The 260,057-nt window shown below is 42.0% G+C and overlaps 1 protein-coding gene across 13 annotated transcripts; it reads right to left on the reverse strand.

Moving 5' to 3' along the window:
* Window positions 1-3,539: 3,539 nt before the first annotated feature.
* tacc2 (transforming acidic coiled-coil containing protein 2) lies at window positions 3,540-228,946 on the reverse strand. Of its 13 annotated transcripts, XM_033033787.1 has the most exons (34): window positions 228,867-228,942; window positions 191,021-191,217; window positions 183,995-184,078; window positions 160,336-167,679; window positions 160,108-160,212; window positions 140,968-141,114; window positions 132,805-132,939; window positions 132,244-132,393; window positions 130,997-131,143; window positions 128,199-128,339; window positions 120,230-120,337; window positions 109,394-109,516; window positions 105,233-105,352; window positions 103,154-103,249; window positions 97,845-97,982; window positions 95,939-96,064; window positions 64,588-64,712; window positions 48,798-50,100; window positions 37,916-37,976; window positions 37,276-37,501; window positions 36,121-36,182; window positions 35,725-35,840; window positions 33,705-33,855; window positions 30,906-31,043; window positions 30,648-30,737; window positions 24,311-24,367; window positions 22,197-22,349; window positions 21,830-21,906; window positions 20,078-20,121; window positions 18,316-18,324; window positions 11,082-11,242; window positions 8,372-8,478; window positions 7,519-7,639; window positions 3,540-4,429 (listed from the first exon to the last, which is right to left on the reverse strand). In XM_033033787.1, exons 1-34 carry the CDS (start codon window positions 228,897-228,899, stop codon window positions 4,364-4,366), a joined length of 12,261 nt encoding a protein of 4,086 aa, XP_032889678.1. In that variant the 5' UTR covers window positions 228,900-228,942; the 3' UTR covers window positions 3,540-4,363. The 13 variants fall into 13 exon arrangements, 12 of the variants coding, with proteins under 12 accessions (XP_032889678.1, XP_032889685.1, XP_032889683.1 ...); XM_033033794.1 differs by lacking the exon at window positions 128,199-128,339 and having other exon boundaries at window positions 228,867-228,943; XM_033033792.1 differs by lacking the exon at window positions 109,394-109,516 and having other exon boundaries at window positions 228,867-228,943.
* Window positions 228,947-260,057: the final 31,111 nt, after the last annotated feature.

Here is a 260,057-nt window from a genome sequence, read left to right on the forward strand (position 1 = left end):
CATTTCTGTTGCCTCTTTCAGTTTGGGCAAGGACAACAGAGAAAACAGAATAAAACTGGTGCAAAAGCCATAAGGAGCACACCACTCACAGTTAATACACCTGTCTATTCAAACAAAAGCATATAATTCCCACATGTGGCAGAATCTGCAGGTCACACAATGGCCTCATCAGCCACATTAGAACCAAAAGGAAGGTACACAAAAATGCTGGAGAAACTCAGCGGGTGCAGCAGCATCTATGGAGCGAAGGAAATAGGTGACGTTTCGGGCCGAAACCCTTCTTCACCAAAAGGAACCAAAAGGAATCCCGTCGAACAGCATGCGGAGAAAGGAATCGCAACAGCCCGTCTTCGCATCCTAACATCCTCACATAGCTGCAAAAGGCTCCCGAGCTGCGGGCGGGCTGCCGAGAGCCAAGAGCAATGCAGTGCCACCAAGATCGAAATGGGAACCCAGTCGTGAAGCCGCTGAAAATCATGGGGGACAACAGTCGGTTGTTGCTGAGATCAAAGGGGGACCCGGCGGGGGCTGCCAAGATCGAAGGGGGACCCGGCAAGACCGAAGGGGGGCCACCTGCTACCTCATACGGAGGCAGGCCTGGTTTGCGGCTGCAAGGAAATATACTGTTCGGTGAACTTTTTTATAACTTTGTCAGCGCCAGAAACATGGCGAGTCTTTGCATACTGACTGGATGGTCTGCTGTATGATTATACCGGATTGTATGCAAAAACAAAGAATTTCATTATACCAAGGTACGTGTGACAATAAAGTACCATTGATCATTGATTGATTGATTATTGATCAGAAAACTGATGCAGGTCAACCTCAACCCTGAAGGAATTTTACTAATAGATATTCAATATGAATTTTTGGTATCAGAATGGATGGCATGGACATTTTAATTAAATGTTATATTCAATGATTGAAATATACTTTCAAAAGCTATCAACGAATATTCTCCATTTCCAAGTTTCATTAAAATCGCATAATTTTCCAATATTTACGACTCATGCCAAGTAAAAAAATTCAAAAATAGACATTAAAATATTTTAAATCACAAAAATAAATTCCCACGTTTAAAGTTAGATCGACATATTTGCACCAACAGAATAGCTTTTAAATGCAGGGTTCTACAAAATGAGTCTCATTGGTAATATTCTGAATCGAATGCACACGCTGGAACTTTGTAAAGTTGTCGACTGTAACCATTAAAGTAGACGTGTATACTTTGCCGCATTGGCATTGCTGACCGAGGCGGGTCACCCCTCCCTGCAGGTTTGCTGATAGCATAGCCATGACTTGAGGCATTTGCTGCCACGGAACAAACTCCCGCCCAAAGTTTATAGAGGAGCTCCTCTAGAATCTTTGCTCCCGCCCCGCCCCGCCCCGCGCCGCCGCTTCACTTACGTCGAACGCCCGCTCGTGTTTCTGCGCATTTTCGGAAGCCGCGGGCTGTAGGCCACAGACATCCTGGGCTGCAGCGCGCCTTTCCTCGACTCTCCCGCGTCGTTGTCGTCCCCTTCCTTCTCCTTCCTCCATCCCGAGTCACCGCTCATTCTCTCTCCGCCCGCGTTCATATTAATTACAGATACCCAGTAAAACCTTACTCTGCTGCCCCTAGGCCTAGACCCCGTCGCCAGGCAACGCCGGGGCCGAATACTGGTTCCCATGGTGAGCCGAGACGCGGTCTCCTTGGAAACCCAAGTGCAGCGCCAGACCTTGCGGCCACGACTCGACCTCCTGCTGCAGGCAGGCAGGCACACTAACTGTGCATCAGATACACACACGTACAGTGTAACAGAACATTAAAACTAGACCCCATCGTGGACTGGCACAGAAGAGTTGAGGCTTGGGGCAGAGCGGCCGTGATCGTATTGAATGGCGGCGGTCGGCTCGACGAGCCAGCCAGGTGGCCGACTCCTGCTCCAATATGTATTGTCTTGTATGATTCCACCGAGACCCATACGGACCGTAGCAAAAAAGGTGTTACAGTCTAAAACTTACTAATGTCAAATGGGGTAATTCCAACAGTCAACTCTAAAATAGACACAAAATGCTGGAGTAACTCAGCGGGACAGGCAACATCTCTGGAGAGAAGGAATAGGCGACGCTTTGGGTCGAGACCCTTCTTCAGACTGATTTGAGGGACATTTACAGAAAAGAGCAAAGAAGACTGCTACTGTCAAAACACCTGTATGGTTTGGTCCAACCCTCTGATAAGGATATACAGCTGCCCCAAAACATAGGTTAGTTTCCCATGAATGGTCATCGACCTGACATGTTAATTATTTTTCTATGTTCACAGATGCTCCCTGACCTTATGAGTCTATCCAACATTTCTATTTTTATTTTAGCATACGCAATTTTTTTTGCTTTACAGTCATAGTGAGTACCATTAAGCTCCAGTGACTAAATGCAAGCATAGAAGTCAGCAACATTCTATAAACCCTCATGGAAACAAAATAAAGTACATACCACGTGAAATAAGATTGGATTTTGATAGCTTTACTCAGCAGGCCAGGCAGCATCAGTGGATAGAGAACCAAGAATCAATGTTTCAGGTTATTCATATGTAACTCAGGTGTTGGAAATGTGGGGATGACCGGTAAAGAAAAAGTCCAATTGTGCTTCTGAGCTTCATCTTGCACAATTATGCAATAACATATTTGCATATATTGTCTTTTACAAAACCCATCAATGGCAGACCTCCTATGGCAACTGCATATATGTTGAACCAATTTTCTAATATACAGTATTAAGCATTAATATTTAAGCCTCCATAGGCTACATGGACATTTGGACATGGATAGGAACAATTTATAGGGAAATGAGCCACACATGGGCAGGTGGGACTAATGTAGATGGGCTCCTTGGTCAGTCACTGGGCCAGAAAATTAGCCAGGATCTTGAAAAATGAAAGACCGGGCCTGAAAAGTCAAATAGCATGTTCCTACACGTATTATGTTTTTACTTTACGAATTACAACCAACTTCAAAATACTGACTTTCCTTCATGATGGTGCCCCATTGCTCAAAGGTGGAAATAATGAAAATAATGCTGGACACCAGAATGGGGATGAAATGGTGCTGAGAGAAAATCACAGATAAGAGAGTCTTAGGATGGATGCAAATAGGAAAAGAGGAAGAAAGTCCCATTGTGAAGACAATCAGGTTGGAAATCTGAATTATAAATTATCTAATTATAAATCGATGGCCTGGGATTATCTTTGAAAACAATCAGGTATAATGGCAATGTTAAACAGGAGATAATTTGGGGAAGGGTGGTCTGTTATGGAGATGATCAGGTGGGCTGCGAATTCAAGCTTTGGAGAGAAGAAGGAGAGTAGGCCGTTGAGTGGATAAAAAGAAAATATTTGAAAGTGATACAGATTAATTTAGCCTAATATGATCTAATCTTCTAACTTCTTTGAAATATTAACACCATATCAAAATGATGAGAAAATATAAACCAACAATGTGCCTCGAATTCCAACTTGCACTTGGTAGTACATGTCAAAAACACCAGCAGGTGGAAATCAATTCAGATGATCTAATGTCTTTATTGTTTTAGAAACTGGCTACGAACAAGAATCGTACAGCAAAACTGAAATGGGTGTGAGTGGTATAGAGAACAGAATGCAATGTCAGAATAAATACACATCCTTTTGATTTCTTTCAGATCAACATTTAAAAAAAGAAATTAACGTCAATCTAAATAGATATATTTTAGTATCAAAGCAGCAAACTTTGGAGTGTCTGAAAAATTGTAACCATCTCAAATATTGCAATAGGTTTCCTCCAAAGAGTTAAGTTTGCATAGACTGCTCTGAGATAAAATTAAAATCAGTCATTTTTAAAAAACAGCAATTGTGATTTTAAACTAAATTTTATTTACAATAGAGAACTTCATTGACACATGCGTTTTTACAAATTCATTATGCAGATCAAGTCTAGATTCTTAAGGCTTCACTGAAAATTGGCAAGACTCCTCTTGCAGTAATGTACAGTATATTCAAACTTTAAACACAATACATGGAAACCCATAAAAAAACAAAAAATATAAATCAATCTCAATATCTAACACATCTTATCTAGCCTTTGAAGGACCAATCTCCCTGATACAGGAACTTTTACATCAACTTGCCTTGTGCCATACTACAATACAGCAGACAGTAAAAGGAAAATTTGCAAGGGCCATTTGATTGCTACACACATTAAACAGTCCTCATATGAAAGAGAAATAGTGCACTAAAATGTGGTGAAAACCACAATGTCCACATAGGTCAGCATTCATTACTGCACCACAGGCTTTATTGCACTCAGTATTTCCCCACTAATCAACAACAACAAAAAAATAGGCGACATTAACTCTTCCCCATTTTGGCAATCAGTTCATCACAGATTTTTGTCAGTTCTTCCACTTCCTTATTCTGAAAAGAAACCAGAAATATATTGAATGTACATTTTTCCAGGTTTAAGAAAACGCACAGCTAGACAAAGGTATCTGCTCTACTAACAGCCATTCTCATAATATGTCTTTAGTGTGCACAGAAAAGATTGCAGTAATAAACAGTTCAAAAAATATGTACAAATGAGAATGCAATTTTGTAAAGCACATACTAATTGATGCATTTCATCAGTTATTTTATTTGTTCTCTGGATTAATGCTTGAGTTGTATAATTATAAAATGCTGTGAAAGGTTAATTAAAAGGCAAAAACTCCCAGGCTAAAAAGGAACCTCTTTGTCCAATATCTCATGATTTCAGACCGGCAGTATTTCTTAGTGTCAGTTGTTGAGAATTAAAGCCCAGAATTTCCCGATGAGCTGTGAGGCACCTCACACAAAGTTCACTTCTGATATTTGGTCCTACCTGCTTACCTGATTCCTCAGCAACTAGGTCTTCCATTCGTGTACTTCAGCAATCATAGATTGGGGCATTTTCCTTCTTTTGCCTCAGCCAGACCAATGCATGTAGATAAACACTTCCATTCTAAATGTTAACTCATGTGCTAAATCTCTAATTTAACTCTGCCATGGTAATTTCGATGGCACCACAATTGGGAGCATTTACTATTGATTATGCATACAAAAATAAAATCTTAATTAGTTGAGAATCTCATGTAAATGCAACAAACAGCGAGGGAGCGAGTGATTATTGCGTTCAAGAACCAGCCCTCACCTCTAATGACGTGCCCCCCCAACCCCTCACTCTCCCCTCGCCCCCTCTCTGCCCCCCTCACGCACCCTCACTCCCCGCCCACCCTCTCTGTCCCTCTGTGCCGCCCTGTGTGTCTCTGTGTCCCTTTCTTCCTCTATGTCCCCCTCTCTGCCTCTGTGTCCCCCTCTCTGCCTCTGTGTCCCTCTCTCTGCCTCTGTGTCCCTCTCTCTGCCTTTGTGACCCTCCCTCTGCCTCCCTATCCCTCTGAGTCCCTCTCTGTCCCTATGTGTCCCCCTCTGCGCGCCTCTGTGTCCCTCTCTGTGCTTCTGTGTCCCTATCTGTGCCCCTCTTTCTCTATCCCCCCTCCCTCTCTACCCACGCCTGCGAGTTGGGGGCTATACGTGAGTGGATAGGGCCGGGGATGGGGTAAAAGGAGTGAATGAATAATATTAATATAATATCAATGGGGGTGGTTAGTGTGTGTGGGGGGGTGGTTAGTGTGTGTGTGTGTGAGGGGTTGGTTAGTTTGGTTCACCAATCAGACATCTTTTTAAAATCTAAAGTGCTGAATCCAGCTGGATGACGTCACAATGCCTTTGCTCCTCGCAACCAGCTGCACAGTTTACAACATGCTGCCTGCTGGGCACTGTTTTCCAGGAGTGACGTCACCACCCTCCCCCCTCACCCCCCCCCCCCCCCCCCCCCCCCCTCGAGCAAGTGGGCTCTGTTCTGCAGATCCCAATGGCGCTTCCGGGAGCTTCAAAGCGCTTCCGCGGTCACGAGCACTCATAAGCTTCCCGGTTTGCTTTACAAGAACTTTCTCCTCACGGCGTGCTGCGTGATGTTCCACGCGCAGCGAGTGAAGTCACCCCTTCCCACTCCCCGCTGCTAACCGCTCCTATCCTGCTCCTCCCCCCTGCTGCTATCCGCTTCGGGTTTCCAGAGAGATGCAGAGAGTCGGGCCCTGTAGTAGAGCTCTCTTTCTCTCTCTCCCTGGGGTCTCTCCGCTTTTCGCAGCCCACTCGCCCGCCCGGCTCCCTTCCACCTCTCCCCCCCTCCCCTCTCCTCCCCCCCATCTCTCCCCCTCCTCTCTCGCCCACTCCCTCTCCCTACCCCACTCTCCCCCCTCCCCTCTCCTCACACCACCTCCCCCCCTCCCCTCCCCCTCTCTCCCCCTTTTTACCACCCTCCTCTCTCTCCTCTACGCTCTATCCCCCTCCCCCTCCCTCTCTCCCTCCCCCCCCCTCTACCTCACCTCTACACCCCTCTAACCCCCCTCCTCACTCTCCATCCCCACTACCTCCCCACCACCTCCCTCCCCCTCCCTTTCCCCTACTCCCCCTCCTCTCTCCCCCCTTCACTCTCTCCCCTCTCCCCCCCTCTGCCCTCCCTGCACGTCATCCCTCTCCCCTCCCCTTCAACTTCATCTCCTCCCCCTCCCTTCTCCCCCTACTCTCCCCTCTGTCCCCCTTCCTCTCTCTCCCCCACTCCCCCCCCTCTCTCTACCTCCTTCCTTCCCCTCTCTTCCCCCTCCTCTCTCTCCCTCCCCCCTCTGCCCCTCTTTCAGCCCCAACTCCCCTCCCCCTCCCTTTGCCCCCCTCTCTCTCCCCCGCCTTCCCCCCCCCTCTGCCCCCCTACACCCCTCCCCTCCACTTCCATCCCCTTCCCTTTGCCCCCACTCCCCTCTCTCCCGCCCCTCCCCCTCCACCCTCCCTCCACCTCACCCCTCCCACTCCTTTCTACCCCCATCCTCTCCCCCTCCTTCCCCCCCCCCCTCCTCTCTACTCTCTATCCCCCCACCCCTCTCTCCCCCTCCTCTCTCACCCCTCCTCTCTCTTCCCCCTCCCCTCCTCTGCCCCCCCTTAACCCCTCCCCCACCCCTTTCCCCCTCCCTCTCCTTCCCCCCTCCATCTTCCTCTCACCCCTCCCCCTCCCCCCCTGTGTATGTGTGGGGTGGATAGTGTGTGTGTGACGCTGCAGCCCCCCCCGCAACCACGCGTTGAGGAGATGGGACCCAACGGGTCCCCCTTGGTCTAGTGAGAGATATAAATTGTCTCCTGCCTCATGGACCAATTTTCATAGGAGAGAAGTAAAAAAAACAATTTTCCGCTATTAAACTGAAATAACTATGAATTTTCCTTGGACAGGAACATTTTGCCCATAGATTTCAGAGAAAAACAGAAAGAGCCATAAGCTAGTTTGTACAATTGCAGGCAGTATATATCTGAAAATATAATATTCAAGACAGAATGGGATTAGTTACACAATTACCATCAACAAAAGAAATTGCACTCAAAGTGTTCAAACTTGCCAATTTAAAAGTAGAAAAAACATTTGCTTCTAAAACACATTGAATTACCTTCTGTTCTAAAGTTCTCTCCAATGACTCCACTTTCATCTGTTCCTTCCGTAGGCTGGCTTGGAAGGCTGTCTGCTCTGATTTGGACTTGGCACGCACTTGGGCAATCTCAGTATTTGCTCTAAGATTCAAATAATTTTTCAGTGAATGCACAAGTAGATATCAAGTTAGCTTTCTCATAATGTTTTATTATGGGCATATTCTCTACTGCTTTGCATTACAACGTGACATAATCAGCTATACCAGATACAATTTTCAACCGTTACACCTACTCTACATAATAGCCCAAAAGATGTGGTCTGTGCTGAGCTTCCCATGCTTGCTGCTGCTCATAAGAAATGTTCCCACCCACCTCATGTGGATCCCCAGGCAACTTGCTGAGATAAGCTGGCCTGATCCCTAACAGCAATGGGCTGCATGGTAGCAGGAAGGCCTTTGAGATGGAAATAGCATTACAGAGGATATTATGGATGTGGGATGGGATTTGTTGACAGGAGTGGTGAATAGATGGATGAATAAATCACAATCACAAGGTTAACCAACGTGAACAATTATGAATGTTGGATGCAATAACTGTTAAACATTAAAGTATCAAAACGTGTAAACCTTATATCGAAAGTCAAAAATTTAAACAAAATAAAAACATTAAATAATTATAAATAATCTAAAAATGTGAACTAACTTTTATTTCCCAGAGCAATTCACCATTAGTGATATCAATGAAAAAAAACTTGCACTGGGTCTAATCATGTACTTCCATGCAAATTCCTTGTCATTAATTGTATTTATTGATGAAAGACAAATTACTACCCCTAAATGGTTAATAATTATCAATAGTAAACAGAATATTTACTTGTCAAGCTTTTCTTCAGCATGGATTTTGAGAGCATGGTACCGCTGTTCTTCCTTCTTTACACGGGCAAGGTATTCTTGGGCACATTTCTTCAATACTTCCTCATTCTGCCAAAAATAAGTAATTGCCCTGAAGATCAGAATAGATACACAAGAGAATATGTTTCCTCAAAGTAGCCTTTTAGGAAGACTTTGACACGTAATTGCTATCAGCGCACATTGTAGATTTAATTTTGCATACTGATCAAACTGAGGAAATCAGTACTTTAGTCCAAAATCACGGCAAATTTAAAATAAAATGTACAAAGTGGTTTTTATTACGAGCAAAGAAACATCAATGTTCACCACCAACTTCAAAGAAATGTGCACAAAATGATCCTGTGCCCTTTGTTTCCACCTCCCTGTTGGTGGTTAATTCCCAGGATGGCAGGACTGTCATATGCTGTGAGAATGGAGCAGCTGGGCTTGTACACTCTGGAGTTTAGAAGGATGAGAGGGTATCTCATTGAAACATATAAGATTGTTAAGGGCTTGGACACGCTAGAGACAGGAAACATGTTCCCGATGTTGGGGGAGTCCAGAACCAGGGGCCACAGTTTAAGAATAAGGAGTAAGCCATTTAGAACGTAGACGAGGAAACACTTTTTCTCAGGGAGTGGTGAGTCTGTGGAGTTCTCTGCCTCAGAGGGCGGTGGAGGCAGGTTCTCTGGATGCTTTCAAGAGAGAGCTAGATAGGGCTCTTAAAAATAGCGGAGTCAGGGGATATGGGGAGAAGGCAGGAACAGGGTACTGATTGGGGATGATCAGCCATGATCACATTGAATCTCGAAGGGCCGAATGGCCTACTCCTGCACCTATTGGTCATGTCTTGCTAAGTAGGGTAAAGACCTATTTATGCCCCAACAAACCAATGTGCAACATATTCAGAATACTTATACAGTAAGAGCATAACACATTTTCTTAAGATTGTTTATTTTTGAAGATAATGCTTATAGAATAGTATTCCCAACAGAAATTTAAGGGATATTACTGAAAACAAATGTTGAATTTCTACAGTTTGTTGACTACACAACTGCATACTTCAGAAGTTGCTGTCAGTTCCACGTTGTAGGAACCCCAAAGGATAATAGATTTCTGGTTGTGATTATTGCAAAACTGAGCTCATCTTTAACCTTCAGAGTCAAGATTTAAAGAAATATAAACTGAAACAAATTATTGTAGCCCAGATTTTGTGGTCAGCAGCAAGTGAAAGATGTGTAGGAAAGAACTGCAGATGCTGATTTAAATCGAAGATAGACACAAAATGCTACAGCAACTCAGCGGGACAGGCAGCAGCTCTGAAGAGAAGAGAAAGATACTTGACATTCATAAGGCTTACACGTATCCACTGAATTCCCACATGATTTTTTACACTGCAGTTTCCCATTATCATTCTGCTAGAACAGCCGCCCGCAGGAACCTGGGACCAGTGTAAATGGGGAAAGAAACAGTTTGTCTCTACTCCCAGTTAATTGAAGAATCCTTGCTTGATGTGTAAATTGTTCAAATCAACAGCAAATCGTACAAAAAAGATGTGATAAAGAGATATACGGTATAAAAAAGTTAGTGTTGGGGAGGTCGTTCATCACTAATCAAGAACTAACATACTTTTAAGACTTCACTCGCATCTAAATGGACAAACCCCAAACATATCTTAGAAGGTACATGGTGGGAAAAACACGAAGCACAAAACTCTTCATGCATTTGAGTGCTAAATTCCCTTGCAATATATTATTAAAGTGAAACTCGCAGAGAAACAAAGCAAATCAGACAGCACATTCTTGATTTCTGTTTTTTAACAGTGAATGCAGTAAACCCTTGTTATTACGGACTATGGGAGCGGGGGGGGGTGTCAGTTATTGCCGATTGTCCGCTATCACTGAGTAAAGTTATTATCATTGTATGTAGTTGAAACAAAGAACTGCAGATAATGGTTAATACACAAAAGGACAGAAAGTGCTGGAGTAACTCAGCGTGTCAGTCAGCATCGCTAGAGTACATGGATAGGTGACTTTGGGACACTTCAGACTGATTCAGGCTGCTGAGTTACTCCAGCACTCTGTGTCATTTCACCTTAAAACTAGGTGTCGATGCCACTGATCTGCACCAGCGAGCCCTTCTTCACCAGCTGCTGCGGCTGTTGTTGTGGTTCGCGTTGTAGCCCCTGGGGACAACGCTTTCTTCTGGGCACTGCCACCTCCCTGCTCCCCCCCCCCCCCCCCCCCCCCACCCGCTCCACCTCATCCTCCGCCCGCAGGCGCCAACATCTTCTAAGGTGGTGTATATTAACGACTCCGGGTGAGAAAGAGATGGAGGCGGCAGTGGAAGTGGGGGCTGTGGAGTGAATAGGGCAATGGGGTGACATGGAGGCAGCGGCAGCTTCTCTGTTGAAATTTTAATAATTCCACTTTTAAAAATTAGGAGCATTAATAGGTAATTAATATTCTTTGAAAGAATAAATTAAACTGCTTAAAGACAGTATCCTATGAATTATACAATCTACGAATTCTGCTGCACGTTTCTACTGTGTACACAGAGCCACCTATACTGTCTGAGAAAAAGTGCAGGAGCCTCAGTGTACCAGTCTAAATCTTTGATGTATAAAATATAATTTAATGCATGCTCTATTGTTTAGATTTAGATTTGGAAAATTAGTTTCTTAATGAACCCACCTTTCTGAACCCTTCCAACACCTCTTTCATTTTCTCGTATCTCCTGAAGAGCTCCGCGAGAGATTTCTCCACAGAGTTCAGATCAGACAAGGCCTGGTCCTTTTCCACTATTAGCTGTTGTACCATGTGATGGGAGAGAGACTTTTCTCTGTGACCATCTTCTGTGGAAAACAAGACCCATGTTTGTTTAAAATAAAGTTCCCAATTCTAAACGACATCTACAAAATTGGCAGTAAAATGTTATTTGCTTTTTGTTTGACAAGTGCATTTTATTATTCTAATCTATAATACCACAATGTAAGTCATTAGCCATTAGTCAAATCGTTTTAGCTTAGTTTAGTGCAGAGTTTAGTTTCCAAATAAATGTTCTATACATGTTATTTTTTCTATTATAATATTATGTTTCTCAAAAGCTACTTTTACCAGTGCACCTAATACATCTTGGGAAATGATAAACCTCAGCAGACTGAATAGGTTAAAACACACAGCACAAATTTGCATTAGAAACCTAAAGTCAACCAGATTACAAAAAGTGAATGGATGAGGAATTAGACAATCAATTCTTGCTTTCTTCACCATACAAAAGATGAATACATCAAGAGAGAACATTTTTGATCTAACAGATAAGGAGGTTTTCAATTAAGCATTGTCAGTCTCTGGATGATCAATTATTTACCCAAAGATGATGTCTGGGTAAATAATAAGATACATAAGATAAGATACGATTTACAGAGAAGGAAAATGTTTAAAATATTTTGTTATAACTTTCAAAACTTCTTTCTGTGATATAATAGGGAACAGAAATACATCTCTCCTTTGTTCTTAAATTCAACAAAATCATCACAGGATTTTGTAGCATTCACTTTGGTCAAAACAACAACTGCTTCTAAATCTTCACCTCGACATTTTGTATCAAACAAAAGACCCATAAAATATACTCCAACAGTGTATAACACATTCTCTTGGTACTGGCTAAGCACTTGCTTATCTGTATAAGATGGAAATATTAATTTGAATTGACTGAAATGAATCAATCTATCAAATTAATCAGTATTAAACAAATAAATAATTGAATTAAAAAAAAAAAAATCATTATATTTATATATTTATAAATTTACAGAATGAGGAAATTATTGACAATGCTGACAATTTGTTGTCCATCTTTAATTGCCCCTGAACAGTGCTGTAATAAGTGGGATTGGAGTCACATTTAGCTAGATTGGGTAAGAACAGATTTTGTAGAAAAACACCAATGAACCATATGTTTATTTTTACACAAATCCAGTAGTTTTCTGTTTATAGTTTCTAACATAATATTTTAATTCCAGCTTTCTTTGATTACTTGATCTTCGTTTCTTCAAACCTTTTAAGGGACAGACTACATACTCATGCACATAGATACCATCAGATACTAGTAATTCCGTGACCGGCACAAGGGCTGTAGACTACAATGGTCAAATGTCCCAGCATTTATTATGGATAACATTATGAAAAATCCATTCCTAACATAGTTTCATCTAGCTGCAATGTGTTAAAATTCCACTTCATATGTCAAAGGCTAAATAAAATTACAACACAAGCTTGAAGTCATCTGATGCTGCGAGCAGCCATCTGGTGATGGCATAACAACAGTTTATTAATGGATTTCTGAATCAAATTTAAATATAAATTACATTTCTATCATCTGTTCTGTAACTTTACAAGAATATTTAATGTTTATATGAACAATTAGTTCAGAACCTCCAGCCAGCCCTTTGTAAGACCAACATGAAGTAACACATTCAAAGTTGGTCTGAATGTTCTTGTTTATTCTTTAGCTGGTAGCCTGTCTACAAATGTTCTTCTCATGGGACATGGACATTGATTAGTAAGGTATTTAATGTCCATTAGGAATTTCCATTGAGTAAGGGTTGAACCACACTTCTGACTTGCTGTATTCTGTCATCATACAGAACAGTTAGGCAAGGCATGTCAGGATTTGTTCCGAGTTATGATGCAGGACTGGCAAATTATTTCCAAGTTAGAACAGCGTGTGACCTGGAGAGAAACTTGCAGGATCTCCAGTATTTTTCCCTGAAAATAATTTCCTGTCAAATTCTGAATCTGACGACAAGGCCCAAAGCAGAAAGTGAAGGAGAGATGCAGACAAATAAAACTAATCTCGATAAGAGACCACATATTTGTGCTTCAACACTTTGTAGCCAGGTTTTCCACTCTTGTTATCCTGTAACTTTTGTTGAAATCAGACATGCTTTACATTGAATTAGAACAGCAATATTCACATATTGGACACATGACTGTTGAAAGCATAAAACTTAAAAATTTGGATAAGACATCAAGATTAGTAGAAACATGGTCCAGTAACAGGATGGTAGCTTCCAAAGTGGTTGGAATTGCCAAAATAAAGGGAAAATGTGGACATGTTTAAGAAAATCAGGGTGGCACAGTGGTGGAGTTGCTGCCTCGCAGTGCCGGAGACCCAAGTTTGACCCAAGTATACAGAGTTTGTTAGTTCGTCCTGTGACTGGGTGGGTTTTCTTTGGGTGCTCCAGTTTCCTCCCACAGATCAAAGATGTGCAGGTTTCTAGGTTAATTAGCTTCTGTAAGTTGCCTTCGTGTGGAGGATGCGAAACTGGGATAGTGTATGGGAGATTGTTGGTCAGTCCAGCGGGATGAAGGGCATGTTTCCATGCTGTATTTCTAAACTAAACTACACTGAACTAAAGGGGTCAAGGAAAGAGCGTTCACGTCGTGGCCCTGTTTCCACCAATCTTTCCACCACCACGCACAAGAAGCACAAGAAGCGACAAGACAGACACCATTGTGTGCAGATGCCGAGAAGTGTGTTCAGCTCTGGCTGAACAACTTCTAATCTTGTATGTGGACTCGATAAGAAGAAGAACTGAACTAAACTAAGCAGCAATACAAATAGACCAGGAAAATGTCAGCACTGGAAAAAAAACTGGAAATGAGAGAAAGTGGGAAAATTGGGAAAAAAATAGTGCATTAATCTACACGAGTTGGTCAGTTATTCAAAGAAAGGATATATGGAATCAAAAATAGAAAAGAAACAGGCCTTTTTAAATAAGTGCTGTAAACAGAAAGGCAAATTATTCTCCCTGTTCTAAAAATAAAACAAGAAAATGATCGAATCATTATTTAGACAGATAGATAGATCTACTCGAATGAACAATAATCAACAAAATAAAGAATTTGCAGGGGGCACATAAGTGACTGTAAATGCTGTCTGGAGAAACAAATCAATTGTTGGAGAAATTCAGCGAGTCGAGCAGCATTAGTTGAGTGAAATAGACTGTCAACACTTCGAGTCAAGAGCATTCACCTGACCCTTCATCTGAGTCCACAAAATGTTGACTGTCCATTTTCCTCCACAGATGCTGTCTGATTCGTTGAGTTTGATTTATGGTCAAGAATTCACAGTCCTTGGCACATTTTCAAATATCACATTTTATTTCAGCCATCATTGTGTAATCTACAGAGGTTCGATTTTATTAGCCTGATTAATGTCAACATCGCTTCTGCATTGAAATAAACGTTGCATCCTGCTAAAATAAATGTTTATGATGTTAATTGTAGTTAAACTCAAACCATGTGGGTAGAAAGATGATGGTGGCCAACCCTTTAACAATCTTGAATTTGTGCTGAGTTTTGTTTTTTTGGGATTGTTTACTATAATAGTATTTATGCCTAAATTTAATCCAGTATTATGAATTTGAGACATATAAATCAACAAATCAGAATTAAAATGCAAGACCCAAAGGTGTTCACAGCATTTTTTTTAACAACACATGTTACAAACAAATGTACATGTCTTTAGTGATAATGATAATTCAGTGATAATTTAGTGATAATGATAGTTCAGTGATAATGGGAAAGGACCATGCCCCTACTTATTTCCACCTTCCATGTGGCTCTAGCAAGCTCAATTAAAATAGACTATCAAATTGGCCAATGATGAAAAAATGAGATGGAAGGAATAACAGGAAAATAATGCAAAATTACTCAGGCCTCTCCATATATTTGTATGTTTCTTCATTCATAGATATCAGATGATAGGCAAATAAAAGGGAATAAATATGAGAAAAGTGGTGGGGGCATTAAAATGTAACAGTTACTCATTTTGTGACTTCTTAGTCAAAGAATTCAGGAGTTTAAATTTGTGGTTCAGAAAATCTTCAGCCTTGTTCAAGGAAATTTGATGGAATTTTTACTTTAACTATCTTTAAATTTTCCATTTAAGGAATTGTCAGATTACAATAATCACAGAAAAAAAAAGTAATATGAATTGTCGAAGGCAGAATAGGATGGTGGTGTCAAACACTGGCTCCAATGTATTCAAGAGATTCAAGAGAAAATACTATTTCTCCACAACCAGATGCACAGATCTCAGTTACGCTTCAATAAGGAAGCAGCAAATTGGAGTAAGGTAACTGGCGTAAAAATAGGAGAAAATTAGCAGTGGTTTCATGAACTCACTTGTAGCCAGTTATAAAATAGAAACTCACTTGTTCACCATCCTGGTTTGGAGACTCCATTGAGGAAAAATAAAATAAGAAAATTAAAATGGACAAATTAAAAACCAAATCTGCTTTTCACAAGATTAGGTCACTACAATTGGAAAAAAACTAAAAATTACTCAGCCACGTTAGTGAGTTATTGATATAAATCAAAATCGTGCATCAGCAAATTTATAGCAGGGATTCCTGCTTTCCTCTCTGCTGCATTGGAAGTCCAGTTAAACCATTCTCTCACTTTTCATGATTTTACTTAGGGCACAAGCCAAGAACTTTAAATAATTGTAATTGAACAAAAAACATAAACAATATTTTCTTACTTGCATAATTTAATTAAAAATGCGAATAGTTACATAGAAACATAGAAAATAGGTGCAGGAGGTGGCCATTCGGCCCTTCGAGCCAGCACCGCCATTCATTGCGATCATGGCTGATCGTCCCCAATCAATAACCTGTGCCTGCCTTCTCCCCATATCCCTTGATTCCACTAGCCCCTAGAGCTCTATCTAACTCTCTCTTAAATCCATCCAGTGATTTGGCCTCCACTGTCCTCTGTGGCAGGGAATTCCACAAATTCACAACTCTCTGGGTGAAATTTTGTTTTCTTACCTCAGTCTTAAATGGCCTCCCCTTTATTAGAAACATAGAAAATAGGTGCAGGAGTAGGCCATTCGGCCCTTCGAGCCTGCACCGCCATTCAATATGATCATGGCTGATAATCTAACTCAGTATCCCATCCCTGCCTTCTCTCCATACCCCCTGATCCTTTTAGCCACAAGGGCCACATCTAACTCCCTCTTAAATATAGCCAATGAACTGGCCTCATTCTAATACTGTGGCCCCTGGTTCTGGACTCGCCCAACATTGGGAACATTTTTCCTGCATCTAGCTTGTCCAGTCCTTTTATAATTTTATATGTTTCTATAAGATTACCCCTCATCCTTCTAAACTCCAGTGAATACAAGCCTAGTATTTTCAATCTTTCCTTATACGAGTCCCGCCATCCCAGGGATCAATCTCGTGAACCTACGCTGCACTGCCTCAATCACAAGGATGTCCTTCCTCAAATTAGGAGACCAAAACTGTACGCAATACTCCAGATGTGGTCTTACCAGAGTCCTATACAACTGCAGAAGAACCTCTCTGCTCCTATACTGAAATCCTCTTGTTATGAAGGCCAACATTCCATTAGCTTTCTTCACTGCCTGCTGTACCTGCACGCCAACTTTCAGTGACCGGTGTACAAGAACACCCAGGTCTCGCTGTATCTCCCCCTTACCTAACCTAACCCCATTGAGATAATAATCTGCCCCCTTGTTTTTGCCACCAAAGTGGATAACCTCACATTTATCTATATTATACTGCGTCTGCCACGCATCTGCCCACTCACTCAACCTGTCCAGGTCACCCTGCAACCTCCTAACATCCTCTTCACAGTTCACACTGCCACCCAGCTTTGTGTTTCCGCAAACTTGCTAGTGTTGCTCCTAATTCCCTCTTCCAAATCATTAATATATATGATAAACAGTTGTGGCCCCAACACCGAGCCTTGCGGCACCTCCACTCGCCACTGCCTGACATTCTGAAAAGGACCCGTTCACTCCTACTCTTTGCTTCCTGTCTGCCAACCAATCTTCCAAGTTGCTGAAGCAGAATTTGATATAAATCAAACAAATGTCAATAGTTGTCATTGGAGCATTTAAGAAAATTAATCTGCATAAGAAATTAATATCTTGTAATATTTATTATGAGATAACTACAATTAGTGGCTGAAGTTAGATAAATAGGGAGACACAGGTGATCCTATCTACACGTCTTGTCAGGTAAATTGATAGGGGCTTTAGAATGGAATTCTTTGGGTTTTTGTGGAGAATAACAGAATATAAAAGCAAAGCAATTGTGCTGGAACTTTATGCAACACTGGTAAAGTTGGAACATGATAGACATTTCTGTTCATTACATTTCAGGAAGGCTTCGTAGATGGTTTACCAGAATACTACAATGGTTGTAGGATTTCACTGATGAAGAAAGTTTTGGAAAAGTTAAGCCAATCCTTCTTGAAATGAAAATGTTTTCAAGATGAAGTGGATTCTTCAAGAAGAAACATTGTTCCATCTTGTGAGTGGATCAAAAGATTGAGTTCATAAATTAAAAATGATTGATACATGACCCAATGCCAAAATGCATATTATCATTCACTTAGGTAATTGTCAGCACCTGGAAGATTGCCTGAAATATAGATAGAAGCTGATCCCACAAATTACTTTAAAAGAGTGCAGGAGAGGTACTTGAACATGAAGAACATACAGAGTTACTTTCAAAGAATGGAAATACACCTGACTGCTCTTTCAAAGAGCCAGCACAGACTTGATGCTCTATGTATCTGTGACAATGATACAAATAGATTTTTAACAGTAACAAAATGATTTGCAAAAGCATGTGAGCAGATGTTTTGATTTGATGAATTATGATGAATCTTCACAAGGACAAACTATATTTTCTGGCAGATTGGCCTGCTGGTATTTTTTGACAGGCATTCTTCACGGAGAGAACCATTCTCCACATGCTTAAAATATTTTATCAAAAGAAAACAATAGTTGGGCAATAAAAATGATATCCCCCACCAACCCCATTCCCACCTGCCACTACCCTGTTGGTGTATGGAATTGGTGATGAAAGTGTGTAAAAGCATTACTTACCAGGCTTGCCTTATTTGCATTGCAAGCAAATTACCAGAAGCAAAGTGAAAGCATAATGGAAAAAGGCAACTAGTTAGGTAAGCAGAAAAAAAACACTCAAAACTGTCAGAAAGGTTCAAATTATAAAAATAAAAAAAGTGGGAGGAGAGGAAGCAAAAAGTAAAGCAGAATTTGGAAAAAGCAAAAAAATAGTAAGTTATAGCATTACATAGCAGTGAAATAAGGCTTACACGCCAGAAAGGCAAATTACATAAATGGTTACTTTTTGAAGAATTGAGCAGATTTTCGAGTTTGAATTATATTACAATTCAAGAAAAAAGAGGTGATTAAATCATTTTGGATCACTAAATTATGGTGATCTACTAGCATTCACTTTGGTCAAAGTTTGAGTACTAATGTTCAATGACAACTACTGAAAGAGCTAATTATCAGTCCACAAAAAGCAAAGTAACTACAGCTTCATCTCCTTTAATTATCTCATGTTCTCACCAAAAATGTTAATTCCATTTGAAGGTAGGGGACTGCTTGTGTTCATTGTTTATATCTGCATTATATTACATTTTTATTTGGCTATATGGACAACTGAATCTTTAAGCATGATGAATTCTGAGTAGCACAAGTAGTAATATTACTCATTTAACTGTCTTTATTGTGGGTCCACAATTCCTGCATTCAGTTCTGCTGAATGGCACAACCTGAAAGCTGCCCTGTGAAGCTGGCTACATTTTCCTTTCCCAACCCCCCCTTGTCACCATCTTTACTGTCCCAACCATATGTCCCAAAACCAAATGAAAGAGTGAGAAGTAAAAGAGTCATGGTAGAAAATAAGTAGAATGAAAAAGTATTGTGAATACAAAATTAATGCAGAGAGCCCAATGACAGAATATAAAGAGACAGAGAGAAAAAGATAGAACAAAGAAATGTAAATGAAAGATGGAGCTAAGCAACCCCGATCTCCACTCCTCAACCACCCCCCACCTTGCCAAACAACTTTTTACAATCTAAAGAGTGCCACAAGACAAAATCACAGAAATAACATGACCAGATTGAACAGTAAAACATTGTCATCTTTGCACAAATTGAGAATATTATGGTCTTTCTAAGTAATTGGCTGGATGACCTCGGGATAAATTTGCACCGATGGTATTGTAATTCAGTGTAATGGTCACCAATAAATCACTGAATATCAATCGTTGGCAATGCTTAAAGTTCACAAAATTAAAGTCAAATTATAAAGGCATTTTATAAATTACAATTTGTAGGAAGGAACTATAATTTATAAATTATAATGACAATTTTAGACTACATTCCAATTCAGGGGATTAAGGAGTTAGCTGTAGCATGGGACTTTGAGATTATATTTCTCACAATTCCATGTTTAAACTGGTTGGAATTTCCATGCACAGTATTGGCTATATCAGAGGAATGATGGAAAATAATATATAGCAATTTGAACAGTTGCAATATGGTCTGTATAGGAGTAAGTTTCAACGCAGGCATTATTATAAAAAGAGAAGAGTTTGCATTAATTGTATGTTAGCTTTTCATGGAAGAGGCTATACAAGCTGAAAACCTTTTTTACTTCTTAATGCAAATGCATTGAGATGCAAAACTAGAATATTACAATTTAGTTTTCAGCTAAATACCAAAAATGGTTTGTCCCTTTTAACTTTATTAGCTCACCATCTTGGATAATGTAAAAAAAAAACAGGCAGATCAAACACAATGCAACTACAATAGATAAAATAATGTAAAGTTTTACCTATCATTTGAGCAATGGTCTTCTCGTACTCTGCAACAATCCGCCTGTCGACAGGAAAAGTTGCAGTATAAAAGAGAGGAAATGCTTGTAGATAAATTTAAAGTGATTAATTTAAAACATCAATTATGGTAGAGTAGCATTTTAATAGATTTATAATAAAGCATTTCAAGAATTGTCTTTGGCAAATCATTCTGAAAAGATGTTAAAGTGGTTGTTTTCGATTAATGATTTGAATAATGATTGACAAAATATTAGGCTGTTAGTTTAAAATGTGGATGTTTTTCACAGAACTTAACTTCTGAAGATATCAAGAAGAGTGTTAATTTATCGTAGGCACCAGAACAATAATATTCTTACTTGCTACATCTTTACCAGCACATTAGATACAACAACAACAACAACAACAATAAATATACAATACATTCTCAGTTATACTGAGCAGGCTCGACCACAATAGTGCAAAAACAAACATAGCACATAGAGCAACCTCTGTAGCGTAAAATTCATTGAAAGAGATGAGGTTAGGGTTGTTCACGGTGATTCAAGTCTGATAACTTTCCCCCAGAAGAGATCTATTACAGATAAAATTATTTTTATGAGATACTTGTACCAAAAATTCAATTGATGGATAGGTTATTCATTTGAGCTAAATTTTGAGGCTGCAAAATTTGTCTCCATAGTAATTATTTTTCAGACACTTTGTGTGTCTGGGAACTCCACACAGATAATAACTGAGGTCAGGATAGAACCCAGGTCTGTGGCACTGTAATCTAGTGGTCATGAATGCTACATTGGGCTGCACCTTCTTCGCATGAGCAGCAGAAGATTGGATTAACTGATGGGCAGCAAACAGCAAGGCTCAGGCAGTGTGCAATAATGGGAACAAAAGTGCTATCATCCTGCAGGAGTACAATGAAACTCGAACTGCACGGAGTTACTCTGCAGTTTCAATAATTTGTTGAAAGACAAATTGCTATGATAGCTTGCAATAAGGGAAGTGGTTGGGGTAAGGATCAGGGGCAATAACAGCCAAGGAAACCTGGAAGAGGGATTGCCAATGATGTGCTCAAAGAGCACAAAGTTCTTCTGTTTTTCAAAGCCCACATGGGTTCAAAATTATATTAAAATCCTTCTCTTTTAAACCTTCTCTTCATATTCCCAAGAAACCGCAAATACATGGTTGACTTGGTTTACATTATATTGCAGTCGGGTCCAGATGTAATTTAAGCCAGATTTGCATATTTAAACAGTTTGGGGATACCCATGTTTATGCAAAGTATAATCCTACGTTAAAAGTGTAAAGTGAAATGCAAGCCAGAGGAACTGAAATGGTGTCCTATTAGATGGTTGTGTTAATGAATCCATTAAATATTAAATGTGCTAAATCCTGGTGCCCTTGACGATGTTATGAAAAGATATAAACTCAGAAATGAATGTAACTGAAAGTTCGTACTGGCGTGGTTATGCTGCTCACACCGCTGACTTAACCAAATTTACAGAATGAGTGACCATTTCCTTAATGGTAGGTCATTTGGCATTTATTAAATTATTTTTCCCTCTGTATAAATAGCCAATAAGCTTCCTCTGGCATCACATTTTAAATTTGCCCCATCATTCCAATCCTTCAAAGATATTATGATTTGGTTTGTATGGATAATAATGTTTATTTGCAGAGAATACTCAATTCAATTTTGAGCAGGCTTCTCCAATTCACAGGATTCCCAGTAGACTCAGAGCTTTGTACAAACCTACCTCATCTCAACAACTTCTTGCTTACTTTCGTCGTATTTCCTCTTCCAGTCAGACGCTTCCCTTTCCTTTTCGACAATCTGAAACAATGGGAGGAAGCATAACATTAACCAATTGAACTAAAGCTTATAAAGGCTACATCAGTCGGCTATGCCAAAAATGCAGAGAAGTAAAACAAAAGTGGGTCAAACAAATGCAAAACTTAATAATTTGAGAAAAGATGCCCAAAAATCTATTCAAAAAGATTTAGACATTTTAATTTGTTGTTATTAGGACAGATCCTGTTATAAGCCAAACTTATCCACCGCATGAATAGACAGAGATACACACTCTGACACAGAAAGTCACTACTTAAGAGTGGATGGCCTACCTCCTCCCGAGCTGCTCTCAGAGCAGAATCCAAATCTCTCTGGTTGTAGTGATGTCCATCAGCTTGAGTGTCAACAGCCTCACCATCACCGGTTCTGGAGTAGAGCGCCCCTTTTGTGATGGGAGTGTCCATTAATGGTGTACAGTCTCTTTGCTACAACAAGCGTAAAATGGTAAAAGTATTAGTCTGTGTAGAAGTACATTAAATCGCATTTGACTTACAAGCTGTGGAAAAAATAGAACTCCCCTGCAAGGTCAAATTTTCAAAACACTCTGTTAAAGTTAAATGAATAGCTTGGTTTATATTAGCTTTAGGTCAAAGTACCTTTCCAGTGTTGTTGCCAACAATCTCTTAAATTACATTAGTTGAAGTAAAGTATGATGGGCAATGCATAATGAAATGTTAGCAATTATACTGTAGAAAAAAATGTAAATTTCAATTTAATCCAAAATAAATTCGGAATAAAACATTTGTAGAAATTAACTGTAAGAATAATGAAACCACGTTATCAAATTCAATGAAATTATCAGTTCTTCATTTGATCATCTGTTTGTTTCTGCTTAACAGATCTAAAAGTTGAATAGTCTTTCACAATTAGTAGATTTGGCATGCATCGACCTATCGAATGACTGTTATTATATCAACATTGGCGAAACAATATTTACCGATAAACATTCGCAAGATCTGAATTATTCTGGAACGCAGAAGTAACTCAAAAGCAAGATGCAACATTACTTTGTGTAGTTGAATTGGATTGTAGTCTTTTTTCTATCAAGTTACTCATTAATTCAGAATCAACAGGAAACTGTCTGTCTTTCAGTCTCACACATTTTTAATTAAACTTTTTTGGGGTAACACTTGAAACAACTGGATTTTGCTTTTGTCTTTTGTGCTTTCCTGAAGAACGAGACATGTGTGGAAACAAATCATTTAGACTTTTGGCCTATATTAAATACACTTTTGACTGTCTGGAAATATGCAATGAAGCAATCATTTGTCTGAATTGAAGTTATATTTTGTGAATCCAGTTAAGACAAAATATTGATTCTCACCTTTAATCGCCAAAAGGAAGGTTACTTTAAAGCAGAATTTTAATTTACTTCAACCATTTAATAACTACAAATACATATGATAACACATTTACAAACTAATTTTAAAATGAAGGAGTCACTTTTAAAATGCATGCTACCAGTACTGTGTAGGAAATCAATACACTGAGAGGAAATATAATTAGCAATGCTGAAAAAACCCACCATCTTAAAGGTAAGTTTGCTTTTGTTTCCTTCAAAAATCATTACCGTGTACATTGTACCACATGAGAAGTCAGAGTGAAGCCAATGATAAGGAGGAGAGAGAAACTAGACTCAAATTTGTCTTACTTTAACACCATTGAGAGAGGAATTAAACTCAGTCACAATCAAGTTTTCATCTTTGGAAAATCCCTTTACATTCCACTGCAATTGATTTTCAGAAATAGAATAATAGGAAATGAAAGGAAAATAATAGAATTACAAATAAATAATCTCGGCCAGTGTTTCTACCTCAAACTTCTAAGCATTCAGAATTTTAACAATCCATTTTGTGTTCAAAACATAAACTGGATTTATTGAAATATAACCCCAAACAAGTTATTTAATATAGAAGATCTGCATCTTGTTTTTACGTCGGACTTTACTTCAATCTCAATCACAGTCATTGGAAAGTTTAGTTCTCAAATGTATCCAAATGTGAACATTTTCAGCATGAACTGAGCCCATCAGTAATCTACAAACTATAAGAGTTATAACTCAAAATTGAGCCAATCAACCACTGCATTATAACTAAAAGCATTTTCAATATCTTCTAAATTCTGCACTAAGTAGTTATTTGGAGAAAACATTTAGCTAATTAATAACGTTTGATCCAATGTAATTCTTTAGAAAAAATTAGCTGCTGTGTTCAATAGAATTCTGGATGTCACAAACTAGCTGGTTGTTCTTAAAATTCAGACTTTATTTTTACATACACTTTGTGGAACAAAACAGATATTTCCAAATGCTGTAAGCATTGATATAATTGCAAAATATTATCAAACATATTACTGATACGGGGAAAGGTCCTGATCTAACTCTTACTTGTGAATGTGAACCACAATTGGCCCTTTGTCTTCGTGCTGCACTCCTCCCTCTGATCTGTGAGCATGCAGACAAGTGAAAGAAACTGAAGAAAGTAAAATGGTAACTAAACTTTTGATATACCTTGATTATAACTGTACCTCAGCTATTCCTTTATATATGTATTAAAATAATCAAGGCATTTCATTTAAAATTCATCCTCAAGTAAATACTAGCCAGTTAGAGAAACAAATTAGCAATTTCTATCATATCATCTACAGATTTGGCTTATTTTAATGCTATTTGCATCTAGTGTGTTTTTAAGTTAATCCGCTTAGCACATGAATAAAATAGTGTCACAATGAAACTGAGAATAAAACTATTACCGACTTTAAAACTTGGATTATTTTCCCTGAAGGCTGAGGGGATACGTGATAGATATAAAAGTGTGAGAGGCATAGAGAGGGTGGACAGTTTGGACCATTTTCTCTGGTGGAACTGGCAAAAGACCAGAGGGCATCACTTTAAGGTGAGAAGGGCAAAGTTTAAAGGAAATGTGTGAGGCAAAAGGTTTTACACAGAGAAAAGTGAGCGCTTGGAACATGCTGCCAGGAGGTAGCATCATGTTCAGGTATGGACATTGTGGGATCTGTTCACGTGCTGTAATGTGCTATGCTTTATATTATATTAAAGTGTTCCTGATTTGCCGCACAAAGAATACCCATATTTCACATAGTTTTCAGCACATGCCAGTTGCAAATGATCAATCGCTCTTGTTAATGTTTTCTGGACAAAGCCTCTTGTGAATACAATTGTGTTTTTTTACACTGGGCTCTGACTAGAAATCTTTCCTAATTTAATTTGATTTAGAAATTAAAGTTGTCACACTGCAAATGACTTTCATTTCATTTTAGTTATGTTTAGGACTCAATTTACAGTTTTGCATGGCATATCATTTACACCAAGAGGAGCAAATATTGATTACACCAAGAGGAGCTTGTTCTTAATTTTCCAGTAATTGAGCACCTTGGTCAAGTTTTCCCACCCAATTTCACTGATCAATTTCATTCACAATTTTTAATGAATCATCGCTAGCCATTCCCATTTTCAGTCACTTAAACAAAATTATTCGAAAGTATTGGGAAATACTCTTAGCAGTCATCATCATGAGTGCGATAACGTTACCATGGAAAATAAATATTTGTTCACTTGTTTCATGCATTTTGCCAGGGTTTCTTGTTCCTTTCAAATGTGGCGTAAACTTCTTTATAATTTGTTTTGCACATTTTTATTTTGTGCCCTGAAGATTTTAGGGAGCCAGAAATTATTGGAAATATTGCAAAACTATCATTCCAGCAACCTAGTCAGGATGGTGGTGGTATTCACAGACTAAAGGTTTGACAACTGGTTACATTTATCTCTAAACGATAGAGTAGCAAAGGGTAATAATGGAAAATACAATTCCTCAGCTCTCTCAAAGGTTCCTCCTTCAGAAGTTAGTGCAGACTTTTGAAATTCCAAACGTATTGAAAGTCATTTTCATCTCTTCTGCCTGCATTATAACTCGGGGAGTGGTTGGTGTACTCAAATGGAATGAAAATGAAAACTGTACAGGTTGAGCAAGTCTTACATTCTGCTTGGAAAGGACATTACACCGTGCAACCTATTATGAAGATCCACATTCTTCAGTTAGAGAATTTCACAAGTAGCTGAGGCTTTCTTTATTCTCAATGCTGTTTGGGTTCCACCAAATTTCAAAGAATTTACTTGGAGATAATTTAGCATTACTTCTCACATGAAAAACATTTTTCCAGCTCGTTCCATATGCACACCAGCACCTGTGAAAAACCTATGCCACAGGCTCCATTTTAATCCCCCTCCCCCTTCACTATAAACTTTTGTTTCCTCTTTACAGATTCCACTACTCTTAGTTATGCCCCTCATGATTTTATACACCTCCAAATGGTCAACTCAGCCTCAATTTCAGGGAAAACAGTTCCAGCCTATGCAGTCTTTTCTTAAAATACAAGCCCTCAAGTCCAGTGATTTCTTATGCACTCTCATGAGCTTAATTATATCTTTCTTAACATAACCTGAACTCTAATGCACACAATAATCAAAGTGCGGTCTCATCAATTTCTTATACAGCTGTAACATGATGTCCCAACTCTCAGTGCCCTGCCCAACAAAGACAAGATGCATCTCTTTGCACTTACTGTATCTGTGTTAAACTCGATCTGCCATTCCTTTGCCCACTTTCCAAGTTGACCCACCTTGTGATGAGGTTGCTTTTCTTCCACACTTGAAACACTGTTTCCCTTTGCATAGTCTCCTCAGGCATAACACAGAAAGGGAAGTCCTCTCCCTCAATTAAGGCTAATTCCATGAAATCTGAGATCATGCATCCAGATCTTCTGTGCATTCTGAGGCAAGCACTGAAGTTCTGAACTTACTTTTAGATCTGGAATTTTGTGCCTCTGCTGGACTCGAGTTGAGCAGCAGAAATTAATCTGTCTGTGATGCCCAGTATTTATGGCTCTTGGAACATGGGCAATGTCTGACACAGACCTTCTGTGAACCAATTCATAGGAGATTGTAAGGTTGCTGATTTTAAAAAAGGATTCCATTTCTGAATAAACTAGATTAGCTCTGCAATTGCCATTTACACAACAGACAACAAATATAACAAACCAGTCATTTCTGGACTCCTTAACGGAGCCTCATTTTTAATTTTATTTCCAGAATATTAAAAGAAAAGAAAAATATTAATGAGGAGCCCCCAGCAGGTTTGCAACCTTTCCCATCTGATATTGTTGAACAATTCTGGATACATTTTCCTACCAGCAGATAACATTTATTACACACAAACATCACTTATATATCAAAGTTCCTGGCAATCATCTGCCTATTGTTCACTCAGCTCGTAAGTTCCCAGAAATTGGGTACCAGCGCCATAGGTTACTGATTCAGATTCTGCAATCACAACAAAGGTGGAACTATTGGCTGTTACTCACATTATCACATGAAGCTGCTTCAGTATTTCTGCAACCCGTTATTTAATGTAAAAAGCACAGGGCTACTTTCATAGGATTGGACCTCCTCTGCAACTTTCTTTATTACAGCAATAAACAGGACTGCCATAAACTTCTGGTACTTATAAATATGCTATAAAATATCCAAATAATGTTATGCTTGCCAGAGCTTTAGGTAAATTTTTGACAGAGCAAAAAATTATAGTTAATGGTTTTCAAACTTAAAAAGTAATTTTTTGTAATTTTTATGTGTCTATTTCAAAATGCAAGGAATTTTAATTTAGTTTCATTTTATATTTCATAGACTAAGGGGGACCCGTTGGGTCCCATCTCTTCAAAGCGCGGTTGTGGGGTGTGAGGGGGCTGCAGCGTCACACACACACACTATCCACCACCTCACACACACAGGGGAGGGGGGGAGAGGGGTGGGAGAGGGGGAAAGGGAGGGGGAGGGGAGTGGGGGGGGGGGGGTGGAGGGGGGAGAGGGAGAGAGGGGAGGGGGAGAGAGAATGGGGAGAGGGGGGGAGGGAGAGGGGAAGGGAGGGGGAGGGGAGAGGGTGGAGAGAGAGGAGGGGGGAGAGAAGGGGGGATGGGGAGAAAGAGGAGGTGGGAGAGAGAGGAGGGGGGAGAGAGAGGAGGGGAAGAGAGAGGAGGGGGAGAGAGAGGAGGGGGAGAGAGGAGGGGGAGAGTGGAGGGGGAGAGAGGAGGGGGAGAGAGGAGGGGGGAGAGAGGAGGGGGGAGAAAGGAGGGGGGAGAAAGGAGGGGGGAGAAAGGAGGGGGGAGAAAGGAGGGGGAGAGAGGAGAGGTCGGAGTGGGGGGAAAGGGAGGAGGGCTGGAGGGGCGGTAGTGGGTAGCGGGGCAGAGGGGGAGGGAGGGTAGAGGGGAGGGGCGAGGGAGAGAGGGAGGTGGGAGAGAAAGTAGAGGGGAGTGGGAGTGGAGGGGGGGGGATGGAAAACAGTGCCCAGCAGGCTGAGCGTTGAAAACACTGCGCAGCTGGCCGCGAGGAGCAATGGTATTGCGACGTCATCAGCTCGCTTCAGCAGTTACATTTTTAAAATATGTCAGATTGGTGAACAATTTTAGTAAAAAACTCGGGAAATAATGAATCAAATTTTCAGATGAGGGGGTTTTTGAAATCATGAAGTAAATCTCTACTGGAATATGTAAAACTTTCACTGTTACTGCGTCGGGTTTTTGAGGAGATGTGAATCACATATGAAAACACACACACACACACACACACACACACACACACACACACACACACACACACACACACACACACACACACACACACACACACACACACACACACACACACACACACACACACACACACACACACACACACACACACACACACACACACACACACACACACACACACACACACACACACACACACACACACACACACACACACATCCCCAAGATCAGAGTTTTATACGTTACATGATGATTCTGGTCTTTACCTAGTAAAGTGCAATTTGTTTTAAAAGTTAGTTACTAATTATGCTTGTTGCTTCCTGATATGGAGTGAGATGGTTTTCATATATGTGATTGGTTTTCCAAGAAGTTTAATGGTATTACATTTGTTATTATCAAATATCCTGTTGAATTACAATCTGGCAACAGCAAGCATTGGAAAAGGATAGCTTCTCACTTGGTCCTTTGAAGGGTTTTCTTCAATGTCTATGCTACAGCTTTGGTGTGGACTGTAAATTCTAGGCTATTTCACTGGCTTTTTCATTCCATGAAATAAGCATTCTCTCCGGGGCCAAGGAAAGAGCGTTCACATCGCGGCCCTGTTTCAACCAATCTTTCCACCACCACGCACAAGAAGCACAAGAAGCGCAAGACAGACACCATTGTGCAGATGCCAAGAAGTGTGTTCAGCTCTGGCTGAGCAACTTCTAATCTTGTGTGTGGACTCGATAAGAAGAAGGAGCATTCTCTCCAGTAATTTACTTGTTTAATCACATTGTGTGAGAGTCTTACACAGGAAAAAGTGTAGTAAAAACTTAAGAGTTGCATTTCTGGGTATAGTCAAAAATGAATATAATATTAACTGTGAGAAAAATGAATATGGCCTTGATCAGCCAGAGTATTGATATAGTGGTTTGGATGTAGTCTTGCAGTTGTATAAGATGTTGGTGTAGACACATTTAGAGTATTGTGATTAGTTCTGGGCCCCGTGTTATAAGAAGGATGCTGTCTTGCTGGAAAGGGATGCTTGCAGATAATTTTAGTAAGAATCCATAACGTGCAATGAATTATATGTTATATTGCATTTCAAACCAAGCATGAGTCACATTTTTATGACAAACTGGGAACTTATCTGTCCTTATTAAATTTTGCTTATTGAAATCACAACACATAAACACTACGGTGGACATTGGAAAATATGAGCAAAATATCTGATAAAACCTTTATAACTATAAATGTTCCCATTTACTGAATTAAGTTTGGGAATCCATTAATGCATTGAAATTATAATGTTCATTACAATGGATTTGTTGAATTATCTATGTAACTTCATTGAAGCATAAAGAAAAACCATATGGAAACAGGTCCTTCAGCCCATCATATCCATGCTGACCTTCAAGCACCCATTTATACTAATCTTACATGAATCCCCTATTTTTATTCCCCTTATGTGCTCATCTACTGTCCCCAATTTCTACCACTCACGTACATGCCAAGATCAATTTACAGTGGCCAATTAACCTCCCAACCTCAACATCTTTGGGACATGGGCAGAGACCGGAAAACTTGGGAGGAAACCCACGTAGTCACAGGGAAAACGTGCAAACTCTGCACAGACAACACACAAGGTCAGGATCGAACCCAGGTCTCCAATGAGCCAACAGCCTTACCAGCTGTGTCACTGTGTCGCCCATTCCATTTTATTTCGAAACCAACCATTTCTACCTAGAATCTGATAAGGTGTTTATCCTACCACTGTTCAAATTAGTGGAAGCCACAAGGAGGTTTCGGTCAAATCCAGCCTGCTAAGTACAGTGCTGAATTTGCTACTTGAATTTATTTAATGAACAAAGTCACAGTCCATTTCCTGTGGTGGAGAACATGAGGAAAATATCACGCTAAAACCAAAAGAGGGAATAACAGAATAACACCATATGCGAACATGCAATCAAGAAGGTAACGCATATAATCAGTAGATAAATTACATCTATGGAAGGGGCTTAGTTGGAAAATAGATAAAATAACTAGGACATGCTTGAAACAGTATGACGCTTTGACTAAATTAGTTCACATACTAGCCAGTGCACTACAAATATAACACTCCAGGCATTATGCGATACCTCATAATCTAAGGAGCTGCCGGGAGAGTTGGAAATCTGTTTGGCTAGCTTCAGTGCTTCTATCCTCATGGCTGCATACACTAGCTCTTCCTGCCATTGAATTGAACGGGAACAATCCGTAGAAAAGCAGTATTGGAAAAAAAAGTAGCGTAAGACTTTGACCGTGATCAAGTGTTGGCGAATAAACAGAAATAGATATGAAAATGAATGCAAACACAAATAGAGATGATTAATCATGAAATGATTTTCTGTACAAACCTGTAACTTGCTCGCAAACGCCGAAGGGTTTTTCTCAGCTGTGTCAGGCTGCAGATAGTCAAGCTCATCTACTTCTGTGTGTCCTATAATCCTACTTAACAAGGCATCTGCAGAGGCAATTGGTTCCTCAGGAGTTGTCTGTGCAGAAGGGTGGCAAGGTGCAATGTTTCAGGAACAAGGCATTTTTTGCAACCTAATCCTAAAACATACTTTATCTTGGGTGACTGGTAATTAAAGTAATAAATTACACTTCCTTGAAGTTGGGATACAAATTAACTCCTTCAGAAGTTATTATCAAGACCAATCAGTCTTTTAAAGTAAATTTCCAAGTCTGATTTCTGCAATGATATTTCTTAATTCTAAAGTTAAAAGCAGAAATGAAACATTGATTAAAAAATGAACCTCAGTAGGTCATTCAAAATGCACACATTCTACTAACAATTGATTTTGAACATCTAGATGGTTTCCAAGTCCTGTTTGGCCTGGGATGAATTCCAAGGCAATTGCTTGAAAAGTATGTTTTTGGAAAACCTTGTCAGAAATAAATTTGTTTTAGTTCTGAATGGTGGTGAGTCTCCAAATATTACTCACCACCCTGTGTTGTTTCCAGGGAAACAATCAATACCACCATGTGTTTAACAATAGTGAATAAAAGCTACAGCATCTATTTCAAAGTATTGTTGCCTCTCTGTGTTTCCTGCAATAACTTTGTCTGAGACAAAATACTTTACACACGCTAAAAGTGGCTCCTGCATGCCATTCAATGTGATCATTTAAACAACATTGAACTATCATGGACATCGGAAGTGCAGGAATTCAGAAAGGTGAAAGAAAGTTGCTGAACTTGCATTAGTGGGTTTCTAATTCAGCAAAGGGCCATGCATAACTATTACGTCTACAGTTCCCAACAGTGTTGGCTCCTGGGACTAATTTAAAAACAGAAAATGTTGTACTCAATTATATGACTTGAAACATTAACGCTGTATCTTTTCCCACAGATGTGGACTGATGGGCTGGGGGTTTCCAATATTTTCTGGGTTGTTTAGTTTAGAGACATAGCATGCCAACAGGCCCTTTGGCCCACTGAGTCCACGCCGACCATTGATCACCCGCTCACACTAGCGCGATGTTATCTCATTTATGCATCCACTCCCTTGAGACTGGCGGCAATTTACAGAGGCCAATTAACCTACAAACCCGCATGTCTTTGGGATATGGGAAGAAACTGTAGCAACTGTAAAAAACCCATGCAGTCACATGAAGAACGTGCAAACTCCACACAGACAGCAATCGTGGTCAGGGTTTGAGCCCGGGTTTCTGGCACTGTGAGGCAGCAGCTCTACCAGCTGCACTACTGTGCCGGCCTTTGGTGGTCTGGTTGAATGCTTGAGGTACATGAACTATTCCTGTTCCTACTCGCCCTGGCTGGAGTAGACTATGCTCTTGAGTACCTAATTGTTTTTATTTTAGACTTCCTGCTTCTAGGTGTTTTGTTTTAGATTTTCTGTTGCCTGAGACTAATTTGCCTGACAATATTCCAAAAAGAGTGTTCCACAGGAACTGACATAGGTTAATGTGTGACTGATGTCAAACATCACATCACAAGTGTAATGCAGGAAAAATGTTCCCATGTTGGGGGAGTCCAGAACCAGTGGTCACAGTTTAAGAATAAGGGGTAGGCCATTTAGGACTGAGATGGGGAAAATCTTTTTCACCCAGAAAGTTGTGAATCTGTGGAATTCTCTGCCTCAGAAGGCAGTGGATGTCAATTCACTGGATGTTTTCAAGAAATAGATTTAGCTCTGAGGGCTAACAGAACCAAAGAATATGGGGGGAAAGCAGGAACGGGGTACTGATTTTGGGTGATCAGTCATGATCATATTGAATGACAGTGCTGGCACGAAGGGCCAAATGGCCTACTCCTGCACCTATTTTCAATGTTTCTAAGTGCAAGCGTGACTATGTTGAGATGTGTCTATTCCAAATATTAGGGATGGACCCAGAAATGGACATTATCATGTTCACTCAGTCATAAAAACACTTTCATAATTTAGCACTGAAAAAAACCTATGTCTAATTTCAAGATTGAAAAGTAAATAGGGAACTATCTGAGAATGAGTTTCAATTGTTTCATGCATGATGTAGACAGAAAAATATAATGAGGAAAAATAAGTGAAGTTAGAATAAAAGAGGCGAAAAAGGGAAGAGTAAGACATGTATATAATAATGTATATGTTTCCATGAAAATAAATGTTAATAGAATGATAATCCACAATTTAAGCCATCGATTGCCAAAGCTAAAACATTAGGTTGGCCATGCATTAAAAAGGTACAACTGATTTTAATTATCAGGTTTATCATTGTGTGACAAAATGAAGTCTAAAAATACCATTCAGTGGTTTTCTTAAGTACAGTCTTTTCCATTAAAATAATATTGCAAATAAGACCTGAAAGCAAGTGTGACCTCCAATTGTGTGACAAAAATACACCATATGAAGGCAAGAAGGTTGGTGATAAGAAAAAAAGCCGCTGATTCCTCAACATTGATCTGTACTCTCAAAATAAATAATTCGCTTCATTATTGCCGTACTTTCCTGTATTGCAAAATTAAAGCAAAACTTGTTTATGAGGTACAGACCTATCTGACTGTATCAGGATATTGGGAAACTGATGGAAACGTATTATTCATCCTGCAACTAATTTTCATAGGATGAGAGTAGTTCAGCAGAGATACCAAAAATCAGAAACAGTAGCATGAGCAATTCTTTTATAAATTGATGCATTGAGAAAACTACCCACCAGGTCGGACTTTGCAGAAGATGAGCTCAGGGAATCCACATCTTTCAGTTTATCAGATGAATGCAAATGTGCTTCTTGGCTGGATCGTATTCCTGAAAGCTTATTTGGAACAGGTGACAGTACACTATCCTCCACATCATCTAAACTTGATCTGGAAAACAATTCACAAAACACTCATGAAGTGTACAACAGGAAACATTTTTAATCAGATTATAATGAAAGGAGCATCTATAACAGACAGTAAATATGTACTCTCAGTAAGCGAAATGCATCACAGCACTCTAATTTGGCCAAATATGGAATTCAAATAATTTACATTTAAAGCATAATCTTGCTCTTTCCCAGGACCAAGTTAAATTCCAAATTACGCAGCTCATAATATTACACAGATGATGCCAACTGTACATAAATAATCACAGAATGAACTAGGAGATCTCCTGTTGCATGTGGGTTGAGTTCCATATCTAAGCTCAAATTTGTCTCAGCCTCTGCTGGATGATTTTCCTTCAATTAAAATTGAATGGACCAAAATTATTAGACAATTCCTGAAGAAATCCTATTCCTTCTTCCATAATTCTATTCCTCTCTCTATCTCAGGTTCAACAAGTTTTTATTTATTGCAAATTCAGCATCCTTTTAGACATTGGGCTGAGCTTCTAACTCTACATCACTATTATCATTAAGAACATAACTTCCACTTTTGTAATATTTAATAACTTGCCCTGCCTAAATTTTCTTCCATGCCTTTACTCCAGCCTTATTATTTTAATGCCTCCTGGACCCTGGAACCATGTGATTTATTCTCCACATACTTAATTAAATCCAGAACTCTGCTGACCTAGATCAAGATCAACAGATATGGAAGATCTTTCAATAATTCAATAAAATGCAAAATGAACGAAGTTGGGGCAATTCAATTTAAGTGTGCAGGAATTCTAATAGACAAATCCAATTATATTGAAGAATTAATATTAGTCCGTGATACATTAAGGAATCTTTGTTATTTGTACATAAATATTCTTGCAGCAATAGTGGGGACAAATTTTCAGGTGACTTGGCAGTAGGTGGAGAGATTCTTGACAAGCAAAAAGAATGAACAGCTACTGAAGTTTGGAAGGCATGTGGAGTTAATCAGCCACTATCTTATTAAATGGTGCAGAACCCACAAGGGGCCAAGTAACTGCTTCTGTTCCTAATTTATAAATTCTCCATATTGTACTTCTTGTGCTGTTTGCCTGAATCATTTATTTTGTATCTTCAGTTACGTTGAGTAAACAGCTGGGGGATGCTAGCAACAAGCAAAATATATGTTTGTGGGACTGAGCGCTCACATCAAAAAGACCATCACATAAGAAAGATTTTATTGTTTTAAAATTAAATGCACGATTCCGATTCAGGATCCCAGCAACAACTACAATGCAACCTCTAACAATGAGCCGAGTTGTCCATGCGCTATGGGGAGAAGGCAGGCACGGGTTATTGATTGGGGACGATCAGCCATGATCACAATGAATGGCGGTGCTGGCTCGAAGGGCCGAATGGCCTCCTCCTGCACCTATTTTCTATGTTTCTATGCTCACTATGTCAACCAGCAGCTCAAAATAATGTTGGGATTTTACAACTGAATCCAATTTACAATTGAATTTAATTTGAATATGAATGCTAGTGGCTCATTTGTAAACTTGTTAAGAAAACAAGTTGTTAGCCAGTGAGCTTTACAGATGTAAAAATATCTGACAGGGCCAAGGTTTCTAAGAATGAGAAAAAAGAATGAACACTGACAGATTTTATAATTACTCAAACCATTTAGCTTCAATGACTTTATGATAAAAGAAAAATGTTTACAAGGAATTAAATGTAATTGTTTCAAGAAACGTTATTTCAACTCTAATCAAAATATAATTGTGAGAAACATAATATAAGCAATTTAAAAGACACAGTTGTTTGAACATGAATACATCACAATGCTACATTTAATTTTCCACAAAACATTATTTAGAGGTAGATTTTGAATACATACCCTGAACAAGGAGTAGCTGAAACAGATAATCTGAGAGGAGGACAGTTTATCGGACTTCCTTTCCGAGAATCAATCTTTAAGTACATGGACTGTTTTATTGCATTTGTGTCATGATGCTAAAAGAAACAAAAAACAGACTGATACTGATTTCAGTATTGGGTATAATAAGTTATTCAACTGTGATTCAACTGGGTTACATTAGAAAATTCAGCCACTTGAAATAAGGACTAAGATGGTGGCACAGTGGATATTATCTTCTTACACACACTATAAATCTGTGCATCATGATGTGCAACATTTTGTTCAAATCATTATACCAAGTGACTTTTAAGTTACATAATAAATACATCCAGTACTACAATGTAGTGTTTGACTTTGGATGAAAGTGATACTTACAGGTGAAGATGAACCAAGCTTTTCCATGTACTCAATTTCTAATGATTGTTCATAATCCAACACTATAAAAAAAAAGTTTAGGCAATGGAACGGAGCAAACCACATAAGTTCTGAACAAGGGATTTTATGCAACAGTTTCAATGCAGAGTAATATGTACAAAATCATAATGGCTGCAGCACACATTTAGAGATACAGCATGGAAACAGGCCCTTCAGCCCAACGAGTCCCTGCTGGCCAACAATCACACCGACACTAGTTCTATCCTACACACTACGGACAACTTACAGAAGCCAATTAACCTACAAACCTGCATGTCTTTGGAATGGGTGGAAACCGGAGCACCCAGAGAAACCCACGTGGTCAAAGGATGAACGTTCAAACTCCGACCAGAAAACGCCCATAGTCAGGATCGAACCTAGGTCCCTGGCGTCGTAAGGCAGCAACTCCACCACTGCGCCACTGTGTTGTCCCATTTGTTCTCCATGTGCATTATCCATAAAAACTTGGATGCATTAGGGAAGCAATATTCTCCATTCGTTATTTTGCCTGTGTGGACCGATGCTTGATTCCCTCTCAGATTAATGGACATCGCCATTGAGGTTTTGATGCATTTCCCCAAATGATGACAGTTCGATTGAGGGCTAACAATATCATAATGGGTGGAATTTTCCAGGTAGAAAGCGGAGAGCTGTTTGTTTCATCCATCTCTCATTCCACAAGAAGTTCTTAGAATGGTACAACGTATGGAATCGGATCTTGTCCCATTTTCGAGGCCCAACTAGAGATCTGCCCAATTAATGTCCTTCTCTGGACGAAAGATTAGACTGCACTGTATGCACAACTGTATACAACACACTACTTAATCTTCATTATTTGTAGCCTTCAGAATTGAAATGTTGGTACACATTAAATCATCTCAGTTGCATTCTATCCAAATGGCTGCTAATATTGTTTTCAAAAACTTACTAGGAGATCTATTTTATGGGAGAGATTATACAATTATATCACAGGACAAAGGATAATGTATTCATTTGATTTTACAAAATACATCAAATGCAGAATACAAAACTACATAATTAAATTTAGGATCCAAATGAAATTAAAAATGTGTACTGAGATTACATAAAATAAATGTTAGTGCCTTTGAAACATACCCGCTGAAGAAAAGTTCTCATTTGCGAACTCAGAATTCTCATTCACGAATGCAGAAAGGTCCGAGGGCTGTGGATAATCAGGTTTCTCTTCGTCTAATTCAGACTGTATTCCAGAGTAGGTCCATTTCTGGTTTGTTCCTGAGGAGGCTAGTTTCTCTTCATCAGTGGCATGCTCCACCGTGCCACTTACTGGTGGTGTTTCTGGAGTAGTGAGTGGAGTTGAATCCTAAAACAAGAGTGTTACCAGTAAATACATTAATCTTGGTATCTAACTGAAGCAACATGGCCTGCCTAAAAGTTGACCAGCAGAAGCCAAGCATAGCCTTTGATGGACATTTAATGCATCTAAAGGGGAAATAAGGTACACACATGGATTTCCTAACTATTCTTGGGCTTTCAGGAAAATATTATTCCAGTCTAGATTTTCCTGTCTGTGATCGAGACCCACAATGAGGGCAAACATTACCTCATTCAAAATCCTAAATATATCAAATTAACATAGAATACTAATTCTATGAACCCTTTTGTTGTGTATAATTAGCTTTTTTTACATTCACCACCCTCCTTCGACTCCCCTTCCATTTCTATAATGGCAATGTAACATAAATTCTAGAATACATTCAAATCTGCATTTACTGACCTGTGACGATGTTTCGGAGAGTGAGGTTCGCTTTGGAGATCTCTTCACCCTAAAAGTATTTCTGCAGGTAGAAGCAATGCATTTAAAATCTTCCAATGTACCATATTATTTGACAGAGAACAGTTAGAGATACTCGAGGGACCGATTAGCTGAATTTTAGATATACTCTTAAATTGCGACGGTCATTTAAACTCTTAAAACCCACAATCTCGTAAATATATTTAACATTTCTTTCTCAAATATAACACTGCTTCACTTTAACCTGCACCCTATCATAAATGGCCATATAAAAACAAGTTATTCGCAAGGGGATTCCTGGAGGAGCTGGGTTATTTCCTAGCATAACGATGTCACTCTGACTTGAATAGCAAATATAGATCTGTCCCCAAGACTCTCCAAGAGATATATCCATCATTAGTTCGTAGCCTACGCTTTGCAAAGAGTGTCAAGAAGTTCAAATATAGAGTGAAATTCTCAGCACAGCTAGTCATAATATTATTTATTTCTGTTAACAAAAATGTAGAATTGTTACTGGCATGAACCTTAAGAAAATAGCGGGAACTGCTGGACAGAATCGCAGCATAATTGAAATCAGAAGAATGATCGGATCCAAATAGCATCTTGCCTGGTGCATTTAATACAACTCCACTTTAAACTTTTTTTTGCAGATGCCATGAGACAACTTCAAAAATAATTTCTGACCAAGGTGCAGCACAAGAGGATATTTAAATAAAGCTGTCTATGCTAATTTTTTAAAAAGAAAGACAATGAAAGCATTAGGTAATAAATAAAAACAGGCAAGTGCATCAGCAGCTCCTAAATGACAACAGCAGGACACAGGCACAGAGCAGAGGCAAGCACGCAGGACACAGATTTGGATGTACTTACAACAGAGAACAAAATAACTTCAGTCCTTCTACAGTTCTGTGACATAGAGACAGATACATAGAAAAGAGACGGGCAGCGAGAAAGAACTGGCAAGGAGAATATGAACAAACACAAGAGACATTTTTCTGGAAAGTAGGACAGATCCTTATAATCCAGACATGTACCCTTCCTGTACTTGTGAATGGATCAGTCAGAACAATTCAAAACATTAAGACTGTAACAAGAATCTTCTATGAAAAACATAGTTCATTTTTCGTACAAAAAAAAGGGTGGAAAACATAATTACTTCTCAATGCCAATAGCCAGATCATTTGCAATGTTGAAAATAATATACAACCCTACGTATTTGTTTTGGCCAGGGTGGGTAACAACAACTTTTGAGAAGAAAATCTTTAAATGTATATAGGCAGTGGTAGGTATGTGACTTTGTGTTATGGCAATGTGTTCTTTACATAGCAGTTGGGTGTAGGATTATGATGATTAAGAGTACGCATTGCACTCAATCTATTTTTTGTATTGCTCCTATATTAAAACTCTTCTTCAGAGGCATTCTGTTGAGACTAGTAAAATTAGGCCCAGTGTGGACTTTAAGTTTGTTCTAAACTGGCTTAGATGATGTTTGTGTTTGATTTTGGGTTCAATAACAGCAACAGGATGGAGCAAAACTGTGGAGACAATAAAAGCAACTATGTGTAGGAAGGAACTGCAGTTGCTGGTTTAAACCAAAGATAGACACAAAATTCTGGAGTAACTCAGCGGGACAGGCAGCATCTCGGGAGAGAAGGAATGGGTGACATTTCAGGTCGAGACCCTTCTTGAGACTGACATTAGGGGGAGATACACAGATAAGGAAGTGTAAGGTGTGAAAATAGGACAAAGGGAATGAGGATCAAGAAAGATCATTGTTAACTGGGAGAAGGTAACAACAAAACAAACCAAGATAAAATGTAGCTGGAGACAGTAGGACTGGTTAGAGAGATTTTGGAAAGAGAGAGGGATGGAGAGAGAGGGAAAGCAAGGGTTACTTAAATAAATGTTCATAACGCTGGGGTGTGAGCTGTAAGCTGATGTAAGCTGCCAAGCAAAATAAGGTGCTGTTCCTCCAATTTCCACAAAAGCAACTATGTGTTATTTCTGATTGCCGTACACTTCAACGCCCACACAATCTATCAAAAAACATCTCCAACTTTATTTTTATCTGACAGCAGGCAAGGACCCCACATTGCCAGAAGGGATTACCTTTAGATTTGGGAACCAAGACTTCTGAGAAATGGTTGCTATTTCATAACAATTCAAATAGTTCTCAGTGGTAAATTGTGACTACCTTGCAATTGAAAGATAGCGGAGTCAAGGGATATGGGGAAAAGGGTACTGATTGTGGATGATCAGCCATGATCACAGTGAATGGCGGTGCTGGCTCGAAGGGTCAAATGGCCTACTCCTGCACCTATTGTCTATCGTCTATTGTGAAATTGGTTTTGATGCTGTACGTGCACAGTTCTGGTCACCCAGCTCTTGGAAGGACATTATTAAGCTGGAAAGAGGCAGAACAGATTCACAAGTATTTGACTGGATCTGGAGGCCATGAGTTGCATGGAGTAGCTGGAGAAGTTGGGATTCTTCCTCTGGAGCTTGGGAGGCTGAGAGGTGAACTTATGGAGATATAGAAAATCCTGAGAGCTGCAAATAATGTGGATGGACAGTCGTTTTCCCAGGGTAGGCATCTGGACAGGTAATTGATAGAACAATGTTTAGATGGATATGGGGAAACACAGGCAAATATGACCAACTTGGACATACATCTTGGTCATCAGGACGAGTTGGGCTAAAGGGCATATTCCGTGCTCAACCTCTCCATTATTCTCCAATGTTTAAATTCAAATGGGAAGTCGTGAGACAATAAAGCAAACGTTTCAGCTTGTTGAATGTATCATTGGTGAACATGGAGAGCTTCAAACAACATCATGATTTCTGACAATCCATAAAATGTCAAGTCCAATATAAATTTAAATTTTTTCTTAAACCATGATGATTTGTAACAAAACAATTAAAACAGCAGATGACAGGTAAGCAAAAGTCCGTGACTGCGCTTATGGTGATGCCTGTTGATGTGCTAAACACACATAGCTCTCTCCCAGGGTTGGCCTACACACAACTCTTACAACCCTGCAAATGTTTGGAGTTAGGCAGTGGTGCAAACACCTTGCTTCATTGACTTGGAAATTTCAATCAGGTAAGTAGTAAGTAAGTAAGTAAGTTTTATTTATATGCCACAGGTGATGTGCCACAGGAAAATTGTTCTACAAGCATAGAAGCCCAGGAAACCATGCCTGGCCAAGACAAAGTGCTAGTATGAGGTTGAGGCCATGGTGTTCAGTGCCAGGAGGAACTGGTCCCATTTTAGTCAAATCACATACTGTATGCTTCATGGTCAGTCACCACAATTCAAATATTATCCGGCATTACACTCACATGTTTCCGTGAACAACATCATTTACATTCAGCAACTAAAAATACTTAGCGATCTCCATTAGTAATGCACATTCAAACCTTTAACAACATATTCGCACCCTTATCATTATTCCTTCATCCATATTTGTCTTTGTTGTAGGAGGAGTGTTCTATAATGAAATATAAAAGTAGGAAATAAAAGTAGGAATGGTTCGCTAACAGGGCAGCACAGTGGGCCTGTTTCCACGCTGTGTCTCTAAACTAAACTAAACTGTAAAGGGCCTATCCCACTTTGCAATTTTTACGGCGACTGTGGGCGTCAGTGACTGACACCCGCAGTCGCCGAAAAACCGTCAAGTTGTACGACAATCTACGACAGACTACAACACAGTTGACGTCGTAGCCTGTCGTAGTTTTCTTTTCCTATAAGCGGAAGGATATATTTACCTTGTACAGACAGCGCAGAGAAGGTTCACTATATTGATTGCAGGGATGAAGGCATCGGCTCTGCACTAAACATTTACTAGAATTGGTTTATATTATCTGGATTTCAGAGAAGTGATCCGATTGAAGCATATAATGTTATGATGGGACTTGACAATGACATTGTGAGGATATATTCTCTCATCAGGGAATGTAGAAGTAGCAGGCATAGCTTCAGCACAAAGGGATGCCCACGTGAGATGGACATAAGGAGGAATGCCTACCCTTGGAGGATTGTAAACCTTTGGAATTCTCTACCCCAGAAACACACTCATATCGAGTCATTATATATAGACTGAAATAGAAAGGTTTTTGGACAACCAGAAGCAAGTGTTATGGGGTCAGACAAGAAATTGGATTTGAAGCCAATGATTAGATCATTAATGGTGGAGCAGACTCAGAGAATGGGATAACATACAGTAACCTACCCTTTCTCCTCTTTTAGAACACATGCATAGTTCCACCAATTATCGAGGACAGATATTTAATTTCAGATTTTCTTCGAGTCATTGAGCTTCAGCCCATCAAGTCTGCACTGACCATCAACAAGCCTATTTTCACAAATACTAGTTCATCTTATTTTTTAAATTCTCCCCACATTCTGTGAGAAACATTACAGTAGCATTCAGTTATCACATAAAAATAACTTCTTACTTGTTGCTCGGGGGTTTTCGTTGACATTCCCTGAAAAGTATTGTGCAGTATAGCATTTCAAGAACTTGTTAGATATAACTTTTTATGATCATATCTAAACAATGTTTCTAAAAGGTTTGCATTGCAACTAGTGAAAGGCAGGTGAGAAATAAATCTTGTCATTTCTTCAGTGCCATGCTGCTAATGCAACTGATTCTATACAGAACTCTCAAAGTTCTGACGATAATCTTTCTCTTTTCTATATCCTGACTGTTTAAAACTAATCACAAGTTCCTACTCAAATTAATTCTTGCCGTACTTCAGAACTCAGCTGCCTGTTCAAAAGTAACTTCTAGTAAAGCAGACTTACAAAAATTGCAAGTCTTGACTTACAGTACCTGTGAAAAGGCAACTTTTTCTGTCTTGCACCACTTCCTGGTGTAATATCTTAAGCATAGATTGTTGAAGTGAAATATTTCATTTACTTTAAGCCTTATATTATATTCATAATAATTTAAATAACATGCATTATTAACGAGATGAGTGCGTATCACCAGCAAGCCAAGTAACAACGTCCGAGATGGGCACTGATCAATTCAATAATCAAGAATTGTTTCACGGATTTTTCTGATGGCAATTATCGGCTAAAGCTATTTCATAAGATAAGTAAACAAAATAAAATAATACAATTATTAGACTTTCTAAGTTGCAATAATAATCATATTCTGAGCATAACTGTGTAACTGTTCAGTGGTGGCAATGACTTCTCATCTGCTGCATGCCTTCTGCACAACAAACTGAAAAAGGGTGGTGCGGTAATCAGATACAGAGATCTTGATTGTGGTTGTAGTCATTAGAAAGAGTTTCTCATGTTAGAGATAAAATTGAAATTCCAGTGCACATATACACGTTCTTTGACCGGAAGGCAAGGGAGGGAAAGAGAGGGCAGCTGTGATTCAGATCACAACACAAGCAGATAGATGGTTAGACAGAAATTCTTGACCTTAACCACCTCCACCTCCACCGCCTGGTGCAAGTGAAACAATGACAGATAACTGGTTGGTACCACAAACTATTTGATTTCTATTATACCTTGTAATCTAATTATTTGACAAAAAAACAGAAAAGGGTTTTAGATAGACACAAAATGCTTGAGCGGGTCAGACAGCATCCTTGGAGAAAAATAATAGGCGATGTTTTGGGTTGAGACTTCCCCAGTGTTTTAAATAGTGAATAGTTCACGGAAAATCGTTTTATGCCTTTGCCACTGGATTTTTCTGGAGCAGATGTTGTTGGAAACTGTACTAATATTTCTTCTAAGAACTGTGCGGCAAGGTGGCGCATCAGTAGGGATGCTTCCTTACAGTGCCAGGGACCTGGGTTTGATCCAGACTATGGGTGCTGTTTGTATAGTGTTTGAACATTCTCCCTGTGACCTGCGTTTTCTCTGAGAAGTTTGGTTTCCTCTCACACTCCAAAGATGTACAGGTTGTAGGTTTGTAGGCTAATTGGCTTGGAATAATTGTAAATTGTCCCTAGTTTGTGCAGGATGGTGTTAATGTGCAGGATCGCTGGTCGCTGTGAACTCGGTGCGCCGAAGGGCCTGTTTCTGCACTGTACCTCTAAACTAAATTAAACTAAAACCCCCAAATCCTTTTCAGTGCCAAATAATTATTTCCCTCTCAATGATTTTCATCTCTAAATCATACTTTGGTTTCTAAAAATAGTTAGATGTTGTGATATTAGTGCTTGCCTTAATGACAATATAATCAACTTAAATATTCTACCAATATCACATTTATTTTATTTTCATTTGCATCAAATATCTCAAAGAAAAGAACAAAACAATTTGTCACCAAATAAGCCAATAAATCATTCATGGTCTAATCATATTTGTGGAAGGAATAATTTCAGATAATTGTATGACAATTATAATCACAAATGATCTGAAATATCAAAGGATATGAAATATTTATGCACAATTTGTCCAGGAACCTAATCATTTAACTGAAGATATCATAATTATGTACTTTCAAGGTACAATTGTTTCTGCTCTCATGACCACTGATGACTTATTTCTCATAAATAAGTTTCATTCAAAAGCTGCAGTGAGCAATAGCAGAATCAGGGGATTCATTAAGGTTCTCATTTTAAATCTCCTCATTTCCTACAGCAAGAAACATTATTCTAAAGATAAAACTCCTCAAGCAATAATCCTTGAGAAAGATTAAGTTAGGTGCTTTCACCGAAGAGCTGATCTTCATCATTGTAGTAATTTTAAATTCAGATCTAAGTTGTGACAATTCATGCTCTTTGGACTTTTGGTATGGAAAAAATATTGATTATAATATTCCTCACATTATGGACAAATTAGTGTTCCATTCCCACCATCATGGTTTTTCTGGTTCTCGATGGATTCACTGGAGCGAAATCTCAAAAATGAGAAAAGACCCACATCAAATAATCTACTAAATCAGAAACTATGAGAGGCATTGACAGGGTAGATGGTCAAAACCTTTTATCTCCAGGGTGGAAATGTCAAAGACTGGAAGGCATAGCTTTAAGTGGACATCGCAAAGTTTAAAGGAGATGTGAGGAGCAAGTTTTTTGTTTCACATAGAGTGTTGTGGTGGGTGCCTGGAATGCGCTGTCAGGGGTGGTGGTGGAGGCAGATATGATAGTCTTTTAAACAGGCACACGAAAATGAAGGGAATGTATTTACACACCTGCAGGCATATTATATGGATCACATGCAGGCAGAGGAGATTAGTTTTACTTGGCATCATGTTTGCTACAGACATTGTGGGTCAAAGTTCCTGTACTGTACTGTTCTATGTTCTAGATGTCCTATGTAAGTACTTGTCACATTTGTGGTTCACCAAGCAGAGAGATCATGAATGGATATGAGATTCATAAAGATTCTCAATGAGAAAGTGGATCACCAGTTAATAGGCAATAGACAATAGACAATAGGTGCAGGAGTAGGACATTCGGCCCTTCGAGCCAGCACCGCCATTCACTGTGATTTTGGCTGATCAACCACATTCAGTACCCCATTCTCACCATATCCCCTGACTCCGCTATCTTTAAGAGCTTTATCTAACTCTCTCTTGAAAGCATCCAGAGAATTGGCCACCACTGCCTTCTGAGGCAGAGAATTCCACAGATTAACAACTCTCTCGGTAAGAACGTTTTTCCTCATCTCCAATCTAAATGGCCAACCCCGTATTCTTAAACTGTGGCCCCTGGTTCTGGACTCCCCCAACATCGGGAACATATTTCCTGCCTCTAGTGTGTCCAATCCCTTAATAATCTTATATGTTTCAATAAGATACCCTCTCATCCTTCTAAATTCCAGATAATACAAGCCCAGCCGCTCCATTCTATCAACATATGACAGTTCCGCCATCCCGGGAATTAACCTTGTGAACCTACGCTGCACTCTCTCAATAGCAAGAATGTCCTTCCTCAAATTTGGTGACCAAAACTGCACACAATACTCCAGGTGTGGTCTCACTAGGGCCCTGTACAACTGCAGAAGGACCTCTTTGCTCCTATACTCAACTCCTCGTGTTATGAAGGCCAATATGCCATTCGCTTTCTTCACTGCCTGCTGTACCTGCATGCTTAGTTTCAAGTGAGTGATGAACAAGGACCCCCAGATCTCTTTCTACTTCTCCTTTTCCCAACTTGACACCATTCAGATAATAATCTGCCTTCCTTTTTCTGCCACCAAAGTGGATAACCTCACATTTATCCACATTAAACTTCATCTGCCATGCATCCGCCCACTCACCCAACCTGTTCAAGTCATCCTGCATCCTCATAGCATCCTCCTCACAATTCACACTGCCACCCAGCTTTGTGTCATCTGCAAATTTGCTGATGTTACTTTGAATCCATTCATCTAAATCAATGATATGTATTATAAATAGTTGCGATCCCAGCACCGAGCCTTGCGGTACCCCACTAGTCACTGCCTGCCATTCTGAATGGGACCCGTTTATCCCTATTCTTTGATTCCTGTCTGCCAACCAATTTTCTATCCACATCCACTGGCTCTCCCTTGTCCATTTTCCTAGTTTCATCCTCAAAAAATTCCAGAAGATTAGTCAAGCATGATTTCCCCTTCGTAAATCCATGCTGACTCGGATTGATCCTGTTACTGCTTTCCAAATGTGCCATTATTTCATCTTTTATAATTGACTCCAGCATCTTCCCCACCACCGGTGTCAGGCTAACTGGTCTATAATTCCCTGTTTTCTCTCTCCCGCCTTTCTTAAAAAGTGGGATAACATTACCTACCCTCCAATTCACAGGAACTGATCCTGAATCTATAGAACATTGGAAAATGATCACCAATGCGTCCATGATTTCTAGAGCCACTTTCTTAAGTACCCTGAGATGCAGACCATCAGGCCCTGGGGATTTATCAGCCTTCAGTCCAATTAGTCTACGCAACACCATTTCCTGCCTGGTGTGAGTTTCCTTCAGTTCCTCCGTCTCCCTAGATACTCTGGCCACCAGTATATCAGGAAGATTGTTTGTGTCTTCCTTTGTGAAGATGGATCCAAAGTACCTGTTCAACCGTCTGCCATTTCCTTGTTCCCCATAATAAATTCACCTGCTTCAGTTTTCAAGGGCCCAAATTTGGTTTTAACTAAATTTTTTCCTCTTCAAATACCTAAAGAAGCTTTTACTGTCCTCCTTTATATTCTTGGCTAGGTTACTTTTGTAACTCATCTTTTCTCCCCGTATTGCCTTTTTAGTTATCTTCTGTTCTTTTTTTTTAATTTCCCAATCCTCTGGCTTCCCGCTCATCTTTGCTATGTTATACTACTTCTCTTTTATTTTTATACTGTCCTTGACTTGCTTTGTCAGCCACGGTCGCTCCATACTCCCCTTGGAATCTTTCTTCCTCATTGGAATGAACTGATCCTGCACCTTCATACCTGCCATGGTTGTTCCACTGTCATCCCTGCTAAGGTATCTTTCCAGTCAAATTTGGCCAGCTCCTCCCTCATGGCTCCATAGTCCCCTTTGTTCAACTGTAATACTGACACTTCCGATTTTCCCTTCTCCCTCCCAAATTATAGATTAAAACATCATATTATGGTCACTACCTCCTAATGACTCCTTTACCTCAACTTCCCTTATCAAATCCGATTCATTACACAATACTAAATCCAGAATTGCCTTCTTCCTGGTAGGCTCCAGTACAAGCTGCTCTAAGAATCCATCACAGAGATACTCCACAAACTCCCTTTCTTGGGGTCCAACACCAATCTGATTTTTCCAGTCTACCTGCATGTTGAAAGCTCCCATAACAACCGTAGCATTCCCTTTGCGACATGCCAATTTTAACTCTTAAGGAGTCGTGAATTAATTCACAGACAGATTCATGAAATTATCCTATTTCCCGTTTGGCCAGTCCAGCCTAATAAGGCATTGTAGCAGAATTAGGCCATTTGGCGCATCACGTATACTCCGCCATTCACTCATGGCTGATCTATCTGCGCCTCTTAACCCTGTTCTCCACCTTAGGGAGTCCAATATTAAACGTCCAGGAACAACTCAAATAAGGGTTATGAATCTTGAAGTGGATGCTGCCATTTCCTTCTCTTTAGAGAATAAACGGCGCAGACAATGTTCGCAATATGCGATTAGGGAAATCGAAATCGGAGTCTGCAGACTCAAAAACAAATTGATTTAAGCGATAATGTCAAAATCCTCTCCCTAACCTAGGGCGGTTGGTTGTTTCCCAAATGTCCCTCTGAATGGTTCCAAAGCACATTTTATTGATGCGACTTCTGATCACGAGAATCCTTTGGAATCATGCACCCTTTTGCACAAAACAATCACCGTTCAACTCCTTAAAATGCGTGACTGCCAATTGTAACAGTAGTGCTCACTTCCTAACAGAGATCAGACAATTTAGCATAGACTATAGATGTATAACGACTGATACCTAACGTGACATGTTCGTACAATAGCTCAAAAAATACAATATACATATTTTCCCTTCTTTTTACTCCAGCACTCTGTGCCTTTTTTTGTCAGTGAGCATCTGCAGTTCCGTGTGTCTACATTTTCCCTTCTTCGTGGTTGGCCTTCCTGACCACCCACTACAAAATAAATCTGCTTCCACACTTCTGTCAATGGTCTCTTAAACAGTTTCCGAGAAGACCACAGATATCGAGGGCAGAAGAAAGAATTTTGATCCCCTCTTTTAATACCATTTTGATTCAGTGCCATAAACCTCATGTTTTTAAATTCAAACAAATGCCTCATCAGCACAAAATGGGAATTGCCATCGGTGATATGTTGTTACTTTCCAAAACATTGATTATCTGTTTAATTTGTTCACTATCAGCCTCTGCAAATCTGAAAAATACATTTCACTGAATGTAACCACTTAATCACTTACGTTTTTAAAGGTAGCCTCTTCTTCTTTGATGACTTATTGTTATTATCCCCTTCACTTGCACCAGTGTCATCGTTCACCTCAAATGAAGCAGGGGATTGAGAAGGAGATCCTGAGAGTTTTGTAGAAGATTTAAATGGATCCGTTGAGCTTTCACAGTTATCCACTTTGATACTTGATGAAGCATGGTGCTTGGGAGAATTTGGGACCTGCACATTGGTGTTGAAGGGGTTGAAATTTGGATCTTCCCATTTTGAAGGGTCGAATGAATATGCCATCTTTGGAATGGGGATTTCATCAGGAACAGCAGCTGAGTAGGATGATGGAGCACTCGCGACCTTTTCAACGGGTGGAGCCTTCTTGATTCCTAGCTTTGGCTTTCGTAGTGGCATCTTCCCACCGGATTTTTTGCCAAATTTCTTAGGAACAGGTTTTTTTTCGAGATCACTATCAAAGTTGTCTTTGTCCTCAGAATAATCAAATTCCAGCCTCACAGCATGGCCCACAACCGGAGGATTGGACACTGTGCCAGACTCAGTCGCGACTTTGTCCAAATCTTTTCTCGCAACAGAAACGGTCTCAGTTTCAGCCTGTGCTACTGGTACATTTTGTAGTTTATCTCCACTTGCAAGCGGATTGAGCTCAGTAAGGTTGGCTTGATCAAAACTGTTGGATGGCAGAAGAGGAATAAAAGACTCCTGTTGGTTTACAGCGCTTCGTAAACTGCTGCAGGAGGATTCAGGTGCATTCACTTCTTTATTTGTCTTGGAGACAGTGGGCTTTGTTTGGTCTTCAGTTGTAGTTGGAGCTTCTGTTGGCTTTTCCGCTGGTGTCTCTGCTGGCTTCTCTGATTTAATCTTCTTTTTCAGAGATTGTGGTCTTTTCTTTTTCTTAACGCTGGGAGCATTATCTGAGGCTATGCTAAAGGCCTCTGCCTGCACAGTTTTTGCCACATCCTCAATGCTACCAACATCTGTAATTCCAGCAGGTTTTCGTAAGATTGGCGGAGACGCTGGTGCTGGTGGGCTCCTGGAGCTGGTCAATGTGCTCAGAGGCTTCTCACTGGCTTGCCACTCAGGTTCAGAACCTTCTGCGTTTGCAGTCGAGCTGGGAGCTAAAGAGGGCTGAGCATGGAAAGTGTCCAAGACCTCAAGATGATCAAAATCAAATTTATAAGCTCCACTGCTAGCTATTGGTTTATCTTCATCAAATACAATCGAAGCCGATTCAGAGAGCTCTCCGACGGATTCCGTTGGCTGTGATGAGTTCTCAGCGGCAGCAACAATCTGATTATCAGGAACGAGTACTGAAACAGAAAATAAAGTGTTTAATACATATTATTAATGACATATAAACACCACTTTTTGTCACTTAAATCCAGATTTCTTCTTGCCCCAATTCTAATTAAAGGGTCAAGGAAAGAGCATTCACGTCGTGGCCCTGTTTCCACCAATCTTTTTCCACCACCACGCACAAGAAGCGCTAGACGCAATTGTATGCAGATACCGTGAAGTGTTTTCAGCTCGGCTGAACAATTTCTAATCTTGTGATGTGGACTCGATAAGAAGATTCAAATTAAAAGAATCCAAATACTTTAATAATAGTATTTAAACATGTTTAGACTTACAACATAATTGTGATTCTTTAAAAAGTATGTCAGGATATTTGAACATTGAAAATACAAGAGCATTTTATCGATGCAACAGAGAATAAATAAATAAATAATGTGTTTTGCCATATGCAGAAATAGAATCAAATGCATCCGTCAAATAGATCATATCCCATTTGGCTTGTCAGTGACCAACTCTCTTTTTTATCACTGTAGACTCACTCTGCTTACCTGACATGCACGCCTTATTACGACAACTCTTCCTCCAGCAAAACACTGTGGCGAAGACTAAACCGATCATTTTTACCATCTGATTCTGTAACCCCTCCCTTTACAATCATTTTTTGATCAAATAGGCCAGCCTGTCATAACTTTGGCATTTATTTCAATCCTGAATTTTGCTCCATACTTTTTGCATCAGTAAAGGCCCCTATTTGCACCTCTGTGTCCCTATCAATCTTCTTACCTTGGCCTTTCTGGCTTCGCAGCATTAAACACACTCCATGCTCCACCCTCTTGATTCCAGCTTACCCAAAATGTTTGCACTTGTTCCATTACTCTTGTAATAAGTCTATTTTAAACCTAACCCACCAGCTTAATAATAGAAAGAGTGGAGGAGGAAGTGATGTGAAGTGGTATGGCCTGCACATCTCCCGCGTGAGTTCACATTTGCAAATATCAAAGCATTGCTACAATTGGCACTTATCATTAAATTGAAGCAGTTACCCATTATATGCTCTATTTGATATTCTTCATCATTATATTAATTGTTTTCTTTCCCTGAGTGAAAACTGTGGCTTTGTTCATTTGCATATGGATTTCATTTTGCACCAGCCACACATTTCAGGAAGCTAATATTATACAAGTGCCATTTTGACTTATTTTAGTAAATAGAGTATTCTGATGTTAAAGGTTTAGGGACCTCATGACTACAATATCTCTTCTCAACCTGACCAGCTTTGTGCTGATAATACAGTGTGGATGAAGATGTAAGATATTAAACCACGTCTCTGATTATGTATGCACCTAGTTAATTCTCGGTACAGCCAGAATACAAGGATTGCCTTCTCGTACTTGCAAGTGTATATTGATCTGAAAAATGGATCCGGTGAGTCACCACTCTCACATCCACGCACGCACACTGGGAAGCATGACAAAAGCAACATTTATCATTCCTATCTGATTAAAAAATAAACATAAAATAGTGGAAAACATTGTGCTAACTCCCCCAACACACTCTTTTCAATCAATTTTATCTCAATTTTATTTCCATGTTTTTGTCTTTCTCCCTGCAATTAAGAGTAACTGCAATTCATTATCAGACATGGGTAATATTTACCCTGCTAAACTGCCTTTGAAGATGAATCAATAAGAGGGCTGGGTCTAAAAAATGAGTGATCTGCTCATTAGTTGCAGCTAACAGGAAAAATCAATATGTATTCCTTCCAATTACCAATAATAAATAAATCCAGACTCTTAAAACATGACCTAATTTAGATTTTTTAAACTATCCACAGTAAGGGGAAATTAAAAATGAGGGCAAAAATGATCTAGTTCAAGGTGGGGAAAGATAATTTAAGTCCACAAGAATACAATGATTTGAGGTGAGTATGAAATGAAATCTTTCTGCTTTCAAAATCTGCGTCCTGGTTTTACTGGAGCAGGGGGGGGATGGCTTATCCACTCTTGGGTTGGTCACTGAAAACGTTTAAAGGGAAGTCATACCTCCAATTTAATATCTCACCCCCCCCCTCCCCCATTTCCCCACCAGTCAAAATGCAAACATTTACATTGACCCAACAATTGGCTGGCTCTCCTCCAAATCTACCGCCTGACCTCAACAACTCCACTACAGCAATCAGCAGGAGAACTAGCAGAGAATTGAGAAGGAAAGACTGTGAATTGCAACCAGTCATCCAAGAAACAGTCCCTTCCAGGTTTCTCATCTGGAAATCCTCCCACGGTTTCCTCTGTGGACGGGATAAGTAAATGGATGAATAAACCTACAGCAGAAATGTGACTTCAATATTAGAAGCAATCTTACTTTCAGAGACCACGACAGAACTTCTGACCAACGAAAGCATTTGATAGATCACCTTAAACTTGATTTCCTCACATGGTGGATGCAGGGCCGAAAATCCGAAGCCAACCTTTTACAGGAATAAATGGGAAGGATACAGGAAACAACAGCTGTGCGCTCAGAGACACACCAGATGATTCATCGTTCAGTCACCCAGCACACACATTCCTCCCCAAAGCTAAACGGGACAGAAGGGATTGTTTATATTATCTAAGATGTTTTCTCGGTTCTCAAGCTGGAAGGAAACTGAATTATTTTGAAGGAATCTAACAGCTAATTTTGAAAGAATCTAATTTTTTGAAGGAATACTGCAGTCATGGGGGGAAAAAAACAATTTTGTCGGAATTCAAACAAATTTTCTTATGAATGGGAATAGTGCTAAATTACTTTAATGTACTTTAAGAAAAAGAGGATCATCTGGCAAGGGTGGTTAACAATGAGAGAAGCTTGTCATTTTTAACCACCTATTCCAAGCCTGCCAAATGCAGCAGCTGAGTGAACATTTACACAATTGAAATAAGTATTAAAATCTGGAAGATCTTTCTTTATATATAGTTTGGCAAATTACAGTTAATGTCTAAATTTGAGAAACAGGAGTGATTGCAATTGTTTGTGGCGTAGGATTCAGTTTAATTATTAGGTTTTACCCCAGGACTCATTTCATTATTAAAAAATGCTCTGAATGTGCACAAACCGACAAAGCCCTTGGGATTAAATGCAGGGAAACAATTCCTACTAAATTGTACAGAGGAAACTCTCCAGTGTCTGTAATACTAATCATAGTTGGGGAAAGGAAATGAAGTAAAGTTGTGTTAAAACAAGTCTGGTATAAGCATGCACTAATAAGAATAAGCATGAGCTGTATTTTGCCAAGCAGATGTCTAATAATGCTTTTTCTTCCTCATTTCATCAGTTCGACGTAATCCTTCACAGTACCATGCTTTGGGTAACAATATTGATGTGAAAAATAGTCAGTTTTCTACAGATGATTAGAAATTTCCTGTAAACATCATTTTGGAAAACATTTTGAAGATAAAGGTCTATTTACAGCTGTGAACCTGCCTTTTCACTGGTATTCCGTGAGAGCACCCTTTCACAGCATCCAGTGCTGAAATATCTTTTTGACATTGTTGAATTGAAGTGAGTGAGTAACCAAAAGATATTATTTTTCAATTGTGTAAAAGTCTCTATGAAAATCTCACAACCATATTGAATATAAACTGACGCAAAACGTATGCCACTGTAAATGTATATCAAGCTGTAGAATCTAATTCATATTTCCACCAGTGTAGTGTCTATTATCAATAGAAAACAGAAGAATGGGATTGAGAGAAAAAAATAGATCAGCCCTGATCATTTGATGACTCGATAGGCCAAATGGTCTCAATTTTCTCCTGTGTCTTATGGTCTTGCATTGGACAAAAGCATTAGGTCATTGAGAGAAGAAAATTGTCACTCTTTCTTTTCCATTGGTGCAATAGTATGCTTATATCATGATTTCTGAAGAAAAATGTTTCAATCTACATGACTTCAGATATTGTAAGACGGAACTCATGGGGAATAACCAAACTTATTAGGAAGGTGTTTGTATTCATTGCTGTTCAGCAAACCCAAGTTTGAAGCAATCTTTAGTACTTCAATGACCTAGGTATTATGCGTATGTGGAGGAAAGGTTTGGGTGGTGGGGGTGGGTGGGGAGAAGAGAAGATGGGGTGCGGGAACAAGGGCCAAACAAACTGACAGCCTTTGATCATTATTCACACAAGGCTGTCAAGATGTTGTCTTTCTCTCCAGATAATGAAGCAAGAACAGATGAGTACATTATATAAATATAAGAAACTGTTAATCATGTCTTTATTACCTGGGCCATTTTAAGGATCTCATTACTGATCTCCCATTTACTAACCTAATCTTTAGAGAGGAAAACAATCTCTAAATTGTTTAATTATCATTGCTTTAATACCCGTTTCAAATTCATTTATTTGATTAAGGACATGGTCATCGTTCCTATTCATTTCATGGTTGTTTCTAAAATGCCTTGTAGCAATTTATTTCTTAAATCAACTTCATTAAATGCAAGCCATTATTCAGTTCACCTGATGAAAACCAAAGGGAAAAAAATGACTATCCCATCTGCACATTCCTAAGCGAAGCCAGTGAAGCTGTTCAAAACTGTATTTAACATGTGTGTGCTTGTTCTACCATATGCTTTGTTATATAGATATTGGTAAAAACATGCCACACACAGTAACTATTTCAATCCCATTCTGTTCCAACAAATATAACTATTTTAACTCCCATGTCCATACTGATCTTTCTGCCCTGCAATGGAGGAGTGAGGCCATACACACACTGGAGAAACAGCACCTCATATTCCGCCTGGCTAACTTGCATCCTAACGGTATGAACATTGAATTCTCCAATTTTAGGTAACTATAGTCTACAAATAACCCCCCCCCCTTCACCCTCCTTATTTTTCTCTCCTCCTTACCCCTCCCTCCCTTGCGCCCAGGCACGTGCCGTGAGTAATTACTCTGGGTAGGCAGTCAGTCGGCTTTTTTTTTTTAAATTAAACCGCGCAGGCGCAGATTGTTCTCTCCGTAAAAATAATAACTAAAAATAAAAACAGTAACAATTCAATTTGCCCAGGGCTTCCAAGTCTCCTTTATTCTGAATTACTGAATGGGTGGGGGGGTGAAGGGTGATGGCAGGTGGAGAGATGGTGGGAAATATGGGAGCACAGGGAAAAATTGAATCAGTTGTCATCTTATTGAATGACAATACTTGTTCAAGGGACCAATTGGGGGGAGAGTTCCTTTCACAGCGTGTGGGGAGTCTGTGCCAGGGGTAAAGTTGTGGGGAGAGCAGGAGTGTTGAGAAGGAGGGGGTCGGGGATAATGCCAGTAACTCACTGACTCACCGCAGCCGCAGCTCTTCGGGTGCGAAGCCACCGCATTATAGCCGGGGATAGAAGCAGCTTGGGGAGCTGCGAGCAGCAGCCGGGACCCGACAGCAGAACTGGCCGCCACTTCACCTGCTCACCTCTGGCAGAGCTCTCCGTCTGAACACCTCTCGCCTGCCGCTCACTCATGTCAGCCGCTTATTGCAAATCCTTAAATTCCCACAACCGAGTAAACACAACCTCAACCTGACATGAGTGAGGCCAGCGAGCGGCAGGAGAGAGGTTTTTAGAAGGAGAGCTGCCCAGAGGTGAGCGGGGGCCGGCAAAAGGCGCTGAGGTGGCGGCCGCTCGCAGCCACCCGAGCTACTTCTCCCCCCCCGGCCTCCGTGCAAGGAGCGTCGCAAGTGGGTTACTGGTATGATCCAGATCCCCTCCTTCAAAACGCTCCTACCCTCCCCGTAACTTTACCCCGGGCCAGACTCCCCAAACACTGTGAAAGGAGCTCTCCCCCCCACCCCCACACCCCGGGAAATACGGTATTTAAAACCATCACCAAGAAATGTACTTACCACATTATCGGTACACGAACTACATTCTTCTCTCCCTGTTTCCTAAGATACACTTAAAATAATGCCAATCCATTTTTGAAAACCCCGCCAAGAAACCAGCGCTGCGGATGCACAGTAGGCTGCTGCGCCCGTGCAGTGCTGCAAAGCCAGAATTTCAGCTACCTCAGCCCCGCTTGAAATTGACGGCTTGAAGTAGCGCTGACGGCACGTGGGCTGCACAGACCTTCAAGGGTTACAAGTGCTGCGGATGAAAGGCACGGAGAATTATGCCTATCTAAGAGATCGATCTCTTAGATAGGCATAATTCTCCCATGCCTTTACTATTTATATTTAGTAATTACCATATATAATTTTAGTCAGGGTAGGCAGTGCCTACCTTGCCCACCCTGACGGCACGTGCCTGCTTGTGCCCTACCTGGACTCGCACCCATTTTTACCCTTTCCTTCCACCCATCTTCCTTCCCCTGGACTCACAATTCGCACCTTTTCTATCCTCATTACACCCCTTTTGTCTTTTCAACCCCCCCACCTGTATCCACCTATCACTCGCCAGGCTTTGTCCAGCTTTCTCCTCCTCCACCACAATCAATTTGAAGAAGAGTCTTGACCCAAAACATCACCTATCCATGTTCTGCAAAGATGCTGTCTGACCTCCTAAGTTATTCCAAAAATCTAGGCCTTGTTTTGTAAACAAACATCTGGAGTTGCTTGTGTCCATATCTTATTTTTTAAATTGTTAAATTGTCAAATGGTCCATTTAATCTATATAATCTCATAAAATGCTATTTAAGCAACTCTTATCTTAATGTATTTGGAAGTATGACACACACTGCATTGCCTCACAGTGTATTTTTTGTGATGGGTTCAAACATTTTCAACCATTGTTAAAGTGAAGTTAAAATAAGCAATAGAGCTTTAATTTTTAGAAAAAAACATAAACTACGTGGCAGCCCAGAATGACAACATTTAACAGGCAACATGCCTCAGTTTTCTTGACTATATTATTTAGAATTTTTTTCCAGTCTGATTTCCTTCATTCGCTCAATCACAAAAGAATGACGACACACTTGCACACCAACTGGAGTACCAGATGTTCTCCACTAATGGTTGCTTTCGTACATGATCAGCTTCAAAAGCTGCGTGCAGATTTATACGGCTATTCCAACCACATTTTCCAAGACAAATTTCCTATATATTCATGGTTAATACATCCAATTCACAGAGGGAATAGAGAAAATAAATCAACAGGAAAAACCTTTCAATCACAATATCCCTGATATAAGATTCAATTAGTAAAGCTCTTTATGCTAACTGATTCAGCTTTCAAAGGGACTATATGTCCATTTGACAACTCAGCAGCATTTAACTCAAAATATCCAGTTGATCATCTATTATTGTGTCGATGGCATTTTTTAAATCTGGTACGAGCGTTACAGATTCAATACTCGTGACCCTTGCTATTATCTGAAGAAGCTCTCAATTTGTAGTGTGATCATGTGGACCAAATTACTTATCAAAAGCCAAGTTTAATTCCAATGGGAAGAAAAGAAACAGGCGAGTTGCCAAACTGAATCTCCAGATTTCTTATCAATCCCTACAACAGCTGTTGACCTGGAAAATAATGGTAGCTGACCACAGCAACTTGATTAGCAACTCCAGCTCCTCATAACATATTGTCTGCTCAGCAAATTCTGTGCTTTTATTTCACCAAATGCCTGGCTGTATTATCTGCACAGAACTGGTGAAGAACTGTTTTGTTTTTGGATGGGGCTGTGGAAGGCCTCCAGGGCTGTGGCCATGAACCTGTGTCAAATTGTATCATGCAAATTATATTGCAAGAGATACATAGTCTATACATCATTTTGTACCTAGGGCTTTAAAAGTATCGTGCAATTGGAGAAACACTGGATATTTCAAAGTTAATTTCAACTTGAAGCATCGAGACATTTGATCCATTAATGGGTAATAACATGCTAATGCCTAATTGTATTCCTAGTGTGAATATTCTGCAGGCTTGTAGTCAGGATTTGCAATGTTCAAGTAATTGTTACAGTATGTTTCTCTTCTCTTTGCCTTTTCTGAGAAATTAAATGCACACAGCCAACCAGAGCAAATGCCTCATAGGTGCCTTAGCGTGCCAGTCTGGTACTGTGTGATCCATTTCCAATCTTGCTCAATGCATTGAAGAGTAGCAGCAATGCTTTTTGGGTAGAGAGTGCAGAGGCAGAGATATTGAATACTTTCCAGAAAATATATTTTTAAGAAATATTGTACATGGCAGATATTTTTAATGATAAAATGCTAAGGGATCAATGAATCACAAACACGGGTTAATATTTCAACAACAAACCTTCAGTTTAGTAGAGAGATACAGTGTGGAAATAGGCCCTTCAGCCCACTGAGTCCAATGATCACCTGTACACGAGTTCTGTTATCTCAGTTTCATATACTGCACACCAGCAGCAATTTTCCAAAAGCCAATTAATCAGCACGTCTTTGGAATGTTTCAGGAAACTGGAGCACCCACTAGAGAAAACCCACATGGTCACAGGGAGAACAGACAGCACCCATAGTCAGGATCACACCTATAGTCAGGATCAAACCCGGGTCTCAGGCACTGTAAGACAGCAACTCTACCACTGCACAGCTGTACCGCCCAGTTGGGTTGCATTCAAAACTGGTGTGTACCAACAAGGGCAATCACTGCAACATGTTAACCAATATTTCATTTCCAGTATTTAATGGATCTGATAATTTCAAGGCACACCACACAACATGACTTCATGATTTGGTTCAGCAGCTCATGGTGAACCTCCGCAACCACCTTTGGATGCAACGTCAGCCTGCATAAAAGATGCCAAAACACCAGGCAAAAACCTAAGCACAAAAATTATTTCTATGTCTTATCTCTTATCTACCATCACAGAAAGAAAGCCCAACAGAGGTTTCTTTCAATGTTATTTGTGAGGCCTTTGTTGTATTTAAATCTGCTGTGTTAATGCCCTACAAAATAATGTTGATTCAACATCAAAGTTAACTCCCAGGATGTCCCTATGTTATTGACAAAACTATCAAAACTATTTCAATTCATGCTTGCCTCATCTTTCTATTTTATTGTTTCTTTCAGAGTTAAAATGAGTTTGTTCAATTCCTCCCCGAAATCTGAATTAATTAAAACCTTTATTTTTAAAGGTGTCACAAGAACATAAAAAAACAGTTGCAGGAGTAGACCATCTGGCTCGTCAAATCTGCTCCTTCATTTAACATGGCTGATCAATGCTGGACTGAACTCCTCTTCTGTGTCATTTTCCCATACCCTCTCTATTCCTCAGTCTATCAAATATGTATCCACAAAATACTGGAGTAACTCAGCGGGACAGGCAGCATTTCTGGAGCCTGTCCCGCTGAGTTACTCCAGCATTTTGTGTCTATCTTCGATTTAAACCAACATGTGCAGTTATTTCTTACACAAATATTTATCCACCTCCACTTTAAATACTTCCAATGATCCACCTTTCAACACCTACTCTGCCAAAAAGAATTCCAGAGATTCAAAAAGCTTGTAAGAAGGGAGAAAATGATTTTTGAGAGAATGTAGTAATGGATGTAGTAGAAAAAACAAAAAGTAAGCATCTGTAACAAAAACAATCAATATACTTCAGTTTTAAACTTGTCCTGCAATTATGCCTAATGGTCTGAGACATCTACACTAATAAAAACATATGAACTTCCAATCTATTAAGCTCCCTTAGGATCTTAGTATGGTCACCCATCATTCCTCTAAACTCCGAGGAATACAGATTCAAATTATTAAATCTCCCAGTTGGACAATCTCATCAAAATTTACTATCACTTTTTAAGGTTAGGGGACCAAATATTCCATCTGAGGCCTCATCAGCACCATGTACAATTACTACAAAAATTGATTTTTAAGCTCATATCCCTTTGCAGGACCCATCAGGTCCTGGCAATTTATCTACCTTCAGCCCGTGAATTTGTCCAATACTTTGTTCTGCGAAATTGAGGATTTTTGTGAGTTCTACTATGTTATTTGAAATTAGCCCAACTGATAGTTTAGAGATATCAGCAAACACTTCCACGATGAAGAATGATGCAAAAGGTATTCAACAGACCTGCCATTTATTAATTTGATGATATGAATTTTCTAATGGCCTCACATTTACCTTTGCTGCCCTCTCTGGATTTATATAGCCATAGAAACTTTTACTATTTGATAGTAATAGTGCTGGCAAGTTTTCTCTCAAAAGTAATCTTTTCCCGTCATATACGCATTTTAGCCTTCTGCTGCCAGTTGCTAAAACCTTCCTCGTCATTCAGTATCCTCACCCATGGGCTATTAATATAGTGTTGGTGCGCTTACACTGAGATATCTTCACATAACATAACATAATCAGTACAAGCTCCCATTTGGCACGTCGTGATATTAATCTGAATAAAATAGTTCAGTCACAAAGCAATTGGAATAAGATGTGTTTTTGAGGAAATCAAACACTTTCATTGGAGTGTAAAGTAATTAATTTCTGACAGGCAGGCTACAAGCTCTTCTTGACAAGGCTGATTTTCATTATTCTAAATGGACCAAATAATGCAGCAATTTCCTCAAACCTTGTTTCGGAATCAGCACAAAGTTTTGCTTGTCCCTGTGCTGACACCTTGCTGAACAAATGGTTGCCCACATATCATGCATTGAAGGCCAGGTACTCAGGAGATCCAACAAGCAGCAGATGCTGGTATCTTAAACAGATGACTGGTTACTCGTCATTTTAATCCACCTTCCCATTTCCACACCAACTTTGCTGAGCTTGTTCTCCTCCACTGTCAGACTGAGAGAACAGCTCAACTTTCCGCTTGGGTAACCTATAACCCAATGCCATGAACAGTGAATTCTCCAATTTCAGGTAAACCTGGCCAATCTATCTTCTCATTTATTCTGTTTCTGCCATACCCCTTCTCCATCTGCATTTTCACAGACCTCATTATAACAGATTTCAGTTAAAGTGGACAAATTCTGCGTCCTCTTCAAATTCCTCAACATGTTCAAAACTTCTACCATTAGTCTATTGCTGGGAAATTCCTTGGAACACAAACCTAGTTGTTGTAATTGAACAATAAATCATTTTTCACTGCTTTGATCTTTCAGCTATCAAAATAATAAAGAAAATCCAGCATCAGTTTCAAATATGTCCATGAAATAACTCAAATTACGCATGTTAGATTTTTAGATTTAAATGCTTTGCCAACTGCATTTTCAGCATAAAATTATGAACAGGATGCATTGCGTAGAAATAAAAACTGGCTGGCTAGATTCTATTTTTAAAAACCCACACGTCATAATCTATATGCAAGTCCCTGCAGACTTCAAATTTGCTTAGTGGCAACAAAACAACCAGCATGAAGTGATGTTTCTCTCTGTCACAAAAAGCATTTATTCTCTCTGCAACAATATCCAATAAATAACATTGGTTCTGTATCATTAGGATATCAAGATTAATTTACAAGACAAATATTTAACAGTTAACTGCAGCCATTTTAGTGCCATTTTGAGTTCGAGCAAATCAGGTCAATGCAGAATTTGATTTTGTTTTCAGCATTTGAGTGAGGACTTGAAGAAATCTCAATGATTCAATGATACTTTATTGTCACATGTTGCTAAGTGCAGAGAAATTATTTGTATTTGCATACGATATACAAAGTACGCAAAGAGTCACCACGTGCCCGGCGTCGGCAAAGCTACATGGTACTGACTATAATCCCGATGATGCCTCTCTTTATTCTCGGTGCACCCCACCCCCCACCCCAGGTGCTGCATTATTCTGGCCCCGCCGGGTCCCTCCATGTTCTCGGCTGTCCTCCCACGCACTGGGTCCTTCTTTCTTTAATAGTGTCATTGCAAAGATCCAAGTGACGAGAGTGTGAAGGTTGGTCCCAACCCACAATGTTGTCTATCCATGTTCTCCATGTCATCCAGAGCTCCTGCCTGACCCACTGAGTTACTCCAGCACCTTGTGTTTTGACAAGAGTGCATTTAAGCTGGCTTTAAGCACTAAATACTAAATATGCTGTAACATTGTTTTCATAGATGTCACTGCCTCTACCTCTTTCAACAAAATATTTATACTGAACATTTAAAGAATCCAAAGCCATGCAACATTTCAGCTAGAGAGCTAAGCTGTCATTATTACAAACTATAAATGCATTAGCATAAAACAATAGAGCCAAAAAGGGCAGAAACAGGTCCTTTGGCCCACCATGTCCATGCGAACCATCAAGTACCCATCTCCCCTCATACTTTTAGCAGCACTTGGTTCAGGGCCTTCCATGCCATGGCAATTCAAGTGCACATTCAGATACTTTATAAATGTTGTGAATGTATCTGCCTCCCCACCTTTTCAGCCTTGCAGTGCCTTCCAGGTTGCAATGATCCTTTTCCATATTTCCTCAGTTCTCTTCTAAAGAGCCTGTCCCACCGCGGTGACATAATTTGCGAGTTTAGAAGAGTTTGCGCTTGCCACAAACTCGCAGCATTGTTGACACGTGGTCCTAGGAGGTCACTGGAACTCTCCTTCATGCTCGAGAGAAGTTCCCGCATACTCGCAGACTCGGTTTGGCCGAGGAATAATTTTCAGCATGCCGAAAAAATTTCCGCGAGTATAAATTGGTCGGCATGGTTCTTTTGAACTCGTAATGCAGTGGTAGTGGGTTCGCCATGTAGTTATAGGCAGTCGAGGTAGCCATAGGCAATCTCCTTTACTGACTGGACATTTTAATTGGCTCATTGGAGTTTTCAGAACCCAGGAAAACCAACCGGTAATGTTAAATGCCCGCTAAACTTTATTAAAAGTTGTCTGGCTTCTTAAAAGTGTCTCCACTCCTTCTCCCCCCCTTCTCTCCCCTTTTCCCCCCTTCTCTCCCCTCCCCTCCCCCCCACACCCCTCCCCACTCTCTAAAGGACTTATCGTACACTGTGCAGCCGTCTTTTACCTTCCTGTTCATCGCGGGTGTGAATTTCAGGCAGCACTCCCCTGCTTTCCCTGGGCCCCACCGAGGGTGGGTGTGTGTGTGGGGGGGGGGGGGGGGGGTGTGTGTGTGTGTGTGTGTGTGTGTGTGTGTGTGTGTGTGTGTGTGTGTGTGTGTGTGTGTGTGTGTGTGTGTGTGTGTGTGTGTGTGTGTGTGTGTGTGTGTGTGTGTGTGTTCGATCAAGCTCGAGGTTTTTCAGGCGAGTGCCCTCGAGCTTGAAGGTCGAAGCCAGTTGCTGAAAAGTCGTGTAAGTGGGACAGCCTCTTAACCCTATTTCTTCTCAACTTAAACATTACATCTTCTGGTTTTGAACACCTCCAGGTTAGTGGAAGGTTTCTCACCATCCACCCTAGCTAGCCCCTCATATTGTTGTATGAAACTTCCAGGCCCCACCTCAGCCTCCCCTGCTCCAAAGAAAACCAACCCAGCCTATCCAGTCACTCCTGATAGCTTAAACCTTCCATCCCAGGAAACGTATAGATGATCCAGTGCATTCGAGCCCTTCGTTCAGTGTGGCCACCAGAACTGCACATAATACTCCAGCTGAGGCCTATTCAAAGTCTTATAAAGGTGTATATGACTTCCATGTTCTTACAGGGCCCACCATAATGTTTGGGACAAAGACCCATCATTTATTTATTTGCCTCTGTACTCCACAATTTGAGATTTGTAATAGAAAAGAAAATCACATGTGGTTAAAATGCACATTGTCAGATTTTAATAAAGGCCATTTTTATACATTTTGTTTTCACCATGCATTTTGGACCTGCCTTCTGTTAGGGAGCTTGTTAAATGTTTTACTGAAGTCTATGTGCACGACATCAACCACCGAGCACATATAAAATATTTTGTTACTTCTTCAAAAACACAATCAAATTAGTCAATCAGGTTCTCCCACCAACAAAGCATGCTGTCCATCCCTACCGACCGGAAATGTTTCACTTGGGCAGCTTACAACACAACGGTATGAAGATTGATATCTCTAATTTCAAGTAACCCTTGCATTCCATCTCTCTGTACCCTTCCCCACACTGGTTGTCGTACTAGTTTCACTGTCATCCTGCTGAGTTTCACTGTCTACATTATCACCTATCCCACAGACAACAATGGAACATTGTGTGCTCCACCTTTCCTTGTCATTGTTGCTTTTGGCATATCTTCCATTCATTTGTTCTATGGACCATCTATCTCATTTGCCCTGACACTCAGTCTGAAGAAGGGTCTTGACCCCAAACGTCACCTATTCCTTTTCTCCAGAGATGCTGCCTGACGCGCTGAGTTATTCCGGCTTTTTGTGTTTATCAACAGCTTTATGTTCACAGCAGAGGTCCTCCATACATACCACTAATACTTTGTTTAAGATGCATGCAAAGGAAAGGCTGTTTTGTTTTAATCCGGTTTAATGAATGTGAACCTCATGTCAGAATGCATTGTTGTATAATTGATATAAGAAGCCTCAATTAACACCAGGAAATGTAAACTGCCACCCTGTTTAAAATACTTACTGTTTGCCAGTCTGGTGCAAAGCTTATGATGCTCTATTTTACTAATCAGACATTTAAAATCCCACGATATGCAGACTTGGTTTTCTTTACCTGAATCTTCTGTGTCCGGCTGCTCTTGGATTTCCTTTTCAGCAACAGTGGAGGTGATCTGGGGAGGAACTTTCACAGGCGTAGTCTCTTCAGGTGTCTCAAACGTTCCCTCCGAGTCTGAGCTCCTAAAACAAAATGAATACTTTCTGTGAAAATTCTAACCAGTTACGCCGAAATTCCCAAACCGTTGGTACTAATCTTAGTTCTCTCCGAAAAAATAAATCAATAAAAAAACATGCCTATCTCTGGTTATTTTCTGCACATACTGGAGTCTGCGGTCTCCTCCACCACACACGGCAGACCATGTCCAATGAGCCCATTGTGCTGGAGACAGAAGATGCCACGGACTAAAGGCCATTTCTTTACCAATACCGTCGTCAAGATTTCTTGCAGTTCAGTTCAAAGCAGCAGCCGCACTGATGAATTCCTGCTTGCATACGTGTACAAAGTTACTCCAGACTAGGCATCCTTTTTGCTCCCAACAACTGCCGTTCTTTCATAAGATCGTTGTACGGCAGAGTGTATCTGCTTTTCCACTCGATTCCAACATTTTCCAATCACATTGTGAACTGGCTACTGGCACGGCACAGGCTATTGCAGAAGAACTTCAGCGTTGTATCCGACGGCACCCACCCCTTGATTGCCTGGATCCTGTTCTATTATGTTCACTGAATTTAAATGAGATTGAAAACCCCAATCTTGCTTTCACAGCACCAGTGCCTGGAGCCTACCACTATCGCGAAGGTATTCTGTTATAAAATATGTCTCAGCACACAATGAGACACTCACTGCACCAGCACAGGCTTTTCATTCTATTGTACTAACCTCTGTGTTTTTATGTGCCCTAATTCTGCTTCAAGGAAGAGATTTTATAAACTAACACTTTGTTCCTCTTTTTCAGCAGATGTTTTTTTTTAATTGATCTAAAACAGTAAAGTACTGTGTCCGATAAAATAGAACTAAAATTTCAGCAGTTAACACTGCATCAATAACTGCAGCTGCTGTACAGTGATAACATGAGGTGACTGGAAAAGTTCTGTCATCGCTATATTCAAAATCGAGGAACACTGAGACTTGTGCAGGCAGTTCCTCTTCCTGGTCTGAGAAAACATTATGAGAAAGGAAGGGATCGCAGTAAAATAAATGAAAAAAACTGGAATGGGAGTTGGACATTCAGTCCCTCAAGCCTCTCTGCATGAAATTAAATTATAGACAATAGGTGCATGGGGTAGGCTTATTTGGCCCTTCGAGTCAGCCTACTTTAGTTTATCAGTTTAGTTTAGAGACACAGTGCAAAAAACAGGCCCTTTGACCCTGAGGCCATGCCGACCAGTGATCCCCGCTCACTAGCAACTATCCTATACACTAGGGGCAATTTACAATTTTTCCAAGCCAATTAGCCTACAAACCTGTATGTCCTTGGAGTGTGGGAGGAGACTGGAGCAGCTGGAGAAAACTCATGCAGGTCACAGGGAGAATGTACAAACTCTGTAAATACAGCACCAGTGGTCAGGATCAAACCCTGGTCTCTGGGGCTATAAGGCAACAACACTACTGTTGCACCACCATGCTGCCCTTCTCTATCACTTAAAACTTCTGCCTAAATATATATAGAAATGTATATATTTGTTTCTAAATTTAAAATACTATCAGATACAGTATGTGTAGTTGGAAATCATTCTTTCACCCCTGCCAAATCCACACCTCTGCCAGTGACCATGTGGGAACGGCCCAGCTATCTACAGCTTTGTTCCATGTGGCACACCATCCTGACTTGCAAAGGCATCGCCATCCCTTCACCACCACAGGATCAGAAACCCCTTCCCTTCAGCCTTGTGGTTGTACCTTTACCAATTGCAGTCGCTCAGGAAGGCAGCTCATCACCAACTCCTTGAGCACAGTTAGGAATGTGCTGCAGCAATCTACAAAGGTTTCCTCCATTCAAACCTACATGGGCATGACCACCGCATCAAGCCCTTTTCCCACCAAGTTACACACAATATAGATGCAGATCTAAACATGCAGCTTCAAACTGCAGATCAAAATGCCAAAAAATTATATTTAGAGGCATTGTAGAGATATTGATCGTTACCCAGATAGCAACAGATCAGGACAGCTCACCAGTAGCTTCTTAATTGCAAACAGGATGGACTTAGCTTGTGAGCAATACTGCACCTCAGAAATGAACAAAAGAAACTTTAATCATGCACAGATGGACGGGTAAAGACCATGTTGATCGATTGGATACAGGTTGAGTGAGGTACAGCTCACCATAGTGACAACTGCTGCCCTATCTTCAGATATGGGTTTATAATGTAGATAAAGTAAACATGCTGCCTCCAATGTTCACCAACACTTGAAGCCACCAGATGCCTCTGGGCAGTGAGTGGGTGAGCATCATTGCGCTGATACAAATCCAACACTACAACAGACCCACCAGACCAAAGTCACTGCCCAAATTATGTGCCCTAACACAACTCCTACACCTGGTGGCACCATCACGCATACTATGAAACGGCTCCAAATTTGCATTATTGATACGTAATAAACAATGTTCTTGTCCCTTTGTTTTTGAAATTCAAGAACAAATTATTCCAATTATTTTTAAGCAAATACAGAAATACACTTCAAAATTAGTTCAAAAGCTGGTGACTGGTGGTCAGAAATTTGATCATTCATTTTACTGAAACCACCAGGTTGACACTGCCTTGGGACACAAAGACTCTGGAAATTTTACCTGAGAGCCTCCATTTGGATTTTGTAAAGTAAGCAAGTTCACATTATCTATATTTCCCGAACAGCAGCTGAGAGAATGAGCCATCTTGCGGGTGGGTAAGGAGATGGTAAGTGGTGGCAAGAGTCTTTGTGCTTAACACTGGCAAACAGTGGAAGGGAACATTGGAAATAGTTGCTATTGACATGGGAGGAGGCTAGCCATTAGGAGATGGTGTCATGGGTGCAAAGGGAGAGGTTAGCGGTTGGATGGGGGGGAGAGAGTCCTGCAATGGGAAGGTACAGTGAAGGTAGATTGGGCTGGGGCAAGCCTATTGCTTCTTTGTAGATCTTCAAGGTGTACTCCTGCACCACCTGACATGCTAAGGAGGCCAACTTTAAGAGCATTTAGAACAGTATGAGACCCTTCGTCCCACAATGTCTGTATCCACCGTAATGCCAAATAAAACTATTCTCCACTGCATGCATGTGATGATCCATGTTCCTCCTTTCCCTACATATGCATGTGCCCATCTAAAATCTCTTAACTGCTTCTATTGTACCTGCATCCACCACCATCCCCAGCAATGTGTTCTGGCACCCACCAGTCTGAGCAAAATACTTGCCTGCACAAACACTTTAAAGTTTCCCCCTCTACCTTAAAGCTCTGCCTACTAGTCCTTGACATTTCAACCCTGTGGAAAAAGATTCTGGCTGTCTACCCTATCTATGTCTCTCACAATATAATATGCTTCTATCAGGTCTCCCTTCAAACTCCAATAATCCAAGTTTTTTTCCAACCTCTCCTTGGAGCTAATACCCACTGATCCAGGCAGAATTCCAGCAAACCTGCTTCCGGTGCCACTTACTTTGGCAACTTGTGTCTCCCACCTCTTTGCTATTGCTGAGTTCCCTAACCTCCAGGAGCATCCCTGCCTGCAGCACCAGTTGCGTTAAAAGAGCCCAAATTAAAGATGTTAATGAACGTGCAGATTCTCTTCAGTGAGAAACTACCCCTGGGTTCTGCGTCCATGCTGGGTTTAAAATCATGTTCCATGTAATTCATTTTTTGACCCCCTCCATCTCTCGTTGATCGGGTGGTGGGGAGGGGGGTGGCAGGGAGGAGTTGGTTACTGCGAAGGAATGGATTATTACATGCAAGAACAAACTCATTTAATCAGGAGGAAAAGAGGAGGACCGAAACCAGGAAAAGAACAAAGAAAACAAAAGGCAGCAGTAACTCCTGCATTGGGTGGCGTTCTCCACCAGTCAGCCGCTCAAGCCACTTCACAATATGCTGGATTTCCTTTCTTTTAAAAGACTTCCCTTTGGCAACTGGACAATAGAGCCACTCTTAATTTAAAAATACTCTTAATAGTGATTGGCGTTATTTTAAAAGGACCGATGACTAAATCTACTCCCGGACCTCTGACAATTTTTTTTTGTCAGACCCCCAGTGATTAGCCAGACTTTAGCTGAGCTCCACCAACAACCTAATGCTGTCCCGTTTCCTGGGCAGCAAATGGCCTGGGGAAGAAATCTTCCACACTCCTTCCCGCCACCTCCCACGGCTCTCTGCATCCTGTCACAACACAAAGAGGCAGGCATTGGGCTGGCTCGGATAACATGGCTATTTGTTTATTTTTGTTTCAGGACAGCTGAGATGTCATTTGAACTAAAAGGGCTGTGTTCTTTTTCCCTCCTTGGTTATATAATAATAATATAACGTTAAAGCGGTCATGATAGATTTCGGGGGGAAAAAGGACAAACAATATGCTTGCAGTTATATTGAATCAAACTGTATTTATTTACACATTGGCTTATAATTTGACAAACTGCCTGTTCTGTGATTTGTCGGTGCTGACCTTTTTACACCACGATAACATCGCCTATCAAAACCCCAGTTCCAATGTTATGTTCAACATTACTGTTTTAAAGACTACACAACGATTGTAATTTGGCAACATGATTTTGAGGTTTTAATTTACTATTTTTTAAACTACAACTTACAGGTTCGTAGATTCTAGGAATTCTTTTAGCATAAAGGCACACAGCAAGTCCCACCATTTTCCAAGCGTCACTGATTTTCATTATTGAGCTTCAAATCATACATTCTAAGGGTGTGAGGTAAGGCTTCTGCTACTTTCATTATCTGTGAAGACTGCGTGACTAGGCTCAAGTGAAGGGTACAAAGGAATAAGGCCAGCAGGCAATAAATGAAATGAAATGCAATTTAAAAAAATACAGAAATCCCTTCTGAAATGCCTGCAATCAACTATTTCGTGGCCATGAGACAAGCTTGTTTAAAAATTGCTTCAAATGCTGCAATTTCCAGTTATCTTTTTGCTGTAAAATATATGTATCAAATGGTACCGTTTGTTCTTAACTGGGTTTGATCAATGATGATATTGCTGCAGTGTATTCTAAGAAGCAGTCTAATGAATATTCAATATGTGTATGACACGAAGCCTTTCTTTATGTAGATTCAAGCCTTTCCTTGCACTGAAGTCACTGCTGCTCTTGATATCAATATTAGCACATTTAGTGAATCCACATGATATTGTTGCTGCTGTTGAAGGTGAATTCTACTTTAACTGAAAATAAATTTCCAACTGCTGGAGTTGCTGACTACACAATCCAAGAGGAATTTTGAATGTTCTCTCACTTCCCTCGTCCCTTATACATAATGGTACATAATGGTTAGGTCCTTTGCAATGTTGCCTCATTCATCATCTTAAAGCTTCTGCAATGGCAGGTACCCAGTGATGTGTACAACATTAGGATCACAATGAACAACAGACTTCTGAGGCTCGGCTGCTCAGGCTCAATTAAATCATAATCCTTCTGTACAAACAAAGACAGCAGGCTTCAATTATTTCAGCAGATCTCAGATCTCCAATAATGAAAAATTATTGTTTCAATCTGCTCAGATCCTTTTTCTTTAAACGGCCAGTTAATGAATCAGTCATCGTGAAAATAAAATATCTTGTATAAAACCTCTTGATAGATAATTATTTTCAATTTTATATAATGGATTTTCTTTCCAAACAAAGTCATTAAGCTTTAAGTCATTAAAACATCTGAAAGGGAGTAAAGGGGCCGTTCCACTGCAGCGACCTAATGTGCGAGTTTAGAAGAGTTTGCCCTTGACTCAAACTCTCAGCATGGTCGACACGTGGTCGTAGGAGGTCCTATGAGGTCACTGGAACTCTCCTTCATGCTCGAGGGAAGTTCCCGCATACTCGCGGCCTCAGTTTGGTCGAGGAAAATTTTTCAGCATGTTGAATAGTTTTCCGCGAGTAAAAATTGGTCGGCATGATTCTTTTTAACTCGTAGTGCAGTGGAGTGGGGTCGCTATGTAGTTACAGGCAGTCGATGGCAGCTGTAGGCAATCTCCTTCGCTGACTGGGCATTTTAATTGGCTCATTGGAGTTTTCAGGACCAAGGAAAACCGACCGGTAAGTAAAATGCCCATTAAACTTTATTAAAAGTTGCCTGGCTTCTTAAAAGTGTCCCCGCTCCTTCTCTCCCCCCCCCCCCCCCTTCTCTCTCCTCTCCCCCTCTCTCCCCTTCTCTTCCCCCACCCCCCGCACTCTCTAAAGGACTTACCGTACACTGTTCAGCCGTCTTTTACCTTCCTCTTCATCGCGGGTGTGAATTTCAGACAGCGCTCCCCTGCTTTCCCTGGCCCCCGCCTTTGCGATGTGTTTGTGTGTGCGTGTGCAGTCGGTCGATCCAGCTCGTGGTTTTATCGCTGACGGTCGATCCAGCACGAGATTTTGCAGGCGAGTGCCCTTGAGCTTAAAGGTCGAAGACACTCTTCTGAACTCGTGGATTAGGTCGCTGCAGTGGGCCAGCCCCTTTATGTGTAGGAAGGAACTTCAGATGCTGGTTTACACTGAAGATAGACACAAAATGCTGGAGTAACTCAGCGGGACAGGCAACATCTCTAGGGAGAAAAAATGGGCGACGTTTCAGGTCGAGACCCTTCTTCAGACTGCGAGTCAGGGGAGAGGGAAACTAGAGATATGGAAGCATACAAAGAGAATGTAAAGTGTGGAAATTATGGTTTTAAGCAGATGACTGTCAAGGAAATGTAGAATGGTTCATCGTTGGCCGTGGGGAAGTTGACAATGAAGCATACAATCAGTAAAATTAATCAGGATGTTATCAGTGATTGGTTATGCAGAGAGAAAAGAGCATCGGAAAAGGATTGTGGCTTTTAATCACTGTGAATGCAGTGCTACAGTATCATTAGGTACTCTGCAGCCGTGAGGTCATATTGGAGCAGTATCACAGTCGGCTCCTGGGTTTAATGTACTATAATACATAATAGCTACGAGGTATGATGACCATATAAATTATAAGGCATCTATGGATCGTTCATTTGATGCATGCTAAGATCCAGGCCATGGGGCAAGTTTTGTTTCTGTCTCTCACTTTCCCAGTGGACAGAATGATAGGGGCAATGCTGTTGTTCTCGTTTACATCACTGAGGGTGGTCGGGGTTAGTAATCTGCAGCGTATGTGTGCTCCCTGACTACCTCTAACTCACATTGCTAAAGAAACACAAACCGCAGAGCTGAATAGAAGCAAATGCCTGAATATTGCTATTTACTTGCATTGTGAATTCCTTTACCCGACCTCAGCAAGGCATCACAATGTGAACACTGGTAAATGGGAATGTCAGAATGATAATGACATTGATCCCGCAAAGTTTGCAATGCAGAAAATACAAAGACCACTTTCTTTAAAGAAAGGTGGAAAGATCTGCCTGTGAAACAATCAATAAATTGAACTGGAAACAAAAGTCCTTTGAGACCAAAAATAGGTCAGTCTGCATCTGGTTAGCATGGTACATTCTTCTGACATCTGGAGACAGATTATGTTAAATCCGTCCAGTCTTACGCAAGTTTTAATTTATGCAGCTCTTTCCTTCTCCCTAAATACCATGGACTTGAAATTTAGAGTCTCAGAAATATCATGATCTTTTTTATCAAATTTCTGGATCAAATACAATGGCACATACGATCCTTCTGTTCACAATTTTTCAGATGCAATCATAGTTGCAATTAACCATAGACTCAGGTCCCAGCTACATTCTACCCTGCTTAACCTATAAATTCTAAACTATGTGTAAGTTCAGTAAATGTAATAAATGGAGTGAAAGTTTCGGGAGCCTTCCTTTCAGAGTTCAGATTTATAACTTGTAATAATAACATTCTACAGTTTTATTTTTAACTTTTCTAAACTACTAACATAGCTCTATTTAATCCGCATGGAAAGCAGCATACAAAACAGGACATCTTTGTTCCCATGATGGTTGTGGGAGATGGCCATTCAATATTATAAGTCGAGGCCAATTCACTGGATGTATTCAAGAGAGAGTTAGACATAGCTCTTAGGAGGAGAGGGATTGCAGTTGCAAAGAAATCTAATGCCGTTGACAGCTGAAGGCACAGCCACCAACGTGAAGGGACTGGGGGATGGACAGTAAGCCAGAGGTGATGGAAAACATAACTGAAGGCGATTTCAGAAGGAGATTTCAAGCAAACCTGTGAGACAGATTGATTGGCACAGACAACATGGACGAAAGGATTAGTTTTTGTGATTTTTGACTCTATAACTGTCTTTACCAATATTCAACAAAAAAATGGCAAAGCTTTATTTGGGAACAGAGAATATCGGCAATGTTTCTGGCATGAACAATGAGGTCCACTCCCAGGTGAGGTCCATGTCTGCAACATTCAAGTCAAACAATCTAGAGCGGTGCAAGAAATCTATCTATGACCTTTGCAGAGCCTTTAGGGGTGCCAAGAGGGAATTCCGGACCAAGGTGGAGTCTCGAGACAATGACACGGATACGTAGATTGGGGCAAGGCTTGTAACAGACTACAATGCAAAGGCTGGCAGTATCACTGGTAACATTGGGTCTCTTCCTGATAAGCTCAATGATCTCCATGCCGACTATGAACAGGAGGTCAGTGGAGGAACATCGCTTGCTCCGCCTGTCAAGGGTTCACCTGCGCCAACAGTTACTGTGGCAGATGTAAAACCGGCCTACCTGATCGAAACCACAGAAAGCAACTGGCCTGGATGAAGTCCCTGGCCACGTCCTCAGGACCTGCGTGGATCAGTTGGCAGAGGTGCTCACAGACATCTTTAACCTCCCACTCCTCCATTCTGAGGTCCCTACCTTCTTAACCACCATCCATCCTAGTGCCAAAGAAAAGTAAGGTAGCGTTCCTTAATGACCACTTTCCAGTAGCTATGACATCTAACATCATGAAGTGCTTCATGGACTGTTGATGGTGCACATTAACTCCAACCTCCCAGCCTGCCTTGATCCACTTCAGTTTGTTTACTGTCGCAACAAGTCCACACCAGCTCCCTGACCCTGGACTCATCACTGGAACACCTAGGCAACAAGGAATCCTATGTTAGACTCATATTTATCAACTCGCTCTCCATTCTACACCATAGTCATCTCCAAACTCATCTCCAAACGCCTGATCAGCTCGATCAGCTCCCCCCTCTGCCATTGAATCCTCGACTTTCGGACCGACAGACCACAATCAGTGAGGAGAGGTGACAAGGCCTCGTCTACAATAACTCTCAATATCGTTGCCCAACAAGTATACATTCATAGTCCCCTACTCCCTATACACCGTACGGCCAAATTTAACACTAACTCCATCGATAGGTTTGCAGATGACACCACTGTTGTAGGCTGAATCACAAACAATGAGACGGAGTACAGGAAGGTGATAAAGATGTTAGTAACATGGTGTCAGGATAATAACCTCTGCCTCAATGTCAGCAAGATGAAGGAGGTAGTTATCAGCTTTAGAAAGCGGTGTGGAGCATATGCCCAATCAGCATCAATAGTGCCTAAGTGAGAATGGTTGAGAGCTTCAAGTTCCTTAGAGTTAATATTACCAATGATCCTGTCATGGACGAACACATTGATGGCGATGGTTGAGAGGTCACACCAACACCTCTACTTCCTGAGGAGGCTGAGGAAATTTGGCACGTCTCGAGTGACCCTTACAAACAGATGCGCCAAAGAAAGTATACTGTTGCATTGCATCACAACTTGGTTTGGGAACAGCTTTGCCCAAGACCGCAATAAATGCAGAGTTGTAGATATAGCCCAGTCCATCACACAGACAAGACTTTCCACCATTGACTCCATCTACACTTCACGCTCCTTCAGAAAAGCAGTTTACCAAATACTTTTCCCACACCGGTCAATCTTTCTCTCTGTGTCCCACCCCCCCCCCCCCCCCCCCCCACCCCGGCAAGGTACAGAACTACAAAGCGCACACTACCAGACAGTGGAACAGCTTCCTCCCCTCGGTTATTAAACTTCCGAATGGTCCTCCATAACCAATGGTATGTCCAATTCACCTCTACCCTCATTGTGGACATTGGGCATTGTCTATGGCACTGATGTACTACAATGTTAAGAACTAAATTCTGCACTCTGTATCTTCCCCTTTGGTCTATCGACTGTACTTGAGTTTGACTTTATGTTCATGTAAAGTATATGCGATCTGTTTGAATATCATGCAAAACAATTTTCTCTTTCACATCTCTCAAGAACCGCCTCCAACTAATCATAGAAACAAAGATAAAAATTTGCAAAAACTGTAGACGCACTGACTAAATAATTGTTATTAAAACAGAACAAGCTGGAAATACTCAACAATTCAAGCAGCACCCGTAGAAAGAACAGTCAAGATAAAGAGCCTTCTTTGACCTGAAAAAAGGTTCCCTGTGTTTCTGTTCCCATAGATGCATATTTCAAGCAATTTCTAATTTTATTTCAGCATAAACAGGCATTGCCTAGTTGGGGTTTAACTTATATACTCTCTTTCCAAATACCTGTGTCAGCTACTTGTATTTGCACTTAGTAGATACACAGTCTAATGGCCCTGTCCCACTTAGGCAATTTTTTGGGCTACTACAGGCAACTGCTGCAAAATTTTCAACACGTTGAAAATGTTTCGGCGACAGTGGCGACAATTTTTGCTGTCGCCAGGTTTCGTAGGTGAATTCCATTAAAACTAGTCCCTGGCAGTCACCTAAAGAGTCGCCTAAGTGGGACAGGCCCATTACAACCAGCTGAAACTATGTAGATGCTGGGAACTACATATGAACAGCTATTATCATCTGAAGAATTGAAAAACATCCCATTGTAAAAAAACACTTTGTGTTACAATGTCTACTGATTTTATCTGTACTTTGAATAGTGGAAAAATACTATGTATACCCAATAACCATAAAATACCAGATGTGATTCAAGGACATTGGTCAGGGTGGGATGAAATCCCTTTAAAAGTCTGGTAGATGCTTTGGTTGAAAGGGACACAAAGTGCTGGAGTACGTCAGGTAACACCTCTGGAGAACATGGAATAGGTGACATTTCTGGTCGGGACCCTTCTTCATACTGATTAAATGAAATTGATTTTTTTAAAGTGTGGAGTAATCTGCAAGGTTAAGTAATTTCAACAAACAAATATGAAAGGAGTTGTAATGTAGGTGAACTGCATAATTAAATGTGGGATGCCAGAATAATGAGTTTGTAGATTTTATTCACATTTTTTTGGTTATGGTTATATTTATTGAGCTTATTCATTTTAGTACAACTGAAGAAACAACAATTCACTCAAACCAATCATCATTTAGCAAATATCTCTTGACTATCCATTCAAATGAAAAAGTCACAATTTTTCATGCCCTTTATTCTACAGATTCAGGATCAGTTCCTGTGGATTGGAGGATAGCTAATGTTATCCCACTTTAAAAAAAAGGCGGGAGAGGGAAAACAGGGAATTATAGACCGGTTAGCCTGGGGAAGATGCTGGAGTCAATTATAAAAGATGAAATAGCCGCACATTTGGATAACGGTAGCGGGATCAGTTTGAGTCAGCATGGATTTACGAAGGGGAAATCATGCTTGTCTGATCTTCTGGAATTTATTGAGGATGTAACTAGAAAAATGGACAAGGGAGAACTAGTGGATGTAGTGTGCCAGGACTTTCAAAAAGTATTTGATATCCCACAGGAGATTAGTGGACAAAATTAGAGCACATGGTATTTGGGGGTAGGGTGCTGACATGGATAGGAAATTGGTTGGCAGAGAGGAAACAAAGAGTAGGGAATAACGGGTCCCCTTCAGAATGGCAGGCAGTGACTAGTTGGGTACCGCAATGCTCGATGCTGGGACTACAGCTATTTACAATATATATTATTGATTTGAATGAAGGGATTAAATGTAACATTAGCAAATTTGCAGATGACATAAAGCTGGGTGGCAATGTAAACTGTGAGGAGGATGCTATAAGGATGCAGGGTGACTTGGACAGGTTGGGTGAGTGGGCAGATGCATGGCAGATGCAGTTTAATGTTGATAAATGTGAGGTTATCCACTTTGGAAGCAAAAACAGGAAGGCAGATTATTATCTAAATGGTGTCAAGTTGGGAAAAGGGGAGGTACAATGGGATCTGGAGGTCCTTGTTCATCAATCATTGAAAGTAAGCATGCAGGTACAGCAGGCAGTGAAGAAAGCGAATGGCATGTTGGCCTTCATAACAAGAGGAGTTGAGTATAGGAGCAAAGAGGTCCTTCTGCAGTTGTACAGGGCCCAAGTGAGACCATACCAAGTATTGTGTGCAGTTTTGGTCCCCTAATTTGAGGAAGGACATTCTTGCTATTGAGGGAGTGTAGCGTAGGTTCACAAGGTTAATTCCTGGGATGGCGGGACTGTCATATGTTGATAGAATGGAGCGGCTGGGCTTGTATACTGCAGACTGCTTCAACACCATCCAAAGCATGCTGCGACTCATATGGAGTGCTTTCTTCAACATTTAGCACCTTAAGCTCAAATAGAATGATTGTTTCAGTCATTGACTCAGTAGTGACATTGCTAGCAGAATTATGGGAGACTTTGTTATGATGTTCTGACTGGATGGGTCAGGAATCTCAGAGCAGGAGGCAATGATATGTTTATCAATGAACAGCCTCCTATTTCTGTCTTCAAAGAACCACATCCCAGCTGGTCATCCCTGATGAACGATCAATTTACAGCCCAGGCTTTTCCTAGAACAACTGTGACATGTGAAATGCTGCAGGCACACCATTTGCTGTGCTCTTGTCCACGAACTGCTGTCTCCGTGGAGGTCAAGAGTGTTTAATTATCATGTGTGCCGTGAATGTTGCTCACTTTCTGCAGCTTTACAGGGCCATTAATGCAATAGAACAAAAAATAAATATACACTAACCAATGATACAATAAATTAATAATCAGCAATATAGGATGACCAGACCTCAGTAATGCAAATCTGAAGTATCGTAGTGCAACCAAGAAAGTCCACAGTAAATCTTTGCTGAGGTAGGGTTGTGATCAGGGTCATGCAGTGTGGTTCAAGAGTTTGATGGTTGCTGGAAAGAAGTTGTTTTTGACACTAGGGTCAATGAAGGAATACCAAGGCCTCTATTTCCTCAGAAGCTAAAGGATATCGGCATGTTTCCAATGGCACTTACCAATTTCTACAGATGCCCAGTAGAAAGCATCCTATCGGGATTCATCACGACACAAAGCAAGAATTTCATTGTCCTATCTGGGACACATGATAATAATAAACTCTCTTGACTTGACAACTTGGTTTGGCAAAAGCTCGACCCAAGATCACAAAAAATTACAAAGTATTGTGGATATAGCCCAGCCCATCACACAAATCAGCCTCCCCTCCCATCAACTACATCTATACTTCACATTGCCTCAGGAGTGCAGTCAGCATAATCAAGGCCCACTTACACCCTGGTCATTCCATCTGTTTTCTTCTCCTGTTGGACATAAGATACAAAAGCATAAAAGCACATACCATCATGTTCACAAACAGCTTCAATACCCCATTATCAGACAGATAGATGAATGGAGTTCTCCATAACTATGTGCGTAGTCCCGAAACCCCAATCTACCGCAATACGGCACTTGTACTTTTTTTAGCTGCACTTTCTCTGCAGCAGTTGCACTGTATCTCTGGAACACTATATTGAGCACTCTGGTGTTTTTACCTTTGCAGTACCTATTGTACCTAGTGTATGACTTGACTGCACTTAAATGTATGGGATGATTGTCTGGATAGCATGCAAACAAAGTTTTTCCATGGTATCTTGATACACGTGACAATAATAAACTAATATTAATACCAATAGAACAGTATCATCTTCCAGGAGAACAGAAGAGATGTATTGATTGCAAGGGCAACAAGTGTTTCTCTGATAGAGATCATCTTCGTATAAACAGCTAATAAAATCATAGTCACAAATGCAGAAAATATGATGCTCTCCACCCTCTAAAGCTCAACAACATATTTCAATAGTAATATGCCACGTAATTACATCTCACATTCTCTTTTGTAGGTCACCTGCATTGATATTAGCACATCTATGATCAATCTACTGCAACAGCTCAATATAACCATTCATGGCGGTGGGCAGCTCACCCTGACATGTCTCTTGAGGACATGAAATCCAAAGGACCACAAGCTCCACACTGCAATTTCCATCTGTCCGATGGAAAAACTCAGTCAATATGCCAACGAAGCAGAAATGGGCATTAACTCTGCCACTGCCCCCTTTTGGCTAAATGGTTCAGGTTAGAATTGGCCCGGATCACTCAGAGGCAAGAGTGAAGGCCAGGACGGTGATGAATGAAAGTAAATTATAGAAGGAATAATAAAAAGTGAACTTGAACTAAAAACAGAATCTTCCTTTTATAGTGGAGCAGATCTTCAGCTATGCTAAATATGTTGCCACATAAGTAGAATGGACATCCAAAATCCAACTAATAACATCATTGATTTCCAACTGAATGCTTATTGTTATTACATTTTGGGTCAAAGTAGCAAGAGGGAAAATAAATCTTGTTTGTTGCTCGTAGTGACTGTGGGTAAGGTTATCAACAGGCAGTTGTGCTCACCCATGCACATTGCATTCCTAGTACTTCACTGAACCAAATGACAGGAAGTGAGTACTACCAGCAGCCCAAACTCTCACACTTTTAGCTGTAGTAATTAGAGTCATATTTCTCAGTTCCACAGGCTGTTTTGAAGTGGTTTACAATATCCTATGCAGTTGAAGAAGCCTGAATAATATAATGTAATTGATATTCATTCTACTGGGTATTCAGCCACCAATATACCTGTTTAAAACTAGGAACATTTGACTAATGCTTTGTGAAGTATTTTGCATGCCATTGAGCAGGTCGGTCATCCAAAAATAACGATGGTTAATTTGCAAGGCCTAATTATGCAGGGTGGGAATTTATTGCTGTGTTATCTTACTTAATAAATACAGAACAATGTAAGAGAATAAGAGGGGAAAAAATGGACCATGATAGCTAAGTGCCAGCATTACAGGAGTATTCGTGGACTGGAATCAGCATATTGTGTCCTGGACAGCTGTGATAGATAGTGTACTCTGGCTTTAGTTACACCCAGCCTCAAGGGTGGTTCTCTGTGCTAGTCTCATCAGTTACTGCTGCAATAAAGAAAGCATTTGGCTTTAAAATGTCACAACACCACAGAATCACACTTTTTATAATCGCCATACTCACCAAGACTGGAAGTCAGTCATCACCTGCTCAACATAAAGCCCAGAAGACAATGGCGCTTCCATATTTATTTCAGATTTCAAGTCGCCCTTTGAACCAGCGGCTGCTTCTAGATGTGTTTCTGCTGCAAGTGCAGCAACACCAACGCCGTGTGGGTTTTTTTGTTAAGTTTGCACAACAGGCTTGAAATTGCTAAATGTGAATGTACCGGGAAAAGAAAAAAACCAGGAGATGTTTTTCAAGGCCTTAGCAAGGATCTGTAAGGCTGGGTGCACCTGTATAACCAGATTACTGCTACATTCCTACCGTGCAGTACAAAAGAAACCTATGCATTCTGTCAAAGACCACAATTGCTGAAGGAAGGCAGTCTCGTGATTTGATACAATCCTACTCAATAAGGACCTCTGAAGGAGAGAGCTTCCCAAACAAAAAGGAGAATTCCAATAGCATCAATGTGCAGCTGCACAAAAGGATAGAACAGATCTTGCCGAAGTGCTCTTATGGTAAATATGCAGTTTAAAACAAAAACATCACTTAATCACACTCAGATCTCTGAGCATCTCTTCTATACATAGTAAATATTATCCATTATTCACAGCAATATTATCTTTATTTTAACATCAGTTTGGATAATTATGCCATTTAATATTGTCCTTTAGGGATAGCACAGGCTTGGCCAATAGGTGGCTGCCGGTACCAACTATGCTGTGATGGCTGATACTGATTCTGTTGGCCTACTGCATGAGGTGGGGGAAATTATGGTTTAAAAACAAAACAAAAACAAAATGTTGCAAGACTCACATAGCCTCTGAAGGTTCGTGATTCAGGCTGCTCGCCTGCCTCTGCTGCACAGACTGGGAGCCTCCCATCCTTGGCTTGTCCCTGTTACAGAAGCTCCAAGCAGGGCCAGCCTCCTTGTTAGCTCCACCAGCAAGAAGCCCTGAGAGGTCTGACTATAGGGCTGCGATGCTGCACTGCAGATGGGAACAGCTGCTTGCATCAGTGACAGCAGTACTGTAGCGGCCGACTCTGATCTCTGAACTGCTGCCAGCTTCGGGATGCATCAATATTACTAGAGAGCTTCCCGCCTATCGTGGGCTACACAACAATGACATTCCCAGTCACCAACAAAAGAAACCACAACCAAATACTGCAACGAACGCACACACAAAAAACAATGAAAAGATGGCAAAACATAGGTTGAGATGACTCCTCCCTACATACTCATTGCCATCTCTCTAAAGACCTATAATAAGCAGGTCAGGTACATTATTCATCATCTACGCAGTTGTACATTAAACTGCTAAAATCAGGATCAGTTTAATGTTGCTTTCTTTTTAGCAGTGCTATTAATTATACATCAAATATTTATTCCCAGAAACAGAGAAAAGTGCACATTTTAATTCCACAACCATACATCCCTTTTCGGAATGGAATGTTCCACGAGGGAAGTAGACAGCACTTCACCAGGAGCCAATGCACAGACTGAGAGAACCAAAGCTTTTTCATCTGTTGTATTTAACTCATTGACTGCTGTTGCCAAGGAGACACAATGAGCAAGCGCTGCGTGTGGAATCCCAGATTACTGTTGTGTTTTAAATGGCCATGGTTTGAAACCATGTTCGGCAAATCTTCCTTTCCCATCAGAAATCAAAATCTATCATTCACCTATTCCATCACATTGACTTCATGCGTGTGTAATATATTGGAGATAGACACAAAATGCTGGAGTAACTCAGCGGGACAGGCAGCATCTCTGGAGAAAAGGAATAGCTGCCGTTTGGGGTCGACACACACTTCTTAATATATTGAAGTCAGTTTGGATGTCACTTTGGAGAAGCAATTGCAATAAATCCAAATGTCTCTGGAGTGTCAGAGGTTGAGGGAAAACTTGACAGAGGTATATTAAATTATGGGAGGCCTTATTAAATTATAGGATGGACTGTCAGTGCCCTTTTCCCCAAGCTGAAAATGTTCAATGCTGGACGACATAGCGTTCAGGTGAGGGGGGGGGGGGGGAGTTTACTGAAGAGCAGAGCAAATATTTTACACAGAGAGTTGTGGGGGCCTGCAACACATTGCCAGGGGTTGTAGTGGAGGCAGATACGATAGTTGCGTTTAAGTGACTTTTAGATGGGCACATGGAAGTGCAGGGAGTAGATGGATATGGATCATGTACAGGCAGATGAGATCAGTTTAACTTGGCATGATGTTCAGCACAAAGATAGTGGGCCGAAGGGCCTGTTCCTGTGCTGTACTGTTCCATAGATAGACACAAATTGCTGGATTAACTCAGCGGGACAGGCAGCATCTCTGGAGAGAAAGAGTGGGTGATGTTTCACGTCGAGATCCTTCTTCAGATTTCACCCACTCTTTCTCTCCAGAGATACTGCCTGTCCCGTGGAGTTACTCCTTTGTGTCTATCTTCGGTTCCTTCATACACTGTACTGTTCTATGTTCTATATTAAAATAAGAACAAACCCCGCTTTAATCACTATTATAAACAGTCAATACCAAATAATATCATCTGATGGCCTGTTGGTAATGAGAGAAAGGAAGATTTTCAGATTTGAGTCGGGCTAAAAATGCAATCAGAATACATGATGTTTTGTTTTAGAAGGAACTGCAGATGCTGGAAAATCGAAGGTAGACAAAAATGCTGGAGAAACTCAGCGGGTGAGTCAGCATCTATGGAGCTAAGGAAATAGGCGACGTTTCGGGTTGAGACCCTTCTTCAGACTAGCTTTTGTCTACCTTCTATCAGAATACATGAAGTAGTTAATTCTACATATTTGCGCATGAATGTAATGAATCAAAACTGTTCATGCTATTTGGGTGTCATCATGGTTTCATCTTCAGGGAATTTACTTTGCTCTTGATTTTGAACCATAAACTCTGCATCATCCTCAAACCAGAGTTATGTATTTAGAAGGAGACCTCGCATTATTGTGAAACACCATTGAGCAGACAGTGCCCTGAAGCAAAACCTCTGCTACCTAGACGACTGTGAAAGCATCCTTCAATTGAAGCAAAGTAGGATCAAACAATTTGTTGTGGTTGCTACCTGGACCACCCGGTATTAATACATTCCAGCCCTTGTCAGGGATGGTGTAAGCAACTTCTATAGCTACTTTCAGGTTAGGCAGTCACTGTTTCCAATCAAAATTATCTGAGAAACCACATAAAATACAAGTCCTATTTTAGCTTCCATCTTTAACTGATCATCTCAAAATCCATCTCAGAATTTCAATTACAGAGACATAATTATGCATTTGCTTTTCCTCAGCAGCTGCCTTCTGTGTAGCCCAGCTATGCCAGAGCTTGGCTAGTGGAAGGATATTGACTCACATTGCATTTCCTTTACATCTCACAATCACTTCTGATTTACAGCCTGTGCACAATAGGGCAGGGCACCATATCTGAGTAAGGATGTGCTGGCTCTGGAGAGGGTTCAGAGGTGGTTTACAAGATTGATCCCAGGAATGAGTAGGTTAACCTATGATGAGCGTTTGTTGGCAGTGGGCCTGTACTCGCTGGAGTTTGGAAGAAAGGGACCTCATTGAACCATACATAATAGTGAAAGACTTGGATAGAATGATGTGGAGAGGATGTTTCCACTAGTGGGAGAGTCTAGGACTAGAGGTCATAGCCTCAGAATTAAAGGACATTCTTTTAGGAAGAAGATAAGGAGACATTTCTTTAGTCAGTGGGTGGTGAATCTGTGGAATTATTTGCCATAGAAGGCTGTAGAGGCCATCAGTGGATATTTTTAAGGCAGAGATGTAGATTTTTGATTAGTACGTGTCAGAGGTTACGGGGAGAAGGCAGGGGAATGGGTTTCGGAAGGAAAGATAGATCAACCATGATTGAATGGCGGAGTAGACGATGGACCAAATGGCCTAATTCTACTCCTATCCCTTATGACCTTATGAGTGCAGATGAACCTCCCATTTACCCAACACCTGACCAATCCTCCCAACCCTCTATCGTAGCCTTAATGCTTTTCTCCTTTCAGATGGCCAAGAATTTCCACCCTATCAAGAATGACTGGCCAAGCAGCGAGGTAGAATGGAAGAAGGTTGTAATCTGATGCATGGTATTGACCAAAGATCCTATAGTGAGCAAGATAGTCCACTCCTGCTAAATCTAACGGGCTGACGTGTAGTACGCAACGGAACAGAACGTGGGCCATTTCTTCGGCCATTTCCGTAATCCTGACCCGACTTTGGTTATCCCTCTTGCAATGTAATCAACGTTGCGGGGGAACAGTTTGTGTTAATACGTTCTAATTCTGTTAATTTTCTTTTTTTAATGTTTTTTCGGACTCAAGGCCCAGACAAGGGACACTATTACATAAAAATACATTGCAAACCTCCCCGCAACTTTACCCTGGCGTCCCAGCCGTGCTGATCCGGGCCAGACTTCCCATACGCTGTGGATGGGCCATAGGCATCTTTTTGCTTTTTATTGTAAGGCAGAGAGGCAGAAAGAAAATGAGGAGAAGATTTTTACCAAAGATCTTTGATTTTTACGAGGATGTTTCCGTAAGCGGCTTCCGTCTCCGCACTAGTATCTGTGCTCCGTTATGGGATCTTTGGTGCGGAGACTGAAGCCGGTTACGGAAATGGGGCCGAAGATTACCCATGACTCTGCCCATGACCGTACTACGTCTTTTTCGTCGAGTGGACTATCTTGCTCGCTATAGGATCTTTGGTATTGACACTCACAATCACCATCACAGATTTACAAGTCGGTGCTTGGAGTCTTTTACTGGGAGAGTTACTGAACTTAGTGCATTGGCAGATGACGTACGGCTAATTTTCAGGAGGAGCATCAACTGTCACTTCACATGGCTTCTTTAATTCCCTTAACCATTTACTTGGACAGCTCTGACAAAGACTGCTGGATGCTTCCTTCGCTTCCTGCTGATGCAGTGATTGTGTTCGTGCAAGAATTGTAACAATGGCAGAGTGCAGTTGATCCATTTCATCTTCTTTGTATATTCTCCACCATTCCAGAAACGAGTCCTGAAACAATTTCATTTAACGCACATGACGGCAAGAAATGGTTGAGCGTTTTGGATACAGCAAAGTCTATGGGACTTGACAGTATCTTGGGTGCCAGGGGAATCACCATTGCTTAATTTAATAACAGTTCAGCAAGTTCTACTGAAATCTTTCACTCTCCCAAACTGTTGTGTTCAGGCCCAGCCTGATTAACTTCTCCTCATATCACAACTCACAGCCCCGCATCCCTCCTCCTCCCATTCCATCAGCCAGTCAATCTGGCGAATCTTGACACCACGCTCTGCATTGCAAATATATTCCCCCCCCCCCCCCCTTAGGAAGACAGACTAGACTAGACCCGCAAAAAACTTTCCAATTTAGTTTCCTATGGGTTTTAAAGAATTGTAGTTGAAAAATGTTACATTTTTTTACATATTATGTTTGCAATAAAGGCCTTCATTGCTTGCTGTACCTACACATTAACTTTCAGTAATTTGTGCAGAAGGACCTCCAGGTGCTTCTCAACCCTAAGCAACTAAAGTCTCTTCAATGTTTTATACCCAAGCCTCATACTGTTCCACATTTCATTCTGTTTCCCATGTCCTCACCCATTTACTTATCTGATGTCCCTTTTAAGTCCCTCTGCATCCTGCTCATAACCCTACACCGTCACTCAGTAAACTAGTGTACATTACACTTGGTCCCCTCAATCAAATCATTGATAAACCCAGCAAAGATCCCTTTGACATCCTAGTAGCAGATCCATGTCAGTAAAACCAAGACTAAGATCTTCTTAATAGATAGACTTCGTACTGAAGGAGTAATTTGCTACACATGACCGGTCCAACCAAGTTTCTTATCAATGTTGGCCCCAGGATGTTGACAAAGATTTAGCAAGGTTTACACCACTGAAGTATACTACAATGTTACTAACTACTTATGAACCCAAACCTGAACATTATCTAAGTTTTGTTGCATGCAGGTATGGCTGCTACATTCTCTGAGAAGATCTTCGCTTCTGATTATGTTGGAAGATAATTAATAAAGCAACTGAAGATAGTGGAATCAGAATAATGTCCTGTTTAACTCCTGTCCTGATCTCTGGAAGTGGGATGAATAACGAGCAACAACCATCTTTATTTGTGTGAGGTAAGACTCAAGATGTTGGAGCGTGTTCTCCCATGCTTCCCATTGCCCTCAGTTTAACCAGAGCTTCCTGGAATCACACTCAGTCAAATGCTGCCTGACTATTTAAGGAATCACTCTGGCCTTGCTTCCTGAAATAACGCCCTTTGCCTACATCTCAACCAAAACCACTTGATGTATGGATGTAAGTGGTTGTTATAAAACAAAAATTGAATACCAATGAACAGGTTTTATTGATGAGTTGGGTATTGCCAATAATACCATCAATGACCAAGGGTGAAGCAGTAGGGCATTACTTAGGTTGGGTTTTCCTGCTATTTGTGCACATGACATACCTGGCAATTTCTCATATGGTTTGATAGACGCTGAGATTGTTAAAAAATAACAGCATCGCAATATAACAGCGAGAGTGACTCCGTAAATAGTAAGGCAGTATTTGACTGAGCGTGACACCAGGAAGCCCTGGTTAAACTGAGGTCAATGGGAAGGTGGCACAGTGGCGCAGTGGTAGAGTTGCTGCTTTACAGTGCCGGGGACCTGGGTTCGATCCCGACTATGGGGCTGTCTGTAGGGAGTTTGGACGTTCTCCCTGTGGGTTTTCTCCGGGTGCTCTGGTTTCCTTCCACATTCCCAAAGATGTGCAGGTTTGCAGGATTGTGGCTTCTGTAAACTGTTCCTAGTGTGTAGGGTGCAAAACCAGGATAATATGGAACTGGTGTACGGGTGATCGTTGGTAGGTGCTGTAGACGAGCTGTGTCCACGAACTGTGCAATTGTATCACTAAACCAAACTAAATTAAACTAAACACAAAACTAAACCAGGCAAAAAGTCTTGCTTTGGAGCATATCTTCATCTCTGTACCCAAGATACTGTCTAGTCCCATAGACTTCACTTTATCCAAAGCTCTCAACCATTTCTTGCTGCCATGTGCGGTAAATGAAATTGTTTAGGGGCTGGTTTCTGTAATGGTGAAGAATATACAAAGAAAATGAAATGGATCAACTGCACTCTGCCATTGTTACACATTAAAGAAGGCATGTGAAGTGATAGTTGATGCTCCTTGTGAAAATTACTTCCTGGTTTCAGCTGCGAGTGTATCTTCGATAATGAGTGAAACTAATCAAGTTAAACTACAGCCAAATTTGTTTCTATCCCGACACTAAAATGATGGGGCAAAATATTGCCCTGTCTGGGATTTGATCTGATAATATGAAGTTTACAATCATTTTTCCTCATTAAGTACTGTTAGTCGTTTTTTTGTGTTGTTACCTAAATATGTACTTGGCAATAAAACGCTTTAATCTATACTAGGCAAAATCCAGTTTGAGATGAAACTATTGGTTTCCATGAGCACCGGATGCAGACTTTGTGTGTGATGGTTACGTAACTGCTTATCCTAGTGAGGTGATACTCCAGCGCAAAATAATTGGCAGGATTGTAAATGTTAAGTCAAGTAAATGTTAATTTGTGATCTCACCCATTCACTGATTAAACAGATCAGATCCAGCAGCTCGCAATAGTCGCTAGACTTTAAAATAATTCAATTTTAAAGAAAGCTGTGCCATAAAACCCAAGTATTTCAGTCAAGAGCGTTGTGTTGCAGCTATGGAGGTCTGTCAAAATGAGTTTAAAAAATATACTTTAAAACACATCTATGCAAATAAAATTTCTTGTTGCTGATTTCTGGGATCTCTGCATGTGTTCATTATCAGGTGTGACCACCTCTGGATATTTTGATGGATAAGACTTTGTGTTAATATTTGAATGTAATAACATACTTCAAATTTCTCAGAGAGCAAGTAATTATTTAATAGTAATAGTGACTTTGCTGATTTGGCACTGGTAAACAGGACTATCAAACATATGTAGAAGAAAAAAAATGAATAATAGAAAAAATGAATCAAATGGCTTAAAAGACAAAGCAAATTCCTAGTTAATTAAATCCATTCAGATCTGTGCAGCATCTTGGATATCATAGTGAATATGGATCCTATTAAATCTGTTTGAATTATTATAGATGCACAAAGCCATGCCAAAGATCTAACAATAAAAACATTGGAAAGCATGGTGCAATTGGTAGATAATTTGCAGGCTTTTTAAATATATTCCAAAACAGAATTTAGTGGAAGTGAGTCAAGGTTATTGTGCACACAGGCTGTTTGGCTGATGCTGTCACACAGCAGGGGTCAGGGTTTGCCCTGATTACACAAAGGATGTCTATCCTTACTGCAATGTTAACCCTTTAATAACTTCAACTGTGCACTTGGGTTACAATTATTTTTTAGTCTATTCACACAAAAAGACATTATGAACTGTGTTTTTTTTACAACACATCGTTCTTCTCATTAGTGAGCTGTTTTATACATTCATCGAGAAGCTTATTTACATCTGTTACACCCAAAGGGCTGGATTTTCAAAGCTGTAATAATACAATTTGAATAGAGCTTGGAGATCCTGTGTCAAAGATGTAATACTCTTTCCCCAGCTGTGTACAGACTGTTCATTTTGACATTGATTGCTCTAATTTCCAGAGTGCATTGGAGATGCAATTTTTGTCACTCCTGAATCGACACTTCTGCTGTTCCTCAGGGTGGATGATGGGGAGGAGCAGATGGGTGGCATTAAATCTGGTCTTGCAGTCTTGTGTATTGGTAAAAAGCAGACAATGTTTTTTCCCCCCCCTACTTATTCCCCTCTAATTTGCACTGAAGGGGTTGATCGGATTGATTAGCATATAAAATTGATATGGCAAAAGATAAAATTCTACACCACCTTCTCATTGTGGGTTTTTTTAATTGAAATTAATTTTACAATAGCATGTCAGATATTCCTGTTCTTGCTTACTTATCACTTCAATTGGAAGAAGTGTCTCAGCAAAATATGAGACCAAAAAAATGTTTCAGGAGCAAACGAGCAGGGATTATATACCAGAGGTACACAAAATTGCTGGGGAAACTCAGCGGGTACAGCAGCATCTATGGAGCGAAGGAAATAGGCGATGTTTCGGGCCGAAACCCTTCTTCAGACGTTATATACCTACTGCTTGACAGAACTTGCTCATTACAGCCATGCCTGCCTGATGCTGCCTTCATGCAAACACTTTCTGCACTGGGTCGCTTGGGAGCACGGACCTGTGTTCTCAAACCTTGCCTAAGGACATTGATGTTGGACAGTTTTGGCCTCCTTTAACAAGACAGAGCTCACTCACCTCAAACAAGGCATTAAATGATGGAGCTTCAGACAACATGGCTCTGTACCACACTTTGTGACATGTTTATCCACTGAGCAATCAGCTTGCTTCAGAGATTTCCAATTCCATGTTTATATTTTCTGAACTTTTTTTCAGTTATATCTCAGCCCATGTGCGAATAGATGCAGAGGACTCAAACAGATACTTAAATAAGAAGTAGAGTTTGGTATCAAAATCACTGTGTGGCTCATGTACACACCTTTATGTCCAAATGTTGATGCATTTTCTGGCAAGGATCAGAATTTGTGGTAACTACAGGGAAATGAGAATCTATGAACCACCTGTGAATAAATATACTCTGCAGTGCTGCTAAGGAGCGAGTTCCATCATTTGAACCCTGCAACGATGAAGAGCTAGTGATATATTTTCAAGTGAAGTGCTTACTAGCTGATTAAGTTAGACAAAGGCTCACTGATAAATACCATCTTTGCGCTCCTGCTTTTGCAATATCATCAAGAGCTTCATTCATAAAGCTGTTAATGTGACTGAGAATGTGCCAGCTGTTACATGGATAACATCTCGTGCCAAAGAAAGACAGACCAGGAAATCAAAAACATTAATAATTCCAAGAAGCAGAAATGTGGTTAAGGAAAGAAAAATTTATTTTTGCTACTTCAAGAATAGCCTATCCAACTTGAAAGATTAACTCTAATTGAACACAAGGTACAAATTGTGGACCTAGCCCAACATTTGACAGTTAAAGGCTGCTTATGACTCAACTACTACAGACATACATCGTTCATACAGTGTGCACAATGCCAATGGCTGACCAATTAGTTTCCATCAAGGTCTCTTTCAAAGGCATAATGATGTTGCTCACACCAAGGTGCATACATCATAGCTGTTGAATGGGGATTAAAGATGTTCCACAAATACCTACATGGTCAGAACTTTACAATAGTTTTCACTAATTTCCATTCGTGTTTCTACTAGTGGGAAAGTCTAGGACCAGAGGTTTATAGCCTCAGAATAAAGGGGCATATCTCTAAAAAGGAGATGAGGAGGAATTTATTTAGTCAGAGGGTGGGGAATCTGTGGAATTCATTGCCACAGACGGCTGTGTCGGCCAAGTCAATTAATATTTTTAAGATGGAGATAGACAGATTCTTGATTAGTAAGGGTGTCAAGGGTTATGGGGAGAAGGTAGGAGAATGGGGTTGAGAGGAAAAGATAGATCAACCATGATTGAACGGTGGAGTAGACTTAATGGCCTAGTTCTGCTTCTAGAAGTTATGAACATGAATATTCATGGGTCTCAAGCCTCAGGGGGGTATTTTTGGTGAATTCACATGGTTACTTCCCAAGACCTCAGCTGGAGATTGTCATTACTGTTGTTTGTGTATGACTATAATCGGCGGTCCAAGAGTGGGTGGGCAGTAGAATGTGGATGCAGTGAGTTGACTTCCAATTGAGGCACTTTCACATGAGTCGCTATTATCCAAGTGAGATTACGTCAGAGCTGGAACGCAGGGATAGTACTCCTGTAACAATCCAAATGTTTGCTATCATTAGTGATGTGGCCTCCATCCCCTATGTGGCGTGCAAACACCTCCAGCCTGGAGCAGACGAAGAATGAGGAGGTGACATGCCACTGCTGTATGACAGAAAAATATTTTATTCATTCAGTTTTTCATGGAGATACTTTAGGTTTATTGTCAGGATTGCAGCACATACACACTCCATTGTGTATGTGCTGCAAACAACTCTTATGGATGCATAGAAATGAGGAACTGCATATGATGGTTTACAAAAAAGGACACAAAGTGCAGGAGTTATGCCCCTGTCCCACTTAAGAAACCTGAATGGAAACCTCTGGAGACTTTGTGCCCCACCCAAGGTTTCCGTGCGGTTCCTAGTTGCAGGTAGTGGAAGGTCTTACCTGCAACCTCCGGCAACCACCTTCAACTAGCATCGCAACCGGCTTCGTCTAAAAAATTACCGAATTTTAAAACGGCAACCTATTTTTTGTCACGGCTGGTTTTGAATTGTTTTAAATAATCGCCGGAACATAGAAGAAGCGGAAACCACTTTCGACCATTAGGGAGACTGACAAAAACCTCCGGGAACTGCACGGAAACCTTGGGTGGGGCACAAAGTCTCCAGGGGTTTCCGTTCAGGTTTCCTAAGTGGGACAGGGACATAACTCAGCAAGCCAGGCGGCATCTCTGGAGAACATAGGTGATGCTTTGGGTCAGGACCCACCTTCTTCCCAAAACATCACCTACCCACGTTCTGAAGACATTCTGCCTGACCCGCTGAGTCACACCAACACGTTGTGTCCTATGGCTATATCTACAGCTCAAACAACAATTTCAAAGTTAGTAATACTGATTGCTGCATGAAGTCTTCTACAGTTGTCTGTCAACAATTCCAACTACACAAAATAACTTGTGATGACCAATTTGAAAAAGGTGATCCTTCACAAAACTTTATACAAGATATCTGGTTAGTGGGACACATGATGGATGACAGAACAGATCATATTTGTGCTTCAACTGATTGATGGTCATGTGTTAACCTAACACATTAACTAGACCACCAACCAATGGTCATCAGCCCAACCGAATGAGTATGCGTTGGAAACAAAAGTTTCATCACCTTCTAATGCACTCGATGTGGAAAGAGAACGTACCTTGAGATGAGGTGCTACCATCTGCTGGTGATGCTCAAGAACAATCTGAGCTATGTCATTCTCACTGAGTGAGTGAATTGGCAGGCATCATAAAACTTGATCTGCTGTGGCTTGATGATCCAGCCACAGCAGATTTTGGTCTATTGTACCTTATCTTTTAACAGTGTGAAGAAATAGAAAGCAAAACATCCCAAGTTGATTTAGATTCCTAAGATGGATCTTAAAGGTAATAAGATTCATTCAATGCTTCTGGTTCAAAATGTATTCAATTTAGTAATAAATTAGTTCACTTTTTTTATTCATGTCAATTTCTGAAAATCACTTCTTTCGATTTACTGCACAATTTAAACAATAACAAAGCATACCTTTTCCACACACAATTATTTTATGCTATCCACGTAAATGTGGATCTTGACAATCTCTTGCCTTAATTTTTCCAGTCAGCTAATTCTGCCCTTCTCAGAATGTTGAAATTGACCTAATTTAAGTCATAGTCCATATAGTCATAAGAATCATATAGTGTGGAAACAGGCCAACTCGTCCATGCTGACCCATCTAAGCTAGTCCATTTGCCCATGCTTGCCCCATATCCCTCTAAACATTCCCTATCCTAGTCATAAACAACATTTGTTTTTTGTTGCAACTTCTACAAATGGACATTATCATCCTTCTTTGCCATTCCACAGTCTCTATCGGAGTTGACCACAGCCCACATTTCCCTTCCGTTATTATCAAAGGGTTGGCAATCAATCCAGCTCCTCCCTTAGAGATCTAATGACAGTCAAATATCTTGAACAATAGTTTGTGGCTGTCTTACCAGCTATTAACAACTCACCAAACCTTCTGCTCAAAGTGAACTGCAGCCCAATAAACACTTACCAACTGCTCATCACATCCCTTGACATACTTGCCCCAATTCTCTTGAAACCCCTGCATCCCAATCCACAACCCTTCTCCACTATCCCATCATTTCTCTTCCTCGAAGCCCCGACATACTCCCTGCCAAGCTAGATTTCCATCACCAATTCTGCATGAGACAAAACAATCACTGGTCCATTGCACAAAGATCTTATAATGCACCGCTGTAGGCCCAATAACCATAACATCAAACTTGCTAACTTTGCAGAATTGTTGAGAAAAGGGTGGAGAGTGGCATAGATTGGATAGTTCCTCAAAGAACTGTCACAAGCGCAATGGGCCAAATGACCTCCTTCTGCGTTTATCCCGTTGATAGTTTTCTTTGGTTTGACTTGTAATAAATTATGGCACAGGTCGAGGAAAAGCTTAATTCATATTACAAGCATTCCATTCCTTTATTTCAGTCCCATTTATTAAGTAGCTGTTAATGTCTAAAAAACAGCAAAGAAATTGAAATTCAAGATTTCTTCAGCACCATGTATATCTGGTCAAATTCATGTGATAACAGAATGTAACCACTAGAGTGCGCTTCCAGCACAAGAAAGAACAAGAGGTTCCGACTGAAATCTGCGGCATCAGTTTTTTAAGACACAGTGAGCTCTCTTTGGTGATCGCGGTGGAACCGCAACACTCACACTTCCATAAACAAACCATATTCATAATAGAGAGAGCATGTGCACCTATCGTGAGCAACATGCTGAACGGTGGATCATGAGGTCAGAGTGTTACACTGGCGTGTTTGGTTTTAGAACATAGAGCAGTACAACAAAAGAATAGGTCCACAATGTTCTGTCGAATATGGTGCCAAGTGAAACTAATCCCTCTGCCCTCAGATATCCTTCCATTCCCTGCATATCCACGTGCCTATCTAAAACGCCTTTTAATTCCTCTTGTCATAGCTGCCTCCACCACCACCGCTGGTAGCATGTGTCAGGCACTCACCAAGCTGTGCAAAATCATGCCCTACACATCTCCTTTAAACTTTGCCCCTCTCACCTTAAAACTATACCCTCCAGTCTTTGACATTTCCACCTTGGTGTAAAAGGTCTGACTGTCTCCCCCATCTATGCCATTCTACTCTGCTGTTGACACATTCCTCCAGGCTCCCACAGCCGAACAAGCATTCAATGATATGATGGAGAATGCCCTGTCCTCCACACAGTTATGCCATGGAAATGGATCTTCAACTATTTACGGGTTAGTTGCTGAGTTATTTCTGGCTGCATTCTACAGTATATCATTCAGACATTTTTATGTTTGAGTCATCTCCAAAGTGAATACTAAAGTACTAAACAACTTAAAGGCCTGGGTGCTAACCTGACATGAATGACCTGGTAGGACTTCCTTGAGATAATGAACATGACCAGGACAATGAACTGAGGACATCTTGAAAAAGTCAAGGCGTTAAGGAGGGAACAGGAAATATCCACCAAAGTACCTTAAGAGAGCAGAGTTTTTGTCGAGGAGAATGGAAGGGCTGCAAGGCTGCTACACACTGGTATCCAGAACCCTGATGATAGCAGTCTATGTTTCCTTGCAGCCAGTTGAGAACGTAAGTAAAGAATCTAAACTCCCATTGCTCAAACGTCAGCTTGACAAGGTGTGGCATTAGGAGTAGGAATGTTAATGGGTGTGACATGAGGAGTTGGGATGTTCGCTCATGGTTGGTGGGGGGGGGGGGGGGGGGGGGGGGGGGGTGCTAACACCTTCAGCTATGACTCGACCACATTGTTTCAACCTTGTACCACACAATATCAAAACATTTCAATCACACTATGAGTGCAGACAAGTGTCTGAACTAGAGAAACCAACAGTAAAAAGTAAGTGAAAGGGACTGACTCTTCATCGTCATGTTCTTCAGGCTCATCCTCTACTGTATGATTTTTGCTCACATAAAAATAAAATGGGTACAGCATGGAAGGAGGCCACTCAGGCCAGGATTGAGGGTTATTAGCTGCAGGGAGCATTGGACAGACATTGATTGTTTTCTCTGCAATGCCAGAGGTTGCAGGGAGACCTGATAGAACTATATCAAATGATGAGAGGCATAAATAAGATGTACAGTCAGAACCTTTTTCCCAGGATGGAAAAAAATCAAATACCAGAGGACATAGCTTTACGGTGAGAGAGAGGGGCAAAGTTTACATTAGATATACAGGGCAAGTTGTTGGGTGGCGAGTGGCTGGAATGTGTTGCATTGGGGGTGATAACAATAGTTAGAAACGATAGTTAGAGGCAGACACAATAGTGGCATTTAAGAGACTTTTGGACAGGCATATGAATATGCAAGAAATAGAAATATATGGATTATAGGCAGGCAGATAAGAGTTGGTGTTTGCATCGTGTTCAGCAAAGACATTGTGGGCCAAAGGGCGTGTTCATGTGCTGTACTGTTCTATGTTCTATCGTCTTTGGTGAGAGGAACGGAGTTAACATTTCAGTTCAATAACCTTTAACTACAACTACAACAGAAGGTTCTGGTGAAAGGTCATGTAACTAAAATGTTGATTCTGTTTCGCCCTCTACAGATATCGCCTAACCCCCCTGAATATTTCCAGCATTTTCTGTTTTTATTTAATTTCCTCCATCCTGCAGATCCATCCAATTTGTTCCTTTTGTTTCTCGTTGTGCCCAACATTTTCACACAAGAGAGCTTTAAGTATGCAGGCTTCCTTTAATTGCGACACACTAGTTTTGAGTCATGCTAAACACGTGTTGACATACACAGCCAATGCACAGCATGGGATGTGGTGACTGTACCTTGTTAATATGAAAGTGCACGGGCAGTTTCAATTTTGCCTCCTGTGTGCACGTAATGGGTGTGTGTTAATTGTGTGTCATAATACCCAAGTGTATTTTTGGACATTGTCCAATTTCAATCCCCAAGTGTTTTCTCAGTTCTGAAGTTCAAAACATACATGTCAGTCAGTCAGTAACACTCAACACTAAAATACAGCAAACTAAAACCTATTATAATCTTCTATTAATTCCGCTTTGCTGTAAAGATAGAAAACAATGCAGTCTCAGGATAATAAGAACATAAATACAACTTTCCACCACATACCTCAGAGGCTCTTGAAGACCTGTTGCAGCAGTCTGTGGTTTGTTGAAGCCTTCAGGTGAAATAGGAGGTGATTCAGATGCAAAACGAGAATCTATTGGCTTTTGCAAATCACGAGACACGGACGCACTGCAAAATGTGAAACATAAGACGCCAGCTCAAAAGGTATTCTCTCTTTTGAATTTGTTACATTAAACTAACAGAGCGGATGTTATTGCAAATCATTTTAATATTTATCGTACAGCAAAAAAGTAATTAATGTACACACATCTATCCTAGGTTGTTAAGAAAGAATGCTTTCAAATTTCAGATATTTTTTCAGATATTTACAAAACTCATATCCATTTTCCTATCATCTCGGTTATTACAAAGTATTGTTGGGCAGCATCAGTTACCTCTAAGCTCGGTTGGTTTCATTATAATTTTACACAAATCTAAATAATTTTGAATGGTAAGAATCTAAAGCGAAGAAAGAAACTGAAACTGAAGTTTAATAATTTATAATCTTTATAATTATCACATGGATTTTTAGTTACAAAGTACTTTGTATTGAATACTGTTGTTCTACAATATCCAACATGTATGCTTCCACAAGTTACCCATATCACATTGAGATTTAACAAATGTGGGACCGAGAATGCATAGGATCACAACAAGATCAGTGGGGGGGGCACCCAAATATGATGGAGATATTAACCAAAAGTATTACACAAAGTTTGATGTTGAGTTCCAATGAAAATGTGCATTGGTCACTTTTGGCTTGGTAAAGTAAAAGGATAGAAAAATAGCAAAAATAAGAAAATGATGCAACAGTAATTACTCAGCTAAGGTAAAAGGACATGAACCTAAATAGCTCATCCTCAACAATTTGGTTAACCTTCACAAGCTTCAATACTGTAGCCTTCAGCTTCAGGTAATGACACCAGTTCATTCTGGAATTCTATAAAATATGGTCATGATGCAGCTCTCGGAGACTTTGGTTAAGCTGCATTCGGAGTGTTGCAAGCAGGTCTGGTCACCCCATCACTGGATGGATGTTGAGGCTTTGGAGAGGTTTGCCAGAATGCTGCCTGGATTATAGGGTTTCACCTGCAGGGAGAGGATGGAAAAACTTGGATTGTTTTCTCTGGAATGTTGGAGGGTGAGGAGAAACTTTTAGAGGTGGATGAAATTATGAGAGCCATCGATAGGGTAGACAGTCAGAACCTTTCTCCCAGGGCGGAAATGTCCAAGACATAGCCATAACGCGAGAGGGGGAAAGCTTAATGGAGATGTGCGTGCAGGGCACGTTTCTTTCCCCCCACACAGAGTGGTGGGGACCTGGAACGCATTGGACGTAGATAAGATGATGCTTTTAAGATGCTTTTAGATTTTCACATGGAAATGCAAAGAATTGAGGATTATGGATCATGTGGAGGCAGATGAGATCAGTTTAACTTGGCATCATGTTCAGCATAAACATTGTGGGCCGAAGGGCCCATTCTTATGCTGTACTGGTCCATGTTCTATGATTAAAGATAGCGGAGTCAGGGGATATGGAGAGAAGGCAGGAACGGGGTAGTGATTGGGGATGATCAGCCATGATCACATTGAATGGTGGTGCTGGCTCGAAGAGGCGAATGGCCTACTCCTGCACCTATTGTCTATTGTCTATTGATTGTTTCCCATCTTAATAATTAATATAAGCTTGAGGATAGATTTTGAACTTTATTTGGAGCGCAAAATGATTTTTAGGAAGAGCAGAAAGTATAATCAGGTCATTAAAGTACAATATAACCTTAAACAGGCAGTCTCCATGCTAGAAGCATATCCTTCTCATTTTTTTGTCCTGTCTGATCCTCAGTGATGCTTAGAACTTCAAAAACCATAATTAACCTAATTTTCTTTTAGAAAGTCTTGCACTACATACCTCACATGTTGTTCATGCAGGCTAGTTATGTCAATGGATGGCTCGACTTCATCATCTGATTGTAGAGGCGAAAGTAAAGGAGGTGTTGAAGCAACAGGAGCAACTACTGTCCCTTCACATTCAGTCGGCACAGAAACGCTGGAGAAAAATAATTATAATCAACATTACTTTGTATATGTTAAGTTAAACTGGCAGCATCTCTTTTTGTTAGGTTAAAGCTTTTGCCAATTTAACATCAATGTTAAAACTGCAATATTAGAACACATTTGTGATTTTAAATCACTCCTTACTTCCTGAAGTTTATAAACACTGCCTCTGTTTAGTTTAAAGCTTATGTAAAATCTGAACAAGCATATCATGCTCCTGGGATATTGACTCCTTCGTGGTCTATACTCTCTGTATTTAGTGATTAAACGAATGGTCCTTACAAGGGACTATCAGTAGCTGATGGTGCCCACAGATATCAGCTTTTATTTCTACTACATTTCTCTTTGCGGAGCAAGACAGCTGTTCCCCACTGGATGATAAATGCGCACATCACACACTGTGGTGCACAGTGGTGCCATGATAGAGTTGCTTGCTGCCTTACAGCACCAGCGACCTGGGATCAATTCTGACTACGAGCGCTGGCTGTACGGAGTTTGTACATTCTCCCTATGATCGCATGAGTTTTATCCAGGTGCTCTGATTTCCTCCCACATTTTAAAGACTTGCAGGTTTGTTGGTTAGTTAGCCTGTTAATTGTCCCCAGTGTGTAAGCTAGAACTGTTGTATGGGTGATCATTGGTCGGCAAGGACTTGGAGGGCCGAAGGGCCTGTTTCCATGCTGCATCTCTAAAACTAAAAATTAAATCCTCTGCATCAACCACTAAGAACACTCTCCCAATGCAATGCCATAAGTCCACCTTGATCTCCCCACCTTCTCAACCAGCAGCTGAATCAGACAATCTTCATCTTCTCCATCTCAGTCTTTAGCTGACACTCAATCTCCAGTGATGAAAGTAATTTAAGATTCCTATCAATATGTCTCTATCAGTAACATTGCCAATTTAACCTGTTTAAACTGATTGCTTGGGTCACTTTTGTACTGGTATGCACACTGACCTACACTAGCTTACTTTCACCTCTGCCATGACCTATCTCTAATAAAACATAGACACCAAGCCATTTTGTAGGTTGTTTCAGGCACAGTAGTGTCCAGGTCGTTGTTTGTTATCATGTGGAGTATGATCCCAGTATGGCACGGATACCTCTTGTTAATGAGCAATTGATCTTTATATTTAATTGCTTCTAAACTGCGTGGATCAATAGGAACATTGACGTTTTGCTTGAAATTTGCAATACTGAACTGACACAGTGGAATCTTCATTCAGTAAATCTGGCCAAACGAAAACATTGAAAACAACTAAATTCATATTCACTGTCTAAAGTGTAATTATGGCTAGAAATTAATGCCCAGTTGCAGCACCAATTATGCCCTACGGTTAATTGAATGAATATGGGAAGAGAACAACAAACCAATTCAACAATATAACCACGGAGAATACATGTCTAAACAATAGCAACTGGTGAGTCAGCACTGGACTCAATCACTTGGCAATTACATTAATTCAAATCCCTTTGCAGATCCTAGAAATTACTTCCATACTTGCAGTTAGTTTCTACATACACTATTAGAGTCAGAGAGGCACAGAGTGATACAGTGTGGAAACAGGCCTTTCGGGCCCAACTTGCCCACACTGGCCAACATGTCCCAGCTACACCAGTCCCACCTGCCCTTGCATCTACTTCTGGCGGCTGCCCTCTTTATTCCAGAACCTTCAGTGATCACTATAATATCCTGCATTTCAACATTTGAGACAGACCTTCATTTATAGCACAATTAAATATTTTTACAATAAGGCCCAAGTCCGCTCCACCAAATCCAGAAATCCTTTCAATCATCACACTATCCCTTTGCCTGCATATTTTCACCCACAAGGTTCACCTATTCCTCTGTTCCTTGCAGTTGCTTGTGGTCACACGCTCTTCACACAGTGGAGTGTCATGGCATAGAGATCTGTTCAGGTACAAGAGTTAAAACGCATCGAAAACCCAATCCAACCAGGGCCAGTCCAAACCTGGCCCAACTCAAGGAATTGTAATTTGCTTGAGACCCATCACAGCACTAATGCAATACGTATATAATTGGAACTTTTTGCATATCTTTCATTCATTGTTCTTTATCTCACTACATCATCGTCTATATCTCTCGTTTCCATTATCCCTAACCAGTCTGAAGGTCTCGACCCGAAACGTCACCCATTCCTTCTCTCCAGAGATCCTGCCGCAGAGTTACTCCAGCTTTTTGTGTCTATCTTCAGTTTAAATCAGTATCTGCAGTTCTTTCCTACACTTATAATCAGGTTCTATTGGGCTCCTGGCAACTTCTGAACGTTGGTACATTTATTTATAATAAGTCAGCCTGGCTTTATCTACAAGGAGCTGCAAATGTGGGTTTACCAAGGGAAGACACAAAATGTGGCAGTAACTCAGCAGGTCAGGCAGCATCCCTGGAGAATATCAATAGGTGACGTTTTGTGTCAGGATCTTTCTTCGTACTGAAACATCTGAAGAACGGTCCCGACCCAAATCATCAGCTACCGTGTCCTACAGGGATGTTTACCCGATCTGCAGTTACTCCAGCATTTTGTGTCTTTCCTTGGTCTACCCAGAGATTGGCTGACTTTTGATTTTTTTAGATCTGGATCAAGTTCAACTTGATTTGATTCGCCAGGCTCCAGAAGGTGGTTGCTTGATGAATTTTGTGGGCAATCAGATTTTCCTAGGTTAGGAAAGTTCTGTATTCTGTTTAGATATGTTACACAAGTCTAATGGCATTCCATCAGCACTTCAAAACATCATTGCAAAGAAAATTGCTACAAAAAGTCTCAATTGTTGCCCATGGCCACAATATTTTGTTGAAATGTATGTCACAGCCAAACCATTCACAGACTCCAAGGTAATAAAAGATTTGTTTAATAAAGGGTTCATTACCTCGAGTTTGCCCTCTTTTCCAGGAACCAGATTGAAAGTGCCAGATTTACCAGGCATTATGTATTTGGATTTGCCAGAGTTTTTGTATCCATGTTTGATTATATTCTACGAATTAATCTCTTCAATGTAAAACAGAACATAATAAAACTAAGAACTGATGAAAGGTTTGAAATATCAAGTCTCTTTATTTCTTCACTGTTGCTACTTGATTTTGTTTAGTTTAGTTTAGTTTAGAGATACAACGTGGAAACAGGCCTTTGGGCCATCGAGTGCACGCCAACCAATGACCACCCACACACTACGCACTAGGGGCAATTTTACACAGACCAATTAATCTAAAAACTTGTACATTTTAGGAATGTGGGTGGAAACTGGAGAAAACCCACATTGTCACAGGGGGAACATACAAACTCCACACAGACATCACCCGTAGTCAGGATCAAACCTGGGTTTCTGGTGCTGTAAGACAGCAACTCTACTGCTGTGCCACTGGACTGCCCTGATCTAATAATTTCCATCGCTTTGAGATTTCCAAAATTCATTGTACTTTGCACTATGTAGGTCAAAGTTATTTGGCTAATCACAGGACAATAATATTCTTGGGCTCTTATTTATCTATTGCAATAGTCTGATGATTACTCAATGTCCAAAGTAATATCAGCAGATTGCATCTTAGGGTGTGAAAATGCATTACCTATTTACAGTATATACATCAGAACTGAACATCTTAAGTAACAGGTGCTGCAGAAGGAGTCTACTTCAAAATGTTTAATTTAGGCTGGAGTACTTTGCTTTATATTAGATCACTGTCAATCTGCTGTCTACTATTGAAGAGGCCTCACTTTCAAAAGGATAAATTAGGCAGTTTCTGTGCTGCATCGCTCTATGGTACTATGTAATACAGGAATAAAAAGGAATACATTTCGGCAGATATGGGTATTTCAATGCTTTCGGACACTTGACATTCCAGTCACTGTGTTAACACGATGTGTTAGGTGTGTTAATGTCAACCTCACAATATTTAATAATGCAAGTTGATTTGGACAAAGATCTTGCTAAATAACAATTGTCTTGAATGCTCTGCACTAGCTGGGCTTTTGGGGCTCAAAGATTCTGTCTCCTCCTTTTTTATTTCAGACTTCCAGCCCCTGCAGTTTGTTGAATTTCATGTGGATTTATTTCTTACCCCAGTGTAACTTTATTATTTTTTAACCGTGGAACAAATTAATTTTCCATTGCTCTATTATACTGCATTCATAATTATGACTAAACCAAAATACAAATTGAGCAGGATGTAGGAATGCAATACACAGAGTTAACATTAAAGGACATTAAAGATATACTGTATAAACAATTCATGAGATTTACCACAACAGAAAGCACTCCACATAATTACGTGAATTCAGTATATTACCAAATTAACAACAAAAGAATCTTCACAATACTGTTGTGCAGGAGGAAGAGATCTAATCATTCATGAGGCACAGCGAAGCTATAACAAAAGTTTTATTTATTGATAACTCTGTACCAGCCGGTGAGGTGGAACTGGGTTGGACCATATGACTCACATTCTATTGTACAGCAAACAACGATAATTTACTCAGAAAATAATGGAGGAGCAAAAACAGCACAACCATCTTTCAATAATAGTAGGGAAATCTGTCCAGAAAGTTGCACAGTATAGAGGATACTTATATGCACTGTTAGAAATATTGTGTGTAAAATCAATCACACTCACTTATAACATTTCTGTGATTTACCTTAGACTTTAGAGATACGGCGTGGTAACAGGCCTTTCAGTTCACCGAGTCCGCTCTGACCAGTAACCCCGTACACTAGCACTGTCCCTCACAATAGGGACAAGTTGCACTTTACAGAAATAATTAACCTACAAACCTATATGTCTTTGGAGTCTGGGAGGAAAACAGGGAAAACCCATGCAGTCTCAGGGAGAATGTACAAACTCTGTAGAGACAGCACCTGCAGTCAGAATTGAACCCGGGTCTCCGGTGCTGTAAGGCAGCAACTCTATCACTGCGCCAATCCAAGCATGATTGATATGCGAGTTACCCAACTTTTTCCAATGTCTTGGTTAGAGCATTGTCATCAAATGTGCCCATTAACAAGGAATGAACACATTGATGACTGAATAAAACAAAGCAGAAACTAATATTCTTCTATTAATAATTGTAAAGTTATGAGACCTAACTGAGTAAAACCTTTGTTCTACAAGATGAATGTCACAGAACAAAACCTTTTGCTGATTGTAATACCTTTTCAAAACATGGTCAACTCCAAGACCATCGTCATTGCTGCAGACAGGAGGAGGAGCAAGAATTGGCTCTGCAATATCACCATTCAAAGTATTGCTGGAAAAACAGAGGGATAAGGTAAATAGGCAACATCCAGTCTAGGTTCACAGGCTTAAATACATGTTCAATATTTCACTCAGTGTTATGAACTTGTTTCAACCGCTGAAAGTACAAGACCAAACCAAAAATGTTTTAAATATTTAAATCGCTATAAGTTGTAAAAAAGATGAAAAGTCTAAGGAAACGTGCGAATTGTTCACTACATGTGTCCAGTTAGGATGAAATCTGCCAGCAGCAGATGATCATAAAAACTCACGCATTGGGAAGCCGAGTATATTTTAATAAATATTAGGCTTTAGAGAAACAGCACAGAAACAGGGCCTTTGCCCCACCATTCCACACTGACCAGCGATCATCCCATATCACTGGGGCACAAAGGTAGAGTTACTGCCTTACAACGCCAGTGACCCGGGTTCGATCCTGACTATGGGTTCTGTCTGTACAGAGTTTGTACGTTCTCCCCGTGACCGCGTGGGTTTTTCCCCCGGGTGCTCCAGTTTCCTCCCACACTCCAAAGACATTCAGGTTTGTAGGTTAATTGGCTTCAGTAAAAATGTCCCTAGTGTGTAGGATAATGCATGATTATGCATTGCTGGCTCTGTGTTTTGTTATACTCTAGACCAAAACAGAAGCAATTCTGTAGTCAGCGCGGATTCGGTGGTATGAAGGGCCTGTTTCCACATTTTACCTCTAAACTAAACTAAACTATCCTACACACAATGGACAATTTCCAAATTTACTGAAGCCAGTTAACCTACAAACTTGTACGTCTTTGGAGTGTCGGAGGAAACTGGAGCACCCGGTCACAGAGAGAACATACAAACTCCATACAGACAGTACCCAAAGTCAGGGATGAACCCGGGTCTCTGCTGCTGTAAGACACAACTCTAGTGCTGTGCCGCCCCCAGTACATCGTTTAACTAATGTATTTTACTGTATTTTCAGATGGAGAGATGGAATCTATGTTTTTAATGCATTGCTAATTATCACTTATTCGGCCAAGGGAATAGAATACACAGAGGACAGTGATCATACATAAATGTACAGCACGTCCTTAGACTGCCGCCAAGGTCAATTTATAACCTCCTGGAAATTACTGTGGTGATGCCCTTGCTTGTTTTGCCTGAGGTTGTCTGGGACTAGATAGACAGAGGAAGATGTTCTTGTTGATAAAACGTCACTAAAACAAGCAAACAAAACAAATGCATTCTGTTGCTCAAACTGTTTTTGATTCCTGCTAACATTACTCTTTGTCAGGTAGCTTTATATCCATACTCAATGGCAGCATTTATCCAGGAACTGCCAAAGCCAAAAAATAATAATTTCACAGAGTTGTGGCATGATTTGAAGCTCAGAGCAGTGAGATATGACTGCATGTCGGGCTTTAGCTTTACCCTTTCTTTGTGATTCTGATAATACATGCCAGTAGCTGGATTATCCTGTGCCACTTAAATGATACTCACTTACAAGAAACAATTGATTCTTGCATTTCAGGTTCTTACACTGAAAGGGCAGATAGCAGGGGTAAACAAAAGAGAGTCAGTTGAAGGTAAGGAATGGAAGGTTCGTAAGGATCTGAAGAAGAATTATTTTCACCTACAGGATGACCAGAATGAGTAATAAACTATCTGAGAAGGTGATGAAGACAGAAGGATCTCATTACATTTAAGACGTAGTAACATGAACACTTGAAGCACTGACATAGAAAGCCATAGGCCAAGTGTTAGAAAATAGGATGTCTTTAGTTTATTGTCACATGTACCGAGGTACAGTGAAAAGCCTTCGTCATGTGCTAACCGGTCAGCGGAAAGAATATACATGGTTACATTTGAACCATCCACAGTGTACAGATACATGATAAAGGTAATAATGTTTAGTGTGGTTGTCAACATGGATCTGTGTACCAAAGGGCCGATGTATTTCTATGATTCTATGAAAATCAACATTCCTCATCAACAATAAGACTGCTGCAGTACTTACTCAAACTCTTTTAGAAGGTTAAAATGTTCATCCACACCTTCAGATTGTGGAGATGAAGGAGGAGTTATAGGCAGGAAAAGACGACTTTCTTGCTCTTCAGTATCACTAGGCACAGCAACACTGAAATGTTAAGAGCAAGATAAACAATATATTTTAGAGCATGCATTCATTTCCTAAAATATGCTGGTTTCAAATCACAAAATACACAAATAACAGTGTTCATTAATAAATTCAATATAACAATTTTAAAAATCTAGATTCTTAACACACACCATATACCATTAAAATAGCTGAACTGGCAGCTCCTCTGAAATCTGTGAGCAGTGAGAGGTCTGAATGCTTGAAGATACAGGTAGCTTCATATTCTGGGCAACACGTGGATTAAACCAGGTGTGAATACTTGTGAATTATGCATCATGCAGTTTGATCATGAAATGTTAAATTCTAGAAAGAATCATATTATATATAGAGTACTTTGCAATAAAATGCACTGAGGGTGACCATTCAAAGTGTTCATAATGTGTCTTGACCTCTTTATTATCATTGGGTTTTTTTTCATCTTTGCTTTTTGACCAACAATCAGGCTAGATGGGGTTCAAGTCCAGTATTCCAACAGTGCTGTGAAGAAACTAGTTTGCAGAGGAGCTTTTAGGAAAATACATAATTCTTGTACACTCCAGCAACCCTGGATAATAGTAAAATCATAGCTACGGTCAGTAGAAAAATCAATCGAATGTAACCTAAAGCTAGCCAACATTCCCTATTGAGGGGTCCTTCCTGCAGTGGAATACATCCGCAGCTTTGTGAGGTTAATTGAGGTGGTGAGCTACATATTCACAGCAAAGCAACGTTGCATCCTGACTGATATCATATTCTGCCTAAAACTCAGGCATTAGCCGTGTTTCCTCTAATGCAGTCATCATAATAAAATCCACCATGAATAGCTCCACCACGTGTGCTCAGTGGCCATGCTGGAATTAACCTGGGACCCAGCACCCTCAGTCTAATGTCGTGTAGAACTGCAAAGTGTACTGCTTACATCGCAATTCTGTGGAAAGTGCAGATCCTGTGTTATATCACACCCTGTTCCAGATTATCCAACCTTGAAAAGTGGTAGCACCCTCACATTCACGATTTCTGGTCTCCGAGTCACCCAGTTCCTGGCCTCCCTCTCATCCACTCCCACATTCACAATCTCTGACCTCCCTCTCATCCACTCCAATAGTCTCTGGCCCTCCTCTCACCCAGTCCCAGTTTCTACTCTCCTTCCCCCTCACTACCTCTCTCTGGTCTCCCTCAGGTGAGAGTTTCTTCCCAGTCTCTACTCTCCCTCTTGTCGACCAGCAGAGACTCTGTACTCTCTCACCCATTCCCAGGGTCTCTAGTCTGCCTCTCACCCACTCCAAGGGTGTTTCGTCTCCCTCGTGCTCAGTCCCATGGTCTTTGATCTTTCGATCAGCCACTCCCCAAAACACTTCAAAACAGCTAAACACGCTCAATCAATTAAAAAAAAATCTATATTTATAACTTCAGGCTTCACAGCCATTTCCCTCCATTGAAAGCAGTAGCAATTATGTTCCTGCTCCAGGCCTACACTGGGTTAAATAGTTCAGCTGGTTCTGCATTGTAAATGTGGAGAACTGCCTCACCTTCAGTCTCCCTTGCTGGACTCCAAATGGGCTGCAATATCAGAGCAGTTAGCAAAACGCAGATCAGGATTAGGGTTTCCACAATGGGAGTGCAACAAATACTCTCAGTAACATCAATAAACACAAGCCGTTTTGACTGCGATTTCCCAGGAAGATCAGAGCTTCCGGAGTTCACAGACTGCGGCTCGTGGCTAATAGGAGAGGGATCCAGCTTGTGATGCAGTATCCACAGCAGTTGTATGAATCGGAGTAGCAGCAGTGGAAGGAAAAGCCAGTGGGACCCACACCAGCTGTGCAACACGCACATCTGCTCTCTCCCCCACCAACTTCAGGCTTCATTTGACTCTAAAAGCTTATGAATATTTGCAATAGGGAACAGTGAATATAGTGAACATTTGTCCCACAGCACATATAGCAACACAGACTGGGACATAACGGGCATCACCTACAAATGTGGGCAAAGCCACACATCACTCTTTTGCACATCAAATGTGTTCTTCTCAACCGACTGTATCTTCCACATATTAGTTTCCAGTACACTCCTAGCATACGTATGATGGAAAAGAATGCAGATATTGTCCTTTTTCAGATCTGGATGTTATATTCTCCCTGGCTGGCTCCCTTTTATCACTATCCCCTTGACATGCACCCAGATGCTTATGATCCAGAAACTGCACCGAATTGCGCAGTGGCCTCATGTCATCCCTTGCGGGCAGGGGAATTGTTATTTATGTCTGCAAATCCCTTCATCCACTGCAAGATCAAGCCTTTGCTCTGTGCATCAAGGCTCCCTTTGTGCGACATATCAGAATGCCATTTGTCCATAAGCTGGTTGAGGTCCACACTAATGTATTGACTTGTAAAGCTACTGTAGATGAACACAATATTCCGTTTTCTGACATCTTTTGACATTACAAAGCATCTGCAGTATATTATGAAGCAGGATAGCACACTGCATTGTTCTTCGGAATAAAGGATAAATTATAGCCAAACTGGAGTACATAGAGGGTGATTTTCCCTCTCTTCTGTGAGGACACAGTGCTCTTTATTTGGCTCAAGGGGTTTTGCTGCAGTTACAATATTTCAATCCAACTGCAGCAATTGCGTGAGTTACAGTGAAAATTCCCATTAAACTGGTCGCTTGCTGTTCCTGTAAAACTAATTTTAGATTTTCTCAGAATTCTTTTAATTTCTTGGAGAGATAGCAGCCATTGTAGAAGGCATCAAGACTGACAACGTTGACTGCATTATCAGTTTTTCAATGCTGAAAATGGCCAATGGGATAAACCCTGCCCAGTTCAAGCGTGACTCATCTCACTTGCATTTCTGCTCTTTACACCATAAGTGGCCTTTATCATAGAAACATAGAAAATAGGTGCAGGAGTAGGCCATTCGGCCCTTCGAGCCAGCACCACCATTCAATATGATCATGGCTGATCATCCAGAATCAGTACCCTGTTCCTGCTTTTTCCCCATATCCCTTCATTCCGTTAGCCCCAAGAGCTAAATCTCTTGAATCTCTTGAAAACATCCACACTGCCTTCTGTGGCAGAGAATTCCACAGATTCACAACTCTCTGGCTGAGAAAGATTTTCCTCATCTCGGTCCCAAATGGCCTAAATTATCATAACCACACATGTGTGTTACTCATTAACTTTATTACCATTCAAGTGTTTGCATGAGAAATAAACATTTCAATTTCTTTAGAATTAAAGTTGTATTTTCCCTTAAGCAAACCAAAGGAAAATTGGCAATCAGACACTATATTCGATTGCCAGAAATCAACATATATTGTATTAAATGTCAGCCAAAAAAAAGTCAAAATGTAAATAAGGGAAATACTGATTTCCGATTCTTCAAATCAAATGATCACAGCCACGAAAGAAAAGGAAAATAGTTCTCCCCAAATGTCCCGCCTCTGATTAAAGCGATAAACCAGTATAAATGGTCTAAATTAGATGGCAAAATTCCAATGACATAAAGTTTGGCTAATTTTGATTAATTACCTATTTTATAAATAAATTGTTTCTGGAAAATTCACACAACTCTCTTTTTCACACAGAGAGTTGTGAGTCTGTGGAATTCTCTGCCTCAGAGGACGGTTGAGGCCGGTTCTCTGGATACTTTCAAGAGAGAGCTAGATAGGGCTCTTGAAGATAGCGGAGTCAGGGGATATGGGAAGAAGGCAGGAATGGGGTACTGATTGGGGAAGATCAGCCATGATCACATTGAATGCTGGTGCTGGCTCAAAGGGCCGAATGGCCTATTGTCTGCTGTCTAAAATAAATATCAATTTGCCAGAAGGGTGTAAATTTGTTTTAAACACTGCTCTTTCTTATTAGTGGGTCAATGGAAAGTCATTGGTCATCTGATTGACGTGAAGTCACTGTTTATCTGACACTTTATCAACTTATCCAGCTGGAGGCTTGAAAAATGTAGAGCCAAGCCACTGCTAAAATTACACATCGAGGATCTATCTTAAAATATTAAAATGCATATGAATGTTCAGTACCTTAAAGCAGACTGCTCAGCATTATCGTGGAGAAAGATAATGTCGTCGGTTGGAGAGGTGACAGCAGGATCTGGTAGCACAGCAGTACAATCTGTATCGGTGATATCAGCAGGCACAGAGGAGCTGGTAATAAATGATAACAAAAACTGTGTCTTGTAAAGATGTTTAGTTTAGTTGACTTTAAAGCTACAGCATAGAAATAGGCCCCTTGGCCCACCGAGTCCCTGTCAACCATCGATCACCTGTTCACACTAGTTCAATGTTATGTCATTTTCTCACCCACTCACTGCACACTAGGGGCAATTTATGGAGGCCAATTAACCGACAAACCTGCATGTCTTTGGGATGCTGGAAGAAACCTGAACACCTTGAGGAACCCCACAAGGAGACAGGAAGAACGTGTAGACTCCACACAGACAGCAGCTGAGTTCATGATTGAACCTGGCCTTTGGCCCTGTGAACCACCAGCTCTACCAGCTGTGCCACGGTCCTTCCACCAAATCTTATCAAAACATTTTTTTAAATTGTATCTGTGAACAACTAACCATTGTCCATGCACTTTGATCAACAAGTATCCAGTAGATATACGAACCGCAAGTTGAAAGGACAAGTGGCAGGAATAACTCAAGGCTGGGTTCCGGGAACCTCAAGCCATCTTAAAGACAACACAGGGAAGCAAATCTATTCTGCAGCATTATTAATGCAAGATCAAAATATCTCATTTATTTTGAAATTCAGAAACCAGAAAGTAAATTTGGTTATAAGAATCAGCATTTTCAGTTTTAATTTCAGATTCTGGGCAAGTTTTGTTTTCGAAGGAACTCAAAATAGTAAGAATGTAAATTTTACAAATGAGGATGTCTAGCTGAGGGTCAAATAGTAGAGTTATTAAAGTGACTGACATCTGCTGTAAAGAATTTTATCAGCTGTTGTCTGTCTTCTGACTGGAGTAAATTAATAGTGGCTATCTGGTAACAATGATACTTAAGGCTGCCTATAGAGACAACATAGTTGTTAAGGCAGAGTTGATTTGATGAGGTAATTCCCCATTTAATCAAGCTTTGTACCTACATTGCTTTGTGTAGTAAAGAACTGCAGATGCTGGTTTAAATTGACGGTAGACACAAAATGCTGGAGTAACTCAGCAGGACAGGCAGCATTTCTGGAGAGAAGGGATGGGTGACGTTTCGGGTCGGGACCTTTCTTCAGACCTACATTGCTTCACTGGCTGAGATTTATATTATCCAAATAACATAACTTTCACTGCATTTGTGAGTGAGGCGGGAGAGGCCACAGTGCAGGTTGGGGAGTTGGCATCCCGGCCGTGGTGTCGACTGACAGGAGAGGAGACCAATCTGCGCATGCACGTTTTTAAAGATTTTTAAACCTTAATAACTTTTTTAATATACCATCGATCGGAACAAAACTTGTTGTATTTGCAGCACATGGGGAATGGTGAGTAAGGTGGCGAAAAATCATAGCGTTATCGCGTACATAGAAAAACCGGAAGAGCACAAGATATGAGTTTTAGTTATGTACTAAACGAAGTCGGACCTGTGTGTGGGCGGGAGGATGTGTATAGGCGGGGGTGTGTGTGGGCAGGGTGCCTTGCGGGGGGAGGGGTGTGTGTGGGGGGAGATTGTGTGGGAGAGAGGGTTATGTAGGGAGTGAGCTCGGTGAAAAGACGGGGGAAGAGCCATGGGGGAGAGGGGGACATCACGGGGGGAGGGGGGGAAGGAGCCAGCGAGGGGGACCAGAGGGGTAATGGCTGGAATTGGCGATGTGATGGGGACTCACAGCGGGTGCTGGTCGCTGGTCGTTCTCCTCCGCCGGGATCAGAGTCTCCGCTTTCCGTTTGGTGACATCGGCGACATCTCTGACTCCGGGCTGGGCTGGGTCTCCGACTCTGGGCTGGGCTGGGTCTCCGACTCTGGGCTGGGCTGGGCAGAGTCTCCAATGCTGGGCTGGGCTGGGTCTCCGACTCTGGGCTGGGCTGGGTCTCCGACTCTGGGCTGGGCTGGGTCTCCGACTCTGGGCTGGGCTGGGCAGAGTCTCCAATGCTGGGCTGCTTGGGGCTGGGCTGCTTGGGGTTGGGCTGGGCTGGGCTGCTTGGGGCTGGGCTGGGCTGGGCAGAGTCTCTGATGCTGGGCTGCTTGGGGCTGGGCTGCTTGGGGCTGGGCTGCTTGGGGCTGGGCTGCTTGGGGCTGGGCTGCTTGGGGCTGGGCTGCTTGGGGCTGGGCTGGGCTGGGCTGCTTCGGGTCGCTTCTGGTCCCTCCGAAAATTGTGTCCGATTGGAAACCTCCGCCGGCCATCCTCAGCTCCAGTAAAGACGCGATGGTGCAGGAAGGGGCGGACCGTCCCGGGGAGTGACAGGGGAAGAGACTAATCCATGCGGCGCTGACTGGCAGGAGAAGAGATCGATCTGCGCACGCGCGGTTTTTAAGATTATTTAAACTTCGCTAACTTTTACGACATTCAACCGATCGGAACGAAACTTGGTCCACTCACAGCACAGGAGACCGGTGAGTGAACTGGCGAAAAATCATAGCGCTATTGCAAACCGTTTTTGCGTAAATAGAAAGACCGCGCAAACCGGAAGATAACAAGATCAGAATTTTAGTTATAGTATAGTTAGAGGAGAGATAGATAGATATACAGTATACTGGATATGAGTTGCACATCTGTATTAACAGTTAATACCACTGCAAGTTCCAGTGAAAATATCTACTAGAGCACAATGGTTTCAGAGTCTCATATCCTGTGACTGAAATACATTTTAGTTACTCTGAGAATTTAAGATTAACGCCATAGAAAAAAAGCAAACTAAATAAAAAATCAATTAAAAACAAAGATGTTTAACAGAATTTTTGTTTACAAAGCTTTCTTCCAGTCTCTTTTTATTTAACGTGTTTTATGTCAGAGCAGTCTTCGTTCGCTGTACCTTTTAAAGCAGTCTGCCCCTTTACTTACTTGGTTCCTGGTGTCTTCATGCTCCCATTAATCAGTGGAAATTTGGAAACAACTTACATTTGTATTAGGTTTTCAGTGCCAACAGACTCATTCCTAAGACTGCTCAGCAAGGGAAAAACCCACACACTGATGCCTTGTAATGTCATATCTGTATGGGAAAAAAATGTGTGAACAGGAAGGCTTTGCTGATAAACAGCAACGCGGAAAGCCTCACCCAGGAGCGCAAACGTATCGCTGGGACACTAAAAGCCAACAGGCTAGCAGAGCTGATATCATTCTGTGGTCGTATCAGTAAGAATTAGATGGAGACTGAGGAAAGGCAAGGCTGTAGACTTTTAAACAAAACAAAGAGAAGCAGCAAAAAAAAACACATGGCTTGGGAAAATTGGCCTTGATTTACTTTTAAGCTTATATTGTCACTGGGGGAGAATCATGAGGGGAAATACGTTGTCATAAAGCCGGTCTGCTTGGCTGAGATGTGGTCAATTATACAAGGAAGGCCAGCTCCCAGCAATGTTCAGAATGCAGCAGGAAACCTTCAGACAGGAAGAGGCCAGGAGGCCATGATACTGAACCCTGCATTTACGTCTGAACGTGAAACTACGTCTGAACGTGAAACTGCGTTGAACATTGTGGTGTCTGAGAAAGCCTCCCCTCTTGATGTCATTCACATTTGTCAGCTAAAGTCATCCTTACTAATTTATTACTTATAATCTAGGAACCTGGATTATTAATCCAAAAAAAAGTGTTCAAATTCCATCACGACAGCTCTGGAGTTTTACCGAGGTTAATATTCCAGAATTTTGGTAAGAGAAATGATTCTTAGCAATGATGGAGACAAAAGTTACTAGACTTATAAAAATCCACCTGGTTCACTCATGTCCTTCAGGGGAGGATCCTACTATCCATGCCCAGTCTTGCCTTTATGGGACTACAGGCCCACCTTTAGTGTCTGATTCTTGTGTGCCCTCTAGGACCAGAGACCATAGCCTCAGAATAAAAATATGTGCCTTTAGAAAGGAGATGAGGAGGAATATCTTTAGTCAGAAGGTGGTGAATCTGTGGAATTCATTTAAGTTGTAGATTGATAAATTCTTGATTAGTACAGGTGTCAGAGATTATGGCAAGAAGGCAGGAAAACGGGGTTGAGAGGGAAAGATGGGCCGATAGCCTAATTCTGTTCCTGTAACTTATGAAATGGGTGAGCAAACAATTAGGAAAGGGCAGCAAATTCTGGCCTTGCAGTAATGGCCAGTACTCAAAATTTAAATATGTAAAACTTAGAGGGGGGGCAGGGGCGGGGGAACCGGGGGGGTGGGGGGACACTACCCAAAAGCAGGAAATCTAATGAAGAAAAATGTAGGCAAATGTTTCCACCATACCGGGCATTCCTGGGAGGGTGCTGTCTGTGCATTAAAGATATTTTGTCCATGAAGTGATGTATCTTTCACCATGAAGACTCAGAGGATGTTTGGACTTTTTTTGTGCTTCATGCAATTTTAAAGATATTTGTTAAATAAGACATAGGAGCAGAATTAGGCAATTCAGCCCATTGAGTCTGCTCCGCCATTCAATCGTGGCTCATCTACATTTCCCTTTCAACCCCATTCTCCTGCCTACTCCCCGTAACCTATGTCTTGGTCTCCATTGCCGTCTGTGGCAATGAATTCCACAGATTCACCACCCTCAGTCTAAAAAAATTCTTCCTCAATACAGTAAATGTATCAAAAGATTTAGACATCATCATCAAAAATGGATTGAGGTGAATGGTATATCAGAACATATCTTTTTGCATTCCTTTGTCTGCACACCATCATGGGAATGTATCCAGAACTCTACCAAGATTGTTTTTAACCTGACCACCACAACATACATAAAGTAGCTAGCTGCAATTCTGCTTCAGTTTTCACTTTTTCCCGGTAAAGAAACTATTTACTTTACCTCCGGTAAGAGGAGAGTGCCATTACCTGTTGGCCCTGATAGGATTTTAGGGTTTGTACTCCATTGGAGACATTGCTGGATCATACTTGCATCAAATGATATAATTCCCCATGCAAAACTACTTTTGAAATATTACTCCACATTTCCCCTACAGTGATCACTGTTAACTCATTCCCAAGACAATCAAGACTTAGATCCCCAACAATTAAGATTAGTCATTACTTTTGTCCATCATTTGTCTCCTCCACATCATGGTGCACAGTACTGATCTCAGCATTCATTATTTTCACCCATGCTTCCTGAGCATTTATTGGCCCCAAGTCTTTGATGGCCTAATGTTGGCCGTAACCATTCCATTCTCCTGATGGAGGTCCTGATCTTTCCCCTGCAACCACTTTCCTGAATACACCCCTAACCCACCAGGCACTGACGGAATTCCTATCAGTCCTCTTCCTCCACCATAGAATTACACGGCACGAAGCAGGCCCTTCAGCCCGTCGAATCCACACTATCCATTAGGGACCCTTTTTCACATCATCCTATTTTTAGTCTCCACGTGCTCCCTTTATGTACCCCTAATATTCTACCACCCACCTGCATAATTACCTTACCAACCCACATCATTTTGGTTAAAAAAACAAACAAACTGCCAAGCAGATCTGTGGAGGCAAAGATATGGGCCTGGGTTGAGATCCTGCATCAGAACTGCATTCAGGTGACATGACCTTCAGTACTTTTAGATTGAAAGGCCACAGGGTTTTCACCAAGTTTTGTAAGTGACCAGAGGACTTCCTGATGAATGTCATTCTCTTTAAAGGGCTTTCTCACGGTGCGACCTGACGCAAGACTTAACAAGAGTTTAACATCGTGGGAACCTCCTGCGATAACAGTACGGCATTCGTGGACCACCGAGGACCTCCGTGGCGCTAACGGCAGGTAGTCGTGTAACTTTGTAAGGTCGGGAGAAAATTCAAACATTTTTGAATTTCTCCAAGAGTGACTTGAGCACTTTTTGGTGAGCGTTGCAACATTGTATGAACGCAGATGCCAGTGCGATACCCGTGCGATATCCGTAATGACTCTTGCGGGTACCGTGGGAACTCCTGCGAACGGTAAACCCGGAAGCTTGACAGAGGGGACATAAGGTGAGTAAAAAAGGTGGTCTCAATATCGCCAATGGACCATGTGTCCATCGAGGACGTCCCACCTAATTGTCATTGTTTGAGAATCTTTTTCACAGTAAGACTTGCAGAGGCCTCTCAGAAAAGCGCAAAGAAAGGGGTCAAAGAAAGTCAGAAAGTTTTTAGCCATGCAGGTAAATGAGGAGGAGACTCAGCAAGAGAGACAGGTGGAGAGGCAAGAGGAGATGCCAGAGATACCACTGCCTGTGGGCTCCTTGGCGCAGGGAGAGGGTGATCAAGGTGGATTTGAGATTGCCTCCCCAGTAGCTGTTGCCTCCCCAATAGCCTCAGCAGACGATAACATAAAGGGAAGATGGCAGAAGGTAAGGCCAAGTAACTTCAACAGGGAACAAGAGGGGGAACTGGTGGAGTGGTACCAATGCAATGAGATTCTCTATGACAAATCCAGAGAGGATTATAGAAATAGGGAGAGAAAGCGCAACCTGCTGGAGACGAAGGCTGCGGAGTATCCCGGGTGCTCATGTGAGTATCTATAACAATATATTAGTTTATGTACAGGAGAACAATTTAATGTTATCCATGATTTAAAAACATACAATGCTACAGATGTAAAAGTGCTGTTTTTGCAGTTACCTTTAATTTATCTTATAAGTCTGTCTGTTCCCTGCAGCTGCAATGTAAAAGTAGTGGCAGACAGCTTTTACACCCTCTTTGTTTGAAGTAGGAATCATGTCTCTAAGAGCACATTTTCACTCATTTACATTTTTGAGTGTGCAGGACCCTGAAATGTTCAGCTATTTAAACGTGTTCTTCACCTCTTGGTAGAAAATGAAATAAGACAATCAGCACGGTAAATGTGATACAAAGTCTTTATTCCTATTTGACAATATAAGAAGACGAATTCTGTCACATATTGAGAGGAGATGCATCACACACAACATTTGTCTGTAAAAGGGCCTCGCACAAACACGAAATACAACAAATGAGGCACGCGAGATTATTTAAAACACATTATATCCATCAACCTCCGCTACAAGCGTGAACTCAGGCATTTAAAGGGACAATGCAATGTTCTAAACGGCAGGTTTTGCGGACGAACATCTTATAGGAAGCACTTTTCAGAGGACAACACTAGGAAGTCAGCTTATAACATGCAATAGTGTTCCTGTGGTCGGCTACCCATCAATATAGCTGTCCTGCCACGGCACACTCCTCAATTGTGAATTGTAGTAAGCGCAGAGATGGTCTCTTTGCTCCTTCACACTGGATGTGCCCGAGTTACCTTTCAAACGCTGCAGTGAGACCATTTTCAACTTGTTCGCACCACTTCTACAAGCACCTAGTGTTACTTCCCCTGTGTCACTGTCCACTATGTCACCGTCCTGGATGGATGTTGCTGATCCAGCAGCTGCACCTCTCATTCAGATCAGGTTGTGCAGAACACATGCTGCATATACTATACTCTCCACATTCTTGGGCTTCTGCTCCATTGTCTTGAGCAAGCATCTAAATCTGTTTGCCAAGATGCCAAAATAATTTTCTACTACCCTCCTGGCCCTTGACAGCCTGTAATTGAAGATCCTCTGTTCCCTAGTTAGATTCCTCTGTGGATATGGCTTCATAATCCAGGGCCGTAGTGCAAAGGCTTCATCAGCAACCATCGCATATGGGATGTCCGGGCTGTCTTCTCCTGACAGAGGTTCTGGATCAGGCATGCCTGCTGTTCCACCTTCCATTTTCTTTCCAAGCCAGGTTTCTTTCCAAATCCGGCCATCACCAACACTTCCAGGTGTGCCCACATCCACATACAGGAAGTTGTAGTTATGATCAACCACCGCCATGAATACAATTGAGTGGAATTTCTTGTAATTGAAATAATTTGAGCCACCTCCGGGTGGTTTACGAATTGCCACATGCTTGCCATCCAAAGTCCCACATGTGTGAGCAAAGTTCCACCTGTTTTCAAACCCCATGTGCAACTCTCTTCCACGCATCTGGTGTACTGGGGCATTCCATCACTTCAGCTGAATAAAATTGGATGATCGCCTCACAGGTTTCTCGGACAATACCACAGATGCTGTTGGTGGCGACAAGAAAGTTGTAAGATAGACTTTTATAAGAATCGCCTGAGGCCAAGTAGCGGAGGGTGATTGCTATGCGCAACCCTGGTTCCAGTGCCTTTCTCATTACAGTGTCAGTCTTCTTCAGCAGAGGTCCCAAATTATTCTTTAACTCATTAAAGAGCTCGGGTGAAATTCTGACAAAGTTTTTGAATGCACTTTTATCCTCTTCGCACAGCACATTAAGCAGTTGCTCATATTGTCCAAATTGAGGTCTCCGTTGAAACATGGGCTTAACCCAGTGAGACTTCCTCTTAATTCTCTTTTTAATTAATCTCACCCTTCTGCCTTCACGCAAGCGTTTTCGATGCACATGTTGCGCTAATGCATACAGCACGTCAATGAAAATAACAACCAGCCTGTACTCGAACCAACTTTGTATAGGCATGTCAGCAAATGAGCCAATTCTACGAACGGAGGATATTTATATAGTGTGTGAAAAAAAGTGACATCATTTGTGCCACGTGATTAACTACACTACAGTCCATGATGTTCATTCACGATTAACGGGAAAGATCGGGAGACGGACAAGTCACTCGCACAAATGACAGAATTGCCGAGTACCGTGGGAACTCTTTATCTACCCCCCGTTATATCGTGCGGAACTCGTGCTGGACCACGACCACTTCACTCTGGTGACATCTTGCGTCAGGTCGCACCGTGAGAACCGGCCATTAGGACAGCTTAAATAAACAGTGGCTTCTTGGACCATGAACATGTATTGCAATCTACAGCATTACATTTTAATATCGATTAGAAAACCTGTCAAATACCTTTACCAAGAATTTCAATTGTGGCAAGAAGAAAGAAATTGATTCTTTTGTGAATGAAATCCAACAACCGTTTTGTGCTGCTTCACTTCACTCCAGAAATCCAACCTGGTACTTTTGAATGCAGGCCACACTTGTATCCTTAATAACAATGCAAGGCTTGAAAGGGTGGATGTAAGGATGCTGTTTCCATTTAAAAAAAAAGACACACTGCTAGAATAATTCAGCAGGTCAGGCAGCATCTCTAGCAGACATAGGTGATGTTTTGGGTTAAATAGATGGTTGAGATGTGCAGATAGGCATAAATATCACCTATAATGTGTCCTGGTCCAAAAACATTGATGCTACGGCCAAGAAAACACACCAAGATCTCTACTTTCTCAGAAGACTAAATAAATTTGTCACGTCTCCAATGACTCTTACCAACTTCAACAGATCCACCATAGAAAGCATCCTATCCAGATGCATGGCAGCTTGGTTTGGCTATTGCTCTACTCAAGATTGCAAGAAATTGCAGAGTTGTGGGCACAGCCAAATTCCATGACGTAAACCAACTTTCCTCCCATTGACTCCACCTACACTTCACATTGCCTTGGGAAAGAATCCAATATAATCAAGGATTATTCACACCTCGGTTATTCTCTCTTCTCCCCTCTCCCACCAGGCAGAAGGCACAAAAGCTTTTTTCCACTAGAAACAAGAACAGCTTCTACCCCGCTGTTATCAAACTCATGAAAGTACCTCTCATGAATTAAGGAAGTAGTCCTGATCACCCAGTCTACTTCATTGTGCTTCTTGCACTTTTATTTTGTCTGTATTGTCTCTGTAGCTGCATTCTAAACTACAGTATATTTCAAATTGAAACAAAACGCTTGAGTAACTCAGCATGCCAGGCAGTATCTCTGGATGGAAGGAATGGGTGACGTTTCGGATCGTGACCCTTCTTCAGAATGAGAGTCAGGGGAGAGGGAGACACAGAGATAAGGAAGGGTAAGGTGTGAAAACGATACATCAAAGGGCAATCAGGTCAAGGAAAATGGAGTATAGATCATTGTTAACTCAGAGAAGGTGACAATGAAGCAGAGAAAATTTAATCAGGAGGATAGTCTGACTGGTCAGAAAACCGGGAAGGGGGAGGGATTGAGAGAGAGAGGAAAGCAAGAGGAAGTTACTGAAGTCAATATTCATACCGCTGGGGTGTAAGCTGCCCAAGCGAAATATGAGGTGCTGTTCCTCCAATTTGCGCTGGGCCTCACTGGAGGAAGCCCAGGCCAGAAAGGTCAGTGTGGGAATCAGACTCTGCTGAGTTATTCCATCACTTGTGCTCCACGCAATAATCCAGCTCCTGCAGCTCCTTGTGGCAAGATTCCTTTCTCTTTTTGCTCCACCTGTTGTAATCAGGCATGGTATGATGACCTGGATAGGAAGTTTCTTCCTGTTTCTCTGTACACGTGCACCAAGGCAAATTCATTGTATGTACACATATTTGGCTAATTTGATTCAATTTATTGTCAATTTATTGTTATTCAATTCAAACATGTATTAAATTCAACATTACACCAATACCAATAATAAACCAATATCAATACCAAAGAATCTGAAATCTGCAGATGCTGGTTTACACCGAAGTTAGACACAACAATTTGGAGTAACTCAGCGGGTTTGGCAGTAAAAGTAATAGGTGACGTTTTGGGTCGAGACCTGAGAAGTCTAAGGAAGACCCAAAGAAGTAGGGTCTGACGAAGGGTCTCAATCCAAAATGTTACCTATCCCATTCAAAAGTGTAGGTTTGAATTCTCTATGTGGATTGATGTGATTCTATCAAGACATTTATGTGCCCACACAGTGGGTAAACCACTAATTACAGTAAAAGTGTAGTTAAAACTTCAGTACCTGCCAATAATTTGCTCACGGGATGCTTGTTCTGCTTCAAGTTCAGCTTCTGCAGGAACTGCTAACAGACAACCTTGGGAACCTTGTTCTTCACCAGATGAAAATGCGCTAGTGGAGAAAGACAAAAACACTATAATCTTAACAGAACTAATAATGATGCAAACCGATTCATGGAAGCTTTCCAACACCACTCCCATTTTCCCTAATTTGAAACTGAAAAATTCAAATCAGAATCCATTTGATGACTCACTGGATAATTGCATCATGAGAATTAAAGAATATGTTTTCACAAGAGAGTTTGTAGCAGTCAGGCAAACAGCCCAAGTATGAACCAGGCTCATTCCTTTATGCTGTATTTGGTTTTGTTTTCCTTTCTTCACGAATGGTTTCAAAAGAATGACTGGTATTACATATTCACACGGCTAAATTATGAAATGAGGAAATGCATTTGATCAACCAGTAGGGCAGGAAAATATTGTCATTGACCTCAGCATCCTTTCTTTGATAAGGGAAAAAGTTGGATCCTCATTATTGGCTGTTGTATTCTGCTCTCCTATCTTCCCACCAAACACAAATCTGAGAAGGTTCCTGCCCGGGATTTTCATGGCAACATAATTGGAAATACTTTTTGGGGGAAGATCAAAATAATTTAGGAAAATATTAACAGAAGGAATCTAACTCTGTCTGGCCATGGAAAAGAGGGAAGTAATAGCCTGAAAGGAGTGTTATGCCCCTGTTCCACTTAGGAAACCTGAACGGAAACCTCTGTAGACTTTGCGCCCCACCCAAGGTTTCCGTGCGGTTCCCGGAGGTTTTTGTCAGTCTCCCTAATGGTCGAAAATGGTTCCCGCTTCTTCTATGTTCCGGCGATTATATCAAAAAATTCAAAACCGGCCGCGACTAAAAATAGGTTGTCGTTTTAAAAATCGGTAATTTTTTAGTCGAAGCCGGTTGCGATGCTAGTTGAAGGTGGTTGCCGAAGGTTGCAGGTAGTGGAAGGTCTTGTCTTCCACTACCTGCAACCTCCAGCAACCACCTTCAACTAGCATCGCAACCGGCTTCGACCTAAAAATTACCGATTTTTTAAACGGCAACCTATTTTTAGTCGCGGCCGGTTTTGAATTTTTTGAAATAATCGCCGAAGGGCCTGTATTTCACGTAGTATCTCTAAACCAAACTAAACTAAAAGTGATGGGTGGATATAGGTGAGGGAAAGTTATATGCAGAGTAGGTCTTCTGAGATAAACATTATAAAAGCATGTGACAGATTACTGAAATGTTAATCATGAGCCTCAAAAGCTGACCATTCAGATCTGTGTAAAATATGATGTTTTGACAAGAGTGCTAATTTAAATGATTTGCTGTTGTTGAACACCTTAAGGCATTGGAAACAAAATCACAGGCAGAGAGTCTGAGATCTACTTCGGCTCTGCAATTCCACATTCCAATATCATTACTGAAGCATGTATTAATGAGGGTTCTTTGTACATACGACATAAAGAATGGAAATATATTTTAGGAACAATCTGTGAATGTTTCCTGGCACTGGAGAAAGTGCAAAATAAATTGAACATTGATTAATGGAAAATATACAATTTAGGGTCGTAGCGCATTTAAAGGTTTCAGATTTTGTGACAGCATCACTGAAAGTTCAAACCCAGAATTTAATTGAAATGCTTTTTTTTTGCCTTTGCACAAAGCAGACGATATTTGCCAGTTTATATCTATGGAGCATAATAAAATACAGATGGAACATTGACTCATCTTCAAATCATTTACCACCACAAACATACATTTTTCAAAAAGAGTTGTTCTAAATTGTTTGGGCTTACTTACAGATGGCAAAACTATTTTCTCTCCATTTGGAGCTTTTGACCTGTTTACACATTTTAACATCTGACCCACAAGCCTGTTGTCAATTTTTACCAGCAGAATCTTAATTCATGTTTGTTATTATAGAATAGCTCGCATTTATATACTATTTTGATAATCAAAGGGATTACTATTCCTCAGAGTAAACATCTCTTTGTCTTAGTGATGGTCAGCAATCCAATTTTTTATTGAAACAATTAGAAGTTCAGAACACATGCCCATAAATAGACAAAATGTTTAAGAAAGAACTACAGATGCATTTTTGTCGTTCTCCCATAAATAAATGATCACTTTTGTGTGCATTTTTTCCATGGAAGTTTTTCCTAAGCAAGGAACTGAGCAATGTGTGCCTATGTTATTTAACGATGGATAGAGCAGATGATAAGAATAGTAAGATTAAACGAGAACTTACCAGTTTGAAGTTTGATCTGTATTTTATGAGGGATTACGTGAAGAAGCCCGCCAGGACGCATGCGTGTCATTCTTCAAAGCAGCGGTGTGAAATCACAGATAACTGTAATGACTAAACATAGTAAGATTAGAGAAGAGATACCAGTTAAGTGTATGATCAAGGGTGGGAGCGGAGGGCACGTAATCCCTCATCGTAACTCCTCATAAAATACAGATCAAACTTCAAACTGGTAAGTTCTCGTTTAATCTTACTATTTTACTTCGGAGTCACGTGAGTGACTACGTGAAGATTTTAAAGCTCTGTGATTTCATGCCGTGGAAACGAGTCCATGCATCACGTCTGCCTTGATGACTGTAGGAGGAATTGTGTTAACATAATTTGGACATGAATTCGACATTGAAATCATAAAATTTGTTAACACAGAATTATAACCCCTTTTTATGGGTTTAAATTAATTTACAGAACTTAAAATTGTTTCTGCAAACGTTCCAGGTTTCATTACTGGTTTGTTGTAAAATAATTGGAATGTTTTTTCCCCAGACCATCCTGCTGCCTTGAGGATTTGGTCCATTGGTACATCCAACTGTATCGCTGTCGATGTAGCTGCAGCCCTGGTGGAATGAGATTTAAAAATATTAGTATCCACCCCAGCCTGTTACCACCTGTTTCAGCCATCTTGAGATGGTCTGGACCGTCACTCTTTTGTGTGGTTGCTTGTGGCTGACCAAAAGTGCCTTCTCATTGCCTCTTAGGATTTTCGTTGTCTCCATGTATAACGACAGATGTCTTACTATACAGAGACGGTCATCTGTTGGGTATGAGCTAAATTGTATATTGAGGCCTGCTGATCCCTGTCTGTTCTGCTTTACTAACTCATAGATATGAAACGTAATATTTTCTGTTGAGGAAGTCATGTTGTCCAGTCTTAGTTTATGCAGTGACTGTACCCTCTGTGCCGTGACCAATGCCATTAGCATGGCTGTTTTTAATGTCAGTCTGTGTAGGGACAGAGCTGTTGCTGGAGACCAATTCCTGAGCATCTTCAGGACAATACTTACATCCCATATTTGGGAGTACCTGGTTCTTGGGGGATTAGTATTAAAAATTCCCCTCATAAGTTTTGTTACCAGTGGGTGAGTCCCAACAGAGTAACGCTCTGTCCCCTGCCATAGGTAAGTCGATAGGGCACTTCTGGCGCAGTTGATGGCACTGTAACTGAGCTCCTCATCATAGTGGAGGCCTGCCAGATATTCCAGAACAGACGGGATGTTCATGTCTCTGTAGGTGATGTTGTTTTTATGGCAGTACATCTCTCACTTCCTGATATAGACCAGATACTGTTTTTTGGTTGACTGTCTTTGGGCCGCCGAGATCATGTTCACTGTTCGGTCCGTCAGTCCCAGTTGTAGTAGAGGTGTTTTTAAACTCTACAAATTAATAAGTTCAAATGTTTATGGCATGGGTGGCTATCCCTTGTTACGGGATGTAGCAATAAATCTGGTCTATGTGGGATGGTGATACGTGGTTCTAATACCATGTTTAATACCACTGGGAACCATGGTTGAGTAGGCCAATCGGGTACTGCCAAAATACCAGACGCAGAGTCTTGTTGTATTTTCCTTAATACCCGACTGATGAGGCAGAAAGGAGGGAATGCGTAAATAAACAATTTCCCCCCCAATGCAGCGAAAATGCATCTGTCGCCGCTGCCCCAGGGTCTGGTTCCCATGAAACATCATTTGATAACTGGTGGTTAAGTCTGGATGCGAATAGATCGATATCTGGTGTTCCATATCTTGCTGTAATATCAGCAAATGCTTTTTTATTCAACATCCATTCGGTGTTTTCATTAAATTTGCGTGACCTGGTGTCTGCCACTAAATTTAGTCTTCCTGGTAGGTAAGTGCCTGATATCCAAATATCTCTCTGGATACACCATTGCCAAATTGTATTAGCCAGATTGTCACATGATGTCGATTTGTTTCCACCCATGTGGTTAATGTATGCTACCACGGTGGTATTGTCTATCTGTAGTCTAACATGCTGGTGATATGACCCAGTACAATATGACTTTAGGCCATGGAATGCACCCAACATTTCCAGGTAGTTTATGCCCAGTGTGAGTAATAATGATGCCTCCTGAGCAGTCCATCTACCTCCACAGCTGGTGATGGTATTGGTGGCTCCCCACCCAAGTGCACTGGCATCAGTTTGTAGTACCATAAAAGGGTTACTGACAATGATTGGATTGGAACAAAGCCAGATCTATCCACCATGTTAGTTCCATTTTAGCTTTGATTGGTAGTTTCATAGGTCTGTCAAAGTGACCTGCATTAATTTTGAGTGCTTGTATTTTTGCTCTCTGTAAGTTTTGGTAATGTAGAGGTCCAAATTGTGTGGCTGGAAAGGCAGCCACCATTTTGCCAATTACTTTTGCTACCAATCTGATGGATGGTTTGCTGATGTCAATGAGGTTATTGCAAGCCTCTATTAAATCTCTAGCCTTTCCCTTAGGCAGAGTCACCGACATGTGAACTGAGTCAATGGTGAACCCCAAATAGTCCATAGTAGTGGAAGGCGTTAGTTTAGATTTAACTGGATGGATAATAAATCCCAGTTTTTCAAATAACTGTTTTGTGGCTGTTACAGTTTGTTTGGCCAATTCCAAAGTTTTGCCCACAATGAGTATGTCATCTAAATATGCCATGACCATGTGTTTACGTTTCCGTAGAAACGCTAGGGCTGGTTTCAAAATTTTTGTGAACAGCCTGGGGGCAGATGATAATCCATTTGGCAGTGCTTTATACTGCCAGAGTTGTCCCATCCAGTTGAATTTTAAGTAACATCTGTGGTCACCTCGTATAGGCACTGAATAGTAAGCATCTTTTAAATCGATGCTGGCCATGAAGTAACCTTTGGAAATTAATTGTTTAGCAGTAACAAAGGTTTCCATTTTGAAGTGAATATATTGTACAAATGTATTCAATTTTGTCAGATCTATGATGATGCGACAACCACAATCTTTTTTGTTTTTGGTAAATATATTGGACACGAATTCTAATGGTTCGTGTTGAGTTTTCTCAATTACACCTTTTACGTAAAGCCGCTCCAGTTCAGCTTGCGCTTTTGATTTTTCTTTATCAGAAAGCACGAACATTCGGTTCGGTATATGTTGAACTGGAGGGCTGTACTTGTGTATAAACTCTATTGTATATCCCTGGATACTGCTTAAGATGTAAGTATCGGTTGTTAACATGCTCCATGCATTCAGAAAAGAGTGTAATCTCCCCCCAACCTCCATGCTCCCTGTATTTTGTAGGGAACCAGACCCACCTACCTCCATAGTTACCAGTGGCAGGTTTACTTCTTTTTTGTAGGTTCTTCGCTGCTGTTGTTGCGCTGGTGTCTGGATTTTCGGTTTGGTTGGCGTTGGAGTTCCCCGCATCTTCCAAGAAGGCCGGCCTGGGCCATGGCCTAAAAAGACTCATGTTTTGAGTACCGGGCCTTCGAGCTTTCACCAGTTCTGCTGGTGGGTGCGTAGGGGTGCTGTCTTTGGCTGTAGTGGGTTTTTGTTGGAGTCCCTTTTATTAGTCCCAGGGTTTTTGCTTCCTCATCGAGCTCCTTGACTTGCTTCGATAGGTTGCCTCCAAACAATAGTATTGGTGGTTTTGTGGTCCCAGGTTTGCACAGTCCCTGCACCCCTTGCACACTTGTCTTTCCTTCTGCGGACCCCTCTTCCAGGTTAGCCCAGAACTGACCCGCAGTGCTCCCCTCTGATGAGGTAGAAGCATTGTGCAGCCCTTCAAGAGGTACTGCTGTGGGTTTATCATAGGGCCCACAGTGACCTGACTCCATCTCCCGGAGTCTGTCACGTTGGAGCAAATGCTCCACACACCGCTCCATCCGGCTCCAGCGCTCTCGGTCGCTGGCCGCCAGCGGTTGTTCAAAGTCGGACTCCTCTGAGTCCACGACCTTGTTTGTTTTGTGTCTAGCTTTACCGCCCGGCCGCGTGGATCTGGCCGGTGCGGAGGCGACATCGGGCACAGCTGATCCCACTATCGGTGATCCGAGTGCCGCTGGCTGCTGCTGGCTGCCCGCTGCTCCGCGGTCCTCCCTCACCAGCTTTGTCGCAGCCCGTTGGTTTCTCCACCTGTAATCAGCATGGGAAACACAAAATGACCGCAGCTCTTACCTGCAGGTCCTGGTTTAAATTGTCGCTACCAGGGAACGTCGTTCCACCCGGCCTCCTCCGTTTTCGACTTGTCAAAAGTCGACGGCCCCATTCTGAATAGTCTCCCGCCCGGCCGTGGTGTTCTGGCCGGCGCGGGACAAAAAGTCGGCACAGCTGATCCCTAACGGGGCTTGTGCCTTCAGCTGCTGCTGGCCCCGCAACTTCGCGGTCCTCCCCAGCCAGCTTTACTCGCAGCACTTGTGGACACTATTTTGTCCAGCTTCCCCCCCCTGTGTAAAAACAGCGCGGGGACAAAAACTACCGCAGAGTAAATCACTTACCTGCAGGTCGCGGTTTCAAACTTACCGCTGCGGGGGAACGTTCCACCCCGCCTGTCGTTTCGCAAGCGTGAAAGCGATATGACACGCATGCGCCTGGCGGGCTTCTTCACGTAGTCACTCACGTGACTCCGAAGTAAAATCAGCAGATGCAGCTTCTTAAAATCTACAATACCTTTGCTGTAGTTTCATGTCTTTCGCTATATTATCAAACTCTTAAGTGTTGTGCAAACAATGTGAAACATGGGAAACTCAGCATATCTCATATTAAAATTTTCATGGAAATTTAGTGCCAAGTTCAAAAGCATGAAATCCATGCACCATCTTTCCACCAGAACAGTGTAATATAAGTGGACAGATTGTTAACAATTAGCGCTGTTCCAGATTGGTTGACACAATTATGTGTCCACTCAAACAAAATTCTGTTAAATCATAATGACCGTTTTCCCTTGTGATTTTCATTCACGTTCTACATGCTCATTTTAAAATCTATAAATACAGATAATCCGGAATTTGAAACCTTTTGCAATAAATTTAAAGAAAATGAGAGTAACTTTGGAAATCAGTCCAACGCTGACTAAGAGAGGCACACGGGATTGCAGATGCTGATCTAAAAAACCCCACAAAATGCTGGAATAACTCGACGGGTTATGCAGCACCTCTGGAGGACATGAACAGTTGAAGAGTCCCAACTTCTTAAGGGGTTGGACAGGCTAGATGCAGGAAGATTGTTCCCGATGTTGGGGAAGTCCAGAACAAGGGGTCACAGTTTAAGGATAAGGGGGAAATCTTTTAGGACCGAGATGAGGAAAACATTTTTCACGCAGAGAGTGGTGAATCTCTGGAATTCTCTGCCACAGAAGGTAGTTGAGGCCAGTTCATTGGCTATATTTAAGAGGGAGTTAGATGTGGCCCTTGTGGCTAAAGGGATCAGGGGGTATGGAGAGAAGGCAGATACAGGATACTGATGATCAGCCATGATCATATTGAATGGTGGTGCAGGCTCGAAGGGTCGAATGGCCTACTCCTGCACCTATTTTCTATGTTTCTATGTTTCTATGTCACCTATCCATGTCCTCCAGAGATGCTGCCCAACCTGTTGAGCTACTTACACACTTGGGTGTTTTTACTCTAATGGTGACTAACATGTTTCTCAGTTTTACAGGATGTTGATACCTTAATGAGAACTCTTCAGTGCGATCCTGCAGAATCTCAGCATGATCCAGAGGCTTGGTGTACTCAGGGCACAGTGGAAAGGGAACTCCAACAGGCAGAAGAACTGGAACTGACTCTTCTTTTTCAGAAGTGAAAGGTTCACTGGTAAACACAGTCATGGATGTGTCAGGATAAAGATTCAGCTGTCAGCTATAACTCAGCTATTAAAACAGATTTACTGCACGATCAAAACTAAAGCACAGAAAATTATGACGTTAGCCATCGATTTCTTATCAACTTTACATTGTGGGCGACTCAGTGGCGCAGCGGTAGAGTAGGTGCGTTACAGCACCAGAGACCAGAGTTCGATCCTGAATACAGGTGCTGTCTGTACGGAGTTTGTATGCTTTCCCTGTGACCTCATGAGATTTCACCGGGTGCTCCGGATTCTGCCTACACTCCAAAGATGTACAAGTGTGTTGGATAGTGTTAGTGTACGGGGTGATCCCTGGTCGGCGCGAACTCGGTGGGCCGAAGATCCTTTTTCCACACCGTATCTCTCTAAAGTCATTCTGATATTTATTGAAAATAAAGCAAAAAGTAATGGAAATATACTATGCGTTGAAGATGACTGGAGATCCATGTTTTATCCATTACTGTCTTTTCCCTTCCAATACTGATCAGCCCACTGACACATTTACAGTGTTGTCTTGTTTCAGGTCACATACACTGTCTCTTTACATTTCCTGTGAGCATCTGCAATATTTGTTAACATTTGAAGCAATTATAATACGCATTGTATTCTGTTGCACTTGTGCAGGCCTTTTGAACTCAGGATAATTAAGAGTGCATTTAATATGATGCAAATCCCAAGCTGCAAATTGCTTGTTTTTGAGCACGATAAGAACAAAACCTCACGATAACAATTTATTCAGTATCAGACTTGAGTCATTTTAAAATTCTTACTTCTGTGACAGATTGGGGACCTGTTCAAATTATTTTCCTGAAACAGAGGCTTTTCCAATCCTATGTTTAACCCACACATTAACACACACAGTCTCAGCAAATCTCACTGGTTCCCCCTCATCTAGCTCATCAATTTTAAAATCATTGACCTTGTTTAATATTCTCTGTGGCTTTGTATTTCATTTCCATCCAAAAATGCTGCCAGGCTTGCTGAGTGCCTCCAACAGGTTGTTTTTTTTGCTTCAGATTCCAGCATTTGCAGACTCTTATATCTCCAAACTATTTTTCAACTCATGACATTCAGAATGTTTTTTAAAGGCTTTAGATGGACATTTCTATTTAAGTCAAGGGGCAAGATTTATCCAACTTTCAATATATTTTTCTCATTTTCTGGGCAAGTCTAGGCTTGGCTGTCTCACGTGGCTGGTTTAACAACACAAAAGGCACATACAAAGCGAAGGCCTTGCCATGGGTTATCGTTCAGGCAATCGCCCCTGGGAGGATCTCAAAAGGCAGGTTTGTACTTTTTTTATCAAGTTCGTACAGAAACCAACTTGGCTCACCTCCAACTAAAAATCAGACCCAATGGTTGAAATGTTCAAAAAATGCACAGATGCATTTGACCTTTACAAAGATAGGAACATCACAGAACAGAAAGATAATATGTTCTTGTAAATTAATACTGAAGGTTTACCTCCCTTCTAGAGTTGCTTCCCTAGAATGTTCTCAACACCAACTGAGTCAAATTAAATGGTCACAGTGCAGTGCCCCAATGGTCATTCTGGCCATGAGAAATGTAACTGGCAAAGGGGAGTCATTGAATCAGTTTGACACAGGGAGTGTCCTTCCTTTGAATGTTGTGCTGACATAGAGTATAGAGATACGGCATGAAAACAGGCCCTTTGGCCTACCGAGTCCATGCAGACCATTGATCAGCCGTCCACACTAGTTCTATGTTATCCCACTTTCTCATCCACTCGTTACACACTTGGGGCAATTAAGACTTTATTTTTCGACTTTCGACTTTAGAGATACACGCACTAACAGCCGTTCGGCCCACCGAATTCGTGCCGAGCAGCGATTACCTCGAACAATAACACTATCCTACACACTAGGGACAATTTACAATTTTTCTTACAGATGTCATTTAACCTGCAAATCTGCAAACCTTTGGGATATGGGAGGAAACTGGAGCGCCCTGAGGAAACCCACGATTGAACCCGTGTCTCTGGCGCTGTGAGGCAGCAGCTCTACCAGATGCGCTACTGTGCCGCTCAAGTGCATGAGGGAATGAAGGCAAGTGCAGGAACTCAACCAGATTAGTACGCATCTTAGAGGAAAGAGGTGGAGGGTCAAGAATGACTGAGTTGAGCGAAGGCTACAAGCATGGGAGTGATCAGTACTGTACTCAGAAGTCAATAACTTAAAGGCCTCTTTGATTAGGGGGTCTCTGCACAGTAGTGTGACTTGCATGCAGAAGTCTCCTGGAGGCCACTCTAACAGAAGTGATATCCAGCCTCATGACATACGCTTAAGTATGGAGTCCTATGTGCTTATCTGCAGCACACATACAAAGGACACCAAGATTAAAAATGTGATTCACACACTATGCTGTGTCCTGACCTTTAGAGTACTTGAGTTACATAGCACATGAAAATATGATACTGTGTAATCCAATTATTTGGTATGAATCAGTTTTCCATTTAAGGATCAGAGCTAAATGATTTCTAATTCAGGAATCCAGTTACATTTAACACTGATGTTTTCTTGCAATTCCTTTGATAAATGTTCTTCAGCATTTAAAGTGTCTTGACAGACTTTTCAACTGAATTTCTAAAAAAATAAAAATTCACCTCAGTGAAATCTGTTCAGGGTGCTCGTGGAGAATGTCAGCGTCATCCAAAGGTTCGGAGAGCTCGGAGTCCGGTGGTGGAGCAGGAGCAACAGGTGCAAGAAGAAAAGCTGGAAACGGCTCCTCCTCCTCTGTGGCCAAGAATATGCTGGAAAACACAGACTTGGAAATGAATTGGATAAACATTCATGTGGCTAAACTGCGAAGTTACATCTACATATAAAACCAACTTTAGAGTATAATTTGAAAGCATACTGTGGGGTTACACCACAGCTTGGTTTGAAAACAACTCTGCCCAAGACCACAAGGAATTGCAGAGAGTCGTGGATGTAGCCCAGTTCATTACATAGATCAGACTCCTCGCCATTGACTCCATCTGCGCTTCACAGTCTCGGAAACACAACATGATGAAAGACTTGCCCCACCCCGGTCATTCTTTCTTCTCCCAGAAGTTGGGCAGAAGGTACAGAAGCTTGGCACAGGCTCAAGAACAGATTCTTATAAGGCCTCTGAATAGTCCTTTCATAAGCTAGAGTACAGTTTAATTAACCTCCACTCCATTGCGAACATTGGACTTTGTCTCTAGAACTGGTGCACTACAATGCTAAGTGGTATATTTTGCATTCTGTATCTTTCCCTTTACTCTACCTATTGTACTAGCGTTTGGCTTGATTGTATTAATATACAGTATTATCTGATTTGAACGGATAGACTGCAAAACAAAGCATTTCACTGGACCTTGAAAGAATATTAAACCTAGATCTAAATTTAAACTTAAAGTAAACCCTTAGATTGTGAATCCCTGCCAATACGCAATCCTTCTCTCACAAATTAGTAATTCGAATAGGAACCATCAAAAGCAGAAAACATCACTGATTTAAGTCCTTTTTAACCCAGGGAGATCAGCTAAAATGGGCTAACTCATTGATCAAAGCAATTATTGTGTCAACCAAAATTCTATAAATTAATGTTGAGCCTGTTACATCATACTGCTTTATCAGTACATTCTACATATGCTGATTTGAACGTGAAAACTAAAGGAATGTACTTGAACATGGATCAAAGTAAGTCTGGTTCAGTGAAAGTGTTGCATTAGAAAATCAGCCCGTCACCAATGAAGTTTCTGAGCTTCATGTTGAATATTCAGAATGTTTTGCTGCTTTGTATTCTTTGTGAAATTTTAATTATCTCTGCATGTAACAGATTTCCGGGCTTCAACCTTAAATCGAAATTCCCCACATTAGATACCTTAATGAAGGTTGTTCAAGATGACTCTGAAAACCATCAGCGTCATCCAAAGCTTCAGGGGTGTAATCGAAGAGTTGTGGAAGATCGGGAGCAACAGGGACAAGAAGAAAAGCTGGAAATGATTCTTCCTTCTCCGAGGTCAAGGAGATACTAGTAAATACAGAATCAGAGATGTGTCAGGATATGTATTTGTGTGGCTCAGCCACAAGCACCTATTAACTTTATCTTTGAAAGTACACTGCCCCTGGACTTGTCGCCTTATGTTCAAGAGTATTACTCAGAAATTGGAAATTTGCCTTATTGCCCCCTTTGGAAACTATGACCAGTTGTATTGCCCCTTGGTCATGAATTAGCTTCCTTACTGCTGTTTCTAATTAACAAAAATGAACAAAATGACAGCAGTCATTCTGGAGCCTCTTCTTTGCAATCCATTTACGCTAATTGAACAGTTCAGAATTAAATAAATGATTTGAACATAGGGCATACTGCAATTGAATCAGAGGAATTTAGAAAATTGTCCCGAAAATCCGCCTTAATTTTGTATATTTTGGACATTGATACCTTATTTGTTCCTGATCAAGGAGTTCTGGGAGATCCAAAGGACTGGTGTACTCGGGGTCCTGAGGAGGATGAGCATCAACATGGGCAAGTAGGAATGCTGGAAATGATTCCTCCTCTTCTGAAGCCAAGGAAACACTATTAAGCACAGAATCAAAGCTGTGTCAAAATAAACATACATGTGGTTCAGCTATGAAAATTAATTTAAACATGTCATCAAACCTATTACTCAGAGGAAACAGTATTGTAAATGATCACTTCTGTCTCATAGTGCCAGTGACCCAGGATCGATTCTGACCTGTGTGGAGTTTACATGTTCTCCCTATGACTGCATGAGTTTCCTGCATCCCAAAAGATGTGCAAGGTTGTCCGTGCTCAATCTCTAAACTGCAAATTTCCAGACCAATTTTGCCTTGTACAAAGAGCTGGAAATGCACGTCAGTTTGACAGTAAGAGAAAAAGACAAGCCAATAATTCTACAAGTTAGATCTCATCCAAATTATGTTTTTTTTTTCCCCTGTCTAATTGTAATTTAAATAAAGCCAATTTTTAACTATTATTGGAGATCATCGAACATAGAACAGACCAGGAACAGACCCTTTGGCCCACAATGTCTGTGCCGAACATGCTGTCAAAATAAACAAATCCCCTCTACCTGATTCACATGCCTCCATTCCATGCATATCCACATGACCCTCTTAAATGCCACTGTTGTATCTGCTTCCATCATTATCCCTGGCAGTGTATTTCAGGCACCTACAACTGTGTGCGTAAACAAAATTGGCCCGCACATCTTTAAACATTCCTCCCATGATTATAAAGCTTTGCCCTCCAGAATTGGACATTTCCACCCTGCAAAAATATTCTGACCGTGTACCTATCTATGCCTCTCATAATTTTATAAACTTCTATCGGGTCTCCATTCAGCCTAGGAAACTCCAGAGAAACCAATCCATGTTTGTCCAAACTCTCCTTGGAGCCTATATTCGCCAATCCTGGTAAACTAACTCTGCATCATCTCCAAAGCCTCCACATCCTTGCTGTAATGGGGCAATCAGAACCACACACAATGCGCCAAATGTGGCCTAACCTAAGTTTTACTGGGGTCAAGGAAAGAGCGTTCATGTCGCGGTCCCATTTCCACGAATCTTTCCACCACCACGCACAAGAAGCACAAGACAGACACCATTGCACGCAGATGCCGAGAAGTGTGTTCAGCTCTGGCTAAACAACTTCTAATCTTGTGTGTGGACTTGACAAGAAGAAGTTTTATTAAGCTGCAACATGACTTCCTGACTCAATATCTCAACCGATGAAAGCAAGCATAGCATACAGTATGCCGTCATTACTACTCTATCTACATGTGTGCTACTTTCGGGGAGCTATGGATGTGAACCCCAAAATCACTTTGTATCTTGGTAAGTGTTCTGCCATCAACTGTATTTTGTATGCCATGCCCTTACATTTGACCTGCCAAAGTGGAACATGCATCCTTCCACCACTGCCCTCTATCTCCTATGGGTAAGCCATAGAAACATAGAAAATAGGTGCCGGAGTAGGCCATTCGGCCCTTCGAGCCTGCACCGCCATTCAATATGATCATGGCTGATCATCCAACTCAGTATCCTGTACCTGCCTTCTCTCCATACCCCCTGATCCCTTTAGCCACAAGGGCCACATCTAACTCCCTCTTAAATATAGCCAATGAACTGGCCCTCAACTACAGGCAGAGAATTCCACAGCACAGCCAGTACCTGAATCCAAACGACCAAGCCACCACGTATTTTGTTCATCTTTATCAGATTAACATTGCTTCCTTTCTTAATCTTCCTACTTATTCAGAAATCAGAAATCATTTCGGACCATACTAGATTTTAACATTTCAGTTGTACACTTCCCAATATTTGGCAAACCTTTCATCCTGAGAAAGGTTTAATATCGAGAAATATATTTAAGGTGAGAGGAAAGGCTTTTAAAAGGGTTCTGGTGGGTAAGGTTTTTGTAAAAAGAGAGAGGTTGATATGTGGAACATGCCGCCAGAGGAGGTGGATGAATCAGGCACAATTACTATGTTGAAGAGTCATTTAGACAAACAAGGCAGAGAGGATACGGTCAATCTGGATACAGATAGTTTAAAAAATCAACATGGACGTGATGAGCCCTTCTCATTTCTGAGCTGTTCAACTTAGTGACGACTTTAAGACAAATATATCTCAAGCTAAACTGCTGGGGATTCAGGCATTTTTTAAACCACGTGAAATGTTAGGTTCCAGGCAAACTTAAACATGAGCTATATATATTACTGAGATTTCACCCTCCATAAATATCAGGTTGAGTTTAGTGGTAGAGATCTTGTCATTTTTTCAGATGTAGTGTCAGTTTACATCCCTCAAATGATGGATGGGTGTGTTTTATTTTATGTTAAATGCACACTCATCGTCTAACCTTGCAAAGTACAATTGCTTTCCCATCACCCAGCACATTAATTTATGTTTAAATGGAGATACAAGAGACTGCAGATGCTGGAATTTTCAGCAAAAAAAAAGTTTCACGTCACGACCCTTCTTCAGATCTGACCAAAAATGTTGTCTGCCTGTCTATTCCCTCCACAGATCCACTGAGTTCCTCCAGCATTGTTGTTTGCACATATATTTAAGTCCAACATTTTCATTTCAAGATCTCGCACTGATTTCTACAAATGCCAATTCTACAAAAGCTCATCAGACTCTTGAGTCCAGCTCCCTGCCCGTAATTTACTGGATTGGTGTCAGGGATTCCAGGGAGATGCTAACTGCATTTCGTTGTCTCTGTACTGTACACTGACAATGACAATTAAAGTTGAATCTGAATCTGAATCTGAATCTGAATCAGAGGTCAGCCCTCGTGGTCGAGAGACCCAAGTTCAAATCCCATTGTGGCCACTGGGGAATTTAATTCCAAATAGTAAATCTGCAATAAAAGAGAACTAGATTGTGGCAGCAATCCAGCAGATTGATCAATGTTCTTCTGTGCTGGAATTCCGCTTAAAATAAGAATGAAACTTTGAAGTTTTCTAGAAACAATTGTTTTCACTGATGTATGAAATAAAGGAAACAAAACGCCATTTATTTTTTTAAATGTAATTCTAAAACTATTATTTTCAATTTACAATGAATTAGACAATGATTTCTGTTGTAAATATTAATTGAATCGTATTATGTTTCACATGAAAAATATCTTAATCATCCATTATGTCACAACAGATTGTAAGCTGCATTGCAATTTACTAAATGTGTAGGAAGAAACTGCTGGTTTACATCGAATGTTGACACAAAATGCTGGTTTACTGGGTTGCTAACTCTCAAACATTGAGCGTGAGAGTCACGCATTTCACAAAATTTACACGCTCTCCACAAATTTCTCACGCTCAAAGATCTGCAGGTGCTGGAAGTTCAAATAAAGCAAAAATTGTTTTAGAGGTGAGTAAAAACCATGAGGGGGATATATAAGGTGAATGCATAGTCTTTTTCCCGGGATATGTGATTCAAGAACTAGAGGGCATTGGTTTAAAGCAGGGCTGTCGGCCCGTGGGATGATTTTGGGGGAAAAATGGTAGTTTAGTTTCTCCTGTGCAGATGGTGTGACAGATGAGACACGCCAGTGGTCCCAGCGATGGAAGTCCGACTCTTGCCTTGTTTCTCTGTTTTTTTCTCTATGTATATACATAACAGCATGAATTATAATCTGATTTCCATACATGAATATAGTCATTCATGTGCTGCACCTGTTGATCAGAGTCTGGCTCTACTGTGGAATGTAATTAGGAATATAATTTAGCCTAACCTTATTCATACCTAATCCAATTTCAAGCATAAATGTTGCATTCAAGTTAAAAGACTTGCTTCAGTATGCACCAGATTGCACAATTTCAAGCTGAAAAATGCGAAAGCTCCCTCCAGTGGGAGGGAGGGACACCCCCTTTGCACACCCTCCCCCCTCGGTCGCTACACTCCCTCGTAATTTCTCACTCACAACTCTCACCCAATGTTGGAAGCCCTGGGATTAGCAGCGGGTCAAACAGCATATGTGGATGTGGCGGCGCCTAACGGCAGCGGCTCGACTACAGTTGTCCGTCTTTTTTTAATTTTTGTTTTGTTAAATGTAGGTATGTTGCAAAGCGTACCTGAAGCGTCTTTGAAAATCTGCCGCTGCGTGTGTGCGCGATTTTGGCGCCGTTTAGAGGGGGCGGGTTTAAAACGCGATTTTCTCTAGGCTGTTCAAATCGAAGATGTTCAGCCTAGTTAATTATTAACGAAAAATCGCTGGAAGACCTCGTCGCAAAAGCTATTATTAGATTTAAAGGCCTCGTATAATAGTTATAGTAGTTTAAAAATCAATCTCTAAACCCGCGACCGCCAGCAACCGCAGAGTCTCATAAAGCAAATAGCAGAAGTTAGGTTGTATATTTTTACATTAAAAAGGGCTTCTAAAGATCCCTTTATACAAAATTTAATATTGCGAGTAACTCAATTTGGGCCCATTATATCGCGCAGTATTTTTCTGGGCATTTGGGGCACAAATCTACCGCAATGTGAACGTTCTAAACCAGCGCGTTCCACAGGGACCCACTGGAAAGCTGATTTAAATGGGCATTTATTTACAGCAATTGAACACTGAATTCCTTCCATTTGGTCTATAAATTAATGTAAATGAGATTTAAAAATCATGTTTTATTGTGAATTATTTGTGAATATTATTTGGACATTTAGGCTATTTAAAAATGTTAATAATTTATTAAGAAATGGATAGATGTTTAGATCTAGTAATTGAAGTCTGAAATTAGCTACAATTAGGTAACTAACTAATTATATGCTTTAATTTCAGGTCATCCAAGTAAGATTATTTTATATTTGTTTCAGAATGCTTCAATCTATGATAACTGAAAATTTCATTCAGTTCTCTTAATTTTTAAGAAAGTTATGGGCTTTTGACTGTTCACGATCACAACTTTTTTGTTATGTCCATAGAAAATCAATAGGGAACAAGATGCTCATTTCCGAGTATGAAAATGGCCATAACTTTTTAAATACTTGAGATATGAAAGTGAATTAGGTGTCAAATTAAACTTATTTTTATGCTTTATCTGATGGGATAAATTACAGACTTGATTTTTAAAATCTCAAAATTTTGTAACATTGCTATTAAATGTATGTCTTGAGCTTAGTTTTTATTATTTTTTAGCTGTATATATGTGGAAGGTGGAGGGGGGGGGATGTGGGGGAAACCGTTAGTCTCTTCCCTGTACGGGGACCCGACTTTTTCCCTGTCGGGTCTCCGGTGTCGTTGGGCCTAACATCGTGGAGCCGGCGGCGGCCTCAGGCCGGGACCAACCTGAGAGATCCAGTTGCGGAGCCTGAGGATTTGACATCGCGGAGCTGGCCAACTTCGGAGCGGGGAGAGCTGTGGTGGCGCTCGGCTGCGACCTGACTTTGGAGCTTCAGAAGCTCCGGCTGCAGGCCCGGTGGACAGGAACATCGGGAGCTCCAGGTCCCTGGTGGGAGACGGCTTTTCGGAACTCCCGCAACGCGGAAGCTTCTCCCGCTGGAATTGCGGGGTTTAAAGGACACGGAGCCGGGCCTAACATCGCCCGGTGCGGGTTAGCGGCCACGGGACTTACCATCGGCCGCCGGTGGCTCTAACATCGGAGCCCCAGTTCGCCCAGACGCTGCAGTTGGACTGCTGGACCGCGGGTTGGTCTGCTTGAACTGTGATGGATGTTTATGTAAACTGTGTTAAGTGTGGGTCTTGGGCTTTTTTGTAATGTAAAAAACTGTAGTAAATGTAATTTCGTTCAAACCTAGATTTGAATGACAATAAATAGCATTCCATTCCATTCCATATCTGGAGAAAAGGAATAGGTGATGTTTCGGGTTATAGTGTGGAAACAGGCCCTTCGGTCCAACTTGCCCACATGGGCCACCAAAGTCCCGGCTACACTAGTCCCACTTGCCTGCGCTTGGTCCATATCCTTCCAAACCTGTCCTATCCATGTACCTGTCTAACTGTTTCTTAAACAATGGGATAGTCCCAGCCTCAACTACCTCTTCTGGCAGCTTGTTCCATACGCCCACCACCCTTTGTGTGAAAAAGTTACCCCTGGGATTCCTATTGTCTTTTCCACTTCACCTTAAACCTATGTCCTCTGGTCCTCGATTCCCCGACTCTGGGCAAGAGACTCTGCGCATCTACCTGATCTATTCCTCTCATGATTTTGTACAGACTTCAAGACCCTTCTTCAGACTGAGAGTCTGGGGAGAGGGAAACTTGAGGTATGCAAAGGTACAGAACAATTCAGAGCAGGCACCGATGACCAAGTAAAGGTGGAGCCCACAATGGTCCATTGTTGGCTGTGGCAGTGGTGATAATGGAATTCTCTATGTTGATTCCTTAACCCTGTTCAATGCACTTTCACAGAACCTCGACATCTTCCAGTGGCTTGGTGTATTCAATTGAATCTGGCTATTCATTGTCAGAAATACTGGTAAACACAGGCACAGGAATGTGTCAGAAGAAATATTTGTGTAGACTAGCTTTGAAAGCTGTTTCAATCAAGCGGCAAAGCTACAGCATAACACCAGAGTCTGAGTCTAAAATCACACAATCACAATGCCGATGCAACACTTGGAAATATGAGTCTTCATTGATTGACCTCTTCTGTAACAAGAGACAGTACGACCGACATCCCCCCTCGTCTACACTGCCTTTGATGGGCTCATATCCCTCTGAACCTATCCTTTCCATATACCTGTCTAAGTGTTTCATAAATGTTGCGATAGTATACCTGCCACAACTACCTCCTCCAGCACCTCATCCCATACACCTACTACCATTTGTGTAAAAAATATACCCCTCAGGTTCCTAATAAATCTTTTCCCCTTCACCTTAAACCTATGTGTCCACAGGTTCTCGATTCCCCTCCTCTGGGCAAGAGGCTCTGTGCGTATACCTGATTTATTCTTCTCATGATTTTGTACACTTTTATAAGATCATGCCTCAACCTCCTGTACTCCAGGAATACAGACCTAACCTGCTCAACTTCTCTCTAAAGCTCAGGTCCTTGAGTCCTGGCAACATCCTCGTAAATCTTCTCTGCACCCTTTCCAGCTTGTCAACATCTTTCCTATAACATGGTGCCCAGAACTGAATGCAATACTCTAAAAGAAGGTAAAGCGGATTAAACAACATCTGGAAGACATCAGTCTAAAAAAGAGTCTCAACCCGAAATGTCACATATTCCTTCTATCCAGATATGCGCTCTGTCCCGCTGAGTTACTCCAAAATTTTGTGTCTATCTTCTGGAAAACAAACACAGGACACCAAGTCAAAAATCTGCCGAAGCTGGGAATCTGCAATAAAAGCAGAACAACTGCAAACACTCCTCTAGTCAGGCAGCATCTGTGGATATCAACAGGATTTATAGGATTTCATTGAAGATCATTCACCTGTAAGGTTTCATTCTCTGCAACTGCTGAGTATTTCCAGTTGCTCACAATCTCTGTGGGAGTGTTAGCAGTCGATCAACCCATGTCTTCCCTGTTTCTGCTCTTGTGCCCTCTCTTGCCCCTCCTCCAGGCTCTGTCCGTGGCCCATTTTGCTATTGCAGGAGAGGTGGACCTCATTGCTGCCCCCAAGTCTAAAACCTCCTCATGGACTGAACTCAGCCCTTCCTTCAACGTTTCAAGGAAGACTGGATCAGGATTGTCTGCCATTCGGTGTAACATTTCTCCACTCTGACCCTCAACACTGACGCATTATTCCACTCTCAAATGCCAACTCTGGATACACACACACTTCCAGCAACAACACTCATAAACTGCATTCTCTCCTCATCATCTGTTCCCAAGCCAAGGACAATGTGAGTAGTTATTGTAGCCATACACTTGGCCTGTATATTTAATCAAACACATGTTCTGTGTAATAACATATGTTTTTAGTGCATTTCTTTTCATATTTTACTTTTGTTGATCTGAGAAATGCACAATTAATGATTTGGCTTTGCACGTGAAATGAATTGCAATTGAGTGGTAGGCAATTATGAACTATGCTGTTGAAAATCAACAAATACAAACCAACATGTTTCTCAGCTTCAGGTTTAATTCTCTAAGTATTATGCATTGTTTGCCTTACCTTAATGATATTTTCTCAGGGCGCTTCTGGAGAACTTGAGAATGGTCCAGTGGCTTGGTGTAGTCAGGGTGCTGTGGAGGATGGGGAGCAACAGGTTCGATTTGTGGAGCTGAAACCAATCTGTTCTTTTTAGAAGGCAAAGATAGACTGGAAAACAAAAAAATCAAAATTGTATCAGGATAAATGTTCATGCAGCGTAGTGGTGAAAATTAACTCACTGCATTGTTAAATCTGCAACATAGGGAAGATAATTTTCAAACACGTTTCACGTTCACTTCACACAAATCTAGAAATGTGGAGCAGAAAAATCAATATCTTTAAGACAAACATGTCAATATCTCTAATGTATGGAAATCTTTTCCCCTTCAAATTCTGATTGAACCTGTTGTCCATTTTATAACAGTCTCTTGTCTCAAATTAACAATGCTTGTGTATTTTTGAATCTCATAGTTTCTTATAACATAGAACTGTACAGCACAGGATCTAGCCCCTTGGCCCTGAATGTGTGTGCCAAACATCATGCTAAACTGATCTCATCTGCCACAACATGACCCATTTCCCTTCTTAATCTGCATGTCCATGTGCCTATCCAAAAGCTTAAACAGCGCTATAGTATCTGCCTCCATCCCTGGCAGCACGTTCCAGGCACCAACTAACCTCTGTGTAAAAAAAACTTGCCCTGCACATCTCCTTTACACTCTTCTGCAATCAACTTTAGAAATAATAAATACTGAAGTTATTATTACATGTTCTGTAGTCCATTCAGCCTTTCAGCCTGAGGAATAGTTAATACCATTTCTACAGCTATATAATTGGGAATTCAGGCTGCTCTTAACATGTTTTTGCTCTTGTTGATGAACTCAGATATAATCTAACCAGCAATTCTCAACCTTCCTGAATGAAAGCTTTACTTATTCACACTCTGTAAAATATGCATTCCTCCTCATAAATGCCTGATGATGTCAAGGCTTACCCCATTAAGGGAATTGCTGTATTTATTTATGGCAGACTCTCTAATTAATCAACAATATTATTAAAGTCTCAATGATTACTCCACCCCCAATTTTCAGCCCCCAACCCCTACATCTCTGCTCCCATAATTTATGCCATGTCTCACGGCATCCCAGGTTGCAAGCCACCAATCTCAATAATCCTCCGATATCAGATTTGTCTCAGTACGGCAACCTTGCCCCTGAAGCATGGTATCAGTTTCAGCTATTCTCCAGTACACCCAGTGTCCTGAACAATACTAATCCCATGCGGTAGAAATGTTTCTCAGTCACAAGTGCTAAACATGCAAGATATTAAGAAAATGCATTGTATGCTGCTTCCAAAATTTGTTTCTAAGACTGAGGAGTTAGTGGTGGACTTTAGGAGGGGAGGAACACCCCTGTTCCCCTGTCTCCATCAATGGTGTGGATGTGCAGTTTACCAAGGATTGCCTCGGAGTGCACCTGGACAGTAAAATGGACTGATCCAGGAACACTGACGCCCTGTACAAGAAGGGACAGTGCCGCCTGTACTTTTTGATAAGGCTCCACTCCTTCAACGCCTGCAGTAAGACACTGCAGCTGTTCTATCAATCGGTGGTAGCCAATGCCATCTTCTTCGCTCTTGTGTGCTGGGGCAGCAGCGCAAAGGCCGCGGACGCCAAGAGGATTCACAAACTCACCAGGAAAGCTGTCTCCTGGAAAGCTGGGGGCAGAGGTGGATTCATGGGAGGTGGTCTTGGAGGGGAGGATGCTCCTCAAACTACAGAGCTTCTTGGACAATGCAGCTCACCCCCTCCAAGATACACTGGTCAACCTAAAGGGTCAACCTGCGGGGACCTAATTTGCGAGTGTAGAAGAGTTTAGGAGAGTGAAAAAGTGTCATGGTCGTGTTGTATCGCCGAAGTAGAACATCTCCTTCGACCTTCCTCGACTATGTAGAGAACCTCCTACGAATATGTTGAAGTCCTCCTTCGACTATGTAGAAGACCTCCTTCAATCTCCTTCGACTACGTTGAAGACTAGGTTTGACTAGCTTCGGGAATATTGGACACCGAATAGTGGAGAGTGAAGACAACCTCCTTCGATCTCCTTTGACCTCCTTCGATTATGTTGAAGACTATCTATGACTATCTTCGATTACCTTTAACTACCCTTGATTACCTTCGATTGCCTACGATTACCGACGAATAACATGCCGACTTACTTTGACTAAACCTACGAGTAACAAAAATATCGATTTTTTCCATGGTGACCTTTTTTTACTCGCGGACATTTTTCAGCATGCTAAAAAAAACTCCTCGACCTAACTGAGGCCTCGAGTACGCGGGGACTACTCTCGAGCATGAGGAAGAGTTACAAAGACCTCCTAGGACCTCGTGTCGACCCTGCTGCGAGTATGAGTCGAGGGCAAACTCTTCTAAACTCGCAAATGAAGTCCCCTTAAGGAGTACCTTCAGCCACAGACTGGTTCCAACAAGATGCAGTACAGAATGCCACAGGAGATGCGTTTTCCCTGTGGCTATCAAACTGAATAACTCCTACCGTTTCTGCCATGGGTTAGACTGACTCTCCATCACGTTTCATGTATCTTGTGTTTTATGACAGTTGGCAGATCAATTTCCCTCCTGGGATAAATAAAGTTCTATCGTATTGCATTGAAATCAATGGAACTGGATTTCTGAAGCAGCATGCAGAGCACATACAATGCACAGTGTTGTACATTTAACCAACCACTTTTCGTCAAACACTTCCACTCGGTCTACCATGGCCTGCTTGATTTTCCCGTTGCTAACCACCATTTTAACTCCCCTTCCCTAACCAAACTTTTTATCCTGGGCCTCCTCCATTGCCAGAGTGAGGCCACACACAAACTGGAGGATACCACCTCGTATTCCACTTCAGTAGCCAACCATCTAATGATTATGAACAATTCATTCTCCAATTTTAAGCAACTAATTTCAACATCCCCCCCCCTTTATTTTCTCCTCTCTTTCCTGTGTCCCACTTGGATGTGTATCTATTTCTTTCACTATCCCGCCTCATTTCCCTTCCCTCATTCTCTTCCACCTATATACCTCCCTCTGGCTTCACATCTTATGCCTCTTCTCTCCTTATCCCACAACCTTTGGTCGCCTTGCCCTTTTGGGTCTTTGTCCACCCATCTGCCAATCAAAACCCCACTCACCTGTACCCACCTATCACTTGCCTGGTTTGGTCCCGCCCCCACCTCTCTTCCTGCTATCTCCCCTCAACCGCAATCAGTCTGAAGGGGATCTCGACCCAAAACATTGCCCAAATATGTTCACCAGAGGTGGTGCCTGATCCTTTTGGACTGAGTTACTCCAGCACTTTGTGTCTTCTGTTGTACATTTATTCACTTGCTTGTGGGATATTGATTTGCCTCCATTGACTGCGACATTTCATTACAACCGGAAGTACAAATTAATATTATTTCATGCGTGATAAAATGGAATTGTAAATTGCAAAAGATTCATTCCGGTGTGAAAGAGGCCATATATAAAAAAATAATCTTCCCCCTTTATCTCTAGCAGTGACATCTGGCTAAACAATAATTCTATGAGTTATAGAGTTATTGACAGTGATATCATCTTGTTTGAAGTTTTAACAATACATTTTGTTTGTTTGGTCATTGTTTGAGCATGTTACGAGCAAATGCTAACGTCCTGAAATAATAACAAACCCAACAAAATAAGTTTGCTGGAGACTCAAAATATCGCAGATCCAGCAATCTTGAGCAAAATATAAACTGCTGGAGATCTCAGCAGATCAGCCAGGATTAGTGGGGAGAAATGAACAGGTGGTATTTCAACTCATTGTCTATCCATTTCCCTCCACAGATGTTGCCTGACCTGCTGTGCTTTTTTTAGTTTTAGTTTTAGTTTAGATACAGCGTGGAAACAGGCCCTTCAGCCCACCGAGTCCATGCTGACCAGCAATCACCTGTACACTAGTTCTATCCTACACACTAGGGACAATTTACAGAAGCCAATTAACCTACGAACCTGTATGCCTTTGGAATGTGGGAGGAAACCGGAACACCCGGAGACAACACACGCGGTCACAGGGTAAACATACAAACTCTATACAGACAGTACTCATAGTCAGGATTAAACTTGGATCTCTGGCACTGTAAGGCAGCAACTCTACTGCTGCGCCACTTCAGCAGTTTTTTTTGTGCCAAATAATTTGACAAGTAATTCTTTTGTGGAATAAGGTACAAATTGGCTTGACCACAGCACTTCAAATACTTTCATTGAGTTGAGGCACTTTGAAACATCCTTCTGCTGCACTCTCAGTAACTTATTTGTACTCTGCAAATAAAAATCTATAAACTGTTCCCACAATTAAAACGGAGAACTGTTTCCCTGTGTCCTCTCTTTCTGGACCACATTTTTGCAAAGTTTCATCAACAGTCCCAATGGAGTAGTGCTTATAATGGGTAGGAAAGAACTGCAGATGCTGGTTTAAATGGAAGGTAGACACAAAATGCTGGAGTAACTCAGCGGGTCAGGGAGCATCTCTGGAGAGAAGAAATGGGTGACATGCACTGGCATGGTGGCCGAGAGAAGGACAACGCTGCGTGAGTGAAAAGTACAAAAGCTTGTGATTATCGGTAAACAATCATTCATATCTTTAGCTGAAGCAACATTAAAGGACTTGAAGATGGTCATAGCAAATAATCCATTTAGTCTACATAGCAAACTGAAATGGGAAAAGCCCACTGAAAAGTATATTTGAAAGAAGTAGGCAAGCCTTGTCTTCACACAAGCTGCCAGCCAGCGACATGAGTTGTGCACAGTGGTGCAGTAGGTAGTGCTACTATCTCACGGTTCCAGGAACCTGGATTTGATTATCACCTCCAGCGCTGGCTGTGTGGAGTTTTCATGATCTCCTTATGAGTATATGGATTTTCCCCGGGTGCTATGGTTTACTCCCACATCCCACAGTCATGCCAGTTGATGGATTATTTGGCTGTTGTAAATATTCCCTATATGCGATGTGGGAGTATCAGAAATTAAGAATAAGGAGTAAACCATGTCGAACGGAGACGAGGAAACACTTTTTCTCACAGAGAGTGGTGAGTCTGTGGAATTCTCCTGCCTCAGAGAGCTAGGTAGGGCTTAAAAATAGCAGAGTCAGGGGATATGGGGAGAAGGCAGGAACGGGGTACTGTTTGGGGATGATCAGCCATGGCCTACTCCTGCACCTATTGTCTATTGTCTAAATTGATGGGATTACATTGGGTGGCAGCATACAATGGGCTGAATAACCCCCTTAGTCATGAGAAAAATATGAGAAATTAAATCAAATATGAGCCTTTATCTGTCTTTCATCTTGGATGTCATTCTATTGCTCACATTAAAAATCAACACATTTTTTAAATATCTCAAATCCCTCTCAAAGGTCAGCACATCTATAATATTATCTGAATCTCACCTTGCCTCAATGGACCTGATCCCGAATCCTTCATCCACCGCTTTGTTAGTATTGACTTTACAATACCATTCCACACCTGGACAACCTCTCTCACTCTGCCCAACATTAAATCAAGCATTACTGTTCACAACCTAACTCCCCACTGTTCTTTTCACTGGTACACTGGTGTCCATTTTAGTAAAGCATTGATTTGAAGATTCTCTGTTCACCCCATTCCCCATGTGCAATCTCATCTAATCCCATAAACTTCTTGAACTACCATTGATGACCATATTTTCACTGCCAAGATTCATTTGCTTGTGAATTCCTTACTCATACCTTCCTATCTAACTAGTTCCTTCTTTGAAATGCTTCCTACAAAGTTTTTCTTGGACCAAACCTAGCTTCTTTGTGGATAAAAACAAGGAACTGCAGATGCTGGTTTACACAAAAGGACACAAAGTGCTGGAGTAACTTAGCGGTTCAAGCAGTGGATCAGGAAGAAGGGTCCCGACCCGAAACATCACCTATCCAGGAAGAAAGGTCTTGACCCAAATTGTCACCAATCCACATTCACCAGAGGTGCTGCTTAACTCTACTGCTACTTTACTTTGTGTCCTTTTAGCTTATTTTCATCTGTACTCATAATGTGGCTCAGTATCAGAATATGTATAATAAAGCTACATTTTATTCCTGTCTTCATGTTTTAATGCTACATTTTATTCCTCACAGGATGTGAAAAATACTATATAAATGCAAATTCTTGCAGATCATCATTCTCAAAGGAGGTTGCCAGCTTGGAAATAAAGGCATTATCTTCAAAACTTGGGTAATTGGTGATTGGAAATTGTTGCAGAAGAATTTGAAATTCATTGCATCCACTTCGTCGGACATGCAGCAAAAAAAAAAACTCGACAATTAACTCGAAAGCTGCTTTGTTCTCTGTCTGAAACTAAAGGGAGTGAAAGACCACATGTCATAAACCTTTCAAATTCTTATGTCATTGGGCGACTGAAAATCAATTAATTGTCCAAAGGGGACACTCTATTGCATTTCACCAGCAAGCTTCTATACCGATCCTCTGGAGCTTCTTCATTGCAATATACTGTAAAGCACTTCTGGCTCAAAAGGGAATATCATGACCACAGCCCGAATATCACCAAAATTGCTGGTGAAAATCAAATAAACTCTTGTTATTTTACTCTCAATCAGATCAATACTGAACCTGAAACAAAAACTAAATGTTTGGCTCAGAATCCTTCTGTGAAAAGAGTTATCACAGTGCAGTCAAAACAAGAAACAGCAGGTTGCCAGTCGATCCGTAAGTTCCTGACTTTAAGAACAATCCAGCCATGTACTGCAGTTTTCTAAAACCCAGAACCAGAAACCCTAATAGGCAATGGCACTGTTTTATAGAACATTACTTTGGCATCAATATTAATTTTAAATCTATGGATCTATAATTAATTAGAAAAATCACAACCAAGTTGGGGTTTTTTTTAAACAGTTCATGTGATCAAATTTCATTTGTTGGCTTTAACACACAGGAGAAATCTTTAAGTCAATGACCTGTGTGAAATCCTTCTTTCATATCACCTTCACCATTTCTAAATCCTCTATCGTGGTGAGACCTGCATCAGCACTGTAAGAACCAGCACTGTAAGAACCTTACATGCATCAGTGATGAAAGGCCAAGGTGAAGTAATGACTTTCTTGTGTCTAGAATCATCATTTGTTTCCACTTCTTTAAGCCTCTCAGAAGATGGACTGCATTGCTACACATTTCTACAAATGCACCATAAAAATAATCCGTCAGCTGTATGACAGCTTGAGATGGCAACTGCTACCCTCAAGACTGCAAGAAATTACAGAGTTGTGGATTCAGCCCAATCCATCACACAAATACATCCCCAACCACCTCCTCCCCTCCCCGCCCCCCGACCTCCATTGATTCTATGTCCACCTAACACTTCCTCTGGAAAGCAGCCAACATATTCAAGGACCACTCACACCCCAGTCATCTTTTTTCTCCCCTCCCAGGCAGAAGATACAAAAGTTTGAAAGCTATCGCGATCTGAAATGTCACCTGTCCATTCCCTCCCCAATGCTGCCATAACCACTGATGTTCCACCAGCACTTTGTGCTTTGCCTAAGGTTCTTGCATCTCCCCACCAACCACGTTATGTCCTCGTTTTTTTTTAATTTGCACTTTCCTTGTAGCTGTAACACTATATTCTGTATTCTGTGTATTTTCACTTTTGTACTACCTGATGTACATTTGTCTGGTATGATGTCCATGGATAGCAGGCAAAACAATATTTTTCACCCTATCTCAGTACACGTGACAATAATAAACATCAATATCAGTGCGCTTGCATCACCAACACCGTACCGTCCACAAATCAATGTAGTGTACTTATTGGACCAGGGAATCCAGATGTTTCAACAGCAGGATAAAAAATCCAATAAAATCAACGATGGAACGTTGGTGACGTCTGCCTGTAATTACAATCCACATGGGTCAATTTATTGGATGCAGCCATTTATAAAATTAATTCTTGCTACCAAAAGGCTGACAGATTGATGGTGGCCTGGTTGTTTACACTCAGCAAGTGTCCACTACCAGGAAAACTGCCTTAACCATCATTGCTGTCAGTAAAATCACCTCCACAAACACAGATGCCTCTCTACAAGCACAGGTCTGCAAGAAGTGAAAGGCTTGTTTAATTGTGTTGCTTGATCCCATTCAGTTCAAAGCAGCTTTCTGTCCATTTATAAGACAATTCAATGATATAGAATCTTTGATCATTTCTTTCATTACATGGAAATGTCTGCAAATTGAATGTCATGTTTCTGTTCACCGCAGCTGTCAGGGGTTCTGCAAGGGTCGGCGCTGGGGCCACTTCTCTTCACGTTGTATATTAATGATTTGGATAAGGGGATTGAAGGCTTTCTGGCCAAGTTTGCAGATGATACTAAGATAGGTGGAGGGACAGGCAGTGCAGAGGAAGCAAGGACTGCAGAAGGATTTGGACAGGTAAGGAGAATGGGCAGAGAATAGGCAGATTAAATTCAGTATAGCAAAGTGTGGAGTCGTGCAGTTTGGTAATAAAGTATAAAGGCGTAGATTATTTTCTAAATGGAAAGAGGATCCAGAAATCGGAGGTGCAAAGGGAGCTGGGACTGCTGGTGCAGAACTCCCAAAAAGTTAATTTGCAAGTCGAATAAGTAGTAAGGAAGGCAAATTCAATGCTAGCATTTATATCAAGGGGACTGGAATATAAAAACAGATATGTAATGCTGAGGCTCTTATAAGGTGTTGGTCAAGCAGCATTTGGAGTACTGCGAGCAAATTTGGGCCCCTTATCTGAGGAAGGATGTGCTGGCTCTGGAGAGGGTTCAGAGGAGGTTTACAAGAGTGATTCCATGAAAGAGTGGGTTAGCATATGGTGAGTGTTTAATAGCACTGGGCCTCCACTCGTTGGAGTTTAGAAGGTTGAAGGGGGAATCTCATTGAAACTTACAGAATAATGAAAGGTATAGATAGAGTGATTGTGGAAAGGATGTTTCCACTGGTGGGAGAGTCTAGGACAAGAGGTCATAATCTCAGAATTAAAGGGCGCTCTTTTAAAAATGAGGTAAGGGGGAACTTCTTTAGTCAGAGGGTAGTTAATCTGTGGAACTCATTGCCACAGAGGGTTGTGGAGGCCAAGTCAGTGGATATTTTTAAAGCAGAGACAGACAAATTCTTGATTGGAATGGGTGTCAAGGGTTTTGGAGAAAAGGCAGGAAAATGGGATTAGGTGGCAGAGATCAGCCAAGATTGAATGGCGGAGTGGACTCGATGGGCCGAATGGCCTAATTCTACTGCTATAACTTGTGAACTTGGGAAAACAAAGACTGCAGATGCTGGCATCTAGAGCAATAAAAATCTGCTGGAGGAACTCAATCTGTCAGTTAGCATCTGTGGAGGGAAATAGACAAATAACTTTCCAGAAGACCCTTCATCTGGACTGGCAAAATGAACAGTTGAAATATCAACAGTCCATTTCCCTCCACAAATACTGCCTGATCTGCTGAATTCATCCAGAAGATTGTTTGCCACCACAAAAGCTTAGAAAGGTCAGACAGCATCTATGGAGGTACACAAAAATGCTGGAGAAACTCAGTGGGTGCAGCAGCATCTATGGAGCGAAGGAAATAGGTGACGTTTCGGGCCGAAACCCTTCTTCAGACTGATGGGAGGAGAAGGAAGGAAAAAGGGAGGAGGAGGAGCCCGAGGGCGGGGGGGATGGGAGGAGACAGCTCGAGGGTTAAGGAAGGGGAGGAGACAGCAAGGGCTAGCAAAATTGGGAGAAATCAATGTTCATGCCATCCGGACGCAAGCAACCCAGGCGGAATATGAGGTGCTGTTCCTCCAATTTCCGGTGTTGCTCACTCTGGCAATGGAGGAGACCCAGGACAGAGAGGTCGGATTGGGAATGGGAGGGGGAGTTGAAGTGCTGAGCCACCGGGAGTTCAGGTAGGTTATTGCGGAACGATCGCCCAACCTCCGCTTAGTCTCACCGATGTAAATCAGCTGACATCTAGAGCAGCGGATGCAGTAGATGAGGTTGGAGGAGATACAGGTGAACCTTTGTCGCACCTGGAACGACTGCTTGGGTCCTTGAATGGAGTCGAGGGGGGAGGTGAAGGGACAGGTGTTGCATTTCTTGCGATTGCAACGGAAAGTGCCCGGGGAGGGGGTGGTACGGGAGGGAAGGGAAGAATTGACAAGGGAGTTGCGGAGGGAGTGGTCCTTTGCGGAAGGCAGACATGGGGGGAGATGGGAAGATGTGGCGAGTGGTGGGGTCACGTTGGAGGTGGCGGAAATGGCGGAGGATTATTTGTTGTATTTGCCGGCTGGTGGGGTGAAAGGTGAGGACTAGGGGGACTCTGCCCTTGTTGCGAGTGCGGGGATGGGGAGAGAGAGCAGTGTTGCGGGGTATGGACGAGACCCTGGTGCGAGCCTCATCTATGGTGACATTTTGGGTCGAGACCACACCCGGAGTATTGTGTGCAGTTTTGGTCCCCTAATTTGAGGAAGGACATTCTTGCTATTGAGGGAGTGCAGGTTAATTCCCGGGATGGCGGGACTGTCATATACTGAGAGAATGGAGCGGCTGGGCTCGTATACTCTGGAGTTTAGAAGGATGAGAGGTAATCTTTTTGAAACATATAAGATTATTAAGGGTTTGGACACGCTAGAGGCAGGAAACATGTTCCCGATGTTGGGGGAGTCCAGAACCAGGGGCCACAGTTTCAGAATAAGGCACAAGCCATTTAGAACGGAGATGAGGAAACACTTTTTCGCACAGAGAGTTGTGAGTCTGTGGAATTCTCTGCCGCAGAGGGCAGTGGAGGCCGGTTCTCTGAATACTTTCAAGAGAGAGCTAGATAGGGCTCTTAAAGATAGCAGAGTCAGGGGATATGGGGAGAAGGCAGGAACGGGGTACTGATTGGGGATGATCAGCTATGATCATATTGAATGGCGGTGCTGGCTCGAAGGGCTGAATGGCCTACTCCTGCACCTATTGTCTATTGTCTATAGAGACCCTTCTTCAGACTGTCGGGTCTGAAGAAGGGTCTCGACCCAAAACATCACATATTCTTTTTATCTGGAGATGCTGCCTGAACCGCTGAGTTACTCCAGCATTTTGTGTCTATCTTTGGTGCAAACCAGCATCTGCAGTTCCTTCCAACACAACAGCTGAGATATTGGATAGCAATCTTGTTTTGGTGTGCTCATTTGTCATTACATTTTGTGCTAATATTGAAACAGGTCTCCCGCAAATGTACAAAAGGATGCTTAAAACGCATTAGTGTGTCTTACAAGAACTAAAATAGGACCAGGTGTAATCCCCACATGGCAACGCGAAACTCAGACCACTTGTAGCACCTCACCATGTACCAGTGGCAGAGCAACCAGACACAAGCAACTGAGGCAGCACGTTGGCACAGCGGTAGACTTGCTGCCTTACAGCGCTTGCAGCGATGGTGACCTGGGTTCGATCCCAACTACAGGTGCTGTCTGTACGGAGTTTGTACGTTCACCCCGTGACTACGTGGCTTTTCTCCGAGTTCTTCAGTTTCCTCCCATGCTCCAAAGACATCCAGGTATGTAGGTGAATTGGTTTGGTAAATGTAAAAATTGTCCATAGTGCGTGTAGGGTAGTGTGGGTATCGCTGGTCAGCATGGATTCGGTGGGCCGAAGGGCCTGTTTCCGAGCTGTATCTCTAAACAAAATTGATCGGTAAACTAAACTAAAGCTCAACACATTCAGTACCTCTCAAGGGCTGTCCTGGAAGAGAAAGAGACTGCAGGGGGCAGAAACAGGGCTGCCAGAAATATATATATTACTGATGAACCAGTGTAAGGAATGAGGGCAGGAGGGGTGCTAGGTTGTGGGTGACACTGCAAGGAAGTGTTGGTGCAGGAGACCACGAGGGCAAGCGTTGGAAGAGTACGGTGGAGGTGACAGAGACCAGTGAATGCAAATCACACAATCATTACATGACATCAGAAGAAATGTCATGATCTTATCAGTGACTAACCACCCCATCAACAACCACTAGGGTCAAGCTTGCAAAGTAAGGTGATGAATAGGTTACTATTATGTTGTTCATCTCCAATACTTAGGCAAAAATAGCATGGATTAGCAGGCAGGCTCGCTAAATCTGGCTATAGGGTGCAGAGACTCCACTTCGCAACCATGGAAGTCTGTGAAAACTGAGACAGCAAATGTAGGTGAGAAGGAGACTGGATGAGATGCTTATGTAGATATGTGGAGCAGTTCAAAGTGTTAAATTGTCTGCCTCTGCTCTTACTTTTGTGCTTTTTACTACAATTTTTTGTCAGTGTCTAATGAAAATACTGTCCGAGGGCAGGGTCTCGACCTGAAACGTCACCCATTCTTGCTCTCCAGGGATGCTGCCTGTCCCTCTGAGTTACTCCAGCATTTTGTGTCTGTCTTCTGATATAATTACGTGCTTCTGATGATGGGAAGCTTTCAGTGCACTAACGTGGCTAAGAACGCAAGCGCCTGGTCCAATTTTACAGCGGGTGCCGTTTCACCAGATATCATTACCAGGGAGCATTATTTGGCTAATTTTCATTAAAAAAACACCATTCATTAATGTGAGCTATTATTTCAAAACTACTAGCATCTTAGGACCATTCCAAGATGATATGAAGTTTATATCAAAGCACATAATTCCTTAACAAAGCTAAATCATTTACTTCCGATTACTTCACATTTTCAGCATCAAATTCCATTTTTGCTGTGTTAAATGCAAAGGCTGCTACAATGTATGTGATTTATGTCCTACAGCAAAAATGCAGCAGAATCAGAAGACTGTACGATTACTCTCTTTTGAAAGCCTACAGATGACACTGCAAGAGAAATATATTGGTCCTACGCTCACTTGTTGGTTCTTTCTGCAGAGCGGAAGAGGGAGCCTCACCTCCAAAACCATTTAGTCATCTAACAACTGCTGCCTCTCCTGTTCAGCCAAGGACAATGGACTTCCAAAACTTCCATAGGTTTTAATTAAAACTTGCAGTTATTTCCTATTCATTCTATAAACAAGAAATGTAAACAAAGTGAATCCGCACGGGCTTCATTGTTCGTTTCCAAATATCCCGCTGTGTCACCAACAATCCGATTGCCTCCCTTCAGGAATGTTTCACAGACATTCTTTTTCTCCTTGTCCATTATCAGATTAGTCTTTAACTTGCAGGCTGGTAATAAGGACTTCGGACAAGTCCTTTGCCTGTGGTTTTACCACCAATAAAGTACAACTCCCAGCGAAGTAAAAGAAGGCAGATTGCGCTGCTTCTCTGAAGAGTTATCCAGTCGTGGAATTTATCAGTGTAGATTTATTGACCCAGCCAACTTAATGCAGCCAATTCTTTAGTCTCCATGAAATGTATGCGAGACCTAATTCTCTCTGCAGTTACTATTTCATGCTTAAATGCACAGCCAAACTGCTCCCCATAACATGATCAGCCACACTGCACCACTGGGATAAACTTACTGAGGAGTGCTGAAGTATAACAAATCCTTTGAAATAGCCTCATGCTGTCATTATGCTTTGCTCTTTTAACTATTTGTTACAAGCATGCCAAAACCCCAATGTGCTTACCTTGGGGCAAGTCAGCCAGATATGCTGTAATTGAAATTGTCTTCTGACAATGGAAGCAGTGAATCTCACAATATGTTTCCCACCAACAGTAAGTAATCCAGTAGCTAATACTCTTAACAATCTGTAAGTGTATGACCATTATAAATAGTGTAAAAGCACACTCACAGTCAATTAACAGTCAGTGAAGTCGACGTTTGGAGCAGCAATTCTTGAATGAAGTGCATTGAAGAGTAACTCACACAAAAGGCCACTAGCTATGAACTGCAGCCTTTCGACAGAAGCTCCTCCTCTGCTGCATTGTCATGAAAGGTCAGCATCTGACTGACAACCAACAAGTGCAATTCAGACATTTGAAACTACTGGGGGTCAGCTACACGAGTCTATACAGTACTCATACAGTGAATCCACCCATTTTAACTTACGATTCAGAGCTGGAGACGCAGACAAAAAGCCTGCATTACTGGATGATGTAAGGTTCTACAATTACCCACACGGTATTCACTGGTCTGAATGTTTATATCTGTCACTTTTGGGAGGTTTCAACTGAATCGTTTTACCATTGTCTAAAATTCAAGTTTACCTATTTGATTGGATTCTGTACTGTGATGCATGAAAGTTTGTAAATGTTTTCATTCTTTTTCATCGTAATACACACTGAAACAAAATCCCTCCGATTAAAGTGAACAATGCCAGGAGGGTAATGATCTACCAATAGGTACACAAAATTGCTGGGGAAACTCAGCGGGTGCAGCAGCATCTATGGAGCGAAGGAAATAGGCGACGTTTCGGGCCGAAACCCTTCTTCAGATGGTCTACCAATGTCTACCAATGTCGTATCAGCAATCGTAGTTGCATTAGTAATAGTGGGGCAGCTCCTGCCTGCATGGTACTGAGGTGTGACCTCAGCCGCATTCTATAAGTGGTGGGCACAGTGAGGAGGTCAAATCGAACAGCAAATTCGTACTGAACTCTTCTTAAGTTTGCAACTGAGCTGTTCATTCCAGCAAGGGCATGATTTTTAAAACTATTTTTTCTTTTAAAGCTATCACTAAATAAAATTGAACAGCAGATCACTTGTAATGATAAAAAAAGATAAGTTGACTTAAGAGTGAAAAAGGTTAGGTTATCCCAGTTTTACGGTATAGGGAACACAGTGCAGCTGAGGGATTACTAAAGGAACATTGGAGGATGAAAGCACAGATCAGTCCGCAGTGTTTGCACATACCAACCCTGCCTGATACCTCTGGAAAATGTAGTCGAGGAAGCACATTTTGCTAGTTTCTATAAGCAGTTATTCTGGTGGCCTTTAGTTTAGTTTAGTTTTGAGATACAGCATATAAACAGGCCCTTCGCCCCACCGAATCCAGGCCAACCATCGATCACTTGTTCACACTCTCTATACATAAGGGGCAATTTTACAGAGACCAATTAACCCTGCAAACCCGCACGTTTTGGGGATGTGGGAGGAAACGGTGCATCCAGTGGAAACTCACATGGTCACAGGGAGAAAGTGCAAACTCCAAACAGACAGCGCAGAGGTCAAGATCAAATCTAGGTCTCAGGCACTGTAAGGCCGCTGCTCTACCAGCTGCACCACTGTGCCGCATTGAGAAATCTTCAATCAATCCCTCAGTTTTCATGGTAAATATGACCATGCACCATATCTATGCACTTCGCGATTATATATACCTCTATCAGTTCACCTCTCAGCCTCCAGTGCCTTGAGGAAAACAGCCCCAGTCTATCCAGCATCTCTTATAACGTTACCTATCTCCTTCGCTCCATAGATGCTGCTGCACCCGCTGAGTTTCTCTTATAACTCACCCTGGATCCCAAGTGATCTAACCTTCCACACTAGCCTACAGTGTAGGACTTTATTGAAGGCCTTGCTAAAGTCCATGGAGAGAATATCTGTTGCCCTCTGACCAAGCCTATGGAATTGGTTTGAACGTAGACCAGTGATATGCATGATTGATAAAAGGTTTACTGGATTCCAACTTTTCACATACATCGATACACACGTGAAATTAGACTGAAAAAGACTGCGGTCTCAGAGTGTAAGCAAAATGCAATAGCAAATTCTGCAGGATGGGTGAAAAGAAACTGAGTTAAACTCGGGTGTTCAGTGAATATTGCCATCTCTAAGGGGGTGGCATTCCTCGTCAATCCTCTTTGTTACCTCTTTAAAAATCTCAAACAAATTTGTGAGGCAGGGTTGCCCGCACACAAAGTGTTCAGCTGTTTCATGGGTGGGGCTTGTTCTGGTAAGGATCAGGAATGCTCCTGTCAAGAATACGACACCAGAACAACTGCAGAAGCTAAATCCATACTTACAGCAAAGGCCCAAGCCAAGGGCAGGAAACTCACCACAAGAAAGAAAACACGATAACTAAATGCATTCAGGCACTGGAAAAATACAGAGTAATCACTGACCTGATGGGAATAACTCAGCAGGGACAAGGATTTAAATGTTGGCCTTCCTGCTTACTGCATAGTTAGGGTGGTGATGTGATCGTTTTAGAGTTAACCCCACTCATCAGAAATATGTTTGTTCAGATGTTCATTTGAAAATATCTGCATCCACTCAGCAATTCAAGTACCCTGCACTTGCACAAGTAAAGTATGAATTAAATTGAGTAGAAACAGAACTCTGGTCCTGATCAGCCAAAATGTTCAAAGTGAATCAATGGAAAGAATGGAAACCTCGACCATCCTCAAATTTCCAGTGGTTTGTTTCATTTAATGTATTTTGCCGATACACCTTGAACCAATTTCTTGGACAGCATTGCCAGTATCCATCATGAATGTTTACTTTTCACGAATATTATCCCCCATTTAAAATAAGTTACCTTAGTTGTTCAAATGATAGGGAGATGTGTGGGGTTAATGCCATGACTGATCATGTTGACCCACAAAATATTTAATTAGCAAGCCAAGACAAGATTGAAAGACAAGATTGATAAGCTGGACATGCACAAGCTATCACCTCCAGAAGGTGCAGAAAAGAAAGTCAGTTCTGGGCGCATTAATGAGGTCAAGTTTGGAGATGAAAAGAGGTTGTGGAGGGACATCAGAACAACTTAGTTAAAGGGGGTTGGCAATATTCATTAAGTACCCGAGTTTAACCTCTATTTGATTTCCTCTTCACCCATCTTACAGAATTATCAATTACATTTTGCTTACACTCTCGAAGACCACAGAGTCAAAATTAGCAATATGATGATAAAAATCAATAAGCAGGCAGAGGTAGAATGGAGTCAGTTAAATCTCTCAGCCCAGTTCTTGAAAATCTCCGTCTGGCATTTTGCTTTGAAATTAACGAGGGTTCTGTAATCATGGTTCCCCTGCTTAATGTATGATAGTTTGCAAATCTCTCCGCAGCTACAATCAAGAATGCGGATTCCGTCTCAAATCCTGAGGATGAGTAGGTTAAATAGTAGGAGTTGGTGGCATGAAGAAACAATGTACTTTGTTTTTATAGTTTGGGGAAATTGGTCTATCGCCCAATGATAAGAGGCTGGTGTTCCTTACTGTGCCAAATTATGTTTATCATCAAGTTGCATTATTTCACACTTGACTGGGAAACCTTCCCCCCCGGCAGAGCTAGATCTGCAACAAGTATCAGTACATTGTGGAAGATGAGGTTAGAAAGCTCCTCGAAATTCTTGAGTATGACACAAGGGCAAATAAGTAAAGAGCTTTAATCTTAAGCAAAAAATGCAAATCCACCAGAAGAGGTACAGCAAAAGAAATAACAAATCATATCTTCATCGTATAATTTTGTAGTAAGACAAATTCTAAATCCAGATTACCGACTGTTTTACTGTCAGCCATTTGATCTGTTACAGCAATCGGTGAACAGCTGTAAAGACTGCAGCAGGCCTCATAAAAAGTATCATAAAACATTCTCTGAAAGTTGTATTCACCATGGAGCATTTAATGTTAAAAATTTTGTTACGCCCTGTTAAGGTCTGAAAATTCATAATGGTATTCATTGTCAGCATTTGGATCGGCAGGTTAGATATTGAACAAACAGATACCGCAACCTGGGTTCGATCCCGACCACGGGTGCTGTCTGTACGGAGTTTATACATTCTCCCCGTGACCACCTGGGTTTTCTCTGAGATCTTCGGTGGCCTCCCACATTCCAAAAACTTACAGGTTTGTAGGTTAATTGGCTTGGTATAAGTGTAAATTGTCCCTCCGTGTGTAGGTTAGTGTTAGTGTGCAGGGATCGCTGGTCGGTGCAGACTCGGTGTGCCGAAGGGCTTGTTTCCGCGCTGTATCTCTAAACTAAACTAGACTTCTCAAAGCTTCCGCAACAGCATCTCCCAGAGACGGCATCTCCACTGTGTGGAAGTTCAAGGAAAGCATAGAAACCTGCAGTTCACTTCCCACACCAGTACAGTAATACACCAAATGTGTTGTTGTGAACAAATACTGGAACATCCTCCCAATAACACTGCGAGACAGCTTCACAAGGTGGCAGTAGTTCAAGAAGGTGACGCATCACGACCTTCTCAAAGACACTAAATACGACCATTGTCAATGACAACTACGTCCTGTGGAATGAATGAAAAATTGTGTAACCTTAATTCTGCACAGCCACAAATGTAGAAATTGGTTAGGACTATTTTTATAGTTCACAAATAGAACCACAGATTAGCAAGTAAAGTTTTATGCTTCAGTTCCTTTAACCAAGATGTAAACATCAATAGAAACTATCTGCCCATGAGAAAATATATATAAAGTGGGACAAAAAAATAACTTTGGACATGGGTCCTCCAAAAGTAAATTTCTGAAGAAAAATGTTGACATTAAAAATCGTCTGCTTTTTATATGTTTTTAAAGTAACTACAAATAAGATTAAAAATTAAGACTGATGACAATAAAGCAAATATACAGGAAATCCCTGCAGCTACTACAAGACTATCCCAATATCTGCTGAATGTCTTTGGGTGACTGATGGCGACACACTTTTCAACATTTGTGTGTAGCAAAAGTAACAATGGTTTTAGATTTAAAAATTAACATAATTACACTTGTTGGAGTGATAATTAAGTGGGTTAATAAGAGAAATAGATGAAAGAGATGTACAAATTGTTCTGCATATTGAAGCACATTATTAATAGGACAGGCTGAGATTTTAAAGCAGAAAATGTACATGGACCTTGTCAAGAGAGCAAGGCAATGAGATTAGAAACATTTTGGTCCGATCAATTAGAGATATTTAAGGAAGCAATAGATAAACTAATAATTTGTTAAAAGAACAGAAAACCAAGGTCCATGGCACGGAGGCAGGAATGAGCCTTGGAACAGATCAGTCATGATCATATTGAATGCCAGGGCAAGCTTAAAGCACCCTGGCTCTCTCTCACTCCTACTTTAAGTTCCTATGTTTTTATTCCAGAAAGTACAGAAGAAGTGGGCCAAAGCAGCTGTTCATTAAGATATATTATTGCATGTGCAAAGATTCAATAATCTAGATTGCATTCTAGTTTGCATAACCATAATTGAACATTTCTACCTTGTGGTCATGATCCCTTGATCCAGTGCGCCTGCAGTGGCAGTGTATATTATACTCGCACCATCCTTTCCAAGGACAGAAGGTGAAGAAGAGGTGGATTCAGAACTACATTCAATAGAGGGCAGGAAAAAGATCAGTTATAAAATAAATAGTGCTTAGTATTATCAAAGTTATTTGTTAACAAGGAAGTTCCACATATGGAAAAGATGGAAGCAAGAACCTGTGTACCTTTCAGTCTTTAATCTTTCTTTCTGTCCTTCATCAGTTATTCTGACTTGAGTGTTTTCACAAGGAGCCAACAGAACCCCATCTTCCTTGACATCTGCTAATGTTTTGGGGGGCCTACCTTCTTCTCCAGCTGTTTGTTCCATTTCAAGGAAGAATTCCTTTTCTAATTCAGAATTTGACTGTTTAATAAGGGACATTTGATCTACTCCAGGCAAATACTCCTCTGGGAAAACCCCCGCAATATTTTCCTGTGCTATGGCATTATTTCGTAAGCAACTTTCTGGGGTCTCTTTGGTGTGTAACAAGAGTAGGTGTTCAGCCACACTGCTGGTCTCTTTGCTCTCAATAGTCATGGGTTCCGCAGCTTGTGTTTCCAGAGGTGTAGTAAGGCTTATACGTCCTGTGCCATGAACTGGAATGGTCTCTTTCTCCTCTGCCACTGGGAATTTATCATCTCCTGCAGCAAAATCCATCTTCAAACTTACTTTCTCTTCACTAGTGCTTTGTAAATAGATTCCATCACGTGCCTGTTGTTGCTCTCTATCTGCGGCCTTGGCCAACAAATGGTTCATTTCCACAGTTTCGGAAAAAGACAGAGTGCAATGTGGGAATATCTTGGGATCTATCCCAGAGGTTATGCCTTGTTCCAAACTTCCAACATTAATTGCGTGAACATTTTCTTTCCCACTTAGATTCGGGGACTGGTGTTTCTCAATGTCATATCTTGATCTTAAAATATCCTCTTCAGCTGTTGTGCCAGAATGCATGGAATTAGAAGTATGCTTATTGGTTTCAGGTATTACATCTTCAAGACAATGTATGCTCTCAGCACATAAGTTTGCTTTAGTTTGAATAACGGGTAATCGATTATCTTCACTAAGGCTACTGTTTGCAGTCCCAGTATCAACAGCAGAATTTTCCTTCCCCATCTTATCAACAAATGCATTTTCTTTGCCTATATTTGTTTCATCTGCATACAATGGCTGTTCAATGCCAGGGCTGAAATCCAATAATGTTTTTTCATCATTCTCAATGCCAAGTTCCTGAGAGGTCAGTTCCACAGTTTCTTGGGCTGAAATACACTCTGTGGGAATCAGTAGATCAGTGGATTCCTTGATCTCTGCAGGAAATGTTTGCTGTTGTTCGTTTTCAAAATCCACTGATATTCCCTTCAGTATCGCTTCTTCAGGTTTCTGAACTGTTAATATCAGCGTAGTGTTTTCTGAGACTGTTCTTTCTCCGTCTATCTCAAGCTTGCTCAGATCGTCATCAAGCACATTTTCTTTTAGCTCGATGCCAGTGATTTCATTCTCGTCACCTTCAGGAGCGGAAGCCGACATATAATCATCCTCATTGGATGGTTCGTGAATCTGCAAGTTGGGTGGCAAATTTATTGTTTCTGAGATTGGAGCAATTTCTGTACAGGTCTTGGATTTGAGTGCATTCATTTCCGAGGTGTTGTCTCCCATTTCATTGTTCCAGTTTTGCTGCTCAGTATTCCAACTGACATTTGGTAACTTCTCCCGAACGCCCATTTTATCCTTTATGGGAGGGCTGGAACGTGACACTTTGGTGGTGTCTGGATATGAATTATTTTCCACGGAATCATCATCCTTTCTGCCTTCTGCAAGCGTTCCTCTGTTACCTTCCTTCTGTTGATCACAACTGGAAACTATCAGTTCAGATTTGTCAGAATCTTGAGCTACCGTTGCCAACTTCATACTTTCAGGGTTTATAATATTTTCCACAGCACTCTGTGAGCTGTGCACAGATTTTCCATGAACTCTGTCCACGTTACCAACACAGCTGCATACCATCTGCAGCTGGCTACTTATAATCGATATCTCGTTCACAGGAGTCTGAGTGCCAGGGATCAGATTGATGGTTTCTGGAATGAAATTATTTGTCCTGTCAACCTGGGCGTTGTCCAAGGTTTCAGATTGATGTTCACCAACCAAGCCTTTCACAGTCTCTGGCAAAATAGCTGCTTTAGGTTCCTGTGCACAAGGTGCTGATTGCTTATCCATTGCGACTTCAGCGTCTTTTAGACTTGCTTCTGACACCTCCACGTTTACTTCCTCAAGATTTTCTTCTGAATTATTTTTGACCATGGGTTCTTCATTTAGATCCTTACAGTCGTTTATTGTCTCTTGTTCTTTCCCTTCGTGTTTCTGAGAGTCGTCTGTCAACTGTTGCGTTCCTGTGTGAACAACACCCTCAATAGTTGTCCGACAGGTCCAAGGATTGTCTTCACTGTTTTTCATGACGTCAACACCAATTTCCCATTGTTCATTAACAACTGCCAGTGGAATGTCTTCCAGTGTGTCTGGGTAGTGTTCAGTGACACTCGAAGGAACGATATTTTCTTTAACTATATGAGGTTGACAAAGGTCTTCCTCACTTGCTTTTACATTTGCCTCTTCGATACATATTTGTTGCTGTTCATTAATGAAGCCAGGTAATATTTTTATCACTTCTGGTGTATCATGATTCTCAACAGTGGGAATCAATTCTTTAGTTTCCAGGAGGGCATCCAATGTGATCAGTTGGAAATTGTGTTCATCTTCTAAACAAACTTTCTCTGTCATTTCTTCACTGCATTTCTTGAACCCCAGCATCTCTTCCTCTGGCTGCTCCATGTGGTGATTTTCTGAGCCAGCTGGGACTTCCATGGTCAGGGCAGATATATTTTCAGTAACACCCATAAGACAGCACACTTCATCCTCACAGATGCTTGCTTCTGTTGGACCAGAGTGGGCCTGTGGTTGTTCGTCAATGAGCCCCAGTGATGTAGCAGGATCTTCAGATTGCAGGGGAATGGAAGGTTTCTGTACCAATGTGATGAATTCTGTGAGAGAGGCTGTCATGTCCACTTGAACACTGCTCATACGTTCAACAAAATTATTCACCTTTGCTGCATTTTCACATGTTTGCTGACGTTCAACATCAAAATCAGAGTTAATCACTTCATCCTTCAATACTTCTGTGCTGGAATAATGATCCTTCAGTTCGGTGGTTGTCGAGTCTGGAACATCGTCTTCATCCATTTGAAAACCACCTACATTTTCTTCATTCTGGTCATCGTCTATTCCTCTTGTGGATACTTCTTGTTTTCCACTAACATGTAAATTCAGAATGTTCTCCTTTATTTTAATCGCACTGGGATCCTGAAGGGATGTCATTGATGCTGCTGCTTTTGGCTTCAAGCGACTTTCATCGTTTTCATCGAGGCTTTGAAAGCAAGATGCACCATCTCCTGTCACTTCCTGTTTACTTTTGTCATCCGCGGACTGATGTTCATTGCTGAATCCAGTCACTGTCTCTTCCAGATTTGTGGAATCAGCATCCTTGCTGCTGGCTGGTGTGTTCAACACTTCTGGGGCTGAAACGTTTGCAGCTTCAGTTGAAAGATTTTGTTCACTGGCTTCAAAGAACCTTTCTTCCATCACACTTTCTGCCGGCTGTGTGTTCAGCCATGGCAATGTAATGCTTTGTTCCTCTACATTAGGATGCTCAAAGTCAATTGGTAATTTTATGGCCAGTGGAGGAATAACGTTTTCCACTGATATTTGGGGTTGCTCTGAATTATTTTTGGAAAGTCCATCATTGAGTTCAGTGCCAGAGATTTCTTGCTGCTCTGGAGAATAGCAAGTGCCCTCTGACACCTCTGCTTTGGTTGTAATAACCTCAAGATTCAGTGCTAATCCTCCACTTATTGACAAGGCTATATCGTCAGGACCTTCCTGCGGGCCCTCAGAATCCCCTTGCTGTTTTTCATTGCAGGATTGTGGTTTTTCACCAGTGAACGCCAATAATGCTTCATTCAGCCCGATGCCATCAGGATGCTGAGAGGCAGACTGCAATTCCATTCCTTCTGCCATGGTACCATCAGTCTGAAAGTTGCACGCTTCCACTATAGAAGTATTTTTTTCTATTTCCCCTTCCGTGATCTCCTCCTTATCACAATAATTTAAAGTCAGCTTTTCATTTTCGGTTGCTATTGAACCAGTGTTCTGTGTTGTGGTAGGTACTTCTTCAATACACTGGAACAAACTGGTTTGTGGACCAGCTGGATAACTGTACTGACCGCCTTCCATCACTTCCTTTTGCTGTTCTCGGAGACTAAATACTGTCTCTCCTAATTCATTAGGACTAGGAATCTCCGAGCATGGTGACAGACCCACACCTCTGGTAATAACCTTCTCAGTATCCTTCTGAAGATTCTGCAAGTTTGATTCACAACTCTTTTCAACCATTACCTCATACTGTGGTTCCCACTGTTTGTTGCTGCATCCCATTAATAACTCTTTTTGCTCCTTTGCATTGGGATGAGGTGACAATTCAAAGGCTCGTGGAATTAAAATATCCTCCGCAGGTTCCTGAAGACTCTCCGAATCCATTTTAAAGAGGGTTTCTTTCATCGCACTTTCACAAATGTATTGTTGTTCAGGAGCACAAGTCGCGATCGGCCCTTCCCTCACTGGAACATCCTGAGGATTCACTGCCGTCTCTGTTCTTGCTGACGGCATTATATCTGCCGGGTCCTCCTGGATTCTGCGCACATTTGCCTTATCGTCTTTTTGCTGCTCCTCGTCGATGAAAATTGGTCGTGGCTCTCCACTACATTGTGGTGAGGAGTCCTCCACCCCTGGGCCAGCAGCCGGTTGAGAGACTGGCACTGTGTTCACTCCTTCCAGAACCACACCTTGCCCATCAGTCCCAGACCTCCACTCTCCTCCCACGGGCTTTGCCTTGTGTTCTTCCTCTGCTCCTCGCTGTGAATTACCATGGCTGCTTAAACAGGACTGCTCCTCTTTTGTGTCTGTTGAGTCAGTAATTTGAAGAGGAAGTGGTAAGTACCCCATTTCTGGCAACAAGGTACTTTCCATTGTAGCTGGAGGGCTGCATTCATTTTCTTCAGCCACCTCTTCTGGTTTTTCATTCCTACATGTCTGCTCGGTGCTGACAGACTCCAACAACTCTTCCACTTCAGCTGCAGCCGGCAAGTATGAGCCAGTTGGCAACTGCAAGGCTGCTGGGATTATAATATTCTTTATCATCTGAATGTTGCTCTGATCTTCTCGACAGAATGTTTCTACAGTGCACGCTGGTGTTTGTTCTGTGAAAGGACTGAAATCTGATAGTTTCTCTTCTGTTGCCTCCGTTGAATCACGGCCTTGAAAGCTGAGCTGTAAATCCCTGCCTTCTGGAAAGTTGGAACTTTCCAACCTTGCCTGCAGATTACATTGTTGCTCTTCAGAATGCGGCTCTACCTTCTTGCTGCCAGATGTTTGCTGATTATCAGTGGCAGATAACTGTGCCTCTTTCTCTGTAACGGTGCCAGGAATTTGTGAGCTGGCTGTTACCTCCCCATCAACAATCCCTTTGGAAAAGTTTTCTATTGGCACACATTTGCCTGTCTGCTTCTGCTCAATATCAGGATCCAATGCCTCGTTTATACCCATCGTGTCAGGAGTCGGGGTGCTTGGGGTCAACTCAAGCATGGCCAGGCACATCTCGTTTTCTATATCCACGTCCTTTTGCACGCACATCTCCTCACAAAATTCATTTTTTGTCTCACTTGAGCTTGCTTGCTCTTCATGAGAAGAGTTTAGATTCAGTACATCTCCTTTTACCTCGAGTTGAACAAAGTCCTGTGAGGTAAAAGGCAGTCCCATTCTAAGTGACGGAAGGCCATTTTCCTGACCGGGTTCAAGACTACTCTCAGATCTGCCGCCTCGCTCTGCTGCACTGCAGGCTTGCTGGTTGTTTTGGAAACCTTCTGATACTTCTTTCAATTTATCTAGGTCCAAGTTCTGACAGTGTGCCAGCTCATTCATTTCTGGAATATAATATTTTTCCATGTCAATCTGCACATTGGGTAACATTTCTTCAGGAGCCATTGCTGGCTTCTCACTTGCTTGTGTTTGTTGGCTGCTGTCAAAGCTGAAATCCAATGGTTCACTTAGGGGGTTCTCCGAAGGAGCATTCCGAATGCTCGGTTCTGATCTGGTTTCCTTCAGGTTCCACACCTTGTCTTCATGTTCATTTTCCTTTGAGTCACTGGAATCTGTTTGCGGTGTGCTAATGAAAACAAATCCTTTCTCCTCCAATGCTGCGAGGTTTTGTGGGATGATTTGAAATGCAAGACTGGCCAAATCTCCTTCAGGAGAAATTATTTTTGCCTGCTGCTCCCATATCTGACCTCGCTCGCTGTCGCAACAGAGCGTTAAGGGCTCGTTATGGATCGCAGGCAGTACTGTGGATTCTGCAATGCTCTCCATCCTTGTTGCAAAGTCAAAGGCATTTTCAGGCAAAATATTTTCCTGTTCTTTAGTATCTGTCTTCGGCTGTTTGTCATTGACTGGCAACAATATAAAATTCAGATCAGAAGCATCAAAATCTGATGCGCAGATGGAAAGTAATTCCATTTTTGCAGAACCTCCCTGGCCTCCAGTGCCATCCAGAAGACTGCAATCATTTTCTTTACTCTCATAAGATTGATGTTGTTCCATATCACGACTCAAACTCAGTTCATTCCTGTTCAATGCTACTCCGTCTGATGAATTTGGGGCATAGTCTGAGGCTGGTGCGGAGCCTTCACTTTGTTTAATGCTGACCTCCGGCAGAATATACGTCTCCTCTAGTGCAGAGACCAGTTCTGCAGTCAGCTGCACACTTTCAGCTTCGGCTTGAGAATGATTGCCATCACCGCAACCTGCAATTGACACATTCTCAGCGTGTTTTTCTAAGCTTGCTGGTGTCACATACTTTGGGTCTTGGATTTCCATCATTAACAGATTGCTGTGGCCATCTGTGCCTTTTGTACAATGTTGCCCTGTGATGGATTCTTTGCATCCTGGGGTTGGCAACACTAGGCCAGACTTAATCTCTTGGGCAGGTAACTGATCTCCCCCAACTGTGCCCTGTGGGAAAGGATATGTGCTCTGCTCATCTGCTTCATCCAGCTGCTCACCATAATGCAATAGATCTGACAATGTATCCTCAGCTTCAATTACAACAGTCTTTCCTTCTTCTGATAAATAACTGTTTTTCAGGCTTTGACCAGTACCTGTTGCCCAAACACTTTTTGTCTCGTTGACTGCATCATTTGCTTTCAATTCATCTTTTTCAAACACAGTGTCTTCCAGTAAAGAGCACAAGCTGTCCTTATTTTCAGCTACTATTGGGAACTTTGGATCTGCTGTGATTTGTAGGTTTGCTTTTTCGCCACATTGTGATGGTGAGTCCTTTTGTCCAACTACAATTTCTTCAGATGTTGAACTGTAATCATTTTCAGCATCCGTTTCAGGACACTCAGCATCCTTATCTCCTATTTCGGGGCTGTTAATGGTGGAAAAGTTTGACAATTACACACTGAAATACCAATATAAAGTTTGACGTGCAAATAGGTGGTAGTTCATTCCATCTACATGCAGTGGATTTAACGTGCTGAAGCCAGGCACTGCATGCGTTGAGTGATTAGTTCAATATTAAGTTAACAACTCCCTCGCTATCATAAACAGCCTAACTGTACAGTTCTGTTTGCTCTGTCTTGGCTGTCAGAATCAGACAATTAATATCAATGGTCTTGCAGAAAAGCTGAAAAATACCACATCAAGGAATCTGGTAATTCAACATTAACATGATCCCGAAGTAATTTTTTGGCAACATGCGATATGTAACTTCTTTCTCTTCTCTTCCAGCTGCTGCTCCCTCATTCTCTTTTCTTCCAGTAAAAACAACAATGTGAAGAAGGAAAAGACTACATTGAATATTTTGCACTGTAAGCAAAAATGGCTGAACTGAAAGAAGGAAAATCTTACCTTCCCTCTTGCTATAAATGACAGCTGGTGTGCCCAGTGTTTCCAGCTATTTGTGTTTTTGTTTGAGATTTCTGGGAAAGATCGTACTTTACTTTTTGATATTCTGTATTATTTTTAACAGATCTAGTATCTAAGGAAGGATTGGTAAGAAGAAGCCTCTTCCAACCACAAAAGTCTCATTGGAACTTTATCAATCCCTGGCGGTTCATCATATGCATAATTCTTTCTATCACACCAACCCTGATAATTGGCAGAAACAGGGCAGAAATCTGGAAATCCTGGAAATAGAGATGTCCTGCTATTTTAATGGCATCCTTTGTTTTGTTTCTTGGTTAAAAGTCTCGCTGGTTGCCAGGAGGGACACCCAGTAGAATAAGATCATGGCCCCCAGGGCAAATAGAAGGAAGCTGGTCCAGTGAAAGGTTCTTTGACTAAAGAGGGGGAAGGGGGGGGGGGGGGGGGGGGGTAGAGATTCAAAGTTGTAATCAAACAATACAAAGGGTCTTTGCAGGGAGTAGTTATTTTTTGGGCTGTCACAGCCTGTGGAGATGGTGAACTGATGGCAAGTAAATCAACCAGTGCTTTCAAAGTGGAATTGCACTGGCATTTGAGGAAAATGTGCAGGAACATAGGATTGATGGGATTGTTCTACTAGATATAGATTAGTTGGCCCAAATGGCCTTCCTCTGTGCTGGAAGATTCTAGGATGCAATCTTGGCCATGGGGAAAGAATGTGCAGAAAGCGGAGAAGTGTTTGTAAAAGATTGTAGGAAGAACAATAAAGGTAACTTTCATAAAAGAGATCAGGACAGAGGGAGGAGTGGAAAAATCATGCACAGAGGTAGGAATGAGCAGATTGCTTCAGTAGGAAGAGGCAGGGGTTGCCACAAATATACCTTGAAGGAGGCAGGAGATGACACTGCTCCTAGTGCAGACTCATACACAATGTTTTAAAAGGCATAAAACCAAGACAAAGGTGTTGGAAGCACTTAGCCGATCAAGTAACATCCATGGGGAGAGAAATGAGAGTTAACATTTCAGGTCGTGAACCCAGAGGAGAATCATGATCCATCATATAAATCTTGAACCTAAATAAACGCAAGCAACATCAATCACACATTTACAAGGGTCCTGGGTTTATTTATTTGCAGCAAAATATTGCTCCAACTCTCAATCCAAAATAAAGCAAATTTGATTTTTTTTTAAATCTCAGATTTTAATTTAATGAAATAATTTGTGCGTGAAATTCACTTCTAAAAAGAAAACATTTTACCAGACCAGTGAAGCTTGATTTGGTAACATTTTGATCCTTTTTGCACGTAACTGCAGTGCTTCCAAATCCCTGTAAAAGCCAGACTCCAACATTTAATTTTATTTAGGATTCCATCAGCAGTCTGATATCCCATTACATATAATAATAAAGTATCAGAAGAGACGCAGGCAAACTACATAATCACACACGTGCTCACACAACCAGGGATTTGATGACAGGTTTTAGTTTTAGAACTCGTATCCATCCCTCACAATCCTTTTCAGCATGGAAAGTTAGTAACAAGCTTATCATGTCTGTTATTCGATGGAATATCTAACTGTCCTCTGCCATATTTTGCATTGGGTTATGCTTTCACGATTTTTTTGTCTAATTTATAGTCCTGTAGGTCTGTGTCCAAGATGGCTGCCGTGAAGAGAGAGCGAACGCTGGTGCGCTTTGACTGCCGCTGCTCTCTCTTCACACTGTGTTTTTGATTTTCTGTTTTTGGATTGAATTCTGTTTTTAATTTGTGTCTCTGTGATGTCTTTATTACTTGTTATATTCCGATTATATGTTATTCCGATTACTATGTAAGGTGTCCTTGAGATGTCTGAAAGGCGCCCATTAAATAAAATTTATTATTATTATTATTAAACTCATACTGTATAATATTAACCATATAATCATGTCAGATACTTTGAAGGTGAAGTTCCCTCAAATTATCCTGCCTTACAATCTGCCCAATTTTATTTTATTTTCTTCAAAATACAAGATAATCAAGTGGCGCCAGTTAAAATATGTCAATTCCCTGTAGCCAATTTCCCACCAATGGGCACAGTTTGTTCCTTAAAATTAAAATCTGGAACACCGTTGTGAAAAATCGATTTGTATCATTTTGGATTTGGAGATTAAACAATGTGCCATGATGTGAATGTAAATACACATTCCCTGGTTAACCACAAAGCTTAATTAGGGTCTCAACCCAAAACATCACCCATTCCTTCTCTCCAGATATGCTGCCTGTCCCGCTGAGTTACTCCAGCATTTTGTGTGTCAAACATCATTTGATACCACTTCAATTCATTCAAAACCATGGCCTATATAATGAAGACGACAGAGTGCTAATTTTCCACTGTACACGTCCCTGTAAATGTTCTTAGGATAGAGGTAGATCAGTATATTCAATACTGAAATCAATATATTTTTAAACACTTAGATGATCAAGAAGGAGCTAAAGGATCAGGCAGGAAAGAGAACTTCAGATTGAGCATCAGGCCATCTCATTGAATAGCAGAAGACACAAAGTGTTGGAGTAACTCAATGGGTCACGCAGCACCTCTGGAGGACATTGATGGGTGATGTTTTCAGTCGGGACCATTTCTCAGACTCACATCACGATCCATCAATGTTCTCCAGAGATGCTGCTCCATCTCCCGAGGATACCTTCTCCAGACACAAGAAGAGTCTGAAGAAAGGTTTCGACCTGAAACATTATCTATCCCTGTTCTCCAGAGATGCTGCCAGTCCCGCCATGTTACTCCAGCACTTTGTGTCTTTTATTGCGAACCAGTATCTGCAGTTCCTGTTTCTTCATTGAATAGCAGGAACATGCACAAGGGGCCACATGACCTATTTATTCTTTTTGTATTCATATTTTCCATTAGAAATGGTTTGCATTTCAGTTTCTGAGTTACCAGAATTCGAGAGGAGGCAGTTCAGAATGGAGTCGATACACTAGCTCCATTTGAAATGATGTGGTACATTGGATGACAGATCAGCATCATTTCCAACACACTTGGAACCACCATGATCTGTTGAGGTAGGGATTGGGAGCAGATATATTGTGGTACTTTGTGCATTGTTGTCGGTGGGCCACGGTCCATTAAGACAACAAAATGGACCATGGTCCTTTCCTTTGCCAATTATAGTAACATTTCTACAGTCAAGGTCAATATAATAATAAGATTTTCAAAGACTTCCCAATGCGTGGTCCTGACAAATTTGGGTGGCTGGAATTCATAGCTTTTTAGTGCCAGTACATCAGCAACAGCTTTATTTCCCTACCCATCCCCCTCCCCACCAACTTACAACAATGTTAGGAATCTGGATTCATGCTGCCATTTTGTGCCAATGCCGTGGTCTTAATTCCCAGTCTATGAGGTTAGCTGTCTGATGAGCTGAAGGGATTCTGTAACCAAGTGATCTAATGTAATTCCTAATTAAATATTTACGTGCAGCTTTTGCTCTCAGCTCAATTCCCATTGGAAGCCCTTATTCTTGTTATTTCCAGTTCAGTATTTATATTCCAAAAATTGTGTTTTATGGCATCCTACTAGCCAAACACATACATCAAATATAACTGAATGTTCTTTCTCCTGAAATAGTTGTGAATTCCCTTATAAAAAAGGGCTGTAGCCAATCCAACTATGATTTCAGCACACAACCTAAGATAACGATGCAGAATAGCACTGAAATGTTGGTGCCACCATATTTCAGTTGAAAGGCTAAGTTATTCAGGTGAACATTAATGAGTGTGTAAAGTGTTCTGGCCAACAACTGTGGGCGGCACAGTGGAGCAGGTGGTAGACCTTATGGGCGTTATGGGGTGGAGGCAGGAGAATGGGGTTAGGAGGGAGAGATAATTCAGCTATGATTGAATGGCAGAGTAGGCTTGATGGGCCGAATGGTCGAATTCTGCTCCTTTAACTTATGACCAGCTGCCTCACTGTTTTTGCTGCCAGAAACCTGGGTTCATTCCTGGCCTTGGGTGCTGTCTGTGTGGAATTTGCAGTCGTCCTGTAACTGCAAGGGTTTCCTCTGGGGCTTCTGTTCCCTCCTACTTCGCAAAGACATGCAAGCGTACAGGTTAATTGTCTGTACACTGTCTCTAATGAGCAGGAAATGGATGTGGAAATGGGTAGAGTATAGAACGAGAGTGAATTTGCGATTGACGTTTGGCATGGACTCAAAGGGCTGAATGGCCTATTTCCATGATATATCCTCAAGACTAAACTCGAAACAATGTTCTGCTGACCATCATCTTTAAGAGCAGGTCAAACAATAATTTCCTCACTGGTGTTTGTAGGTCCTGACTGTGTGGAAATTGGTTGCCAGCATCTGCAGCTTTGACATAGTAAAACATACTGGCACTTTCCAGATACATAATCAAACTCGTACAGAATATAGCCACGTTGGTGGATATTACAACTTTCCCAAAAAGATACATTTTAGGGACAGTCATAAAAGAAATGCAGAAGTCAAGGCAACAACCAGAATTACATTTCAAAAATCTAATGCAAATCCTACAAAATAAGACACAGGTATTTGATTGGAGAAAGGCTAACTTTGAGGAGATGCGAAAGGATTTAAAAGGAGTAAATTGGGACATTTTGTTTTATGGGAAAGATGTGGAAGAGAAATTGAGTACATTTAAAGGTGAAATTTTAAGAGTACAGAATCTTTATGTCCCTGTTCGGTTGAAAGGAAATAGTAAAAATCGGAAAGAGCCATGGTTTTCAAGGGAAATTGGACACTTGGTTCGGAAAAAGAGGAAGATCTACAATAATTATAGGCAGCATGGAGTAAATGAGGTGCTTGAGGAGTATAAAGAATGTAAAAAGAATCTTAAGAAATAAATTAGAAAAGCTAAAAGAAGATATGAGGTTGCTTTGGCAAGTAAGGTGAAAGTAAACCCAAAGGGTTTCTACAGCTATATTAATAGCAAAAGGATAACGAGGGATAAAATTGGTCCATTAGAGAGTCAGAGTGGACAGCTATATGCAGAGCCAAAAGAGATGGGGGAGATATTGAACAATTTCTTTTCTTCGGTATTCACCAAGGAGAAGGATATTGAATTATGTGAGGTAAGGGAAACAAGTAGGGTAGCTATGGAAACTATGAGATTCAAAGAAGAGGAAGTACTGACACTTTTGAGAAATATAAAAGTGGATAAGTCTCCAGGTCCGGACAGGATATTCCCTAGGACATTGAGGGAAGTTAGTGTAGAAATAGCAGGGGCTATGACAGAAATATTTCAAATGTCATTAGAAACGGGAATAGTGCCGGAGGATTGGCGTACTGCGCATGTTGTTCCATTGTTTAAAAAGGGGTCTAAGAGTAAACCTAGCAATTATAGACCTGTTAGTTTGACGTCAGTGGTGGGCAAATTAATGGAAAGGATACTTAGAGATAATATATATAAGCATCTGGATAAACAGGGTCTGATTAGGAACAGTCAACATGGATTTGTGCCTGGAAGGTCATGTTTGACTAATCTTCTTGAATTTTTTGAAGAGGTTACTCGGGAAATTGATGAGGGTAAAGCAGTGGATGTTGTATATATGGACTTCAGTAAGGCCCTTTGACAAGGTTCCTCATGGAAGGTTGGTTAAGAAGGTTCAATGGTTGGGTATTAATGGTGGAGTAGCAAGATGGATTCAACAGTGGCTGAATGGGAGATGCCATGAGTGCCAGGGTGGATGGTTGTTTGTCAGGTTGGAGGCCAGTGACTAGTGGGGTGCCACAGGGATCTGTGTTGCGTCCACTGTTGTTTGTCATGTACATCAATGATCTGGATGATGGTGTGGTAAATTGGATTAGTAAGTATGCAGATGATACTAAGATAGGTGGGGTTGTGGATAATGAAGTAGATTTTCAAAGTCTACAGAGAGATTTATGCCAGTTGGAAGAGTGGACTGAAAGATGGCAGATGGAGTTTAATGCTGATAAGTGTGAGGTGCTACATCTTGGCAGGACAAATCAAAATAGGACGCACATGGTAAATGGTAGGGAATTGAAGAATGCAGGTGAACAGAGGGATCTGGGAATAACTGTGCACAGTTCCCTGAAAGTGGAATCTCATGTAGATAGGATGGTAAAGAAAGCTTTTGGTGTGCTGGCCTTTATAAATCAGAGCATTGAGTATAGAAGTTGGGATGTAATGTTAAAATTGTACAAGGCATTGGTGAGGCCAATTCTGGAGTATGGGGTACAATTTTGGTCGCCTAATTATAGGAAGGATGTCAACAAAATAGAAAGAGTACAGAGGAGATTTACTAGAATGTTGCCTGGGTTTCAGCAACTAAGTTACAGAGAAAGGTTGAACAAGTTAGGGCTTTATTCTTTGGAGCGCAGAAGGTTAAGGGGGGGACTTGATAGAGGTCTTCAAAATGATGAGAGGGATAGACAGAGTTGACGTGGATAAGCTTTTCCCACTGAGAGTAGGGAAGATTCAAACAAGGGGATATGACTTGAGAATTAAGGGACAGAAGTTTAGGGGTAACATGAGGGGGAACTTCTTTACTCAGAGAGTGGTGGCTGTGTGGAATGAGCTTCCAGTGAAGGTGGTGGAGGCAGGTTCGTTTTTATCATTTAAAAATAAATTGGATAGTTATATGGACGGGAAAGGAATGGAGGGTTATGGTCTGAGCGCAGGTATATGGGACTAGGGGAGAATACGTGTTCGGCACGGACTAGAAGGGTCAAGATGGCCTGTTTCCGTGCTGTAATTGTTATATGGTTATATGGTTATATGGTATTGAAGAGCCAATAGTCATGAAAGAGATAACGTTGCTTTGAAGAGTAGTTTGGCCTTTAAATTCCCCATTGGTTAAAGAGAACAATTTTAAGGCTATTTGCACTCAATAGGTCAGTCATGTGGTCCAGTATATTTGTACCATAAAGCTAAAAAACTAATAATTGTCGCCTCAGGGGTGCATTAAGCCAGAGGCTACTTGTGTTACTGCACTAAAGAACTGAGGTGCTCCTGTGATTGTGCTCACTAATCAATATTCAATGATGAGCAGACGCTAATGGTGTGATCTACTGAGGGCCGGTGATTAATGCTGTTTACCATGCAGCAGATGTGAAAATGCCTGCTGTGAAAATCTCAATTGCTTAGCTACAAAATTAAATTTCAAACACTTAAGCATCATATTAATGTTCCATATGATTTATTAGAATGGCAGTTAGGATATATATCTACTTGATCTAATCATTTTGCACAGAAAATAATGACCAAATTAGCCACCTAAATCAAACTGCTTTCCATGCATCTGAGTTATATGTAGAACGCCAGCTATTTAATATTACTGATTGTGATTGGAAGGCATTCAGATTGTTATTAGAATAGATAAAAAGTTAAAGGAAGGAACCTGCTTTAATATATGACTCATGTGCTCCAGACATCCCAAACTACCTCACAGTTGATAAATGGCAAGAATGCAAAATATTGAAACAAACAAGACAAATAATAAAACTATATGATTAGAATTTACACATTTTAAGGTGAAGGGGAAAAGATTTAATAGGAATCTGACAGGTGACTTTATATATATTTTTGCATGGAACAAGCTGCCAGAGGAGGTAGTTGAGGCAGGGTCTATCGCAATGTTTCAGAAACAATTAGACAGGTACACGGTTTAGAGGGATATGGGCCAACCGAAGGCAGGTGGGATTAGTGTAGATGGGACATGTTGGTCGGTGAGGGCAAGTTGGGCTGACGGGCCTGTTTACTCTATAACATTTCATTCACAGATATGATTTGACAATAAAAGCTGATTTATAGATTGTGTGTAGGTGAATCAGGAGCCAAACAGCATCAACACAATGTCAATCTTCATCAACACCAAACTGCACTCCCATGCACAGTCCATGATCCAACTCCTGGATGAATATTAACACTGGAGTTGGCTAAACTTTGCCACATTTCAATGTGGAAAGGACAAGCAGCAATTATTCAACCTACACGAGCATCTTAGAGAAAATATTGAGCAATTGAAACAACAATATTGAACAACTTAAGGATGCAGTTACATCATTGTGGGCCAGAGGCCTGTTTCTGTGCTGTACTTCGCCATTTCTATCATCATATTTGGATCACTTCAAAGGCACTCCACATCTCTTGAGTCCAGTGTAGTATGATGTGAGACACCCTCAGGGAGTCACTTCTTACTCATGTGTATGAGAGTACCAGAGGTGGCAGTACAATTAGGGCCTTGGAATGAGATGAACAACAATAACTTGCATTTATATTTTACGTGAAACTGAAGCAAAGGAGAATTTTGAATGGGAGAGAACTTATTGCATCTTCTTGACAACCTCACAGAATGGAAGGAGGTAGAGAAGCAAAGGGCTTTAGGGAGGGAAATTTCAAATTAGAACCTCGATGGCCATGCCTTAAAGGGACAAACATAAAGACCAGTTAGGGGGACAGAAAGTTCAGGAGGTGTACATATAAAAAGGATAAGGACAAGATGTTTAAATCTGCAGATGAGAATTTTAAGACTATAGGTGTCCACAGACCAATGTAAGAAAGAAGGGACAAGACTCAAGAGTGAGAAGTGCAAAGGTGAATACGAGTAGAATTAAATCATTTTCAGAACACAGCGAGCATGTTGCCGGCACTGATGATATCAGTGTAATTGAATCTGGGGGCGATAAAGGCACAGATGGTGGAATTAGTCATTGTCACTTTAATAATCCATTACCACCTTTTATAATATTTTCAGTTTCAATCTCACAATCGAGTTTTTCTTTACGTTAGGTTTATTATCAAGAGTCAAGAGTGTTTTATTGTCATAGGTCCCGAAATGGAACAACAAAATTCTTATTTGCAGCAGCACAGCAGCTATTTAAACTATGCACGCAGGTAGTACTCTGTAAACGTCATAATAGACAACAAAAAAGTATATTAAAAAAATGATAATAGTATATAAAAAAATGATAATAGTGCAAAATAGTACAGAACTGATCACACTGATCTGTTCTGTATTTATTTATGCCTACTATATTCTGCTGTGCTGAAGCAAAGCAAGAATTTCATTGTCCTATCTGGGACACATGACAACTCTCTTGAATCTTGAAGAGAAAAACAATGTCCCCCAAGTCTATGTAGTTCAGAGCTTAATTGGAGGTTGTAGTGTTTAATAGCCTGATTGATGGTTGTTGAGAAAAAGCTGCTTCTGAACCTGGACGTTACAGTTTCCAGGCTCCTATGCCTTCTTCCCAAGCGGCAGGAGTGAAATTAAAGCATGGCCAGGGTGATGTGGGTCTTTGATGATGCTGGCTGCCTTTTCGAGGCAGTAACGACTGTAGACCCCTGTCAAGTGGCGTCAGTTAAAATATGTCATATGGTGGGCAGATCAGTGCACATGATGGACTGGACCGTGTTTACCACTTTTTGCAATCCTCTTCATTCTCGGGCATCCGAGTTGCCAAACCAGGCTGTGACGCAACCTACACTGTATATCTGTAGAAGTTCAGGAGAGTATTAATCGACATTTGTGTTGCGTCACAGCCTCGTGTTGGGTCGAGGTTCGTGTTGAGGTAAGAGCTGGTATGCGCCATAACCAACCTCTAAAAGCACTTCATCACCACAGACATTAGTGCCAGCGGTCGGTAGTCAATGAGGCATGTCACCTTACTTTTCTTGGGTATTATTGATGCCCTTTTAAAGCAGGTGGGAACCTCAGTAATGAAAGGCTGAAGATGTCCGCAAGTGCTGCAGCCAATTGGTCCGCACAGGTTTTAAGAACACGACCAGGTACACCATCAGGTCCAGATGTGTCACGTGTACCAAGGTAGCATGAAAAGCTTTGTTTTGCATGCTGTTGAACCAGATCAAATAATACTATACATTATTATTATTTGCATATACATAAACACTATATATATATGCAATAGACGGAGCATTGGGGAAGGCAGAGAGTGCAGAATATAGTTCTCAGCATTGAATCGCATCAATATCTTAGACAAATTCCAATGTCCATTATGGGGTAGAGGTGAATCAGACAGTATCCAAAGCTTAAGGAAGGACCATTCAGAAGTCTGATAATAGAGGGGAAGAAGCTGTTCCCGAGTCTGATAGTGAGCTTTTTCAAGCTTCTGCACCTTCTGCCAGATGAAATTAGTTGTAGTGCATATCATCATCAACATCATCATCGTTGAGAACATCAACGGGCCTGGTGCCTTGCAAAGCTATATACGACATTCTACTGAAGTGTGGATGGCTGTTGGCTTGCTTGGAGCTCATCCGCCCTTTGACAGGTCTTGTTTTCGGTCCTGTTGGGGGTCCACAGCCCCCTCCTCACCTGGCAAACCAGGTGGGGGGAGACAGTTTAGTCACTGATTATTCGACCATGGAGCAGGTAGCCTGAGTTGACATGGTATATGTGGCAGGTGGAACTCCCCCCGACCTGACCATGGGAGTAGTAGAGAATGCACTGGTGCTGGGAACTATGGTGACGGGGGAGTTGTCACCTCTCCTCACTGATTCTGATTCTGCTCTGTGGGTTAGAAAGTCGAGGATCCAGTGGTAGAGGGGGATGCTGATTTCTCAGGCCAGGATTTTGGAGATGAGTTAGGATGGGTGAAGGCAGAGCTACAGTCGATAAATAGGAGTCTAAGGTGATGAGTTTTCCTTGGAGACATGCTGAATTTCCTCAGTCTCCTTAGGAAGTAGAGGCATTAGTGTATGGAACGAGTTTCCAGAGGAGGTAGTTGAGGCCGAAGATGATTTTAGGGCCAGTGAGATGGCGTCTGCTGTGCACCTGTGGCGATGGTAAACAAACTGCCCACTCTTGGCATTGGAAAAGGCCTTCAGCCAGATCATGATTGATATTGTCGTGCATTATCCTAATTTGATTTCTCTGCAGCCTTTGATACATTTCACCATGTGTTCCCCCCCACCCCCATTGTTGGCCGACCCTATTGTCCAGCTATTGGCCATGGGCTTACTTGGACAAATGTATGGTATAGTAACAACTGTAATTTGTAATCCATTTCAGAAATTACATTGCATTGACTTTAATGGAGCATTATCAGTGAGGGTATATCAGAAAACACAACTGCCACTGTATTATGTTTACCATCAGCACAAAATGAGGCATTTTCAATCCAAGCAGCAATGACTGTGACTGAACCGTTCAGTTTTAGTTTCACGGTGCAAACTCTGAAACAAGGACTTGAAGCCTCGAATATGATAGAATGAGAGAAATCATTTTTTTCTTAACTGTGACCCAGGGAATTATGTGTCTTTTGATTAATACCATGCGAGCATGGCATAAAACAAGCAAGTAAGGCCATCCAAAGAGATTGCAGGCAATAAATCCAACGGCTGGGATTATAAAATATAGATTTCTGGCACATTTGGAAGATATACGTAACTTAATTAGGATGTGTGTAGGAAAGAACTGCAGATGCTGGTTTAAATCGAAGGTAGACACAAAATGCTGGAGTAACTCAGTGGGATAGGCAAGCATGCTACTCCAGCATTTTGTGTCTACCTTTAACTTAATTAGGAGATGGAAGTAATATAGTTGAGATTACCGGAGCGATATTGCCTGATGGAAACCTGCCACAGCTCGGTATGAATGCTGGAATATTTTTATTCCTGAGCCTCATCTATGCAGATTTCCCACCGAAACCCAACAGTAAATCCAGGTTTGATGATATTCCTTGCTTGCGGGCCAACTAAATTGCAAGAGGAATTAATGTTACAAGAGACTGGGGAAGTTTAGTGATTTTACATGTGTTTCTTGTGTATCAAAATAAGCAAACATATTTATTGAACAAAAAACTATATCCTCTCCTGCACTATGCATCCCACTCTCTCAAACATGAGATTATTCTGGATCTCCTCTGTGGCATTTACCTTAATGCCAAAAAGATTTCCTTCTGGTCACATCCCTGTGTGATTTGCCACTTAGATTAGCATAAAGACGGCTTCCATCAGGCATCTGTTCAAGTTGCTCCAAAGAGCAGGTGTAGATAGAAACCCAAAGAGGGATGTGGGACTGCTCTGGTTGAGTCTCAATAGCTGTTGCCTCTTCCATTCCAGTAACATAAGCAATGAACTGAAATTTATTCCATGTTATGAAAAATAAGTCACACTCAAAAATAATAAATTAGGGTGACATCTCACTGCAAGATTACAGGGTTGCTGCAATCAAAGATAAATTGTCAAATCATGGTCCTGTCTGGCCTCCCAGGTGAATGCGAAAGAACCTATCACATAATGCTAAGGAAGAGCAGGGATGTTATCACTAGTGTCCTGTTCATGATGTCGCCTTATGTTAACATGACTTAATAAACCTCAAGCTGATTTGCAGGAACAAATATACCAAATGGGCAGGGTCTACATGTTGCACTCTACTTCCAAAAAAAACTTCCAGTGGAGTGTTGGCCTTCAGTTCTTGCTTCGATGGGACAGTACATATTTAACATGCAAAGTCCTTTGTACTAGATGTGAGGTGGTGGAGAGTGTGAGTAATAGCTTAAATGGTTCATGGTCCTTAACCTTTGCAAGTCAAGTCAAATATGTATTGTCATACACACCAGTACCATGAGGTATGGGTACAATTAAAAATAGCTTGGTTTCTTTGCATTTCTGTCTTAATATGTTCAGAGCAATTGGAATGAATACTTAATGGAAGCTTATTTATCATAAATATGCCAATCAAATTTGAGGACATCAATCGCCCATAACTATGACTAAATCAAAAAGTTATTTTGTGTACCAGGTCAACTTTGCTGATCTCCAACTTTCTCCCAACTAAATACTGGGAAGAAAGAAGCCAATACTTCATGTCCCTATTGCATCACCTGCTTTTCAACCATCAATTCTATTACTGTCCCACTGCAGGGTTCAGACCTGAAACATTGACAAATCTTCCCCTCAAATGATGCTGCTCAACCTTTGTTCCTCCAGCAGATTGTTTGTTGCTATCACTCCCCTTGAAAACTTCCTGAAACTCCCGACTGGTCACAATCTTCAGGTCATATTGTCATGTTCTAGAGCCGCTAACTTCCACTTTTTGCCCAACTTCACCACTGACTCTACTCATCGACTGCTGGAACCCTCGACCATGCCGTTGGCAACTCTACATGAATTTTCTTCACTCTACCAAAACCGAGAACTTTTAAAACTCTTCTGGTTTTGTCTTAACTGCATCATATTTTGTTCTAAAAACCCTGTCTGTGCCTGCTGACCTATGCTTCCATTCCGCCCCCCACCAACCCCCATTTTCAAAACCTCCCTCGATGCTCATCCATTTAGATGTCTATAAGCCCCTGTCCTCCTACTCCCTCCAACCCTGTCTCCTGACCCAACACAAAACACTACAAAGAAATGTGCTTCAATTTTCTTCTAAATTAAGTAGCTGAAATATCTTAACATTGTCCTGCATATTACTATATAACAATGCATTATAATCTAATGTATGTTATTGGATAATGTGCATCACTAAATACTACATGTCTGTAAGCTGTGTTGCTCAATAACAATATTGTCACATCACATTTACGCAGGTACAAGAGACATTTTCAAGTTTAAATAAAACTTGAGCAATCCCTACGAGAAGTTAAATAATATTTATCTAAACTATAGAAGATATCGCAAAGGACAAATTAGCTGATATGTGTCACGCATACTTTAATTAAATTCCAGCGTATGTAGACACAAAATGCTGGAGTAACTCAGCGGGACAGGCAGCATCTCTGGATTAAATTCCAGTATTTGGTGACATCATTTGACCTCAAGTATGCCAAATGCAAATTAGTCCAAACAGGCCTCAAACACCTGCCTCAACATGTTACAGCCCATAGAGAAATGCTTCTGTTTGAGTTGAAGTGCAGCTGCAAAGAGAGTGCTCGTGTTCCTATCTGTTTGGATGCAAAGAGTAAGCAAAATGCCTCCTGATTTACTATGAATGTAATTTATAAGGATTTTTAAATGCCTGAACACGTCCCCACAGGAAATTGAGCTGAAACAAAAAATGTAACTGGAATGTTTTAAGTTTGCCTGCTTATGTTAAATGTCCCTCATACTTGTCAGACATGAATTGCGGGATTTGATTTTGGATCAAAAGTTGTAATGGCACAATCCCAACCACAATATTCAAGCACCCTTGTGCACGACGACCAAAGCTGCTTCACTCGCCATCTTTAAAGGGACTGCTGGAGGCAACTGTGGGAATAACTCGGTTGAACTTACTTCAATGTTCAATATTATGAAAATAGAGTCCAAGTAGAAAAGTGATTCCAGCCTCCTGCTGAAGTCAGACCAGAAACTGGCCTCTGTTTCTCCATGTAGTGACAAGCAAGCAATGAAAAATATCTAAACTTCTTTTCACAATAAAACAAAACTAATTGAATTTCGGGTTATATTTTTTTTAATTATTTCATCTCATCCTTTTTGCTGCTTTTATATTGTAAAGCTAGTACTGGTGATGGCACCCTACAATGTATGATCAGTTTGGATTTGGATTTGGATTTGATCAAAGGATTGATCATACATAATGTTCATTTAATGTGAAAACTTATTCAGTTTACAAAATATGAATATAGAGCCTGGTCATTAGAATACATGCAGTTTAGGATTGGGGTACCTTAGAAATGGGTATGAAAAGCATAACCAATCAATCAAATTCAGAAATGTTAGTAATCAATTAACTGGCAGCATGTTTCAAATAACGGAATTAATTAATGGTGTAATTTTGATGCCTGATTGTAATTAAGATTAGTTTAGAGATACAGCGCTGAACAAACCCTTTGCCCTACCAAATCAATGCCGACCAGCAATCACCTCGTACACTAACACTATCCACACACTAGGGACAATTTACAATTTTTACCGAAGCAATTAGAGCACCCGGGGGAAAAGCCAAGCAGTCACGGAGAGAACGTACAAACTCCATGCAGACAGCATCCGTAGTCAGGACCGAACCCGGGTCTCTGGCGTTGTAAGGCAGTAACTTAACTGCTGCTCCAACATGCCCCCTCCTTAACTACTGATTTAAACACAAGGGGGACTCCACGATGTTACCTTCTGGCTTCAAACCAGGGATCTTCCGCGTGTTAGATGAACGTAATAACCACTACACTACAGAAAACTTGCAAGGGCTAATCTTTCACACACTCTCTGTAGTTTAAATGTCAATATAAAATCCAGCTCTAAACTTATTATATATGGAGTATTGAGCTTGTTGAAAACAAAGTGAGTGGAAATCATGTAAATGTCAAACATTATAATGTTCTTGACATTGTATGAAGATGGGAACAAAGGAAGCCATAAAATGGTTCTCCAGTTCCCAAAATGAAACAAGACACATCTTGCAGCATTGGTATTCATGGCAGTGCACTATGCTGTGGGAGCAGTTCCTTCAACATGTTAAACCTGTCCTCCATCCACTTACACAGTAGCATGGTTATCATTAATGCTTTGCTCACTCATGCAAATCCCTGCACTACTGGAGATTTCCAAACTGATCAGGCATTCATGTAGGTTAAGCCAACACATCGCAACTTTATAGCAACCATATTTCTCCAATTCCAGAGGTAAATGTTAGTCTTTCAAAGGGAAAATATTTTCAGATCTTGCATTTTACATTCATAACAAAATTCACTCCACAAAGTTCATGCACTGAAATGTTCGAAACAAATTCACGTGGATTTATCACAGACTATGAGCACCAATGGAATATTTAATTAAGCAGTGTGAAAACCACAGGCACTAGGTAGTTTTAAAGGCAGTTCATGCATTTCTAGTCTTGTTAATTACAGACCGAGCTACTAACTTACATACCGAGAAACAACAGGTCCATCTGTAGCCTGAACAGACTCATACTGCTTTACCTGACGGAGCACTGGGATGCTTTCACTGTCAAGGCTATCGATAAAAAAAACAACAAAAAGAACAATCGTTTGAATGATTAAAAATCACAGAATGTTTATGCAAGTGTCCTTTTCCTGGCGTCTGCATTCTCTGTAAACAATTGTATAAACATAGTTTCATCTTTATGTACACAAATAAACACTTCTAACTGGCGAAACTCAGAGCAAAATCTGACAAAATCTGCCCATGTGTTGTTAACGTTCGGACTTTGACCGTTTATTTTCTCGTATTTGCAGCCTGGCATATATCGGAATGGCAAATATACACTGGGGAACTGGAGACAGTGAAAATCACTGAAGACAAGGACAGACTTTGGGAGATGGAAGCACAACAAACTGCAGATGCTGTTGAGCAAATGTTGAGCTTATGTTGAGCAAAGGATTTTGAGAGATTTTTGTTTCATGGTGTACAGAGGAATCTCGTTTGGAACGCAGGTTGAACCAATGCTGTACAGCCAAGTATTGGTTAAAATGATATTTGACGGATATATAACATTTATAACACAGGGTGTATTACCCTCATTGATGGTACATATGGTATGGATACACATGCGACATATGACCCAAGAGCATTCATTGCAGTACTTTCAACTGACAGATTACATTTTAATCATTATCAAGGGAAGGCTTCATACCTTAGGGCACAGTTGAAGTAGAAGCTGATTTTTTTAATGATTTACACAGAGCCCCTGAAGTTATTTGATAATTATGCAGCTGTGTGTTGAACGCTTACATTTGTGTTTGTGAATATATTTGAAGATATTCCACAGAGAACATAAAAATGAGGATGAAAGTAATTTTATTTTATAGAACAAAAATGATTGAAGAAGCAGGGTATGAGGCAGATTATGAAGGTCATTCTTAAAAGAAAATATGTTCGCACTCGGCTGCTCTTCTGAAGTGAAAGATTGTTGTGGGTGTCTTGCTTGCTGCGAGTTGAAAGAGACCAGAATGTGTGTGAAGATAGACACAAAATGCATGAGTAACTCAGCGGGACAGGCAGCATCTCTGGAGAAAAGGAATGGGTGACGTTTTGAGTCGAGACCCTTCTTCAGAGTGTGTGTGAGGCTGAGACACATCTAGAATGTACTTTCCATGGGCTGGTAAGGACGAGGCAGAGGTATTGTGATGCAGGCAGCAGTAATGCCCAGGTGGAAGCCCACACAGAGCAGGCATGTACTGATCATTTATTGCATTATTGTTTATTGCATATTTATTTGTGGCGGTGTTGCATTAACGTGCCTGTAAAAGCTGCAACAAGTAAGAATTTCATTGATCTGTTCCCAGTGCATATGGCAATTAAACAGTTGATATGTCATTGTGTGGTTCAATAGACTGTGCAGGAAAAAGGGTTCACATTCTGTCATCGAAAAATGATGTTGTTTTCCCAAACCAACATCAAGACAATGTAGAGTAATTAATTGAATCAGTGAAGTGCATGAACCACAGTTTTCAACTTCTGGGCAAGTCTGGCCATTTGAAACCAGTTTCTTTTGTTAAAAAGTAATGCCTTCAACATTTTTAAGCAAGTTTTTCATAAATCTCAAACCATTGTTAAATGTCTGTGGTTTTGAAGCTATTATAGTTGCACTTTTATGAAATTAGGCAGACTTACTGGGAAGCGTTTAAAACACCAACAACACATGGGCCGCGGAACCGGGGGGGGGACTTTTTTTGCTAGACATGTTTCACAGCTCCTTTCCATGTCTACGTGGAGGCTCAGGACATCAGGCGCTGGAGCTAACAACGGTAAGTCCCAGACTTCCAATTTTCTGAGTGGAAATTTATGAGAACATTGTGTCATTTTGTGCCTTCGGAGGCATTTGCAATTTAATTCCCGCACCGAACTGTTGCTCGATGCTGGTTCGAGAAACGGGGTTGCTCAACAGATATTTAAAGAGGGTCTAAAGGCGCATTTTACACATTGCCACGGGCACGCCTTAAATTTGGCCGTAAGTGACGCAACAAAAGGGTCAAAGTTGCTTTCAGATGCCTTGGACGTTACGTATGAAATTTGCAAACTGATCAAGTTTTCACCAAAGCGTCAAGCTTTGCTAGAGGAACATACCTTATCTTAAAAATACGTCAAACAAAAAACATTGAAATCACACTTCTACAATGCACTAAAACATGATTACAACACATCAAATTTCGAAAAGTCCCTACCCCTCCCACACCCCCAAGGCCGATGATCAGTGATCGCTCAACCCCCCAACTTTCAAAAATGCTACGCGGCCCCTGCAACATGCTGACTTCTTCACGGGAAATAACGTGTTCACTGGAAATAAATTATTATAACATTTGAACCCATATCATTGTTTTGTGCCTAGCAAATTTTCAGCAAGCAGGCTCATTATACATGCAGGATAATTTAAATACTTATTATGACATTCAGTGGAACAAAACATTTCATAGGTTAAATGTGTGCTTACTGTTGGTGAACTAATTTTAGCAACATGCATTCAAATAAGTTTGGTAGATTGAAAGATATAGCACGGAAACAAGCCCTTCAGCCCAACTCATCCATGATGTCCATCTAAACTCATCCCAAAGATATTGTTAAATGCCTCAAATACATTTGACAATGGATACAAAGCTTCACTAAAATTGGAAAACCTCACTTCTACAGAAAGTAAACTTTAATTACGAACTTTGCAGTATAGGCAATATTTAAAATATTTAGTAAGTCCGAAGTTTTGGAATCCTCAAACAAAAATTCCCAATATTGCTGCACAGTGGCAGAGCAGGTGGTGTTGCTGCCTCACAGTTCTAGGAACCTGGATTTCATCCTGACCTCTGGTGTTGTCTGAATGGGGATTGCAGGTCCTCCCTGTGACTGTGTGGGTTTCCTCTGGGTGCTCTGTTTTACTCATACGTCCCAAAATTGTGCTGGTCGGTAGGTTCTTTGGCTGACTCGTGCAGGTGAAAGCCAGGAAAATCAGGAAATGATGGGGTTACTCTGAGAGCCAGAATAGATTCATTGGGCTGAATGGCCTCATTCCATGTCATGTAGAGAATATGAAAAAATAATTCAAAACTTAGCCTACAGCCCAAGTAAAGGATCTGGATTTGAAATATTGACTACCCATTTCCCTCCACAGATGCTGCCTAGCGTGCTAAGTTCCTCCAGAGGTTTGATGTTTACTTCATCAATTTCTCAGTGCTCTATGCAGTATCATTGAGCAATTATACTGTGACATACAATGCCAGAGCTCGAAATTACAACCATTGGACACAACAGGGCACCTCTCCAGTTTGCTAACTACAGTCTTTCAGCTCTCCTGAAAGCAAGGCCCCAAATTATCGGTGAATGTGTTACAATTTGTGTCTGTGATGTGTCTGCTACGGTTGAATAGCTTGTAAGCATATATGCAAGGTGCAAGGTTTGTGAATGAAAATTGGACTCGTAGTAAGTGTACAGGTATGGCGGACATTCCTTGTGACACCGTTTCCGTCCCTGTATTCGTTCTCTGTGGACATTGATCTCTCCCCTGTTGCTTTTGGTCCTTTGTAGCTTCTGGAGCCTCCTGGGGTTTCTTTCCCCTGGTCAACTCCCTCCACCAGCATCATACGGTCAACATTGGTCATTAATGCTTTGTAAGCTGCACAGTGACTTCCACCAGTGGATGGATTGTGGTCACCTCAGAAATGATATGTTCTTAGAAATCTAACCAGTTTACATGCATTTGCCATTACACGGCCTCGTATTTGACATTTTCACCTTGGGATAAAAAGTTCTGACTGTCTACTCAATCCATGCCGCTCATAATTTTATAACATTCCATTACATCTCCCATCAGTCTCTAATCCCATCTGTGCTCCAATGAAAACATCCAAGTTTTTCCAACCTCTCAGTATTACAAATACCATTTACGCAGGCCGTATCCTGGTGAACCTCTTCTGCACTCTCTCCAAAGCCTCCACATCCTTTCTATACTGGTGCAGCCAGAGATACACGCAATAGACCAAACGAGGCTTAACAAAAGTTTCATAAAGCTGCCACATGACTTCCTGACTTCAGTTTAGTTTATCAGTTCAGTTCATCTCAATGCCGCGACAGTGAAGGCAAGCATACCACATGCCTTCTTTACCACTATCTATTTGTGTTGCCGCTTTCAGAGGCCTGTGGGACCACAAATCCCTCTGTACATCAATGCCGTTAACATCCTGCCATTAACTGTTTACTTTCCCTTTACATTTGATGTACAAAAGTGCAACACCTCACACTTTCCCTCCTCCAATATTTGTACCTGATCTGTACCCTGCTGGATATTTTGACAGCCTCCTTCGCCTTCCACAACTCGATCGATTTTCATATTGAGTCACCCATCACTTATCCCTTCAAAACCCCACTGCTTCTCCCGGCAATCAGCCATCTCTCTGATTAATAGACACAAAATGCTGGGGTAACTCGGCGGGTGAGGCAGCATCTCTGGAGAGATGGAATTGGTGACGTTTCGGGTCGAGACCCTTCTTCAGACATGAACCCGAAGAAGGTTCAGGTTTGAGATCTGAAGAAAGGTCTCGACCCAAAACGTCACCCATTCCTTCTATCCAGAGATGCTGTCTGTCCAGCAGAGTTACTCCAGCATTTTGTGTCCACCTTCAGTGTTAACCAGCATCTGCAGTTCCTTCCTACACATCTCTCTGACTGAACCTGCGGTGTGACTGCCTCCCTAAACCTCCTGTCTATAACCCTCCCTGCTTCCCGCACACTGACTCCTCCGTGTGTCCAACAGCCGCTCCGACACATCCATGGATTTCCAGTGTCTATTTTCATGAATGAGGTATATATATTTTTTAATTAAAATAACCTCCTCCTTAAGAGGTGCGAGCATGTGTTTCATAAGCACAGATCATTTTCAACCGGTCTGTGGAACTCCTGACATTGCTCACACCGAGTCTCCAAATGGTTGCACAAGAAAATCACATCAAGAGAAACTGCCCTGAGCCCCCGTGCAGACACTTTGCAGCACAGATTTCCTCCTTGCAACAATGAATGTCTAGAAAACCTTACACATCGAATTGGTCACTGGTGACAATGTCACCAGTGACCAATTCGATGTGTAAGGTTTTCCCTATTTCCTTCCAGCGTATGAAAATGGAATATTGAATAGTGTGCTGCATGGCAACAGACCATTCAGCCAGCAATGTCTCTGCTGAACATCATGCCAAGATAAACTAATCTCATCTACCTGCACATGATCCGTATCTCTCCATTCCCTGCATATCCATGTGCCTATCTAAGAGTCTCTTAAATGCCACTGTTGTATCTGCCTCCACCCACTGTGTAGAAAAACTTACCCTGCACATCTCCTTCAAAACTTTGCCCTTCTCACCATTAAAGCTATGGTCTTTAATGTTTCCACCCTTGGTAAAAAGCTTCTGACTGCCTACCTTATATATATGCCAAGTTTCATGCCATCATTAAATGAAATTCACTTGTCCATCATGACGTGTGTTCTCCAAAAATGAACTAATTGTTTTTAAATGCAACATAAACAAAATGCATGGGCTCTGCAAACTGCAACTAAAAGCTTGTGCTGGAGATTTTCCATCTCTTGGGCAAACCTTCAAAAAGATAACATGTAAGAACTCTGAAAACTTGCTAAAAAATGATAAGGATCCTTTGCTGGTATCATAAACTGATTAGAAGGCCCAATTCTTTACAATACTATAAGTTTCCAGATCCTGGTCAGTATTAACGTTCTCAACTTTACTTCTGCAGCCTCTCTCCTTCATTACACTCTCAAGGTCACTGCACTCCACCCATTTCTGGCAAGTCCTCCCTCAGTTTTAATTGCTCCATCAGCAATTGCTTATGAGGGAGGACATTGGAATCGCGAGATCACCCACTCTTCAGTAAGGTTATACAAGTGAACCTAAAAAATCCATCGGTCCTCCTATTTACATTATTAAGGCTCATACAACTTGATTCAGATTGCCGCCAACCTCAGGATATAGGTTTATCAGAACACACAAAGAACAAAAAGAACAGGGGCAGGCGTGAACCACTTGGCTTCCCACGCCTGCCCCGTCATTCCATATGATTGTGTGTGATCTACATTGGCCTCAATCTTCTATAATAATACAGTTCCCTATAATTTTCCAAGCTTTCTAAAAATTATCTACATGATCTCCGGTCATCTTACCTCCACAACCGTCTGGGGTAGAGAATTACAGCGAATCACTGCTCTCTGCAAAAATGACCAGTTTTCAATGACCAGTCCTTATCTTGTAAATGTGTCCCCTTGTACAGGACTCTCCCACGTAAAAATATCTCAATATCTACTCTACCATGCTGCCTCCAGGTCTTATAAATCTCAATAACATCGTTACTCATTCTGCTAAACTCCAAAGAACCCGGACTCAATGTGTCTTTATAGGACAAATCCCTTACCCCATTAAGGCTCAGCAGTCTTATTTATATTAAGGCTCATACAACTTGTTTCAGATTGCTGCCAACCAGCGATGGTTTCAGCCTGAAAGCCTGATAAATTTATTTTGGACTGCCTCCAATGATATTATATCTTCTGCATCAGGACATCTTTGACCCCACGACATTGGTGTCCAAAACTGAATCTTGCTTCACACCTGTATAATCATCCATTTTTTAACTCTTACTCAAATTCTCAAGAGTAAAAACAAAACAACGCTGAGACCAGCTGCTATTTCAGCCAAATGCCACTGGTGTACCCACCACAAGTGCTGATAATCAGTTAAGGCATATGTTAAAAACGGAAAATAAATTTGTGATGTTCATTCAACAAGTAACAAAGCACAATCATTTGATAATAATGGATAATTAAAAGCAAAATGAGCAGACCATGCTTCTTTTCCCAATTGAATTAACAGTTCACAGTTCCAGTGTGCTCTGCAAACATTAACAATTCATGCACTGTCCCAGCACAATGAATCCCAAATGTCCATTCCCTACCTTGCACTCTCTGCAGCTGAGGCAGCAATATTCTCTCCCAGTAGGCATGGAGCAGGCTGTGTGTTGTCGGTGTAGGTCTGATCACTGGCAGCTCCTGTCCTCCTCAAACCTGCCAGCTCCTCACTCACATTCTGCTCGTTCTTAACATATTTACTGGAGCGAGATCCACCCAGAGGCCCTTTCTTCTTTTTATTTGCCTGACGTGGAAGAGGAAGAAATTCAATCAACACTCCGATCTTGAGAGAGAAATTACATATTTTTTCAGAGACCTCTCTGTGTTAAAAAATATAACCATTACCATTTTTGAAGCTACCGGTCGCATGGACTTTTAGAATTTATTACATGGTCACTTTACGGAAATGCATTTGTATTTCATCTCAGAAAAGAGCCCACATTTCCTTTCAACAGGCACGTCAGAAGTAATCACTTCAGTTAGTACCATAAATGGGTATAACATTGTCAGTGATCTGTGATACATCTTCTTCGTTTATTACCACTGACAAACTATGTAACCAGTACATCACTAGTGTAAATACAGTGCAGCCCACCAGAGGAACTTTGGCATTGATATGTTTCTTAGCTTGAGAATTCATTGGTGTGAATTATTTCTGCTGATGCACTACATCATTTCCAACATATTTTCTAATATATTTCTCATTATATTGGAAAATATTGATAACTCAGATCTGGCACGGAGGCACAGCGGTAAAGTTGCTGCCTTACAGCGCCAGAGACCCGGGTTCGATCCTGACCAAGGCTGCTTGTCTGTACGGAGTTTGTACGTTCCCCCTGTGACCTGCTTGGGTTTTCTCCAGTTTCCTCCCATACTCCAAAGATGCACAGGTTTGTAGGCTGATTGGCTTGGTATAATTGTAAATTGTCCCTAGTGTGTGTAGGATAGTGTTAGCGTACGGGGGTCGCTGGTCGGCGCGGACTCGGTGGGCCTAAAGGCCTGTTTCCACGTTGTATCTCTAAACTAAACAAGGATTGAAAGGAAAGAAACAATAACTTGCGAATCTATAGTACCTTTTGATAGAAAATGTTCCAAGACTTTTGAAGCAGAATGAGGAATAAAAAGGAGACATTGTGAGAAACAAACAAAAGGAAAGTGAAAGATATTAAGAGTTAAAATAGAAGAGGCCAATTTACAGGAATCAGAATTAGAGAGGAAATTCCAAAAGCATTGCAAAATGGGAGGAATGTACAAGCAATCCCAAGAGAGGAATGGCTTGTCATGGAAGTGGGGATTTCAGGTCCACTTGGCATAAGTGGGAACATAGTTATCATTCCTGCAACAGGCTTTCCCCCCCTTCCCTCCTACAGGCTCCTTTTGAGATCAAAGCCATCACTTAAAGCAAGTGAATTAAAATGACAAAGCCTTAAAAAACTAAAGACTAATAAGTAAATTTGGCACTGACCTAGTCAGAAACTTGCTCCTTGTTAGGTTTGAAGCTTACCCTTTGCATAGCCATGACCATCCCCATAACACACACCATTTGTCCGTTGTAGCGCCAGTGTTTATATATATCCCTTACTTCAAATCTGAGCAATACAGAGAAATATATAAACACTCAGACTAATTCCTGGGTCGAAGGGATTGTCCTGTCCAGAGAAACTAAACAGGTTGGGCCTATATCGAAGTTCGAAGGATGAATGGTGACCTTATTGAGAAATATCAGATCACAGAGGTGGCAGAGCAGGGTAGATGTTGAAACATTTTCCCCAATGGGACAGTCTTGAACAAGGGAATATAGTTCTGAGATAAGGGATAGTCGTTTAAAATAAATATTTCATAGAAATTTATTTTCAAGGCAGGTTGTGAAAATTAAGCTGCAGTTAGATGCATTCTTGAAACTCGAAGGAATTGAGGACCCTTGGGACTGGTACGCGGCAGGGAATAGAGGCGGGTAAATCAGTCATGATCACAGTGAAAGGTAAGGAAATGGCATGCTCTTATTTTCTTGTGTTCTTATGTACTTGCGCCAGGCAGCCTATTATCTTATGTTGAATGTAAAGTGCATAAAGGTGCCCAGCATGAATTTGGTTAAAAAAACTAAAGCTATGCCCAACGTGGGGCCCGGAAACTCTATAGAAAAAGCAGCAGCGCTGTTGATTTGTGGACTTGGTGCAATTAAATATGATGTAGCTTCTGATAGTTTCCATCGCATCATAGCACAGCAGCAGTACATGCCAGCTACGCAAAATCTGATTGCAGCAAGCGCAGGTTACTGTCATTGTGCTGTGCATTAAAGCATGTAAAGACACTTGCAGAGTACCACAGTTCCAATCCTCTCTCAGAAGGGCAGTGTACGCAGAGACCCTACCGGGAACGTCACCTGCTCATTTCCCTCCACATATGCTGCCTGACCCCCACATGTTCCTCCAGTAGTTTATTTTTTGCCCACACAGCTGCTCTGCCAAATGCCTCTGCTGCCACCTGTCAGTCAAACGTTCTGAACTTTCGTTTAGTTTAGAGATAAAGCACAGAAACAGGCCCTTCGACCCACCGAGTCCGCGCAGACTAGCGATCCCCACACACTAACACTATCCTACACACACTGGGGACAATTTACAATTTTACCAAGCCAATTAAACCTACAAACCTGGACGTCTTTGGAGTTCTGCTGCCTGTGCCAAGATGGTGAAGTCCAAAGCCAATGTACATGCGTCTGTGCTGCTTGAAATTGTCTCCCAAAACAATCCACAGTTTTTCCCACTGAATGTCACTTCAGAAAAGAGAAATTCGGAGACCATTTGCCAGTTTTCATGGGTGGGTCGGTGGCGGAGAGAGTTAGCAGCTTCAAATTCCTGTGTGTTAACATCTTGGATGACCTGTCCTGGGCCCAGCACATGGACGTGAACACGAAGAAGGCCCAACGGCACCTCCACTTAATTAAAGTTTAATACGTTCACCTATTTAAAGTCACCAAATACTCTAACAAACTGATACACTGTCAAAATTATCCCGACTGGTTGTGTCTTGGCCTAGTATAGAGATTCCAGTGCACGGAATGTAAGGGGCTGCAAAGTTGGAGGACACAGCAAAGTTTCTCATGGGCACAGACCTCCCCACCATCCAAAGCATCTACATGAGGCACTGCCAGAAGGGAGTGGCATCTGGGATACCCACTATCTGGGACAGGCCCTCTTTTCTCTGCAACCATTGGGCAGGAGGTAGAGATACCTGAAGTCCCACACCACCAGGTTCAGGGACAACCGTCAGATTTTTAACCAATCTACAAAACCTTAATCCAAACTGAGCAATGGAAGACCATGGATTACCTTTTGCACGACAATAGACTTATTTCTATTGTGTTTCTGCAGTAATGTCTTGTTGTTTCAGTCTTTTTCTTTTCTCTGTCTTGTTTAATTTAGAATTTAGTTTCGAGTTTCGTGATGCAGCGCGGAAACAGGCCCTTCGGCCCACATAGTCCACGCCGACCAGCAATCCCCATACACTAACACTATCCTACACACGAGGGACAATTTACAATTTTTGCAATTATTATGGAAGCCAATTAACCAACAAACCTGTACACCTTTGGATTGAGGTTTGTTTTAGGTTGGGACCCAAAAGTCACCTTTCAGTCAGAAGAAGGGCACCAACACCTACCCATATTTTCTAGTGATGCTCCCTGACCTGCTGAATTACTCCAGCACTTGATGTCTTTTTTTTTTTTGCTGTTCTTTGTTATTCTCCAAGACATGTGAATAGTTACATGGATAGAATAGATTTAGAGGGATGTGGACCGAATGCAGGCAAATGGGACTAGCTTAGATGGAGCACCTTGGGCATGGATGAGTTGATCCAAAAGGGCCTGTTTCCGTGCTGTATGACTATGGCTCGACTTATCCTTTTACCAGCTATGCAAGAGGGAGTGGAGTGTCAATAAAGTGAAACGCAAAAACACACCAAAGTATTTGGAAAGCAAAAGATGATTAGTTGACTGCTGTCTGTGGTATGGCATTATTTAGTTTAGAAATTTGGTCTACAATATTTGCTTTTTGAATGTGTCCATTTTTGCATTGTGGTCAAATGCCCATGAGTTGATCAGCGAAGCTAAATGAGGGTAATGTTGGTGAGTGGCAAATAGTTATGGCTTTGTACTGAGATGCATTCTTCACATATGTGTGTGTGCGTGTCTGTGTGTATATATATATATATATATATGTATGATCTATATATGTGTGTATTTGTGAATATGTGTATATATACATACATACTGAACTTTCTTTTTCTCTCTCGTTTATGAAATTGCTTACAGTGTACTATGTTTACATATTCTGTTGTGCTGCTGCAAGCAAGAATTTCATTGTTCTATCTGGGACATACTGTGTGACTATAAAACATTCTAGACTCTTGACATACAGCCCCCGCAGAAGATGGGCTGCATATGTTCGCATTTCTTGCTCTTCCTCCTCTGCCTCATGCTGCTGTTCCGCAAATGCTCATCATGCATCCGGTGAAAAATACTCTTCCTATACTGCCCATCACGGATGCTAGCACCAGATTTATCAAGCTCTTCAGGGGTGGCAGCACTTTCAGCGCACAGTTGACTGCTCTCACCCCCTCTCCACTACACCCCTACTACTCACTAATGAATAGGAACTGTGCTTTTGGATTCAACAGCAATATCATGGCTGATTGTCTGTGTCATCCAAACGCCATGGTGGATAAAAATACAACTAAACAGTGGACTGCCACAAGTAAGGCCCCTGTGAATGCTGCTAATGCTTTGTGCACTGAACTGTATAACAATTTATGGTTTGGGGTGGCACAGTGGCGCAGCAGTAGAGACGTGGTTTAGATGCTGATTACACATGATGTCTGTGCAGTATTTGTACATTCTCCCTGTGACTGCGTAGGTTTTCTCTAGGTGCTCCGGTTTCCTCCCATGTTCCAAAGACGTGCGGGTTTGTAGGTTAATTGGCTGATGTAAATTGCTCCTAGTTTGGAGGATGCGAAAATGGGTTCACATAGAACTAGTGTATGGGTGATCGATGGTCGGTGTGGACTCGGTGGGCCAAAGGGCCAGCTTCCCTGCTGCATCGCTAAACTAAATTAAACTAAAGGTACAAGCTGGATGCTGTTGCAGTGGGATCCATTTCAGTTCCAGGTGCATGACAGGGTTGGGACATTTCAATTACAAAGCAATTTACAGAACGGTTCTAATCTGAAACATTGCCTTTACATGTCCTCCAGAGATGCTGCCTGACCCACTGAGTAACTCTAGAACTTTGGGGGTTTTTTGTATTGTAGCCAGCATCTACAGTTCCTTGTTGCTGCACAAAGTCAAGGGCAATGTAAACAATGGGAAGACCCACAGTCTCAGCAACTCATGTATTCTCTCTGCTCTGTACCTGCATGGTGAGAATGAACTTGGAATAGAAAACATAATACAATATCTGGACGAGCAGAGGCTGAATGTGTTTGAGTTCACTGTAAGAATCACATTGACATTCACCAGCATTATGATCTTTCCCCCGCTGCCTGTTTCTGGTTGTGATTTGCAACATTCAGTAAAATTCTGCACTGAAGTGCACATGTCCAACACATTATTCCATGCTGAGTTTTTGACTCAATTGCAAGACACACACACTGTATCTGCTGCCGAACATCCTTCTCCCCGCCTCCTCCCCCCTCTCATCTTCTAGCAGCTGCATATCCTCTGCACATTCCTCGAGCCGTGCTGTGTTCAAAGAGGAACGCCTGCCAATGCACACGTCAGGAGCAACTTGTTTTGAGTTGAAGTGTTAAAAGGCACCACATTGTGCAACCCAGAGCACAAAGGACCTGGGGACCTGGGTCAAACGATAGCAGAACTCTTTCATTATCCACAAGAAATCAGTCTGCTGGCGGTGGGCAATGGCACTGGTGGGTCGGCCACCTCCTGTTGCCGTGCAAGGTCGAGTGTGGATAGTACTTCAAGCTTTGAACTCCAAAATGACATGATATGAAATCACTGTTGCATTGTTGATAAACCTGATCCGTCCGCTTTGCAGCCCAAGTGAATATTCACTGCAGACATAATGATCCCACTGCTAATATCCATCCCACCAATTGCTCCACCAATCTGAGAATGTGTTGTATATGCCAATGTGAAGTTCCTGATTGGATTTTTTAGAGCAATTAACAAGGAAGGTTGATGATACATTTGTTGTAGTCTACATAGCAAGTGTTTTGACATTATCCCACATGGCAAGCTCATCAGAAATGAAGTCCATGGGATCCAAGGTTAATGGCATATTAGATCAAGATTTGTATCAGAGACTCCTCAGTATACAGCAAACCCTTGTTCTAAGGGGCCCAATTATAACGGATTTTGGTTATAGCGGACAGACCTATCGACAGTTGCTGACATTACCCGCGGCTTGCAAGGTGCACCAGCAAGCACTTCTTCACCAGCTGCCTGCACTGTCTGGCTGATGCTGCTGTTGTTGCAGCTCATGTTGTAGCCACTGGCTGGCGGAGTTTTCTTCAGACTGCCGCCACAGACAGGACGCGCTCGGTCCCCTCTCACCAGCTGCAGCTTCTTCCTGTTGGCCGATGCTCTGTTCGCTCGGCTTCTCCCCCCCCCCCCCAGAGTTGCCCACATACTCCACCTTGGAAGATGACAGCAACTGTGGCGGAGAAGAAGGACTTCAGAGGAGAGAGCAGTGGAGTGGACAAAGCAACAGGAGGAGGAGGATGAGGTGACAGTGGATGGGGAAGCAGACAGCTGGTGAGAGGGGAGGATGCCCCATTGTGACCGAGCCTGTCGTAGTCTGAATAAAGTCCTGCCAACCAGGGACTATAACATAAGTCACGACAACAGCCACTTCAACCAGACTGCAGCTGGTGAAGACGGGCTCACTGGTGCAGACCAGCGGCATCAACACCTTTTTTTCCAGGTGAAACGTCACAAAGTGCTGGAGTAACTCAGCAGACTGAATCAATCTGCAAAACTGAAGACAAAAAGGGAAGACACTGGAGAGGGTGCAGAAAGGACAAATAGGAATTGGAAAACTGGAGCCCTGAGGAAAGACTGGATAAACTACGATTGCATTCTTCGGGTAGATGAGGTTGAGGGGTGAGAAAATTGAGGTTTATAAAATTCTCAAAACCTCTACAGTTGTACAGCAGAGAGCATATTGAGTGGATGCATCGCGGCCTGGTTCAGCAACTCGACTGCGCAGGAACAAAGAAGATTGCAAAAAGTAGTGAACACTGCCCAGTCCATCATGGGTACTGACCTCCCCCACCATCGAAGGGATCTACAAGAGTCACTGCCTCAAAAAGGCAGCCAGCATCATCAGTGACCCACACCACCCTCTCATTTCACCCCTGCCATCTGGAAGAAGGTATAGGAGCCAGAAAACTGGAACTTCCAGGTTCAGGGGCAGTTTCTTCCCAACGATCATCTGGCTATTAAACACATAAACCTCCAAATAGGCTCAGAATTATATAGACTTGGGGACGTTATTTTTGACTTTACTATTATTTATTTGCCTGTTTTTTTAAAAATATATGTATACTGAACTTATTTTTGTTGTTCATGATGGGTTTTACAGAGTAATAGGTTTACATATCTGTTGTGTTGCTGCAAGTAAGAATTTCATTGTTCCGTTTTGGGGTATATGACAATAAAACACTCGAAAAAATTATGAGAGGACAGACACAAAATGTTGGAGTAACTCAGTGGAGCAGGCAGCATCTCTGGAGACATTCCTTCTCTTCAGAGATGCTGCCTGCCCCGTTGAGTTACTCCAGCATTTTGTCTCTGTCTTTGGTTGAAACCAGCAACTTCAGTTCCTTCCCACACAAATATATGAGGGGCATCGATAAAGTAGATTAGTAAGGACTTACTTCCTTCAGCATAGGTGGCTGAAACCCGAGAGCCTCCATTTCAACAGAAACACAAAAGATTGCAGATGCTGGAATCTGCAGCCAAGATTTAAGGTAATTTATACACAGTAATCATTGGGGGGAGGGGAGGGAAGGGAGAGGGGTGGGGGTTGGGGGAGGGGGAGATGATGGAAAATGTTTTAATTCAGAGGGTGGTCGGGAGCTCACTGCCTGAAAGGATGGTAAAAACCATCGCCACATGTAAAATGTATGTCTATACTTGAAGAGCTGTGAATGAAAGGTACACTGTCCTGGTGCTGGAAAATTGAATTAGGTCGGAGTCTATTTTTCAGCCTGCACACAGCAAGAGAGCGCTTGGGCCATCGACAAAGTCACAACCTGTCGCTGACTATTTCTGAGGGCAATTGTAGATCCTGAAAATAAGCACCTGCGATTCCAATTTTACTCTTCGGGTTCCTGGAAATGGATTGACTTGTGTGAAGATAATTGTTTACGCTGCAATCTCATCTGAGGAAAGTTCTGTGTCGGTAATAGAAAACCAAAATTGATCTTTTTGGTGCTGTGATGCCGCTTTATGGCAAATGGGAGTCCATTGAACTTGCTGAACTGCAAAGAGAAGGTGATATTGTGCACATGAAACGTCTCAAGGCAGGGGGACACCAGGGAAATGATTGATCCTTCCTGCAAGCTCAATGCCTCGTTGTTGGGAGGGAGGTGGCTTGGCCAGGAGAGGACTTCTGCTCCCTCCAGGCCCACTGGCACTGCAAGGCATGCATGAAGCTTACCTTGTTGGATGTCTTTTGGCCCCGGCTCCAGCGTCCAGCAGGTTTGGCCTGGAAGGGCAGCACCCTGACTCCACCTGATCACAGTGCCCTCTCCAACTCCAGCCCCAGCCCCAGCTAAAAATAGCAGCTCAATGACATCATCAAAGCCTGATCTGCATATTTAAAGAGGACCATGCTAGTGTGGACGAGGTCCCTTTTGGTCTGTAATGTAAAATTGGTCAGGCAGGCAACTGATGCAGTGAAGGAGTGACAGATGATTTTCCTCCTCTTATTTCTGAAACATTAAAACCGAAAGTCAGAGGACTTAATCTTGTTTACCTCAGAGGAAGTGCAGCATTTGCCTCAACAAAGTGGAGGCAAGATGGTGCAGCAAGTTTGGCACGAGGGCGCAGCAGTAGAGTTGCTGCCTTACAGCGTCAGAGACCCATGGGTGCTGTCTGTACGGAGTTTGCGCGTTCTCCCCGTGACCGCGTGGGTTCTCCCCGGGTGCTCCAGTTTCTACCCACATTCCAAAGACGTACAGGTTTGTAGGTTAATTGGCTTCTGAAAATTGTATATTATCCCCAGTGTGTAGGATGGTGCTAGTGTATGGGGTGATTGCTGGTCGGCGTAGGCTTGGTTGGCCGAAGGTTTCCACGCCATATGTGTAAACTAAAAGTGCAAATGAATTTGAGCTATCCTGTGTCCCTCTCCAATACCACGTGCCCCCTCTCTCAGACTTCTGCAGTTTAAGAAAAGTGCCACAGTGTAATCTGAACGGTATAAATGATATGCTCCATTATTTCCTAACAGTCTTCTTCTTGTGTATGGCGTGCACAGCCTAAAGATGTAGGACAACTTGTTCTATTTGATCTTATTTGATTGTGCATTCAGGTTGATTGGATTAGTCGAAACAGGGCGGACCGTGTGAAGGTTGCAATCTCCCACCCCTCCTAACGGTCACGTATCTGTGTAACGTATTTGAATCTCGAACAACCAAACACTACATATAAATCTAATAACACTGGGATTTGCTTGAAACCTTGAATCAGGTGGCACTTTACACAGAAACAATGATCAAAATCCAGCACAGGAACAGGCCCTTCGGCCCACCATGTCTGTACTAACCATGGTGCCATATTAAACTAATCCACTCTGCCTGCACATAGCCCTTTAGGTCTCTATTCACTGCCTGTTCATGTGTCTGTCTAAATGCCTCTTTTATGTGCGCATAATTTGGATTGCCCTGCTATAGAAAGGAATTGTAAAGGATGTTAAAAAGATTCACGAGGACTTTACTGGTACTGGAGGGTTTCAATTATAAGTTCCTGGAAGTGCTGGACTAATTCCCCTGGAGTGTAGGAAGTTGACTTTATAGAGGTAAAACAAACTCATGAAAGCTGTAGATGAAGTGGATGGTCACAGTCTCTCTCGCAGGGCAGGAGAGGCGAAAACTCAAGAGCATAGGTTTAAAATGAGAGGGGAAAGATTTAAAAGGAACCCGAGGGGCAACCTTTTCCACACAGAGCAAGGTGGGTATATGGAATGAGCTGCCAGAGGAAGCTGTAGAGGAGGGTACAATTACAATGTTTAAAAGACATTTGGACAGGTTTATGGTTGGAAAATGTTTAGAGGGATATGGGCCAAACACAGACAATGGGGCTAGGTCAGATACACATCGTGGTCAGCATGGCTGAGATGGGCCAAAGGGCATGCGTCTGAGCTGTACAAGCTCAATGACATCTCCTTGGCAACACATTGCAAGCACATCCCACTTGCTGTGTAAATAATCTTCCTCGCAGATTTCCTTTAAATTTTTCCCGGCCCTCAACCCCGTTAATATTTGGAATTGCCACCCTGGGAAAAAGATTCTGACCATCTACCCTATCGATGCCTCTCGTAATTTTACAGATTTATTTTTAAGGATTATTTGGGATATCTTCAGGACTTGGGGACTAGCAGGAGCAGCTAGTTAATTCAAACAAGAACCTGTCTTAAAAAAAAAGTTCACAATTAACTTTCACTAATACTTCAAGGTCATCAAAACTGGCCATTGGGTGTGGGTTGTTCTGATTCCATACTCTTTCTATATTCTGGCTGTTTGTATTACCAGGGAGCCATCCCTAACGCTGTAAACAAGAGAAGTATATTTTGTGCGTCCGGTATTTTGTGCTCAGAATCCCTCAGACTAGCCACTCACATCTGAACATTCAAAGGGGTTCTGTCAGTTGGGACGTAAATACATAATTCTTCAAAAGTTACCCATCTACACTCAAAATATGAATGTAGGTATATTTGTTACCATTGAAACTATGGTCTTGTTGAGTGTCAGGAGAAGAGAAATAGATTCTCCAGAAGACCTGCTTGTGTGGAATAAATTCCTTTTACTTCTACCAGCTTTAGTCTCCTGTGGCTCAGTCACAGTCAGCTGTCTGTCATCAGATCACCAGTCAGGTCTCCTTATAGCTAACAATCTCTATTTCCATCAACATCCTGCAGCACCTCTTCAGCACCTTCTCCAAAGCTTCCACATCTTTCTTATTGTGTGGCGACCAGAACTACACATAATACTCCAAATGTGGCCAGACTGAAGTTTTATACATGGCAACATGACTTGCCGACTATTATACTCAGTGCCCCATCAATGGAAGCATGGCCCATGACTTCTTTATCGCCATATTGTTTCGCCACTTTCAGGGAGCTAGGAACTTGCACACCAAGATCCCTCTGTCCATCAATGTATTGTATACACTCCTTTTAAGTTTAGTTTAGAGATACAGCGCGGAAACAGGTCCTTCTGCCCAATGAGTCTGCACAGACCAGCAATCTCTGCACATTAACACTATCCTACACACACTGGGGACAATTTACATTTGTACCAAACCAATGAATCTACAAACCTGTACGTCTGGAGTGTGGGAGGAGACCAAAGATCTCGGAGAAAACTAGGTGAGAACGTATAAACTGCTCAGAGACAGCACCCGTAGTCGGGATCAAACCCGGTTCCCCGATGCTGAGGCAGCAACACCACCGCTGCGCCACTGTTCTTCTTACCTTTGATCTTATAAAATGCAACACCTCAGGCATGTCTGGATTAAGCTCCATCTGCCATTTTCCAGCCAAATTTCTAACTCATCTATAACCTGCTGCGTCCCTTGACAACCCCCCAGACCATCTAAAACTCCACCAATTGTCAGGTCATTTGTGTCGCTCACTGTGGGAGTGAGGTTGCATTTTACCCACAATGACACATTAATATAACATATTATTGATAAGACAGACCTTCCATATTGTATGAAAAGAACCCCAAAGAGAAGGAACTGTTGAGCAAAGTCAAGTTGAGCAAAAAAGTAACGGAAGCACACGAGGGGAAAAAATAACAAATATGTATGAGAATTATTTAGAGTGTGCATCTTTAAATGGCACCAACAGATGCCAGTCTTGCCTGGATCTTAATTCATGGGATTGCTAACTTTGACCTTCCTCGCTTTCCGTCTTCAGCATATTCCTGAAAGTCTGCTTCTTGACAAGGCTGCACCTCCTCTAATCTTAATCCTTTGCATTTGGTAATGTTTCTCTGAAGCACCTTTAGACATTTAATGACATCAATACTTCTGCATAATGTAAGAGGACACTGTTGTGGTTGCATGCATCAAACAGCTGAGTGAACAATGTTCACAGTGAGGGAAAAGTAACTAATCTTAATCCGTGCATTTGATAATATTTCTCTGAAGCGACTTTGAACATTTAATTACACCAAGGGTTCTACATGATGCATGATGACACTGCAGTGGCTGCCTGGATCAAATGGTTGAATGAACAATGAGATGTGATGAGGAAAAAGAACAGTTCTAAGATCACTTTCATCCTGACTTATGAATGCTCCCCACTTCCAGGTAAAGAACGACAGAAGAAAATGTGCGAATTTTTCGAAGAAAACTTTTGACAGCTTTTGTGTTGGTACGTATAACATAATGGGCAGCAGAGGCACAGCTGTTGCTTCATAGTTGCAGAAACACAGGTTCGATCGTGACCTCGGGTGTTTCTGTGTGGAGTTTGCACATTCTCCCTGTGACCGCATGGGCCTCCACAGCATTCTCCAGTTTCCTCCAGTTTCCTCCCACATCCCAAAGCCGCGTAGGTCTGTTAGTTAATTGGTCTCTGTAAATTGCCCCTGGTGTGTAGGGAGTGGATGCAACAGTGGGAAGAGATAGAACTATGTGAACGGGTGAGCGATGGTCGGCATGGATTCAGTGGGCCAAAGGGCCTGTTTTCATGCCGTATCTCTCAATTAATCGATAAGTAGATAAAAAGCTTTACTGTGAAATTACTGGAAAAGCTGAAGGAGAGAGGAGGAGGCGAGGGCAGCAGCGTGATTGCAGTCAATAGTTGCCATGGGGTGGTCAAAGGCGCTCATGCATCTGATGGGAAACTCAGAGCTGCCATAGGCTTGATGGGCTCAATGACCTCTTTCTACACCTTAAGAAAAGATGAAATATATGGGAATGTGAGATAAGCTCTCCCGCTTAGCTCTCTGTGGAATAGGTGCTTGGGTGTTTGGTCTGCAAGTTTGGTCTTGTTATTCGGTTTAGTTTAGAGATACAGCATGGAAACAGGCCCCTCGGTCCACGCCAACCACTGATCACCCGTTCACACGAGTTCTTTGGCATCCCACTTTCACATCCACTCTCTACACACTGGGGCAATTTGCAGAGCATGTTTTTGGGATGTGGGAGGAAACCAGAGCCCCCCTGGAGGAAACCCACATGGTCACCGGGAGAACATGCAAACTCCACACACACACACACAGAGACTGCAACCAAGTTTGGGATCAAACCCAGACCTTTGGCGCTGTGAAGCAATGGCTCTACCAGCTGCGTCACTGCGACGTCTAGTTAAGGATCCATGCTTGCTGAGGCTGTTGCCGATTTATCGGATCTCCTCTGTTCTTTCCACCTCTGAGGCTTTTTGTAGACCTCAACTTTCAGACCTCAGTCTGTGGTGGTGCTTCTAGTTCATGAATTACCTGCATTTGCAATTAATTAGTTCTTGAGTTTCTTGGTTGGTCTTATCAAACTATTCTTTGGTGATAAAGAAACAAAGTGTTTCTTCAGAGGTGCTTATTATGGTGGACTTCAGGCACTGTTAATGCTCTCTGATTGGGTCTATTAACTGCAGCCTTGGTGGTGGTCTTTTTGCAAGGTCTTTTTGAGTCCTTCAGCGGTGATTTTACAGCAAGCAAGAATGTCATGGTCCTATCTGGGACACATGACAATAAACTCTCTTGACTTGACTTAATTTGATTTTTCTGAGCTACTGTTTCTATTGCCATCACTGGTTAGTGACCAGACTGACAGACCAAATAAGGCTTTGGTTCGTCCAGCAGTTCTCAGCACCTGTCATGGTGTGGGTAATCTGGACATCCTTGCTATCCCTCACTTGGATTATGATGATGTTTTCTAACAGGTGCTAATAGTTGGATCATGGATGTGCCTTGAGGCATGAACTTGTTTCTCTTACAAGACAGTATGTTGGACATGACAAGACCATATCCTCAGGAAAGGGACTCCATTGAAGTTAGCTTTCCCTACTTATTCCCTGACAATCACACCTTTCAAGAAGTTCATATCCATTCCAGAACAGCATTGAAGTCACCAAGCAGAATCGATTTGTTGCCCATTTGCACTTGGGGTGCGGACTGATCAGCGTTATGCAAGAATTCCTCTCTGTCTTCAACTGCTTCTGCCGGGATTTAAGTGTATGTATTGATGATGGCAGCATGCTGGTTTTCTGTTTGAGTGAACCAAGAGTTATGAGACATTCCTATTCCCCAGGAGTCGATGCAAGGCTCTACTAGCTCTGTGAAGACAGTGTTGCTCTCTTGGTTTGCCCTTTCACTTGCCATATGTTGAATGCACACAGTCTTTTGAATACCCATGATTGTATACGCGGACACAGTTCCAACTCCATCGTAAAATTCACTGACGACACCACGGATGATGAGTCAGACTATAGGAGGGAGATTGATTTCCTGATCGAATGGCCCCAGCAACACAACCTTGCTCTCAACGTCAGTAAAACCATGGAGCTGATTGATGACTTTAGAAGCGAAAGGCCGAGGGTGCACAAACCTATCTTCATCAATGGGTTAGTGGTGGAGAGAGTTATCAATTTTAGTTTCTGGGTGTGCATATCTCTGAAGATCTATCTTAGACCCGGCAAATTTTAAAGAATGCCCATCAATGCCTCTACTTCCTTAGAAGATTGTGGAGATTTGGTATGACGATGAATACTCTCTTGAACTTCTACAAGTGTACAGTAGAGAGTATATTGACTGGTAGCATCACGGCTTGGTTCGAAAACCAAAACTCTCAGTTATTTTCATAAGGTCATACGCAATAGGAGCAGAATTAGGCCATTTGGCCCATCAAGTCTACTTCGCCGTTCAATCAAGGCTGATCTATCTCTCCCTCCTAACCCCATTCTCCTGCCTTCTCCCCATAACCCCTGACACCCGTACTAATCAAAAATATCTTTATCTCTGCCTTAAAAATATTCATGGACGGCCTCCACAGCCTTCTGTGGCAAAGAATTCCACAGATTCATCACCCTCTGACTAAAGAAATTCCTTATCATCTCCTTCTGAAAGGGGTGTCCTTTAATTCTGAGGCCGTGACTTCGAACCCTAGACTTTCCCACTAGTGGAAACATCCTCTCCACATGCACTCTATCTAATCTATTTTGAGCTGTCAGATGCAGGAAATGGGGTGGAGCGTGCATTTAAAACCTCCTTTGCAGATGAAAAAACAGTATCACACCTCTTGGCTCAGTTAGAAGCTCAAGAAATAAATAAATGTTTTGAATGGTGGAAAGATGGAAACCACTGAAATATTCCAAGCACGGGAGACCCAGTGCCTTCTGTGCTGTAAAGGTAGTTGTCTTCCATTTGCATTCGTGGTTCATACAGATGGGGATGTGGTTTCAATCAATTTAAACAATGCCTGGGAAGACTGGCCTTAGCATTACCAAATTGAATTACTCCCAATCAGTGTTTGCCATGTTGAAATTATTAGATAAACAACAAAAAATACCTAATTTCCATCATCACCTTGTTAACTGATGACTTTTAAATACACTGGGGCTGTAACTACAAGCCTAAAATGGCACAAAGACTTAACAGTAATTAATGGGTGGAATAAAAAGGTGCAAACTTTACACAAATCTCATTAACCTGAACTGAAAATTACTTTATTTTAGCCATGGAACGCCATAACAAAATTCTGAACACAATGCTTTTGTATTCTTAATCCGTTGGCTTCAGTTAACAGCACATGTTTGCTGCCCCCGGTAACAAGCATAATCACAACACAATAGCATTTTAGTGAATTCCAGCACCGCTTAAATAATGACATGACCTTCAGAAGAATTATGTGCCCTTGAGCAAAGCTGATCGCTGTTTTTGAACTGATCCACACTTTGCAGAGGTCTACACACATAAGACGTACAAAAGTAATTTGGAAAGAATACACTTCTTTCTCCAAGCTTGGTAACATTCAGCTTAAACACAGGCACCACTCCTCATAAACCTTCAGATTCCTGTGGGTGGCTGTTGTTACATGTCACACTGTTCAAGTCACTCCTTGATTAGACACAAACGCTCACATTCCTGCGTGTGGTGGTTGATTCAACATGTCACACTGTTCAATCACTCCTCGATTAGATCCAAACGCTCACATTCCTGTGTGTGCTGGCTGTTACAACATGTCACAGTGAGCCATGCAGCTTTCAGTCTGTCTTTTAGCAAAAAATAGCAATTTCTGATTTAACTAAACACCACAGAACTCCCTCCACACCACCACGCTCAGTTTGTGTTGACTGGTTTGAGATCTCTTACCTTTTCCTCTTATTCCCTTCCACAGTACTCCTAAAACAAACTCCAGGGCTTGCTACCAACAGTCCATATGCTTTAAGAAAACTTCCTGAATTACAAGATTAGCAAAAATCTCTAACAGGTGAATGCTGGGAAGCAGGCCAAAGGTCATCTTTTCAGCGTCAGGGATCAAATTACAGAGTGAGCAACACTGACAGCCTAACCAAATACAGCAGCGTTAATGAATAAGCAAAAACAGCCCTGCCTTTGAGAGCAGTTAGCATTGGCTGTGCCTTTTGTTTTACTCATTTCTCCACCTAATAGCTTGTTTGCATCAGTCATTCCTTGAAAAGGGTAGACCAACAGTTTCAGCATTACTAGGATATGCAGAACAGTTTTTAGAGTCTAGTTTTTAAGTCAAAATAACAACATTTTTGTTTAGGAGTCCAGTGTCCTGCTTTTTAATAATTCCCTAAAATAGATGAGTTCTTTTCGTCATTTTTCATCTTGTTAACCAGCAGCAAAGAAAAACCTGCTAAAACAAACAACTAACATTGGTTCGCGTAAGAAAAATCAGGTCAAAGTCCAAAATTCCCATTACCCATTCAATGCTGTCATTATGTACACACTTCAAAATGGCCATCAAGGTGACACCAAATTCAGTAAGTCATAGACCAATATAGATAACTTGTGGGAACACTGTGAGATGCTTCATTATCTCTGATTTATGTCACGAAAGAAGGACATCGAGGACATGAATTTGGTGATTCCATAAAAAAGAAAAAAATATTTATCTCATGTTAAAAAAGCATTCATTATTTCATTAAAATCCAATGGTTCTTTTGAAAAGGCGTCAATCTGAAAAGGTTTTCTTTCTCCAGAGACAGAGCCCACCCAGTTTTGTGATTCAACAATTTCCTGTATTATTTTTCATCTATACTTTAGGGTCTAAATCAGAAATCCGAGCCAGCTAGGCGCAGAATAAATGCCGGTTCCCCCCACCATTTGAGGATGTTCATCTTTAATGTTATTAGGTAAAGGGGTACCTTATGAAAGAACAATATTGTATTTTCACGCACAGAAATTCCGTTTTCTGAAATGATTTATGAACTTTTGAATTACAGTATTTTTGTTTAGCCATTGTTTACCAATGAAATATAATCATGGTGCTCTCAGAAAGAGGTCTTCTTCCACAAGTTGAGTAGCTTAATTTACAAAAGTGTTACAGTACTTGAAAATGTTTGAAGGTAAATTTTGTCCATCGAAATGGCTAGACAAAAGGCATTCTGTACATTTGAACACACAGAGGGTGGCACGCTGTTCATAGTAGTGAAACATCTTGTAGATTGAAGGCACATACCCTGAAGAATCAATGATATTACTACAAAACTTTGTAAATCAGACATTTGTAATTCATGGAATTACTGTTTATTTTTCTTATGAACATTCATTTTTGGGAACTGGGTGTTGGCAAGGCCAATAGTTATTGCTATCACTGTTTAGGTCAGACACGGGTGAGGTATCTTTCTGATATCACCTCCAGATATCCTCGGCTGGCTCCACCCTGATCAATAACATTTACAGCATGTGCTGAAAGTAATAAGGTCAAGAATATTGCTGAGGTGGGGGACTTCAACATATTTTATGAAGTGTGGCTTGGTAGCATCACCACTGACCGAGAGAGCTGAGATCAAAAGAATATGTCCATCAGCCAGGCTCTGCCACAGAACAAGAGGTAAATTTAACCTCAGTTATACCAATCTACCCAAGTCCCAATTGACCACCTCCAGAGACCATCATCATAATGGAAGATGGTTTTGAGTCAATAATATTAGTTGTCCAGGATATCACAAGAAATGACCGAGAACGGTGGGTATAGCAAAGACATTGGGACCAGGCTACATCCCAACTGTGGTGCTGAACACCAAAGCCACACCTCTCGCCAAGATGTTCCAGTACAGTTACAATGCTGGCTTCGATCTTACAACATAGAACTTTTCCTGGTATGTCCTGTTCACAAAATGGCAGCAAATTGTTGAATATTAATGATCACATATTAACCCAACAGCAAAATAACATTGACCACACTCTCACCAAAACCTGTTTACGAATGATTGGTTTGAAGCATGCCAAACAAGCTTCACTGAACGAGACTCAGACATTTACCTGCAATACCTTCTCTTTCTACACTTATCTTTCCGAGTATCTACATGGAGATTTTTTTATCAAATGCATGCAGTCAAATATAGCACAATCTAAACCCAGTCAAGTGTAACTGAGTGATAGAATCTGGATGGAAGAGGGGAAATTGATGGGAATATCAGGAGAATGGGTTACAGTGAAAATTAGTGGGGAATTGAGATTGATTGCTCTGTGAGCTGGCACAGCTACTTCTATGTCAGAAAGCAACATGGAAATAAAATGACATTTTCCACATAATTATTTTTAGATCAATTTAAGCTAATTCAGATTCATATTTCTGGTTCACTATTCATCAGTAAAGCACAAATAGGCAAGTTAGAACCTATTCTTTTCAACAGTGAAATACCTTTTAATTCTACTGTGAGAACTGCAAATTTAAAAATCGTTTGAGTTTCAGTCCAGGCATTGCAGACTTAACTGAACAATTCTGTACTACACTGTCCTCTAGTGGCAAATATATAATATGTTTTTATGCCTTTAACTGCACTACAGTCCATGATCATACATTATTATCACCTTATGCCTTTTAGGTTAAGTTTATCCAATGAACACCTAAGTTTCTAGATTTTTATTTTAATACTGGGTGGCATTAGTGTTGGCTCTTCTCATTTCATTCCTACTTTTTGAACGTTTATGTCCTGTTGACAAATACAAAATGTACTTTATGCTAACATCAAGGGAAGGTAGTTTCTCTCTTGTGGAGGTGTTAATAGCCTGCCACTTTCAGGGTACAAAGTTAATTGTCAGCCCGTGCCTGAACTTGCCTAGGCGCATGCAGGCGAGTTGCTTAAATTAGTGAGGAGCTGTGAATAGAACTGTGCAATCATCTGCAGGCATCCCCACTTGTAGTAGCAATGTTACAAAATGTTGAGATTTTAAAAATCAAGTCTGCAATTTATCCCATCAGATAAAGCACAAAAATAAGTTTAATTTGACACCTAATTCACTTTCATATCTTCAGTATTAAAATAATTATGGCCATTTTCATACTCGGAAATTAGCATCTTGTTCCCTATTGATTTTCCATTGACTTAACACAAAAGCTGTGATCGAGGACAGTGAAATGGCCATAACTTTCTTAAAAATTAAGAGAACTGAAAGAAATTTTCAATTATTATAGATTGAAGCATTCTGAAACAAATATGAAACAATCTTACTTGGATGACTTGAAATTAAAGCATATAATTAGTTAGTTACCCAATTGTAGCTAATTCCAAACTTCAATTACTAGATCTAAGCATCTATCCATTTCTTAAGAAAAGATTAACATTTTTAAATAGCCTAAGTGTCCAAATAACATTCACAAAGAATTCACAATAAAACATGATTTTTAAATCTCATTTACATTAATCTATAGGCCAAATGGAAGGAATTTAGTGTTCAATTGCTGTAAATTAATGGCCATTTAAATCAGCTTTCGAGTGGGATCCTGTGGAACTCTGTGGCACGCGCTGGTTTAGAACATTCCCATTGCGGTAGATTTGTACCCCATATGCCCAGAAAAATACTGCAGGATTTAATGGGCCCCCAAATTAGCTACTCGCAACATTAAACTTTGTATAAAGGGATCTTAAGAAGCCCTTTTTAATGTAAAAATAAACAACCTACCTTCCGTTGTCCCCTGTATGAGATGTCCCGTTGTCTGCGGTCGCAGGTTTAGAGGATAATTTTTAACTTACTATAACAACTAAATTAACCAATATAGTTTAAAAATAGCTCCAGCGAACCAACGTCCCAGCGATTTTTCATCAGCAACTAAGTAGGCTGAACAACCTCGATTTGAATAGCCTAGGGAAAATCGCATTTTAAACCCGCCCCCCTCTCAACGGTGCCAAAATCACGCACACGGGCTGGGACAGATCTGCAGCGACGCTGAAGGTAGGTTTTGCAACATACCAACTTGTAGCCTTTTACAATGGAAGAAAGATCTTTGATGATGCAGATCAAGATATATTTGCATGGGGCATCACTTCGATGAACTCCTGCATTGAGGGTATAGTATTGGGATGATAAACTTCTGACAGCTATAGGTTTGACTCCAGCCATTGATTTTAGAATTTTACCAAAGCGTCTTGGTGTAATGCTCATGGTCAAATGCTGACTTGATGTCAAGGGCAGTTGAATTTGCCTGTCCTCTAGAATCAGCTCTTTCATCCATGTTTGGACCCAGACTGTGATGAGGTGCTGGCAAAGTCCAAATTGGGTATTGATGAGTTATCATCGGTAACTAAATGCCACTTGATAGCACTGTCAATGACAGCTTCTATCCCTTTGTTGATGATTGAGAGCAGACTGGTTGGGTGACAATTGCATTTAACCTGCCTTTTCTGAACTGGACGTACCTTCTACATAGTAGATACTAGGTGTTGTTACTATAGTTTGGTTTAGAGATACAGTGCAGAAACAGGCCCTTCGGCCCACCGAGACGGCACTGCACATTAACACATGCTAGGGGCAATTAACAGAGTGAGCAACACTGACAGCCTACACGCACTAGAGACAATTTACACTTATACCAAGTATACAAATCCAAGCCAATTAACCTACAAACCTGTACGTATTTAGAGTGTGGGGGGAAACCGAAGATCTCAAAGAACACCCACACAGTCATGGGGAGAACATACAAACTCCGTACTGACAGCACCCATAGTCAGGATCAAACCAGTCTCTGGCGCTGCAAGCGCTGTAAGGCAGCAATTCTACTGTTGCACCATCAAACTCTACTGAAACATCTTGGCAGAAGCTTCAATACTCGGCTATTTATTTAACTCGTTCAAACATTTATCTTTAATTTTCTCAAGTTCCAATAAAAGCAGTTATTTTGGAGCATCCAGCATCTAACAATATTTAGTTCTTGTAGAAACAATGAACTGCAGATGCTGGCTCACAAGAAAAGACAAAGTGCTTCTGAAGAAGGGTCCTGACTCGAAACATCACCTTTCCATGTTCTCCAGGAATTCTGGCTGCGTTACTTCAGTGCTTTGTGTCTTTCTTTGTCAATATTTAGTTCTAGCAACATCGGATTGAGCTTATTATAAATTTACAATATCAATTGGGCCTATCGCTGTTAAGGGACAAAAGTTTAGGGGTAACATGAGGGGGAACTTCTTTACTCAGAGAGTGGTAGCTGTGTGGAATGAGCTTCCAGTGGAAATGGTGGAGGCAGGTTCGATTTTATCATTTAAAAATAAATTGGATAGGTATATGGATGGGAAAGGAATGGAGGGTTATGGTCTGAGTGCAGGTAGATGGGACTAGGTGAGAGTAAGTGTTCGGCACGGACTAGAAGGGCCGAGATGGCCTGTTTCCGTGCTGTAATTGTTATATGGTTATCCCTGGAGGTATCATCAGTGTCTTCCTAACACTCTTCCAATTGGTTAACTAACATGTGAATGAGAGGGGATACAGAGAAGGTTTACCAGACTGATTCCTGGAATGGCAGGATATGAAGAAAGACTGGATAGACTCGGCTTGTTCGCGCTAGAATTTAGAAGATTCAGGGGGGATCTTATAGAAACTTACAAAATTCTTAAGGGGTTGAACAGGCTAGATGCAGGAAGATTATTCCCGATGTTGGGGAAGTTCAGAACAAGGGGTCACAGTTTAAGGATAAGGTGGAAGTCTTTTAGGACCGAGATGAGAAAAACATTTTTTACACAGAGAGTGGTGAATCTGTAGGATTCTCTGCCACAGAAGGTAGTTGAGGCCAGCTCATTGGCTATATTTAAGAGGGAGTTAGATGTGGCCCTTGTGGTTAAAGGGATCAGGGGTTATGGAGAGAAGGCAGGTACAGGATACTGAGTTGGATGATCAGCCATGATCATATTGAATGGCGGTGCAGGCTCGAAGGGCCGAATGGCCTACTCCTGCACCTATTTTCTATGTTTCTATGTGAAAGCTATGAGTGAAGCAAATCAGCAACATGACAATAAGTGGAGACAAATTTAAACTACCTTGCCAATTTAAAAAAAAAATTGCTGCATCCATTGCACCAGCACAAATTAGGAAATTAGGAACCACAATTTAGTGATATCAATTTACATTCAGTTGATGCTTGCAGTTATGCATTACCACTGCAACATGTTAGCAGGTCACAACAATGTCTCATTCTAGTCCAAGTAGGATTATTGTTCTTTAAATTACATTAGCTTGCATTATGTTAGGTTGCATGCACTGATTGTATGGGTATGTATGATATTCACAGCAAAAGATTCTGTGCTGGAGAAATAGCAAGCCATGTAAAGTTCTGGTCCAGCTCATGATGCAGCGAGCAGGATACCCAGCAAAATGCCATTCACAATACCTCTGTAGATTCCTGGCTTGCAGGTGAGGATATGATTGTATCTGCTTCAGTAGCCTTTGGCTAAAAGGATGAATCAAAATATAAATGAATGCCCATATTTTGCCCAGTCAAAAATTCTGCCGCCTGGAATCATCAAAGATGCTGTTTAATAACTGTAAAACTCCAAGCGGTGAAAATAACTTCAATAGATCATACCGAAAATTTAAGACAATTGTTCGGCAAACGATTAGCTCTTGTTTGTTTTTAATTACAATCGATAAATCACAATGCTTGTATTCTTCAACCGTGACATTGTTGTAACAAATAATGACGAATACCCCTACAGATTTTCACACACTCTGAAACAAAGGTGCAGGGGACACTGTTTTGCCAGTACACAAGAGAGTTATGAAGATATAGAAACAAGGAACTGCAGATGCTAGTCTACACAAAATGTGCTGGAGTAACTCAGCAGGTCAAGCAGCATCTCTGGAGAACATGGATAGGTGACATTTTGGGTCAGGACCCTTCTTCAGACTTATGCAGATGTTTGTGGCACCGTGCAAAGCACATGTTTTAGGCATAACCTGAAATGTAAAACTGGATCTCAATCTTAGATTTTCTGTTGGTGCTGAGTACAGATGAAGAGGCTGACTAACACTTTATTTTGGAAATTATGGTCAGGTTCACTCAAACCATAATGACAGCTGGCTGGGCCTATTATTAATCCTTGCAGTGCAAACTAATTTGAGGAAATTAATGAGCAGAAATACTAAAAAGATATCATACAATATCACTTACTTCCTTTTCGAAGGTGGTTGAAGGTAAGTAGCTCTGGGGTGAAAAAAAGGTCAGTAGAAAAAAAAGGTGATTTAAACAGCAGAACGTCACCTCTTTCAATCCAAGGCATGTTCATTCACAACAGGAGAGTTTTTTTGGAGAGGCTTGTGTTTTAGAGATGGCACCAAAAAGGCAGCAGCGCAGGGGGAGGGCACAACCCTAAAAAAAATCTGCCATGCAGGTGTTGCCCGCCCAAGAAGATGAATGGCAGGAGGTGATGCCACAGGAGGTGATAGTGCAGGAGGAGGTAGCCCTGCATGAGAGACCCCTGGAGGAGGAGACCAGGGTAGTTAGGGCTGGCCTTAGGAGGTGCGGGGCCCAATTGGGAAATTCGGTTTGAATAAATATATAAATAAATAAATATGATTGAGTCACGTGTCGTGAGTAACATGACAATTCGGGGAGAGTTCCTTCCACAGCGTGTGGGGAATCTAGCCAGGGGTAAAGTTGCGAGGAGGGAAGGAGCGATGAGAAGGAGGGGTTAGGGTTCATGCCGGTAAAGCGGCCTTTTCACGGGGCGACTTGACGCAAGAGTTAACCAGAGTTTAACATCGTGGGAACCTCGTGCGATAACAGTACGGCATTCGTGGACCACCGTGGACCACCGTGGCGCTAACGGCAGGTAATCGTGTAACTTGGTGACTCGGGAGAAAATTCAAGCAAGTTTGAATTTCTCCAAGAGTGACTTGTACACTTGTGGTTGAGCATTGCAACATTATATGAACGTAGTGGCCAGTGCGATATCCGTGCGATATCCGTAATAACTCTTGCGGTTACCGTGGGAACTCCTGCGAACGGTGAACCCGGAAGCTGGACAGAGGGGACAGAAGGTGAGTAAAAATTGTCTTCTGTGGGATTGAATTTTAAAAATAAAGATTTGCATCCGCATATGGACATCAACTTATTCATGAGTTATGTTAATGAGATTCAAGAAAATAACTATAATCTTTAAAAGGGACTTTAAAAGGGACTTTACTGAAAGGTCCCGCATTTTTATGGTCCGTGAGGAATTTTTCACATGTACTTCTTTGAGAGATACAGGTCGGAGTCCTCGCCGACTAGCGATCGATGCCTTTCCGAAGCAGGGTCCGGAACGCTACCAATCAATGTTCTCCAGAGACCCGTGTAAGGAGTGAACTGCACATGCTGGTTTAAACCGAAGACAGACACAAAAAGCTGGAGTAACTCAGCGAGTCAAGCAGCATCTCTGGAGAAAAATAGCTGATGTTTCGGGACGAGACACATCTTCAGACTCAATTCCGATTAGGCTGTCTGAAGAAGGGTTCCGATTCGAATTGCCACCTATTCTTTTTCTCCAGAGATGCTGCCTGACCCGCTGACTTACTCCAGCTTTTTATGTTTTTCTTCCCAGATCTGACTTGCCTGCTGAGTTACACCAACATTTTGTGTCCTTTTGTGCGTATTAACCAGCATCTGCAGTTCCTTTAGACATTACCTAACTTCAGATTTTAGAGATATAGCGCGGAAACAGGCCCTTCGACCCACCGAGTCCGCGCCGACCACCTATTCTTATCCGGCTTCAGAACGGTTCTTCCTTCCATTCGTTTGGGCACTGACCCGACCTACCAACCTACCTCAATGCGGACATTGGACTTTTTCCCCCTGGAACTGTCCTGAAAACATATATTCGGAACTCTGGTATTTTCCTCTTCGCTCTACCTGGTGTTCTTGTGCATGTGTCGGAGGGAACAGCAGATGCCGGTTTAAAGAGAATGCTGGAGTAACTCGACGGTTCAAAATGCTGGAGTAACTCAACGGGACATGCAGCATCTCTAAAGAAAAGGAACGGGTGACGTTTCGGGTCGAGGCCCTTCTTCAGACTGTACGTGGCTTGGTTATATTCATGTATAGCATTATCTGATATGATTGTATAGCACGCAAACAAAAGTTTATTCCCTGCATAGAATCATACAGCGTAGAAACAGGCCCTTCGACCCAACTTGCCCACACTGACCAATATGTCCCATCTACACTAGTCCCACTTGCCCGCGTTTGGCCCATAACCATCTAAACCTATCCTATCCATGCTTCAGTCTAATGCGTCTTAAGACAGTACCTGCCTCAACTACCTTAACGGATAGATCATTCCATACACCCACCACCCTTTGCGTAAAATAGTTACCCCTTAGGCTCTCATTAAATCATTCCCCCCGAACCTAAACCTGTATCTGCTGGTTCTCGATATGAGACAATAATAACAAACCAAAGCGAGTTAGGACATCAACGGGGAGATCCTGGATAAACCCAAGGTAGCCACAAAATGGAGGAACTCAGCGCAACAGGCAGCATCTCTGGGGAGAAGGAATGGGTGACATTTCGGGTCGAGACCCTTCTGATATGCTGCTTGTCCCGCTGAGCTACATGTTGTGTCTATCTTCGTTTTAATCCAGCATCTGCAGTTCCTTCCTGGCCGAACCCGATTGAAAGATGAGAGGCTGGGCGATAGAGCACTGGGTGTGACAAGGATCAGGCTTCAGTAAGCAAAGTAAAGAGAGGTGGCAACGTTATGGAAATGAAGCGGGTAATCCGAGTGATGGCGAGACGGTATCCTCTAATGTGTCGAAAGAACTGTAGATGTTGGTTTGCGCCGATGATAGACACAGTAATACTGGAGACAGACATAAAATACTGGATGGGCAGCATCTGGATAAAAGGAATGGGTGACGTTTCGGGACGAGACTCTGAAGAAGGGTCTCGAACCGAAACGTCACACATTCCTTCTCTCCAGAGATGCTGCCCGTCCCGCTGTGTTACTCCAGCATTTCGTGTCTATCTTCCGTATGCTCTGTGATGGTCATCTCGGAGTCAAGTGGCAACTCTGGTCTGTAGACACGAGGAACTGCAGACGCAGGAATCACGAGCAAAACACAGAGCATTGGACGAGCCTGACCCTTTGAGTTCCTCCATCACTTTGTGTTGAAGTCAGGTCTGGACATTGCTTGGCTCAGTCTCAGGCGCCGGCTAACTAGGAAGGTCGAGTCAAAGTCCAGCACTAACACTCATGCGGCTTTTTCACGGGGCGACTTGACGCAAGATGTAACCAGAGTGAAGTGGTCGTGGTCCAGCACGATATCACACGATATAACGGGGGGGTAGATAAAGAGTTCCCACGGTACTCGGCATTTCTGTTATTTGTGCGAGTGACTTGTCCGTCTCCCGAGCTTTCCCGTTAAATCTTGAATGAACATTGTGAAGTGTTGTTAAATCATCACGTGGCACAAATGATGTCACTTTTTTTTCACACACTATAAATATCCTCCCTTGGTTGAATTGGCTCATTTGGAGACATGTTTTACTGTGTATGTGGGAGACACAGATGGACTGAGCACAGTACCTCGGTCTTACTGTGTGTGGGAGAGGGGGAGAAAGAGACGTACACTCACAGAGGCAGAGTCTCTCAGCCTGTGTAAGAGGGAGGGAGGGAGAGAGAGAGAGAGGCACACACAAGGTGGATGTGAAATCTCACCTGCCTGTTTCAGTGACAGACACCCGCCGCCAGTAAATGAAGACACCCCCATCTGTCTCCCCCTCCTCTCCCTCGACTCCCCCACCTTTCCCTCCCAACTCCAGTCCCGTCCCGACCCCCTGGGAAACAGAATAGAGCAACAATCAACTGCTGCCTGTGCGCTGATATGACAATAAAGGCTACTTTACTTTACTTTACTTTACTGAGTTAAAGAGTTCCCGTAGACTGTAAAACTGGGACCCTGGTTCTGGACTCCCCCAACATCGGGAACATTCTTCCTGCATCTAGCCTGTCCAATCCCGTAGATACTGATTAGACCGGTATCTATTTATTTACTTTATTAATGATTTCAATTAAATATTGGGAACATCATGCCGCAAACGTTATTTCTTGAGTGTTAGTGCTGGGCTTTGACTCGACCTTCCTAGTTAGCCGGCACCTGAGACTGAGCCAAGCAATGTCCAGACCTGACTTCAACACAAAGTGATGGAGGAACTCAAAGGGTCAGGCTCGTCCAACGCTCTGTGTTTTGCTCGTGATTCCTGCGTCTGCAGTTCCTCGTGTCTACAGACCAGAGTTGCCACTTGACTCCGAGATGACCATCACAGAGCATACGGAAGATAGACACAAAATGCTGGAGTAACACAGCGGGACGGGCAGCATCTCTGGAGAGAAGGAATGTGTGACGTTTCGGTTCGAGACCCTTCTTCAGAGTCTCGTCCCGAAACGTCACCCATTCCTTTTATCCAGATGCTGCCCGTCCAGTATTTTATGTCTGTCTCCAGTATTACTGTGTCTATCATCGGCGCAAACCAACATCTACAGTTCTTCCCGACACATTAGAGGATACCGTCTCGCCATCACTCGGATTACCCGCTTCATTTCCATAACGTTGCCACCTCTCTTTACTTTGCTTACTGTAGCCTGATCCTTGTCACACCCAGTGCTCTATCGCCCAGCCTCTCATCTTTCAATCGGGTTCGGCCAGGAAGGAACTGCAGATGCTGGATTAAAACGAAGATAGACACAACATGTAGCTCAGCGGGACAAGCAGCATATCAGAAGGGTCTCGACTCGAAATGTCACCCATTCCTTCTCCCCAGAGATGCTGCCTGCCGTCGAGTTACTCCAGCATTCTCTTTAAACCGGCATCTGCTGTTCCTTCCGACACATGCACAAGAAATAGGCAACTTTTCGGGCCGAAACGTTGCCTATTTCCTTCGTTCCATAGATGCTGCTGCACCCGCTGAGTTTCTCCAGCATTTGTGTGTGTGGGTGTGAGTTGGGGGGGGGGGATTCGAATCGGAACCCTTCTTCAGACATCCTAACCGGAATTGAGTCTGAAGATGTGTCTCGTCCCGAAACATCACCTATTTTTCTCCAGAGATGCTGCTTGACTCGCTGAGTTACTCCAGCTTTTTGTGTCTGTCTTCGATTTAAACCAGCATGTGCAGTTCACTCCTTACACGGGTCTCTGGAGAACATAGATTGGTAGCGTTCCGGACCCTGCTTCGGAAAGACATCGATCGCTAGTCGGCGACGACTCCGAGCTGTATCTCTCAAAGAAGTACCTGTGAAAAATTTCTCACGGACCCTAAAAATGCGGGACCTTTCAGTAAAGTCCCTTTTAAAGATTATAGTTATTTTCTTGAATCTCATTAACATAACTCATGAATAAGTTGATGTCCATATGCGGATGCAAATCTTTATTTTTTAAATTCAATCCCACAGAAGACAATTTTTACTCACCTTCTGTCCCCTCTGTCCAGCTTCCGGGTTCACCGTTCGCAGGAGTTCCCACGGTAACCGCAAGAGTTATTACGGATATCGCACTGGCCACTACGTTCATATAATGTTGCAATGCTCAACCACAAGTGTACAAGTCACTCTTGGAGAAATTCAAACTTGCTTGAATTTTCTCCCGAGTCACCAAGTTACACGATTACCTGCCGTTAGCGCCACGGTGGTCCACGGTGGTCCACGAATGCCGTACTGTTATCGCACGAGGTTCCCACGATGTTAAACTCTGGTTAACTCTTGCGTCAAGTCGCCCCGTGAAAAAGCCCCATTAGACTGAACTGAACTCTCGTCGGTGAGAGTATTTGTGATTGTCTGAAGAAGGGTCTCGACCAGAACCGCAACCCTCTCCTCAGAGCCCCTACCCGTCCCGCTGAACCACCACAGACAGGGAGTTGAAGGTAGACACAGGGGGGTCCACCTTCAACTTCAGAACCAAACAAAAAACACAGAGTGCTGGAGGAACTCAGCGGGCAAGGCAGCACCCGCGGAGGGAACATATCACTTATCAGGAGCCGCCACGGGGCCAGGACTCTTCTCCCCCCCCCCTCCAACAGAAAGGAACCGCAGATGCAGCCATCACCGCAAAACATCTAAGAATTAACTGTAGATACTGGAAAATCGAAGGTAGACAAAAATGCTGGAGTAACTCAGCGGGAGCGGGTGTGAGGCAGCATCTATGGAGCGAAGGAAATAGCCAACGTTTCGGGCCGGGTCTAAAGAAGGGTTTCGACCCGAAACGTTGCATATTTCCTTCACTCCATAGAGGGGGGGATGCAGGGAGTCAGATAGACTGCGCAATGACAGTGGGGGATCCCAGTGTGAGAGTGAGTCACCACCTGTGTACAGCGTTCCCACATCCCTCTTCTCCACCAAGCAAGGCACACCCCTCTCTCCCCTCCGCCCTCTCCCCCCTTCCTTCCCTCTTCTCCACCAAGCAAGGCACACCCCTCTCTCCCCTCCGCCCTCTCCCCCCTTCCTTCCCTCATCCTCCCCCCTCTCTAAAGAAGGAGGCAAGGGGAGGGGGAGGGAGGTAGTGAGAGGTAGGGAGAGGGAGATCTAAAGGGTGTTCAAGAAGGAACTGCAGATGCTGGAAGATCGAAGGTACACAAAATTGCTGGAGAAACTCAGCGGGTGCAGCAGCATCTATGGAGCGAAGGAAATAGGCGACGTTTCGGGCCGAAACCCTTCTTCAGACTGATGGGGGGTGGGGGGGAGAAGGAAGGAAAAGGGGAGGAGGAGGAGCCCGAGGGCGGGCGGATGGGAGGAGACAGCTAGAGGGTTGAGGAAGGGGAGGAGACAGCAAGGACTAGCAAAATTGGGAGAATTCAATGTTAATGCCATCCGGACGCAAGGTCCCCAGACGGAATATGAGGTGATGTTCCTCCAATTTCCGCTGTTGCTCACTCTGGCAATGGAGGAGACCCAGGACAGAGAGGTTGGATTGGGTATGGGAGGGGGAGTTGAAGTGCTGAGCCACCGGGAGGTCAGGTTGGTTATTGCGGACTGAGCGGAGGTGTTCAGCGAAACGATCGCCCAACCTGCGCTTAGTCTCCCCGATGTAAATCAGCTGACATCTAGAGCAGCGGATGCAGTAGATGAGGTTGGAGGAGATACAGGTAAACCTTTGTCGCACCTGGAACGACTGCTTGAGTCCTTGAATGGAGTCGAGTGGGGAGGTGAAGGGACAGGTGTTGCATTTCTTGAGGTTGCAACGGAAAGTGCCAGGGGAGGGGGTGGTGCGGGAGGGAAGGGAAGAATTGACGAGGGAGTTGCGGAGGGAGCGGTCTTTGCGGAAGGCAGACATGGGGGGAGATGGGAAGATGTGGCGAGTGGTGGGGTCACGTTGGAGGTGGCGGAAATGGCGGAGGATTATGTGTTGTATTTGCCGGCTGGTGGGGTGAAAGGTGAGGACCAGAGGGACTCTGCCCTTGTTGCGGGTGCGGGGATGGGGAGAGAGAGCAGTGTTACGGGGTATGGATGAGACCCTGGTGTGAGCTTCATCTATGGTGGCGGAGGGGAATCCCCGTTCCCTGAAGAACGAGGACATTTCCGATGCCCTGGTATGGAATGTCTCATCCTGGGAACAGATGCGGCGTAGGCGGAGGAATTGGGAGTAGGGGATGGAGTCTTTACAGGGGGCAGGGTGGGAAGACGTGTAGTCCAGATAGCCATGTGAGTCAGTGGGTTTGTAATGTATGTCGGTCAGGAGTCTGTCCCCTGCGATGGAGATGGTGAGGTCAAGGAATGGTAGGGAAGTGTCGGAAATGGTCCAGGTGTATTGGAGTGTCGGATGGAAGTTGGTGGTGAAGTGGATGAAGTCAGTCAGTTGTGTGTAGGTGCAGGAGGTGGCCCCAAAGCAGTCGTCAATGTAACGGAGGTAGAGGTCGGGGATGGGGCCCTGGTACGTCTCGAACAAGGATTGTTCAACGTACCCGACAAAGAGGCAGTCGTAGCTGGGGCCCATGCGTGTGCCCATAGCTACACCTTGTGTTTGGAGGAAATGGGAGGAGTCAAATGTAAAGTTGTTGAGGGTGAGGACTAAGCGGAGGAGAGTGTGAGCACACGCATGGGCCCCAGCTACGCCTGCCTCTTTGTCGGTTACGTTGAACAATCCTTGTTCGAGACGTACCTGGGCCCCATCCCCGACCTCTACCTCCGTTACATTGACGACTGCTTTGGGGCCACCTCCTGCACCTACACACAACTGACTGACTTCATCCACTTCACCACCAACTTCCATCCGGCACTCCAATACACCTGGACGATTTCCGACACTTCCCTACCATTCCTTGACCTCACCATCTCCATCGCAGGGGACAGACTCCTGACCGACATACATTACAAACCCACTGACTCTCATGGCTATCTGGACTACACGTCTTCCCACCCTGCCCCCTGTAAAGACTCCATCCCCTACTCCCAATTCCTCCGCCTACGCCGCATCTGTTCCCAGGATGAGACATTCCATACCAGGGCATCGGAAATGTCCTCGTTCTTCAGGGAACGGGGATTCCCCTCCGCTACCATACATGAAGCTCACACCAGGGTCTCATCCATACCCCGTAACACTGCTCTCTCTCCCCATCCCCGCACCCGCAACAAGGGCAGAGTCCCTCTGGTCCTCACCTTTCACCCCACCAGCCGGCAAATACAACACATAATCCTCCGCCATTTCCGCCACCTCCAACGTGACCCCACCACTCGCCACATCTTCCCATCTCCCCCCATGTCTGCCTTCCGCAAAGACCGCTCCCTCCGCAACTCCCTCGTTAATTCTTCCCTTCCCTCCCGCACCACCCCCTCCCCGGGCACTTTCCGTTGCAACCGCAAGAAATGCAACACGTGTCCCTTCACCTCCCCCCTCGACTCCATTCAAGGACCCAAGCAGTCGTTCCAGGTGCGACAAATGTTCACCTGTATCTCCTCCAACCTCATCTACTGCATCCGCTACTCTAGATGTCAGCTGATTTACATCGGGGAGACTAAGCGCAGGTTGGGCGATCGTTTCGCCGAACACCTCCGCTCAGTCCGCAATAACCAACCTGACCTCCCGGTGGCTCAGCACTTCAACTCCCCCTCCCATTCCCAATCCGACCTCTCTGTCCTGGGTCTCCTCCATTGCCAGAGTGAGCAACAGCGGAAATTGGAGGAACAGCACCTCATATTCCGTCTGGGGACCTTGCGTCCGGATGGCATGAACATTGAATTCTCCCAATTTTGCTAGTCCTTGCTGTCTCCTCCCCTTCCTCAACCCTCTAGCTGTCTCCTCCCATCCGCCCGCCCTCGGGCTCCTCCTCCTCCCCTTTTCCTTCCATCTCCCCCCCACCCCCCATCAGTCTGAAGAAGGGTTTTGGCCCGAAACGTCGCCTATTTCCTTCGCTCCATAGATGCTGCTGCACCCGCTGAGTTTCTCCAGCAATTTTGTGTACCTGAGATCTAAAGGGTAACTGGTTTTAGTCTCCAATCACCTCACAAAGGGCAGCCAACAGTGGTGGTGAGGCAGAAGGGAGAACTCACTCTCTCTCTCCCACCCCCTTCTCTGCACACCCTCTCTCTCTCCAACTCTCCCTCCTTCCTCTCTCTCTCTCTCCTCTCCAATATCCCCCTCCCTCTCCCCCCCTCTCTCTCTCTCCCCCCTTCCTCTCTTCTCTCTCCAATTCTCTCTCTCCCTCTTCCTCTCCCTCTTCCCCCAGCCACGTTTATATCGACAGTTCACTGCACGAGTGTGTGTGTGAGAGCCGAGCTGTGTTTCTCATTCTGACTCTGCTCCGTGAGCTGCTCGTATTGACAGTAATCGTATCCACGTCTTAACTGAAAACGAGTGGTTTGCAAACTGAAAATCCCCCCCGTCTCTCCACGCCCCCCCCCACACACACACACACACACAAACACACACGCAGATAGAGAGAGACACACACACAGCCACAGAGACACACACACACAGAAACACAGAGACATACACTGACACAGAGTCACATACACAGACAGACAGACACCAATGTTAACACAGACTCAAACCACCAACCAGGTCTGCTGTTGTACGGCACCGAACGAGTTAACACAACTCCCCCACTCACACACGGCCCGCCTGCCCGCTCCCGGCGTTTAGCGTTCAATACTCACGGCTGAATTTGCTGCGGTGCTGGGGCTTGCTGCCCTGTAGACTCCCACCGGGGTCTGCTCCGGCGGCAGCGAGTGACACAATATAACGCATTTACTGAGGAATGCATTGTTTAACTACTTGCTAACTACTGCCTGTTTACAAGTGTTACAGCAGCAGTAACACATCGTTTCTTATTCATGTTTGTTTTGTAAAAAAATCCGTATGGCAAATGTTTTTTTTTAATCTTTATTTAACATAGTGAATTTATATTTCCATATGAAATACGGAAAATTAACGCGGGGCCCCCATTGGGCACGGGGCCCAATTTGGAAAAATCGGTCCAATCAGCCTAGGGCCGGCCCTGAGGGTAGTAGTATATGTCCCCACCACCACCCCACCCATCACTGCCTCATGTGAAGGCAGCAAAGCAGCCCTTTCTCCTGTGTCTGACACAGCATCAGAGGTAGATGCCCCATTGGTGGTGAGGGAGGGCTGGAGGAAGGTGATGCCCTACACCAGGCAGCAGGAGGAGGACCTTGAGGAATGGTTCCAGCAGAATGCCATCCTGCACGAAAAGGAAAATGAAGGGTACAGGGACAGGGACAAGAATGGCATGCTTGCCATCCACTGCCCCATATGTGTGCTTAAAGTTCCATCTTTTGCCAATGCCCAGCGCCACTCTCTTCCAGTCATCTGGTGTACTGGGACAGTCCATCACATTATCTCCATTCACCCATTGAGACCTCTTCTTGTGCTTCCTCTTCACCCTTGCTCTTCCCTTCTGTCTTTCTTAAAAAGCTGCTGAAGCAAAAGGGCTACTGCAAACAGCAGTAGGTGTATTTTTACTAACATCCTCCAAACTAGTTCCTTCCTTGCTTGCATGGTTCAGAATGATTTTTTTAAAAACCTGAAAGGCATTTTTTAGTGAGAAAAAAATGCAGACATGACATCATTTTATCAGGTGATCATTTGAGCTGTAGACACTCGTCACTGGTCGTTGTTGGTTTTCAGTGTGGTTCTCTGATGTCGAAGGGGGTCGTGCTCATTCACGGACCAATTTGCCAGAGACCATCCATGAGTAAAACGTACATGGTCGAAGCCAGTCTTCAACATGGTCGAGGGAGGTCTTCAACATAGTCGTAGGAGGTCGTACACATAGTCGTGGAAGGTCGTAGGAAGTCGTAGGTCACTGCGACCTTGATTTTAAAAAAAAGTTGCTTAAGGTCGACGGAGGTTGCGGTGGAGGTCTCCTAAGTGGGACAGGCCCTTTACTATCTCTTTGCATGTCACCAATGTAATGTTTGTAGACCCCTTCATTACATGCCCTCGCCTTCCATAGCCAAGGTAACTTATTTCACGTATAAAGATATTAAATTTAGGCTCGCTGGTCTTGTCATAAAACTGCAATGAAAAAGCACCAGGGGAGGCAACTATCACATCTGCCTCACTGAGGGGGGCGTGTCGTGAGCCCAGTGGAGGGAGTGCGAGCGTCAATTACGTAGGCTCAGCCCACGTAATTGACGCTGCCTCGCTCTCCCTCCACGTTAGCTAGCTTCAGCAGTGGCGGCACAGCAATGGGTTCCAGCTCTGACTTTCCAGCCATGGGCGGCGCTGACCTTAACATCGCGGAGCCTGGGATCTCTCGCCGAGGTCGCCAGCATTGAATCTCCGCCCAGCTCAGCCTGTGGACTTCGGAAGCCGTGGTCTCCAGTAGGTAGCAGCAGATTTGGAGGCTCTGGGCCGCTGAGAGTGCTCTTCCGTTAAAGGGCCTGAAACATCGGGCCATTAGCGGCGACTGCGTAGGCCTCAATAGGCCCCGACCACGTGTGAACAGAGGAAGAGGACTGAACTTTGGTGTCTTCCCTCAGTGGGAAACGTTGATTCCTCTGTGGGGGGATGTTTCACATGTGTGTAAATCTGGCTCTGATACTAGCCAGTGCCTCCCCAGCCATTGACCTCACCGCATGTCACTGTCCCTCATATGTATCCACCTATCACTTGCCAAACTTTGCCCCATCCCTCTTTTGCAGCTTTCTCTCCCCAATCCCATCAGTCTGAAGGGTTCCCCTGCCTGAAATGTCATCTGTTCCTTCTCTCCACAGATGCTGCCTAACCTGCTGAGTACCTCCAGCAGTTTTTTTTATTGTAAATGGCTTGTTTATCATGTAACAACTTCAATGAACAATTACTGGCAGTAATCCATGTTGATGAGCAGCCAGAGGTTATCTTTTCAAATGGATTTTGATGGTGAAGAAATTTACATGCAAGTGAAATATCCCCTCTTTGAGCTGGAGTCAGCCGAAGTTTCCAACCACAGGCATGTTGGAAAATTATCCCTTTGGTTATTATTATGACATAAAACATTGAAACGTTCATGAAAATACTAAATCTTTCCACTCTCTCACTATGACAAATAATAATTGTGACTAGTCTAAAATTCTGGGTGTTTAGTTTGAGAATGAAAATAAGTGAATTTACAGGCAACATTCATTATGATCAGAACAAAAAAGCTGCAGCTCATGTCAAGGCTATGTACTGGATACAAAATATAAAGACCCAGAACAATCCAATTGTCTTGAATTCTATTCACAGTGTAACTTGGCATCACAATAAAAGCAGAAATTATTCTCACATGGGCAGATGATCACATGTTACAAATAGTTTCATTGACTCAGCTTCTTTCAATGTAAAATACTTCCAGAAATGTGTTTCAACGGTTCAGCATTAAAACTAACATATCGCACAGTATACATAAAATGCTATTTTAATTTCTTCAGAAAGTCCTTGTGGAAATATAGATTACAAATTATGAATAATTAAAATCTCATATCTAAATGAACATAGTCATACATACAACAAGGAAATAAGCCCTTTGGTCTAACGTGTCCATGGTGACTAGGCTTTATAGCTGAGCTATTCAAATGTTTGCATTTGGCTCATATCACTCCAAATCCTTCCTGTCGATATGCCTGTCTAAATATCTTTTAAACATCACCATTGTACCCATCACTACAGCTACCCCTGGAAGCTTGTTCCATATATGCACCCTTGGCATGAAGAAATTGATCCTCAGGTCTCTTGAATCTTTCCCTTCTCACCATGAACCTTTGCCTTCTAGTTCTGGACGTCTCTACCTTGGAAAAAAAGACGGCGACTGTTCATCCTATCTACAGTATGCCTCTCATAATTTTGCATACCTCTATAATGTCACTCCTCAGCCTCCTATGCCCTAGGGGGGAAAAAAAGTCCCCACCTATCCTTATACTTCAAGCCCTCAAGTCCTGGTAATATCCTGGTGAAAATTATCGACACCTTTTCCAGCTTTAAATAACAAGCTTCCTCTCGCAGGGCAACGTGAATTGCACACAATACTAAAAATATCATCTCATTAACATATTTTCCAGCTGTAGTATTTTGTCCCAACTCCTTTACTCAATACCCTTACTGATTAAAGGCTAGCATTCCAAACGGTAAATGTGTATCCTTAATCTCTATGATTTGCAACATTCACTGGGGCCCTACCATTGACTATGGTCCTGCCCTGGTTTGAGTTGCCAAAATGCACCACCTCACACTTAGTTTTAGTTTTCAGTTTTAGAGACACAGCATGGAAACAGGTCCTTCGGCCCACCGAGTCCGCACCAACCAGCGATCTCCACACATTAACACTACCCTATGCACACTAGGGAAATTTACACTTATACCAAGCCAATTAGCCTACAAACTGTACATCTTTGAATTGCAGGAAACCGAAGATCTCGGTGAAAACACACGCAGGTCACGGAGAGAATGTCCGTACAAACTCCGTACAGACAGCACCAGTAGTTGGGATCGAACCCCGGCACTGCAAGTGCTGTAAAGCAGCAACTCTACCGCTGCACCACTGTGCCAGAGTTAAATTCCATCTGCCATTCCTCGGACCACTTCCCGAGCTGATCCAAGTCTTTTTTATAAACTTTGGACATCATCTGCAAATTTACTAACTACCTTGTCATCCAACTCGTTAATATAGATGAACAACAACAAAGGACAAAATATATTTTCTGCTTATAGAATAGAAACACATTTGAACACCCACAATCTTTTGATATTACTTACTGATCACTGAACACTATTGCCATGCATTCAGAATAAATGTAATCAGAGACCCACCTGGTCACCCATAGAACTGCTTTCATTTCCCATTTTGTTTCAACTTCAGTGCCACATAGCAAACAGGAAAGAGTGAAGAAAGGAAGCTGAAAAAATAAAACATGAATTAACAATTCGTATGACACTGTGATGTAAATGAATGGGTGTGGTATTAGTTAAAAGTGCTGATCAATAGACGGGGATGTCTAAAGAAAGGATTAAATTAGCAAATGGTTTATACTAACTGAAGATTTTCTACGTTTTTGGCTTGTCTTCTGAAGAGATGAAAAAGACAGTTTGGAAGAGATTATTTATGAAACAAAAAGGGATTCTATGGATGGAACACATTTATAAGAAGAAAAACACAACATCAAACAATGATGTGTTTAAATTCTAAAACAGAATAATCTCGCCGTTTTAATTACATCATAATTGAATGGTGGCGTGGCCTCGGATTCAATTGTAGTGGAATACTAAGGAATTAGGTGCCCTATCTACAACTACAACTATTTTATACCTAACCCTGCAAAGGATGTTCTAATCTTTTAGCAGCCTGTTGAGCTTGTTTTGGGAGTTATTTCTCTGCGTTTGGGTGAAACATGATACATGATTAATGACACCAGTTATAACAAGTGAAAATGTTGGGTGTATCTTCACGATGACAACTGTGATGAACGTAATTTTTTTGAACATGCTGATTAAACAAATTCATTTAAAGTGGCAACACCAAAGGAAAACCGTCATCTTACTAAAACAGAATTAGACATGCTGGAGAAGGTTATGAGTAACTGTTTATGAACTGATGTTTCCCTTGAACTGTTTTAATCTTTTAAGCATATATGGGTCTTTCATCATTCCCTTGGACTCCTTCAGAAAAATGAAGCAAACAGTTGTATGTCGAGAACTGATGATTTTTAATGCATTTTACCAATGCCGTTTTAAATATTGTCTCATGTTAGCATCTACACATTGAAAGTATTAAATTAGGTCCAATCAATGCTGCTTTAAATATTATCTCATGTTAGTATCTACACATTGAAAGTATTCACATAATTAGGTCCAATCACTCAAGGAATAAGATCTCCACAAGCTCTTCTTGCTCCAAGTGCAAGATGACTATTTTAGCTATTATATATTTACAATTATTTGTCTAGTTTTCAAAAATAAATTGTGTTTCATTCTCTTTCATGTCCTCAGATTTAATTCTTAAATTTATGAAAATTTGTTTCAATTTTTTCTTGTTCTGCATATTATATTTTAAGGTTCTTTGCCATTGAGTGTGTAAGAAATTGTGTTGCATCAGCCTCACAAACTATACTTAAATTTACCCGCTGCATTTGAAAGGCATTGGGGGGGGAGGGGAGGGGGGGGGGGGTGTTCTGCGAAATGTAACACAACAGAAAAATCTTGCTTCTGTGTTGTAATCTTCCAAACCTTAAACCATCTTTAAACATTTTGCATACAATACTGTATTTTGAAAAACACCTGTTGTATTGCAAAGACTTAGATGATTTTTTTTAAAGTGACTAAAAAAATGGACTGCGATAATTCATGCAATTTATAAAATGTGCTTTTATGAAGTTTTTTGGAAGCAATCTCAGAGACTAAGGTGGAAATAAAATATAGAATAGTTTCTTTATTGTCATTGTAACATGAACCATGTACAACGAAATTGTAAAATGTCAGCCAGTCAGTGCACCATTCAAACATTTCTAAAAGCTAACGATACATACAAGGTAAATATTTTAAAAAGATTAACAACTAAAATAAATATCATAAAAATAGCACGCATAAACACCCAGCCCTACATCCTTCTGTCGATTTCACAGTCTCTTGTATGTATCGCCCCTGCGTTCCTTGGCGGCTACATTTAGTGCCTTTATAGCAGTGGGGTAAAAACTGTTTTTAAGTCTGTTTGTCCTTGTCCTTGTAGATCTGTACCGTCTGCCTGACGGTAACAGTTCAAACAGGGAGTGTCCGGGGTGGGAAATGTCCTTTATAATACTCTGGGATTTTTTGATGCAGCGGGAACTGTGTAAGTCCTCCAAGGTAAGGAGAGGGCAGCCGACAATCCTCTGGGCGTTGTCAATGGCCCTCTGGAGCGCTTTCCTCTGAGCCGCTGTGCAGCTGGTGTACCATACGCATACACAGTATGTTAGGATGCTCTCAATGGAGCACCGATAAAAGGACAGCAGCAGTCTCTGAGTGATGTTATTCTTCCTGAGCACCCTCAGGAAGTGCAGTCTCTGCTGGACCTTTTTCAGCAGCGCAGAGGTGTTCACGCTCCACGTCAGGTCCTCCTCAATATGGATTCCCAGGAAGCGGAAATCCGCCACCCTCTCCACACAGTCCCCTCCGATAATTAATGGTACCATGTCCGTTTTATTCTTCCTGAAGTCTATTATTATCTCCTTGGTCTTTAAGGTGTTGAGGAGCAGGTTATTTTCTCCACACCACACTGTCAGCTGCTCCACCTCATCCCGGTAGGCGTACTCGTCCCCCCCGGAGATGAGTCCCACCACCGTAGTGTCATCCGCAAATTTGACAATGGTGTTGCTGTGGTGGGCGGGGGTGCAGTCATGTGTGTAGATGGTGTAGAGCAGGGGGGCTCAGCACGCAGCCCTGTGGAGAGCCGGTACTGAGGCTGAGGGCCGTGGATGTGTGATGGCCCACTCTGACTCTCTGGCTGCGACCCGACAGGAAGCTGTTTATCCACATGCAGGTGGAGTGTGGAAGTCCCAAGTCCCCCAGTTTGTCCACCAGTTTGTGGGGAAGGATGGTATTAAAGGCAGAGCTGTAGTCCACAAAGAGCATCCGCACGTAGCTCCCCCGCTGCTCCAGGTGGGACAGTGCAGCATGGAGAGCTGTGGCTACAGCGTCCTCTGTAGATCTATTCGCTCTGTACGCAAACTGGTGGGGGTCAAAGCTTCGGGGCAGGAGTGATGTGATGTGACCCCGGACCAGTTTTTCAAAACACTTCATCACCACTGGTGTGAGTGCGACTGGCCGGTAGTCGTTGAGGCTGGAAATGTGGGTTTTTTTGGGCAAGGGGACTATGGTTGCGGACTTCAGACAGGGTGGAACAGTGGACTGGTCCAGAGACTGGTTGAAAATCCTCGTACAGACTCCAGCCAGCTGGACAGCGCAGTCCTTCAGCACGCGTCCAGAGACGCCGTCGGGTCCAGTAGCCTTCCTTGGATTGATGGCCCGCAGCGTGCGCCTCACCTCATGCTCCTCTATCTTGAGGGTTAGGCTGCTGTGGACCATGTGGTGTGATGTGGCTGTCTCGGGTGGCTCCACTTCAAAGCGAGCAAAGAAGAGGTTCAGCTCCTCTGCCAACGAGGCGTCACCTTCAGCAGCTCCAAGGTTGGTCTTGTAGTTGGTGAGATACTGGATCCCCTGCCACACCTGCCTGCTGTTGTTGCTGTCCAGGTGGTCCTCTATCTTCCTCCTGTAGTCTGATTTGGCCTCTCTGATGCCTCTCTTCAGGTTAGCTCGGGCCGTGCTGTATAAAGCCCTATCGCCAGACCTAAAAGCAGTGTTCCTCTCTTTTAACAGCTGCTGGACCTCCCGGGTCACCCAGGGCTTCTGGTTGGGGTAGACCCGGATGCATTTGTCCACTGTGACCGTGTCCATGCAGTTTTTAATGTAACACAGTACACTGTCTGTGAACACCTCCAGGTCCCGGTGTTCAAACACATCCCAGTTGGTCCTGTCGAAGCAGTCCTGCAGCTGCTGAGATGCACCATCAGGCCAGGTTGTGATGGTCTTTGTAATGGTAGGAGCGGTTTTCCTGAGGGGGGCATATGCAGGAATTAAAAACAGGGACATATGGTCCGACTGACCCAGGTGTGGTAGTGGTCTAGCCCTGTAGCCCAGCTTGATGTTGGAGTAGACCTTGTCCAGTGTGTTAGCTCCTAGCTCCTGTAGCTCATTGGTAAATCAATGCCAATTCTTGACCTACTTGAAAAATTATAACGAATAGCATCTGACAATTGTTTAATCTATTTACAAATAACACCATAAGAACATAATGTCACATAATCCCTGGTCATCCATTGCATAGATGGTGGTCACCATGACGGTCAGTGTAGGTAGAAGCATTAACTAGCAAAGAGATGTTGATAGATTAGACAAAACCATCTTCAGCATTGCAGAGAACATCATGCTAAACAGTGGGGGCAAGCACACAGCTATTTCATATCAATGGTGACCAGGAATGAGTCTGACATCCATTATTCTGGCATCATGGAGTTGTCAGAAAATTGTGATTAAATTTTCAGGGCAGCCATACTTTGCCACGATCTTCCAGAGGCCCTCACGACAAACAATTTTGAACAAATTAGTGAGACAATTGTAGGCAGTGAACCAAGCTGCAATTTTGTTCTTGACACTTCTTGGGTTGTCAATTCCAGGAATTAGACTCAACAATGATGAATACACACCAATATATTTCCAAGTCATGATCCGGGCAACAAGGAAACAAACATACAGATGTGGTGTTCAAATGTCACTTTTGCAGTTGTCCTTCTTGGTGGTGGAAGTTGTGGGTTTGGAAGTAGCCTTGCTAAGCAACTGCATTTTTAGACAGTGCATGCAGCGTATAAGTGTTGAAAGGAACAAAGGTTAATGGTGATGAATGGGTTGTTAATCAAGTATCCATGTACATATATTCAAGAGAGAGCTAGATAGAGCTCCCAGGGCTAAAGGAATCAAGGGATATGGGGAGAAAGCAGGAACGGGGTACTGACCTTGGATGATCAGCCACGTACATATTGAAGGGCCGAATGGCCCACTCCTGCACCTATTTTCTATGTTTCCATGTCCAAATGTTTTTTAAACATTGTGATAGTACCCGTGGGTGATCCCCACCATCAGTGGGAATTGGGATGTCCCACTAGCCGTTTAATTTTGCATCACCATTCAGGGGTTTTATCCCTTCTGTCAATTGTGTGATTATTGAGCTCAGTCGATTGGATGCTGCTTTGAACTCATTTTTGCAGCTTCACCTCATTTTTAAGTACATCGTGTGCTGCTCCCCACGTGCCATTCTGCATTCCTCACTTAAACCACGGTTCACCACCTGGTTTGATCATTCCAGGCAAGGAGAGGGTTATTCCAACCCATAAAAGATTAGCCATTGTGACTTCTTAAACTGAAAAGCCTTCAACCTAGATTTAAGCTTCCTTCAACATACTATTATGTATTGCATACAATACATGCACTGCTGTTGTCTATTTATTTTTGTCTGGTTGCTCTTTTAATATATACTAAACTCTTTTTGTTGTTTAGTATGGGTTTTACAGGGTAATATGTTTACAAATCGCTGTGCTGTTGCAAGTAAGAATTTAATTGTTCAATTTCGGGCCATTTGACAATAAAACACTCTTAACTTGACTTGACATATGATTTTTCTCTGATAAATGTAATGTAATATTTACTGTTTAAAACATTAAACCTCCTTTTTGGGGACAATGCTCAGAATAAATTGATTGTTTGCAACTAAATTCCATCAGTCTATTTATTTCATGCAACTCCTTTCAGCTATGACTGACCCATGCCAACACTGCAGTACTATTCAAGAAGGCGAGATCATAATTGCTTCATTTATTTAAGCTGCATTGTTGTCTCCCGTAAACCTCGAGTTACCAAGCAACAAGATGGGCTTTCACAACTTCTTTGATGTGCAATATTACTGTCTGCCCTGGGCTTTGAAGCGATCATGTTATAAACACTTATGAAATGGACCCACAATGCAGAGCTAAAAGTGAAATGAAGTTTACTATACAAGGGCATCTATTCAACAATCTGAATAAATTGGCATGAAATTCTGTCTGTGCCTTTGATGAGATCTTGTTTTGCATTACTATTGTAACATTTGAACCAGTTGTGCCATTGCACCAACATTAAAAAAAAACTAAAATGCTTCTGTGTGGAATTCCATGCCATTCCATAAATGGTTTCAAAATTGCCTAGTCATTTGATGTGTCTCCAATGCAGCTGGTAATGAAATACATAATCGCACATATTACTGATATGGATGTCCATAATTTAAGGCCAGAAAGGCAATGCTTAATAATGATTGCACTACAGTCAATTCCATTAGCAACTCCTCAGCAAATAAGCCATTTTATTTATTTAGCGAATGCAAAGTCCTTTAGCCAAGCAGTTGCCTCTTGATCTGCTGTATGAAGGGTGACAAGTCCTCCTTTGAGTCTTTGTTGAGGGCATGCTTCAATGATGTGTTGCATTGTTTGCTGCTCTCCACAAGCACACCATGGGGTTGGACTGCTGCCCCATTTGTGAAGGCTGGCCAAGCAGGGGCCATGTCCAGTCCTGAATCTATTCAGCGTCGTCCACTGCTTCCTTGGGAGATTGGTGCCAGGGACCGGTAGGGTGGGGTCTGACACCAGATGTTTATTTGGGACGTCCTTGGACTCCCATTCCCTTTTCCAAGCTGATTGGATGGTGAAATCAGCTGGTGGTGGGTTCTTCCAAATTGGTCGTCTAGATGGAAGTCGAGCAGTGGGTGGGTTGAAGATGTCCATGTGAATTGGCAGTTGAGGGGAGTTTTTGGTCTTTTGGAGCATCCTTTGAGTGAGGACTACTCGCCGGATGTGTGGAGGGGCTCTGTTGGATAGGACAGGGAGCCAGGGGAGTGGTGTTGAGCGGATTGTTCCTGTGATGATCCTCATTGTTGAGTTCAATTGGGTATCCACATGGTGTGTGTGGGATGACCTGGACCAAACAGGGGCACAATATTCGGCTGAAGAAAAAGCAAGGGCTAGTGCTGAAATGCGCAGTGTGGGGGCTGCTGCCCCCCACTTTGAGCCAGCAAGCTTACTGAGGAGATTGTTTCTGGACTTCACCTTAGCTGCTGTTCTTTTAAGATGTTCCTTGAAGGATAGGGTCCTGTCAAGGGTCACTCCGAGGTAGGTTGGAGTGGGGGCATACTTCAGTTTGGTCCTGCTCAGATAGATGTTTGGTTCTCTTGTGGCTTCTGCATTATGGAGGTGGAACACACTAGAGACCGTTTTTGCTGGGCTTGGTTTTAGGCGCCAGGTTTTGCAGTACTCGTCCAGTTTAGCAAGGTCTTCATTGAGCACCTGTTCCAATGTACCAAAATCTGGTGCTTGGAAGGCCAAACAGATGTCATCTGCATAGATGAATTTGCGGGATTTGGTGGTGGGTAGGTCATTTGTGTAAAGGTTGAACAAGGTTGGGGCTAAAACTGACCCTTGCGGGAGCCCATTCTTCTGTATTCTCCATGCACTCTTGTTCTGTCCAAGGTGAACTCTGAACCTGCGGTTGGAGAGCAGAGATTTGATGGTTTCTGATGCCCAGGCAGGGAGTGCTTTGGTGAGTTTTAGGTGGAGGCCTTTGTGCCACACAGTGTCATAGGCTGCGGTGAGATCAAGGAACACTGCCCCGGTCTTCAGTTTGTTCTCGAAGCCGTTTTCAATGCAGGTGGTTAGGGCCAGAACTTGTTCTCCTGTGCTGCGGTCCTTGCGGAAACCTGCCTGATCCACACTGAGAATCTCTTCTACTCCTGGAGATATACGTTGTAGTATAAGGCGTTCTAAGATTTTGAGTGGGACGCAGAGTAGAGAGATTGGGCGGTAGCTTGCTGGTAGTTTTTCGTCTTTGCCAGGTTTTGGTATAGCAATGACTTTTGCTGTCCGCCATATCTTTGGGATGGAGTTAGTCTGTATGGCCCTAGTGTAGAGTTGGGTCAGCCAGGTTAGAGCTCGGGGGCCCAGGTGTTTCATGAACTCTGGAGAGATGTTATCATAACCTGCTGCCTTTCCACATTTCAGGCCCTGCAGGACCTTCTCCAGTTCAGCCACCTCGAAGGGCTCAGGGTTTCTTTCCTTTCCAGGTGTTCGTCGAAGCGTCCTTAGCTCTGTTGCGACAGCTCTTCTGGTGGACTTGTCTTGGGGTGCTTTTGCAATATTCAGTAGGTGGGATGCAACCTGGTTGGGTGTGACAGAAGGTCGGCTTTGGGTAGGGGGTTTCTGTGCAGCTCCTAGGCGGCGGATGAGGCTCCAGCATTTTCTGCTAGAGTGGGTGAAGTTTAGCTCTGTTACTGTCTCCTCCCATTTCCTTTGCCGAGCTGAAGATAGTGATTCAATGAGATGTTCTGCTATCTCAGGGTCCCCTGATGTTTTGTAGGTTTGTAGGAGGGCAGCGCTTTCTCCATCCAGGCATGGGACGTAGAGGGGACGGTAGCCTCTTGGAATTGTTTTGTGGGCAGCTTTATAGATGGCGCTGCAGAAACGGTTGTATGCTTCATCTACAGTGATGGTGTGGAGTGGGATGGTAACAACACTCTGGTCTAGAGTTTCACTGTATTTCTTCCAGTTGGCTTTGCGGAAATTCCAGCGCATCTTTCTTGGACTGTTTATGACTGGGAGGTGTAGGCCGATGTGTATGAGTGAGGGGCGGTGTTGACTGTGTGGGAAATCTTCCAGGATGAGGGTCTGTGCAGGGTAATGGGTTCCATTCAAAGAGCTGACCCAACACAGGTCAGGAGAGTAGTCCTTGTTCCACCTGGCAGAGTGGAATGTTCCTCTTTGTTTTGGGTCGTGTATGAGAGCAAGGTCATTTCTGGATGCCCAGTCTGAAAGTGCCTCCCCATCATGATCCGCTGCTGGGTAACCCCAGTCAGGGTGGTGGCTGTTAAAGTCTCCCACATAGATGGCAGGGTGGGGAAGGGTGGGTAGGACTTGCAGATCCCAGTTGGCACTTGGTGGCTTGTACACATTGACAATGTGGAAACCACCAATAGTTATGGTATCCGAGAAACTTGTTATGGTCAGGTGACTTGCTTCAGCTATCTCGGAGCGCACATAGGTGGCACGTCCATGTTTGGCATGCGGAGCGTAGCAAAGAAGATCAAAGCCATGGATGGTGTAACGGCCCGCTTCCTCTGTGCCAACATGAGTCTCTTGGAGACAGATGACGTCAATGGAGTGTTGGTGGGCGAGGACTTCGATGAGGCGTCGCTTGGCTGCAGAGAGGCCTTCAACATTCAGTTGTAGTATTCGGAGAGCAGGTCCAACTGCTAGGTGCTCTTGAGGCTGGTCGTTGTTGCTGCTTTCGGCTTTGGGATAATGACTAGGATTCTTTGACTTGGCTCTCAGGCGTCGTCTTGTAGAATTTAGTTGAATAAGCCATTCATGTCTGCATACCGCAAGCTCTAGATAACACGCAGGCAAAAGCGGCAAGTAATTTACTTGCCATGAAAGTGTCAAATAGAGATTGTTAAACCCACTGTTCATTCAATGGCATTAGGATTCCACACACTCACCATTTTGTAGCCACATGACTTCATCGACCTCATCACCCATCGAGTCTGTACCGACCAGCAATCACCCTTTACACTATCCTACATGCACTGGGGACAATTTTAAAACTGAATGAAGCCAATTAGCCTACAAACTTGAACGTCTTTGGACTGTGGGAGAAACTGGAGCACCTGGAGAAAATCCATCCGGTCACGGGGAGAATGTACAAACTCCATAGTCACCCGTAGTCAGGATCGAACCTGGGTCTCTACCGCTGTGCCACTGTGCCGCCCTTTTCCCAGAAATGCAACCGGGTCAGTCACACGAGTACCACTGCTACGAAACTGGTCAGACGTTGGGTCTCCTGCGGTGAATAATCATCTCTTGAGACTCTGAAACAGTTCCATCTACAAAAAGGTACAGGTCAGGAGCGTGGAATAGTCATCATTCATTTGGATCTGTGCAACTCTCAAGAAGCTTGATACCATGCGGGGACAAAACAGTCTGCTTGATTGGTGCTATATCCAGCATCCTAAACATTTATTTTCTGCCCCACCTGTGCAGTAGCTGCAGTGTGTCATCTTGGCTATCTTGGCAACCTCGACATCATGTCCTGAACCTGCAACCTCTACCACTATAAATGTTAAGTTGAAGAGAATGTGGGAACAATGAAACATAAGATTTACATAGAATTAGTTTAAATGGAATGGCTGATGGCTGGTGTGGACTTCTGTGTTCACCTCTCTATAACTCTAGGAGACTTTTTATAACGAGGCAAGTACATCATCCCTACAATGGTCAGTGAGGAATTTTGCAGCATAACTCGGAGATTTTGTGCTGGGGTTATCTTGGGCTGAGCAGCTTTCTGCGGTGGCACAGATGAGATGGATGACATCGAAAGCTTGAGCCACCCCTGCAACCCAATCATCAAGCGGAGAACTGACATAGTGCATGACTTGTGACCGTGAAAACAGCAGATGGTGGAAAAAGGCAATTTTACATGGAGTAGTGTTTTATCCCATTTAAGGGAAGTTTGCAAATCCAATCTGACACTGCTAGGTCTGTTCTGTTTCAATTATTTTTCTTCAAAGCAACCTAAATTCGCAGTGACAAAAAACAGCTATGAATTAATCTGGTCAAAATAATAACAAGGAATTAATTCAATAACTCCACTAATAAAAAAAGTGACTTTTCAATGTTTTATTCCTTTTGGTTTTTAACTATTTATGTAACTATCAGATTGGCACGTATAATCATGTATTGTGCTCCTGGTTTATTCCAGGGGAAAAAATTCTAATCCCAACTCTCCATTGAATGTTACCTGTCTTGTGTCATGCAGCATTACGTTGAATCATTTATATTAAACGCATTTCACTCAGAAGGTTAAATGTCATTAATGTAATCAAACATCAGAGTGCAGATTTCCATTACACTTTTATGCTCTTAAAAGCATCACATCAGATGAGATTTGACAGCACTGGCAGTTCAGTGACACACCACAGTAAGACACGAGGTTGGCACTGACTGCTGATGTTCCCTGATGCCAAAATGGATCTCTGGTTTATGTTTCCAGTATCAAATCTCCACTGGCCAACAAAAATACAATATAGCTAAGTTCAGAATGAGCGCACATTAACATTTTTAAATGTTATCATGCTGGCATTCAACATTTTAAAATGTGTTTGCTCTCAGATATCACAGGCGGATATTAGACTATAGTCCAAGCAGTTTATCATTTTGTTATTATCTGCTCAGTTACATGTATCTTGTGATTCTGTGTACACACTCGTGAGGTAATAGTGCATTTGTCCTTAACCAAGACCAAGACAACACCAATTGGCCACAGAGGTGCTTATTAATGCTTCTGCAAAATTAAAAATCACCCATGAATGCAGGTGAAAATATTATAAATGTATTACCAATACATTTGCAGTGGCTTACTTTCACCTCTACATTGTGTCCAGTGATTATCTGCTGATAGTCATATGGGATGAAGGTTGATTTTAATAATGATTTTATGTATTTTGTTTTTAAAGGCCTTTTGGATGAAAATATTCTATTGGCTTGTATGCATCCAAACACAGGAATAATTTGATGGTACTGTACTTGGTGCAGGAGCCGAGAAATTATATTTATGGGGACAGACCATCTAGGCAGAGGTTGTTTTCTTTAGAACAACTGAGACAAAGAGAATACAAAATATGAGCGGTTTAGACAGGGTAAACACTAAGAACATATTTATTTTATTAGAAAGATGAGTGACAAGGGGAATAGTTAAAATTAATTGGTAGAATGATTGTGTGTGGGGGGGGGGGGGGGAGAAACAACAACAACAAATCACTCATCAAATGGTGGGGTATAGAACTCACAGCCTGGAAGTATTGTTAGGGCAGGAATGTTCCATATTTTGAAAGTACCTGGGTGACCACTGCAGTACCTATAGTTTCCAAGGCAATGGACCAAGAACTGGAAAGTGGAATAAACCCGGTCGATATTTGGCCAGCACGGACCTAATAGAATTTTAATGATTCTATTCAAAAAGAAATGAACAATCAGCGTGGACATTTCCTGCCTCTGAATCAGAATAGATTCACACAAACTTAAGCATGAAGCTACTCACTTAGTTGAGCTTGTTACTGATGTTAGAACAAGGATTGTGACAAGTGCTACTTTCTAAATTCTCATCCAATACATACGAATAGCAAAAAAATTAGCTACTAGAACAAAATGGTAACTTATTTCTATTCACATGCATTCAAGAAAAATATGCCAATTATGATTTCACACCATTCATTTTGTAAAGAAAACAATGTAAACAATATCTACACTCACTGTTGGCAGAGTATATGGGGTCCAAATCATTGCCTATTTATGGAACATCAGAGTCATCACAACTTATGATCTGATTTAACCACCTCTCTAAGATCTGCTCTAATCATCCAAACAGCTGAGTAAATGAAACACTGGCCAAATCATGTGCGTTGATTAAATTTAAATTATTGCTAGTTGGCTTAATTTTACATTTCAAAGTATAAGCAAAAATAATTAAAATCACACAAATGATTTCACATGGAAAATATTTATCCAGTCACGTATGATGTTTAAAAAAGAACAAATGAAATAATACCAGCAGGGCTATGTTTCCTTTGAAGGAAACTTAGCTCAAAGGATGATGTCAAGATTTTTTAAATAACAGTCTTCAATTGACTTCCTCCGTCAAGTCTACGTAGTCACTGCCATGGCCATTTCATGTTAAAAACCATCATCCACTTCTGGAATGAAAACAAGTTATGTTTGACCCCAAAGTATGGCGTAAGTAGTGGAATTTATAAATATTAATCATCCCTATCTTTTCAATTGTGCAAACTAACCATGTAAAAATATTGGAAGAAAACTTCAAAATATTGAAAAATATTCTAGAATGCATCCCTTCCAATGTTTTTGCTTCATGAGATGCTTACTCTTTCTAAATTAATTCCTGCACAACGAAAACCCACTGTTTACTGATTTTACAAGCTCCAAGACATTCCTTGGGTAATAAACATTATCATACAAGAAAGTTTTGAACCAGCCAGTATTAACAAAACTTTTCCACAACTGCTATGTTCCAACTTCTGGCTCCGATGCCTTTCATGGTCACGTGTAGTGTTGGTAATCTCATTCGATAGGTTTGTGGAGGGATAAATGGGCATCTGGTCATTTCTGGATTTATGCTATCAAAATGCTCTTCTGCAGATATCCTCTGTATGAATTTAGATAAAGATTTACAAGATTTAACATATGGAACAAAGACTGAAATAATGTAGTAATTGTGAATAAAGCACATGTGGAAACATGAATTAGTTTAAACTGCATGCTAGCTGGTTGTATTTTGCAATGTTGTGATACGATAAGAATAAATCTATAATTTTGGAAGAGCAAAATAGGAAGCAAATTTCACTGAGATAACTTTAGTGAGCAGAACGTTTGGACATTCAGCGGAATGCTGATCAGGTTAGATTAAACAGTTGAGTGGGTTCAGTAATCCGTTTTATAAACCAGTATCATAAGACACACAGTTAAACTAAAAATATGACCGCATTTGTTTTTATGTAGCACAATAGAGGATTACAAAGTTTCACTCAGTTTGGAACAAAACTACTTTCTCAAAGAGATCCTGAGGGAATATTGGACAACAAACAAATTGCTACATTTCTTTTCCACATGCGGAACTAGTCTACATTGCTCTGTGTGCTGCAATAAGATCATAATTTGGAGGGGAAAAAATGGTTGCTTTACCCCTTTCGCAAAATCATTATGAAATGGATACTAATTTTCCCAACAACCTATTTCTGCCAAAAGCTCAGAGAACTGTAAAGAAAAGCAGCAAATCAGACCTGCTTTAGAGTCATACAGCCTTTCGGCCCTATTTATCCATGCCAACCAAGATGCCCCATTTATACTATTCTCATCTGCCTGTGCTTGGCACATGTCCCTCTAAACATTGAATAAACAAGTGACTGGAGATGCTGGTTTACAAAAAAAGACAAAGTGCTGGAGTAATTCAATGGGCCAGGCAGTACCTCTGGTGAACATAGAAGGGCAATGTTTCAGGTTGGGACCCTTCTTCAGACTGATGACCTTTAAATCTGTGAAAGCACGCATATCATATGTATTCTTTACCACTCCATCTACTTGAGTCATGTACTTGGACCCCAAGATTCCTCTGTACATCAATGCTATTCATGGTGTTGCCATTAATTATGTACTTTCCCCTCCCTAAATGCAACACTTCAGACTTGTTCAGATTAAACTCCATCCGGCATCCCTTTGCCCATTTCTGTAGTTGATCAATATCCTGCCGGATACTTTGACAGCCTTCCTCACAGTCCAGCAATCTTGGTGTCATCTGCAAACTTATTAACCAACCACTGTACATTTAAGTTTGAATCTTTTATATGAATAACAAACAACAGAGGTCCCTGAACAGATCCGTGCAGGACTCAACTGGTCACAGACCTCCAGCCTGAATATTATCCTTCCCCCACATTTCCCTGTCTTCCATCAGTAAGTCACATATGAATCTACATGACCAAGTGACTGTTAATCCTATATACATGTTAATCATCTGGATCAGCCTATCATGGGACCTTTATCAAATGCCTTACTACAATCTATGTAGACAACATCCACCACCGTACTCTCAATTAGCTTTATTACCTCCTCAAAAAACTCAATCAAGATAGTAAGACATGACCTGCCACGTGGAAAGCCATGCTGACTGTCCCCAACTCCAAATCGAATTCCCCTTCTCTTCCAAATAGGAAATTAAATCTTATCCCGAATAATCTTAACCAATAGCTTCCCAACAAAAGACACAAGGCTCATTGTCCTATAATTGTCTGGATCCTCTATTTCCATTCTTAAACAAAATAACTACATTGGCTACTCTCCAATCCCCCAGGACCTCACCTGTGTCCAAAGACGGCAAGAACTTTATCAAGGATCCCATCAATAGCTTTGGATAGATCCCATGAGGCCCAGGGGGTCCATAATGCTTTTGACGAGCCCCAACACCACCTCCTAAATATATTAGTGTCCTCCAACTGATCTCACTGTCCCCCATGTTGTTCTCCTTGGTAAAAACAGATGGAGAAGTGTTTGCTTAGTACCTCGCCTATAACACCTGACTCCACACACAAATTCCCTTCTTTATCATAAAGCGCTGCTAACTTCTCCGCGATTACCCTCTTGCTTTAGGATTTTCTTTAATCCAACTTGCCAAAATCATTGTGTGTTCCCTTTTGGTCATTCTAACTGTTCACTGTTCTTTCCACCTTTCTTTATACTCCTCAAAGGACCTCATTTTTTATTTCATCTTCTTAAACCTTGCATGCGCATTATTTTTCTTTCTGACCAAATTTACAACCTTATCCCTCTTCCCAGTGGAACCCACCAATCAACTGATCTTTAAACGACTCCCACATCAGTTGTTAACTTACCCAATAATAACTGCTCCCAATGTACCCTTTAAGCTCTTAATAACATTGTAATTTGCCTTATTCCAAGTTAATACCGCAAGGTCCAGACTAATCCCTATTCAAAACAATCTTAAAACTTATGGAGATGTAATCACTCTCCCCAAAATGCTCTCCCACTGAAACACCAGTCACCAGTCACCAGTCCAGGTTTATTTCCTAACAAAATGTCCAGTATGTTCCATTCTCAGGTTGCAGTTTCCACATACTGTTTACAGAAACCTTCTTAGATACACCTAACAAATTCTGCACTGTCTCAGTCTTTGGCAATGAACCAATCCCAGTCAATATTGAGGAAGTTAAAGTTACCCACCAAGACAGTCCTGTTGGTTCTGCATCATTTGGTAATCTGTCGACATATCTGTTTCTCTATCCTCCATATGCTATTTGGGATGGGGGGGCGGGGGGGAGGGGAGAGAGGGGGGGGGAGGGGTGGCTATAGTATAATCCCACTAGTGTGCTTGCTCCTTTCTCATGTTTAAGCTTTACCCACACCATCTCAGTACATCCTTGCCAAGTGTCGCCATGAGAGTCTCCCCTAAGTAATACCGCTACTACTCTACCTCCTTTCTCTCCCTCTCTATCACGTCTAAAACACCAAAAGCCTGAATCATTGAGGTGCCAGTCGTGTCCCTCTCACAACCATGTTTTCACAATGGCAACATCATCATAATCCCAAGCACTGATCCAGGCTCTCCCCACAATACTCCTTGCATTGAAACTTCAGCCAACCCCTTCAGCCAATCAGTGTCACCATATTCCTTCACCTCTCCCTGCCCTTGAGACTTACTTGTCCTATCTACATTCCCATCACTCCTTCCAATCTTGTAGTTGTTTTCTATTTGCTTTAAGATATTTGTTGCATATACTCAGTTGCCCTTGAGAGGAGAGGTGAGCCACCATGTTAAACTGCCGCAGTCCTTCTGATGAAGGCCCTGTGGTATTGGGCAACGGATTCCAGGATTCACTCAGCAGACGTCTCTTCATTTATAAGTATGTTTGGTGCTGCTCTCAGCATGCCTATCTGCACCCCACATTAAACCACGATTGATCACTTCTTTGTACATTAACAATGGAATGGTGAATGTCCGAGGAATACATTAGGCCAGGTTACAGATTGTGCCTGTGTACATTTCTGCTGCTGCTGATATTCCACTGTGCCTCATTGATGTCTGTTTTTTAGCAGTCAATTGAGTTCTGAATTTATACCATTTAGCACAACTGTGGTGCCACAAAGCAAGCTGGAGAGTTTCTCCACAAGGACTTTTACCAATATTATCACAGGCAAATGCATCTATTGCAGGTGGATTGGTGAGTGTTGGCCCTCATTAATTCACTCACTACCAGTAGAGACTGTCTGGCAGATTTATTTTCACTGTGTAGGATATCAGCAGTTGAGAAATTCTATGAGATGAAAAGGTTGGTGGGGTGGAGAGGTAGGGAGGAGCTAAGAAAGATAGAGTAATTTTGTTGTAAAGATCCCACAACAATTGCAGCAGTTTGTACTCCCTCGGTCATAGAAAATAGTCATATGGGGAGGCTTTGGCATAGAGGAACGTGTCAACACCCAGAAACAACTTTTCATCAAAACCTTGGTCACAGCAATCTTCCACAAAGTGTTTCCAAATAACAGGGACAAGTTGCTAACGGAACAAGTTGGCACACAAATTCTTACCAAATCCTTGTTAACTCATTAATTAAGCCTACAATCCTGCTTTAAAGAACACTGAAACCATTCTTCCACAACCACCATGAAAGGTATACGAACAATACAGGAACAGAAGTGCTGCAAAACCACAATGCAGATGAAAACAGCCAATGTCATGAAGTTGATTATATATAATGGTAAATATAATTAATTGTCTTCTACTCAGTCCGAATGCAATGATCGACTTTCTTTTTAAGGTACTTTTATACAATCATCCCTCTGAAATGGATTCACTCTATATTAACAGACAGGTAAAGTTAGTACAAGGAACTGCTGGTGCTGATTTACAAAAAAGACAAAATGACAAAATCCTAGAATAACTCAACAGGTTAGGCAGCATTTTCAGAGGACATGGGTAGATGGCATTTTGGGTCGGGACCATTCTTCAGACTGATACCTGTGGATTTGGATTTGCAGGGGGGAGGGGGGGGGGGGGAGTGAGAAAGCTGAAAAAGAAAAGTGGGGCAGACAAAGCCAGGGAAGTGATAGGTGGAGACAGGCGAGGCCTTTGATTGGCAGATGCATGGACAAAGGATAGAGATGAAAATAAAAAAGGACGTGAGATAAGGAAAGAAGTGGTATGAAATGCAAAGCCAGAGGGAGGATTATAGGTAGAAGGGGGTCGGGATCGTGAGAAAAATGGGTTACATTCAGGTGCGTTACCAGAAAAGAGAGGGGGGGGCGTGGTAGATTTAGCATGAGAGGGTTGTTGGTTAGTTACCTAAAATTGGAGAATTCAATGTTCATACCATTGGGTTGCAAGCTATCTCATCGGAACATTTAGCAGTTAGGATGGCAAGTGATATGTTGAACTTTATAGGAAGGGAATCGGAATACAAAATGACCTTCAACTGAAATTGTATGGGGCATTGGCGACACATCTGGAATACAGATGTGTACAGGTCTGTTCTCCACACATGGGTAAAGAAAAATAGAGGGAATGATAGAGCTTATCAGTTTGGTTCCTGGGATGGGAGTAAGAGAGAAATCATCCTACGTGAAGAGTCCTATCCTCAAGCATTCCGATCAAGTGACATTTTATGTGCACAACTTATGGAAGCATTTAAACACAGGGTTTGAAGGTGCCTCGCGAATATGTGATGCAACTGGGACCATTTCATGATACTTACCCGAAACCAAAGGTTGTACCGACTGTACAATCAGCCAGTGAGAGAGCTGAACTCATCTGAGGCAGTAGTTAAATGCACATAGATATACACTAAAAGCTGAAGTAACTCAGCGGGTCAGACAGCATCTCTGGAGAAAAGGAATAGGTGATTTTTTGGGTCGAGACCCTTCTTCAAACTGAGAGTCAGGGGATCCAAGCCTCAGTGTTGCCCAGGTTGCAAGCTGGCACAAACCTGTTACTTACAGGAATAACAATAAATCAGCTCAGATATCACCCCTGTTGAAACTCAACAGTTTCACGTTCCTGGCGCCGCATATCTCTGAAGACCTGTCCTGGTCCCAGCACATTGACGCACTCACAAAGAAAGCTCATCAACGCCTCTATTTCTTTAAAAGAGTGAGGGAATTCGGTATGGCAGCGAATGCTCTATCAAACTTGTACAGGTGCACTGCAGAGTTGACTAATTTATTACATCATGGCCTGGTTTGGTGACTCAAACACCCAAGAATAAAGGAGGCAGCATTAAGTGGTAGACATTGCCCGGTCCATCATGGGTACTGACCTCCCCACCATTGAAGGGATCTATAGGAGGTGTTGCCTCAAAAAGACAGCTAATATCATCAAAGACCCACACCATTCTGGCCGTGCTGTCATCATGCGTGTAGGGTGGGCGGCGCGACACGTTGCAGCGGCCTCTGCAGTCCGTCTGTTGTTTTTTAAATTTTTTGTCGCGTTTGAATGTTTGAATGTAGTTTAAAGTGCTTTTTTTTAAACTGGGTATGTGTGTGGGGGGCGGGGGGTGGGGGAAACTTTAAAAATCTTTCCCCTGCACGGAGAACCCGACCTTTTCCCTGTCGGGTCTCCGTTGTCGTTGGGGCCTAGCACCTTGGAGCGGCCTCCAACCGGAACGACCTAGGGCTCCAGTCGCAGAGCTGCGGACTTACCCACCATCGCGGAGCTGGCCGAGTTCGGAGCGGGAGGAGCTGTGGTGGCGCGCTGCTGCGACCCGACCCCGTGGATTCGGAGGCCCCAACCGCAGGTCTGGTGGACAGTAACACCGGCAGTAACTGCTGCGAGACCGCTTTTCGGGGCTTCCGCAATGGCGACTTCTCCTGCCCGAGTTGTGGGGTTGAAAATTACCTGGAGCGGGGCCTTGCATCGCCTGGCACGGCTTTAAATGGCCGCGGGACTTGCTAGCGCCCACCGGGGGCTCCAACATCAAGACCCGGAGTGCGGCCTTACATCGCCCGGCACGGCTTTAAAGGCCGCGGGACACTTACCATCGCTGCCATACCGAATTCCCTCACTTCCGGAAGTGGCGGCGCTGTGATACAGCTGCGGCTCGCCTGCAGTCTGTCTGTTTTTACTTTTTATGTCGTTTTTTTTTGTCTAGTTTAGTAATTTTTTTGGTTATTAGGTGGTGTTATGTGTGTGGGGGGAGGGTGAAACAGAGCTTTCTGTCTCTCCCTTCGGGGGAATGCGACTTTTTGTCGTATCCCCCTTCTCTTCCCCCGTCTGCGCTGAGGCCTAATGGCGGAGCTGGCGGCCTCCAACCTGCGACCAACCTCGAGGGTCCGGAGGTAGAGCCAGCCAGGACTCACCAACGCGAGGCTGGCCGTCTTCGAGCTGTGGCGACGTCCAGGTAGCGGCACGACTCGGCGCTCCGGTGAGGGCGAACGGTGCGGAGCTGAGACACTCCTGTGCGGCCGGCACGGCTACCGGCTGGAAGGTGCTCCCGTGTGAGCAGCCCGGTGCGGGGCTGAGACGCTGCCTTGTGGGCGGCCCGGTGCGGAGCGGAGACGGTGCTACGGCGGCGACCTGGATCCTGGCCTCGGCCGCGGGCCGGTGGAGGACAATGTCGGGAGCTCGCAGGGCACAGGCTGGTGCCTGTTTTCCGGAGCACCCGTTGCAACAGCTGCGGGCAGCTTCGACCACCCCCCGGGCCGCCATCGCCCGGTGGGGTATCGCCTCGGCGCAGAGGGAGAAGAGGAGGGAAGAGACAGTAACTCTAAGACTTTTGCCTCCATCACAGTGAGGAGGTGTTTGGTGAACTCACTGTGGTGGATGTTAATTTGTGTTTATTGTGTTTTGTTATTATTACATGTATGGCTGCAGGCAACAGCATTTCGTTCAGACCGAAAGGTCTGAATGACAAATAAAGGTATTCAATTCAATTGACTCTGACATCGGGAGGAGAATGAGGAGTGCAGGGGAGAGATAAGACTTTGCCTTCCATCACAGTGAGGAGGAGATTCACTGTGATGGATGTTTGTGTAAATTGTGTTGTGTCTTGGTTCTTTTTCTTGTGTGTATGACTGCAGAAACCAAATTTCATTTGAATCTCAATGAGGTTCAAATGACACAAATAAATTGTATTGTATTGTATTGTATCTAAAAACTACCATCGGAAAGAAAGTACAGGAGCTTGAAAATGGTGACATTGAGGTACAAGAACAGCTTCTTCCCAGTGGCTATCAGGCTCTTGAACACTGCACAACACTAATCGTTACCTCACCAACTAAGAGTTACTTGGGTTTTGCACTATGGTCTAGTTGCTTTGTATTACCGATTATTAATTTATTCTATTATTGATTATTGCATTTTTGTGCAGTAACGGGACCGATAAAGCTGCAGCATGAAAATGTTATTCTCCCGTTTCCCATACCTATGACAATTAAGCACTCGGCAAATCAATGTTTCCGGAGAACTGACATCACCGATTAGCCACTCTACATGTATTCAATGTGCCATCATGCACACTAATTTGGCGAGTGATGTGCAAATTATAAAATATGTGCTTTCACAATTTGTGAAAAGATCTGGAATCAAATCACCAATCTATACACAGTCCCAGTTTTCATAATCTCCAAGGTCAAAACATATAATGAATTTGTCACTTTGAAACACATCCATTGCCTCATCTGGGATACACCATTCGTTCCACAGCATTCTACTCTCACTCTACTTCAGCAACTACCATGAATTCCCTTCATGTAATTCTTCAGCTTTCTTTTCAATATCTGTACCATTTGACTCAGATAGTCCATGTGGTAACAACCTCTATGGTAACAATCTCTACATGTAAACAATTCTAAATAAAGATGATGGTGTAAAGGTAACAGTATAGTCTATGTCTCAATCAGCTAGAAAATGAGATACCAAAGTGCAGCAAGCTATCTGCAGTAAAAACCTAAAAATATTAGAATATTTACAGAAAGTCTAAACAGGGATGACAACATGCGATGATTATTTATGACTAATAAAAATCAAGGTTAATAATAACTATTTAAATTTAAAATTATGAACCATCAAAATGCTCCCTTTTCCTAACTCTTCCAGTTAAGGTGCAATTTTCCTGTAAAACTAAAACCATATCTCTGTCTATCATATTGAAATTGTGACACAGTAAAAGAACATCATTTTTGACTTACCACTTATAGTTCTTGAGTAGGTACTACATTTTATTAGTAAACACGTCTGCTGCTGAAAATCTGTGTTTTACTTTGCAAAATCCCTTTATTATGACCTAGCGTACAGAGTATCACATGAAACTGTGCTATTAATGCAAGTTGGCTCTGGGTTCAGAACACTCTAGCTGCTCCAGTTGAAGTGTAAAGAATATGACACTGTAGCTCCAGAGCTATGGCATGTCAGCTTTCTACAGCAATTTGATTCTGACAGATAAGAACAGCAGAAAGTCAGCTGATACATACAAAAGTTGAACTGAAATGGGTAACACAGTAAACAAACCATATTTCAGACTTGAAAAAGTAATTTTTCTGTGTAAAGAATAAAAAAGCTATGTATGTTGGCTAATACATGTGCATAAATATAAACACACACACATTCAGTTTAAATAACTTTGAAGTATAATAAATTCTACAATTTTAAATTGCCCTTGACTCGCTATTTTTATATAGCACTTTGGCTGCTGACACTTATATAATATATACACACACACACACACTTATATGTCTGTGTGTGCATGTATATATACATATGTACGTACACACACACACGTATATATCATATACACACACAGTATATGATATTAAATATTAAAGTTTTAACACTGAACTCTGCAGATCAAATGAAATCAATGCCTTACCACTATTTCAGGCTTATTAAAGGATTTTCTATTTAATTTCTCTTTACGGTTGTAGGTACTCAAATGATTGTGGGTCTCCAATCCCCCATCAGAGAATCTGATTAAGGAAGTTTAAAAAGTCAGGGGTCATGAAATGCAAAAAGATGGTTGCAAGGTGCTTGGAAGGATTTACGTGGCTCACTAAGTCCTTCTGAAGGGTAGTTAGGGATGGATAATGAATACAGGCCTTGCTGCCAAAAAAGGAAAATCAATTTCAACAAAATATCTCTTGGTTCTGTAAAACTCTTACTGCAGTTGCTACGTGCTACTTGAGGAAGCTTGACGTTAGATAGGAAAATGATATAAATGTATGTATCATCCATGGAATTGACTGCTGTCATTTTGAGGTTCAGGATCTACTAAGGGCACGCAACAACGCCTTTAAATCCAGGGACACTTCTGCTTACAGTGCGGCCAGGGCGAACCTGAACAGAGGCATAAAAAAGGCCAAAGTCATCCACAGGCAAAGGGTGGAAGACCACTTCAATACCGCGGACACCAGAAGCATGTGGCAGGGTGTCAGGGACATCACTGACTACAAGAGCAGCCCCGCCTGCCCCCACGGTGATATCACACTGGCCAACGAACTAAACACCTTCTTTGCCCGGTTCGATATTGGCAACACCACCAGGTGTGAAATAACCCCGGCCATAGCGGAGGGACAGGCCTTAACACTGAGCACTCAGGAGGTACAGTGCGTTCTGCGTAGGATCAATCCACGCAAGGCTGCAGGCCCGGATGGTGTACAGGGAAGGGTACTAAAGGACTGTGCTGGACAGCTGGCGGAGGTATTCACGAGAATCTTCAATCTCTCTCTATCTCTGGCAACGGTCCCCAAGTGCCTGAAAACAGCCACCATAGTGCCGGTGCCGAAAAAGTCCAAAATCACCAACCTCAACGACTACCAGCCGGTTGCCCTGACTCCAATCCCCATGAAGTGCTTCGAAAGGCTGGTCCTCTCCCATATTAAATCCAGCATCCCTGCCTCACTGGACTCCCATCAATTTGCATACAGGGCAAATAGATCGACAGAGGATGCCATCTCTCTGGCCCTTCACACTGTCCTGACTCACCTGGACAGACAGGGCACGTATGTGAGGATGCTCTTCATTGACTATAGCTCTGCATTCAATACGGTCATCCCCACCAAGCTCACCACCAAACTCCACCAGCTAGGCCTCAGCTCACCGATATGCGCTTGGATCCTGAACTTTCTCACGGAGCGACCGCAGGCAGTGAGACTGGGCCCGCACCTGTCCTCCACCATCACCCTGAGCACCGGCACACCACAGGGTTGTGTACTAAGCCCCATGCTCTACTCCCTCTTCACTCACGACTGTGTCCCTGCATTCGACACCAACACCATCGTGAAGTTTGCAGACGACACAACAGTGATTGGGCTGATCACCAACGGTGATGAAACAAAATACAGAGCGGAGGTGCAGAACCTGGCGGACTGGTGCGCCAATAACAACTTGGCACTAAACACCTCCAAGACCAAGGAGCTGATCATTGACTTCAGGAGGTCCCATTCTGGAGAATACGACCCAATCTCCATTTATGGGGAAAGTGTGGAGAGAGTGTCCAGCTTTAAGTTTCTGGGCACTCACATTTCAGAAGACCTCACATGGTCCACAAACACCGCCGCGCTGGTCAAGAAGGCACAGCAACGACTGTTCTTCCTGAGGACATTAAAAAAGACTGGTCTGCCCCAACAGCTGCTGACAACGTTCTACCGCTGCACCACAGAGAGCATACTAACGTATGGCATCTCTGTGTGGTATCTCAGCTGCACGGAGGCGGAGAGGAGAGCTCTTCAGCGCGTCGTCAACAGAGCGCAGAGGATCATCGGGACAGAGCTACCAGCCTTGGAGGGCATCTACCACACGCGGTGCCTCAGGAAGGCCCTCAGCATCCATAAGGACTCATCACACCCCTGCCACGGTCTGTTTCAACTACTTCCCTCCGGCAGACGTTACAAGGCCTTCTACGCCCGAACCTCCAGACTCAGGAACAGTTTCATCCCAAGAGCTATAGCGGCTCTGAACCGGCCCTAATGAGTGCCCCCCCACCCACCCCCTTTGGACAGTCTCCCTCAGATGGTCACGTCAATCAATTCAGCTTGTTTATTTATGTATTGTATTTATTTACCTTTCTTGTACATCAGTGGAGCTGCACACTAAATCTCGTTGCACTGACGTGCAATGACAATAAAAGATATATTATTATATTATTATTATTATTATTATTACTTAACCACTTCTACACAAGTTCAAAAGTCAAATTGGTTTGAAGGCGGCATGTGTGTATATTCATCAGGGGATCTGCAGCTGCTCTGTCCTTCAGTAAGAAGCATGGCAGGAGATCTTCCACACTGGGTTTTGATATCCCTGGAATACCTGCTTGGCCCAAATCACTTTATGGTTGCTCTAGTTACAGCCAGATGATATAAATGGAAGGAAGTAGGTTTGATACCATTTACATTTCATAACGTTTGAAGTTAGAAAATGAATTGCTTTGATAATCGGTGTATCTGTAAGCACCTATAGTGCGTTTTATAATGTTCCTTGAACCCATGTTCAGCTGGACTCTGATAAACTGCTAGCTGGCTGTTTGATAATCCCAATGTTTTGGCACCGGGCATAGTATCCTCCCATTTTGATTCCACTCACTGAGGCCCAAATCCTGCACTCCCAGTTCCCCAGACTTTGAATGCTGTTTTGATTTGCCACTGAAAGTTTTGTTTAACTTAGCCTTGGATCAACAGGTAATTGAAAGGTTATCTTTCTTTTGGCAACTGAAATATTTGTCTAAATTTGACAAGACTCCAGCAAGTGATACCCATTGCAATGAAAGTAACTGATTGAATTGGCTCATCAGTGAATTTCATACCCAGTTTTGCTGCCTTAGAACTTACCATAGCTCTCTGACCATGAACTGAATCTACACCAGTCACTTGCAGTGAACAAAAATACTCATTGCTATTGCAACTACAGGTTATGCATGATCAAGAGCTTTGATTGAATTGGTTCCTCTGACAATCCACACAGGTAGCTGAGTATGCCACGATGCAGCTAGGCATCAAATATACAACGGATAAGTTCTGTAATAAAACAATGTCATCATTTTTGTACACCTTGCTACTGACTGTTCATCACAAACTTGTATCCTTGAGCTATTTATAATTTTTTACTTCAATCAAAAGTTTTTGATTGAAGTAATCGTGCAGTTTTTAATTATTTTCAGCAGTTTAGTTTAGTTTATTGTCATGTGTACCGAGGTACAGTTAAAAGCTTTTGTTGTGTGCTAACAAGTCAGCGGAAAGACATTACATGATTACAATCGAGCCATTCAGTGTACAGATACATGATAAAGGAATAATATTTAGTGCACGATAAAGCCAGTAAAGTCCGATTAAAGATAGTCCAAGGGTCTCCAAATGAGGTGGATAGTAGTTCAGGATAATCAAAACAAAAAACAAAACACAAAATATAATTTACCACCAATGATGCGAGGGTAAATCTGGAAAAGAGAGGTAGGGGTGGGCTAAGTCTGGCAAGTGATGGGTGGATTAGAACAGGACACAAGCAGGAACCACGGATACAAAAAAGTAAATTTGTACATTTGAGGTGCGAAGCAATAAACAGTTTATACTGCATCATTTCCCCCAAATGAAAGTTCCAATCATGATCAACAAACTGCATTCTTCTTGACTTGAACAAGATATGACGTCAGTATGAACTACCTAATGCACTTCCCCTACAAAACTGTTCAGTGAAAAGACAAAGTTGGATTAAAATTTAGCAACGGAATCCTGATGGCATTGACATTTAACAATGAAATGAGCACTTAATGACTGCTTACGAAACCGTGCGACACAACTGAGCCACAATCAATTTCTTCTTTCAATTCAATTCCAAACTAAACAGGCACAGCTCAAGTTAGTTTTCTTACTTACAAACTAGCTTAAACATTGATACTGTTGTCTGCTGGAAAATGACGGTATTTAACTATTCTAAAGTGTTTAAGGAATAACTTACCTTTATATTCTCAACCTCGTTGGTAATTGGATAAATTCAAGATCCTTTTCTTCCCTGTCACTGCTCTGTGTTTCGTGTTGTGGTGTAGCAGTTAAAGTAAATGCAAGTTCAACAGAAACTGGGAATAGAATGTAGATCAAAGAGAGGCTTGCCTTGTCTGACATCATATGTCATCAGACCAAAATGAAGACACTCTAATCCAAGGTTTTACTTTCAATGCATGGATAACTTTCTTTTGTAAATATTCAGCATAGCACAAAGTATTATTGTATTTATTTAAAAAAAACTGGAAAGGAATTGATGGTATTCTGAATGGTCGTGTGCCAATTAAATTTCAAAACTGTATTTAAACAAGTGCCTCGGCGATTAGAAAGAGCGTGACCATAGAAGGGTTTGTAAATTTTAAGATCTAGTCACTGCCAGATCATGAGCAAATGTGCGACAACAAGTACAGCAAATGAACATTCAAAGGAACTGTGATATGTCAGGGTATGGCAACACAGTTTAGATTGAACATATAAATTAAGGAAGATACAATGTGGAAAATTGGCATAAAAGTAAAAATTTTGAGATAAGAAATAAATAAGCACAGATTGTGCCAGAACAGATATGAAACAAACTACAAAATCTAATTACTGCACACAATAATAAACAGAAATAAAAATCAAGAAAGTGAAACATATTATAGGCTTACATCACAAAAAAACATAACATTTGTTGCTTTTAAAACATAACTAACATTATTACATTGCATCTTTCATCGTTTCACTGATGAAGCAGTAATTGGTCACATGTATTTGTTCTGTGTTTGTAGAAAGGGCATGCATTGGAGGTAGGTGCCAATTACATGGTTGTACTGAGAGTAATAATAATAATAATAATACATTTTATTTTCGGGCGCCTTTCAAAGTCTCAAGGACACCTTACAGAAATTAACAGAAGAGAAAAAAACATATAGACGGAGTAAAATAAATAATAAGGACATCACCAATACACAAATTAAAGACAGAAATCGCTCCAAAGACAAAAAACACAATGTGAAGAGAGAGCAGCGGCAGCTTAAGCGCGCCAGCGTCCACTCTGCCTTCCGACAGCTATCTTGGACACAGACTAACATATTAACTTACACACAAAAAAATCATCCCCCCACAGTGGATACCACTGTGGGGGAAGGCACAATGTCCAGTCCCTAACCCCAGTTCACCCAAAGTCAGGCCTATTGAGGCCACCGCTATTGCCTCTACGGAGGCCCGATGTTCCTGGCCGTTCAGGCCGGGTGGTGTTGCCCCGGCGTCGGGAGAGTCCTCACAGCGGCTGGGCCACCTGGAACGGCCGCTTCCTAGCTGGGGACCGCGGCTTCCGAAGCCGACAAGGCCGCGCCAGGTTGGAGCTCCCAGGCTCCCGATGTTAGAGTCGGCGCCGCCCGCTCCACTCCGCAGACCCGCAGGTGTTGATCTCGGCGGTCACAGCTCACCTTGAGAGTAGGTCCTGGCTAGCTGACTGGAGCGCGACAGGACCCTACTATTTTGTCGGATGTACATTCCGATAAAACATTTGAGTTCAGATTTGGTCAGGCTATGCCAGTCTGGCTCAATGCCTTGATTTTGGACTTATATTTGAATTATAACTTGCATGCTCCATTATTGATTAATATTTATTGTTTCATCGTCAAACAGATCAATGGGATGTTTGAGATTATATTAACAGTGTTGGATTGGTTACAGAACAAATTTAAATATGCAAGCTCAGGTGCACCATCCAACAGTACGTCAGCCAGAATGTTGTCAGGACCATGGTGTCTGTTGTAGAAACAAGGAACTGCAGATGCTTGTTTGCACAAAAGGACATTAACTGCTGGAATAACTCAGCAGGTCAGGCACCATCTCTGGAGAACATGAATATGTGATGTTTCAGATCGAAATTACACCTCTCCGTGTTCTCCAGAGATGCTGCTTGATTACTCCAGCACTTTGTGACCTCGCATGGTGTTTCTTAAAATATATCTATGAATAAAAGATTATAATGATAATCAGCAGGTAAGACAGTATCTGTGAAGAGAGAAAATGAGTTAATTTTTCAGATTGATGTCCTTCCCAGAGATGCACAAGCATAAAACTGTAATTGCTCAACATCTTGTTGTCAGGATTATGGCTTTACTGTCAATAATTCAATGAGACAAATAAATTCATAGATAAATTATTTTTGATTAGTACAGGCTTCAGAGATTATGGGGAGAAGGCAGGAGAATGGGGTTAGGAGAGAGCTATTTCTCTCTCCTAACCCCATTCTCCTGCCTTCTCCCCATAATTATTCATAATCAGTCATGAATGAATGGCAGAGTAGACTTGATGGACCAAATAGCCTTTATTACAGCAATTGAGAAAAAAATCCTGAGTCGCTATAAGTATCTACCATATCTGCAAACCCAAATGAAATATACATTCAAGTTCAAGTGAGTTTATTGTCATGTGTCCCTGTATAGGACAATGAAATTCTTGCTTATATACATTCAGGACTACAAACGAGAAAATGCAAATGCTGGAAATCTAAAACCAAAAACCAAGCATATAACAATATTTGAAATAACATTTGTGTAGTTTGCCTTGCTTCTGCAAACTTTCCAACACTATTTAACTTCCAGGTGCACATTCAAGTACATTTAAAGGTCTTCCTCAACCAGGTTGCCATGTTTTTAATTAATTTCATGCATTTTCATTGTATTTTTTTTCATTTTGTTCTCTCTACTGTGCCATTCCATCAAAAGACACATTACTGTGGTGTTTTCCACCAGAAACCCAGTTTGGCTTTCTTTATCTGCTCGCTGACCTGCTGAGAATTTCCAGCTTTTTTTTGGTTTTAAGCTATCCAATTTCTACGCTTTAAAAAAAAAATTGCACGTATATTTAATTATTGATTTCGTAAGAATCTGCAATGAAAGAAAAGTGTGATGCAAACGCACAGAGGATGCTGGAAATCTGAAATAAATACAGAACACATTGTAAACACAAAGTGGGTTTTGCCAGAACTGAGAAGAACAGATAACATTTTGAGACACTTAATCTGAAAAGTAAAAAACATTGAATAGTTTTACATTACAATACACTGAATTATTAACTTTTCCTCTATACAAAATGCCTCCTTAGTTTGCTCAACATTTCTCAAACATTCTAGTTTTACAACAGTGTAATCCCTCAACAGGTCTGGCAATAACACTGGGTGAGAAGAGTTAATATTTCAACACTTAACCTGAGAAACAGCTGAAAATATTATCAATATTAACCTGAAACATTAATCCTTTCTCTCTTTCTCCACAATGCTCCCTTAACCAACTCAAAGATTCCCAAATTCTATAACAGTTTCAAAATTAACAAATTTAAAGCGCAACCCTTTTCTCTTCTAAGGATTTTACAGAGATTCCCTGTGTTTCCACTCGAACAAACATACTATAGAACATTTCCTGACTGGTTGCATCATGGCTTGGTAGGGCAATTCCAATCTACAGGAGCGCAAGAGGCTGCAGAGAGTGGTAGGCTCAGCTGGGTCTACCACAGATGCAGCCCTCTCCTTCATTGAAAACATCCACGTGACGGGCTGCCTCAAGAAGTCGGCGTCTATCAAGGTTCCCCCAAGAACTGGGCTATGCCCTCTCCTCACTGCTACCATCAGGGAGGAACCTGCAGTTTCGCATCACCAAGATTAGGAACAGCTAGTTTCCTACAACTACCATGTTCATAAACCAACCACAAATGCCATTCAGCAACAGAACACCACAGTCCACCTCAGGACAAATCATGTAGTTGTTTAATAGTCTCTAATAATGTTTTTGGCCTATCTTTTTATTTTGCAGTCTTCTTTCTTTCAGAATTTTTGTGTGATTTATGTATAATTAGTTTTTGTCTGAGTCTTTGCGCCTGTGATGCTGCTGCAACCAATATTTACATTGTACTTTTATCCAGTGTTTTTATTTTGTAGACAAAAATGTGCCAGTATGTATGATTAATAAACATGCATGGCCAGAAAATAAAATAATGACTTTAAAACTGTTGGAGGTGCCAGTACTCCATATGCAACATCATAAAGAAAACATTGCCTGTACATCACCATACTTGAGTAAATTAAAAGACTCAAAGTCAACCTCAACTCAGTAAGAGCCCATAAGCAAATGACCAAGTGTAGGCTAGGCAAGTATTTCACCAAACACTTTTGCTTCGTCTGCCAAGGCCTACTGGATCACTCAGTTGCCATTTGGTTGTATTATGGCTTCGTACAGCAATTCCAACATAACAGGAATGCAAGAGGCTGACCATTTTAACTCTCCTTCCTCATACCAACATTTCCATCCTGAGCCCCCCCCATTACAAGAGTGGGATCACACACAAACTGGAGGAACGGCATGTTATATTCTGCTTGGTTAACTTACAATCCTACAGTTTGAAAACTGAATGATCCGAATTTAACTAATAGCCCCCCTCCATTGTCTGTGCTCCTACATCAATGCACATCCATTTCTTTATCTGTATCTCTCCCCCCCCACCCCAAAACATTTATATCCTTATTTGGCTTTACATTTCAGCCCTCACCTTATCTGACACTTTTCTCTTCTTTCCACTTCCAGTCTTTGTCACTTTCCCCACCCATCTGCCAACCAAACCCTCCCACACCTCCATGCTTTGTCCTGCGCCCAACCCATTTCCAGCTCTCTTCCCCCTTCCTACCGCTTTTCCAACCCCTACCACCCCACCTTTTAATCTCCGTTCCATCTCCAGTCTTTGTCACTTTCTCCACCCATCTGCCAATCCATCCCTCCCTTGCCTATCACCATTTGCCAGGTGTTGTCCTGCACATACATTCCCCCAACCCCCCTGCTTTCTTCCCCCTTCCTTC

The sequence above is a fragment of the Amblyraja radiata genome, chromosome 15 (assembly GCF_010909765.2).
Source record: "Amblyraja radiata isolate CabotCenter1 chromosome 15, sAmbRad1.1.pri, whole genome shotgun sequence".
In the NCBI taxonomy this organism is placed as follows: domain Eukaryota; kingdom Metazoa; phylum Chordata; class Chondrichthyes; order Rajiformes; family Rajidae; genus Amblyraja; species Amblyraja radiata.

Excerpts from the sequence above, each read along its gene's own strand:
- tacc2 (XM_033033787.1), bottom strand. The coding sequence starts at position 228,899 with ATGGGAAATGAAAGCAGTTCTATGGGTGACCAG. Across the intron at positions 97,983-103,153 it reads GTTGACCATGTTTTGAAAAG|CGTTTCTGTGCCGACTGAAT; the intron begins GTATTACAATCA and ends ATTTTTCTCCAG. Across the intron at positions 8,479-11,081 it reads TGTTGGAAGGGTTCAGAAAG|AATGAGGAAGTATTGAAGAA; the intron begins GTGGGTTCATTA and ends TATTTTTGGCAG.